The following is a 288,358-nucleotide window of genomic DNA, read 5'->3' as shown; positions in this document are numbered from 1 at the left end:
ATTCCTGGATTATTTTCCAACAATTGACATTTCAAAGCCGCTAACAGGGTGCTAACACGTCTCCAGCTGTGACGAGTCCTTCAACTCCATCTCCACATTCCTTCCAGTGTGAAAGGCTGCTGTTTTCTGCCTGTGGAAGGGAAACAGAGCTGGTAGCTGGATTCCTCTGCGGCGTGTTGGCACAAGCTGTGGAAGAGGCCTTAGGATCATTAGTGAGGCTGGCATGAGAGGGTCGAGGGAGATCTGCTAACACTCTGCCATTATTCAGCAAGAATGAAGACAGCTTTTGCCTCTGACTCTAATCACAGCGGCAGTTTTATTCTCCTTTAAATGGCAGCTGTCAAAATAACACGAAATAGTCGAGCAGCGCAGGCACGTTCCAGGTCTCTGCCCATAAATAAACTGCTGCTGACCGTGGCATGCTGTACATCTCTGTGCCCCGCCTCACACCCAGTGCACGACCTTGCAACAGATCTGGCAGACTGGCCTCGCTCTCCTCTGGGCTTTGGTGAACACCTGACTTAAGCAAGAAGGATGCTGTAAGCAGACACGGGCGAAATGGAAAATTGTTGGATATACATGAAGAATCCGAGGCACCAGTAAAGGATGAGGGAAGAAAAAACACAGAGAAGCTGTCCTCTCTGTGCACCACTGCATGACATCACAGCACTCCCAGCTTCCATTAAGGCCTAATAAATGAAGGGCTAACGAGGAAGAGTGGGTGGGTAATATGGGAGGGAGGGGATGGAAGGGGGGTACTCTGCCACTCCGAGCCTCCGTCAACAGGAACACTTGAAGGAGGGGTGGGAGTGGAGAGAGGACTGTAGCAAAGCAAGGGTGGAAGGAGGCTAAAAAAACCTCTCGGCCCATTAGAGAAATCAGGCCGGGACTCTAAAAACACCCTGAGAGCAGAGAGGCCGAGTGGCCCTGGTGTAAACATACGGTGGGTGGCAGCCCCCGAGCGCTCTGACAGCCAACGGCGGCCATGATGGATCTGTGGAGTTATCTCATTTTCCACTGTTTTAATTAGAGGCCAGGCTGTGAGCCTCGGCAGCTGGCTCTGCTGTACTGACTCCTGCAGCCTGACAGAGAAAAATGTCCACCGATACTGCTGCCAAGTTCAGCCTGACCAGAGACAGAGAAAAAAATCCAACTTCTGGGATCCATAGTGTTGTTTACTGAACAGGTTGCACTTCAATCAATATTAAACTCTAATAATTTGACTTGAATTTCCCTTTTTATTTATCTAACTTTCACAATGTGTTTCAATTTTTCTAACTCGATTCAAATGAGAGAGCGCCATGTGCATAATTTGGAGGAGAAAAAAAATCACCTATATTTACAGTTAATTAGAGCCATGCATCTTAGATGACAATGATAGAATGAGTTAAGGTATCAGGTATCCGTCCACAAAATGGGTCTGGAGAAGAAGTCATGGTGCACCCTGTTATTAGGTGGCGCTCTCAAGCCTGTAATTCAGCAGAGCACCACAGTGATGGGGTAAGAGAGGATGAGCGACAGTACACGCACGCTACCTCACACAGTTCCTGAAGTTGATGTCTGCATGTGTGAAATTAAAGGGAGTGTAATGGGCACGAAGCTTGTTTGATAAAATTTTTAAAAATCCTTAAAAATGAAATTCTCCTAAAAATATTCAAAAGTTATTCCCTCACTTTTCAAAATTATGTAATGTAGGAAAACCTGGAATTTTCCACATAGTTGTTCTTTAATTTCAGTGGATTTAGTTGGTGTAGTAATCTAGTAAAAATCCCCTCTTTTTTTTTTTACAGTAGTTCTGTAATTTTGACAGATTTAATTTAAGGTTTGCAGAGATCCAGGGAATTAAAGGCTTTGTTGAGAGAGAGCTTAGTAGTGGTCATTATGGGAAGAACTCCTCTTCTCTAATCTAAAATCAATAAAGGCAAGTTCAGAAACTGAAAAAATGGACCAAGACAAAAATCTGCCTTTATTTCACTTGAATTTCATTTTCATTTCTACTTTTCTGCTCAGTTTGGTGGCTGCAGCTGTTGAAGTATGATAAATCATTCTGTGTAAAAACTAAACAGAATTTGCAACAAATTTCTTACAATGAGATACGTAATCTTGACTGGTTATAGAAAAAAATATTACATATTTGAGGTTTCCTCTTTATTTATGCACATTACTTCAGATATTTTATTTAAATTTGGTCAATGAAGTCAATTAAATATTTGCAGTACAGGTTTGAAAATTTTGTTTGTATTCCTTTTTTTTTTAAAGTGTAGATATCTAAATTAATCATCTCTTATTAGAACGAGAGCGAAGAACGTATACAATTTCACAGTGCGATGTTGTTAACAAGCCTTTTATTTCCTCCTACGATGACTTGTTGAAAAGCGGAGAAATGGAAACAAAGTGAGAGCGTGAAAGTTGTTTCACTGAGCACTGGAAAAGAGGAAAATAAAATCATGTCATTGTTGTTTACACTGGATCCCCCCCGACTGAAGGCCTGTGTGTGCGAGTCTGTGTGTGTTCCTCCATTTTCATTGTTTAGGCTGCGTGTTATTGTGAGTCGGCCTCAAAGGAAATTTTGAAATTCACAACCATCAGAGACCAATTTAGAGTTACTTTGCTGCCGTGTGCTTTTTCGTGTCCTGCGTTCACACGCAAATTCAAAGTGAGATTTGTTTTTGTATTAGAACTGGAGAGACTTTTTGAATATAGGCCTTCAGTTTATAAACCTATATAATAAAAACAGCCACAATAATTAAAGGATATGTATGTTAGACCGTTTTTATAGGAATAATCTGATAAACTAGGCCTGTTAAAACTTTTATTACAAGGTCATTTGTGAATCTAATAAATGTACACACACACACGGAATAAATACAGACATGGATGCATGGACACTCACTGGCAAGCAAACACACAAACATGCCTCCAGATGCACACGTAGAGGCTTCATGACTTCATCGAGTGCACTGAAGGTTTTCTCAGCCTCTGCCATGTGTTGAACTTCCTGTTGGCACCGTTCACTAACCTGCCTCCTGCTCACAATAGAATAATCAGTTGCGTCAGTATCTCACTCCTAGCTTATCTCTACCTCTTCCCGTTCGCTCTCTTATTGTGTCTCTCAGCCTCTTGTTTCTCCTGCATTTCTCTCCCTCTCTCTTCTCGTCTCTGCCTGTTTAGAATGAACAGCAGCCTCCATTGTAGAATGGCAGGGTGTTATGACAGCAGGCTACTGTTAACTGTGTTTGGTTTAGGAGGACAGGGGAGAACACACACATACAGACGCCCTGCAATGCACACACATACACAAGGACATTGACATCTTCATCTTCAGAGCTGCCATCGCACACAGACACGCACACACTCATATCTGGCATCAGCTTCTCCAGATGGAGCTCATCCTCTCCCCGCCTGCAGCCGTATTGTGAGTGTTTACTCAGAATTTCTCTATATCTGGCCATTGTTAAGCCTGCTTGGCTCTGTGAATACATTCAGAAACATGTTTGAAGTGGTAGTATAGTATGCGATGCATGGGCCAGTGAAAAGGCACTACAGTGTGTGTGTGTGTGCGCGCAAGATGGTTTTCAATAAGCGCTGATTCATGAAGGTGCAAGTGTGCGAACATATCTGCGAGGCCACTAACTTGTGAACTGTTTGACCTGCGCAGGTGGGTGTTATTCTCCGAAACGCGTCCTGCCTCCTCAAGACATTTGTTTGTACACATGATGAGTTAGTGTAAGCTGCAGCAGGATGTTTGGGACCTGAACATGTGTGAGAGTGCACATCAGTGTGTGGGTGGGTGGGTGGGTGGACGGTTGGTGTGCGTACGCGTTTGCACCCAGACGTTACCATGAGAGTTTGCAATGCCCTTAAAAGTCGTGTTATCCCTCCGAATTAAAGGCTTTCATTGAGAGGCTTGAAATCTGTCATTGTGTTAAATTACATGCCTCCTATAGTGGCGTAATATACAGTGTAGCACGGCTGCTGCAGTGAGAGGAAAATAAACATGTTTAAATCTTAGAAAATAGTGGAAAAATGAAACGGTCGACAGAGCGGAGCCTCATTGCGCTATTGTCTTCCTTTTCTCCACATTCACTTTTTCCACATTTAGCATTGGCTGCTTTGATGCATGCTGAAGGAATGCAGGGTGAGTAATCACAGGGGGGAGAGGGAGGAGGGAGGCAGATTACACTGATGAACTGAAGAGGTGATGGAGACAATTAAAGAGGCCACAGGGTGAGAAAAGATGGACATTTAAGAAGAAAGTAAGGGAGGACGGAGATGGAGAGCAGGAAGGAGAAGTAGAAAGAGAGTAGAAAGGGGCCCTCCCTGGTCGTCGTTACGCCGTGTGCGATCATTTGGGTTGATTTGGATTAATGCTTTAATTGGGAAACACACACAGACCGTTAACATCTGTATCCCATAGCGGCGGAGTGGCCGCCAAGACAAACCAGTGCTGCGTCACACTGACAGATTCCCTCCAGTAACAAGAGCACACAAGCAAAGGCTCTGTGTGAGAGAGAGACAGGGGGTTTAACGGCAAAATAGGGGAGCGCTCGGTCATTAAAGTGGCACTGCCAACCCAGAGCTAACATCGCACACAAGCACACACAAAGAGCATCTGTAGAAGAGAATTACAGAGTTAGATCTGGTTTCACAGTATTTCCACACTGCCTATCTTTCCCTGCACATACAAAAGAAAAACAACTCCCCACCATTTTCGATTCCCGAAAATACAGTTGGCTAGTTGAACAGATAACGCTTCATTTATTTCATTGTGTGCTCCCAAAAGTAGCAAACTCAGCAGGGAGGTTTGAGAAATCAAAGGTCAATCTAACACAATCAGGGTTCACATATCTTGTAAAAAAATAACAGCTGCAGCTTTTAATGGTAGTTTGATGCTGAGGGAAAATATGGGTGTTTAACGCCAAGCTAAGTGCGCTACCCGGTCTAGATGTGTTTGAAAGTTTCTATCGAGAGCATTTGAATTTCAGTAGGAGGTAGAGGTTATTAAAAAATTGCAGGGCTCTACAAGCAACTTTCTTCATATTGCCCAGTGTGAGAGGGAATTAGCAAAATTAGCACGTCAGAGGTGATACGTGGTATTGCGCACACAGTTTTGATCCGCCCACTGACGATGATAAAGTGGTAGTGTGATGGTTCACTCACACACTTGGTTGCATCCCTGGCACCTGCAGTCTCATGAGCTATCAAGGAAATACAATACATGCACACCCTCCATCCTTACAACCCTTGGTCCATTAAAAACCTTTAATGGGAGAGGAAAGGATGAAACGAGAGCAACATGTAAGGAATCACCAGATGTACAGTATGTACACAAATAAAAAGAGTAAAATGAAAAAAATAAAGAAACAAAATGAAAATGTTAGGTAGATAAACATGCAGAATAAAGTACGATTATTCTTATTCTTTCTTGTCTTAACATGTTTAAGTTTAGGTCAAATTTAATGATATAACCTGATAGTCCTGTACTTGTACATATATAACTCTGTCAGTCCTGTGTTATGACACTGTGGCCATACATGAGCATAAAATTCATGAGCACACACATTCTTACAGACAATTGTGAGAAAGTGTTTTAACGGTGACACACCGTCATTCATACCGCCGGGCTGCCTCAGAACAATGTAAGGCTACACACCCTGTCTGTGCGACTCTGTGACCTCTGGGACCCCTGTCCCCCTGCCTGCCTCTCCTACACAGACTGGACCCCTACTACACCACTCCGACATTGACCCCCATTCATTTGGACCGACCTCTTCTTATCAGGTCTGCCAGTTTTAGCAGTCGCACACAGATGCGTGTAACCGGCTCCCTCCTCCCCTCTCCACCTCCTCTACGCTCCCCTCTTCCTCAACTGCACACATGTCAAATCTCTCCAGTTCTCATGAGTTCGCACACATCTCAAACCACATGCTGTGGAAAACCATGCTGACTCGATGTTCACGGACAGCGCAAAGAGCAGAGTCGAGTGTCAAGGCCGCAGACTCAGCGTGCGAGGCCAAGAAATCAGACCTTGCGGCGGGTGATTAATACAGCAGAAAGCCCAGGCTTAGTGAAAGGCCACAGCATCCATAGAGCGTTCCAGCCAGGCTCGGAGTGAAGGTGCTCACACACACACACAACGCACGCTGACTGCCAAGACAGCTTTCGTGACTGCTTCCTCTGGTCCCTGTACGGTTTCACATTCAAGCCACTGCGTTTGATCATGCAATCCTGCAACATACTCACATCACCATACCTAATTAACAACGAATGGTGAAGGGAGACACTTACACGCACACAAACACACAATGGCAAGTGCAGTGCATACCCCATCCCCCCTCGCCCCAATGCTTTCCTGAGCAACATGACCCCTTACTCATGTATGGATTAACAGTGCTGCCTGTCAGACACACACAGTCGCTCTTTAGCCGCGTACCACACACAGTGCCCATTTGCTCAGCAGCAACTCACACACAGTCTCTGCAGGAGAGCACGGCCCAGTCATAAGTATTAGAGAGTGTGAGTTAGAAATGGAAATGGAAAGGAAAACAAACACATATGAGGAAACTCCTTCATTCATTGTATGGGAGTACTGACAGAAGATGTTTACAACACAGATAGAAACTACTCCAAGCTCCGATTTCATTTCAGGAAACATGATGCACCTAATGATCGGTTTCTGTCAAAACAACAGTCCGACTTGGAGAAGAGGGAAATCCAACAGGGTACGGGAGAGAGAAAAGGGAGAGCTATGACATCTTCCCAACACTTTAATGACCGCCTGTCTTCACTGCAGCATGTTGACAAGTTTCACCTCAACAGACTGTTTGTTCCTCTGTCTCTAGGCAGCAGGGTTAGAGGGTTTTTTGCCAACTTCACCTCACAAGTGTGAAAATGTTGACATGGCATCACAAGCCAGCCCCAGTCTAATGAGACGTCAAACTTTCACCCCAGAAAATAAAAACAGGTATGGCATCATCAGCTCTAGAAGGTGGAGTGCCTTCATCTCCATCGCTGCTCTGAAAAACGGAGACGAAAATTCATATATCTGATCGTGAACTATGATTGGAAATGTATTTCAGATGTATTTTTTTGTTATATTTGTAGAAATGATCTCTTAAAGGTGCAATATCTGAGGAATTTTAGCTGAAAACGTTGAAAAATTAACTTAAATGAAAAGTTATCAGCAGAATGTGAAGAACAGTCCTGGTGTTAACTGTTAACTGCACAGTTAACCGAGCTAACTAGATAATGGCAGCAACAGTTAGCAGCAGTGAGTGGTTACTCGACAACATGCCGCCCCTATTTGTTTTGAATTTGGTACCTGTCTGCCCGTGTGCACTCTTTCACAAGGCTATGCAGATATATTGCTAAAGCTATCAGCAAGCTAGTTGCAAGTATGGAAGAGGGAGTGCAGCCAAAATTTCCCAAAAGTAACATACTGGCTTGACAGCGGTGAGTACTAACAATTGCCATGTTCATTCTTTACGTCAATTATGATAATGTTAAGTGATATCTTGTGAATTAATTAATGAGACATTAGGAGGTTTGATACGGTTAGCGATGACAACAATCTGCAGCGCAGTAGCAACAGATTTGTTCAGCAGCTAACTCTGTTAGCACAAAGCACAAACCCACAGCAGTGGGTCACGTCGGGTAGTCTTTTGGGACTAAGGTAAGTTTGTGACGGGTGTTTTACATGTGTTTATATGATCGTGGCATTTGACATAGTTGTTTATTTATGTTTTTATTAGACTTAAAAAAGCTACGATTGTAGAACATAACAAAATGGCCGGTCACACACTTCCTTCCAGCTGGTCAGCGAGAGCAACGAGGCAATCAGTGCACATTCAAGTATTTTGTGGGAATGGCTTTTATAGGGAGGCCTGAAGGGAGGGTTGTGGGATTTTTTTTTTTGATGGATACTTTCCAAATCTAGCTTGGTCTCTCCATTGTTACCAGCTTTAATGACCTATTAACAAGAAGGAAGTAGCAAAAATATATTGCCAAGGTGTAGGAGGATAGCTTCGTGAGTCTGTCCAGTTATGTGTGACCCCCTCATCATTCACCAGCAGAAAAACAAAAAGATCAGACAGGCCTCAGGGAGTATAAACAAGGGGTGGGCCAAATTATGGGTGCTAAAATGTGGCAGAAAAAGGTGGTTTCTTTGTGCCTGTTTACTATCTAAAAATACAGCAATGCCAACCCAAGGGCTGCGTGCCCACAAATGTATCTGTGCCAGCACCTTTTATATAAAGCATCTTCATCATCGTCACTAAACTTGTGAAGTGTAATGAGCATCCTGAACCGTCCAATTACAGATTTTCTACTAACGAGGTAAACAAAGCTTCAAACGCAGCTCAAAACAAAGATCTTGATGAAGAGTCTACAGTCAGGTAATGCTGGATGTGTCTGAAGTGACGGGGGTGGAAGGTGTTGACAGTGTTAGCGTTTTCCTTGAGGGAGCAGCACTGGTGTTTTCCCATATTTACGTCAGTATTTACGCATGTGTGTACAGCTCCTTTGAGAGGTTTACATATTGAGGGTAATAGGATAACTCTGGCCTCCACCAGCAGAGAAACAGGTGCTTATCTTGTCAAAGCTGTTGTGCTAAGCCAACCTTTGACCCCTGGTTAAGAGCCAATTGAGAAATTAAAACAAGAAATTTTCACGCCGCCGCCCCCCTCCCCGCTTTTCGCTCCTCTCTCTCTTACACATGCACTCACAGGCACAAAAAGGCATGCATGTGGAAAAGGTCAGCCAGATGATGAATCATTTTAGAGCTATTTCCCAGTATCCTTCACTGGTGCTCTGCAAGCCAGCTTGCTGAAGAGAGCAGTAAATGAGAAAGACATAAACTGGAATGAAGAGAGACACACAAAGTGGACTTTCTGGCGTTAAGTGGAGGAAAAGAAGATCGAGGGGTGTGAGAGGGGGAGTGGACGGGGTAAAGCTCAGCGCTGTGTGGGGTCTGTCTTGCGTGCGTTCACCACCGGGGTCTGGGTTATTGATTTTCAGGCATGAAGCAGGAATATTGTCCAGGGTTTTGCTTTGCTCCACAGAGCCTGCCAAGCTCTTTCTAGTAAGCCTCCTCCAATTACACATGTCTTCCTGTGACAGATAGACTGACACTTACTGCTCATAAATATCACTGTGAACTGTAATGCAACCATATCATAAGACTGAGCAACTGTATCATTAACAACAGTGAGGCTAATCAGGAGATCACTGGACATTTTTCATATTGTTGTGGCATGACTCTGACATTTTAGGTTACTCCAAGATAAATACAACCTAATTTTACAGTGAGGCTGTTTCTTTTTTCCTCTAAATCTTTTTAAAAACCCTATGCTACATATGTCTACATGAATTAATGTTTAAATGCACAGGATGTAATTTGCCGCCAGGGCAAAACAAAAGAAGTAAGTAGCGTGGGATCATGGGAGTTATTGTCGTCATTGTTAAACAGCCACCATTGCTAATGAAGATTTATCCACATGACTCAGGGAGAATCATTTACAGATGAGGTAATGTATGAAAGTTTTATTCATGTTATGTTTTGCCACATTTGCTGACTTCCTTCCTCACTCTCTGACGTATCATCTGATCTTTTCCCACAAGCTATAGGGACAGGCGACCAAATCAAACACACCTTGAAGAAATTAACAGATTTCTCTGGGAATAAACCTCATTTGAATCATTTGAGATAATGTCAGTACTCATTTAAACAAAATATACAACAAAGGTCGAGTCATTTTTAGACATTTCAATGCTGATATTTTATATCTTTAACACTATACAGCTTGCAACATCTCCTCATAGGAGAAACATTATGCTCATTTTCAGGTTAATAATTCTATTTTGGCTTACTACTAGAATAGGTTTAGTTAGCTTTGAGTGGTTTAGTTAGCTTTTAGCTCCATGTCTCTTTTAGCCCCTCCATTCCAAATACCCAGTCTCATCTGATTGTTCAGCTCACACACGCCTGAGTAAGCACCGCTAACAACAACAGAGCAGCTGTGCTAAATCAATTATTTCGTGCCAAACTAGCCGCTAGGCATAAATTATACAAATGTGTGACATGGTGATGTAGTGTGATGTCACAAAGTCACAGAATTAAAGGCAAAACTACTAATGAGGCATTTCAGGAGCAGTGTTTTCTGTTGGTGCAGACTTTTACCTTTTTAAATTTTAAGATCTTTTACGTACACAAGAACATATATGACACATTGATGGAAAAGCAAAAGCAAAATAGGTCTCCTTTAAGGACGGACTAGTCAGCTTTTTTCACATTCACATTTATTTTTTCACAATTTCCATGTTAACCACAACAACATGCACAATTACACCTCAGGAAATACATTTGGCAGGACTCCTACTGCAAAACCTTTTGACTGTTTCACTGTTGAGAAACCTCTGCTGCTTGAATTACTAATTCTTGACAAATACAGCCAGCGCCCACAGTAATCATTGAGATTCTCTAAATAAGAAATTGATATCCTAAGATAACACGTTTCATAGCAAAACAAATACTGAGTTTTCATAACATTTTATGACTGTTTTATGAGATCTAAAATAAGCAGATTGTAGTCTCGCTGATATCAGACTCATAAACGTTGGTATAGTTATCTGAGTTTATCTAAGTGACTGTTAGGAGAACTCAACTTTATTAAATGTTGTCATGTCCATCATCGTACCGCTCACACACAGACACATGCATACACAGAAATGCATGCCAACATGAACGCTCCTTTACACATGCCTAAACACAGATGCATAAACAAGCAGCTGGATGGCTAAAAGAAGTGCTCACGCAGACAAAAACAGACACGCGGCACGTGAAGAGGACCAAATTATATGACTTTGAAAAATAGAGTGAAACTCAAGCACATAACACCATTTACTTTATGATACAGCTTTGAATACGAGTCAAAGAAAACACACAAACACCAGTGAATCACATTTAAAAGAAATGTCATCAATTTGCAGAATGACTCTTTGGTTAATGTGAAAAACATCAATCAGGTGCCACTGATGGCACAGCGGTTCACTTCATAAAAACCCACTTAGAGGGACATGAAAGTTAAACAAATGAAAACGGTCCAGTGTTTTGCCGCTCAAAGAACACGATGAAAAATATGTGGCCCTGCGGCAGATATTGGAGGCCAGGAATAACAGCATGAGGTTTATAAAAAACCTCTCATATGCATGTATTAACACATCTCCTTTACCTCAGCCACCGACTCCTGTAAGTTTCCCTTTAAAAAAAAAAGCAGCCTGGCTGACATCCTGACAGCCTCAGTAGCCCCACTGGTCAGGCCTCGGTCCAGACCTGTGGCTCTGAAAATGATTCAACTTGTCACAACTAAGAAATAAATGACGGCCGACTTGATTTGAAGATTTTTTTCATGTCTCCCTTTTGGATACGAAGAAAGTACTAATACATAATTTTTGGCATACATCAAATAAACTCTCTGATTATCCATATTATAGAAGTGGACATGAATATAAACTTAAACCCAAAAATAAAAAGAAAACACCACAATGTGATATAAATGTGCAATTTCCCTTCTTCTTTTGTGGTTGAGTACCAATAATGTTTAACCCTGCCTTCAACAGAAACAAGCTGTCAGGTGTTTGGGGTTAGTCAAACTGAGCCTGTGTGTCTCCCCAGTAATCTTCAGGTTGCAGAGCAGCACTGTCCTGCTGCAGCCCGAGGGCTCAGGGCAGATCTGGGATGGAGGTTGATAATGAGCAGGGGGATAAAGTAGAGTTATGGAGGTCTTATCACCTTGTGCCCCCAGGTCACACTGCACTGCTGGTGGCCACAGGCTCCTTAATCATTACAAAAACTCACAGCTCTACTCAGCAAACAGGTATTAGTTGTGTATGAAGAGAAGAGTCTGCTGGAAAACTACATTTCTGGCTCCTTCAGAAGGGTCATAAATAACAGGAAATATTCTCTTTATTGGCTCCAATTTTATTTATCCTAAATTGTTTGTCTAAAATATCAGAATCAAATTAACTGCACGTCCTAGGTCTAGAGGACGGACTGGTCAGCTGAGCTCTATAAACAGCCCCTGGGTGATATCTGCGTTGGGTGCTGCACCCAGGCAGTCGGAGTGAGCTGTGTGGGGGTCAGAGAGGGAGACAGAGATGATGAGTGTGGTGTGGGGTCAGCCAGACCTCAGGCTGTGATTTGTTGAAGTGCATCAGACGGGAGTCGACCAGAATCTGAATAAATCACCTCAGTGGCACCAGTGACAAAACCTTGATAATGCCCCTGTAAACAGGCATTAATTAATGTGAGCTGATAAGTGGAAAATTGTTGAACCTCTTTTACGTCACTTTTTAAATCACAATCATCTGCTTTGAATAATAATATCCTGATTATGTTTTGGTCGTAAATGTCTTATAGTAACCTTTAAATTACATTTACTCCTTCTCCGTCATTTAATGAAATAATGTGTAATATTTCCACATTAAAATGGCTCAAAACAACTAGACCTTTTTTATTATTTAATATTTTATTTTCTTAAATGTTTTCAACAATGTTTAGACTCGGGGAAATACATCATTTTATTCAGAGTCACAATGTCACTATGACTTCCGGGAGAGTGAGGAAGGAAGTCACCGAACATGACTAAACATAACACGAATAAGACTGCAGCAATGGTGGTTATTGAACAGCACAAACAACAACTCCCATGATCCCATGCTACTTTACAATGTCATCAAACTACATTGTTTGTTTGTTGTTCTGTAGCGACAGAAATTACATATTGTGTGTTTAATCTCTTAATATGCAAATATTGTTCTTTGCTTTTTAAGTTTAACAGCTGAACACAAGATGTTTGTTATTCATCAAAAAGTCCATTCTCAGCATACGTATACTTCCACTTATTGTTGGATATTAGACCAAGACTGGTTTCCAAACTAGTTGTGATTTCACAAAATTCTCCTTGTACACACACACATCTTAAACTGAGATCAGTCGAAATTATGAGATAAAATGTAAAAAAGTTGACTTAAAAAGTTGGAATTATTAGATAAATGTTGACTTATAGACTCATAGTTTCAACTTTTTATCCAATAATAATGACTTTTTATTTCAAAGTTTTTACTTTTTATCCAATAATTTTGACTTTTTATCTCTTAATTTTGACTTTTTATCTCTTAATTTAGACTTTTTATCCCGTAGTTTTGACTTTTTATCTCATAGTTTTGATTTTGTATCCAATAATTTAGACTTTTTATCTCCGAATTTTGACTCTTTATCTCTTTATTCTTAACTTTCATCTCATTATTATGACTTACCATTAAAATATTATTTTCATCCAGCTTAGTTTTCATCTTATTTTTTATTTTTGCAGAAATGGGCTTCCATCCTTTCAGCAGATGAATTCAAAAACGGCTTCCTATTGTGGAGTTCTGCATGGCATCATTCTGCACAGTTATGGTCCAAGAACATCCAAGTGAAGTAACAATACAATCGAAACTTTAAGCCAGCATCCTCAACACAAGGGTGCAGAGAAAATTGGAAGAGCTTCCCAGCAAACTTGCGATGCTGCCAGTTGAATTTGCGCTGGCACAGCGGGGAATAGGAGGTCAGTGTAACTTGTAGGAGTATCATGTCTGATTCCAGCCAGGAAGAGACAAGCCAGTATTGTCTTACCATTACTATTCTTACTCCCGGCCCACCGCAGACACAGCAGCTGATGAAAAGATTGATTGGAGGAGGTTAAAAAGCCATTTGATACTGCTGAGTTTGATTAAATGCCGTGTTTTGGGATTAAAACAGTATCAGCGAGCAGCGTGGGTGATGAGGAACAGAACTGCCTTCTGCTAATCGCTCTTATTCCACTTGTGAGTTTTCACCCTCTGAGATAAAAAAAAAAAATTGGAATATTTTTCACAGCAAACAAATATTCAGCAGTGGTTCATCAGCGTTTTCATGGCAACAGTGTTGAAAACAGGAGCAGGGCCTCCACTTCTCCCCTCATGTCAGTATGTATCCCATTATGGTTGTACTGTGCGGACAGAGGAGCTCGGCCTGCTCGCCACAGCTTTATTTATTTTACTGTCTTTCATCTGCAAACCACTACCAATCTGCATCAGAGGGAAATCCACTCTGTGTATCCCATAGGTGTCATTTAGGATTGATTCCCTGGAATTAGCAGACGTCAAAGTGGAACCATGTGGCTGTCTGTCTTTCCATCTGTCTGTCCTTACCAACACCTGTGATAAGGCGTCTTTGGACACTGGAGAAATGGCATATTAGTGTCTTTGGTTTACCGCACATTCATTATGGCCTCCAGGGATCCACTGAAGGTTCACCTCTTGAGTATCTGTCACTATCTGTTAGACATTAAGGGCAGAGGTGATAATAAGCAAGTAAAATCAACTATTATCTAAATTTGAGATAAATGCTTCAGAGACTCCACCCTCACCAAACCCAGCAGAGGAATGTAACTAAGTACATTCACTCATGTACAAATTGAAGGAACTTGAAGGAACTGAAGGAAAATGCAGATATTGTATCTTTGCTTCTCAAAACTAGTTACTATTCATATTACAATATTTTCAAACAGCAATCCTTGCTTTTGAAAAAGAAATGTTCACAGATGAGTTCAAGGTGTACTTCATGGGGAAGATTTAATCAGAAGAGAAAGATCTTCATTGACTGATTTTTTTTATGCCTAAACAAACTAAATAAACAAACTCGCTTCATTTTCATGACTGAATAAACAAACTGACCTAATAACACAATTTCATACTGTTTTACTTTGTTTATATGTGGCGGACCCTGCCACCTTTCTAGCTTCAAACAGTGTTCTGGGGACCTTATTTTCCTCTGAGAACAGCTTGTTTATTCAGTTATTTTAAAAATAAATATTACTGAATTTGTATCATTAACTCATTAATATTGTAAATATTAAAATTCAGAGTTTGAATTTCTTCTCCAAAACTACATAGTGGCCCTTTAATGTTTTAAAGTTTAAATCCTCAGGTCATGTTTAGTCACATTCGCCAACATCCTTCCTCGCTCTCTGATTCTCTCTCAGAAGTTACATACAAAATGTTTAGGATAAGTACATAACATAACAACTATATAACAAAGATTTAGTCTTTTTTTAGAATGCAGAAATGTCAAATATTACATCTTTAAGGTAAATAAACAACCTGTTGGATTAGCTGAGGAATGAAGTGTCACAAAGCTGAGTTGTTTTTCAGAGCTCACAAGAAGTCAACCTTTTAGCAACACTAAAACATATGAAGATCTTATAGAAAATGATGCATTGCTGTAGATTAAATTCCAGCAGTATATAAGTAGTTAAAGCCCTAAGCTTGAAAGTTATGCATTACTATTATAAAGTTGTTGTTTTTTTCAACTAAATCACTTGTGTTTGACTATTTTACATACACAGAGTTATTGTAAATGAGGAAATAAAAGAGCTATAATGAGTTTAATGCTCCTGTAACTTTCAGGCAGAGGAATTTTGAGGTCACAAAATGGCAATTTTTTTGCCAAGATATTTTCTCAGGAAAAAACAGAGCTAAGTGTCCATGTTCAGTGGCATTGTTATTAAGTTTGAACTTGGACCATGTGAGATGAATGATGTGGACCCATTGTGTTTTCCAGCTAATAGGAGCAATTATAGGTCATCTTTTGCGTTAAAAAAAATTCAGGGCGAGAAAAATACATAAATAGTTAAGTGTGTTCAAACTCCTATAGATCAATTTCAGAAGCACTAACATAACTTCTGACAGCTTGGGGGAAACAGTCAGACCGTAAACTTTCAAAAGAGCCCAAAACTATGCCTGTACTCCAAACGGTTTGACGACAGCTTGAAACTTAATTTGGGCTGGACTGGTGTTTTAGGATAATTTTACATACATCTTCAGATTAATGCAGCAGTTATATCAACCTGGATACATCACATATAATTTAATATATATATATATTATTGCACTATGACATTATCAGACTTTTACTTGTAATGTAGTATTTTCACACAGCACTTGTACTTACGGATCTGAATACATCCTCAACCATTGGCTGAAACATTCTTAATGAAGCTCATCCACTCACAAAAACACAACATTTGAGAACGCTGCTGCATTTTGCCTTGATTACATTTTCTTTTCTGTCGTGGAAACAAATGAAATGTCCAGATCCTGCTATAGGAGACAGCATGGTAAACACACTGATCAGCCCAGATGGATTTTTTTTTTTTTTTTTTCAGTTTTTGCATGCTTTAGCTCCTCTGGTTCACATGACCTCTTCAGAAAAAAACTGATAAACCAGTGTGAATCCACTTATAGCCAAGCAGAGATCCCAGGTCACAGAGAGATAACTGGGCTCCAGCATTTAAGACCATCATAGATCAGCCACAGTTCATTATTGATTATCGTTTTCGAGTGGTGGCGGCCACTTATTTAGATGTGCAGACAGTGCGAGCAGTGATCCATGACCCTTTGGTTGTTGGAGAAATCACATAACAGCGAAGTAAACAACGAGACCACCAACAGATTCAATATTGCTGATTTATCCTCGCTGTGTTTATCATACGAGTCTCAACGCCATCACAGAAAAACAGACAATTCATTACAAGGTCCTTAAGTGGTTCTTTACTTGAATTTGGCAAAGACTTTGAGGCTAAATACAACTCTAACAAAGTGGTTTCACACGTAAAAGGATTTGTTAAGAATGAGACTTATTCTGGCTTCTCATGTGTATTTTTAGTCGGCTTGTTTAGCATCATCCTTACGTTCAATCAGAGAAACTCCTTCACAAGATGCTGCTCACAGATTTTAAAAGCAGAAGCATGCCATTCATTTAGTTTTGTGTGTTTGTGTTTTCACATACTGATTTGCGATGGGGATGATTGGATGAGACTTAAACTAACTTGGTGCATGGGGAAACCAGACAAACAAAGCAAGTATACGGACCACCAGAGAAAAAGTGGCTCAAATGAGATCAGAAGAAACATGAACAACCGATTCCAACTTGTGTTAAGTGAAATGTTTTTATTGTAATGAAAATGGAAAACAAATACTAATTCCAACATTCACTTTTGTGTAAAAACCTGTAGCTGTAGAACAAATTGACACAACAACAACACGAAATACATCATCAATAAGGTCAAAAGAATTTACTTACTTCAAAATAAAATATACAGAGAGTATGTATCACATTTCAATGGAAGGAATGCAGTATTATAGTAATATGGGAACAATTATTGCACAAAACACCCGCATGATTACATTATTACCTCTAAACCTCTAAATATTTGTATGAGATGTGAAAAAAACTTTCCACATTATGGTTTTCACTTTGCAGATAGAAATTTCTGAGTGTACAGGGTTCACAAATGTAGGTATTTTTATTACTGGAAATCTAACTATTGATAAGTACATACCGTCCTCACTAGCTGACACTGGGCTGATCTCCACAGTCTGGTGAGCCTATACAGTGCTCTAAAGAAATACTAAATATATGATTACATTTTTCACTTTGTTTGAGGGTCAATCAGTGTATGTACACAGTTCCTACAACTTTTGCCCAGGATCTTTTTTTTAAACAACATGGCATCACTGATGTTTTTTTGACTGCGTGCAGTCACTCAAGCAGTTCCTCCTTCATTTGGCTGAAAGAGAGACCGAGACAGAGTTGACTAATCCAACATGAAACATCTGCCACCTGATTGATTCCTGAATCAAATTGTCCATAGCAACGGCTCCAGCTCGGGCTTTTAAAAGAGCTATTTCGCCCTAATACATGGCCCATTACCAAATGGCCATTCATCACATTAACCCTAGCTCTAGAGAGCTGCCAGTGTCTCAGTCATACAGTGCCACGGTGCTCTCTGTCTCCAGTCAGGACACACTCAGCAGCATGTCCACTTTGCCATGACTGTGTTTACCTCAGGAATACACAAACGCAGCCTGCCGCGGGCTCTATTAACGAAGCGAGAGGAAACCTCTGCTGATGCACAGAACATAGACTGATTGACCCTCTCATGTTATATATGAGGATTACTGTAGAGCGTGCACCTTATTTGTCATTTTGCAGCTTTTACAGTGATGTAAAACAGCATCAAAAAAGCAAAATTTTTCCACTCCACATGCAGTTTATTCAGCATGATTTTCCCTCCACTGTCATTATGAATAATCATGATCTTCCTGATGAGAACACTAAAGGTTGATACTAAATGTTCCAGAGAGGATACAAATGCAACAATCAGCGCACTCTCATAAAAACAAAGACAACTATATTTTAAAAAATTCACAAAAATAAACACTTTGGCCAAACCTTTAATTAGCATGAAGCCGTGTGCTTTAGCTGGAATTAAGGAGCTTCGGGCCCAGCTGTGGTGAGCCTGATTACTTAATAATATGGTGATAAACACAACTATCAATCAAAGCCTCTGACAGGACTTACAATTCAGGAGAGATCAGCCAAAATAAGAGCCACTGACTCTCTCATTGTGGCCGTGCGTATGGGGGCGTGTAACAGGATACTCGCTACAGTCAGCAATGAAGTTACTCGCACCGGTGTAATGATGGAAAGAAATAGAGTGTCACTTTTATTTACACAGCACTACTGCAGTAACTACAGCCGTCTCTGGAAAACAACAGTTGTGCAATCTGAAATCTAAAGTCGCTCAGTGTGGAGGACGACAGTGACACTGTGTTTGAAACACTGGTCCTCGCCACAGTCAACACACCTCAGAGTGCAGCGAACGTAAAGTCATCCAGAGCACGGTGCAACACGTGTTCAGTGAGGTTCATACAGCAAATCACACTGTAGGATCATTTATACACACAAACACATTTTATAATACAATACAATGAATTCATGAATATAATTAGCATTATAATATTGAGGGCATAAAGTATACACAAACCTGTTATTCTTGCCTGTTTTAGTCTAAGACATTAAAATGACATAGGATTATTGGATGTGTATAAACTTCAATGTATTTGGTATTTTAATTAAATCTGTTCACAAATATCACTGGGGCCATTAGAGGTGACACTTTCTGACTCGCTTCATAAAATCTGCCTGTCACTTAAATAAATATAAATTATTACTACATAATTATACATGCACTTGTATTCAAATCAAATAAACTTTCTTCTAACCTTAGTGCAACTTGGGATAAACTTGTGATAGACAAAATGTCAGGAAAAAATATCAAACTGGCTTTTAAGTATAAAGAAAGATAACAAAGTGCTACATAATAGTTCCTAAGGTTGGTGTGAAGTGAGGCACTTCAATTATTTTCTTTTCCTTTGCAGGGAATCATAACTAGACACTTTGTTGGTGGGAAAAATTATAATTTTTCAAGCCTTTTATATTTTTAAAGCAATAAAGCATATTAATGATAATTTAAACAAAAAAAACTTGGACAATTTTTGTTGATCTCCATTCAACCTGGCATCACTGCTCAGTGCAACCACCAAATAAGTTGGGACGCTGTGTATGATGTTCCCCCTTCCCAACCTGTTTGAAACGTGTTGCTGGCATCAAATTCAGGATAAGCAGATATTTACAAAAAAAAGTTAATGAGGTATTAAATATATTATCTTGGTACCGTTTATAAATGAGTTTATGTCAATATCAGTTTTATTTGTGTTTTGCACAGCCTCCCAACTTTTTTGGAATCTTGTTTTTAACTCCTATTTTAGTGATGTTTATTTTTTAATTAAATTCAACAATTAAATGCTCTCCTTGTGGCTTTGAGAAAAATAGTTTGAGAACTTTTCAAGACGTCTTACAGAGTGAAATGTTGTCATGTCAATGTTGTTTCTAAGTTGAAGAAACATGTTATAAGTGAAGGATAAGACTTTCTAAAATTCAATTTATACATTCTCTCTTAATATTTTTTCCTGCTTATTATATCAGTTTTTACCTCTTGTTCTGACCCTTGGTTGCCTTTTCCTCGACAACACTCTGCCGTGTCACTAATGTTGCTGTTTTCTGTTGGTCGGAGGTCTTTGCAGCAGCGATGACATGAAACAAATTCTGGCTCTCGGAGTTAAATCACTGCAGCTCTGGGGGACTGCAGCTATTCTCTCTCACCTCGCCACTTTTAGCAGACCGTGGCTGATTTCCTTCCTTGCGTGACTCCGGAGTGTAAACACACAGCCAGAGTGACTCATCACTATTTCTCACTTCCACGGTCTGATGTAAACACACGAAGGGGTCAGGTGTCATGTTGGGGTGGCGAGTGGGTGGGGTAGAGGAGGGGGGGGCAGTATGTCTCCCCATAAGACATCTTCCATTCTCCGAAGAATTCACAGCTTCCTGTGGCCAAAGCCGCACGCCTGCCCACTTGGGCCTGGAGGAAGGAGAAAGAGAAACACGTTTTGAAATAGAGAGAGACACGGACAGACAATTTGGGTGATAGATTACCTTCTCTAGCACAGTTCAACAAAATGGAGTGGAAAAAGAATGAAGTTGTGATGAGTCTGTATCTCTTTTCTTTCTTTCTTTTACCACAAGAAAAGAGTGATGGTTGGAGACAAGATGGAGGGGATGGAGTTGGGTTTAATTGTGTGGCGCAAATGAACTTCACTCCGTTTCTTCTAGTGGGAATTTGATTTATAAGTCCTGAAACCGTGTTTATAAGCGCCTGCCAACGTGTGCTCTGTGCAGACTGGCACTTTGTTCAAATGGGATGTCTAAGAAAGACCTGATCAGCACTCTGCCCTCTTGAGCCCGCCATTATTGCATGGTAGTCGGGGTTGGAAGGGAGGGATAGCCACTTCCTTTCAGGCCCCAATCTGAAGAAGGGCCAAATACAGTGCAGCATCAATCACTTTGCACTCTGCAGCTTTCCCAGTGCCATTGTTACAGAGCAGACCAACGGAAAGAGGCCGGTAGCAGGTGGAAATAAAAAGCCCTCTGACAACTATAGGCTAAGATTCCTCCCAGGATCATCACAACATTTACAGAAGCCGAAGGGAGCAACGTCTGGCTGCCAGCACACACAAATATTTAGTCAGCAACATTCTCATATGCGCTGATACAATAACAGACGCAGCCATTGACAGCCATTAAAAAAAACAGAATTACCAATATATTAATCTGCCTGTGCACGTGATGCACCCACGGACATGCAAATGTGTACAGAAAAACAGACAGGTAGAGGGACGCGTCTTTGATTGCAAACATAGAAACATCTTCTTCATTCTCATATTTGCTGGATTGCTCTGCTGAAACGACGATTAAATTGTGGTTCACAGCAATCAAGTGTAATCAACATCAACCTTTATTAGATACGCTTTTACCAGAGGATCGCAAACGGGAGCAGATGATGTGATGTGAACGGATACAAACAGCCTGCTAATTGTTGCAGTAATACTTGTTTACTTTTCCTGTCATCCGACTGACACAATTTGCCACAACCATCACAACCCTTCCCTCTCACAGTCATAACTCAGTCAAATTAAAGCACGCAGACATCATACACACACTCCACAATCATACCAACCCAGTGTCCATAAACATCCTTAAGTCCAACTGACACACATGTAAATAGGTGCTCTTTATCATGTCTAATCTTGACTCATTATCATCAGATTCAGATTTTTTGCACAGATTTCTGTGTTTTCTGTATAGTGCGAATAGAAACTGCTAGCAGCATAACTTCTCATGATACAGATTTGCCAACGATGGAATAAATAAGCTACATGCTAGGAACACAGGTGTATAGAGTTTTGAGTTTGCACAGGTGTTAGTTTAACCTCAAGGTATAATATTGAAGCCTGGGATGTCAACTTTTGGGTTTTTATACAAATCATGCATTATTTTATTTTTTTTAGGTACATTGTTGAAAAAGTTCTGTTTTTCTACATGTCTGTGAAGATTCTCATCAAGCTCATGGTTATCCAAGGAGGGTTGACTCCCAGGCAACAGGACTTGGTTGGAGACAATTGAAAAGATTATGCTTTTCATCCAATGAGCTTCATCAGTTTCCTCTGTGGGGTCATGATCAAGATCATTGATAGCACATGGTTCGTTTGTGCTCCTGGCTGTGTTATTTTGTATATTTTGTGAGGAGCTACACTTAAACATACACATATGCACAGCAGAAACGGTCCAAGAAAGAAAATAACACACAAAAATTGATGTGATTGATATTGAAATGCAAATGTTGTGAAATAAACAGATACAGACTGCAGATTTTGCTTCGTCCTGTTCTCCACCACCAGACTAGCCCTTCCATCACACGTTGCATTTTAACGACTACATGATTTATGCCTCTCTTGTCCTCACTTCAGCCTCTTCCTGTTTCTCTCCCTGGCACTGCCCGCTGCACCCACCACCTCCCCCACAGCTATACTCCTCTCTGTATAAGGATCATAGGCTAAAACCTGGCAGTATCGCTGTCACATGATGCCCATGCGTGTGATGCTTCGCTGGGACCCCCCTCCACTCAGGAAATGCTCTCGGCCTTTTTCCCACCCTAGTGTTCCGCTGCGGAGAGCTGGGCATTACAACCGAATCCAGTTACCATCCCAAAGCATTCCTGACTGATTCCAACCACTGCCTGGCTCTGAGTTCCCACAGACAATGAGGATATGCTATAATTTCAAACTGGCAGGAGCGCTGGGTATCAAGTTGTGAACTACCAAAGCTGTTTATGGCAGAACAGAGGAGTTTGAGCTCCACAATAGGCAATTACCATGCCCACTCACCCCCCTCCCCTGCATTCAATTTGTGGTTTGTCTGTAGGTGGGTTCAGTTGTGCGCAGATTAAAAATAGCCAGCCCATTCCAGACAAAAACTGCGAGAGACATGGAACACACATTGCACAAATGATATCTCCCATTGTGGTGTACTGTTTGGGAATTCTTAATTGCTTTTTCCGAAGCTGCTTGCCACAGGAAAATCCCCCTTCAGAGTTAAGAAAAAAAGAGTTGGTGGGCTGCGCGTAAACACCATACACATTATGTAAACGCACATGTAAACACGTACGTATAAACCCATGTCACCCCGTGTGCACCCATCAAACTGCCATCAGAGCGAGTATCAAAGGAGCTAACCTGCAGCAGAGCCAGTTGTGGCCTGCATCTGCTCTCCCCCCGTCTTTTGTGATCTCCGCTGTGGTTTCTGCTTCAGCTCTTATTATTGATGTCTCTCCCTGCATCAGACAGACCATGATGGACCGGCCCTGGGAGGTGTGCAGGGCTGCAGGGTGGGGCAGCAAACAGGCTCCCACTCACTGTGTGGGACTAAATCCTCCTCGAGAAGCCACAGCAGAGCAGAGAGGAATGGTGAGGCGTCTGAAGGAAAATTTTATGTTTTCACTGGACGATTTCTGGGAATTGGGGACTGGATAGCAAAGCACAATATGTTTTTAATACTGCTTTAACCCAGCAGGCATTAAAAATAAAAATAACACTGGTTACACGTTATATTTAGGTCCTTGTTATAAGCGTTAAGTAATAGATAATAAGGCCATTTTAAGATTCTTATGAATATAACTATGTGTTAGTAAGAAGTTAACTTTCATGTAAGCGCATATAAATGTCTTATTATCTCACAATAAATGCAATTGATTGATTGCTTCAATTAGCACTTATGTAGTCTTATTACACAAAATAATGTTAATAAGCATATTATGTAAGATGCTTATTAACATTTGTATGTTAATTAGGGCCCAACACACTCACAAGTGTGTCATACCCCCTCTCCTCTTCCCTACTACTCCCCCATATATATATATGTATATATATATATATATATATATATATATATATATACAAAATATAGGCAACCCTGCATATACAAAATATAGGCAACCCTGCATATATATATATATATATATATATATATATATATATATATATATATATATATATATATATATATATATATATATATATATATATGCAGGGTTGCCTATATTTTGTATTTTGGGTGTGGATGCCTGTTTCTGTGCGTGGATGCCTAGTTCTTGTGCATCTTAATTTTGTTGTACATTGTATAATGACAATAAACTTTCAGTCTCTAATCTAATCTAATTACCTACTATTTTATTACAAGGACCTTCATGTAAAGTGTTACATTTAATATAATAACTTAAATCTTTTTTTTAAAACAGGATTTATTTGATTAAAACTTCATCATGGAATTCAAAAATTAACTGCATGAGGATAATGGAGCTGAAGGGCTGGCTCTTTCTGGTGATCACATACAGGTGCTCTTTGGAAACTTCAGGTGTACTATTCTTGTGAAAGGTTCATTGCATAGGTGAAATATAATCATGATAAAAAATATATATATATATATAAAATGCAAGTCTCCTTGAAAAACTATCCTGGGCACACAATGCTCTTGACTGACCCCGATGAAGACCACGTTGGTCATTTTAAATACATGTTGCTATGTAAAATACTGCCATTTTAAATTTACACAAATCCTACAGTGTGGCTTGGATTGTTTTAGAAAGAGACTTGCATTTTATATTTCTTAGCAAGAATATATTTTACCCAAGCAATGAACCCTTCACATGATGGAAGATCTAAAATTAACTGCCTTGTAGAAAAAAGAAAATATGTTAAGAATTGTTCCCAAACACAATTATCCAGCGATCTAAGAGTGTCCTAGTTTAATTATATTCACTCTAAAAGAAATTAAAACATCATTTTCCTTCCTCTTATACACAATCTTCAGCTAAACAGGTCTGAAGACCACACACAAACACAACAGTCGAACCGACGGAAATGTACATATTTCAGAGATGACAAATTATTATTTTTTCTTTCAATATTAAGCTTAAATGTCTAAGTGTATATAACTTTAATTAACTTTGACGAGCAAACAAAAGGGACAATAATGGATAATGTTGGACTTTTATTAGCCTATCCCGTATGTTGTATTTTTATTAATATCTTAGAATGTGTTTCAATAAACCAAAAACAAATATCCTTAAAAAAACAACAACATTTCTTTGTAAAACTGGTTTAAAATTCAGGAATATTGTTAAACAATTTCTAATCTATCGCCTAAACTTACAAAAACCATACAAATACAAAGACAGCAGACATTTGATCCAACACTGAACCCACAATCACTTGTCTTTCTTTATGCTCTGACATGAAAGTGAGTAAATTATGCTTATATTTTGGATCTTACACGAACAAAAGTTCAGCCAGCTTGCTGAATTACCAATCTGCTATGAGCAGGTATTTAAAAATCTGGAGCATTTTCTCTACAAGTGCTAACCACATTTGGACAGTTTGGAATTTGTAAAACCTCTGAACCTGCCAAAACCTCCCCACTGCTGTCCTTCATGTCAAATTATGTGGTGCTGCCTAAGATCACAGAATAAACCAGGACGAATTTTACATATGCATTTATTCTTTTCTTTTATTGTCTTGTCAACATGACGCTGTCAAATACAGACGATTTTGAGAAATGAACCAAATCTACTTTTAACACGTGAGGAATACTGAAATGAGTAAATGTCAATCTGAAGATGTGAGTGGGTTATCTTTGATTGGACAGTACAGCACACCAGGGACTGCTGCGGGCAAGGCCTGTGGAGATTTGTTGAAGAGGCTTGAGTTCTCACAACAACGTCTGTACCAGTGACTCATGTATTTTGGCACGATGAGCTCACTGTGGCTGTTTTTAACACAAAAATACACAAATACTTCGCGTCGAATGCTCCATTATCCAAGATACACACGTCAAAGGAGCAGATTACGTAAAGCTGAGATCACTGTGATATTTTGATGACGTCTCAGATTACAACGAGTTATTTCTCACTATATATGATCCGATATTTAATTTAAATCACTGATATTTAAGTATAATGTGCCATTACATTTTACTACATCCAGACATCATCGGCGACATCCAATTAGCGACAATAGCTCAAGTCTGTGATTTATAACTGCACGTGTGTTGCTGCAGGTGTGCAGACAGGTGGGCGTTTATCTGCGTGCCAGATGTGACGCGTTCACTCTATCAACCAATGAGAAATAACCACAGGAGCCGCAGCCACAGACAATAAAATGTCATAATTGTGTAAATTAAAGTCCATTTACAGCGTTGCGTAAAAGGATTATTAGAGACTGAACATGATGACACGCTTGGTAAATTAAGAGGTGTGTAAAAAGTCCGAATATTTTTAGGAAAAAATAATAAAGACAAACTTAATTCTTTCCTAACCTCCTGGCACGTTGTTATCAGCCGCCCTGTATTATAAAGTCCGTTAATAAACTTGATTATCTACATTTCAGATGACAAAAACAGGATTATATTCGCGCGTGAGACTTTTTAACTAATACAATGCGATGAAATATCCGATAATGCCTCACATCAGACTGTAACACCTGCAACACGACGCACGGGCTGAATATTTTACCTTATATTTCGTTTTTATCGCTTTAACTTAAACACAGTCGCAGCAGGGTCAGTGATGCTCATATACGAGCTGGTTTGGACTCACTGTCATGCGTAAAGGCGCTTGGATGAGTCCATGGAGAGCATTTAATAAGTCGAGCTACATGCTTTGCCAAGGGACTACTTTCTTCTGCGCCTTCACACACAACAGCAGGGCGCAGAGCAGATATCTCGCCAAGAAAATTAAAAAGTCATCGGGCGCACTTGCGCTGCAGCTGATTACTGGAGAGGGTGGTGCCCATCAAATACACTTCAGATCCATGGAGAGACCCAACGCGCGCAATCAGCGGTCTGCTAGCAATCCCGTCCTTTTCTCGTTCACATAAACACCACTTAAACGAAAATATACACGGCCACCTACAGCGCAGGGAAAGTGATGAGGGGGTACCCACGTCGACATTACACTGTTTTCAATTAAAACGACAATGCTGAGCGGAGCGAAGGCGACACTGCAGAGACAAAGAGCCAGAAAAACGATTAGGGTGCATCTTAAAATCATGAGTTTGGAGACAGTAAACTTAAAATCATTTTTGTACAATATTAATAGTTTAATTATAGGAAATTGAATTTATACGATTAATATACATTTAAAAAAGAGTATAATAATATATAAACATGACATTTGTTTATGTCAGAGTCCCTGTGACGTAAAGTTGAGGTGAACCAGCAGCAGGTTTATTTTCTAAAACGCACTTTTGTTTCATCTTCTGCTCGAAACTGACAGCTTGTCACTTGCACGTGTGCATCAAACTCACATTATTTGAGTGCTTGTCCTTCACACTTTTAGTCCTGCATAACACTAGAAAATAAAACAAACAAAATCAAAGATATCTGTGTGCTCTGAGGCTGTTAAAAAAATCAGTCTCATATCAAACTCCATGAGGCCCTCTGACATTCGTATTTTCTGAAATCAGCCATGTTCACGAGTTTCAGCTTTTTACTTTTGTATTGTATTTATATATATTAATTTATTGTAAATACATTAATACACAATAAACACTTCACTTGTTTTCTCTCCAGAGTTTCTCAGTTCACAACAAACTTTTTAACAAATGACATCACACGCGTGCTGTAAGAAGTCAAACATTTAATTTTCGGGGGGAAGTTGTTTTGCTCTTTAACCGACTTTCTATAAATTTTGCTTCAAAACCTGATTCAAGTTCAAGGCGGATGAACTTAGGGCCACTTGATCGATCACTCTGTCGCCGCGTCCTCCAAACAAAGTCCCTGCGGCCTCTCGCTGACCCTCTGCGGCCCTCCTTCACCACACAAACTGGCTTATTCCTCAAAGACTATTGTTTGTCAAGAAAATTAAATATACACGTACACTTAGACATTTTCTGAGCCACTTTAGATCAGGCCTCTCCGCTTCAACAATTAAATCTGTGTCCGTGAGGCCAAATCACATCACACTGCGCACCGCTGCTGCAGCTGCAGCTGTTGGATCTATAATCCGCCGGGTGTAGTTGCCTAATTGGTGTGAATAAGCAATTATTTTAAAGTTAACCGTGTCTTGGCTTGCTTGTTTTGATAATGTAGCGCAATGTAGCCTTGGACACAATAAAGTATTAAGATTTAAATCTGCAGGGATGAAACTAATCATCAAAAAGGCGCTGCGAGACTAAACTGAACGTCCTGTAAATATTAAAATACTCTGTCTGAGAATCATGTTTACGTTGTACAAGAATAAGGCCTAAATTATCTATCGTGGGCCTCTTGCTGTACTGTGGCACTGTGCGAGACTTTAAGTTGACTGAAGGAAAAGTGTAACCAACAAGAAAACATTTACATGCACATTTGTGCAACAACGCGATTTTAAAATGGCTCCAAAATGGGTTTGAGTGCACTAAATAACGGTAAGACAGTCCGGAAAGCCTGTCAGGACTGTGCACTCTGCGGTGTACCTCCACCTAAGTGGCCGAGCATTCCTGAGGATGCAGCGCTGTCAAATATTTCATGATGGGACGTCATGGAAAAGTGCATGACTTCGTCTCTGCGACGCAGCAACGGGGGAGCTCTGACCTCGGGACTCGAGCCTCAGTAATGACGAACATAATGTGCCACCGACGCTGTTATGGCAGCTATTTCCTCTGAGCGAGTGAAATATTCTGAAATTATGGATTTATTAAAGACTTTTGATGATGCGAGTACACCATGGTGCTGTTAGGACACTTGTTATTTTCGGTTGATCACTGTATTACCACTATTGAATATTACACTTCAATAAAAGCTTATCTTAGGTAATAAAAAATAACTGATTTTGGTGGAGGAAGAATGCAGTGGGGAGTAGCGCATCACCATCCAACACTGATGGCGTGCGTAAACATGTAACCACGGACACTGGCTTTGAACGCACGTGCAAGTAAGAAATGTATACGTAGGCCGACATATAACAAAGAAAGAATAACATGACATGGGGCGAATGAGTGTATGAGCAGAAAAAAGGCGCCCTAATGGAATGAAGTCATCAGCGGTAATTAAATGCAGTGGGCAGAAGAGAGTACGGGCGCGCGCCTGCCCCTGGTGCGCGCTGGGTGGTCCGCTGCGCTGATAAATGTGTGGCCCTCACTCCAGGCGAGTGGCCGAGCAGGCACCGGTTAAAACAATACTTGCATTCATTTATCCATGGGTTTAAATCTCCTCTGCAACAGCAAAAACTAACAGTGGCACGTCTGTCACCTTCGGGCTGACAAAGAAAATCTGACAATGAATTGTTTTCTCGCTTTCCCTGCAGCAAACCGCCTGGAAGAGAGAAAAAAAAGCGGGACTGGGCAGTTCCGGTAAATATCAATAAACCACTCCATGTTTTATATCGGAATTAAATTTAAATGTTTCCTTAAATTGAACTCATAAACATACTGTCACGATATTCTACAGGACAAATATTATAGGAGCTACTGGTGACCTTTACGCACAGAAAGTCTCCAAACATCGTCTGGTTTTACGCACAGGGCAAACATTGTTTTAAAAAAAAAGAAAAGAAAAGAAAAAAAAACGTTCATTCACTATTTTCTCCGCTGTTATTTTCCATTGTGTCAAAACTAAAAGTCATCGTGAGCACGTATTGGAAACAGCAACGCCGACAGAGACCAGAAGCACGACAGGCTCACGGAGAGGCAAAAGGTTGCAGGCTGAGGCAATCGAGATCTCCAGGGAACAATAAGCAACCTACTGTCAACAGTTTTAGGTTATGGAGTGATCGTCTTTCAGTAGCTCTCGCTCACAGCTGTATAAAAGTCAGTAAAACGAGGAAAAAATAAGCGTTTCGACCTTGGAAACACAAACAGATAAACAAACAGATGCGCATCCTCTCCTGGGTAAAAAACAATTCAGTCGAAGCAAAAAACATTCTGGGGAGTTTAATTTGAGCTTCATTATTCTGATTGTTCTCTGAGATATTAAACAAACTGAACACGTCTGGTTTTCCACTCTGTCACTAAATTCTTAATTTCTGCCTGATGAGTATTAAATCCACTTTACCTTCATTTCTGAATCATTCGATGGCAAAACTCCCCGCAGGAGTCGATCCTCAAGTCCCCGTCCGAGTTTCTGTGCTCACAGCTCGGCAGAGCTTCCACCTCACTCCTCCTGCGTCCCCTGCGTAAATATTATGACTGCATTACACAAACAATATTCATGTGTAAAAACGTCCCAACATCTTACATGAGCCGCTGCGAACAGACGGGCATATCGCATCAGATTGAGTATTAGCTGATCTAAACGGGGCTTTTGCTTGATTTTTTATTTAAAGAAGGCCAGGGAAAATGTTTACATTCTGCTGTATAAACATCCTGCCCATGTTCCTGTCTATCTTTTACAGAAATCAGGAGGGTGGTGGTGAATATGAGGGGCACGCTCTCTGCTAAATGCTTTCCATGAACTAAAAATGTTTTAAAAAATATTTAATAAGTTTAATAAGACGTGACCAGACATGACCTGCTGGCCGTGCTGGTGCATCAAACATGTGGCCTGAAAATGGAGAGATGCAGTTTGCACAGCAGGTTTGTTAAAAATGCAGTTTATACCATAATATTCTGTGTTTAAAATAAGCTGAAAAATAAAAATAAAGTCATATTAGATAGCAAAGTAATGTGTATCTAAAGGCCACAGCCAGGATATTTAATCATTGTGTGATTATGTAATAAATTATAATCCATCTGAAGCCACGTCGTTCTGTTCTGCATCATAAAATAGTATTATAGGTTTAAACAGGCTATATAAGAGATATATTCCCTATTTCAATGTAAGGAAAGGGGAAAAACACATTTCTCTGAAAAGTGAACGCATACAGATGTGCATGCTCACAGCCCACCACTGAAGTAGGAGGGAACTGGGCGGGTCCCAACGTTAGGATGGCCAAGACATCCAGCTTCCAATGCGCTGATGGCAACAGATAAGTAAAAAGTGAGCTCCTCGGACGCACGACAACACACCAACTGAAGTGGAAAGCGGCTCCTGTTCTGCTCCTTATCCCATTTTCGGACGCTGCGTAGCCTACAAGGCGGTTCGGCTTCAGACTGCTGCAGGACTGAACCAAACGGAAGAAGTTACGAAGAGAAGTCTCGTCTTTGGTTCGCGCGTTAAGTTTACCCACTTCTTTTTTTGGCTCTTTATGTCAGCGAATTTGTGTCCAACTTTGTAGTGTTGGGAAGGTGGAAATCAACCATTTTCGTTTGCCATCTCGAAGACTAAATCCTACCAATGACGGCAGAGGTCCAGCAGCCCCCAGCGCAGACTCCTGCTCAGAGCAGCCCGATGTCTGCTCCGGAGAAGCCGCACGGACAGACGGCGGTGATGGAAACCGCCTCTTCCACTACGAAAACCAAAAAGACAAACGCAGGGATCCGCAGACCCGAGAAGCCCCCGTATTCATACATCGCTTTAATAGTCATGGCTATCCAGAGCTCTCCAACCAAGCGCCTGACGCTGAGTGAAATATACCAGTTCCTACAGAGCCGCTTCCCGTTTTTCAGGGGCTCATACCAGGGATGGAAGAACTCCGTGCGTCACAACTTGTCCCTGAACGAGTGCTTCATAAAGCTGCCCAAGGGCCTCGGCCGGCCAGGGAAGGGCCACTACTGGACTATCGACCCGGCTAGTGAGTTTATGTTCGAGGAAGGCTCCTTCAGAAGGAGACCCAGGGGCTTCAGGCGCAAGTGCCAGGCGCTGAAGCCCATGTACAGCATGATGAACGGCCTGGGATTCAACCACATCCCCGAGTCCTACAACTTCCAGGGGAGCGGCGGGGGCCTGTCCTGTCCGCCCAACAGCCTGTCTCTGGACAGCGGGATTGGGATGATGAATGGACACTTGGCAGGTAACATGGAGGGGATGGGTCTGTCCGGGCACACCATGTCACACTTGTCGACCAACAGTGGACATTCCTACATGGGAAGTTGTACAGGATCCACTGGGAGTGATTATCCCCACCACGACAATTCCGCCTCCCCTCTGCTCACCAGCGGGGGAGTCATGGAGCCTCACCCCGTCTACTCGAGCTCAGCCTCGGCGTGGGCCCCGGCTCCCTCGGCCTCGCTCAATAACGGGGCCTCCTACATCAAGCAGCAGCCTCTGTCTCCTTGTAATCCAGGGGCGAACCCGCTGCAGCCGAGCCTGCCCACACATTCACTAGACCAGTCGTACCTGCACCAGAACGGGCACAGTACTACAGATTTACAAGGTAAGCTCAATGTGATCCCCACTAATTAAAAACCGCAGAGGATTTTATGAAGAGAGCAAGAAAATATATGATGCAGGGACATTTAGAAATACAAAGACCAAGCCATTTAATTACTAGAAGGTCTAAATAATATTTTATTTCTAAGATTGTGATGATCTAACGCCAAAGGTGGGCCTAAAGGAAAAAATATCGAGCCTGACATAACCTTATTTGAATATCTCTATTTTGAATTTCCTGTCACCAAACACAGAAGAAGAAATCAGTTCATCAAAGGCATTAAAGAAAATGATGCAACCCCGAAGAAAACACACATTTCTCCCACGAAAATTAAGCTTCATCTCCGTCCTGCTTCCAATTAAACAGACTTCACAATAAAATCCAGATATCAGGTGGTTTTTTTTACGCACGGTTTCAGTTTCTGGGGGAAAAAAAGAAGAAGAAGAAGAGAGAGAGAGAGTCACGAAAGGGCAGGGAGGGTCTGCCGGGACAGTTTAGAGCCGTGCCAATCTCCGGGCAAGAAAAACAAGCGCGGTCAGGACCAGCCTGCCTTGCCCCGAGGCCGCGAGTCCTGCGGGACTGGCGTGCAAGAGGGCCACTGTCAATTAGCCCTGCAAGCCCGCCTCCGCCTTTTGACAATCTTAATCGTGCTTGCTAAACGGACTGCGGGTCTACGAGGAGTACATAACAGAGTGAAGGTCTTATCTGGCCTCTGCAAATTAAATTAAAAAAAATTCTCTCGATGGATTTTAGAGAAAAAATGTTCGATACAGGGCCTCAAGAAAATTTGGAGGAAGAGGTGTGAAGATTCTCATTTTAATTTAACATAGCTGTATAAAGTTCCTACAACATTATTATTATTATTATTATTATCATTATTATTATTATTGTAAGTGGATCCAGAAAAACCTACGTCAGGACCGGCTGCTCCACAGGAAATGTCATGGATAATTGACAATTAATTACCAGTTAAAGCAAATGTGATAATTTTATTATTATAACTGTTTTTTTCAGAGGTCAAACTCTTGTCTCGTGACACTAAATATTTCCCTGTTTTTTAACCCATGTTTTTGAAACCTTTTTCTCGCAGGTATTCCTCGGTACCATTCCCAGTCTCCGAGCATGTGCGACCGAAAGGAGTTCGTCTTCTCCTTCAACGCCATGACGTCCTCGGCGATGCACTCACCGAGCAGCAGCTCCTACTACCACCACCAACAGGTCGCCTACCAGGACATCAAGCCCTGCGTCATGTGATGCCTTCACGGACACTGTGCAGACCCAGAGGCCGGTGTGACAGCCTGGAGCCAGGCGGCAGGGTGAAGCGAAAACGAGTAAAATAACCACTGAGAGAGGCCTGCCCCGGCCCCTGGAGACAGCTCACTGCTTCAAGTAGCCCGGACTACTTTTCTGTACTGTTTTACACACCATGCGGCAAAGACGCGGAGACATGCCCATCACAAAGCAACCACGTAATAATAATATATAATAATACAAACTTTTTTCATGCATCTACATCGACCAGCGGGGTAAAGACTGGCTGTATGAAACCCTGCTGCTGTTTGGTACTTAGTCCTGCAGAGCGGATGACTACCACTTCACACTTCTTGTTCATGTTTATTCTTCTTGTTAAATAGGCCAATGTAAAGAAAAAAAAAATAATGCACACGTCCAATTTTCTCCGTCTGAAGTTTTTACCTTTATTTTCTTTGACAAATTAGACTGAGGCTCTTTGTTTTATGTTTTTTTTTATTTTGGACTTTCATACCAGCGTTGAATTTCGAAATGAACAATAATGGACATCGCATACACATGTCCATATATACTGTGTAAAAATGATGAAGGCACTTTTTTGAATAGCCTATAAGCGCAACTTTTTTATTTATTCTGTAGGCCTACATATTTTAAAATTCAGGCGAATTGGCCAAGGAGGTATATGCTTTATTGGCAATATTTGTCAGAACGCTTGTTATTTGTTTTAAAATGAAAAATTGAGGATATATTGTAAGCACTGTTATGTCGTTTGTGTTAGATGTATGTAGACCATTACTTTCAGCACTGTATACTTATATTTTGTTAGGAAAATTAGCAGTCCATCAATGAGGGCTGATCTTTAGGCTATATTACAACAAATCATTTGTAAGAAATAAAATATATCTGTTGGGCTGTTTGAGCTCAAATCCACCAAAGAACGAGACATATTTCGATTTAATGACACATCCATAATTCATGGGGATTGTTTGGGGACACAAGTCGGTGAGCATTATTACACAATCATCCCAAAATTGTAGTTAATAGTTAAAATAATTCAACAGGATTATTTCATAAATGTGAAAAGCTTGCAATTAATGAATCAATCAAACTAAAAAAGGAGGACAGACTGATTTAAAGTGGGTTTAACCTGCTAAATATTTGGTGATATGGAAGCCAAAAATTTAAAGCACAATATTCATATAATGTCTAAACTATAGAATAAATGGTGTCTTGTTATAATGCACTTCATTGTTGCCTGTTTTTGTCTGACAGGAGCAGCTCATGCCTGTTATTGTAAAGTGACGTTAAATTAACACATCTTTTTAATCATTCATTGATTAGAGATTTTGAATAAATGGTTTTAAAGTTCAATCGTATGGTGTGAAACAAGAGTGTACGCCGCAATTAAGGCTGGAACAAACCAGACGCAGAGATCTCACCCGCCTGGGGTTACAGGGTGAAAACCTGCAGCGTGGCTACATTTACATTTATTTTCCTTAAATGCATTTTGTCTGCCGTGCAGTTTAGGGGTCCAAGATGCGTATACTTTTTGAAAATGTACACACAAAATGAGGTTTAAGAAAATAAAAATCTCAAATTAACAAATTATAAAAAAAAGAAAAAAGGTTTCTCCTCTTAAAAACACTCTTTACATTTTAAATATCACAGAAAAGTCAACCTGAAAATGCAGAGGAATAAGATGCAATGAAACGTGCACAAATAATGAATAAGTGAATGTCTGATTACGCCATGAAAATACTACAGCCACTAGTCACATTACAAAAGGCACGAGCTAGTTCTCTCCTCGTCAGATTTCTTTTCTTTATTATAAGAGTTGCAAAAGTCATAATTGTTAGTTACATCAGCTACTAAAGATATGAAATGACTTAAGTTTGAGGTTCAGAGAACTTTGTAATGTTGAATCTAAAAACAGGAATGTAAAAAAAACATGGTGGACAGGGATCTATTTTTATGACCATCCTAATTCTGTCCTGCACACCTCCTGGAAGTTAGATAGAAGTAGCTGAATTGTAATTTAAGATGTCGTCTCACTCACTTTATTTTGTAAGTAATGCTGTCGAGGTGTACGCTCACACATACAGCTGTACCTCTGGTTGTAAACACGCTGTGTTTTAATACTCGTGAAGCTTTGAAATCTCACAACATGACCACCGACTGAACCCCAGTAAAACGAGCATGCCATCGAGCACAGGGATAAGGCGGCTCAGCAGCAGTGGAACAGCACATTAACAGACTGATGACATTTGCTGACGTTCAGAGCTCTGGTGGGGCTGAGGGAGCGAGATGGGGCTCCACAGCTGTTCCCTCGCCCAGGCCTGGATGACAGCTCCATAAAAAGCCAGAGGCCTGCTCTGTGCAGACGGACATGCTGTGTTGCTTGTGTCTAAATACAATCAACAGTTCAGTGAAAACAGGACACTTATCTGGTACTGCAGGCTGACACAAGAGTGATCAGTGACCAGGTGATAGTCTGTGCAGTGGGAACATTACAGGGGGAGTAATAGAGGTTACTTGTTGCTTTAATCTGAGTCGTACATAAATTACTTACTAGTATTTCAGTTTGTTAATGGGTTTGAAAAACAACCACTACTGCTGCAGACAGATTTTCAAAACAAGACTTTAAGGAACTCAAGAAAACAGGAACTGGTTGCATAATCTAGAGTTTTGCAGAAGATCTAAAACAATTTAAAGTTTAAAAAAATGTATTTTCTTTGTATTTGTGTGAGATCCATCAGTCTACCAAGTTTTGTCAAAATCTGATCGGTTGGTCTGAGATATTTTGTTTAAAGTTTAAATACCGTCTCTCCAGGAGGACAATCTGTGTTAGCAGGGAGGATATTATCAGGGGCAACAGGCTCAGTCACAACTGGACAGTGAGTTGGGATTTTACAAAGTTTTCAGTTTGATCAACAGAAGTGCAATCAGTGTACTTTCTCAATTGCTGTAAAACAACATGGCAATGCGACATCCCTCAAACGTTTGTTAAAATAGTAAGTAAGTAAGATACTTCGCAGTTTCGTTTAAGAAAGACATTAAACCGGTACCAGTGCAGTCACATGCCTTAGTAGAGACAAAATATGCATTAAACACACAGAATACAACAAATATGTTGTGGGGATTTTTTTTAATCAATAAACAAAACAACAACAAATATGACAACAAATATATAATGTCTTAAAATATTCAGAGAAAACCAAAGCAAGTAGTCAAAACGCAGCTCAAACAAGGCCGAACAAATCTCTAAATGTGTTGTTTAGATCAAAATACGTGCCGTCAAAATACATGTTTTGAAAATATCAAAATCCTGGGTTATGTGCAGGGATGAATTGTACAAAATCTCAGCTGAGTCAGAATCATCATCACTAAGTTATGGCTGTTTAAATGCATTATATTGTGTTATACTGTGCGTTTACATGTCTTATAAATTTGGTTGAAACTGCACAATATGCTCAAAAAATCTGGCAATAAAAAACAAAAAAAACAATGTTTTTAGGATCATTCAGAGGTTACAGATTTTGATTGAAGGTTGGATGAAATTTGTACAAAAAAAAAATTCAACATGGGGCTCAGTTGGTGGAGCGTACGCCCTGTGTACAGAGGCTGTGCCCTCGCCACTGGGGCGAGTTCAAATCCGACCCGTGTCCCTTTGCTACATGCCGTCCCCTCTCACTCTCCCTGTTTCATGACACTCCTAAACTGCCCCATAAATAAAGCCAACAACAGGCAAAAATAAAACAAGAAAAGAAATCAACATGGTGGCCGAACATTGGTCTGTATGGATACACGATAGTTAAAGCAAGAACTTTACTAAAAATTCTCCTTTTTGACTTCATGGCTCAGGACTCATCAGGATTGTATGAGCTGATTAAATGACCACATGGTGGCGCTATATCTGTAACAAAAACTAACCAGTTTTTCTTTGGCTCATGGCCTTAGTTGAATGTTTCTGAGATAACCGACAAGCAGAAAAAGAGGTCTGAAAACCCGACCTTCTCGGAGGAGGTAATACTGAAAAAAATTCACTCAACACTTATACAAAAGCCTCCATCTATCCATCTATCTATTCAAAAAACACCTTCAAGAACTGAAGGATCTATGTTCACACAGACCACGAGGAGTGTGTGAATAAAAAGGCACATACATGTGGTTAAGTATCGTGAATTGATATGTACAAATCACTTTTCTAGTCAAATGCTTTAGCGAAGTGTATTTTATTCATAGTGTGTTCAGCTCATTAGCTTTAGCAGTCACTTTAAATGTTTACGGTTCATGTAACTGAGGTCAACTTGCAATAAATGCAGAAATATTAAAAAACAAACTAAACTCTTGTTTAGGCATTTAGCGTCATTTAGCGTATGGCCTGCTGCTGTTACTGCTCACTCATTTCATCATCGCCGTCACTCTTAGTATCTGGTGCCGTTTTGGTTTTGGGAGCTGTTGCTTGTCTCGGTCTCCTGTTGGACTGTCCGGACCTCCTGCCTCCCCGCTGGCTCTTGGCCAGCTCAGCCTGCAGACTGTGACCATTCAGATTGAGACCCTGCAGAGCCTCCAGGGCCTGCTCTGCAGCCTGAGGGTCGCTGTAGTCCAGGAAGGCCCTGTGTTGAGCTCCCTGCCAGGTGAGCCTGAGCGGGCCGGCCTCCCTCTCTCTGAGGGCAGTTTTCAGCTCGCTGACACGCAGCCCGGCAGGGATACCCCCCAGGTAAACTGTGGTCACACTCAGAGGGAGCTTACGTTGAGAACCCTCACCGCCACCCTCCTCTGTGCCCCTTTCCTTCATGTTCCCTCCTCTTCTTCCCCTTCCTCTCTCGCTGATTTCTCCCTCTTTACCTCCCGCACCATCTCCTCTGCTTTCTTTCCTCACTCTAGCCGGGCGCTGTCTGGTTTTCTGTTCTGACTCTACTCTTCTCTCCTGTTTGGATTCCCCCTCAGGATCCTGCCGTGTGTTTTGCCGTGGCCTCCGTCTGGTTTGCCCTCTGGGTTGACCCATCTGCAAACCGGGCTCTGCTGCAACAGGCACTGCCCCCAGTGTTACATCCTTTCCAGCCTGCTCCTCCAGAGCACGCAGCTTCTTCAGGATGGGGATCCTCTCCAGCTTTTCAGTGTCCAACTGAAGACACAAAACGGGACAGGCTCAGTAAGGCTGAAAAGGGAGGGGGGGTCACATTGCTTTGAGCCAATGCTCCATACCTGAGGATGAGTTGATTTAATAACAAAGTGAAAGCTGACAAATTAATTGGTATTATTCCATCCTGCTCACAGCCCATACTGCTGTAATATTTTTTTTATAGAGGCAGGACATTTCACTTCCCCAGCAGTTAAAAATAAAGTCTGCGCTCTTGATTTGTTGGACCTTTAAGTGTCTTGGCAGCCTTTGATGCTGAGCAGTCCTGTAAAGGATATACGGGGCTATTGTTTTTACACTGGCCTGTTTGACCCGTCGTTCCCCTGCCCCTGCAGAGCCAGGCTGGCTGGGCAGAGGAGCCTTTGATGATCAGACATGGCCTTCCTGCCAGTGAGGTCACTGGGTCCTGTTTACTTACAAGTGTGTCTTAAGGAACCCAGAGGTTACACAAAAACTCTCCACATAGTAAGAATAATGTCCCCATCTTGTCTAATTAAAGACAGATTATCAGGTGGAGAAACACAGGACATTTCTCTGCCAGAGGCAGTAAATCAGAAGCAGTTCAACATCCAGACTCACATTAAAATATAGCTGTTGATTACTGCTTTTTTTTCAATGTTTTTCAGTCTATATATGCTCTATATGTACTGTATCTGAAAAACTAAAATGCTGACTTATTTTATATTAGAATTACTGATTAAAAGCTTGAACCAAAACTAAATAGAGTACAAACAAGAGTGACACTGATAATTATTATAAGATATAAATTAACCACATTCAGAGGCAGACTGAATGAGTCCTCTGCTGAGGTGTCGGGTTATTAAATGTCCACTAGAGGGCAGCGTCGCTGAGCAGAGGAGCTAAATACTTGAGGCCAGTTAGTTAGAACTGAAGAAGACTCTTGGATGAGAGGTGAAACGTCTTCAAGAAACTGAAACACGTCCAGTTGCCTATGATACAGCACTTAGAACTACCATGACCTGGATGACTGAGAACCTACATCAACATCTAAGTACAATAAGCTTCGATCAGTTCAAATTAATGAGTCATAAAGATTTGTAGTCAGATTAAATGTACAAGAAGCGAGCTATGGCTAAATTGTTCCAGCACAATCAGCCTACAGTTGGCCAATAACACTTAACTAACTAAACAATATGATCTGTTGCTTGCAACACATTTTATTGTAATTAGAATATTTTTTTGTTTTAATGTTCAACACAAAATTATGTTCATCACAATGAATGTTATGCATACTGTCACATAGACAAGAGATAATATTGTAGTATAGTTTTAACCTGAGTGCTTGAAATGACAAAAGTTCTGATTCTGTAAAGATGATCTTATTTTTTTCATCACTTTCTATCTCAACAACTGGTTTAAACATCACATCATGTTTGGAAAATGCTTATTTCCTCAGTCTGAAGGAGTGTTGTCAGGATACGTCGATACAATACCTTCAAAAATATCTATATTTGATAGCATTCTCAATGCCACAGGGGAAAATGTACACAACATTGGGGGAATAAAATTTCTGATTTTTATTAGATGGTAAATAAAAACAACGCTTGTGTACAGCGTGTTAAACACAACATCATCTAAGTTAATGTACCTCATGTGAATTAATATACAAATATTTTTTCGCAATAATCCCTAAAATGTGGTCATCAGACAAGCTATGTAATGGATCCAGGATTAAATTATTATTATTTTTTTTTAAATTTACCTTAGTCCAGATGATTCCCTGCGGTTTGGGCAGCTGGCAGTTTGTTTTAATGAGTCTGGTGGGTGTGAGGATGTAGTCCACACTCAGGTCATGACTATCCATTAACTCCTCTGGAATGTCCAGCACCTGAAAGCACAAAGACGCCAATTAGCACTCAAACATCATTAAGTCTTTAATTATGTGTTTGATCAACAGAAAGTTTTATGACAATTTTGAGAGGTAAAATATGTATTTAAATCATTCATTTCAAGTTAACATTTTTACTTGCGAGTTATTTTTAGAGACTACACAGCGAACTGACAATTTGAAAAAAATGTGGTGTTCATCAGGTTTTTATTTGATAAAATGGAGTGGAAATACAGAAAGCTTTAATCAAACAATAATTTCACCTTTGTTATTTTGTAGTTCCATGACACATTCTCTGAATATAAGATGATGACAGAAGAAGTAAACTAACCTGACAGTCATGGACAATAGAAACCACCACAGTAGACTCATTCACAGCTCCCATTGAAGCCATCATGCCATACTCCATGTCAGCAAAGCCCTCTCCTTTTCCAATCCGAAAGCCTGCAGAGGAAGACAGGAGCCAGAAGACCTTTGTTAAAAGACAGGGTTTTACGTCATGCGATTCAGAGAATTACGCTTCATCTTTGATGTGGCATTTTCTGCCTTGGAATGTATGAAAGATCCCAGAAATAACCAGCATCTGCATCACATTCAGCATTTTTAAAAATACTCCTAAATCCGAGGATTCCTATCTAAAAACTGCACTAAATTATTACACACTGACACACATGTTGAGGGCAGCTGTAGTAATGTTTTCCATTCATAAAAAATAACTTTTAAATGTAGACCGATGGGAACGTGGATGAACCCTGTGCAACCAACGCTTTATGAGAACCATGTGTCGCTGTACACTTAGAGCCATTTAGAAATGCATGCATTACAGTAAACATGTCTGTTCCACCGCAGCACTGCATCGCTTATCTCAGGCATTTTGATAATGAGGGTCAAAATGCATTGTAAGTGATGGGACAATTTACATGGAGGGCAGAACCCACAAAGAGCAAAATGGATCTGATTAAGCACATCTGCCCCCATTCTCATCTCTGTTCTTCTTCAGATCTTCCTGACAGGGTGTCCTGGTGCCTCCATGGGCTACAAACAACATGTAGTGATCACAACACAATATTTAATATGACCTCTGTTACATGACATGTCCTCTCAGTCTTTTGTCATTTTCCACAGTGTAATCAACCACCCTTATAGGATTTAATTTCTTATCTTCAAAGACCTGGTTTAGCAGAGTCAGTATCTGAGCACAAACAGTCACATTTTGTGAGACACTGATGTTCATTACATACATAAGTATAGGTAGAATATAGTCTTACCAGTCGTAAGTCCTGAAACTGAAGTAAATAATTTTCAAGTTCTCTAAATCAGCAACACAGGCCACACAAGCTGCTTTAATTGCTGTTTTTTTAAGGGTGAGGTCAAGCGCTGGGGGTAACATGTTGCAAAGTAACACATTACTGTAACAACACTACATTTGTCTGAAACTGTGGTAGGAGATTTGAGGGGGGGATGAGGGGAGACGCCATCCCCCTTCTTACCAAAATGACCATAATGCATCCCCTTTGTTAACCTGCAACCTCTCCTTTCCCACCCGTCCCCCCGTTTAAAATGAACAAACGCCTTCTGTGTAACTCTCATATAACGTGTTACTGTTTTTAATTTCAGTTATCAGATAACAGTTACTTATCAAAGAATTATGTCATTACATATGTTCTTCAATGATCTGCATAAAGGAAAGATATAAAAAAAGAAAAGAAAAAACAAAATCAGTCAACGTCCAATGGCAGGAATAGTTACCTTTCTCTGAAACTGCCACAGACCCAACCACCACCAGGTCTACCTTGACCTTCGCATCCAGTCCAACAGGCACACTGAAGTCTTTCACACCCTGAAGAAGAGGTTCAGAAGGGACAGGAAGAGATAAAAAGATAGGAATAGGTTCAATGTTTGTGGGTTTATTCTTCAGAATTCTGGGTGAAAATGTTAATGAAGATGTGTAAAATCAGCTAGTTCAAACCTGAGAGGAGGAGCATATGCGTAGCTGTTCTTTGTTGGCCCCCTGTGGAGGAGTAATTTTATTGAAAAGGCCGGTGCGAAGACGAGGAGTTGGGACCAACAAAGTTTTCTGTGCCTGAGAAAATAAACACAAAAATTAGCCACCAGACATTTTCATTTGTTTACCATTATTAAAGATCAGTACTGGGTTGGACATGGTTACAAGACAGATAAGACAAAGTAAATAAATGTCTGTAATACAGCCAGAAGCAGTGTTTCTTTTTTTCCACAGTGCAGTGCTACCTGCAGCACCGCCAGCCGGGCACCCTCCAGAGGCTTATCAGGATCCACCTTCACCTCAGCTGTGTGGGTGAACACCTGCAGCTCAGACACCTTGGCACAGGCTGTGAACGCACCCTGGGTGAGAGAAGAGGAGGACAAAAGGGCAGATGATAGTTGTTTTTGTTTGTTTTTTTCGACTTACTTCCAGGGTGACAAAGCGTGCCTGCTGCTGGGGTCTGTCTGGGTTTACTTTGACTGTCTGGCTGGACTTGAACTCCTGCAGGTCCACTAGCTTGTTGCATGCTTGAATTGCACCCTGGCCATTAAGTAAACAGTGAAAGAGACGCATAGATGCACAGGACAGGATAACCATTAATCATTCAGAATTCAAGAACATCAGTCAAGAGCTGCTGATACCCGGGTGTCATTATTGTTGCAGTGATTTTACCGATACAGTTTACTGCTTAAACACTTGATATCTACGATTATTTGACCTTCCAAACAGAGAACACAACACAGTCAATAGAGATTGAATTTACATACCTGTAGAGGTGCAACGAATAATCGATTCGTTGTCACAAACAACTTTAATAATCAATGAATCAATTCCAGCACATTTTACAGCAATTAACTCATAGTTCTCTGACTCCAGCTTCTTAAATGTGAATATTTTCTGGTTTCTTTACTCCTCTGTGACAGTGAACTGAATATCTTTGGGTTATGGACAAAACCAGACATTTGAGGACGTCTTCTTGGGCTTTGAGAAACACTGATCGACATTTTTCACCATTCTGACATTTTTTCTTCCCGACCAAACAACTAATGGATTAATCGAGAGAATAATCGACAGATTAATTGACAATGAAAATAATCGCTTTGGGAAAAGTTTACTCTTCTAGAAATTATATTTGCATGAATTATAAAAATTAGCTCTGTTTTTTAAAAAAAATACATCACATTTTGCTTAAAGGAAAAGCAGGATATAAAAGTGGTCTTTGCTGATTTCAAAGTATCAATCACTTCCCCCAATAAAGTTTTAATGTCATTTCATAAACCATCACTCTTGTTTACATCTGGTTCTCCATCATGTCTTATTCAAAGATACCTGTTTGTACACACATATCTAATATAAACTATCACTACTTTACTGCTCTGTGCACACGTGGCCTCCCTGCAACAGACAGCCGACAGGTGTTCACAGTGAGGAGACCACCCTGAATGAATCAAACTACACTGAAATAAAAAGCAGATAGCTGATTGGAGTCTTTGTCACAGCCTTCCTAAAGATGTCTCCACTGCATATTTGAGTTAACAATTCAACTACGAGCAGTGCGTTTCATTTAGCACACGGCTACTTATAGCTATAGCAGCACATTTGGTGGTCGTATACTCTGCCTCCAGTCAAACCTGCTTTTAATAAACCTGCCTTGAAATTGGGGATTCTGTTGTGAACAGGCCGTGGGAAGTTTGCCAGATTTTTCTCCTCGATGTAGTCCCAAACTTTCTGGCGGATGTCCCATTTCGACGCTCCTGGAGAGAAAACAAAAAAAAAAGGCATTTGAGACAAATTCAAAGTGAAGCTAGACGCTGGAGCAACATTAGCCAAACATGTCTGCACATTAGCATCGACGCTCATTTTTGACAACAAAGCGTCACGAACATTCAACCTACCAGGTTTTATTAATATAACAGGCTCCATTATGTTATATGTTAACAGAAATGAGTCTCTTCTACAACGGTCTGCTACACTACACGATGTCAAATCGTACACGTGAGCCCTGTAACATAATACTGAAGGAACAGCTGCTTGTCAGTGTTTATCATTGCTACGGCGGCTCAGGGAGATCAATCTGTACCAAACGTGAAACCGGAAGCGTCACACTGTAAAAGGTCTGTCAGGGAAAACACGGTGAAGTGAAATGTGACACAAAACACTGTGTAAGGGTTCAGTTTAGATACTACCTGTACTGTACGTGAGTATTTATCTTTATTTTTTACTTTTCTCCTCCTGTCTCTTCTAATATAAAGGCTAGCTGCAAGTTTAACCTATTTGTTTAGCACCTTTCAAGTGCTGCAAAGTGTAAGACAGACATGGCAACATGACAGGCACACATTTTGTGATTTAATAAGAGAAACATTATGTAGAAGATAAAAAACAATATAAAAATGTGGACGTCTTGTAGTGTTAACATATTCAAAAATATGATTTATTGCTTTTTCGACCTACCCAGCTGAAAGAAAAAGAAGCACTACTTACTTCTACTTAGAAAATACAAAATAAAATCCATTTAAGGTCATGTCTGAAAGATGTAACTAATTCTTCTTATTATTTTTATTTCTCAAAGATGAAACCAACTTAATGTAAGGCTTTAGAAACTGATAAAACAGTCATAGCTGGTATAGTGCTGGTCAAACTGGTTTGAAACCTAGGCTTAATAATCCTGTATTATTTGCTAGGTTTTTGCGTTCAATTCAGGCTGCCCAAGCAGAAGTGATGGGATTGTAGGGGATGACGGGGTCGAAGACAGGGTGGGACGAAAGCATTCTTGAGAGGGCTGGTGCAAATACTTGAGGTGACCAGCTAAATGGATTTGCAGGAGTCCAGAACGAAGACGATTATAGCTGTAAGAAGAGGATGGGGCAGTGTCCCTGCTGAGAAAGGGACCAATTTTAGCATACAAACCAGCAGGATGATGTTGTGGTTCCATGTGGGTATTGCATGGCAGCTGGTATTCTTGAATTACACTATAATTGTCCCATATTATCCCTCTTTTTTAGGTTCATATATTCATGTAAGGGTGTCTAAACGTTTACATGCTTTAATGTTCAAAAAACACATACTTAGATGCAAACTGATGCTGTCTGTTGCTGCAGCACCTCTATTCACCCTCTGTCTGAAAGCTCTGTTTTAGTGCCTGTATCTTAAACCACAGCTGTGCCAGGGGCACTTCTGAGGGCAGCGACTGTAAAGTCTTTTTTAGTAGTAAAAAAAAAACAACTTATGGTCAAAGCAGAGAAATCTTGAGTCAATCTTCGGGTTATCTTTAGTACAGCTGCACTCGTGGCCATTATAAATAATTCAGTATTTAGGTATATCGCAACCTCAAGTAGAATACGCATATTAATAATTTATTGCGTTTAGAAACTTCAGTTTAAAATGTCCCTCACCAGATGTTTTCAGTACTTCACTTGTGTGGTCCTTTTGTTTAAAGGTGTCAGTTAGACAAATGAAACTGAAGGAGAGAGGAGGAGCACAATGGTTGAAGATGTTGTAAAGCCAATAAAGGACACAACAGCCACATGGAGCCTCTGTTGAAACAATGTCATCCCAGTACTGGTTTTGTTTGTTTTGCTTTTTATGTAATATTAACATATTTTGTTTATTCATCAGGGTCTACAAGATTTCTGTCTCAGCTTAAAACTACATCCCCACAGTTTCTTACTTTTGAATGTAACTTAGGTAAACTGGAGCACTACAATCATAGACCTCCGCAATCTCCATCTTCACCTGCATTGTTCAGGCAGTCTACAGGTATCAGTGATCAGTATCTACAGCATGATGTGTGTATAATCTGTAATCCACATTTCCAAAGTCCCATGAGAGAAAGCAGTCTCTTCACAGTTTACATTACCTCCCTGAACTCACCACATGAAACCTCTGCACATGAGACCTCATGGTGCGTGAGTCATGGTTCTCACAAACTGCACTGGTCAGGACTTTGCAGTGAAATTCTAGTGGATGGTTGTGTTTGTGGCAGTTTTGAAGTAGTTGCAGATGTTCTGAAATATCTCAGTGAAGACAGAGGGTTTGGAGAGCAAGAACTGTTTGACAGTTTTCTCGTGGTGTTGAGAAAATGAGGAGAGTCCTCCTCTGCCGGTGAGCACACTTCTATACAAGGAGCTATCAGAAGGGAAAACATGAGGGGAAAATAATTACACTTATGAACTTATAAGGATTTTTGTGATCTGTATTTAACTGGATAAAAGGTGAATTTAACTTATTTACACCATAAAATCTAGCACTTACAATGTGACTGTTATTTGGACAACATTTTTAAAAGTTTCAGTTCTTTTATTTAGGTACATGACAAGAAAATTACATTTTCAAATACAGTGACAGTGAGCCAGCATGCACAATAGGAGGACCCTGAAACTGAAGCAGCTGAATGGAATTCAGCCATCATTAATTTGATTATTTTCACCTGATCTTCTGTTGTAACATGTCCAAATGTCTTCTGTGGAGAAGGCCTAGTGGAGGTTTCTAAAATGTGAAGGACAGTGTACGCTGTGCTCCATCCTGCACAAAATCCTAATGTGACATATGGACACAATAACACCTTATTTTTACAGTATAATACAACAACAAGACCAAGAGTCTACGGTCATAGTAGAAACTCTGTGAGGCTATACTTTGTCCTATGAGCTAAATCCTAACATCAGCATGCTAACATGCTCTCAGCAGTGTTCATCATGTTTGTTAAGAAGGTGTAATGTTTACCAAGACCTTTTTGCCCAATGAAAGTCTAGTATCGAAAAGTCGCAAATAAATGTATTTTTGTATGGGTTTTTTTTTAAGTCAGACTGTGCAGGAGCTTGCTTGCAACTTTTAGTTCTACGTGTCCCTCTCCTTTGCACCTTGCCCATTAAATAGATGTATTAAAGTATTTTTTTCTGTTTTGAAGCATACCAATGCCAGCATTTCACAGGGAGTCATTAGGTCCTATGTTCCCCAGCTCTAGGGTTAGGATTATTTGACCTTAACACAACAGAACGGTTAATGCGTATGAGCCGGCAAACTGAGGACCCTGGGAACATAGATTTCAAAATTGCAAATCAGTAAACTGGTAGCACTAGAAAGTCAGCAGGGTCAGCAGGTTCATTCTCTGAACACCACGGATATTTATACCAAACTTTATGACAGTACTTGTCAAGACATGCCGCAAAAAAAGTTGTTATCATGGAAAGTTCTTTCACATGCCACTTCTGTACAAGGGAGTATAAACAAATTATGGTGGTCAAGCCAATTATGCAGTAAACAACTTCAGCTCCTGTGTTCTCCAAATTATTTCATAAAAGTCACATTCTCAAAGCCTCCTACATTGTTTATTGCTGAACACGCAGGTCCGTTAACAGCAACATTGAGTTTAAGCCATCCATCCTGCTGGATTGGAGGTACTTTGATAAAAGCAAAGTCAAACTGAAAGTGTTGGATTATCCAAGATTTTTTGTATGTTATTTATCTATTTATTTATTTATGATCTACACAGGTTTGTCTGTGTGGGCAAAAGATTTAAAAAAAACAATAGTTGTCTCTCTTGTTGGGGGTCCTAGATACTCTATAGTAGAGTTTATTCAAGGCCCAGTTAATAATGGTTTCTTTTCATTACAGGCGATCAGGCTGCCAAGCCAGTGACAACAGTTCAAGACTGAGTTCAACAAAGTTTGAACCCACTGAATATTTTTACCTCAGGACAATTTCCAGCCCCCCATATAAACTGGATATTTCTAATAGGAAGACGGGACATCTCCCACCATGTGACGACCAGGACAGGTATTGTTAGCCAAAATAGGATATTTTCCTCACCCTAACCAAGAGGTGTTTGTGTCTAAACGTAACCAGACTATAAGCACAGCGTTGTCACAAGATGAAGTGGAAAATTGAACCTAAAGAAATGTAAAATTGCAGCAACAAAAGAAGGTAGAAACTTACACTGCCAACATTTATTCTGCCCAATGGGTTTGTCTTGTCATAGACTCTAATCACAGAAGCAGATGGAGGGTGTGAGCCCAACCTGTTGATGGAGGTCTAGATGGCAGCTTCTGGTGGTTCACTGGCACAATATAATCTTGTGATTTCCTGCAGGAGGCAGGTCTGACCACTAGAGGGCGAGCTCCGACAACAGATTCCCCTCAACAGAAAGGAGCACCATTTCTTTCTTTCCTGAAGGTATGTCAGACCACAGACCACAGACAAGAATTTCCATAATGGGTGTATTTATTATTTGTCATGGCTCTTCAGAATTGAAATGGAAGTCCTTAAAATGTGTTTGATTCTCTTTCAATCATCTGATTTTACTTCAACCAGCCCATCATCATGTTTAAGTATATCCACAAATTTCTATGCTACATATACACAGGGATACTCATTCACACACAGGCACACAAACCCTCCAGTGGTCCATGAACCTCCCTGACACCCCATTCTCTCTCTCTCTCTGTCAGTCTGGGCTGGCTGCCAGCTCAACCCTCCCTCCCATTCTCTCCCTTTCTCTCTCTCCCTCTTTCAGCCTGGATCTCTCTCTCTCTGTGTGTATTCTGTGCATACCAAGCCAAGGCTCACAACGCTGTGTTCACTACACCAAGTGGCTCAGACATTTGCAGTGATGTCGCTGTTCTCAGACCTCCCTCTCTGTGGCGGACTCCCTCTGTGAAGCAGTGCAGGACTCACACGGCTCTGATGGCAGAGCAGGGCGGTTGGACCGTGCCAGAAGAGAAATCACCTGTTTGGGAAATCTAGAGCAAGAGAGGACACAAAAAAAAGAAGGAGGAGCAGAGTCTTTGCAGAGCCGAGGTCTCGCCCCACTCCCTCTCTCTCTCTCTCATATGCACACACACAGACACACACACACACTCTCCCCTTGCCTCTCCCTTCTTCCCTCCCTGTTCGTCTGCGATGCTGGTGTGGTGATCAGCAGGACACTCTAGGCTGAGCTGCATGGAGGCACAGGGAGGGGCAGGGAGCCCAGGTAAGAGACATTTTCTGTTTTCTATGTGCATCAGCTTTTGTCACACTACTCGAGTGTGGTTGTTGCAGAGTGTCTTTGTCTTTTGAATGAGTTGTGCTCTGAATAGCAAGTGTCTTCCTTTTAAAACAGAATGTCCCAGGTGTTTAGTATTGTGCTGACACTTTATAAATGGTGAAAAGAATCAGTACGTTTTTCTGTTTGATCTAGTCAAGTCACTGAAAGGTGCTTCTATCTTTGATCATTTTCCTCACCTAGGATCCAGTTGTGGAGGGTTCATCCCCACATTCAAGCTTCATGTTTAATCCATTGCCCCAGCAGGGCAGGTCTTTTTATATCCACACACTGTTCTTTTTATATCCCCACACTGTAGGTCAACCACACAAAAGCTGAACAAATTGCAGTACAATAGTGGATGCATACGGCCTTTGTGTAAAAGCCATCCAAAGAAGCGGGCTCTGTGTGGCAGCACTGCACAATACCACTATTGCACCGCAACAACTAAAAATTCAAAGGGCTGATTGTTGAACTTCATTTGATCATGGCCGTGTAAAACAGGTTATAACAATACCTCTGATAAATGAAAAGGTATGCATCTCATCATGTACAGAGGGGCAGTTTTTTTGTCTTGTCTATCACATTAGCTGCCTCTAAACCCACAGTGTGCATTCAGCCACTGTTAAAATGTTGCTTCATTACTCCCTTGGGCTAAAACAACATCTCTGCAGCCATTACAAGATGCAATTTCAGCAGGTACTCACAATAATAGTATACTTTTTAAATGGAGGGATGTTTTTCTCCTGCCATGGCTTTGTTCACATACTGTATGTGAGCACTACCTGTTCACGCTGACGGCCCATGACAAATTGGGATGTTATTTGTTCATTATAATTAGATTCAATTAAAGTGAACATCATTATTATGACATATCACAAAGTGTGACTTCCTGACAGCAGTGTTTGTTTGGATTGTGGCTGTTCTGAACCAACAAACCAAACAGGACCAGCACTCAGAAATAACTAGCCTTTTTATTGATTGCACTCAATTCGAACACGTTTCAGCGAGAAGCCGTCATCAGCCTCGTTCTTCTGAATGAACTGCCACTCTGAATTAAGGAATTAGCCGGAGATAAAACATTACCAGCTTGTGGGGATTAGAATTAATATGGCTAGAAAATGCACCAAGAACACTTTAAACTGAAATTCATTCTGGAGTGCACAGCAATTCAGTCATCTATTTTCAGAGAAATGTGCATAGAAATGCTCATTACAGCATAGATTGTAAAATAAATAAACATGACTAGAGTACAGTCAGATAAATGACCTGACAAAAAGGATGTTGGGGTGTTAATTCATCCCGCCCCTGCTACAAACAAGTTGATTGATTTATTGAACTGAGACACCAAGTTTGAGTCAACTCTTGGCCAGTGTACATCACATCCTCCCTCTCTCCTTCTCTCTCCATCTGTCTGCCTGTCTGTCTCAGGTTAGCTGATTCACAGACAGTCACGGCTGGTGGCTCCAGACATCATCAGCCACCGCCTGATATGACACATTTCTGATAGCTGAGTTATATTCTGGTTATTTGCTTTGGTTTCTTCACAGCCGGACCAGCAGGTGGTGGTTAGATCAGACCATCTGTGTAAACATGTCGTCCTTTACATGCTGATAATACTGTGACCTTCTTGAGAGCTCTTTTCTTCTGTCACTGATTAACATTCTGACTGATCCTAGACTCATCTTCCACGAAAATACTGAACATTTTGGCCTGTATGAGCACAAAAAACATGGGAATACTGTTTAGTTCGAACAGCAGGAAAGACTGTAGCAACGCAGGTGATCCGTAGAGATTTATTTTTGTCTTTGTGTCTTTGTGTTGAGACGTGACATGAAGTAATGCCATGTAAATTTCACAGTCCCTCTAAGAAAGAGTTCATTACAAATACAGCTAGTATGTGTTTTAATGAATGCAACTCCAGTAGCCATTAGTGATGACATTTCCCTGGGAGAGAAAGCTGATTTAATGGATAAAATTAGAGCTTGGATGTATAATAAACTGCCTCCAGGAACAGTAATCCGGCATGACTTTTTCAACAAGTGTTTACTGAAGAAAGGTGATGGAAATGGAAACCAAAGCTGCCAGTAGATAGTCTAAATATTGAACAAACATTTCATTATAACAGCAGAGGTAATGCTATAGCCTACAGTTCGTGTGGCTCCTCGCTGCTGGGGAAATCAATCAATAGCAGAGCAATAAGCACTCGGCTTCTCAGGGGAATATCAGAATCCCTCATTTTCGGGCTTGGCCTCGTGTAATGCACTTTTCATCCCAAATTAGAAATTCAACTGCAACACACAGGGAGTAGAAATGGCAGAAGGAGCCATCTGCTGAGGCCCATCAGGACGTTGATGTACTCCCACACTGCTTTCCATCAACTCTGGATGTCATCATATAAAAAGCCATACTGGTGTTGTTTTTGCAAAATGTTGCTACCCACACTTCTTTTTCTGTTATGTTATGTTTTGATATAATACTGGTGATCCAAAATGCGAGATGTGTAGCAACAGAATCACCTGTAATCAAATCCCTCATGCAATTGGGAAAGGTAGTTTCATTTGTAGTTATAACTTTCTGCATTCTTCGGTAGTCCTGTCCTTATCTCACTCAGTCTCATCATCACGTTCAACACTATGTTTTCAGCGGTGACAAACAGGTGAACAGTGTGTGTGTACTCCGGCATTTGAAGGGATGCTATTTTCAGTAGAGTCTATTTTCAGACTTTGTTAATCGCCTGTGTGAACTTGTTTTTCTATTTTGAATGGATGTTTGAGAGGCTCTCAGAATCTTTATAGAAACATTAAAATGGCAAAAATGTAACAACTGTTGAATTAGACGTCTGCCCACAGCCAAGAAAACTGATCTCTTTTCTAGGAATCACACGTTTACAAATCAAACAACACTGTCTACACAAAAGAATGATAAAGAATTTATCAAAGGGAAAGAAAAGGACAAATTGGTTGTTAAATTGAGATATTCAAGCATTACAATAGACAGCTGATGCACTTACTTGAGGATTCATGTCAGGTTTAGATCTGGTAATTTAGTGCTGAAACATAACACGGTTATACAGGGAGGATAATAACTGAACATGGCAGACAGACACTGGAGCGAACATTCAGTTCTTTCAGTAAATGGGATCGCTTAAGTGATTTCTTCCCCTTCATTACCCCAAGATGCAAAGGCAGACTGGGGATGTTTTAGGGGCAAGGCCGAAAACAAAAAGGGGCGCCAGCTGTATGAGGTGGGGCATTCAGAAAGTCTTAATACATTTGTAGTAAACTAGGAGGACACCCTAGAGGGCATTTGATCATGTTTTATCTATCATAGGGGCACCCAAGAGGGCACTTACACAGTGTTTTTTCAAACATGGGGGCACCGGGGAGGGTGTGATTGTGTCCACCAGTGACAAGATGTGTCTTTATAGATTTAACTACATTTTCTGAAGCCATAACTTGTTCTGAGTTAGAAATGAGAGCTACAGTAGGTTAATTAGATCTTTTATTAAAAATCTAAAAACCTTTGATATATCCACTTATTGCACCCTCTCACTCTGTTTCTGCACTGATAGAGCCCAATAAAGACATCCAGAAGCTTCTGAAGCCCTCCAGCTCAGGTGACCTATCCAAGGAGTTGTTCCACCACCCAGCAGGGGAGGAGGAGGAGGAGGGCGGCCTGTCTGGGCACACTGCTAGTCTGCTGCACATCACTGAGAAGAGACGTGAGTACCTGAGGAAGGGGCTGAAAAGAGGGTAATATAAAGGATGTGAAATGGCATTGATGAATATTCACTGGTGGTAAATTACGGGTGAAAAATGCCTTCAGCGGGATGACTGATCATTAGCAAGTGTCTCCAATGGAGTAGGGGATGAGGAATGTTAAGTAAGGAGGGGAGAGGAAATCCTGCTTCTGTTAATGAAGATCTTATCAGTGACAGTACTGGATCGATCTAAAGTAAAATATAGTAACACTCTGTGAAGCACTAATGCAGTAGTTACACACATTTCACACATAAAATTCTGGACCACATCCTCATACAGCGGAGTCGAGGTTGATCGTCTCCGATCTTTGAACTCACTGAATGATTTTAGTTATTCTGGTCCCACATTCTCAAAGACCACTGCAGCTTAGCCTCAGTTGAAAGGACTCATTGTGCATCAGACCCATACACAGGCTTCCCTGTACGTGTCAGACTGTGAGCCCAGGGCACAGATCCACAGAGGGCTGCTGAGGCTACACGGTGACAAGGCAACCTTTATCTGCTTCACTAACTCGGACTAATGTATGTGTCTGTGTGATTTAATGTGACCCACTAACTATCCGTGTCACCTAGCAGGTCAGCTATCTGGCTATATGTAGAGGGAAAGATAAGAAGGATCTCTTTTCCTGAGAAAACATGTATACAGAATTGATCATCCCTTATTTCAGTGCATTAATTCTCACCCCTGTCATTGAGAGTTTGGATTTAAAAATGTACCTGCTTCTTGAATTTTATTGTGAGAATTCATTGAGGTTTTGGCCACAGCACCACAGAGCCAACCTCATCTTGAGTGAAAAACAAATTTGTGCCTAGTGCTGCAGTTTCATCTCCAAAAAGAGGGACCACAGTTTTTCCTGAGTCATCTGCAACATTTATTTTTAGGCACGGAGCAAACATCCTACCCAAAAAAAAGACAAACATCTTAATCATCCAGAAAAAAGCAAATTGTCAGTTAATGAAAAATGACAACATGCAAAGCAAGTAGATGCACAAATACATTCAAACACATGTAAGACTGCATTGCAGGTAAATTGCCTGTTGTTATTGTGATTGGGTGGATGTACAGGAATGGAAGATTAAAAATTTATGGCGACTGCTGTGCAGTGGGAGCGAAAAAAATGTTTATCTGTTTTTGTTGATCTGTGATAGCAGAAACTGGGAGGCAACGAGAGAAATGTGGAATTCAAATAACCGAGTACAGCCTTAATCACAATGTTATCAAAATCGCAGAAGCTGATAATTTTTGATAATGTAAAATGTGTGACAAAAAAGTGTTATAATGAAGTAATGCTGCAGAGATACCCTGGGCTACACATCTTGTTGTGCAGATGTAAGAAAACATGTTTTACCCTGATTTTAATTGTTTTTTAAGGGAAAATTAAAATTGATATACAAAAAGTTCCTGCTAATCGTGAATCCAACCCAACCACAAATATGTTGAAACATTACATTTCTTTAGGTTTAATTGAGATTCAATCTTGGCAAATATTCTGTGCTTATTCTCTGGTTAGGTGTAGGCAAAAAAAAAAACAATTGGTTAGGGTTAGAAAAAGATTTTGGCTTAAAATACGTGTCATGGTCTCCTAAACACAGCTGGAAATTGTCCTGAGGTCTCCTTAAAAATACCCAGTGTTGTCACACTTACAAATGTTGAAACGCAGCCTCAAAGTGCTGTAACTGTCTGCTCTCCGTTTATCTTGCATGTTGTATGGACAAGTGCCTGTATGCTTGGTCACAGTGAGGAAAAGAAACAGAAGATATTGTTTATAGAAAATACAGCTTTTTTCCTGCCATCATTACAAGCTGCTCGTGCTGGACTGTTGACCTCGGAGCCAGTAGCGAGGGAAGGGGATTACACAGACACAACTTGCAGGGCGAGCATCCCCTCTCAGCTCTCTCATCCCTTCTCCCAAATGTGAACTCCTCCCTCTCACCCATCCTCCCTATTCTTTGTTCCATCAGCCCATCCTATCTGTACCTTTCTAAATGCAGAGAGTGAAGAGGGGAAAAAGGGAAAGAAAATAAAAGCAAAAGCCTTCGATATTGACAACATGCAAACATTTATTTTTCTTACTGTGATATTCTGATTTAAAAGAAAACATATTACGTTTTAGTAAACAGAAGGAACCTTTATTTCACACATATTAACTACAAAGGCATGAATATAAAGTGTGACATTATGGTCATGCTGAAAAAATAAAAATATGCCAAAAAAGAGTTGAAGACTGTGTGCTTTCTGTAAGAAGAGCTGGTGGTCTGCTCCAGACTCCAAGTTCTTCATTTTTATTTTTTTTTGTCTCAGCGTGAGTTCTCTATTGTCAGTCCTCCCCACTGGCATCTCAGAGCTCCCCTGATTGGCTTTTGAGATGGAGGCAGTTGTTTCAGTGTGTCTGCCTGGGAGAGAAAACGCACTGATCAATTATTCAAGGAGAAAGGGTGTGGGAGAGGAAAAAAAGAGACGGGGGGGGGCAGAGAGGTGGTTAAAAAACAAGCGCAGCAGAAAGGGAATAACCTTGTAGCCAATTGCAAATAATGGCAGCAAATAGTGCTGCTAGCTTAACAAAATGCCTTCCTTCCTCTTCATCTAAATCCTCTCACATCCCTTCCCCTCTTCTTGTTTTTACATATACCTTCGAACGAAGCATCATCTCTCCCTCTTCGCTCATCATCCTGCCTCTCCCTTTTTGCTCTTCATCTCCTCCTCCGCAATTTCCAACCACCCTGTCTCCCAGCCTCCAGTTTCTTCAGTCATCCTGAAAAGGGGGTCAAAAAAGACAGATAGCTGTGAGCAGGCACCTTACAGCCCGAGGGAAAAGTAGAATATATTCACAAACACAGTCAAGAAGGACTCTGAAGTGATGAGAAATACGAAATGAATTTTAAAAACTTGGTTTGTATGATTCCTGCCAATCAATAATTGTATATCACAGTGTTTCTCCCATGAGTATAACCAACCGCTATCAGATGGCAGACTTAGGAGATAAAAGCTTTGGATGTGAAATATATCTGTCTGTTGACTGCTGAGCCTTTCCAATGCTGCTGTGTAATCATACGTGGTGCAGTGTTTATTGGTTTTATAATGGAAACTGGTTATCTTAACTGTCTAATGAAGTGCCATGTAGCTCTAGAGTCTTCAGAGGGATAATATAGTCTTTTATTATACAGGAGTAATTTGAAGTCAGGCGTCAGATAGCTCTTTCTACAGTCCAGTAGGGAAGTTGGATACTTATTACTTCATTTATCCAGATGGCAGAACAAGCTTAGCCTTTAGTGTGATCAATAAAATCCTAAGATAGTCTACACATAAGTGGTAACCTGTGAGATTGTAACCAGCAGGGAGACGTAAAACTGGCACATGTCATCTCTTTGGCAGTACTTAACTGCTGGATTTTTTTTGTCTTTTTTTTTTTTTTTTTTTGACGTGGGTGACTGACTGTGACCAAAACTTGGATAGATGAGTCAAACTTTCTTTGATCTCATTTTAAAAAATCATCTTTACTGCAGCTTTATGCTGGAGTACAGACAAGACAAGATTTCTGGAGCTTAAGGAGTACCAAATAGGATTTTATATTGATGTGCTTAAAATATGTCCTCAGAAATCCAACATCAAAGCGTGCGGGTTGGTTTTGAACGTGGGATAGCATTAAATAAGTAAGTATTTCAAACTTGTAACATGTAGAAACAGTGCTAATGATATTCCTGATGCTATTGTGCTTAGGCAACCTGTATTTCACTATGAATTTGGACCCTTACTTGCATCCCCCTTTTCATTTTTTAGCTTCTGAAGGGGTTACATGATAGAAAAAGTTTGGGAATAACTGATGTAGAGGAACAAATACATGGGGACTGCAACGAAGCCCTGAGGCATCCCACAGGTTATCACTGTGTTATATTTTTTTGGGAGGTCAAATCTGAGATGACTTTTGATGATATGGGTTATTTTTTTTCTTATAGGTGCAAAAAGCATCATTATTTGATGACCTGGGGATGAAGCTCCGCAATCAACTATCTAATAAATTGCACCTTAAAGGTTTAAAGTTTAAAAGGGTTAAAATGGCGCTATTTCCTTCATTTTTCTCTTTCTTGAGTCTTTACCTTTTGTTAGCATTCCTTCATCTTTTCATCATCATTTCTTTATTTTTGTCACCTTTTTTAATATAATTTCATGTGCAGCATTTGTATGCTGACAACACGGTCACTGGCTTTGTAAATATTCATGCATGTCATATCTACCGTGGTCTTGGCCTCCATGTGACCCAGTCTTTAGTTCTGAGCATGACAGTAAGATATTTTGAGTGGAGCAGATGGTTTGGGGTGAAATAGAGGACGGCCGATGCGGGTCTTCGTTTGATTCTCTTCAGGTGAAGATGGCTCATCGGGATGTCAAACTGTATTGGCTCACAATTTTTAATTGTTCGTTTCTCATTTGTATTCTCTCATAGTCGCTGCGTCCGTATTTGTTATTCTGAGTGTCTCCTGGCATTTTAGGTGTTGAGTGTTTTTAATTTATTTGAAACATGACAGCCACCCTTACAGCACGATGATCAGTCTTCTTTTAATCAATATGTGCTCCATCAGGAGGACAATGCAGGGAATTAAATGTAGCAGCAGACAAAGAGCAGCAGGAGTGTGGACTCTGAGGCATTGTCTTAAACAGGCTGACAAACAGCAGGAAAACGACATGGGGTAATAACAGCTTTCAACCTGTCGTGTAACCCGTCGTTTTCTCCACAAATTCACGCCCACAAACAACCAGGGAAGTGTTTCATTCAGACTTGATGTTTCATGGCAGGCAGATCTCCGCTAATTCATACAGAAATACAAACACACCTCCATCTGCCTCAGTGCCGTCTCCAAACATCTTTGTCACTATCGTGGCAGATTAGTTCAGCTCTGTTACACAGAACTGGTTCCTAGCTCAGGTGACGCTGAGACAAGCAGATGTTCTTTGACCCCTGCTAGGCTTTACATATGTAGTCTTTGAGTAAATTTACTTTACATACATTACATTAAATCTTCAGCACCGGAGGCAGTCTGATTGGAATGCTGAGCCCGGCACGTCGATGCACACCACATGTGAATATCACCCCGTGGTGTGCAGCTGCGCCAAGGAAGGCTTGTGCTGAAATGAACAGGTGCAACACACCCAGGAGAAAGATGGAGATCACAATGCGTTAAGGAACTCGCTATTTTCATCTCCGTTGACCTTAACTCTTGTTTCAGACTGACTGCAGTGGTGAGCTCAGAGGCAGACCCAAGAAATCTTCTGTGCATGAAACATTTCTCAAGTACAGAACAGATGCACATATAAAAGTGGATAAAAGAGTAAAAGTGTTCTCTGTCGAAATCGATTTTACAATAGTGCTGCAAGAGCCAGCTATTGATCTGATTATAAGCACAATAGAGATTCAAGAGCGTTCAGTGTTCAGAATCAGTTCCACTTCCCCGACTTAAAGAGTCGCTCTTCTTCTGCACTGTCAGCAAAACGAGTGGATCCTTTTAATCTCTGTATTTTTAAACCCTGTTTTCTGTCTCTGCCTCCTAGAACCACTGAGTAGTGTTTCTTCTTTGGAGGTGCACTTTGACCTCCTGGATCTGACTGAGCTGACTGACATGTCTGACCAGGAGCTGGCTGAAGTTTTCGCTGACTCTGATGAAGAGAACCACAACGAGTCCCCAGCAGGTAAGGCATGCTAAAAATGCAAATGCACATGTTTTTACAATAAATAAGAATGACAAAAATAAAGGCGAGGGCGACATCTTTAATAGCAAAGACGATAGATTCACTTAAGGTTTGTGTAGAAAACAGTGCATACTGTGTGGAATTTTGATTCTCACAGTACATTCTCACTACATTTTGACCAAGGCAGGAGGTTCAAGCTATGTGACACAAAGAGGGTGGGGCAGTGGCAGACTCAGGATGTTTGAAGGGCAGTGGTAAAAAAAATACAAAGGGCACCAGCTGTATGCAGTGGGGCACCAGTGTGCAGGAAGTCATGACATATTTATAGTGAAGGGAAGGCACTTCACCACTTTTTGTCCACTGGAAGGACACCCTTGAGCGCACTTTATCATGTTTTAATCATTATAGGTGCATCCAAGGCACTTTCGCAGTGCTTTTTTGAACTGGTGCCCCCCTGAGTTTAATTAATGCCAGTTTTAAAGGGGCACTATTTAGTTTTAGGGAAGAAATTTTAATCCTTATTTTTCCTCTGAGAACAGCTTGTTTATTCAGTTATGGAAACATTTTATATTTCCGAGTTCGTATTATTCCTCATTAATATTGTAAATATTAATTCTGAGTTTGAATTTTTTTCTCCAAAACTACATAGTGCCCCTTTCACACAAATTGTTAGAAAGAACTTTCTGTGCATGAAAGATATTTTCTTTGCACCCTTATGCCCAGCAGCTTCATTTAAAAATAGCTCAGTGAGATGCACTTTGAATTTTATTGTTGAGGGAAGCATTTCCCAAATTAAATCTCCTCCCTGCAGTCCTTTATCTCAGGATATTCACATCTTGTGCAGAGTTTTATATCATTATATGCCAGCAGGGTCTTAGAAAGGCCTGCTGAGCCATAATGACTTTAAAATGTCATGTGACTCCTTCAAGGATTTATCAAAAACATTTTTCACAGTTTCACGTATAAACTGCCATTTTAACATTGTCTCACTCTGTTTGATTCTTACCTTAAACAACTTTATTTAGATTCTATCACTGAGGAATCCTATCCTTCTGGAAAGCAATCTTGAAAGGAGGCAATGTCATATAGGACCCAAATTAATCAAATGCAGTATATGCAGGGTTTTATGCACATATGCATATTAAAGGGGAGAAGTTCACCCTGCGTGTGTCTCACAGCAGCAGGTACAGGATGGAGTCTGCAGAAGGAAGCACAAAATCTTCTCCCATGTTTTATTTATGACCTGTGAGCCTCATCCTGCATGCGGACGGTGAACTCTCTCCTCCTCCGACTCTCCTGCAGCCTCTCAGCATGCACACAGGATTTCATGCCAGCTCAAGACACAAAGGGGCCACTGACACAGTTTAGACAACACCTCACAACAACAGTATATTCTGTGCATGGACTGTGCTTTTCAAAAAGTTGAAGACATCATATTTTTCTTGATACAAATGTCAGACTTCAGTTGTGATACTGTCATCAAACATGGTGTAACCAGTTCTTGTACTTAGATATTCATCATTCTGGTGATATTGTGGCAGTGACTGAACAAGAAGCTCATAGTGGAGGTTGACCACATGTAATTCTGCATCGTTTGACTCCACTGAAACACAAAACAGATTTATAGTCAGACATTCTCACTCTCGTCATCTCAAAACTTTACAAATCAGATTTTTCCTCATATTCTTTCTTCATGCTGCGATCACTCACTCCTTAATTTTCTTATTACAGTATCTCCTCATTCTTCCCCATCATTATTCTCTCCCTTCCTTCTCTTTTCTGTTTATTAGTAATATTCCATATCATGGCACAGCTTGTTAAGTGTGAGTTATTGTCCCAGTGGGCCATCTGTGCTATAAGCTGCTGTCTGCAGCTCCACAGCCAATTATTTGAATTAAAGATGTTAAACAGCTCTTGGTGGAGAGGCGCATGCACAGGAAAGAAGGAATGTCTTTGTTTCTTAGCCCTGTGAAGCCTGTGCATCGTTGAGTGTGGAGAACTGAATGTTAAATGCTTCACTTAAAAAGTATCTCCGTTTATCATTTACTGTGTGAAGATTCTTATTAAGGCTCGCACAGTGTCACTCATTGCTAGTGGTAAGACTGCAGGTTTGTAGTTTCCCAGTAATCATCATTGTTGAGTAACTATACCAACTGAGCTGCACTTGATCACAGTGACAGATTTACTTAATAACAATAATTGCAATAACAGGGCCACAACATATCATCATCTGTTGATATGGCAAACTTGTTAGCAAGCAGGTGCCTATCAATCCATCCAGCCATTACAGAGTGACATTAACAGTCATTTGTAGTTGTATTTCTGGCCACTCCAGTATTCATGCTCTTTAAGCTCTGTCCACTATGTTCAACTGCTAGTCGCTAGTTTCTGGAGTCTGGAGCTTTTTCAGTGAAAACAGCTGCCTGCTGTGACGGAAAAGGTAACGCATGAAGTTTTTCTTCATACAGCACCACTCAGACACAAATGAGCTGACAGTTTTAGCAGAGCTCAGGTACTCAGGAAGCTCGTTCCACAGGTGTGGAGCAAAGAAACTAAAAGCTGCTTCACCTTGCTTGGTTTTGACCCTGTGAACACCGAGTCAACTTTTCCCAGAGGACTTGAGGGGTCTGGGTGCTTCGTAATGCACATGTTAATCAGAGATGTGTGTACTGTAAGCCCGAGACCATTTAGTACTTTAAAGACAAGTAAAAGGATGTATGAGACTGTAAGAGTGAACCAAAACAGTAAAGTTGTGGGTCTGGCAGATAAACAATGAGCTGAATCTGCTTTAAAACTCCACAAAGTCAAGAGAGGATTGTTATTATGTATTTTAATCACTTTGGTTCATTTTGAATATGATAGTTCAAAAAGTTTCACAGTTTTCAGTTATCTGTAAAAGCCTCAAACAACAAGTAAGTAAGTTGTACTTGTATATGATTTACATGTATTTACCTCCTTAAACTTTAAACCTGCGTTCCCCCAGCCAAGCAGACTAAACAGTTGTAGCTTGTCCACTCTTTTCAGCTGCCCTCTCCAAACACCACCACGCAAGTTTCCTCCGCCTCTTGTTAGTCACAGGCCACAGCTGCCTGTCAGCAGCCAGGTGCAGGAGATGGAGCAGCCAAGAGGCTTCCCATCCACGGCCTCACATCCGCTGCTCTGCTTTCTACTAATCAAGATGAAGTCCTGCTGTCAGGAGGTGTACGGCTGAATATCACTGTTATGATGCGAAATAATTTGATTTACCCAGCCTCAGATCTGTGAGAAAAACAAAATCCCAACCATGATCGAATGTTTGCACACTCACAATGACATATTCAGATGAGTCATCTGTTTTTATTGATAATTAATGCAAGTAACAAGCGTGTCATTCATTTCTTGTATTTTTACCTGCGCAAGTCATGAATAAAAATAGAGGATGCTGCAAACGTATCATCCTTGTTCAAAGTCTTTAACCTTCTGACATAAGACGTATCATTTTGTGCCTTGTTGCCAAAAATCTCTCGCTTCCTCTACCTGTGAGCTGTTTTTGTCTCAGTCTCTCCATAGACACGATCCTCTTCTCCTTCACCTTCTGTCTCTTAGCTTACCTTCATCCTTTATTCCCCATCTCTCTGTCTGCCTCAGATGTGGGTCGTACAGAAGAAGTATAACCAACCCAGATAGATGCAGCCAAGAAGACTGCTGAGAGAGTCTGCAGACACTGATACTGTAGAGCAAGTGCATAGTGTTTTGCTTTTGCACAAAAGACATGAAACACAGCTGTTTCTACATACGCTGTTCTGGTATTACAAAACAATTGAAGTTTTATTTGAAAGAATAGCGTCATGTGTTAGATAGCAGGTAGGGCATTGCACCAGAATGTTAAATTTAGCATTCACGACATACCGAGAGATCAGCCCAATTCAGAATAAATGTTAGCGTAACGTTTCTTTATGTTGCAACTTTGCGTTTGTTTTGGATGAATTTCTTTATGTCTTTCTTGTCACATCGCTGAGCTTAAGCTCTGGTTAGGTTTAGGCACAAAAACCACTTGGTTATGTTCCGGAAAACATCATGGAGATGATCCGACTTACCGTGAAAAAAAAAAGATGGTTTTGAAGCCACAGTGTCCCCAGGTGTCCTTAAAAATTTCCAGTGGTCATGCCGTCGGCCATTTGGCAGCCTGGTTGGCTGTAATAACACCACCATCCCCTCTACCTCCCGATGTGAGTGAGCACATGTGAACGTGGTATGACCAATCGGTACAAATGTCAACCTTGGACGTAGCCTAGCTGTGGTTTGCAGAAACATTAACTGTTAACATTATATCCTGGGGACTGGGCTGGAGAGAGAGGCTGTCTTGCAGACTGATGTTGCACAAACAGTGACTCTCCAAAATAATGTTAAAACTAGATGTCATCAGCTAACAACATCTGATATATTGTACAGGAGAGAGAACAGGATGCAAAAGCATCACATTTTTGTCATTTTGAGAATTCAATCATTCTCATTATAGAAAAAACAAAGCTTCTTAGATGTGCAACAGTATTTTAAGTCATCTGAAACAGTGAAATTATGTATTTCGCACATGAACAAAGATATTCCATTGTTGCATGCGGATGTTGTGGCGTGCAGACAATGACAGCGGTGTGTGTTTGTGAGTGTGTGTGAGAAAGGATTTATCCCAACTGCGACTTATTGCATGAATCTCAGCTGTGAGGACCAGCTGTTCTGTTTCATCTGGATTCCCTAAAACCTCCTACATTACTCTGCCTTGTAATTTCATGCAAGATGATTTTTGATAAGTCTTGAACACCCCTGCTCAAACTATAACAGTAACATATTGCAAACTGAAGTGTGACAAAGGCAGTGTAATTTAAGTAGGTACGTTTATTAGCCCATAAAGTCATCAGTGAATTGAGGGTGGCAATGACTTGATTTTAATTAATTTCTGTCAAAGTTTGCATTGCAAATGTGGTAGTATCAAGCTCCGCTGTCCTGTTTTAGCATTGGACTCTATGGGAAACTGCACTGAGTGTGTGTGGTGGGCATGAAGCAGTTGAGGGCGAGGTTAAATGAAGTACAGAGAGGAGAGGAGGAGAGGAGACGATGAAGATGGGTGAGTGAGTTCATGCTAAATGTGGGTTCCTGAATAATTCACTGTTCCCTGCTGGAAACAAGCTGGCCTTCAGAGCCATTTAAACAGTTATCATAATCTGAGCAACTACACTAGCACATTATTTATAGATGCTCGTGTCTTGTTTGTTTTTTTTTTACCCTTCTGTCTCTCCTTACCATGTTCCCTTCGACCATTTCAGTATTGCTCTCTTTCACTTTTAGCTGCTTTTATACTTCATGGACAGTTCAGCTGAACTGAATGATCAGGTCAGAGAATCCAGAGAGCTGAGAACGTACAGTAATTAGTGTTTCATTAGGCGTCTCTTGCTAGAGCAGCTCCAGAGACACAGAACAAAAGGCTGACTTTGTCCAGTGGGTTTGCTCTTTGTTTCACACTGAAATGAGCCTGATGAACCATAAAGTTTACCCGCATCCCCGAAAAACTACCACAGGCAGAGCTTTGGCCTCCTATTCTTTGTGGTTGGAGCAGTAACAAGGTTTTAACTGATGACACTGCAGACTATTCTGTGTCTGTCTGGTTGAAGTTCCATGAGTTGTGTTTTAGAGTTTGTTTTAAGGATTTGGCCAAGGATTTCTTTAGTAGACATAAGAAGCGATGAAGTCATGCAGAAAATAAGTGGCAGAAACAGAAAGGTATCCTTCAATCATAGTTTGTTTACTACACAGCATATCACTTTCAAATCCTCTGCTGATATGTTCTGACTGCTCAGTGACACTCCCATGAGAGCTGACATCTCTGACAGTTTCGAGGACAGAAATATCTCACTGGGACCACACAGACACAAGCAAAAATACAACAGGCCACACCCTAATCAGTGATTAGAGTTTGGCCCTTTGAGCTTTTTATCCAGTGTGCTGTCACAGATACCTGCAGTGATGCCACCGTTTGGGATGCAGCCAGAAGTGAAGCATGTTGTAATGCTGTAGCCCGTAGAGAGGCAGTGCAGCAGCAGCTTTCTGTCTTGTACCATTTAGTGGTGATTCACAGGGAAAAAATGCCACTTCAAACATCTGTAAAAAAAAAAAAAAAAAATCTGTTTTTCCTTGCTTGCAGTAAGTAAAAAATTTAAATTTTCTGTAGTTTGAGTAGTATTTAGTAGTGTTAGTATTGTATTGAATTTTTATATGAGCATTTTCACATTCTGGTCGTCAGATCCAATATATACATATAAATAAAATAATAAAAACAATCAAATAATCATAGGTCAGTAAAATAACAGGAAAATAAAAGAGTAGTAAACAAATAATAGATAAATGAAGAAAAATAGTGAGCGCAGGGTCTAGTCACATTCACATTACACCAGGTATTTCTAATATCCATAAAAATCATGAGTGTAAATAATATGTTCATGATATTTATTTTGTAGTGTTATCCTTTATGAGCACAAGACCACATTTTATAGACCCTCTATAGAAGCTCCTTTGTATGTAAAAGGTCAGACTTCAGCTCAACTCTCTGCCCTTGGGCTAGCTTTAGGCTCTTAAAGACTAGAAACCAACCCATATATCGGTTGGCTGATATTATCAGCCGAAATTGGCCTTTCACAGATATATTGTATCGGCATATATGTTTTCTGATACGTGCCGATATGAAAAAAAAATATCTGAGATTATGATATAGAATGTGATACTTGGGGTAATTTGTAATTCATAACATTCCCAGTGAAAGGGCGCCCCAGGAGCTCAGCTGATAGAGCATGCCCCCCATGTACAGAGGCTGTGTCCTCACCACAGCAGCCCAGGGTTCACATCTGACCTGTGGCCCTCTGCTGCCTGTCATCCCCGATCTCTCTCTCATTCTGTTTCCTGTCACTCTTCAGCTGTCCTGTCAAGTAAAGCCGTGAAAAGGCCAAAAAAAAGTTTTTAATAATCACATTTAAGGGATCATTAAAAAAGATGCATACAGCAGCCAATACAGCAGAAATGCTTTACTCGCTTAACATTGCTAGTGGCATCGGCTCAAAGAATCAGGTATTGGTCAGGCTCTATTAAAGATATTACAGATTACACTTTTCATCACTTAAATACTTCAGGGATCAGCATGCACACATGAAAAGAGTGTTGTTGTGTCGAAAGAGGAGGGCATTGTCCCACATATAAACACAATTTTGGTGTTCGACAACAGTTGTTTTCAGTGTGCCGTCACAGGTTTTCTGTAGGAGAGTCGTGTTTCAGAAACATTGAGCGCTGCAACATGCTGACTGAAGAATGCAGTGGCTGCTCGCCAGCAGCACAGTGCTCCATAGCTTAGGGGACTCTGTGGCAGATTAAGAGAGAGGAAAGAACGGGAGAATCATTGTATGTTGTGGGGAGGTATGTAATTGCTTTACCTCTCAGGTGTGCAAACATTCCTCACTGTGTGTGTTTTCAATTATTTTCCTTTCAGTCTTTTAATTGGATGTCAGGGCAGAAACAGGTCAACAGAAATCTGAAGAATGCACGCAAGGAATGGGAGATGTCTCACACACAAACACACATCATACAGTATGTGCATATCGGAGATTTATATAACTTGGTAAACACAGCACAGTCATCAGCAGGTGTTCATGATGCCTGCTGCAGCCGTTGTTGTCCTTCTCATTAAAATCCAGTGGAGACGCCATCAATCTCCTGAGATCAATACGTCTCCTCCGCCTCCCCCTTTTCTCTCCTTCTCTTTGTCTCTCAGTCTCTAATGTGTGTGAGAATATGGACGTGGCTTTAAGGAGATATACAGTATAAGCCAGGTACTGAGTATAACCTTCACTTAGGAGACCTTACAATAGACTGATACAAGGGCAGTGTAAGGCAGAGTGAGCCATCAGTCATTCCCTCAATTGCTGTCCCCCTGGTAGGCTGGACATCGCCACCAAGTGGTCTAAAGCGAAACTGAAAAGAAATGTTTGGTTAATATTAAAAATACAACTAAAATAAACTGTTGGTGTGAGATGGACAAGTTGTTGTATTTATGGGTTATACAGATTTACTAGTTTATACAAAGAGAAAGCAGATTTTATGTGAGAGAAATACTCTTGTGGATAATTTCAGTTTGATCCCAGGCATTTTAAATGGACAACAATCTGTGGTATGTCTAAAAATGGCTGGTATGTACAGTATGTGTGTTTATGCAGGCAAACATTAGCTCTATCTTGCAAGGCCTCTGTTGCAATCAAACTCTGGCTCTGGAGATACAGTTCACCCAAAAATGAAAATTCAGGCATTATCTACTCACCTCCATGCCGGTGGAAAGTCAGGTGAAGTTTCGTAGTCCACCAAACATTTCTGTAGTTTCACAGCCAAACAGATTTGCAGCATTCTCCAAACGACCTAAGTAGATGGGGACTTGTTATAAAATGTAAAAAAATAAAATAAAAAACTGAAAGGAAACATAAAATGGTTCCATACAGCTTGTCCGTCATAATCCAAGTGTCCAGAAGCCCCGAGATCCCTTTATTCACACCGTGTTTTAAGCATAAATCTTCACTGTAGCTGCTAAACTAAAAGTGTTAGCATGCACTATGCAGCCCATCTAAAGTGCCAAGTTGTTGGGACCATTATATGTTGGGTTTTTTGTTGTTTTGGGTGTTTTTTGCTGTTTCTTTTTTTTTTTTTAGTTTTAAAAGAAGTCCCAGTCTACTTCAGTTGTTTAGGGGAATGCTGCAACTCTGTTTTGCTGTGAAGTTCCAGAAATGTTTTGTTGACTCAAATACTTTGTACACCCAACTTTCCGTCGGCATGAGGATGAGTAGATAATGACTGAGTTTTCATTTGTGGGTGAACTTTACCTTTAAAGGTGCACTACCTAGTTTTGGAAAAGAAATTCAGAAACTCAGAAATGTTATATTTACAATATTGATAAGGTAATAAAATTCAAAACTCAAACAGAGTGAGACAATGTAAAAATGGTGGTTCATGCCTGACACTGTGAAAAATGTTTTTGATAAATCCTTGAAGGAGTCACATGACATTTTAAAGTCATTATGGCTCAGCAGGCCTTTCTAAGACCCCGCTGGGATATAATGATATAAAACTCTGCACAAGATGTGAATATCCTGAGATAAAGGATTGCAGGGAGGAGATTTAATTTGGGAAATGTTTACCTCGACAATAAAATTTACAGTGTATCTCACTGAGCTATTTTTGAATGAAGCTGCTGGGCATAAGGGCGCAAAGAAAATATCTTGCATGTACAGAAAGTTCTTATTAATAATTTCTGTTAAAGTTTTGGAGAAGAAATTCAAACTCAGAATTTTAATCTTCACAATATCAATGAGGCAATAACACAGTCATGAAAATGAAGAGAGTTTGTTTGTTTCTCTTCTGATGAAAATTTCTTCCCAAAAACTACATAATGCACCTTTAAGACAACTGTATTTTCAGAGTCAAGGTGTGTGAAACATGACAGGTGTGCAGATGATTTCCTGATGTCTGTCTCTGTATGTATCTGCATTTATGAGATATAAATGCAGATTCCGTTGGATTCTTGTCAGTAACATCTTTGTTTGGTCCACAGGTTCCCACCAGCCTGTGCTGCCCAGGGGTGGCTACATGCGCTCCCCCTCGTGGACACGCTGCAGCAGAGTCGAGCCCCCACGAGAGAGAAAGCACCACAGTGACTCGGACACCCCGGAGCCCTTAATGAAGCTGGAGAGATCGAAGCAGCCGTGACATCTGGTGTGAAACAGCCAGACTGCAGAGAGTGAGAAAGCCCAGAGGCAGACAGACACAGCCAGAGTGTGAGCACATCGCGGACCAAGAGGCCCCTCATCTGCCACTGTGCACTCACGTAACGTCTCATGGTGCTGAACAGTTCAGGTTGAACTCTGGACAACGTGCTCTGTGCTCTGACTTAAGATGTTGAGATGTGCAATATACACACTCTCTCCTTCTCTCTTCCTTTCCTATTTCTTTCTCACACACAAACACACACAATCATTGTGTTTTTCATGCACGGGGTTCTTAATGCACCCTGTGCTGCCAGATGATTTTAAGCTTTGTTTTTGAATGACAGACAGGGTATGACATCAGCAGAAATATAACAGCACCTCCATCCTTACAGCCTCTCAGGGTGGGGACAGCCTGGACAGCGAGATTGGTTTTACACTGTGTCCACAGCATGTGGCCAGACCTTCAGTTTGAAGTTCAGACACTGGGATTCACATTGAAATACCAGGATTTGAAACATAAATGCCACGCTGAGGCTGTTACTTCATGTTTTGGCTTGAAAATGTGACAGGGTTTTTCTTTTTTTGTTGTTGTTGCCTGCACTTAAGGTGGGTTGATCAGTGGAAGTGGATGTGAGTGAAGCCGCACTCTTTATATCCATCACACCATCTACATTTTAATGAAGAATGTGTTGTTATTATAATTTCCTAAATGAAATTTTGCACTTGTCTCACTGAATTGTATTTACAGTGCCCCCCAGAATTATTGGCATTTGGTGCAGATGACATAAAAGATAAACAGACCAAGTAGCAAGCTATATGCAACACACTTTTCCATACCCAGATACTTCTTTTTCACAATTTGTTCAGACAATTGTTTTCCGAGTATCATTTTTAAAAATGCTGGCTGCCAGAGTTGCTGCTCCTGAGGCGATTGGAGTTGGTACTTCAAAGCTGGAGAATACTTGAAGCAGTTAGAAAATTAAGGTAGCATTGCACCAGAGTCAAGTGGACTTCAGAAAGCTTTGCATGAATGCCAAAAATACAACAAAGTGCCAACGATTTTGTAATCATCTTTTAAAGGATGAACCTAACTTACGATGCAATATTTCACATCTTTGTACGTAAAGGTTATAGCTGATTACTTGATTTATTTATCTCACGTTTGGCTTGTCTATACCAGGAGTGCCAATAATTCTGAATGCTGTGACACGATGGATCAAAAGTGACACTGGGATAATAGAGGAACAAATAAAAGTCTTGAAAAAAGTATGTTTTATTGCGTCATTTGTTCACTAAAGGTCAGGAAAACTGCCTCATTCTGTATTGTGTGGGGAGGGCATATATTTTAAAGGAGGCCTATTATGCTTTTTTCTTCTTTCCCTCACTGTTTTTATATAGGTTAAAAAGAAGCTCCTCTCTCCCACAGAAAACACTGCTCATGAAACGCCTCGTCAGTAGTCTCTTCTTTAATTTTGTGACTTGGTGACATCACACCTTAAAGAGACAGGAGCTAAAACAAAGCTTTTAGACAGAGGGGGAATACAGAGCTGAAGCCACGCAAAATAAAATTATGAACCTGAAAATGAGCAAAATATGTCTCCCTTAAGTTTTACAGTGGTTATTTACAGTAAGGTATACAAATCTGTGTACAAAATGAATTGATAAAGCACAATCACATCAGTATAAATGACAGTAAGGGTTGAAAAAGAGCCCTGCAGGAGAGAAAGCACAGTGGCTGCTCACCATATGAAACATGCTAAAAAAGTCAATTGCTCACACTTATTGTGCAAAAATAAACTTTGCGTAAGATTGTGGTATTTACATGCAAGGCACTCACTGATACTGGAATAAAAAATGTGTTGTTAAAACAGAGAAAGAGAGAAGCAATGGAATACTGACAGTTTTAGAAATTATACTTCCCGTAAAGAGAATCTGGGCTGATGAAAAGACTCGAAAATAAAAAGACAAGCCACAAGGGTATAAAAAATGGTTTAATATTGGTGTGGGCCTCAATGGCCTCACATTTTTGATTTTTCATTCTTCTTTTCATTCATCTTGACATCTCAGTGTAAAATCAATAATCCTCACTGACAGGTAAAAAGAATTATTCATCAAGCAAAAACAAAGAATAGTGCATTGTCAAGCAGGCACGAAACACACAATAGCTCTCTATACAACCAGCGGCTCATCATTTATAGTATTTTATGTAATCTGGATTTCAATAATGGACAATTTCACTGTCACAATGGTCGGGGTCTTAACAATCTCAAAAAGGGCCCACACCGCTCACACTGCGAGGCATTAGTTCAAGTAAATCTTTATATTAAACATATTTACTCAGCTCAGGAGCCTCTGGCTTAACCATTAAGACACTATCAACATCATAATGACAGTGTGTAACCAAGCCTTGTAGGAGTGGTTCTCAAATACATGAAATGAGTTGCTACATGAACAGTTATCTAGTTTAAATTGCTTGACTCACAATTACGGAGTACATTCAAACATGAGCCACAATTACATGAAAGCATGATTTGACGTGGGAGGAAGAAGGACACCTAATCCATCCACAGTAAAAAGTCTATTCATTTTCAATTACCTTTGAGCCCTTACTCATTTGTGTTATCAAAATGAACTGCAAAGCACAGAGAGCATTTGGGAGTCAGTTCATTAATAACAAATACGGATTAAAAAAAACTAGCAAAACCAGACTGTAGTCAGTGTGAGTATTGTAATCAATGAGTTGTAAAGAGGATAATGTTAATCTAAGAGGCAGTTAAGAATACAGAGGCTGTGAGGTAGTGTGTGTGACTGAAGAGTTAAAAATCTGTTTTAGAGCAAACATCTCAGCAGTGTGCGGTGTTTGTTAGCTTATATTCGATTCTTTCTCAGCTCCGTTGTTCCCAGTTCTAAAAGTAACTATCCGCCTAAGACGATGGATGTCTACATCGATGCGGACTCATTAGTACGGGACACCGAAGAGGAGAAAACATCCTACAGTACATGTGATCCATTAATAATTGTGATAACAGTCAGAAAGTTACAAAATGTACAAACACTGAGTTGTAACAGCTGCCTTTACTGATATATTAACAGGAACCAGGTTGAGAAACATTGAAGTCAGGGTATAACAGGGTGAAAATGTGTAAATGTACTGAGGTCGAGACATAATGTCCCTGAATGCCTTCATTGTAAAATGGGGTGAAGAAGGTACAGTCAAAGCACCTTTGACATTTGAGGAACAAAAGAAGAAAGCATTCTTATTAGGTTTATACATTTCTGGACATCTCGACCACAGACTAAAGAATCGGCATCTTTTTAAGGGGAATGAACGTCAGTGCGTAACTGACTAATACACACCACAGCTAATGTAAATGTCACACGAGGCATTTGATTTCTGTATTTTTGCGACTTGAGCTCAATACATTTCCTGACCGTGGTTTAAGATTATTATGTAGGACTTCATCAGAGTGTTGGAGGAACGGTGTAGAAGGCACCTCCAGTGAACATTAGCCTCAGACTCTTCACAGTAGCCTTATAGCTTACTGACTTTTAATTGCCAGAACGCTAAAATCATGAGTCATTGTTTGGAATTCCTGCTCGAATATAAAAAAACTACAATAACAAAAAGCATAATCTGGCCGTGCAAGACCTGTGCAACACATCATCATCCTCCATCCTGCAGCTGTCTGTGAGAATAATCTTTTCCAGCGTCTGGACCAGATGGTGCTGCACTTGAGAAATATTCACCTTAATCCAGAGGAATATTTGCCTCGAGGCTGCGAGTCCGCCTACAGATAAACGGCTGACTTCTTTTGCCTGTTCTGCAAGTGATGTTCATCCCCTTTGTTCTTGTTCCAGTCCTTTAGGCCTTCTGGCAGAGAGGTATCCTCCTCCAAATCCCCCAGACCTTCAACAAAGTCCTCATATGAAGACTTCTCTCGAAAGGGACGAGTTCCTAGCAGCTCCACCATGTCGGCTTTGTCTAGAATCTCCTTTTCTAGCAGACGTTTAGCCACCTGCGACACGTGACCAAAAACAGTGAACAACAAGCCTTTTAATGATGATAATAACTCTTTCTTCAATAATTATGCAAGTGGTATTACTGATCACAGAGATTCAACACTCAAAACACAAAACAGGCTGTGGAGCGACAGTTTTAACAATAGTTGGATGTAATAGTAGCGTTCATTTATTTTTAAATAATGATTTCTAATATCACTATTAGCTATTATGCTTAAGGTAGCTTAGGTTAGCCATCTCCCTCATACGCCTTCCAACAAGTTTCTAAAAATGCGTAGGATTTCAAGGTGTCTAGAGCTAAAGTAGCAGATTGCAAGCAACTGAACACCACTCGCAAATGGCCCTCTCTAGAGCCAGAGTTTCGTTTGTCCATTCTGGGCTACTGTAGAAACATGGCAGACTCCTTCAAAGAGGACGTGCTCCCTCTGTAGATATGAAAGACTCATTCTCAGGTAACAAAAACACAACGATTCTTAGTTTCAGGTGATTATACATTAATGACAGCATCAATACAAATATTATAATCCATTGCTTCTCACCTTCTCCACCATTTCTTTCTTTTCGTTGACAAGCAGAAGTGTTCGCTGGAAGGCCCCATCTATTAGCAGGCGCACCTCCTGGTCTATAAGCTGGGCAGTGGATTCACTGAAGGGTTTCTCAGTTACTATGGCACCCTGCTGAGGGAGGTCAAAGGACATCTGACCCACCGCCTCGTTCATTCCAAACTGTACAACCTAAAATATGAAGAAAATCGAGAACTGTGAGTCAAATTACACAGTGGTGCTTCACTTCAAACCAAACGCTTCGTATGCTTCTTCAAAGTACTGAACAACTTTCCAGGCTCTGTAAGCTTTGACTATCACTTCCAAAATGTTACTATAAATGCAACTGCAAAAAATTCAAAAGTTTACAGAATTCCTTTATACCAACAGCCATCAAAGTATATTGTCACTTTGTTTCATATTAATATTTTGAGTATTTAATTCTTACAGATTTCAAAACCCAGGAGACAACAAACAAATATGACAATGTCATAACAATCATTTAATTTCAAATACTGAAAGGTTTATGGTTCATTAGTGATTGTGTAGATGAAACACCAGATTACATTGAAAATATTATACTTAAATGCAAATTCAAGCATATTCTTAACCTTGAAAACCGTTAATAATCAAGCACTTTCCAAACTTTCAAGACTTTGAGCGAACCCTGTAGGTGACTTCTAATTGTTACCTCCAAGCATCATGCACATTCTGTCAAACAGCTGCTCCTGGGTGAACAGGTACTGTTCCTTAGGCAGATACTGTGCATAACCCAAACCTTTTCCTCTGGGAACAATCGACACCTGAGGGAGATCATTAAAATCAATCCATTTATCAATATAATCATTTAAATAAATCTTAATGTGACTGTGGAAGGGGAAAACACATAAAAGGTGTGTGAGGGTAGTGTGTGACTACCTTAAGTAGGGGGTCTGCATGTTCTAGGAACCAGCCAACCACAGCATGTCCGGCCTCATGATACGCCACAGTAGTCTTCTCTGGAAGCTGCAATACCTGAGTCTTTTTCTCCAGACCTGAAAGCAAAGAGGATGATCTTAAGCACTCTGTGTGTTTTTGTGTAAGGAACAAGTTATCAGCCTTTAAGCATACAGTATACACAGTTGAGAGGATTGGGTCTCCTCCCTACATGGAAGTCTCAATGAGATATATTAGGATATAATGTACATTAATAGAATATACTTGATCAAAACTTCATGTTACAGAAATTTAAAGCAAATCTAACCACTTTAAAGGGACCATTCAAAATCAGAAATACATATTTTTGTACGGCCGATATCTCCAAAACACACAAATAATCAAGATGGATAAATAGCACGACAGGTAAGAAGAAAAATGTGTATTCCCTTTAATAATATTGCTTGATGACGGTGTAAAAACCATATCCATTAGTTCTGAGTATTATTATAATATCAAGTGCATGCACGTGGTTGTTAACTTACCTCCAATAACTCTCTCGACTGCCTGCTCAAAGTGCTTAGTGCTGATATATTGGTTGAGGTGACGTGCAGCTATCAGAGCTGCTTCATTACACACATTAGCGATATCAGCCCCTGAGACACACAGATAACCTGATTAAGACTGTGGTATGACAAAGAAACAGATAGAGAATACAAAACTGTGTGATCCGTTTATATCATAAGTACATTTCATTCATTCTTACCAGTAAAACCTGGGGTTAGTGCAGCCAGCTTTCTGGCTAAAGCCTCTACTTCTATACTGGAGTCCAACTTCAGAGGTCTTAAATGCACCTTAAAGATGGACGCCCTGCCTTTAATATCCGGTGGGCCTGTAGAAAAATGAAAACAAACATATCTTTTTAAACAAAAGAATGATAAGCACTGAAAAAAATAAGATTGAAATGTTCTGTTGCTGCAGAAGTATCGTCATCACATGATAATATTACTAAAACAGAGGCCAGTGTTACAAGATAATAGATCTAACCTTTTCAAGTGTGTGGACTCAGACTTTGAACCACATGCCTAAAAAAGTCCATGTTTAAATTCTTAAATTCAAACTACAGCTGCATACAAGAAGAGGTCAGGGATGTCAGCTACAGAAAGCTATTTCTTGAGCTGTGCATCAAATCCTGAGCATCAAAGTGGGAAGTTAGATGCAATATATAAAAAGACAAATCTTGTGACAAAAATGTAATGCCATGAAGTTACACGGACAGTGGCATTAGCTCTTATAAAAGAACTGTTTTCAAGCGAGCAGAGTCATAACGTCAATTAAACTCATCATGAAGACAGCCTTTCAAAAAACTGGCATATTCTGGAGCTTATATTTGGACGTCTACTCTTAAAATGACAGCTGACCTTAATGTAATGCATTATTCATGTAGGCTAAACTCACACTTTCTTTGCTTAGAAACATGAGGGATGTAACAAGTTCTGTAACTAAATACTGATCAAACATTAATGAGCAATGTGACTGTTTTTTGTCTGACCAACACAGTTTGCATGTAACAACAGAAATACTAAAGGACAGGGAACAGAGAAAAAATCAACAGAGAGAGGAGCGGTGGGTCCCATCCCTCATGTTGGCCTCCAGTTATCTAATCCTTCTTTTATTGAGAGCCAGCTCTCTCATTTTGACCCAGTTTTCTTTGTCAGAGAGAATTCTGCCATGCCCACTATTGTCCAGCAATGCTGGCGTAACGCAAATTAGATCTTAGCAGGCAAAAAAGATTAACCATTTTAGCCACAAAGATGAAAGTGCACAGTATGCAACACACGCTTTTAATGACATAACAAGTGAACAGGCCATGCGCAAAAAAAGCACAAGCTAATCTAATAGGCTTTGAGCTAATTTTATAAGTAAGTACAAGATCTGAGCGTCAATAAGGTTAAGCATGGCACCTCATCTGGAGCAAAAACACTAACAATATTAGATCTGGGTCTGCATGCACAGAAGTGCCACTGAATTGAATTTGTTGCATGGTAACGCACACATGCATCAACAACCAAGGAAACATTGCCAAACAACAAATGATAAAGGGAAATTTAAAAGTGGCAATATATTTACAAAAAGAAATCTGAAACTGACAAATTGTGATGTAGGGAAAGGAAGAGTGTGCATGAAAGATAAATTTCATGGATTGGTGGACCTCAGACAAGTGCTACACCTCACCTATGTATATATGTCGGTCAAAGCGTCCGGGCCTCATCAGAGCTGGATCCAGGATATCAGCTCGATTGGTGCCGGCCAAAACCACCACGTTAGTGCTACTGTTGAATCCTGCAATGAAAACATACAGATAGCATACAAAGGCCGTTTGAAATGTTGCACCAGGAATGAGAGGAAGGCTCGAACACTGAAAGTGATGACAAATGCATACCGTCCATTTCTACAAGCAGCTGATTGAGGGTGTTTTCCTGCTCGCTCTGGCTGCCAAAGTTCCCTCCGCCTCTCTTCCTGCCCACTGCATCTATCTCATCGATGAAAAGGATGCATGGGGCATTTTTTCGAGCTGTGGCAAATGTATCCCTTATCTGATATAGGACAGAGCAAAGAAAAAACACAATTTAGCTTAATTTCTTACAGTGTTTATCATTCAAACACAGAGAGCAAAGCAAAGCTAGATTTTCATCTACATTTGTATCTTCGACAGAACAACCCAAACAATTGTTGTGTTGAGAGATGAGCATGAACAACATGTGATTCATCATTCAGCTCCCAGACTCCTGGGAAGAGTCGTTAAGCTGAGTACTGACCCTCGCTGCACCCACGCCCACAAACATTTCCTGGAACTCTGAGCCGTTGACGGTGATGAAGGGGACATTGGCCTCTCCGGCAGTGGCCTTTGCGAGCAACGTCTTGCCAGTTCCAGGAGGACCAGATAACACTGCACCCTGAAAACAAAGATGTTACACAAGGATACATATAAGTGACTCAGTGAATACTTCACCATGTGGAGAAGTTTAACACTTTAAAACTTAAACACAAACTACTTTATGATGCATAAAATATGGCACACCTTTGGGATCTTGGCTCCCAGGTCCTGGTACTGCCGCGGATTCTTCAAGAAGTTGACAAACTCCAAAATCTCCACTTTGGCCTCCTCACAGCCTGCAACGTCCCTGAATCGCACGCCAATGTTGCCTCTTATTATCTTGGCTTTGGATTCACCCATGCTAAAGGGGTTTCCTCGCCCCCTACCTCCACGACCTCCACCCATTGGTCCCTGCCGTGTGGCAAAAAGTAAAAAGCCAACCAGCAGTAAGGTTGGGAGGATTGTGAGAAGGAGTGTCCTGTGGGGAGAAAGAATAAACATGAACTCATCCAGTACACATAAAAAAATCGCTTCAATTTGATTTGGTCATCAGATGAAATTCTCACCCATCGCTTTCACTGGTGTAGAATACAGGTACTCGCTGTGTGGAGTCCAGACCCATGTCCTGCTGGGCCATCTCCAGGTTATGCTCGAATGAGTCAACACTGCCAATGTTGAACCACAAATAGCTCTGAAACATACAAAAACATTTTTTAGCTTAGCGGCTACAGTGGAGACTTCAGCTTTAAAAAGGGTTTAAATAATGTCTTTTCAAATCAATTTGGGACTTCAGGGTTTCCAGAGACCTTGGTTATGCCGGATGAGCTGTATGCAGCCATTTTATGTTTCTTCTCAGCTGTTTTATTACGTTTTTAAAACAAGTCCCCATCTACTTCGGCTGTTTAGGAGAATGCTGCAGCGCTGTTTTGCTGTGAAGCTCCAGAAATGTTTTGTGGACTATTTCTGTCAGCATGGAGGTGAGTACATAATGACTGAATTTAAATTTTTGGGTGAACTTATCCTTTAAGTTTTAAACTTAGAAACTGTAGTTTGACCAAATTTTAACTCTAAATCCACTTTGGATTTGGATGGACTTTGCTCAGTCTTGAGTCGCGATTGAAAGTTGAGGAGAAGCCTAGCAAGAGGGTGTTGAGTTTAGTTTTTTTGTCATATTTATGACTCTTCTCTGCTTGTGTAGTGAGTGACCTCCAGTATAAGAAAAACAAGAGGACAGAACAGCATTTTCATGCCACTAACCACTTCTGATGAGTTCACTCCATGGGCAGGAATTACTTTGACATATTGTTTATTGACGACCTCCAGATGATTCACCTGTGTAGAGAGCACAAACACCAATCTGTTCACATGGCAGCAAAAAAAATGGCAGCAGATAAAAAACACCCACATTACACCAAGACTAAAACACGCTCTGCCTCTTACCAAGCCCCTGCTCAAGTAGAGATGCACAAAGTCCTTCCAGGAGATCTGGACCCCCGTCTCACGGAAGTAAAAGTACAAAAAAGCCGAGGTCATGCCTGCTGCGCCGATCACAAAGTTTCGAACAACTCTTTCATCCCAGGGAAAATCCTCCTGTTAGATACAAGAAATGTTGTAAGAGATGGAATGCAACATAATTTAAAGGCTTAAAATCAGGTTTAGATTTAACCTTCAGAGATATCAGATTCTGGCATGTTAGGGAAATTATTCCACGTTAGCAGTCTGTGTAGTGCAGTTTAATGAGATACAGTTATCTGTCTGTGCCATGATTTGCACCTGAAAGCGTGTCCACCAATGTGACTCTTCCTTTTTTCCTCCTCTTTGTCTTTCGTCCCCGTCATCATTCGTGGCCTGCTCTTCCCTCACAAGAGATTCCTGTTCTTTGGTGTTTTCATCTAAACAGCAATAGAAAAAAAAATCAGTCATACACTGCAGATGAAGTGAGAACAGAGGATGTAAAAATGCTGCTTGAAATTTGTCCCACCTTCAGCTGATTTGTTGACACCAGCACTTTCTTCACTCTTTGGGAAAAACTTTTCAAAACCTAAACCAGTTCAACAGCAAACACACAGAGAAAAAGAATGAAGTCATCCTGAAAAGATTTGGGTCATTGTGTGCGCTCATTTGGCTACATGACATAGTTTAACAGCATTGGGAGGTGCGTTACCTTTAGGTGGTTTGTTTGAGCTAAGGAAGCGAGCGATTGGGACACTGTGTTGATATAATCCTCCACATCTCCTTTGCACCAGGGACATCTTCTGAAATAAAGACAGAGTATGAAGAATTTTTTTGTAGTTAAAAGACCTGTGGAAAAGACGAAACGCTGCAATTCAACATGCTATAATGTTGTATGTAAGATAGCAGACAGGCAATATAGATTGAAACATGATATGAACAGTCCAATGGTATCTGCAGCTGTTAGGATTCAGCCACACAGAGTAGCTTCCATGTTGATACAAGAAATCTGTCCAGCAACATGTTTTTGTCCCAACAAACCAACACAACATTATTTGCAGGATTACTGAAATCTCATTATGACCTGGGCAAACTGGACTATGTCCTAGTTAACCTAATTTAATTAAGTCATTGCAACACTGGTGCAGATAACCCACTTATACTTGACATTAAACAGTTGCTATAAAACTCACATGGTGTTTACGAACATATCTGTTATTTGTACATATTAAAAACTGATTAAATTATTCTTCAAGGGTACAAACACTGAAATATGGGTTTCTTCCACACAACTGCAAAATGGTTTTGTTTTTAGGTTGGTGTCATTATTGATACTAAAAGGTGCAATATGTAAGAATTTTCGTTGTAAACATGAAAAAATGAACTACAGTTTTCATCAGAATGGGAAGAATGAACAGTTTTGACATTATGACGTCTATTCAGTGTATTGTTGCAGAGACATCTACTAAAGTTAGCATGCTAACCAGCTAGCCCCGGCCCTTACTGATCCAATGGTTCCTGTGCTAGCAGTGTAAACTTAAACACTCCCCCGGTGCTCTAAGCACCCAGTCCAGACCACTAGCTGCATGGCTAACTGATCTAACTAGCTAAAGTTAGAGTTAGCAGCAGTTAGCAGTTACTCTGGTGATATACTGTCCCCTGTCTGTTTGAGTATTAATTTAAGAGGTGTCCAATTCTTACATATTGCACCTTTACCTTAATAAAAACCTGACAATATATAAACAATATACATTTCATATAGATACATTCCTTCATTATTATTATTTTCCATATCACAATATATCTGAGTGAAGAGATGTTAAAGGTGCAATATGTAAGAATTTTAGTGGCAAACATTCAAAACTAAAATTATCAATGTGTTATGTGTTGAGTTGCAAAGCATGTCCAGCACGCTCAGCAGCTAAACCCGGCGCCTCCCGGTCCAAAGCTCCTGTGCAAGCCGTGTACACACCAAAAAATTCCTTGGGGATTTGAGCTCCCAGTCAAGACTGCTAGCTGCACGTCCTTACAACAATAGACAGCATCATCAAAGAAGTCACTATCAGTAAATCAAAAGTTCATCAACTATGAAAAAAATATGCAACTAATCTAAATTAAACTTGAATTTAGAAAACTTTGAGTCAAATAAGCGTATGCTGGCAATAAAGCATGCATTTCTGTAATTTTCTGATGTGCAGTCTCTGCCCATATGCACAGAAAACCAACATATCATTATTAACACACTATCAGCTGCCAGTGTATTGGCTAGGCTCTATTCACCACACAATGTTCACATGGAAGGAAACAAATACCTGCAAGAACTGCACATTTAAGGGATAGTGTTGAAATAAAGGAACACTTGATGTTTTGTAGACAAGTGTCATACCCCAAAGGAAAATATTCCAGCTGTATCTCAAATACATTTTCAGTCTGGTTTGACCACAATGATCAGTGTTGAAGTGCAGGTTTCTAGTCAGCAGAATGTGCAGACTCTGCTGCATCTTATGTTGAAGGAAATTTAAAAAAAAATCAACTTAATTTAATGCTAATCAGCTTATTTGCATGCTTTGTTTTGAACATTAGAAAATAAATGCAACCGAATGAATGAATGAATGAATAAGAGTGAACACCACAGTAACAGAGACACGACCCCTGCAAACAAAACATTATGAAACTGAGGACACCCACTTATAATCCAAACATTATCAAACGGACATCTCGTAAGAGCATAAACAACAGAGGAGAGATACACAAACAGAGCTGCAGTTTGTTTGTTTACATGTTTTGGTGAGGCTGCATTCAGGGACACTGTGTTCTTTCCCACGACAGACCCTAAAACACAGTCACCCGAGGCTCACACACACGCCGTTATCCAACACACCTGCGAGTGTCTGTTGCAAAACACCAACTTTTCTTTCGTGTTATCTGAGAGGAGCTTAGCAGAGTTTGCGTAATAATACGAAGAACAAAAACAACGCCACCCTACCGAAGCGAGTGGGCCGTTGTTGCGAAAAGTAGCAGAAATCGTGGAGAAGTCTCGGCTCCACGTCCGAACCGACCGGACCCGGGTCCAGAGGGGTCCGACACTCACAGACAGCAGCGCCATCGCGTATGCTGCTCTCTCGGCTTCACTGGGCTGACCTCCGAGCCATCAAGAAGCACCGAGCAACAGCCTCTGCTGCGACGTGAAAGCCTGTGCCAACAACTACACAACATCTCGCGAGATTTCGGTTACAAAAGAGCAGGGTGAGATTTCAGACGTAGAGCATTTTTGACTTGGATTCAGTTTTTTGTCTCGCGCCGGCGCTGTCAACTTAAAGCTATATATTGCGTGTAACAAACCATTATATATCGTTTTTTATTACTTGGCTTATAATATTTAGGTAGTTCATGGGACGTACTGTTCTTTGCACAGGGTTGCATAATTTGGCAGAAATCCACGTCCTCCACGCCTCCTCCTGTACCCTTGCGTTTGCTTTTCCACGTGTAGTAGGCGTGACTGATCCACAGTGTTGCCAACAACTGGAAAGTCAGTACATGAAGTACTTGTTCTTTGCTGGAGAGTTTGCATTTTCTGCCCTTTTATACTTCCACTAGGGAAGCATTTATTGGTGCAATGATCAGTCAATTATTCACTTCACTAATTCATAACATTAATTGGCAACAATTCTGATAATCTATTAATAATTTTTGGAAAAGAGAAAAGCCAAAATGATTTGGTTCCAACGCCTCATATATCAGAATCAGAAATACTAATTGATCCCTGAGTTGCTCCTTCTAGAATAGAAATATCACATTATAGAGATAATTTAATAAGATATAAACAGAGTAATTCAAAATAAAATAAAACAACTAAAAAAAACTTGTGCATTAAACTATTATATGTGACAACTATATATAGGCTATGAGATATCTGAGATCATTTGTTCCATCAGGCATTGGTTTCCTAAACAAGCTGTAGGTTTATTGCACTAAACAATGGACTGATGCACTCTAAGAGCTTTATTTTTTTAATTCCTCAGTGAATCATTTTTATGATGACCTCCTGTATTTTGTCTGTCACTATTTATTGTATTATTTTACAATGATGTGTACTGGTTGTGTTGACTACTGTTGCAAACCAAATTGCCCCTCAGGGACAACAAAGACTCTAAAGTAATCTAATATTTTTACATTTACAAATAGATATTTGAATCCTTAATTTTCTACTATTGTAAAATGAATATTTCTGGGTGTTGAACAGACAAAACCAGACATCTATAGATTTCATCCTGGACTCTGGGAAACTGGTATGTGAGTTTTCGTCATTATTGACATTTTATCTACCGCGTTTAAGTGATTCATCAAGATAATAATCAGTAATGATCAGTTGCATCCCTACACACAGATATATATGTATCTGTTTAACATTTAGGATCTATTTGAGAGTGATAGCATTGTCCTATTTTGCATTTTGGGGCTTCTTTTGGTGACAGTTGAATAACAGATTGTACTATGTAACACAGGTAGCTTGCATGGCTGGATTACCACACGGGCCTACCAGGCAGAGGTGTGGGGGCCTAAGGTTTGAGGCAGAGCCTGTGTTTAAAGTGACGGTTATCAACACCTGTCATGTGAAGTCAAATGGATGTCAAAACAAGGGGAGCCGTACTCCCCAAGTATATAGCAGTACTGAGCTCGATGAAAATATAAAAAAGTCATATAGTTTTACTTACACATCTGTGCCAATGAGGCCCAATATGCCACAACTCATCCTGAATAGGTGAAAGATTAACTTGACACAGCGCTGCGGCTTTAATGCATTTCATTACTTTATTCATGCACTGCTCCAACATGTTTTTGGTGCTTTTACCAACACCATGTATGTCCATTAGTTTGAAATAAAAAAAAATAATACAGTACATCATGCTGAAAGATAACACAGCCAAAACTCATTATTTTAAAACAAATACTTGAGGTCAACATTTACACATTAGCAAAGGTGTCACTTTAACATCTTTGTCATCTCTGGACACAGTGTGCTATAGGTACGTTACATGATGGTGAGTGCATTAAGACGTTTGGATAACAGCTGTATGCAACCTGACAATCTGAGGCACACGATGTTCATGAGTAATCACATCTGTTTGCTACACACTGACTGCACTAGACTGAACCAGATTAAACACAGATCAAAAAGTCTACGATGAGTTCACAGTTTTGAATAAAAGGACAGCACATTTAACTCCCACGTGCCTTTTCTTTGTACTGGTTATGCATGCTCTGATTATGTATCTTTTGTCTATATATGTATGTATATTTTTAAATTATGATCTTAAAAGATTTACTACACAACCTTTCTTATCTGGACATATCTTTTTAAGATCTTATGAAATGTTAAACTGATCAACAGCTTATGACTAAAAGGATATTATGCATGTAACATGAGTGGAGGACCCGTACAGACTGCTCCAGGGACAGTATAGATGAGTGTGTGTGTCAGTGTTGGAACAGATGATGGAATACATAAAGGGAAAAATAGTCCCAGTGATGTTAAGATCGCAAAGTCTAAGTCTGTCATTTATTATTGTAAACTAATTATGCATCATACTAAATTATCTGACCTAATGAACTGATGCTCAGTGCAAGGTCACGCACTTAACTTTCAAGCGTATTTACTGTTTTTAAAATAGAAACATACATTAGGAAGCTAAAAGGCAAATTTCTGGTTAATATAAATGTTGTTATTGTGTCTTTGGAAGCGGGAGTTATGATCCTTTAAATTCAAAACAATTTTAAGTATATATGGCAACCTTAAATTTTAGTATGCAGCAAAGTTGGCAGTTTAGGTTAATTCAGTCGAGGCTTGTAACAGCATGCATAATCACCTACTAATAATGTGGCTTTTTTCTATAGGGCATTTATTTTGTACATTTATACAAGCAGACACATACACACTGATGCCAATCACTCACACAAACACACATACACAGTGTTCAGTACATCCAATTTCAGTATAGATTAAAAAGTTGGATAAAAAATATATATATATATTAATTTCCAGATGGGGTTAGAAGAACCCTGCTTCATAATGTAGTGCACAGGAAGATTAAGACACTACAGTATAAACGTATGCACACAACAAACCAAGGACAAAGACGAAAAGCTACTGTAGTCTTCTATCAGACTCTGTTGATAGAGTAGAGCACAACATGAGGCAAAGTGCAACATCCAGTAACATCAGGTGGTCCGCTCCAGAGTTATGCATCTTTCACATCGTCGTCCTGCTTGCGCTCGGTCATTCTGGCACATCGCGGACATGTGGTGGAGTTGTCGTAGTAACAATCTCTAAAGAGACGCAGAACAAACACAGACATTTTTTGGTAAAAAATGGATCATATTAATGGTGTCTTGTCTGGGTAAAATGTTTTTAGTTTAAAGTGTTTTGTTGTACAATTGTACTTTTCTGCTACTTAGAGTATGTTGAGTGGAACAAACATAGTAATCCATTTCTTATTTCTCCGTATGCGATATAAGGGTGTCTAACTGACGATCTTAGACCAGAATAGCCCAATAACCCCAATGACGTCTATGGATTACTAGTAGCTCTACTCAAAGGAGGGAAAAACACCATCACAGTGCTGAGGCTTTGTTATTTGTATCCATTACTGCAAGCTGTGTTTTTCTTCACAAATGTTTTCACAACTACATTTTAGACTCCTCACAATCACATACTTTGTTGAGTTTTTCTGTCTGACTGGTCAGTGGTGACTAACCTGTGGAAGACAGCAGAGCACTCGTGGCACACCAAGGTGTGACTGTCAAAAGGGAAAAGGATATCTCCTTCCTTACACAGCTCACACACAAATCCTTTGGCCTGACATCGCTACATACACACACAAAGACACACAAAATGAGTCAGAAAGTCTGGGTTTCACAGAGGTTATAGATTTTGTACTCCTTTAGCAAGTAATAAAGTTGTCATTAAGTGCCTATTGCCTCATAACAAAATGAAGTTATGTGTGATGTATACACCTGCAACAAGCTCACAAATCAAGAAAAGTCATTAGTATGGTTATTTGTACTTTATGTATGAGCTCACCTCACAGTCTAGTTTGATGTGCTTAGCAAATGTGGTGTGGATCTCTGTGAGCGAACAGCTGAGTCTGCCGCTGGAGATGTCAATCAAATCCTGTAGTGAGTACATGTCATCATTTTCCACAAAGTGCTGCCGGTCTTGTAGCTACAGAAGACAAATACAAGAGAAAAATAATTATGAAAATGTGTTATTGCACCATAAAACAAACACAAACTTGCTGGGGGAAAATATATACATTTTTATGATACTCGCCATCAAACACTATGATTTGGACTCAAACTATTCTGTGTATTGGCATGTATTTTTTGTCTGTTGGAATACCTTTTTTCTTTTTACATTTTCAGACATATAATCCACGTTTTAAAGAATAAAAAAAAGCTGCAATGGTGGAATGTAACTGAGTACATTTAATCAAGTACTCTAATGAAGGAACAACTCTGATGTACTTGTACTTTGCTCGAGTATTTCCATGTTATGCCAGTTTCTAATTCTACTCCACAATATTTTGGCAGAAAATATTTTACTTTTCAGTTAATAGTCACTTTACTTTTAGTCAAGTCAGGTTTACAGTATTTGTCTAGACTAATATCACATACAGCGTCTCCATTTCACATCAGGCACCTGTTCCGATGCAGCACAAACTGTCCTCTTACACCACATGATGGTGCTGTTGTAACATGTAACTTATTGGTCACACCATCTTATTATATCAGTGTACATATAATGATACTTCAACTGCAAAAGGCAAAGTCAGTTTAGTTTGTAAAGAGATACTGACCTGTAGTAATAGCCGAGCCTCCATGGCCTCCTTGCAGGTAATAAAATAGGGTTTCATCAACAGAATATCTTGACGGAGTTTCTGTAAAGCAAAAACCCACAAACACACACATCACTGTTGGTCTCACTTAATGCACACAGCTGCAGCAGATTTTCAGTCAAAATGCAAAACTTTCTGATTTCTTTCTGTTTCTCTGTCTGATTTTCAACATAATAGCACTTAACATAGCAACAAAGCACAGGAGGCATTGGGCGATCAAACAACTGTAAGAGTAACCATATTGAAGGCTTCATGATTCAATTATTTTTGTGGTGATTCCACTCTAAATCAGAGAAGACAGCCATCTAAAATAATTTGAACTGTGATTAATAGCAGTGCCTCTAAAACAAAGTGAAGCTACCCACCCTGATCTCGACCAGTTCCTCCACAAAGTTAAATAGCAGCGGGTTGATTTCTTTTAGCTTCAGCACAGGTCGTGGTATCATCAGGGACAGGTAACGCATCGAGGAGCGACAAACCTGAAAATTATACACGCTGTCAAAACACAGACTGCACATGAACACACTTATCATTTCATACCAACGCATTGAGGTGGGTTGAACCGAGGGGTGTCATGATTTCTATGTTAAATCGAAAGTTGTTCAAAATGAGCATTCAATTTCGACCATCAAATTCAAATGCAGCACTGGGAAACCCTTTTGTTTCTTTAGTTTTTTATTTCTGAATCATTGCAGGGCAGTATTTTGGGTAGAAATCTGGAACCTTTATTTTTGGTGAATATTATCTGACTTACCTAAACCTGATCTTTAAAAAGATTTTGAAAATGTTAATGACAGTTGTCAGGGCATGAAACCAATGGTCTGTTGATCTTAATAAATCCAGATGCGAGTCTAAGAATAGCATAGCTGTCAGTGCTGAAAAAAATAATAATCGAAAAGTGAATAGAATCAGGACCTTACACTCGAGTCAAATCAAATTGTGGATTTGTAGAATGGTGAAAACCCTAGTTAAAGCTGCAGTGGCGGACAGCCTGAATAGGTCAATGCACACCATGTGACTTAGAATCACAACCTTGTCCTGACTTGAGTTGAACTTGATAGTGAGAGTCAGATGCTGACTGGCTTTCATAAACAGGCATTTTTTGTGATTTCATGTTTCTGATATTTAAACCACAATTGACTTCACTTGAAAAAGCTCCTCTGTAGTCACATAGTAAGACAGTTTCCAAAGTCTGTACAGCACTCCTCATGACTAGTATGACTAGAAGGTCCAAGTTAAGTTTATTTGATGCTTATGTAATATAATTCTAATAATACATAATAATACAATTCTGATGTTCAGCAGTGACATTTATAAAAGAACAGTCCCCATCATACACTCATCTACTGTTTATTAAAGGGTATAACTTGACAAGAAGTCTAATAGATAAATATATAAATGGTGCTTTTACATGCTGAGTGTATTTTGTTTCGGTTGTTGAGGGTACCTTGCGTGGTTCAAACTCCCAGTTGTGGATGACACGAGCTGGGACAATGGCCGTGTCGTTCCAGTGGCATGTGCTGCAGTAATACTGGCCTGTGTAGTCACACTGTCTGGCTTCACTCGGCACGCCCCCTACAAGACAAATGTGGCAGAGTATAGCCAAACTACGAAACAAAAAGGCAGGATGTACTCAGATTCATTTAAAACACAGCTGTTTGCAGGATGCACAGCAATGAGGCGATGTATCTATTTGTGGCTATGTAAGATTAACAACTGTAGTATGATGATTGTGAAACAAAATTAACTTTGTTTTAGTGCCGTTCACATACCAATGCTACATGTAAGTCACAGCTAACAGAATCTTTTGCTCAGTAATAGTAATTCTGTTGAGAAAGCTAAAGTTTTCACCATTCTGTAGTAATGTTATGTCTTTATATTAATAAGCCAACAGCATGATATAGCTTGGTAGCAAGGCCAGCATAATATGATATAAGTCCGTTGTTCAGCTGCTATCTGGCAATACAGAAGTATCCACTGCATGAAGTATACACAAGACTACAGAGCAGCTTCTTTCCTCTACTAAGCTTCTACGATATAGAAATTGCCAATCTTATTGCTGATGGTCTCATTTGAGGCATCAATATTATATATATATATTTGAGACTGTTTCATAACCAGTTAAAAGTTTCTTGTAGTACTCGTAAGATATAATATTTGGATGAGTAGTAGAGTATTAAGATTTTCTCAAAATATGTTCCATATTAAAACATGCACACTCAATTTTTGTAGCTCACTTAGTCCTTGTCAGCAATTTCTGAATGCCTGCAAAGTAACCTTATTTTCAACTGTGCACACGACTATCAAGGAAAACTTTCAAGTTGTCAAACATATACCAACATAGTAAATATGTACTCACTCAGTGAAATAGGCGTGCGACATTCTGCACAGCGGTAGTCTTGCCGGTCTAGTCCTATCTCAGGGCAGATGCTGAGCTCGTACTCTGACTGGTGGCTGACCTTTGACCTGACACAAGGCTTGGTGATCATGTTCATACACTTACTATGACAACGATAATAGCAACCTGAAACAAGAAAAGAGATAATCACAGGGCATGGCAATTTTTTTTTGGTGCAACTGCATTACTGCTACACCCAGTGGGTTAGGTATGGCTGGTTAATGGCTGTTATTTGGAGAGCTGTACAAAGATGCTCCCACTGAGTCTGAATCCCCCATTCAGGAAAAATTAACTGGAAACATGAGAATATAAAATTAAAATCTAAAAATATTTCATCAAACTGAAATTATAAAATTGAATCAAAGTCTTCGAATTATTGTTCTAACTACTAATCTGATAAAAAGGACAGTTAAAATGAAAATTAAATCTCTGGCTCAGATAGAAAGACATCTTAAGACAGTGTGCAGACAGTGAGACTGCACAGAAATGTGTCAGAAGTACCATATTATGAGCCTTGATGAAGCTCTGACAGCATGGAAAAGGAAATTCATATAGAGCTGGTTTGATCTTGTTTAGAGGTCCAAATTGTGAACAATCGATGTGCCCTTAAAACATCCTATTCCATGCACAATATGATGTTTTACAATTTTGCTACTAAAATATCTCCACAGTGCTTTATCAGAAAGTTGAACTGTTTAGTGTGTCTCACCTGTGCAGGTATACCAAGTCTGGATGAGACCCCAGATGATGGTGCTACACTTGTCACAGGTCTGTTTCACACTCTTGCTCTTTTCCTTGGAAAAGCGGTGCTCCAACAGCATTCTCAGATTAGGCTCATCCTCCTCAGGGTCCTTTTAGGGGACAAATTGCAAAACCAAAATTTACTAAGACCACCAACAAAGAAGTAATATACTCATTTATAAATGAGAAAGACATTGATTACTGAATAACACATGCATGATAGCAATTTTTGTACAGTGAGACATTCACACCCCCTCGTAGACTAAATAAAACTTTTACATTATACGATGTGATCTGATACGATCTGATAAAATAAATACAAATATGCAGCATCTGTTTTTATTTATTTTCATGGTCCTGTTCTAGTTGTATGATCCTCCCTGAAGCATCAAAGACAAAACTTGTCTGTTTAACTTGCTACAGATGGCAATTTAATATTAAGATTGCATAATTACATATAACATAACGTGCATAGGGAAAACACCATTCAGCTTCAGAATGACACAACATCAGTAAAAGTCCTTTGTAAAAGAGGATATGGATGCTAAAATACAAGCTAAGTGATTAATAATTATGGTTACCGACATCATCCAACAAGTGCAGCCCAATTCATGAAAAACTTTTGTGCATCACTGTTGCCATGACTGCTGCAGTAAAATGTTTTTTCTACAGCAATCAGCCTGAAACATTGTCGGCATGCCACTAGATAGTTTTATCAGTGATACCAGAGGGTTTGTAAAGGAGGGGAAATCACTGAGCCATTAAAAGGTGTAATTTGTAGGAAATGGCATGAATTCAAAAGTAGCTCCAAAACTGCTTACTGCTGCCTACTTCACTGAACTTGGTTCTCTTTGCTGTAGCTATCTTTGGCTGTAGCAACTACCTGCCGTGAGCAAGTAGCTCGGTTTGCCATGGAGCTAAGTGGCCTTATTAGCTGAGAGAGTCTGCCCACACAGCAACAAGAAGGGGGCTGCACTTGAATTCAAACGGTGTACGGTTGTACTTTTCTGTTTAGTGAGGGAAACATTATCTTTCTTTCCCAGTTGAAACTACGGGGCCCTCCGGCGGTACAAAGTGTTATCAGGAGACAGGACGGATCAGGGCTAGCTGGTTAGCATGCTAACTTTGGAAGATATTGGCTAGAACACACAAAACGCAGCTCCAAAACACCACCAGAAATGACTAAACTACTACTAAAAATTCTTTTTTTAAAAATTCACCACAAAATGAGTTTAAATGGTTCGTCCTGCAAGAACAGACTGCACATAACACTGTACTTTCTGTACCTTGAAGGAAATCTCAGGAAACAGAAACTGAGTTATTAGAAACATGAGGAACTTTTGCTGGAAGTTGCTTATCTCCACAAACTTGTTTATCACCTTATCATTCTCCAAGAATGTCTACAATGCCTGCTCTCATTTATCCCATACAGGAAAATGGCTAAAAGGTCAAAAGTGATGCAATGAAAGCTGAAGAAAGCCTTTTTTTAAATGTGTTGTTACAAAAAACAGGTCAAGCAGGATTTTTTATGACATTCTCCATTCTCTCTCTGAAAGTTCCCAACTACAGTACAGACCAACTACAATATATTATCCAAACCCCCAAGTTCTATATTTTCCAAATGCACTTGAATGCAGCATTACTTTCAGAAACACCCCTCTGGTAATCCAGTAAAAAGGCATGCCTAACATAATATATTACACAAAACTGAAAACATGCAAGTCAAATCAGTCAATTTTGAATTTCTTTGAAGTTTTACTGACTGTGCCACTGAGCCAGCACCATCAACTACACTATCATCTCATGTACTTCTCCATTCACTCCTCAGTTCCAACCTTAAGCTCCTGCAGTTTGAGGCGAAGGTGGATAAGTTTCACCACCGTGTCCTTTTGTCTCTCCGAGTGCTCTGGCAGCTCCAAGATCAGCTTCTTACACTCCTCTATGGCAAGTTTCAGCTGCTCAATGTCGGACGCCACAAATGAACCCTGTAAAGGGTGAACGAGAGCAAAGCCATGCGTCAATATACAGTAAATAGAAAAGGAAGTTCTGCATGCAGGCACTCTCAGTTTTACGATATGAAACAGTTTCATTTGGAGTGGGAAGCTTTACTTACCACAGGCCTTGAGAAGTGGTCCTCAGCTAGACCAAGATCCATGGTCCGATCTAAACTGTGGGTTCTGGTCCCAGAGAACAGCTCAGGCCTTGTTTCTAAAAAGAAGACCACTTGGCATAAGGCACCATGCTTCTTCTTGTAAGCATACACACTATGGTCTGCCAAGTGCACTCAGGCATGCATGCTAATTTCACACACATGACTGTGGCCACTCAAGACAAGCTCTACACTCTGACTCACCACTCAATAAGTTGAGGAGGACAAAAACTCACAAAGTACAACTGAAGGAATCACAGGTAATGTTTTTAGCACTTCTGGTAATGTGTAACCAAGTCAGCTGACAAAAAAGATCACCAAGCCGAATGAACTTTGAAGTGCTGATCACTTTCGCATTTGCATGTTTACAATCAATCTGTTACGTAGGCATTCACATGGTATGCTTCTTTTTTTTTATAATATAATATATCAGGGAGGTCATACATAGTCCAAGATTCACACATGGTATGCTTCTAAATGAATTAAATCAACATTCTTCGACAACTTCTTGTGCTACTCTCAACTATTTTTGTACAAACGCGTTTCATCTGTGGTACTGTACATGTAAAATTTGTACGGTATGTGTGCTATGTGCATTGGTCTATTACATGTGAAATTATTCTTATCCTTATTAGTTACATGTCTTTAACGTTTGGCTTAACTTAGATAATACAGTAAGTGAAATAACATTTTTTGTTTGAGTTTATGTGCAAATATTCAGAAATATCTGTAAGACCAAGGAGTAATGCTTCCATAATATCAGTATATGATAAAATATATTACTAGCACAGAGACACAACAACGTTTTTAGGAGATGCATAGAGTTGCTATTAAATAGGGGTGAGCTTGTGCTTTCTGATGTGTGTGACCATATTAGCTGCTTAGAGCTGCTTTAATAGATTTTATATTTTGGCTACTTGTTCTGGCGAACCTGTTAGCAAACTAAAGCATACACACAAATCCAGCAGACATGGAGCAACCTCTGGAGAAATGTGTCTGTTACTGAGGAATCTAAAAAAAGGGGGAGGAAAATTAAGCCAAATTTGAAAAGTTTTACAAAAGATATAAAATTTACTACACAGACCACTACATTTTAACAAACCACTCTCTATCTTTCTGAAAAAGTGTAGACAAATGTGGTTATTACCTGCATACACGTCAGAGCATAACATGTTGAGTAAATTCAGCTTCTCAGTGCGATACAGAGAGAGGACAATGAAGCAGCTCAGCTGACAGTGTGTCAGGCTTGCACGTTAAAATCACTGTGATCTAATAACAACGTCTCCGATTCCCAACTCCTACAATACAGGAAGTGCTACTACAGTAGTGCTTACACTTATGCTTTTATTTCCCCTGGTTCAGTCTCAGTTTTTAACTTCCTTTTCTATAAGCTTACTGACAACAGTCCAGTGTTCTTCATGTATTAGGATCTGTTCAAGACTAGATGAAAACAGTTTGTTTATTTGTAATAATCCGTTCCAGGAGAGAGTCACTGACAGCCAAAATCAAGATTTTCAATAGCTGAAAGGCATCCATTCTTCATCCTCACAATTTTAACAGCTGCACTTAAATGCATCAGCAAATAGTTTCTGGGATTTTGATACATAGAAAAGACAAAGGAGGATAAAACAGAATTATGTTGCGTTCCAGTCCTACTCCATGTATTTTAATAGTCCCCTATAGTGATACGTAGTGTGTGACACATTAGGTCCAGTTGCAGCCGTATGACTTAATGTTTACACCTCTTGTTTTATTCGTAATAAGATAAAGTGTACCGGAAACAAATTTAAAGGCAACATTTTGTTTTCCTTGAACTGAGCTACAGGTGTGAGGGTGAACTTAAAGTGAGAGAACTTTACCATGCTGTGGTGGCGTCTTGCCTCCTTGGGGACCATCTTCTCCCTCTCCGCGATCAAAGGGATTGAGGCGGGTTTGGCGGAAAAGCGCAAGTTTCTCATCATACTCCATTTCATCGGCTACATCTGAGGGAAGACAAAATATATTACAGTCACCATTCTCTGCTCTTGTGTTTTGAATTACGCAGGAGGGAGGCTCCTGGCTGCCTTTTAATGGAAGTGAGGTAGCTAATGTGTCTTCATGGTTATTGCTTATTGTGCAGTGTGGTCGCATTAAGATCACAATTTAACTGTGCTGCTGCTATCCAGTAAAAAATGATTTCAATCTGGTTGTAATACAGACTTTCTGTTATAACTCCACCTGTCATCATCAGGGTTGTTTTCTCAGATGTAACAAAGCTACTCCAGAGCCACAGAAGACATTATAACTTGTTTTTACAGGCTGAGTAGTAAGACTTTAACAGTGACACATCTTTTTTTGCTACAAATGCTCAAATTGAGTTGGTCTTCAATAAACCTCGAGTGGGCTACATGATAACAGGTAACATAAGCAGTACTTCACCTTTAATCTCTCATGAGCTTAATTATGTGCAATTAAAATGACCTGAAATTGAAACCACAGCCTTCCTAAAAAAATCAATGTGCTGAGAAACAACGCTGTCACCAAGCAGTCTGCAACGCTGGTTGACAGGAAGTCATTTCTAAATAATGACTCAAATACGGACATTTCACTATTCACTATTTTTCACACTATTATCGCACATTTTTACCAGTAACAGAGAAAACCAGTGCAAACCCCGAGAGACGATGTAAACACAAGTTGAAACGTCGCCTCACCAATTACAGCCAATCAGAGCTGTTGTTTACAGTCCTCCTCTACACATCGGTAACCTCCATTATGTCTCAAGTATTACAACTTGACATGTAGGGCATTGATAGTATGTGTCGCAGGTAATACGCTACCAGCACAAACAGGACTCAACAACATCAACAAACAGATGTCAACAGCCAGCTAACGTTAGCTAGCTAACTAGCCTTAAAAACAAACCAGGCGTCGGTTTGAGGCTAATGTTAGCTGATTTAACAGTTCGCTCTGGCCCGAAGCTTACCCCGTTGTTGACCTTATTTATCAACAAGGAACCGACAGTTGTAAAACATATATTTTGGTCGACGCTTGTGGTTATAACGTACAGTTTTCCCCGTGTTGTTTTGTCCCTGTCATCAGCAACATCACCAGGCAGCGGCGTCAAGTCTTCAGTGGTGCAAACGGGCGAATTCCGGTAGGTATTTTCAAAATAAGATTACATGTCCGTAGCATTGTTTGATTAACATGAGAAAATTAAGAATCATTAGGTAATTTTTCTGTACTAAACCAAAATATTTAATCCAAAATAGGTCATGCTTATGTCTCTTGTCTAAATGGTTCATATTAAAGGCTATTATCTTATACGGAAGTAACGTTTGGCGCTTTTACATTGAAAATGAACATCCCTTATGTTCGATGAAATGTGGGGCAGTAACTTCCTCCGAGATGAAAAGAGATCACCTTCACAGTGATGGAGGGGATTTTCTTTCCTTAAATCAAATCTAGTTCCCACAACATCTATCCCATAATGCGACATGTGTACATACATGAATTTCCCATATAGGGAATCTACATATATCTACAAACCATATATGAAACCTATTAGAAACTGGAACTATTTTATATATTGACATATATATCCAGCCCATACAAATATGTATGTTTACGCATGTAAATGACATATTTTGGCATATTTCACATATGTAATTATTTATGCATATAACATAAATGTGTTTGTATAAATGTTTAACCTATACCTCCATATATCCAAGGATGTATCTGTATGTACATAATAATCATATATTGCCTTATATGTAATATACATGGCAGGATCACTCTTGGTATTGTTGCATATATACTTGTGCCAGGACTGATCTTGGAAAGACTGGTGTTAGTGCGGCAGACTCATGGAATCACTTGCAAAGTGACCTATACCTACCTATACCTATACCTTTATACCTCTTGGACACTGAAATGTACTAGTCCATTACCTGTTGAACTAAAATGAAATAACAAGTCGGATGAATACACAATAGTTGATTCAGCGTCTAAATTATCCTATCATTAATGACAATAAAAGTGTTTATACAAATGCCCTTAGTTTTTCAATTACAGTCCATGTATGTAAATGGATTTTTGTTTGAAATGAGGTAAGGAAGCATTAGTTCCCCCTGCAGACAATTCCAAGTATAACTGTATCTTGTCAGTTTGAGTTAAGCAGGAACAGAACAGGTTTTACACAGCTTAGCTTCTATATGAAGACATGTCACAAATAGAAAACTACAGTTACTTCAATGTGAATCATCAAATGATTACTACTATAGCACTTAAAACCATACATTACTACTATAGCACTTAAAACCATACATTATAGTCTACTCCTGTCATTGTCAGATATCTGGGGGACTTCATATTAAAGGTCCCATCTGTAAGAAAATTTGATTTTTGAGTCTCATTCCCAACTTTTCAAATACTCGAACACTGAGATCTGTAATTCTTGACGAGTTGGGAAACCCAAAGCATCAGTATTTGATAAGTTGGGAATTAGACTCAAAAATAAACTTTTCTTTCAAATAGGACCTTTAAGTTTAATATGTAAATATACTAATTAGCAGCTGACAGTCTTCATCAGTCAGAACTTTATTAACAGTATTCAGTCATTTGTTTTCTGGTCATATGGATATGTCTACCTAATTAAAGCTTGAGTGTGTTTGTTGTCCAGCTGAGAAAATTCTCCACAGCTGCCGTTTAGACAGTAAACAAAACCGCTTTGTGCAGCTAAATGAAGGAAGAAGCCATAACTGTAAACATCCTGCTTCCTGCAAATAATGCAGTCACACTTAGGCCATCCTTGAGGTATTTACATCCTTGAAAATAATTGAAAGTCAAGCACAAGACATTTCTGCCTTTGGCTTTAACTGTGAACTTAACACTTCCAATATTCATCCAAGACGTCATGTGTGTTAGCCAGCGGGCTAATTGTTCTACTTCATTTGTAGTGTGGAGGACCAACTCTGACTTATCAGAATCTTTTTTAAATTAAATATTTAAATGAAAGTGGTCACTGTGAAAAGAAAATATAAATGCAGTATTTAAAAAGAATAATGTATCAGTGGCATTTGTATGAGACCTGGCTGGAGCCGGGCCTTTCCGTGCCGAGTTTTCTCCTCCTGCCTGCAAGTTCTCGCTGGGTACTCTGGCTTCCTCCCACAGTCCAAAGACATGCAAGTGAGATTAATCAGTCACTCTAAATTGCCTATGTGAGTGTGAATGGTTGTTTGTGTCTATATGTCAGCCCTATGATGAACCGGTGACATGTCCAGGGTGCACCCCACCGCTAACCTAATGTCAACCGGGATCAGCTCCATGCCACCGAAGGACCCTGCATAGGATAAGCGGTGAATAATGAATGAATGCAAAATACACTTCTACAAATAACTACAATGAGATGAGTTCAATTAACATTTATATATTAATTGGCATTTGATGCATTTATTATTTTAGTTCAAATGTATTTATACATTTATATTATCATTGTTTTTCCAATATTCAGATCAGGTTTGGTCCTTCATGGTCCTAAACAAATCAGCACAGCTCAGCTCTCAAGTATATAGTCTGCATCTTTTACTTTTTGTAAACATGTATTACAAAACTGCCATCTCCCTTCTCCCTCCTTAGAGAGAGAGAGAGCAGTATTCACTAAATCCATTAGTCTGCTCTGCCTGTCTCACTGATCTATGACAGATCATTCGCCTAACTGCACAATGTACTGATAAAACGATTAGTAATAAATATGAATAAATTGATTAGTCAGTGACATATGAACATAAAAAGAAAGAGACAAGTAAGATTTATGAGGAATAAAGTAATCCTTTGCACATTGTCAATCAAAAGTATGAATAGAATATTTTCCCCCTTCAGTAACAGCCAAGTTTGGTATTAGGCCATGAAGTTCAAAGACTTCAAACAAATAACACAAAGCTATGGGGCAAACTCCCTACAGCAACTGCCATCGTGAAATTAAAGTGACAAATTAGTTTTAGACACAGATCATCAAATTATCACACTGATCGGTTCTTCATTAATTTTTTATTTCATTTTTCATGTCTTTCATAATCCTCTGAAACAACAAAAGTTCTAAATATAAGGAATAAAGTTACGCTATTAAACAGTTTAAAACAACAAACCCAAAAGAAGTAAGCAAGAATTAAAAAAAATATATTGCAGACATTTTTTGTGACAACTTTATTTAATCTTTGCTCTCTTGCTCTTTCTGGCTTACACTGCTTAAACGGTGAGATCACATTTTTATTTATTTATTATTCATTTCTCAATTATGCTCATGTGGTTGAACTATAATAAACACATATCCTTTGAATATTATTTTAAACAATTAAGACTAATTTCTTCCGTCAGTGCAGGATGCAGTTTAATTTGTGCCTGTTGGAAATCCCCCTTCCCTTCAATAATTGTTTTTATTTACAGCACAGCATCCTAACTGAACTTGGTCATGAGTTTAAAAACTGAGCATTTCAAAAACATCTCTGTTGTGTTATATATCAATGAACCCTCTGTCTGCTGAGAGCACATTGACTTTCGCACTTTTTAAAAAGAAGTAGAAAAAAACTGTTAATACTGCATGTAAATACGTTAAAGTTGAAGACTGTGTTGTTTAGTTTATGTCCTCTGTCTTGTCTTACAGTGTCATCTGTAGATATTGCAGTTACTTCTAAAGGCAGAATGAATTGAGACTTTCACTTCCAAAAAACCACGAGATGCACAGCTGTCTTCAAGCTCTTATCTTGTTAGCAAATGAATTAAGCCTTGGCTTGGAATATTTGGTGTTAAATAACCTGCTAACTTAGCATACTTGGTAATGACGAGAGGAAAAATCAGTTTTTTGTTGTTTTTTTTACACCCACTGCATTTACAGCTTGTGTTCAACCAGGTTTACTTTAGGGGATGCAACAAAGTACATAGTGCCACAGTGTCATGACCTTTAATAGTAAGATTTATATCGCAGACACCACAAAGACAACATGTACACCTGTACATTCACAATCCTCTCTAACAACTCCAACGCCAAAAAGAATAGGAGGCTATGGAACAGAAATACCATTACAAATACTACAAAAAAGGAAATAAAGTAATAATTAAGAATCAAAAGAGAAATTACACAGAAAAAATATCAATGATAACAGTAGGGACAGTGTTTAAGTACAGTTACATTACTCAGCAGCAAATACTCTGGTAGGCATTCTTCAAGTTATTGTGTACAACAGTCTTCATCCTCAATATTAATGTGCACATTTCACATTACAGGGTCGACATCTTCTAACCAGTAAAGTTATACAGCTTAACTCCTGCTTATGATGGGATCTGTGTCTTTCCCCCTTTAATTTGGAAACTACTGTGACAAAGCACTGAGGAGAGAAATCTAAAATAAAGACAGGTTATATGGCTGAATTTCAGTTTCAGAGTCTAAAATGTAGGTCCTATTAACAACAAATCCTTAGGATCAATAAAGAATATGAGATATCATAGGGTAAACAAATAAATACAATGACAAAAGCTGTGAGTTGTATCTGAAAGAACATTTGAGGACATAGTTGGAAAAGTTTGTCTGTCTTTTGCTCGTTAATGACTCTTACATCTGCGCCCTATAGACAAAAAGTATCAGGCTAAGTGATTTTAAATACTTCATTTTCATACTACATTTTAAATGACATTCTCCACAGGCCATCAGGCTAATGTCTCGCTTATTTGACCTACATAACTTAATCAGGCCGCATTTCAAGCCCTTCCACAAACTGCCCGCTGCCCATTTCTGGGAAATAACACAGAAATAAAACTTCGACGTGCCTTCTGTCATAAATCCCATCATGCCTCGGGCATCAGGCCTGCCACCAAGCGAGGCCGTTCATGTGATTTAGCTCACCCTCTTTTTTTTCTCCTCAGACATCCAGACATTTAGTCTTGGTGGAGTAATTCACACACAACACCACCAAACAGATAAGAGTTTTTAAAAAATCCTTCCTTCACCACTTTCTCTTCAGATTTCTTCTTGAGTGCTTCTCTGCCCAAATGGGAATCATTTTAAAACAGTGGGAAATGGACTGCGTTATGATGAGAAGGGAAGTCATGAAAACCACTCGACACCAGAACCAATGAGGCAATTTCTCATCTCTAACACGTGACATTAACCTTAACACATTGAATGTCAAAGCTTGTTTTTGTCATGAGTCATGAGTTTAGTTATATCATTTTTTATGACATATCTCCAGGGCAGATTTTGAGTTTGTTTCCTTGTTGTCTTCAAAAGCAGCTTTTAAAAGCAGAGATGAGACGGATCAACAACAAAAAAGAGGCACTTTATATACAGGAAACACAACTGATTTACAGAAGAAATGGCTCTTTCTTTCTTTCTTTTTTTTTTTTTTCTTTTTTAAGATTTGAACTTGATTTTAATAAAAATAAAATGCTACTCAGATATAGCATGAGTCCAGCAACCATGAGTCCAGCAACCTACACTCTCTTGTGTGTGAGAGCTCACAATCTAGTGAGTCACTGCTGGATTAAACGTCCAGATGTTTGGCAAATACAGTGTAAACCCGCAATTAACCTGATGCTTGGACATAATTATAAAATCCACAATGAGATGCACACAATTATTATTATTATTTTCCAGGGATACAGTCTTTGTCGTGTGCAGTTTCGATTATGGGCATCATCTGCCTGTTCAATCAGTCACTCTTTGGGAGCTGACATTGTTCATTGAACCTGGTGTCACACCCCGAAGCACCAACAGCACAGCACCAGCTCCTGTAGGGTTTTACGCAGCTCCTGGCTCCGGTAGGCGTAGATGAGCGGATCGATGAGCGAGTTACAGATGATGAGGATGAGGAAAAGGTTAAAGTTTCTGAAGAAACAGTTACAGAAGGGGCTGGTGGGGCAGGTGAGGATGAGGATGAGGTGGAGGAAGAAGGGGCCCCAGCATAAAATAAACACCCCGAGCAGGATGGTGAGGGTAATCGCGCCCTTCATGCTCGTGGACTGGCGCCTGGCTTTGTGGAAAGCCATGATGCGCCGGGAGTGCACATGCGCCAGGAGGAACATGTGCAGGTAGAGCACGGCGTTAAACACCAGGGTGGTGCAGAAGAAGGTCACGAGGCACACGATGACAGCGTTGTCGGTGTGGTACACGATGAAGAGGATGCTGGAGGTGATGCTGGCCAGCCACACCACCACGATGATGGTGACGGCGCGCTGCGTGGTCATGATGCTGTGGTAGCGCAGCGCGTAAAAGATGGTGATGTAGCGATCCGCGGCGATGGTGCACAGAAAGGAGAGCGAGGACACCACGGAGCTGCAGATCATCACGTCGATGACGTTGTCCAGGAAGCGCAGCATGCCGGGGTGCACGTCCATCAGGCCGTGGTCGTTGAGGAGCATGAATATGGTCTCCACCACGTTGCTGACGCTGACCAGGATGTCGGAGACGGCCAGGCAGCAGATGAAGTAGTACATGGGCGAGTGCAGGTTGCGGTTCTTGATGATGGCGAGAACCACCAGGATGTTCTCCACCAGGCTGATGAGCCCCAGGGTCAGGAAGAGCTCCTGAGGGACGCGGATCTGCACGCAGCCCAACGAGTTCTGCTCTCCGGTGGTGAGGTTCGTCTCGTTGTCGTCCATAAAGTCAATCAGGGTGAAGTCCACGTGGAGGACGGAGGGGTTGGATAGGGACGCGTTGCTCAACGCCATGTCTGATTTTCTTTTACTTTTTGTTATGTGATGGATGATAAAAAACGACAAAATGAAAAATCAAGCGAGTCGCCCGAGAAGTTCAACATTCAACCCATCAACAAATCCAAAGACTGTTACACATCTGACAACACTTTCATGAGCTGTTATTACTTTATAGTTCAGATGTTAAACTTCTGCTGGGGGAACAGTCACATTAACGCACCGCGGCAGTCCGGAGAGTTGGCGCGTCTCCTCGCCTTTTCTGTCCTATGGATGCAACTTGTCCCGCATGGAGATCCATAAAATGTCCTTCTCCATCAAAACAGGGTTTACACCTCATGGTTTTCCATTCTCACGCGCCTCTCAAGCTGCAGACATCCTCCCTGTATCGGTTCTTACCAACATGGTGACAGTGAACACGACAGAGAGAGTTGGGGAGACTGACTTGCTTGAACATTTCTCAAAGTGATGCCTGATTCTGGAGGACTTCAGGCGACTCCTCCTCTCACACAGACGTCAGCTGGGCTGCGGCTCTCTCAAAGGAGCGGATAGTATTTATTTTCTGTGAAGCACTTTGTTATTATTATATAGACGTTACCCCTGCTCAAACTGGATGCAGAGAGAGGCAATAAAGCAATTTTAATGTAAGTGATGGGACACAAAATCCAGTCTTTTTTATTCTAAGGGCATCCACAGAAACTGAAAACAGTACATTTTAGGAAAGAAGAAAAGGAAGAAAAAACGTACAGAGACAAACAAAACAAAAACATAAGACAAACAGAGAAACAAAACAAAAAAACATACGTCAGAGAAACAAAAACAACATAAACAAACAAAAACAAGACAAACAGAGAAACAAAAAAAAGTATTCCTGTTGTAGTCTTAAACTTCTTATAAAATCAAGTAGTGTATTAGTTAAAGAAGTTAAATTAGACAAATACATATTATTGTATTAAAATAAATATAATAACTCCATACAAATGCCAACACATACATACAAATATGTATGTCACACTTACAAATAAATGTTTTAAATGTGTTTTAAATGTGACTCATCTGTATTGTTGAGCCTTGTCAAAGGATAATTTCTGTCACTATTGGGACATACAATAAAGATTATCTATTCAATTCTATTGTATTCTATAGACGCATATATCTACACACACCTACATAGATCTTGTAAAAATACAGTAGATATATGGACATGGAGTTAAACAAAGAAAAGGAAAAGTGTTAAAAATAACTGCTGACTTCCATTTGACCTCACCGCCTCCAAATGATCAATTCTGATTCCAGTCTTCACCGTGACTCAAAATGTCCCATTCATGTTCAAAAATGACATTTTGCTCCTTACTCCTGTTAACATCCTTTTTTGAGAAGCCACTGATGCTTCAGAAACATTTAATGACATTCAATGTTTGATCGTGTTTTTCTTTGTGGCTTTAAATATGAAAATCAGGTCTTTGTTTTGTGAAAAACTGTCTGAAGCTAATGTGAAGCTTCAGCGGTCTGAAAAAGTGCAATCTGAACGGAGCTTTTGGTACAGAAGTCGCTCTCTCTGTTTCAACAACAACATTTGCTTCTTGTGCCGTTTGACAACTTTGGAAGAGTTGTCAAACTCTTCATACTGTTGAAGGCTCATATTAACTTTGGCTATTCATTTTTGCACAGAACGAGTGCTATACATGTGCGCTCCTTCACTTATACTGAAATGGCCTCTTAGTGGCCAGTGTGAACAGGAGAAACAATCTTTTTCACTGTGCACAAGGGCGTGTCCATGGAGGCCCAGAATGGCCACGCTTGCAATTTTTTCACAACACAATTATAATATTAACAGAGATCATGAGTGCCGTGCCTGCATGCACAGATGGTGTCTTGCCAACTGCAGCGACTGATTTAAGCTAAAATGTACGATCAAGGACCAATAGACCATATTCACAGTGGCCTTTTTCCTCACACATCATACTCAGGGTGTGAAGCTCAAAGGTTGTACTGCTGTGTTCTAGCGCGCAAGTCATACAAACACAGGCAATCTGACAAATTGTTGCCATTGCACTCTTTCCTGATTGATTAGCAACTCTAAAGACAATGGATAGTTTCATCAGGAGGGACACTGGACCGTATTTTTGGTAAAACAACAGCTGATGTTAGCATTCCACCACATTCTAGTAAACGTTACTGTTTGATACGATACTGGTTTAATGAGAAACGATTAGGAAAGGCGTAAATGAATTCAGAAATATACACACCTATCTTGGAGAAATTTGTCTGAGATTGAGATTACTTAAATTTATACGACTTGCAACCTGGAACACAGCAGCATTACATCACCTCAGCATTCGAGGTAGGAAAATGGCTGCCTTGTGAATAAGATCTACCAACGATCAACGCATCAGATTGTACTTCAATCTTACTTTTGTTTAATATTCATACTTTATTATACCATTCAAAGGCCCACCAGTGTGGGTAGCTTCTTTTACAGTTCCCTTATGCCAACAAGAATTCGTATGACTATATACTGGAAATGAACACATCTGCTGTATGTTGCCCACTGTATGTACAGTAAGGGCCCTGACACACCAAACTGACATCAAAGGAACTAACAGCGATGAAAGCCGACTGTTGCGCCACCTCTCGTCACTTGTGCCAAGTTTCAAAAGTTCATAACAAGTTGATAATGTGTGTATATCATGTTCTACAATGAATCTTGTTGTGTTCTCATATTAAATGATCTTGTTATCTCGAGAAAGGGGCATTTTGTTTTCTCTAAATAAGATATATTAACCAGTTATCACTGGTAAACCAGATTTGTGATCTCAAGAATAATTAACTCATGATCTCAACATAACGACATAAACAAAAGAAGGCACGGCTGCTCTCGGCTTCCATACATGGCAGTCTAGTTTGAGAAAAAAAACAAAATATCCCAAAAATGTAATTGCAGATTTATGATACTTTGATTTGAACAGCTGAGAAGTCAATGGGTCAAATTCTGCTCTTAACAGCCTGCTGTTGCTCCTGAAGTTAATAAAACATGGAACATCTCTAAAAATGTGTGACATATGTGTTGTTATAGACTTACACGGAAAAGATACATATGTGTAATAATAAGGCTGCTTGGAAAAGCCATATCTCACTTACCTTTGACAGGAATATATTAGTGTCAGTAAAAACTGGAATTACTGCCTCGTTGTTTTGAGAGTCAAGTTGCACTTTACATCCATGTCTGTCTAGTCTCATATAGTAAAGCCTATGTAGTGAAGCCTCTGAAGGATTTATATAAAAGGTATTGAGTGTAAGGTCTTGGCAAAATGGAAGTTTCAGTGAATCATTTCCAGTGAGAAACATGTTGTCTTCTCTTTGAGACTATTTTTACAGAAGAGTACAGAGGACTGATAGAGAGCTTCATCACATGGTACAACAACAACAACCTAAAGCCCAATATCAGCAAAACCAGCAAACTTGGAGTTGGAGTACTGCTCTATGTCTATTAGTGTGTAAGTTAATAAAAAACAAAAAAACAGTACAATTCCTTGTATGTGTTCCCACGATTGGCTAAAAAACCTGATAAAAATGTCAATGCTTCCCATACTTTAGTGTCTGACCAAATGTGAAATTTGATCACAATCTCCCTTCTGCTCCTGAGTTATGGTTATGAGTAATGGGCGGCAAAGTGTTTTCGCAGAATGTTATGATGTCACACTGAAGCTGACCTTCACTGACCTTTCGGATATAAAATGTCATCACTTGTTGTCAAAATTAGCACATTAATTCTCGAGTTACACCCAAAAACAGTGACCTTTGACCACCAAAATCCAAAGTTCATCCTTAACTCCAAGTGGACCTTTATGCCAAATTTGAAGAAATACGAGTTATTTGGGTAAACAGTGTGAGATGATATCCCAAACTGTCCTACTGGACAACCCACAGACATCCCACAATGAGATATAGTCCCATCGATGCCTTTTAAAACAATGTGCATATTGTCCCTTGAAGTTAATGACACTTTGCTTTAAAAAACATCTTCAAAAATTACTTCCAAAATGTACCGCTCATTATTTCAAATTTCATTCACGTGTGTAGTTCAGTCAGTTTTTTTTTCAATGTTCAAAGTATGTTACGTCATCAGGAAAGTCTCCACATACCAGTCAAGTTGCTATTCCTTAGCTGTGGCATTGAAAAATAGCCAGATAATTTTTTGCTTAACATTATGATGTCACATTGAAGTTGACCTTTGACCTTTTGGAAATAAAATGTCATCACTTCACCATTTTATCCTATTACACATTTGTGTAAAATTTTGACATAATTATAAAATGAATTTTGGAGTAATGGCCAAAAACTTTTTTTTTGTGAGGTCACAGTGACCTTGACCTTTGACATTTGGCAACCAAGGTCTAACCACTTCATCCTTGAGCCGAAGTGGATGTTTGTGCCAAATTTGAAGAAATTACCTCAAGGCGTTCTTGAGATTTGATGTTCACAAGAATTGGACCGAAAGACAGCCTGAAATCATAATGGTTCCAGCCAAGGGTACCACCAGCGCCGAGGCATAAACTTATTTGGGGTAAATGTGAGGTTACTGTCATATTCATTCATTACACAGTAATGAATATCTGTGCAACAGTGGTGGAAACAGTGGGGTTGAATCAGGCAGCCTCTGAGCCTCACACACAGCTCCTTCTGAGGCTCTGATATGAAAGACTCGCTTTACTGGATCACATGAAAAGCTCTAACAGCCTCATTGCTCCAGGTGAACTAGGGAACAATGACATCATTGGACTATCCGACAGTCACACTGTGTCACACTGTGTTAACATGCCGCTCACGGACTGTGTTACTGTATGTATAGAGGGTGATTTGTTCAGCGTCTTCAGTTTATCCAACTGTGACCGAAAAGCCTTTGGGTTGAACGTTTCTAATTTGATTTAGTTTAATTATATTTAATGGGAATCCGGTGAGCTAATCACGACTATAAAAGAAAAAGAGACCGAAAATAGATTCATGTAAAAAAAGAGATTTGACAGGAAGACAAAATAAGCACATCATGAGACAAATTCTTTCTTCTGCCAGATAAAAAAAAACCATGGAAGGGCTTTGCAGACTGTCTGGCTGAGACATCTAAGTTTAGCAACACAAGAGAGAAAAACTTGAAAATAATGTACGTAAGTGATGAATATTTTGTTGTTGCTAGAAGTACAGTTGCGGCCTCAGGTTTTAAGTGCGGTGAATCAGCATCATTGAGTGAGGTCATGAACGTCTAAGTGAGAGTGCAAAGGAACTAAATTCAATTCAGGCAAAACTTACGAACTATCTGCCATAACTGAGCACTGAATACACTGAGACTTCATAGACAGCAGCTGACTGATGGAAAAATTCAGCCCAGTTATCTGTGTGGTTTGTTTTGGTGGAGTAAGCCACAAATAACTGAAATATTAGCAAGCCAACTTAAACTGAAACGTGAGAGTCAGTTACCGACACAGCAATTATAAGATTTACACAAGAATAAAAAAAACATAAACAAAACTAAAAGCCCAAGGAAATTGGATTAGATTATATAACTGCAGTTTCCCAAAGAAAATGTGTCAGATTCCCAGCATTGCGATAGTTCTGATCGAGTAAACGACAAACGAAGACAAAACAAATGAATGAAGGCATCGACATCAGGTCACAACAGAAACAAGTTCTCTGTCCCAACAGTATCTCACTCCAGACTATTTACACTGGTGCGCCTTTTTCATTTAGGTGCACCAGGGCATAAGTGAAATGCATCCAATCATACATTTTATCTTAATTTCTTAACAAATTGTGTAAATGATTGTGTGCAGAAAGAAATCTACGCAAAGGCAACTGTCTACACACCCAGTTGGTGTTTGTTAAAAACACTTTTAAAGGCTAGATTTTCTTAACCTGACCTGTTGACTATCAGGCGCACCGGTGCGACCAATGAAAATGTTTAGTCACGCATGTGCGACCAAAGTAGTTGCACGCTTGCTTTATTTTTAAATGTTATAAAAATAATGCAAATAATGTGATAGGAAAGCAAAGAAGTCAGAAGAGTGGGTAAACACAGCTGCTATTTATGAAAAAGCTTCATATATATATTTATTTTAATCAATGTTTTTACTTTATTTATTTATTTTTAAATCAGAATAAACTCTGTACAAGATAATTATGGTGACAGCATTGCCTCAGAAATGCTTCTTTGGGAAACTCAACACAATTTCTCTTAACTGATTGGGCGAGTGTGTCTCAGCAGCAGGTCTCAGATATGTTTCTTTCAAATAAAGTTGTTTTGAAGATCAAAATGGAGGATATTCCCAATACAAACTCAAACAAAAGAGGTTATTATTTCATTTGTAAAAACAGATCAAACAGATTCAAAAGGCTGGTCTGGTTAAACATGTTAAAGAAAGCAGAGAGTGTTTAAAACACGATAAAAGAGCCTTCAGTTTTCACCTCTATTTTTCATGATAAGCGCCTTTGTCAATGAGAATAAAATGTTCTGTTTCTGTTACATCCTGTATTAAACTGCTCAATCTGAATTAGCGATAAAGAACTTCCAGTCAATATAAAAAGACTGTTTCAATTTTTTTCTTATTTCATAAAGCAGTCCATTGTTTGTGAGCATGACAACTCTCACAAACCAGAGGACGAAGAACAAAGAGTGGCGCCTAGTATATGTGTGTGTACTGTGTGTGTACTGTGGTTTTTATAAAAGTGATTCATGTTAGAAGATATGCTGCAAAATGAATAATTTTTATAAAAACCACATTGAAATTTATGGGAACTAACCAATCTGACTGGTTGGACTAGAATAATGTTTCCCATGTTGACAAATGTCTAGAAATTGTGTTTTTGATCAACGCCGCTAAAGCCGAGGAGAGACTCGTAACTCTTCCTCCTTTCACTTTAGTCCTCTGAAATTGTGACAATTAAAAAAATACTATTCGGTTGTCCCACGCCATCTCTGTTTTAATTATAAACAACATTAAATAATTTCATTTTACTTGTTGTCATTACACTTTATTAAGTTTATTATTGTCTGTCGATTCCTCTTCATCCTCACACTGGACATTCCACCTCTGTCTCCCTCCTCTCTCAGTCCCATTCCTCCTCGTCTCTGTACGGGTTGTCCTCTCTCGGCGGCTCTTGAAACCTGATGTTTGCCAGCATGTCCCTCATTGCCACCATTAGGCGATTCACTTCCTGGTTCAGCTCCTGACCAGCTCGAGCCACTTCCATGTCGTCCTCCTGCCTCAGTTCACCCTTAACGAGGAAAGAGAGGTCAGGAAGTTACGTTATTTTCTGTTAGTCTAGTGTTGAACTGATATTCCATGATTACCACAAGTTCAACGGTCTCATCTCGCTGGATGAACTGGATGGCTCAAAGCTGTCAGGCCAGAAGAATGTGTCCTACTGTTTTATTTTACAAAGCGAGAAAATAATTATAAACCCGCTCTGGAACTCCCTGCCTCAGGCAATTAATCTTTCAAGCGCTTCACAAAACTTTTCCTTATGAAATAGCTTTTAATTCATGCTGATACAAAGTTTTTTTTCCAACATGTCCTATCCGTTTTATAATTATTGTTTTTCTCTCATTTTCTCTATATGTTCTTATTGTTTGGTATTTCATTCCATTTTATTTTGGATTATTTTAATTTGCTGTATTCTATTTGCCTCACTGAAGACCTGAAATGTTTTAATCCTGGTTCAACGATGTTTTGAGAAGTCATATATAAATTAAGTTTATTATTTTGATTATTATTATAAACAATCCCACTTAATTAATCAACCAAAGGTACTTTTATTCTTTGAAACACAATGCACCCTCAACCAGGATAATCTATGCTTGTGTTATGTAAACATAATATTATCTTCTTTGCAGTTCTGTAACAGTAAAAATATACTGTATATTCCTTTGTCTTAACTACATTTGTTTTATCCAAATTGTATCTCTTCCTCTCCATTAGTGGATAACATCATCAAAATCGATGGAACCATCCTGATGGAAACATGCCTCGGGCCCATCTGGTAACATGAAGCATGTATGACCCACAAGATGAGCAGTAAATGGGAGTGCCTGATGCATCTTTAAGTGAAGGCAGTTGGATTGTGCTGCACAGTGGACTTAATATGGACAATCAATAATCACTAAACTTTGTAACTTCAATATTAAATTCTCTGTATATAAAAACAGAGAAATATGCACACACAGTCTTAGCATAACATTTACGATCACCTGGGAACACACTGTTCCAGGCTAAGCACCTCAACCATCGTAAAAAATTGACAACGCCCCCTTGTTCAACCTTGAACCTTCAGCCAAAAATTTAAATTCAGTCATTATCTACTCACCCCCCGGCGAAGGAAACTTGGGTTTTTTTAGTCAATAAAATATTTCTGGAGCTTCACTGCACTTTTTCCCCCATGTCATCAGACTGTTGAACTCTAAGTGAAAATTGTCGTCTATTCTTAACTCAACTATGTCACTTTCAATAATTTGCACTTTTTAGTATGTTTCTGTTTTTGATATTTATTTTCTTATTTTGGTATTTTTTGATATACTTTCATTTTAATTCTATGCTGAGCCTCTGAAACGAAATTTCGTTCTGTGTTCATTTGTTGCTCACAGAATGACAATAAAATCTGTCTAAGTCTAAGTCTAAAACCGATGTAGCATTCTCAAAAACAACTGAAGTAGATAGGGATTGTTTTCAAAATGTAAATAAATAAATTAAATGGCTTTTTACAATTTGTCATTCTTATTTCAAGTCTCTGGAAGCCCCGAGACCCCAAATTGATTTGAAAATACAGCCATGCGTCGAGGGTGTAAAAATATATTTTCAAATCACTCTGTATGGAGCCATTTGATGTTTTTTCTGTTTTTTTACGTTTTAAATCAGATCCCCAGCTACTTTAATGTTTTGTGGATTACAAAACTGAAAAAAAATCTGACTTTTCATCAGCATGACGGTAAGGAGATAATAACTGAATTTGCAAATTATTCTTACGGTGTGTTTTTGTTTCGTAAAAGATTTCAGATTTACACTGCACTTCAGTTCTCCATCCCTTAAACAGTGATAATCTGCCAGAGATCAATGGTTTGAAGTTTCACACTTTTTACACTGCAGTCATCACTCAACAACAACCACTCAGTCTGCTGACTCCCTTACTCCCCTTGACAGGCATGAATGGTGGTGGCGAAGCCTGTTAAGCAGATGAGATACTCAAAACACTACGGTACATTACACCAAGATAATTTCTATTATACATAGCAAATAAAAATCTTGTTTCAGATACAGGTAAATGTACATATATATGTTTATATGTATATATATATATATTTCTTTATTTCTTTGTGAAGCACTTTGTGACATCTACTGTATTTTTGGAAGGTGCTATTTAAATGAACTTATTATTGTTATTATTGTTGTTGTTATCATCATCATTATTATTATATTTAATCAAATCAAATGCTGCTGGGAGGCCTGTTATTATTGTTTTTTAAATGAACACTTCAGGTTCCATTGGACTTGGACTGAAAATGATAAATCTACATCTCACAGTTACGCTTTTTGTGTTGTCACCATATGGTCTTTCTGTTAGAAGTCATCTTTCACACAATCTCAGCCAAACTAAAGTCAACTCCGAGAGAATAAGAGGTAAGCAAATAATGTGGAGTAACTGAGCGGAAAGAGCAAACAGTCATTTGTTGCTGAGGACAATGTAGACTAAGGATGAGTTGAAAATGTAATATATGAAATGCCACCCACAACTTAAATCGACCAATATATTACTAAAATTTAGAGGATTTTTAGAGGCACTTAAGACACAGCTTGCTTTCTGAACCCTCCAAAATACAAGTGGATAGATATAGACAATTATATATATGTTATGAAAAGGATTACTTTTCTATCCATCTTAAGAAAAATGTCCATTAAATTCTCGATCAAGTGGGTCAAATTTTTCATGCAGGTGTTAAATGAATAAAACTGTAATATTTTTTCTTTTTTTCTTTCCAGCAAGCCTTAATGCTTTTTATTTTATTTCCTTTTCAACCTCCCTCTGACATCCTTTGCATTGCTTTTGTGTGTACCTCTCCCTAAAAGTAGAAAACTTTTCCTACATTTTGTAAAAATCTGTGGATGGCAGAAGAAATGAGACTTCCCTTATCCTTGCAATATAAACTTCTGCCCAAAAATAAAAAGAATTAAACAAATGGCTAGGTTGCCTCAGAGTAACTTCCACTTCTTTGACAAAAAGATCTTAAAAAATTCACTTCTTTCTGTCAAACAGTCAGCCTCAAACAGAAAGTGCTGTACAATTTCCTGAGAGTCCATGAGGGTGGACAGATTTTGATGTCTGTATGACGGCGAGCATTTGTAGGAATGAATAGTGATTAATGATTAAATGATGAAGTGTAAGCAGAAACATGGAATGTGCTCAACTAACACTGGACATATTTTAAAGATCTAGTTCCTATAAATATAGATAACATTCAAGATTGACAATACTTATGAAAAGTAGACAAAGTAAACTCATTTGGCTCTATGTTTGAATAATATATAAACATAAACATATAACTCGATTTTAAGGAAAGAGACTGCAAAGCCAAAGCCACAAACAACTTCATGAATGTTGTTATTGTTTTGTCCTTTAGTGACACACTGGGAAACGGTGGACATGCTGTTAACAAGGTCATATGCTTTCCTTCATATTTAGCAGTTGTCATCCCCTCAGGGTAACCATGAGTCTTTGGAGGAAGTGTTCCATCTTGCTAGAATGGTTGTCCAGATCTTTTTTACCAGTTCAGTTTCCACCAGCCCTGGAGGGTCCAGCAACTAAATGGGTACATCTGTAAATTATCTTACTAATCGTTTAATAGAAAACCAACCTTAAACACAGTTAACTTTGAGCTCTTTCAATGATTCTGGTCAGGAAGCTAAATAAAAACAGACGACTCTTGGGACATCTCACAGGAAGATGATTCATGATTTTCTCTGGAGCCAATCAGTTTGCATGTGGGACTCAAAGCTATTCATCATATGATTTCCCATCCACAAAACGGGCCTTTGCTAGTGTCCTAGGAAGCTTTCTACTAATACTTGCCCATTTTTTTAATTTACAGAGATAATAGTACTATGTGTCTTTCCATAAAATTACCTCACAACTCTTTTTTCCCCAAATCCTAATCAATTCGTTATCCATACCCATTTCCTACCAGACCTATCTTGCCTGATCCGTGCAACTCACCTGAAGGTTGAAGTTTGGCAGCAAAGACCGGAAAAACAGCGACAATGTACTCTCATTGGATGCACCAACATGCTGCCTGTATGCCGACACAAACACACAGAGAAATCTCACTAAAGTATGAAATTGAACACATGATAAAATGCCTGTTGCTTTTAAACAACAATATTTGCATCTTCTTTTGACTGTACTGTGGAATTTCATGTGCACAGCTGTCTATTACCTCTCTGGTCTGTTATACGATGTGACTGAGTCCAGTGGAGGCAGAGGGTCGAAGCCCATCACAGGCTGACTAGTCACGTCCTGAAGTTATCAAACAAATGGCTGTATTAGAGTCACTTCCTCAGGGGTGCATGAGTTAAGAGATACATGTATTACATGCAAGACTGGAGGCTTTGTGAGGATCCTCTGTAGGGCACAGATTATATGATTCTTCGAAGGTCTATGACTCAATATTGATTTTGTGTTTTTTTGGGGGGGAGGTGACCTATATGAGGTGAAGCACAGCAGAATATATTACAGTATATAGCGGCAAGGTTTTGCATGTGAAAAAGCAACTATGCCGATGAAAAAAAAATCTGCCATTGTCATTTTAGACAATAACGTTTATTGTTAAACTGTAAAATATTCGGTCTCTGTTATATGTTTTTGTCATAAGTGTTTGACAAACACATTTGAGGTATCACTGCAAAAAATCTGTGTATATCTGCTGATATATCGATATCGGAACCTTCTACTCCCTAATATCGGTATCATCCTCAGCCCCAAAAACTGTATATCGGTCAGGCTCTACTGGATTCGACAGTTTGATCTATAAACTGGTTTAACTCCTCTGTCTTGTGAGGATACTTAGAACTCAAACTGTATAAGAAAATTGTCAAGATTTGATCCCACTGATGCTCATCACACCTCCTGTGTCTATTGCTGAGTGAATTGAGGACAGTGCAGATTCAGTGAATCATAAGTATGGTTCCTGATCATTTCTCACCAGGGGCAGACTTGCAACGGCTTCCTTGATCTCGGAGAGGAGGACGTGACGATGGATGTTCCTCGGTGCACTCTGGTACCTCTGCTTTCTCCTGAAACACAGTAATGAAGGTAAAATGCTGGTTTACTAAGCACATATTGCACAGAAATGTGGGCAGCCGAGCAGCTTATTGAGATCTTACTTGTTTTGGCAGTCTTCAACAAAAGGGTCTTCGGCATCAACTCGACGCAGCACCTCTTTCACAGACTCCTCCAACCACAGCATTACTGCTGCTTCCCTCCACAGGCTGCAGGTCCTCCCCACATACAGCGCCGTCAGTTCAGCCAGGGCTGGGGGCTGCCTAGAGACAGAAGGTAGGTTCAGTTTTTTAAGTTAGGGTAGGAGCAAAATGGAAACAAAGTGAGGATTAAAATAAAGACCATGGAAAATTTTGCAGCTAAAACATACGCCTTTGTCATAGTTGATGGTTATACAACATTGGATGATAAAGGGTACCATGTAACATTAATATCATGGAGTTTTCATGGTTTTAATTGCTCAGTTTGCAACACTTTAGATAAGAAAGGGAGCAAACATTACCCTATCTGACTCTTTGGGCCAAAGAAGGCATGTGAGGTGACTGTTGCATCTGGCTGCACAGTACACAGGTCCAGTAGAGGCATCAAGACTGCAGAAAACATATTCACAGCAACACAATAAGATGAAAATACACATTAACAACTGCTTTTGGTGTAAAGCAGTGAATAAGAGGCAATAATGTCTAAATATTCATATACTGGTAGTGGTTCATTAACCTCCAGGGAACATGATGAGAGCATCCTGCAGCATCCGGTCCGCTTTACGTCTTTGTTTGTCACTATCTTCGGGATCCAGATCTTCCTGCTGACTGAGGTGGAAATGGCAAAGTGCAGTGGAGAACGCAAAGTTTGGCAGCTGGGACAGGTTTCTGTGCTCCTGAAACACAAAAACAAAGCGTTTCTGTATCAGACTGAAACGCTGACGCTGGTCATACCAGAAAAACATTTTTTCATCAACCTCTCCCGGTTTCTTCCTGGGGCCCAAATCTCCTATACTTTCCCCAATGTATGGCAATATTACACACTCCTTCACACACTTTCCCCTTTTAATTATTATAACCTGATTCTGGCACAGTAGAGCATGTTGTGTGCTGTTGTGTGCTGTTCTGTTGCGCCACGTCCTCGTCAGTGAGGGAAATGGATAAATGGAGAATATCTTAACAAATTTCAGACACCCTGGAGAGAAGAATTCACATTTAAGTTTTAAAGGAAAGGGGCTTTTTCTGTCAATCACTGGGGTCGCACCGAATTAATCCCCACTGAGAGGCTGACAAACACAGGGCAGTGGCTTGCAAAGACAAAAAAAAATGAATAAATGAAAAGTGATAAATATTACTTTTTGTCACAGATTTATGCAAGTTTATGCTAGAGGGCAAATTATTCTGCGTTGTTTTCTGAATTATAACTGAAACCCTATTTTTGAGGTCTCAAGGTGGGCAAGCATGATGCTGGCACACATCTGCACACATCTGCACATGATGGCACACTTTACCTCCCAGTCCTGGTATAACTGGAGGAGACACTGGTACTCTCTGGAACGCAGCATCAGTAAATCGATGAGCAGGAGCATGCAAAGAGGGTCGGAGTCTGGGTCCAAACTGACAAAAGAGTTGGAAACAAGACAGGAAACAAATGATCACTACAAGCACTTAACCAAAAAAACAGACCAAACAAACAAACCAGATAGAATCAAAAGCACCACAGCTCTACTATTTCCTCCCAGAATAGATTGAGGAACTTGGGCAGATGGCCAAATTAAGAAACCATGCAGTGTCTTTGCTCAAAACTGTCAGTCTGCTGTGCATAAAATACTTCTGGCAATAAAATAAATTAAATAAGTTATTTTTTCTGGTTTCCTTCAAAAGGCTAACAAACTATCTGAGCCTTATGATAATACCAAAAACAAAATATCACAATTGTTTTTTCTTCTTCTCTTAAACAGTGGATTGACAGAGTTAATCATATCACATAGATGAGTTTTAAGAGTGCTTTGTTAAAAAATTATGTAATCAATCATGTTGGCATTGTGAGCCAATACTGATTTAATCACTGCTGGCTGGAGGAGGACAGATTTTCCAGGGTTTGATGGAAAGTCATAGATAAGCATCGTCCATCATATGGGAAGGCTGTAAAGCTCAAGCTATGGACAACTGATGGCAGCAGTGCATGGGAACAGTCCTCTTAGTGTGCATTATGTAAGTACCAGCATGACATGGGAGGTTTTAAGTTATGCAATGAGGTTTGAATAATTACACTGACTGATCTTATTATAATCCAATTATTCTATCATATGTAAGATCTTGGTCAAACATATTACATCAGCCTGTATGTCACTGTTATACAGATCCAAATCACATTGTGGATGATACAGCACATACTAGGAATTCGGAAGAACTTGGAAGAAACACGTGTTCAATTGTTGTCCTTTTAATAAATAATTTGGGGGGTTATGCCACTTGATTTACCATAGTGTGTGGCAAATCAAGTGGCATAACCGTGTCATACCACGAATAAAAAGCACATTTTCAAACTTCCCGTTGTGCCTGAACAGGATTAATACTGGCAGAACACTAACCTAATAGTTGAGTTTAAATTCTGTGAAGATTATTTCCAAGTCTGCTGACTGGTGGCTATTTTTTTCAGGGAAATAATAGTTCTGTTTGTTTCGCTCAGAAGCCAAACAATACTTTTTAGTGTGATGTCAAACACAAGACAGTGTCTAAACTGCCACCTTCCTTCTCTCTGAAATAGAGTGAGGGTCAGAAATAATGGGAACAGATTAGATAAGTTCATCATAAAGGGCCCGAGGATGTAAAGACTGTAACTGAGCTAAAAGCTATGTTTATTGGTTACTGTTTCCCTTTAACTCTATAGCACAAGCTTTTCCACATGTACCTCAGGATCAGTTTGCAGTACTCCAAAGCCGTACGTGGGCATCCTCTCTTCTCCAGAAACATCATGTGCTTATAAAGAGCCAGATAAAATGCCCTGTAAACAGAGATTATTGAATCATTGAATTTCTAAGTCCTTATAAAAGTGTCTAACAAATGCAACAAAGAATAACCAACCTGTTCTCCGGTCTCAGATAATCAAGTCTGCAGGTACCTGAGGTCAGACTGAATAAAGGGTGAAAAGCGCACTCAAAGCTGTACAGGGCCCTCTCTGGAACAAAAAACAAACAAACAAAAAACCACTTTCACTGAAGGAGCAGCAAACTGGGTGTTAAACAATGAACAGAGAGGAGCACAAAACACAGCTGTACAACGTTGCAGTTGCAGGGGTCTGTCAATTCATTTTAATCTCTGAGATAATCACGTCCCCAGCAGTGTTTTGTATAAAAAAAGACCAAAACTGGAAAAAAACTGTCTTCTCTGTCTTAAGTTCAAGTTCAACTAATGGCATCTTATTCAATCAGCCGGGGGAATAAGACAAATGGCCGTTGTTAAATTATCCCTCGAGGTTGAGGAGGGGGCTGCGATAATAAACCGAGTATTGTGCTTTGCATGGACTTTGATTTTTTTAACAATGCCTGTTTTGTTGAATTAACACTGACAAAAGCAAACTGACACTGAGCACGAAAACAACTTTCTGCCTTGCAATTAGGAGTTGTGCAATTGTTTGTTGTACATGACTGATCAGTGACAGGGGGTCACATATTACAAGGTCACACGCATATAGACGTGACAGTGGACTGACAAGCAGTCCAAGTTGTTTGTGCGCTGTTTTTCAGCAAAAAAACAAGGATGATAAAGAAAAGAATATGAGTGAGAGGATGGATTAAGTAGATATGCGGGAAGCAAGGTTTATTTTTGCACTGAAACCGTGAAACTGCTGTCTTGTACTGAGGACGACAGGGTGACAAATACCAAACAGTTTGTGTGTATGTACTCAAACAGAAGAAACTATCAGTTATAATTGTGCCCGCTCAATACACATGGATGCATGACAGGACTAGTTTCAGAGAGTTACTGTGGGTGACAGCAGAGAAGAGAGGGAGAAAGGAGACGAATGTTATCTCTCACTGGGTGTAGCGTCTTCCTGGCTCCCCAGGGATTTACCCTGCTAGATATCTAGCTGTCGTCGGCAGGCTCTTAAAAGATGCTTTGTGAATAACTTTTAACTTTTCTAGGAGCTAGTCTTAACTTTAAGGAAAAATTAATTGTAAACTTGGTTTAACTACAGCAACTGACAACTGCAGAAATAGATATAATCATTAGAAGGAATAATAACTACATATAATTATTTTCATTATGTGAAATAATCACCTCAAAATAAAAATCACTGTGTTTTCATGACCTTAGAATGAGACTTATCCCAGCCCTTCCCCGGGTTTAAAAAGAAGTCAGCTGGCTGCAGGGCTTTTTATAATTGTGCCCACTTCCTCTGGAATAACCTCCCAGCAGACATCAGACAATCTGGCTCTACTGACGCCTTTAAATCTAAACTCAAAACTTACTTCTTTGACTTAACCTTTCATTAGTCACTGACTAGCTTCTTTAGTGGGTCGGTCTAGGTCTCAATGAGTCTCTTACCTGTAGTATTAGAATTCACATTGTCCTGCCAACGAGAAACAATCTGTTTATTCTGATTAACATTGCATTTCTCTAACTTTAGTTTTTTTGTTTTCTGTCCCCTCAAGCTGCAAGCTGTGTTGCTCTCTCAATGTGATCTCTATAGCTTTCTGCTCCTCCTCCTCCTCCTCATCTCTTTTCATTCAGGCTCCCTTCTAATGAACCACGGGTCCCTTGGAACATCTCCCTCTCCTGGCTCCCGCTGCCTCACATATTGACGGATCTGGATCGTCATATCCTGGGCTATGCTCATTGCTCTCCTCTGTTTTACTATTTCCTTACATCTGTACTTCTGTGAAATTTGATGCGTCTTCACTCTGATGTTTTCTTTTTTACTGCTTATTATCTTGTATGGCCTGCCCTCTTCCAGGTCACCACGGTGGAGAGGAGGTCGTTTTTTGATTTTATATTTACAGAGGGAGCGGGTCTCCTTCTAGTCTGTCATTTTGAGCTGCCCCGTTTCTACAGTAGCCCAGACTGGCATTGACAAACCAAACACCGGCTCTACAGAGGGCCTTTCGCGTTTTTTGCGGTCGCTGTAGAGGAAGGTGAGGTTGGGGGGGATTAGGTGGATTGCGATGTGCAACCACACTGCCAGATGCAACTAATCCTACACATTGAACCTTCAAAATAACAAACATATCTTTTTTTCTATATGTCAGATGATCTCTGTTAGTTGTAAAGGGTTGTATAGTGCATATAACCCAAGAACCCTGACCATTATTACTAGATGAATTTTGTTCCTAGTGTGGTATTTCTTACCAACTAACAAGGCCAACTTGTAAGGTCAAAGGGAATGACTTTTCATGTGTTCAATAAAAGAGATCCAAGCCATACCCCTGCTGGAAGCAAATTAAGTGATGAATAAATATTAAATGAACAGTATGTGCCTGGTCCACTTAGCCAGGAAGAAACACAGAGTTGGACTTAAACGGCTTAATAATGTCTGAAGAGGAACTGTGCAAAATTTGATGTCTATAAAGGAACAAAACTGGAACAGAAGGAGCTTGTGTATGAAGAGGTCTGTTTTTGAGATAGGAAAAACTCTCAGACGAGTAACTTTTAGGTTTATTACTAGATTGTAGCTTAACGTTATGAGAAGAAAACAACATCATGCACTTAATACAACAAATAGTGTGGGTTTACCTTTAAGCTACATTAATCAGTTGCTCTGATGTTGAACTAATTCTGGTCAAATACACTGAATCCCTGTGTATGATTCTAATAAGACTGCTTATCATTTACACATCTATAGTCATGCCTTTGGTTTAGATTTTATGTAATTCATGAAAGGAAAAGTTGATCCTCACCTATGAGGTCCCTGGCCATCTCCTGATCCTCCTGTATGCGGCAGACATCAGAGAGCTGCAGCAAGGAATCAATGTGGTATGGGTTCAGCTGTAGCAGGGCCTGAAGAGAAGAAGAGAAGATGGACAAAGACATGAAGTCAGGATAGAAAAAAAAAAAATCTCAGATTAGAATAGCCTCACTGATCATGTGGTTACATTATCTCTGCAACTACAGATTTATAAATGAGTTGTCAAGCAGACATAGGCTAACCTCCACTGAGCTGGGTTTTAATTATAATGCATACATGCATGCAGAAACATGAGACTCTCCTGGATAATTTAATGAAATCGCTAATGCAATCCAGAAAGAAGAGTCACAAGTTTATGTTGTGGCCATTGAGTGTAAACATTTGAACTTCTTTTCAGAAAGAAATTCTGTCAGCCTGGTTAATGTCTTAGTTTTACTACAGTATAATCACAATTCTTAGTTGCTGCATTTAGTAACAAAACACTGCATCATAACAAAATCCAAACATGGACTGATTCGTGTTTCTGAGAGTATAAAACTACAAAAGTTCAACGTCTAACTTCACACAGTGGAGGCCAGGACAACAGAACATTAAACTCAGTGAGTGGATGAAACTCTGACTTCTCCCCTAAAGTTTTAGTACACATCCTTCTATTTGGCTTTGAACGAGGACATTTTAATTGCATTTGTTGATTATTTTCTATTTACTTCATTCAAGGGCCAATAGGCTAGAATGGATAACATTGTCGGTGCAGTATTACGTAAACATTCTTGCCACCCAGACAACTGATAATTTTATGAATCAGCATCAATACCGAGGATGCATGATTTTAGGGCTGTCCTATTGATTCATTTGATTTGATATTTGTTTCTATTCTTTCGCTCTACAGTGTATAATGAGGTTTTGGAAAGAAACTGAGAATTTCAGTGCCAATAAATGTGGATTGAATCAGCATATTTGTCAGATAAAAATATTTTGTGACTTTTGGAAATAATAACATCTATATGTTTCTATAAACATTGACATTTGTACTATACAACACTCTTGAGTTATTATAAATTCATAATTATAACAATATAAGTGTAGCCTTATCTTTATCTGCAAAAAAAAAAAATCTGAATTTGAATGGTATAGCCCAAACTGATTTGAAATGTTACTACATCATCTTCAAACTCACTGACACCAAAGTGCACAGCAGAGAGGAACTTTATTTTTTTTTACCACTATGTTGTTGGGATCCATGGACTCGACAGCATCCAAGAACTTGAACTGTACTTGTTGGTAGTCCCGATTGTGCTCAAAGGTGAAAAACTGAATGCCATCCTTTGACTGCAGCAAGCTCATTGAGATTCCTGTGGAGATGTCAAGCAGAGTTAAAAACAAGAACACATAGTAAATACACAACAGGCTGATACAAGGTGAAGATCTTTATCATTCACATTAGTAGATTTAAACAAACAGGAATACAAGACCCATATCAGAGTGAAAAATGTTACACACACAGTCCGAGCAAGGAAGCAATGTCTGAGCTATGTTCTACAGCACGTGTACTGACGAGGCTGGGTTCATCATTTCAATAGCTACTCTTACATGTGTTGAAAAAATTCTCATCTCACATGGCATGAATGGAAAAATTACCAAATACTTCAATGGTGACTTTCAGTGTGAACACAATCAGCCAGTCTTTCTGATGACGTCCGTGTAACAAATGCAACTTTTAGGCGATTTCATGGTGCCTAAATATAAGAGTAAACATTGCTCCTGAGGTGACATTGTTGCTTGTGCCTCGGGCGGCAAGGTGCCATTTAAGTTTGTATTACATAACATAAAAACAGACCATACAGAGACTTAAATTGCTAACACTTGCTGAGAGAGAGGCTAGACTATAGGGGGCCAGGAAAGCCCACAGAGGCTATGTGATTGTGATCATGGGCTATAAAAATAAAATTGATTTGAAAAATGGATTTAATTGGCTAAATTCACTTAAAGTTCTAAAAGTACTTGTTCTGCAGAAAAAATGTTCTATTCACTGTTTTATTATTTCATCTGATGTTTTGGTAATAACAGTAATGGTGCACTAATCTGTACATGATATTTTACTGCTGTACATGTTTAAGGATGTGCTACTTATACTGTTGGGTAATTTAATCGACAGCAATGAATCATAGCCAGAGTTCAAAATGAACTTCTTAGTGTTTCTGCCAACGGCTGGAAACTGAAATAAAAGGATTAGCTGCTTTTCCTAACTTTAATAATTTAAATCTATTCTTAAATATTTTGAGGTTTGTACTACAACAGGAATCCCACTGGACTCTTGGTTATTGTGATGGCATTTCTCACTATGGTTAGAATTTTTAAACAGCAAACAATCGATTAATGAAGAAAATATTAATTAGATGAATCGATAATGAAAACAGTCATTAGTTGCATCAGTTGTCCTATACATAATAGATAAAAATGAGCTCCACCTCAACCAACTAAAACAGTGAAATGCTGCTTCTACATTAACGCATGAGTAATAATAATATAATAGCATAACAGTCAAGGGGCATTTCTTCTTTTATTTTGGGAAGTCTCTCCCGGTGTGTGGGAGAAGTACCAGCATGTTTCTACAGTAACTGAAAAGTGCTTCATGTTATAGTAAGTTAAGTTATAATATAAAGTCATCTGTAATGTGGCTAGATAAACATAATAACTACTTAAAGGCTGCATTTGAAAAAGTCCCTGTTTATGCAATGTTACTGTGTTATGTTACGGTGTCCTCCACCATTCTTCACAGCAGACTTGTGTGAAACTCACATGGGTAAATGTTACCAGCAGAAACACTGAGACTAGATGACTGTAGGGACAGCAGACATCTAGGCTCCATCAAATAATTGCGATGCAATTATTGAAGGTCATATTTTGTTTTTATTTGCAGGATCAGTTGCATTAGTATCAGCCGTAGACATAGAAAACAGTAATGTACTGTAGACCTGACCTGTGAGAATCTCTATCTCTGTCTCCAATATCTCTATAACTCAGCTTTTCATGAGATCATAAAAACAACCCTGTTTTCTCTGTGGTGATGTATTTTTCAGCTAATCCAAGAGGGTTTTTAAAAAGTGCATTAAGCTTAAGAAGTTGGACAATTTTCTCAACCCATAAAGGAACACTTAGTCCTTCAGTTTATCAGAAATATCAAATCCAAATTCACCAAACTTTGAAATATATGGTTTTCACTGGGCAGGAAAGGTATGGAAAATTGTAATCTGTAAAGTAACTAGTAATTAACACTGTCAGACAAATGTAGTAGATTAAAATTTACAATATTTGCCTCTAAGATAAAGTGGAGTAGAAGTATAAAGCTGCATTAAATGGAAATATTCAAGTAAAGTTTAAGTACCTTGAATTTGTACTTTACAGTACTTGAGTAAATGTACTTAGTCACTTTCCACCACTGGGTACAAGCCTTTATTCAGATGACTGTGAGGAAAATCCTACCTGGGCGGCTAAAGCGAGGCCAGCTTTCTTTAGGACTGGTCATCCAGGTGCTACGGTGAAAATGTCGGTTTCTCTGACGAGGTCTGTCGTCAGAATATAAAAAAAAAAAAGAGAACAAGAATAAACAACGTCCACACAGAGGACACAGGCCATTTAAATCCAAAAAATGTCACAAACGTTTTCCTTTTCCTTTTACCTTTGATCTCCTTGAACAGCTCGAGCCCCAAAGTACCTTTTCAGCTCCGTATCTGGGTTGAGATTCCTAATGAATCGACAAAGAAAATAACATTCAGCTCTTTTACTGGCTACCGGACAGTGTGGGCGAGCTGAGGAAATACATTCAGAGGGAAACACAGGGGCTGTTTGATTTAGATATTATAGACAGGTCAGTCTATGTTTGCTTTAGACTTACAACACAAATGCAAAAGAAATCAAATAACATATCAAGCATAATTTTGCTATTATTTTCGTACTTTAACAAGTTGACTGGTAACAATACTGAACAAAAAGTAAACATGTGGATGGCAAGATTAAGTATGACACATGAATTTTTTCCCTTTGACAGTTAATTGAAATGGCATAGACTGACATCACTGGTTGTGTGGCCAGTCGTGCAACATGTTTCAATAAGTTTTAACTATTGTTTAACCACTGTAGTGCATCCCCGGAGATAGACAGCCTCTGAATAGTTTTCTTATGTGAGCAAGGTGCCACCACATGGTGGGAATTAGGAATCACAGGGATGTATATTAGTAATGAGGACCACTCGCTCTCTATGGTCAGCCATTGTCCAATTCAAGCTGTTCACTGGTCAAGAGCTATTTTAACATTACTACGTAACATATTAATGTACAACTGTGTTTATACGAAATAATGCGGTACATTAGAAACCAGAGTGTTAGTTGCATGTAAATGTAAAGATTAATACTTCCATCAAGGCCCACCTCAACTCTGTGTGGTGAAACACTAGACAAATAAGGACATGTGCTGTGAGACTATTTATTTGGCTGCATGAGAGATGTTGTCTCTTCACCTGTGCTCCACATGTAACACAGCTCTTCTGTCGGAGCCTCCACAATCCTCATTTTGCAAACTCAGACCATTGGACTGCTTCAGGTTCTCGAGCAATAAATCAATGTTATCATCTGGTACAGCCTCCTGCAGGTCATTTAAAAACAGTGAATTAAGAGCGACAACATTTAATTATTGTCCGCTTATTTTATATGTTGTGTGTGCAGTTTGTGGCTATGACGAAAAATTGTAAGACTATGTTATTACCAGTTCAATGACTTTCATCATATGTTACAAATGTAAACAAAATATCAATTAATAATACAGTGATTGTTAATTATTAGACCATACCATGGGTTATTGTTTATCATACTATAGTTTCACAATTGTCTTACCAGAGCAGATATAGAATCCATTCAAGACACATTTACTGTACCTGTCCATCTTCTGGTGTCGCTTTTGTCTTCTTCTTTTTCTTCTTCTTTTTAACTCTGTCTCCTCCTGACAAAGACTGTTAAATAAAAGAGAGATGACAGTTAAATTATTGCAAAATATGTAGATCAGCGGAATAATAAAGTCAAATAAAAGAGGATAACAGAAAGACAATCTTCTCATATTGCTTTATATTTACCTTTTTAGAGGCTTCCTCTTGCTTCTGATCTGTTTTCTCGATGTCTCTGTTATCAGTCTTTTCCATGCCACTTGTTTTATTTTCATCTGGCTTCTCTGCCTCTTCATCAGGTGCCTCGTTGTCTGCATCGCATATCTAGTAACAATGTGAAATTGTCACGAAAGCTTGTTGTTTAAAGCAGTACTAAGCGTGATTAAAAAAACAACCCATATATAGACCAAACATTGCAAAAACTTTGTCCAACATCAAAACAACAACATCTTTTCCTGAGATAATGTCATCATGGTTAAAATAATTGAATTCCAAATACTACTCATGGAGAACATGTGTGTGTTAAGATGACAAGAGTTCATATTTAAGATTGTTATAAATCTGAAGTCTAAATAAATCTTTCTTTTAACTGGTTTTACATCAAATGAGACTACTGTTATGACAGATAATACAGCCTAAGATGCTGCTCGCACTCTGGTATAGCTCTAACTTTTAATTTTATGATTTAGACAATGTATTTTATCTTCATTTAGAAATAAAGTTGATGAAAAGTAGATCTTAACTTGATATAAAAAAATGGGTGATGTCTTGATTTAGTGATCAATTGCTTCATAACACAATGCAAATCTAATTTTATGACTTCAAAATAACTGGCAAAGATTCTTATTATATTTGAACATCTGCATTTTTTTAACAACAGATGATTACACACACTTTAAATTCAAGTATTAATAGAATTTTGACATTATCTTTATCAAGGACAAGGGCTGAACAAATCCACAATCAACTTGACTTCATAAGTTGTGTGAACTTTTACATTCAAAGCCACATCTGTCCAAAATAGGATCATCACTTAATAGCCAAGATAACTGTCTTTACCTCAGTTAATAGAAGAAGAAAAAAACCTGTGTAGGTAAATTGGATCATGTGCAATATGTATGTATGAGTGTCCATTTTCTGTCACTTTAATAACATGCTAGTAAACATGCCTGTTGTAAGTTACAGTCCACTGGACCCTTGATTATCAGTGTTTTCCACAGGTTGGTGATGTAGATTGCTTCCCATAGATTTTCCACGTGTCATAGCCACATTGTTAGCTAGCTAACTGTAACCTGCAGTATAATATTTAGTTTAATAAGCAGAGAAATTAGCTAACGTCACAAGGTTAGCCTGTGTGAGCAAGGTTCATCCACAGAGAGCTAACAGTAACGTTACAGCATTTGCTGGGAGGAAACACTAACGACTCTTTAACATGAAAATAGGGGGGTCACACCGTCACCTTACCAACTCATAAATGTTGCTGAAGTTTTTCTGAGCCTTGTTTTTCTTTGCCTTTCGGCCGCTTCCTTTCCCTACAGTCTGGGGAGAAACATTAGCCGTGTCCAGCTGCTCCTCTTCAGCCGCAGCCTGCTCCTCCTCCGGGCTGTCACCCAAAGTTAAATCCCCGCAGTCCAAGGCCTCCTGACCCCGCTGTTTCCCTTTGAGCCTTCGCAGAGCTCGGCTAGACATTTTACACTACTCGTGTCGCACATACACGTCAATAATCGCGATTAAAACAGTTTTCAGGGGAGCTGACAGACACAACAAACCAATGCAATGAGGGTCAATGCCATTGGTTTCCGTTTCTTCTTCTTCGAAGTGTTTCAACACCTCTGAGTGTGATGCTGCCCTCTACAGGACGGATGAGAAATTGCATCAGTAACTATTTGTTTGAGCATATCTTTAATTTTCTTTAATTTAACGTGTCCAATTTCGTTTTACTATTTTTGCTCAGGAAAAAATAAATAAATAAATCCGTTAAAATATAAATAAAAGAGCCAAATCAGAGAAAGCAGAGCCGACACTGAGGTCATGTCATCTGTATTTTTAATGGGTCTTTGATATCCTAATATACATATATACACTTTATGGCAGCTATCATATCATTGAAATAAACTTTTATATTTAATTAAAAATGGCAAATTTGTAGTTAATTTTAGTAAATAGATACTTAACTGTTAACAAAGCAATGAAATGCTTTATAAACTATTTATTAGCAGTTTATTGGAAAGTTGCAGTTGATGTTCATTATACTTAATACTTCAATGTAAATGGTTCATACATACTGTGTAGTTCATTTATGAACATTATTTGATGGCCATTACAGAGTTGAAACTGAGGTTTTTAACCTTTACAATTGCTCAATAAATGTTTTATGAACCATTCCATTTATTCTAAACAGTACTTAACTACTGAATATTATTATTACTGAACTAAATCTAATTAACTACAAATTCACCATTTACTAATGATAGTTATTATAAAGTGTTATCCATGCTAATCAGTTATTTTTAGCAAAGATAAGAATGAATTTAAGTCAATATTGGCCATATGTGTTCTTATCTTCTTCTTCTGCGTCCAGTTTTCATCAATGTGCTGCCACTGATGTTTATTTAAGTGATTATTGGTCCCTTCAAAATGCAGAGAAATGCAGAGATTTATACTATAGTGTTTAAAAGGTTCTCGATGGATGGGTGGCTGGTATGACCTCAGTATTTCTAAAATCCTGTCTACGGCCCTGAAAGAAAGTGATAAGTAAAGCAGCTAAACAGAGTATTGTGGGAGCGTGGCATGCAATATGCAGAGTAGGAAATACAAAACGCAAGCAATTGATACATACAAAGACCATATAGCCTAGAGTAAACAATTGTCAGCATATAGACATAAGCAAATAATAACCGATATAAGTGAACCCATTACGACAAAGATTTAACCATATCACAAAAAGGTCTCAGGACCACCATGTTTGCACAACCCAATTAGTTGAATCTGTACAATGCTCCAGTGTCTGCCTTGTTAATTTGACCATCACCACATGACCATTACAGATTTAAGTCGTAAATTTCAGAATGACTTTTTTTTTTTTTCAATGAATGCTGAGGGTGAATTAAGCCAAGAAAAGAAGCTGGTGTTAGGGCACTGCACTAAAACAAAGTTTCCTTTGTTTCAACATTGTTATCTTTTGCTCACCAGGGCTGCCAAAATCAACAAAAAACAAAAGTTCCTGGTAGAAGCTTTAAAACAGGCAAATTGCAAATGTTTTATAAGGAAATAAATGAACGTGACACATTCCTTACACCTCAAGGAGTGAGTTGGTTCTAGTGAGCATTAAAAGTTTATTGGATCTTTTTTTTATTATCTCATCCCATAAAAGTTATTTGGGCATATCATATCATTTCTTTCACATCTTACAGTCATTCCAAATTGGCTTTTTCTTTGACACACTTTGATATTGTATCTCATGGAAATTTGTATTGAAATTTGATTTTTAAATTTCTTTTAAAGATAACTTTGTAGGTCATTTCATTTGAAACAGCTGCAGAGTATTAATTTATCTGTATACATGAACTTGTTTTGCTTCACTTTGCCTTCAATTCAGTTTGTAGTTCTCTTGTGCTCCAGGAGGTGGCAGCATCAACCTGATTAAAACTGCCTGAATGGTACAGATCATTTTTCAATGATATGGGCTCAGCACTGACTGGAAAATACACCAGATTGCATTTCTTATCTTGTTATTATCAGTAAAACAAACAAACAAACAAACAAAACAGATTGTAAATGACCTTGTTTGACGTATGTTTGAAGTATAAAATAGAGGTGGGAAAAAAAATACTGTAAATCCAAGAAGTATTGCACATTGGTGGTGTGTCTCATGTAACTACCCCACAAACTAAATGAGGAAGAGGAAGTATCACTGCACTTCAGTGGTTTCAACATAGACTCCAGATGCTTAACAGGTGTAGCCAACATAAAGAGAGACATTAAGACAAGAAATGAGACCGACTTGCAGAACTTGATCGACAACCGCCTGTTATGTCAGATGTGTCAATGTGTCGTTTTTTCCCCATTGTAAGCAAACAAAGGATGACAATGTCACAAGAGGAGCTTGAGATGAGATAGGGAAATTCTGAAGTCTTGAAATTCAGTGCGTTTGCGAAAGAAGGAAGTTGCAAATGTCATTACTTAAAATATTTTCCAAAGGAAGCTTGTAAAAGAAGACTTATGAAAGTACAAACCCAAGACAGGTCGTGATTCAGGGTGCAGAGGGGATTTATTTACAAGACAGCAAAGTACAGAAAAAAAACCCAATAATCGATGTCTAATATCAGCCACATACAAATGTGCCAATATGTTGTGATGCTATGAAGTCATGTATGATCAGGGACAAACAGAGTGTATATACATAAAACAATATATTGTAAGATTTATGCATGGCAACACAATACAGTCAAGTCAAGACGGATTAAAAATATATATGGTGTTTGATGCAGAAGACAAGTATTGGTTTGCTCTTTTGTAACAGCAGTCGAAACATCACCTACAATCTTTTGACTTGACAGTGTCTGTATTTAGTTGCCATGTAGCAGCGATAGTATTTACATGAATCTCTTATGGCCTGTTTTTTTTTTTTTATTCAAAAGTAAAACATTTACTTTACCCTGGATTTTTAATTCTCAGTTCCTGCTAAGAAACATTCTTCTGTGTTCTCAAGACGTTTCTCTGCAGGTTGAGGTATGAAGGAGTGGACCCAACATGTATTCCAGCCCCTCGCTTCACTAAACTTCAGAAAACTCTTCACTTGTCCGGAGTCTGGTGACGCCCCCACTGTAACTGGTTGTGATGGGTCATGCAGGCAGGGACACAGAGGACGGGGCGGTGGACTGGCTACTCGTCAGTGATAGAGATGGGGTTGTCATAGGCTGCGTCCTCCAGGTCGTCCACCCGTTTCCTGCGAGTCTCCGCGGGAGGTCTTGGTGGTGGATTCTGAGGGGGATTCTTGATGCTCTCTGCAACTGGCATCCGGGTCTCTTTCCTTGGAAGAATGGGCTCCCAGTGCTCACCTCGGATTGCTGCCTAGAATCAAGGGAGGTGACAAGGAAAGCAAGTCAGTAATGATCGGCTAGTCACACCCCTGACCGGTCAGATTGCACAACTGCAGGGTGATGTCTCAAAAGAGGTACCGATAAACAAACAATATCTTCCTTGTTGCCATTTCCTTGTTTCCTCCAACTAGCCACTTCCTGCCACAACTAAAAATGTGGTAAAAGTTTCCAACTTACCACCAAGTAGATGATGCTGGCAATGCCGAGGCAGACACATCCGAGGACGGTAGCAAGCATAAAACCTCCAGGCACACAGATACTATTAAAGACAGACAGAGATTATCAGGACAAAGGACTGTCATGACAATACTTCACTATGAATGAGAGGAATGCTGCCCTGTGAAAGATAAGCGGCTGACTTAATGTACTCACGCAGCATGTATAAACGCTCTGACATAGTAGTTCCTCGTCAGTGGCCCAAAGGTTTTAACACACACTGTGAAGCAGTATTGGCCCCTGAGGGAAAAACGAGGGACAAGATTGGGTGATAAGCTTTGCTTCATCACAGAACATGCTCATTAAAGTAAAGACTACATGTTGAATTATATGACAGTGACATCACTCACGGTCTCTCCACACTCGTGCCCTTGGTCCTCTTGCTTCTGGGATATTCAAGTAGGCACACAAACACCCCGGCAGCACTGGTTATCTGTCAAGGCTGTTTTGATCTTACATGCTTCACTAAGACACATAAAACTATGAGATGACGTTCAAAACAAATTCAGATCAACATCCGTGACACTGAGCAGGTTCAGTAGGAAAGGAAAGGATGACTGGATCGATGGTTTCTGATGCAAAGGATTACATTTGCACAGAATGTAAAGCATGCGAGATGGAAAAACTATGTTTACCATGTCGTGTTTTCACTGATGTAAAATGTAATGTATACAAATGGTAGCAGACATATTTGAGACTTCCTATATATGGGTTCAAGCATTAATGTAATTAAGTAATTACTAGTGGCTTCAACTTCCACTCTACTCCCCTAGACTTACATCGTAGTTACCTACAGTAGATCACATCTCAACTTGTAGCTTTTCATTCATTAATTCTAACACGTTATTTTACTGAAAGGCTGCCAGAACAGCCATAAAAGGTGCACAGCTACAATTTTCTTCTGCATAAACTCCAGTTTTGGTTAAGAAATGTCACATTTATGATAGCAGATCTTTGAAGGGGGACTCAGAAAAGTGGATATTGGAGATTTTCAGAGACAATTTGAGTGTCACTTCTTTAAATCTGACTTTGGTTTGTTCATAGTATGAAGGATACACTGCATAAGCAGCAAACTGCCAGCCTCTGAACTGTCCAGCCACCCCCACAATGCCTCCAGTGAGGAGAACTGAAATGAGGAAACAGGAAGAGTAAATTAAAACTTAAGCCAAACATACAAATACCTTTCATGCCTCTACTGTAAGACAAAGGGCCATTATGAGTTGCACATTGACTTAACTCTAAAATGCAGTTTCTCATTTATTCATGTATTATTAATGAGTATTTTCTGTCATTACTGATTAGAGCAGGCAGTTCATCAAAACGATTTGTTAAGCTGAATTAAAAAATAACAAGTAGCATTTACTCCATCAATAAACTGGTGAGGGCAGCTGAAAAAAACAATTTCCTGTGAAAGTGTTTAATTTTGGTCAAACTGCTCATGTAATAATAATACAACTTGTGAAACTCATTAAACAGCTCAAAATAAAGTTGATATACTCACTGAGACCAGAAGCCAGAGCCTGCTCGTTGGCCCACATCGCCCACTCTATTTTCCCCATCGTGTTCAGATAAACGGCCCCTCTGCACGCAGCTGTGACTCTCAGGTGAGCGACTCCAAACTTCTGATTGTTTCTACAAGGAAGCAGATGTATTTACGTGACGTGAGGTGTGCAGATGAGCAGGCTGGAGGGGGGGCGGAGCTTAGCGAGTCGTCATTTCCGACAATGGGAGAGGAGGGGCCGACCAATCAGACTCGCCAGACAGGTGAAATAAAGATTAAACAGGCAGGTGTGGTTCATGACCTGCTGTCCGTCTTCGGGAAGTCATTCTGTATGAAGTCATTGAATCAAACCAAAGTTCATTTATATTCTTTATTAAGGAAAAAACATTTTTTTTATGGGTTTTACAGTTGGCTTCAGTTCAATATTCACTGTGTAATAGATTTAAAACATGTGATGGAGCATTACCACATTGATATACAGGTCTTACATAGTACCTTTTTTATTGTTGCGCGTCTGTCTCTTCAAAGCTGAAATACTTCCATATCAAGGAAGTGTCGCCTTTCTTTGTCAGTAAATCGTCCAAGGTTGCTGCTAGACCAGAGGACGCCATTTTTTCCGCACCACAATTGTAAAGTTTTACTTGGTTTTCACGTGTTGTTGTCTGTAGGCGTATACGCAGTCGCCTATACACAGTATACAGTTTTTAACGGTGCGATATGTAAGAAAATGGCCACCTCTTGAATTCACACTCAGAGCTAATAGGGAGCAGCATATCATCAAAGTAACCACCAACTGCTGTTAGCTAGTTAGTTAGCCCATTTAGTCGAGCAGCTAGCAGTCCAAACTGGGAGCCTGAAGCACTGGGAGAGTGTTAGCATGTAGGCTAGGCTTCACTGCGGGCACAGGAGTACTGGGATAGGGTTGGCTGGGTAGCATGCTAAATGTGCTTTGCCATTAATACGTAGACGTCACTCCTTCACATTTGTTACGCTGTGAATGTTTTCAACTGTAATTCTTACATACTGCACCTTTAAAGTCAACAACACTGAGTGGACCATGGAATTTTTTTATTGTATTATCCTTCTGTCATTCTTTGCGTCTGTCCCTGAGGGAAACAAACTTACAAAAGCTACTGGAATCTGGGCATGGTAAAAGAAAACTCAAAGAAACAATCATATTGACTAAAATATATTTTATTTAGTATCACAGAATAAAATTCACATCAATTAAGTGTGTGCTTTCTGTCTGACATGTTTTCATGAGATGAAAAATGAAAACATACTTAAGTAAACATAATTAATGCACCCTCCTTAAACACAGTCAGAGAGCAGAGGATCAACTGTATTCATGACTCAGTGCACTGATACTTCGTCCTTTTAGGTACTTTTCTTCTTCTCTTTTCACTGAGACATTACAGAACCAGGTCTTTTACTCTGCCTTTTCATAGCACTGAGATCAGGGTTTGTATGCAAATTGGGATTCTTACGGTTGTTGTTTGCTTTCAACCGTAGCCAGGCTGCTAAATATAAAAAGGTATCTGCCAGAGAAATCTACTACAAGAACAAGCAAGAATATCAAGTGATGAAGAGATGAGAGACACACCAGTACAGTTTGATAATTAAAGGAGGATGGAACGGAAGCTGCCTGTTGTCGCTGTGATTTGTAAAAACCTATGTGACTAATGCACATTTGATCTCGGCTTTATCACTGCTCAGTAGAACTTTGTCCGTTCAGAGCTTCACTGCATCAGACAGTTTCCTTGGGCAAACCATCAGATCCAAGTAGATGCTGAGCGGGATCCTCCACAACACGAGGGCCTGGTCCAGCCTTGAACACAAAACAAAAAGAGGTCATGTCACTGACTAATGCAAAAGATCAGACTCATCCTCTGTGAGTGTGTTATGATCTTCAAATGCATCTACTTTAAAAGCTTGCCCTAATAAATTATAACCTACATAAATAGTGTTGTTAGTGAAACGTTTGAACACTTTATTAACCTGAGTGTAACATCAGTAAAGCATGTGAACTACCGTGTGCCACACTTTTTAACTGAAGGAGTGCAACACAATGTTACATAAAAGGAAATGTGGACATAAATCTAAACTTGTCGCGCAATCTGCTGATTAATATATTACATCTTTCTAGCTTATATTGTGCTGCCTTAGGATAGACACACCAACACATATAAATCACCAACAGATAACATTGATTTTCAGCTGCTGTTTAAAGTAAACTGATAAAGGAACTGGGCTACAGAGTGATTACATCTGTGTGTACCTTTGTACTAATAACGTAGCTTATTCCCTTTGGCATTGGCTCCAGTCCAATAGCTTGTTTCAGCTCCTCGGAAAGGGAAGCACTCTTAACTGGAAGACCCTTAATAAACCTGCAGAGAATGAAGAAACAATCAGTGAGTCATCCCAAAGAGGCTGAGAGACACACCTCAATAAACAACAGTGTAAAACAGCTTCTATGGAGCCAAAAAACATCCATCTATAGTTGTGTATTTATGGTAGCCTATAAATGTATTTATATAAATTAAATATATTTTTAGATAAATTAAGTAGTTTGCATTTAAGCATAATTTTGCATAAGACTAGGCACTAAAGCTAAATAAGTAAGGTAGCTATTCACTCACTGTCCTCCGTTGGTCTCTGGGGGGAAGAAGTGTTGAACCACCCGAACAAACTCAGGAACATGCTGCTGCAGAATAAAGATCACAGCATTGGGTCCTGCATCAAACGTGTAGGTCACCTGGAAGGAAACAAAGATAGAAATGTAAAGAGGGAGGGTGTTTCTGTTCCCCGGTTTAAAAACCACCGCACAAGTTTCACATCTTCATTACACCAGCTCGGAAACCCAGCTGCATGAACTGAGACACATTTCTAACGCAAGAGAAAAATGAACAAACAGAAAGCAGGATTAAACCACAGCCAATAGGACTGCTAAATAGATATTTTCTGCTCTTTCACAGCAACAGAAGTGTAAAGTTGCTCACCCTTGTCTCCCCGTAGTGTCTGTTATACCGATGTACCAAATTGATGACCTGTTGAGACACACTGTTGAGGTAGAAGATGGGAGGGTATGTGTCAAGGCAGGTGGCATGGAACTGGTTACTGTCCTTCATGGTTAGTTCAGCAAATGCAGCAAAGTCCTTTCTTCGCACCGCCTCAATCATCTCTACCATCCGGCCTGGGACGACAGACTCAGCCCGGTGCTAAACACACACACACACATGCACACATTGAAAAGATTGACATAGACCCTCTGATGAGTAACAGTAAGTTAGCTTTAAATGCAATGTAAATGAACATAATCTCCACTTTTAACAGAGAGTAAGTCAGCAGTACATAGTCAGTACAATGAAAAAAGTGAGTTTGAAAAACTTACCTTTAAGAGACAGCTTGTTTGTACACTGGTTTGCATCCCAGAGGTGCTGCCCACTGGCTTCCTCTCAGCACTGGCCTGTGACAAAGTACATTAATAAGCTTATTGGATTTTTTTTTACCATCTTGAATAAAAAAGTGCATTTTGAGCCACGATATTGTCATTTATACAAAACACAACACACAAATCCTGACCTACCACAAGCACAAGGATTCTGAGCTCAGGCCAGTGAGTCTCTGGCTCCACCTGCTGGGCTATACTGTCCTTGCCATCGTCTTTCTGTCCCATGATCCACTGGACAAACCCTCCATAAATACTCCGGCATGCGCTGCCTGAGCCCTGTCGAGCAATGCCAGACAACTCCCCCTCTACACCGAACACCCGGGCCAGAGTGTAAACTACAGCACAGGCACAAAAGAGGGAGTAAGAGAGGAGACTGGATCAAATATGAGATAGATATTGTATATTGAAGAATGTGCACTAATAGGCAAAACATTTGTACTCTAGAGTCCTTAGTGTCATCTCAGTCATGCACTAAAACAGAGCTCACCTAGACAAGCGAATCCAGCCGCTGAGGAGGCGAGGCCAGCAGCAGTGGGGAAGTTGTTAACAGAGCAGATGTGGACTTTGTGAGACAAATCCAAACTGGGGTCCCCGTCATTACGTCTCTTCCTTGCTAATCGTCGAACTAAATACAGAACACAGAAAAAAATTACTTAGTTACCTTCAATCCCTCTTACATAGTTTTTGGGGGAAATAAAACAGACAGCGCTCACTCTCTCTCAGGCAGGACTGTAGTCTTGGATGGGTTATATCCTCCTCTTTGCCATTGAGCCATATTCGATCTTCCTGAAATGATCTGCTGGTTGCGACTGTTGTGGTTGTTTTCAGCTTAACAGATGGAGGAAGACAAGGCAGATGTGTGTCAAAGTGCATGTCATTAATACAATGCCAGATGTGAAGCCTCATATGTGCACATCACATATGCTGTATATATGTTACCCATCATCCAGCCTCAATTCAAGGCCAAAGTCAATATTTCTACGATCTTGTAATGTTTCTGTTTCAATTAAAAAAAAAAAAACCTGCAACCATTAATTATACTATTGTTGGTAGCCCTAATGCACAGTGAATATAAATATTTAAGGACTGATCATCTGAACTGACGCTATCAACACAAATAAATCACGACAAGCCAAACTGAATTAGCTTCCTTCTACACTTTTATTCACTCAGTCTTTACATGATGGCAGGAAAACACAGCTGTACCTCACTTTAGCAGCTCTGGACAGGAACTATAACACTTGGAAAAGCACATTTAGAAAGCTGATTGATGATAATGCAGTTATTACCTGGTCTTGATGCAGTGTGACACTCAGAGATGAGTTAATGGGTAGGATTAATTCTTCATCTCTCTTCCCCCCTGAAAGGTAAGAAAGTTTTATACACACTTCATGACTGCAGTATGAGCTCAACACTAAATTCACTCATTCAATGCCCAGTATTCAGAGAGAAAGACAACACAAGTCACCATACAAGGAACACATGTATTGACGATTAGACAGGATTTAGCTTCCCTTGAGTTCAAAAGCTACAAACCTAACGTGACTACAAGAGGCTAAACATGATACTTACAGTATTTTATGACAGCTATATTCACAGGAGCGGTGCATGTCGCTATCTTCGGCTTGTCCATACTCTCCTCAGACGTTGCTGTGTATGGAAACCGATTTTTTTAATTAATAAAACTACCTGAATATCCTGAAATACCCTCTACAAGGCTACTCTGTGTTTAGCAGTGTCAGTTTAGCTAACACTACTCAACCTCACTACGGTGCTTCATCGAGGTCTCTCTCCATTGGCTGGTGGTGAACACATGGCTAACCCCGCCACCAATCACAGCCCAGACGTTTGGATCAAGCAGTCGGAATAGCCAATGAGAGGTCATCTGACCACGCTCGTGCGAAAATGGGGCAATGACAGAGACCATCCCACAACAAGATGATATGAAATGAAAATAGTTTATAAAATCCTGACAACAGCCCAGGAAAAGTGAATGATAATTGGATCATTTAAATTAAAAAACAAAACATTTATTGTAAATGATGAAAGCTGCAGTAAGATAAGTACACGTAAACAATTTAAATTCAGTGTGATGGTGGTTGAAAGTAGTACTATAGTAGTGCACTTCAGCACAATTTTGAGGTAATCATACTTAAACATTTCCATTTCATATATTTTACACTAATTAATGATACTTATTAATTAATTAATGGAGCTTATTGCTCCACTACATTCATTTGACAGACACACTGGTTATACATGCCACATTTGATGACCTTATGACATAGAAAGCTATGCATTAAACTAAAAAGCAATATACACAGTCAAAATAAGCTTGAAAACCATTCCAGTGACATAATAAGTCTAAATTCAGTACTTTGAGTATATATTGTGGATAATACTTTCACTTTTAATGAAGCATTCTTTTTAAAAATGCAGGACCTTTGTCATTGAATGTTTTCTGAGTGGTATTGTTAGCTTCATTTAAGTAAAGGATCTGAAAACTATTTCCACCAATGGTGATGAGGAAATTATTTAGCCACTTACTACTACTTTTCATATATAATCAGATGTCTGTCCTCTTTAACTTGGCATTGCAGGACCCCAAAAGTGCAAAGCAATAAGGTTAGCATTATAAGTGGTAATAACATATGGCTAAATTGTACATCAGTGTTAGTAAAAATGAATACGACTGTAAAGCTCTGCCCGCTGCAGCAAATTCAAAGCAATGCAATGGTTTTAAACTGTTCCATTGGTTTATTCCACTGTGGCAAGTGTTGGCTGTGGAAACAAAGTGTTATTGGACTTGACACAGAGCAAATCATGTTTCTCCTCCATGCTTTTTATTTCAAAAGTAGTTGGATACATTTGAGAATCTGTTAACTGTTGTTTGAAATCCAAAACATGAGATTGTTGATTCCCCCCCCCCCCCCAAAAAAAAAAGTAAGCCATCCATAAAGTAACAAAGTGAGTCAACATTTTCTCTGATGGCGAGGATACTGTGTGATGATGCTGCAAAGTTTCGTTTTCTTGCGTTGAACATATTCACAGCTGTGGTAATTGTGTGCCCTGACCCAATGGAATTATTACGTGTGAAAACCCAAAATGGAAACCTTTTCTAAATTGTTGAATGCAATATTCATTTAATAACAGATCATTTCAGTAATGTTTCACTAGAAAAAACAAACATTTGAATTTAAGGCCTTTTTTTAATTATTTTTTTATGTAAACTTTTGAAGTACATGTCAGCAAAAAGAAAATATGCAAGTGCAACATCCAGAGCTAATGGGATGCTGGCCTTGAATACAGAACAATGTATTATATCCACAGAGCAGTCTAGATAAAATGTACCAGCAGCAGTACATTTTTCACTTTATCTAGCTTCTTGTGTTTGAAGAACAAAAGTCAACCATGGTGAAAAAAGAGTAACCACTAAGAGGGAGTAGAGGAGTCAAACAGTGTCATAAATTGCCAGGGGTACAACACAAGCACATTTGTAGAAACTCGATAACAAAGGAACACCTTATTTGACACTGTGTGTATTGTACTCCCCACCACTTATGCACCAATGTAAACCCCAATTTGTTGCTCTTCCCTCTTGGTATGTAGTTTCCAGAGACACACAGAAGCTAGTGTGGCATCCCAGGATTCAGCTAGTCAAAGATGCTATCAGAGTCCCAGTAAAGCAAATCCCGCTGCCTTTTCTTGGTGCGTTCCGAGGGTCCAGTTAGGAGTTAGTAATCATCCTCATCATCTGAGTCCATCACCCTCCGTCTGTTGAACTGACAAGAAGAGAACACAAGTGCTGTAAGATGGACAAGTGACTGATTATGAATCAAACATAGGTGACACTTCAGTGAAACTTACTGTGACAGTCGTCTTCTTCTCCGTTTGCTGACTGACTTTTTCCAGAATCTCAATCAAGCCCGCCTCTGAAATCTGACAAAAGACAAAATCCAGTCATCGCACTGCTGGCACGAGGAAGAACATCGACAACATTAGTGTGTCGAGGCATCAGAGCTACATTTTCTTACCTTTCCTCCTAACTTCCCAAAACGAGCCATTTGAATGAGATAGTTTTCGACTGCATTGGCCTTCTCAGGCTTCACCAAAGCAAGATTGCTCACTGAAAAAAAGGAAATTAAATTTATCACATTGTGTTCACGTGTTATGGGTATTTACAAGTACATCATAACCTATTCATCACACAGTATAGTGTCAACGGAACACTGGATGCTTATTCAAAACTGATAGAGGGGACTTAGAGTTCTTAATAAATCCTAATAAATATTATATATTTTAAATAATGTATTTTGGTTCAACAAGAGCATGATTCATTTCCAAAGGGATCGACAGGGTAAACAATGAAAATGAGAACACACTTACATCTGGCACGGGCAGACTGGTCAAGAACTTGAGCCAATATAGAGTTCCTCATGTCTGTTTCTCTGTGAATAAGAATTAACAATATTACCACGTCAGTACTACCTGCTACGGTTTGGATCTAGAACTAAGACCAAGTAAAGGAAAACAGGAAGACACATTTATTAAACTCTCAAGCCATCAGAACATGGGCTTTGTCCCACAGCTCCACTGACATTTTAAAATGACAGCTAGTGTTCATAACTTTGTTTTCAATCTTCTTTAGTTGATTCAAAAAGAAACTGTACTGTATATAAGTATATATTTTTCAGTAGTAAGCTTTTAAATGAATAATAACACCTTACCTTTGTTTGGCCTCCTCTCCTTGCTGATTATTAGAAGAATCCTGAAAGAAAATGTGAGACAGAACCATCACATATATGTTGAATTTGTGCATTCAACTAATTACTAGATGTATAACCTCATAAAGGAAAGACATTTTAACACTAGCAAATATCCCTTAACGTTGGAACAGCTGGAGCCAAGTGACATCTCTATACTCATGTCTAGAGATGTCACTTGTGAGATGTCAGTTGTACTATATTTTAGTTAAAGTCACCAACATCTATCGACTTTGTCCATAATGTCCATATATAGATGTATAAGCTGTATCTTGCTAATGTCGCTGCTATCATAATGCACAATATTGTTTACCTTTTAAAAACATTTACGTTTGAACATTGAAAAATGTTCTACAAGTGTATTGTCGTATTTTGATGTGTTGTATTTGGGTGTTTAGGACACCTTATTACTAGTCTGCTTTCAGAAAAAGTTTAGTGATTGCCCTTACATTCATATGTCTAGTATTTAGTTGTAGTTTAGTACCTAGTTATTTTCTAAATAATGTTTGTATGCATGTGTATTATACGTATATTAGATTGTTTTCCACAAACAAAATAAAACAAATTGTATTCTGTTTTTCACAGAAATTTTGACACACCCTGATAAAATTTTTTTTACAAATACTGAAACCAATTCTGATATAAAGTCTGTGGAAGTTTTTGGTTTGGAAATGAAGGGAACAAGAGCCCTAAAGCACAACCAGTACTTATGATTGAGTGATTATTGAGGAAGATACTAATCAGTTCTAACAGTTTATAAGATCCTATAACACTATATCAGCTAAAATAAATGTTTAAACATAAGTGTATAATATATGATATCTTTTTTCATACAGATCGCTTATATGAAGTCATTAAGTACTTGATTGAGATATACACTACTCAATATTAGTTAGGGATATTGGGATATGGCTGCATATATGCAATACAAGTCAAATGAAATGTGTTGCATTATTTTCGGCGAAGAAAAATATTTACAAAACACAAAACAAAAATTCAGATATGTTACAGAATAAACAATCAAGTGAAACACTAAACTATCCCAATATCTCTAACTCATTTTGAGTAGTGTATAGTGGGCTGTCCACTGAGTTGGACATGTATAAAGTACAAAAATACCTTGTCAGTACTCTCTGGTGGGCTAAACTATGTAATGGTGACACCATTTCCAAATTACCTCCAATACATCTTTGGCCTGTCTGTTCTGCAGTGTCTTGTTACTCAGCTGTCACTACATAGGCTGATAACAGTTTATCTACGATGAGCTAATATCGTTCAAAATAGTGGCCCAGCCAATTCATCGATCAGAGATCTGCTGAGCAGTGTGTGTATTGTGTAAGATTTAGGTCCACTAACATAACAAGTTAAACCCTGACAGCACTGATTTAACAATCTGCGTCAAGAAAGCTAGATCTTTCCACTTTACTCATAAAGGATACCATATCATGGCTTTGTATGGACTAGTATGCTGCCATGTAACACCAGTAGATACCATTTAGTTCATGTATGTGTTCATTATGAAGTACAGAAATACTTATGTTTAAGACACTACCCTGCCTTTGTCACATCAGAAAAAAATTCAACACCAACTGAGCTTACCAATCTACTAATATCTACTTATGAATATGGTCATAGGTACATATTTTTACGACTCTCTCATTTTTACAACACGTTTGCTTTGCTAACGCTGTCATTATCAGAGGGGTGTGAGCTGACACAAAGCTAGCAGTGCCAGTGAGGTGATGCTGGCTATTGCTGTGATTCTTCTCGCTAACTCCTGAGTTAATTACACCTATTTTACATCAGCTACGGCTCTCGCATTTGAGCTATATATATTCCGAGGCACAGTTTAGTTGACCTGTGGCGACTGGTTTAGCCACACTAGCTAGCAGCAGACTGAACTCAGCATCTCCTTATAAGGCGGCCGCAAACACGCTTCCGAGCTCATGTTTTGTTCTCACCCCGTGCTTTGCCTGAAGTTCCGCCATTCTTTGCCGCCTAATTGCGTCCAGTTCGTCGTCCGCCATGGTTTACTCAGGTAATAGATCCCCCAAAAGGCTGAAAAATGATGTGGTAACGTAATATAACGCACCCTAAACTCCCATCAGAACAAGGCCCTACCGAGCTCAGGGGAGAGCAATCGACATGTGATAAACCGATCTGACACTCAGGCTGAAGCAATCGAGCGCAGAGGGAGAAAGGATCACAAAGAAGAGAAAGTTGTGACATGTATGAGTTTGTCGAAATATGACTTTTTTCATATTATAGAGCGATTTATGTAATATTTTTTGACAGATGTTAAGAATGGGATTGGCCTTACAAGTGCACTGTGTAGTTTTGGACAATAAATTCTAACTCAGAAGAGTAATATTTTAAATATTAATTAGGTAATAATAATAAAGCCGATTAATTTATCTCCATAACTGAATAATCAAGCCCTCCTCAGAGAAGAATAAGGTCGACACGACAATGCTGGAAGCTAGAAAGGTGGCTTCTAGGAAGGGTCCTGCAAATATATACAAAGTAAAACAGTATGAAATTGAGTTGTCCTTTGGCTTGTTTGTTTACTCAGTTTCATGAAAATCAGTCAATGCAGATTTTTGACTTCTGTTCATTTCCCCAAACTATATAGTGCACCTTTAAAAATGTCAGGTAGCTATTAACAGAGCTGTGTGGGCGCTTCTTTTAGAGAACAGAGTACACTTAATAGCATTTATTCAATAGTTTGTATACAAGATGTGAACTTCACTCAGTTACGGAAAGAGAGATGGTGCTTTGAAAAAAGTTAATCAGATGGATTCACATGCATGCTTACAAAAAGAAAAACACATTTGACAATAAACAACTCAGGTTTCAGTTTAATGTTTAATTGCAAACAAGTTATATTGATTATAACATCATTATTCAAAAGAGTAATTCAAGTGGAGCTGGACAGTTCAGCTTGTCAAGAGATGGATGCTCTGTGCCTCAGGAGCATCATCACACCTGCTCTCTAGCTTCCTCTGTATGTACTATAAGAGAAACGACTCAGGAGCAAGGGAATGTGGTACTTTTGGCCAGGGTTGTTTATAGTGAAGACAATCTGCATCAAAACAACAGACATAAAAGAGGGTTGTCAGTATCATCACAGGTTAAATGAGGACACAAATTCACGAGTAAAGCAGCAGCAGCAGCAGCCTGAGAATGGAAGTTGAGGATGTCAACATGTGAAGACGTAACAGTTCCTCACCTCAACATACGGGTAAAAGCACGTCTCTCCTAAACTCTCCCAGTACTGAGCAGTCTCAAAACGAATTCTATACACTCCAGGTGTAAACGTTTGTTTTGTGATGAGTCCTGGGCAACGTCCATCATCATTAGTGGTCCTGTTGAGACACAATGTGGTTAAGATCTACCCGGAAAGATGTCCAGTAGTGATATTTAAGCTTTTAATACGTTGTTACTATGTGTTTGATATTTTGTATATTTCCTGTCGTCCTCTGGTTTTTACCCAGTGGTTATCAAACTCCAGACATTAGTCGAGGGGTCTAGGCGACAAAGACTGAGGGCCATGTTTGAGCCAGGGACGCCCATCCCAGTGTTCAGCACATGGGTGGTCAGAGGACTAGGTGAGCCTGCCATTGCTGTGATCTACAAAACAAGGAAGCAAGACTATAAATGGATCATCTTAAATCTGAAAGAACAAATCAGACCGCAATATTAAAAACTCTGCTGTTGACTATTGGCAAAAACATATTTATAGTTCAAACAATGTTTAATTATTGTTGGCAGTTTATTCCAACTTAGCAAGATACAGTAAAAACATTACTTAACAAAAATTACTTAATCCTATACCGTATAGGACAGCTCTATCAAAGTTTTCAAACAATTACTGTGGTATAAACTAAAACTTGGCCTGGAGGAGTATTTTTGACATGTATATGCATTTTAATACTGTGCTCCTGATCAAAAGTTAGGCATTTAAAGAAAAACCTTCAAAACTGGAATATATAGAAACAATGAATTTATATGGGAGTTATTTAGGTGCACAAAGTGAACATTTGCTTCCGAACAACATTGATAAAACTGCTGATTTCTTTCATTTATTGTAAATTGAAATATTGAATAAAAAATAACATGCATATTCTATAAACAAGGTGTAATACTCAATACTAATCAATACCAAGTCTAAATCCTGGGTATGTAATTACATTTACTAGCTATGGTACAATGTAGTTGTTAGTAAGTAGAAACTCTTGATTTAGACTTTTGAATTAAGTTCCTAATTTGAACAATATTAAATGAAATGATTTTTTATTTCACAATCTGAACTATTGACCACTTTACTTGTAGCTTCTCTCACTTCTCACAAAATATCTCCACAGCCAGAGTTCATGTATACATAGTTATACATGACTAACTTTGTAATATGGTGCAATGCAACATATTGCACATGTAACACTTTATCACTTAACAAGTGGTCTTTTGAATCAAAAACGTCATAATTCATTTAATATTCAATGTAAGTTTGGTGCTTACCTTATTTTCAGGCAAAATATGACCCTTGAGTTGCTGCAGCCTGTATGCACTCATGTGCAATGATGTGTAAAATCCAAACCGGATCAGCAGTTTTAACCAATAAATTCAATTTTATGGTTTATTTAACGGCATCAGGTTTTTGTCACATTGCTATCTGGCAGTTCACAGTGGTCACTGTCCTATTCGGTATGACATTCAGTACACATGTGCTTATCCTTTTGTCAACAGAAGACTCGTTGTGCAAGAGCTCCTTTTGTCACACTTTGAACTATGTGGAAATGGATGATCAAGTGAAGGCAGAGGAATTTAATGAAAGGAGTTAAAAGGAAGCCTGTTTTATTCACAAGTTTGGCTGCTGGGTTAATGAACCCTGAATACACAACCCACAACTTCCTGCTTGAATTCCACAAAAAATCAGATGCCACACGTGCTGTGATGCTTCCGCCAAATGTAACATTACAGGGATCTTTTAGAGCTAAACATTGACAACAAGCTCAGTTAATAAATTAAACAATGCTGAGAGTTACAGCAGACTGCCATGCTTTGATTCCCTGTGATTTTAATGATAGAAAATATCATAACCTCATCATTTTATACTATTAGACATTTGTGTAAAATGTTGTCATATTAATTGTTGAGCCCAAGATGTGTTTTGTAAGGTCACAGTGACCTTGATCTTTGAAAATGATCTTCTATTTCTGATCATGCTTTGTTGACTGAGAATGGTCTCATCAAGTAACTACAATCCCCCATATTTAGATTGTGTTTCTGCTTGCTTATTAATCAGTCACATTGTTACTGATGCGAGTAAATTTATGCCATGATACAGTCATTACCGAGACTCCGTAGTATTTAATTTTATCCCATGTACTTCATTTTTGTGTTTCTACTATTTTTAGATAAAAAAAAAAGTCTGTAACATGATTTATAGGACACTTCTGTGGCATGATTTTGGGAGGACTGTCGTATCTTTTCTTCTTCTTTGAATCCCAGTCTGCATACAAATCTATCTCTTTATCTGTTTTTGTGCTGGCTGTCATGTTGGGTGGAAACTGATGCATTCTGAGTTGGGGTATAGTTGGTGGTTTCCTTCTTCACCAGGCACACGGTGTGGATGATACTGTGCACAATTTAGCCTGAGGGCCCAACTGACCTTTCGTCCAACCATCCATGCACTGAGGAAAATGTTGTGGGTTCAAAGACAATGCGATCACATAATCTAGCAGTCCACTCTGCAAAGTCTGCAAGCAAAGTGATATTTACCACGATCCGTTTCCTCTGTTCTGTGTATGTATTGTATTCTTGTATGATTTTTTCTTTCACTCTTTTCCTTTGTGTGTATCATGGTCTTCCAGAATAAAAACACACTCACACGAACTGTATTTATACTCAATATGAAAATACTTTTACTACTGTGACAATGAGTATTTCCACTTGGCTTATCTTAAGAATGCAAACAAAAACATTTAACACCATAAGAATTATAATAACATCGTTGTTTTCTTTAAAAAACATATGAGTAGTCCTAAAGCAAGAATAAAATCAGACAGTTCAACAATTACAGTAAAGTTTACAATAATACACAATATTACACACTGACCTGGGCCTTTGCATGTCTCAAAGTGCCAAATACATGGTGGAAGAGAGTTGTAACACTTGGTACGACATATCAAGGTCATTTGTAGAATATTTCTTTCAGAGAGTCACACACACAGATGTAACACACCGATGAAAACAACCTGCTTCTCTTCTGAATCAGCAGTTTGACCATTCAGACTCTCAAGGATCACTGTGATTTCATTTGAATTGCTAAGTACTGATATCTTAGAAGTATATAATAAAATGAGCCGAGAGTTGATAAAAAGCCCTCTTGAAGGATCAAATTTGTCAGATTCTTCAAAATACTTTGAGATCCACTGAGGGGGTTTTAATTTAACAGTGCATGCACACAATATTCCAGTTGTAGCCTTATTCTGAAATGCTAATAATATTTAGGTAAGAGGTTTACACCGTTTATAACCGTCCATGCTATCTTAAATGTGTAATTTGTAGAATATTGCCAGAATTTGAAGGTAGTCCAAAAACAAAGGTGGCAGCATATCACCAGAGTTACCAATGACTGCTGCTCTTTGCTAGCTATCCTTGGCTGTAGTTAGCTACAATAAGCTAATTAGCTCATGGCTCAGTTAGCTGTGGAGCCACTGGCCCTAGAGTTTGTCTGGAAGAGAGGAATGTGAATTCAGAAGGTGTACAGTTGTATTTTTCTGTTTAGTAAGGAAAACAGAAGAGTGTGTGTTTTTTTTTGACATTTTGTGAGTTCATTTTTATCATTTATGATGCTAACAGCTGGAACTACAGGGGGTATCGGACTATGACCTCTCGCCGGTATTATGAAAAAGGATGCGCTAAGTGGCTAGCATGCTAACTTCAGTAGACATCTCAGCAACACAGTACATACAGTACACGTCTTTGACACATCAGCGCTGTTGTTTCTTCACACTCTATTGATAGTGTTAGTTCATTTTTTGAATGTTTTAAACTAAAATTCTGGTCATATTTTACAAATTACTCCTTTAAAGATTCCTCATAAACAGAAATCCAACACTTCCTTGAATGTTGTTTCCTTTTGCCGTTTCTTTCCCGGGAGTAAAAGTGGTGAAGAAGCCGAGACATTATAGCACCTCCAGCTAAACATAAATGATTACTGCATGTATAGTCTGATACTGACATATGCTGCCTGTTTCAGTGGGAGGCTTTTAATTTGAAAAGGATAAACTGGTAAGCTGCTTACATAATGTTTTAATCAGAGAGCTCTATTGTCTCATTTGGATTAATACAGCAATATGTGGATTAATACTGGAATATTTGTGTTCGTGCAAACCCACTGCTTAGGCAGGATTATAAAAAGTTTAATTTACCACCGTGCTTCCAGGTGTCCTTTATAATTACTCTCTGGATAAGATCCCTCTCTCTCGGAGTCCGACAAAACAAATTCTTCTCAATCATGTGCACATTCTTGCTGTGCACGTCACGTGTGTCAGTGTTTTTGTTCCACTTCAAAGTGTGATCACTGTGATACAATTAAATGCATTGTGTTATCTGATATGTACACCCTGTTGGAGGGAAGCTGAGCCTCTTATATGGGTGTTGGCTTGGTGGTGGTTGTTCTCTTCCTCCATGTTTGGCACGTAATCCACATCGTCTACGTCTTCTCATTTTCCTCCCTCATATTTCCTCCTCGGGGTCAGAGCTGTGATTGCTCATCTGTGACAGTCAGTCAGACAGACAGACAGACAGACAGACAATCAGTCAGTCAGTCAGATAGACAGACAAAGATAAAACAGAGAGACATTTCATTAAACTGCGAGCTCAGAATGACTAAGTGAAATTTAATCGTGCAAGTATAAATTGATTCCACAATACTGGAGTCTCAGCAGTAAAGTTTCCTCCACAAAGCAGAAACATCTGCTTATCTTGTCTGTGTCATTTTACAGCCTAAACATTTTTTTTTATTAAAGGAGACTTATTATGCTTTTTTTCCCTTTCCTTTAGTGTCTTATATTTGTTCTTGTGTATGTAAAAGACCTTGAAAGTTAAAAACGTCACAGTCCGCACCAACAAAAGCTCCTCTCTCCCAAAGAAAACACTGCTCCTGAAACGCCTTGTCAGTAGTCCCACCATTATTCTGTGACTTTGTGACATCACACTATGTCACCATGTCACACATTTGCATAATTGAATGCCTTGCGACTATTTGGGATGTAAAAATAACACAGCAGCTGCACAGCTGCGTTGTTGTTGTTAGCGGTCCTGGGTCAGGCATGTGTGAGCTGACCAATCACAGCAGACTGGGTATTTGGAAGGAGGGGCCTTGAAGAGACAGGAGCTGAAACAGAGCGTTTCAGAGGGGGAATACAGAGCTGCAGCACTGGACAGTATGAGAGGAGAATGTGAACCTCTTCACAGTAGTAATCCAAGATAAAATGATGGACCTGTAAATGAGCATAATATGTCTCCTTTAAAATAATCTAATTAAAGAGCATTTAAAATGGTAGTAGTTTTCCCATGTACTACGTATTGTTTTACTTTTAGACAAGTTACTATATTTTTATTGACAAAATGGGGCCCTGAAAGACAAAGAATCACTGCTTAAGACAAATTAACAAAAAGTGCAGCATCATTTTGACCTTTGTAAGTCTTAATAATATCTCCAGAAACTAGCATCATGCACTTTTTAGTCACTCCTGAACAAGAGTGCACAGACTTTGAGGTGCATTTACCGTGTGGTGGTCATCCTCAGGCTCCCTCAGGTCGGGGCTCTCCCTGTGGATTCGATGGCGGGAGCTGGGAGGAGAGAGGGAGGAGAGGGAGTGCTCGGGGCTGCTGGCAGACAGAGCGTACGGCGAGCCAGCTGGACTGTCCTCTCTCAGGGGAGACCCTATAAAACAGGAGTGAACACACGCATGAGTTTATTGAAAGCAGTTTGGTCCTGTTCCGTTTTGGACAGGAGTCTGAGGAAAATGCATGTTTACCGTGGTTCAAAGACTAAAACGTCCGCGCACATCCCACTGATTTTGTGCTGGATGACAGGCAGGAAACAAGAGTGGGAGTGACAGGACGAAGGACAGATGAGGAGATAGAGAGGAGGAAGGCGAGAGACAGCAAAGCTGAGGGACGGGGGAATCAAGTAGAGCTGGAGATAAATTAATATATGAATGAGAGCTATCAATTGCTCAAGGTCATTCAAAGTAGATAGAACACACTCATGCATACATACTTTCCTGAAAGAGTGCACATACACAGCTTTACTGCAGTAGCCACAGGACACATTCTCCTTTTAGTACACTCTTTATTTGTATACTCAGCCTGACTTCTAGGTTCATGGGTAAAGTGCTGTCTTTGTTTTCTTGGATTGAGCAAGAACGTTTTAGTGTAGCAGCGACTGAGGATTTAAATCTTAGGAAGGTGGTGAGTGGTGTGAACTGTTTCAGTTCAGGATCAGTTTAATTAAGATTCCAGTAAAAACCAATTTCCTCAGGAAGGATAATAAAGCCTTGTCTAGGCTGTTGCTCTTGTTGGCAGGTGCAGTAACTGTATTGTGTTAAAATGCCCACAGGAGGGCAGCAGCAGCTCTTCCTGCCATGTACGCTGATCTGCTGTTTTTCTCAGTCCCTCATATTCGTCAGTTTTCTGAAGCTTCATCAGTCAGTTACTTCAACTACACTGTTTGTTCAGCATGTTCCACAATCTTCTCACCACCATAAATCACGACGACCCCACTCCATTTGATCTCAGCCCTGATTCGACTTTATAAAAAGATCCTGACTGGAGGGAAATAATTGATTTGTCAGGTAAAATAGGAGTGGCTCTGGTGGTGCAGTGCATTCCAACCCCCCCGGTTTCCCTGCAGCACATATCCTGAATCATTTTGATTGGGGTTGTGACTGGTGGAGCTAATCAAGCAGAAATCGGAAAGTGGCATATCGCCGGAGACGCCTTAAAATGTTCCTGATGTGCGAATAGATTATCTATCATTCGATCTCACAGCTACCTGCCTCCACTGTCTTTGTGAATGAGTGTCTCACCTTTGTGGTCATTCCTCTGTGTGTCCATCCTGTCAAGACTGTCAAGCAGCCCATCGATCTGTGTCTTTATCAGAGTCAGCTCCTTTTTAATCACCTGCAACTCCTCCATGCCCACTGCAGGGAGAGAGAGAGGGAGAGTGTGAGAATGTAAGGGACATTGAGCATTTCTTTAGGGTTTAAACCACAGGGGATACAGCTTTAAAGGAGTAGTTAGACATATTGTTTTTTTTTCCCTTTCAGAGGGTTAGATGAGGTGATTAGTACCACTCTCATGTTTGTATGTTGACTATGAAGCTACCCCTAGCAGGTGGTTAGCTTAACTTAGTATGGGTCTGGAAACAAGGGGAAACAGCTAGCCTGGCTCTGTCCAAATGTAACAGAATCCACCTATGAGAACCTCGAAAGCGAATTAAAATGTAATATTTAATTTGTTTAACTACTGGGGTCATGTCGTCACTCTGAGGTTACCTGGCGAAGACTCTAGGGGGTCGCTGTGCCCAGCCAAAAGTAGTAAAATAACCCCCCCAAAAACCACAACCTGCAAGCCAGGCAACCTGTGCCCACCTTTATGCTAAGCTAAGCTAGCTTGTTGTTGGGTGTAGGTATGATATGTACAGATATGACAGTGGTATTAACCATGTCATCCAACTCATTTCTCAAAATGTTTATTACTTTAAAAAAATGCAACTGTGAAGAAGCAGAAGAAGAAGAAGAAGATGAAGTAGTAGAAGAAGAAGGAGCAGAAGAAGAAGAAGAAGCTGTGCACTGTTTGCATTATCTTTGATGTTATAACTTCTTGGGTAGCAGAATTAATTTGCTTTTCAGCCACTCAGGCTCACATTTAGGTGTCATGCAGCCATGGTTTGAATACAGCTAATTTTTCCAGCTGCATCGTTTCGTCTCCGCAGAGCAGCATCAGAAAAAAAAAAGGAAGTCAAATCTGTTGACTTCAGTAAACTACAAAGAGGATATTTGGTCTGTTACACTAAAAGGATGAGAAGCAACAGGTATAATTATGCTGAGTGATCCGAGCTTTAAAGCATTAGATCTTTCTTACAGGGAGTCAAATGGTTTAAATCTGCAGCATCTAATGCATCCCTTCTTTTGGTGACTTCGTCCATTCATATTACTCACACTTGGCTGCGGATGAACTAGTGGAGTGGGCTCTGGAGCTTTTGGAGTGGGTTCTGTCTCGGCTGCGTCTGTGGCCACTGGAGTAGGAGGAGGAACGGGAACGCTTGGCCAGACTGGGTCCCAGGGGAGGCAGGGGAGACAGGGATGCTGGCACACGCTGGTAGTCATACACCCTGGAAATTCAGAAGATTTTTAAAAGACTTAACTGTTTAACTCTTAATTTGAGCTGCCCACAGCCGAACAAGCTTTTTTTTGTCTGTAGCACAGAGTAACTTTATAAACAACTGAAAGCTGGAATCAAATATCAGAATTGTGACTGATAATTCAGTCTTTGGTAGAAAATTTCTTGCTGTATTTTATTCAGGTAGACAGCTTTTGACAGGTCAGAATGTTAAAATGATGCATCAAGAACTTTGTTTTGGTATCAGTATATACAGTACACTCAGGTACAAGCTGGACAAAAGAGGAGGATGAAAAAAACATGAAGAAAAAGCATCTGTTCAAACATCTCACAGATAAATATAGATATTTATATTCAATGTTCTTATGTCTTTTACTTTCCATCTCTGTTTCCCTCTCGCGCCGGCGTCCCCACCTCCCTGTGGACAGCTCCATGTCTCTATCTGTCACTGAATGTAATTGGTTCTGTCAGGGCCAATCAATAGCTCCCCGCCAGGCTAGTAGTGCTGGTGACAGGGGGTGTATCACAGTCAAACTCTATAGCGCTTACAGAAATGACACTGAGTGTTTGTGTGTGCAGGTTTCAGTAGAAATAGAGTTGTTTGTTGTGATTCAGGCCGAGAGTGATTTAACCTCACATCTGACCTCAACAGTCACTGATCCAATGAGCAGGTGAAATACAGCTATGAGATCAAAGCTAGCCAATCACCTACGAGCACAGCTGCGGGATACGTGGGAACTAGAGCAATCAGATCTATTAGTGATTATCCTAATGTTTCTACTTCATCACGGCACCATTTTGTGGGCTCAGAAAATGACCTTCTTAATAGCAAACAGACGGGAATGTGAGGCATTTTTCACCAAAGAATGACAAAAACAAGTGTGGACAATGAGGCCTGGTGTATATAATAATAATTCCTGCTATAATTAATCAATTAACCTCGCCCTGATCTGAGTAATTGGCAGGAAATGGATGGATTAACTAAGTTAATGCACATTTTTGCTAAAATCTATACCTGCCCTTTATGAGACGATGAGCTCCCTAGCTGCTGTAGCGCAATGTAGCGACGGTGTTTGCTTCAGGGCTGGTTGTGCTGACTGAAACTCCAAAAAACGACTGATCAGCCCTCTGTCACACCAGTCTCACTAACTTGCAGTTTAACATCTCCTGGCAGTGTGAGCCCATACACAAATAAATGTTATAACTAATGTCAACAGCAGGGAGGAGAAAAATATTCAAGACCTTTGCAAATTAGATTTAAGACCTTTAGACACCTTTCCAGGCCTTTTTTGAAGGAACTGTAATCTGTGCTTTTTAAAAAAAAATGTTTTTAAAGCTAAGGGCAACATCAGAGAAGCAGAGGGGGAACAGTGTGTAGAGCCAGAAAACTGTCATATCAAACGCAGTGATCGATTGTTAAGGCAGCTGAGCATCAACTATTGGAATTGCTTAAAATTAGCATCCATATGGACATACTTTGACGGTTGAAGATGCCCTAAAGGATTATGTTGCAGCCATTGCAGCCTGTGTCACGAACTAGTAGAACATTTCAAAACTTTTTGTACCTATTAGTCATTTACACAACAAAATATGTAAACCTAAAGGGCTGAGCTCTAAAGAGTATTCTCCTTTAAGACCTGCAGATAATAAAACCTTGTGGCAAGTGGTCAATTCAGAGTAATTTTAGGAGCATGATGATGCTTTGTGGCAATGGCGATCCATCTCAACTGGATTTAGTCACAATCTGGATATACCTGGATCGAGGACAGTCTGAGCACAGCCTAAATGGTTTCTGTATGCCAAAATCTGTGAAAAGCTCTTCTGCTGTATATCACAAGCCAAACAACCGGGAAGCAAGCTGTCAGCTGCAAGGACTTGGAGTCGGATGTTGATGTAGATTTACTGATTGAGCTGTTGTTAGCCAGTCAGTCAGACTTCAGCCAGGCTTCCTGAAAAGTTTTGTTTTCTATTGGTTTGTATTCTGTGAAGCCTCTCTACTTCATACAGAGATTTCCCACACACAGACACACACACATCACAATGTCACGTAAGGATGAAGTGTATAGGCCACCATAAGCGTGTGAGATTAGAGGCTTTGAGCATTGTCCATGTGTGGAGACACAGAGACCAAAGACTTATGGGAGTTTAAAGTCCTTTAGAGCAGTTTGCAGGGGCATATAGACAATGTGTTGTTACACCAGCTTTGAAGTGTCATCTGTGAGAATGGAGGCTCAGACAATGAATGACTGTAGACGAGTGAGGATTACAGAAAAGTGTGTGAGTGTGTGTGAGAGTGAGTGTTTGTCTCTATGGATTAGACCCCACACGGAAAGCAGCTTTGTCAGCTCGAGCTGTTATCTGTGTGCTGAAAGACACTTTTCCTTCGTGTTCGCACAAGAGGACGGCGGACAAAAACAGTCATTTCTCTCTTTCCCACATATTGATGCGCACAAACAAACACGGAAACAAAACACACACATACAGTCCCCCACGCATTCACACACCTCGAGGCAAACACATGTGCGTATGAATATAAATATGCACACACACGCTTTCATTCCCACACGCGCACACACAGCTGTCAGTCGTGCTAGCCAGCAGCATGGGGAATAATCATGCACTGTGTTAAAAACAAATTGAAAATCAGTGGTGAGTGTTCCCCCCTGAGCAAAGAGAGAAAAATGCCGAGCAAGGCAAACCACATGAAAAAAAACACAAAGAAAAGATGACAGATAATACTCAGAGCAACAGAGCATCGATGTGTGTGTGTGTGTGTGTGTGTACAATGTGACCGCCTTCTTTTATTCAGATGTGCTGAGTGGAGTGTTTATGAGCGAGGCCTGGGGGATGTAGGACGGTCCCTGCGCAATTTCAGTGGAGGTCCAATAACACAGAGCCAGTCTGAGCGGAGCTCAGTCGAACAGACTACATCACCTACCTCACTGCCGCACTCAACTGTACACTGAATAAGAGTGTGTTCAGTAACGTGAGGAGGTAAACACACACTGCAAGCTAACAGCTGAGCGAAGAGTTCATGATAAGTCTCAAACAAAACCCTCAATGTCAGTGTTTTTAAGAGGCATTATGTAAATCTAATGTGTGGTTGTTTCTTAACCGGATCTGGCAGCTGGTAGAAACCGCAAATTTAGTGAGAACAACGGCCTGTAACCAGTGACATGTTCACATCAGAGACAGACATGTTCGGCAGTGATTTAAGGTTTTTTTTTTTTTCTGTCACTGAGTATTTTTAAAGAAATAAAATGTGGTCCAGCAGGCTACTGTTTGTTTCTTTTACCCTAAACTTGTATTTGCTAACATTACAGGGAAACAGGCTCGTATGAGTTATGGTGGGGTGAGATGAACAGGGAAAGGAACATACCAGAATTGTACGATAAAAAGTTCAACGCAGACAATAAATATCGGGGCCTTAATAAGCTGCTTTCACAGTCGACCTCTCTTTCCTGGTTGTTTTTCTGATGAGGACGGGCTGAAAAAGTCACATACTGCACCTTTAAGGCATACACAAAAATTCTCTAATGTGTGTCTGACATGGTTTTGGAGGGAAAAAAACAGATAATTAGCACATGGCACCTGCTCCTTCTCCCTCATTAAAAAATGAGTTGATGAGTTTAATCGTTGGACACAAGATGTCCCCTACTTCACTGTGAAGTCCCTCCTACTGAGGAACAACTTAACATGTTTAACACTGAACAGTCACCATTATGCAGATTCTCTAATGATATTTTTTTTCCCCCTATTGTCTGCATTTTGCAAGTCAATGGACCAATATCCAAAAACTCCATTCAACATCCATTTTAGATTTGCGCTGTTAACTATTATGTTTGGGATTCTGGATGAAAATTGTCCCAAGATATAAAATGCAATTATTCTGTTACAATATTTGTATTTAACGTTTAAAAAACAAATTTGAATCAGAGTTGTTGTTGTTTTGTTTTTTTTATTATTGAGAAGCCAATTTCTTTTGGGAAAGATAATAGCTACAAATTTGCTGAAAATATGTTTCAACCATTTACTAAAGGGATCCAAGTAAATTGTATTTAATTCAATAAAAAAATTGTCTTCATGTGATGTTTACAGTAATTTTTCCTTTAAATAAGTGATTAAAAAAAATTAAGTTTAAGTTACAGTGCTCAAATGGGAGCTAACATCACACATCCACAATACATGTGTCTTCACAGTAAGTGTGCAACTCTATATGTAGAAAAACATATACCTAGGTGTGTGGGCACATCTGTGTGTCTGTGTGTGAGCGTGATGAGTGAGCGCTTGGCTGTTGAGCAGTAACAGGCACCATTATAGGCAAAGACAGGATGACTGACAGCTGTGTGGCAGACAGCGACGGGGAGCAGAGACTATCGGGGACAACAAAGATGAAGAATCCACTTTAGCCTCTTTCCCTTTAGCCTCGTGTGACACACAGACAAGCAATAAGGCGTGTGAGCTGCCAGGCGTAGCTTTCTGACAGTACCTGTCATAGTAGTCCTCGTGGTAGCTGTCATAGTCCAGGTCTAACTCAGATCTGCAGGACAGGTGGAGACAGAGACGGAGGACGTGGTTAGTAAAGTATTTGCCAAAACTACGTGTTGCGCTTTTACTGGCGCTATCGGATATTTCACTTAAACAGAAATCCCAGTTAGTGAGTCAGCGTGTAAATGTGAGTCTCAACACAGTTGCATGGTACAATCACTTCATCTGGAAAGAATGCAGCGTTCATGATCTCCAGCCAGCCAGAAAAAGACACTGGATTTGTTCTGCTGCAGCATCCAAGGTGGAAAATCCATAGAAATTGTCCCGTGTGCCAACTGTACCGCTCACTGAGCGCCTCCATGTGTGAGCTCAGTGAGGCACACATGTGTGTGTGCATACAGTATGAGAGAGGGAGAATCAGAGGCAGGTGAGCGATGTGACAGGAGTGAACTTATATGGGATGGTAGCTGCTGTGTACCTGCAGAACAGAGCAGAGGAAGTGGAGGAGAGAGGAGTGACACTAAGCCAGAACGAGATCACATTGTGGTGTGTCAGACCTCAGCATTCCTCGCTAATCCTCACACAGAGTCGCTAATAATCCCTTCATGTTGCTCACCCTCCCTCTGTCTCTCTTTGTCTCTCATGCTGATTCATCCACTCCATCCCAAGATAAGACCAAGACTTTGGGCATTGAGACCAAGACCACAGTGCATTTGGACCAAGGCAAGACCAAAATCAAGGCAGGACGAGACCAACTGAAGAACAAGAACCGACCAGTGCTAGTCCCACACCGCATGACACACATGCGCAAAAATGTGGAATATGCAAACCATAGGCAGTCTTCAGATTGATCTGAAAGGTTAATCATCTTTATTCAACACTATTTTCCATGTTTATCTATCCTCCAAACACAATACGATTTTTGTGCAAACATCAGGTTTTCTGAGTGACTCTTGTCTTCCAACACAAACCATCACTAAGTACAGAATGCATTACAAATTATTCACTACAGTAATATCTTCTGGTCTTGAAATAAAAATCAAGTTTCAACATATCCCCAGTTAGATTTACTGTACAATGCCAAAATGTATTCTGGCAACTGGGTTGAATTAAAGTAATTTTGCAGAATATTTCAACATATTTTTGGAAACTAACACACCCGCTGTCCTAGCCATCTGTTTATCTGCTGCTCAGGGAAACGGCGATTCTCCTGGTTGTACTCGTCCACCTTGTCTCAATGAATAGATGTGTTTTTTTTGTATGTTAGCTGAGGACTAAACCGAACACTTCCCCATCAGAATAACACACATGTACTCTGGCTGTGAGAAGCGAAAACCTCTCAACCTCTGTTCGTGCTTGCGTGCGGGTCTCTGGATCTGAAGTGTAGACTTATTTTGGAGTGGACCGTAATCACCTCTCCTCCAGCGTTACTCTTCTGTCTCGTACCAGCTGGTTTTCAGAGCTCCGGAGACAGGAAAGCACAAAATAAGTCATAACTCGTGGCTGGACACTTGCCAAAAATCGAAAGTGTGATTTCAATTCAAGTCTGCTGTTATCCTGTTAGAAGTGGAGGAGGTCTACATGATGTTTTAGCTCATTTTGTCGTTGAAAAATCTTGGACGCAAAAGCATGTAGGGCATTCCTAGTGAATCCTCCTTTTATATCCTGTACAGGTTGGGGACACACTGAGAGGCAGGAGGACGAGAGAAACAATAACTCCTCAGCTGAGCGGAGCTTTCTGTTCTCTAAGTGAATTCAGCACAAAGCGAGACAGAATATAACAGCTATTCACCGAATCCTCAGTGAGGAGGAACAAAGCTGCTGCTCTCCGTGTTTGCCGTTCACCGGTTCTGTGACAGAGTAAATATCATTTGTTAAATCACTTTTTTCACATCAACTTTTTGTAACCTTACCTTTTTTTATCATATCATTGCTGTTGGCTCATTTGTCATTATTTTACTTACATATTTCTATACTTTTTAATATTTTAAGTATATATTTTTTTCTTATCATTATATGAGTAATTTTTGCATTTCAGTCAAAAATATAATCACTTAAACTGTATCACTTAAAGGTGCAATATGTAAACACTGGCCATTAAATTGGCTGCTAACTGCCCACTAACTGTAGCTGTAACTGAAGCACAGGGCACCAGGGGGGTGTTGGTGTATATATCGCTAGTGTGGGAGCTTTGGACTGGGACGGGGCAGGGCTAGCTGGTTAGCATGCTAACTTCAGTAATATCTCTGCAACACATTACATATACATCATAAAGTCTAAACTGTTAATTCTTTACATTCTATTGATAATCTATTAATTTTTGTTCTTAAATATTGCACCTTTAATAATGATGAATAAATACATATTTCCTCTGTTATATACTAATTAATGCTTAATGTTAATTGATGCACTGTGCATCACTGTTGAAGATAAAGGATAATGAAATCATTATATGTATATGTTGATATGTAAACAGGTCATTTACATCAATTACTTGCCATTTAACCGCTGAATGTTGAATGATAAATATTTGTTTAGCCATTTTGTAACAATGGTCAGGTCACCACGCTACAATAATAATATGACATAAGTATGATTTAGTGACGATAAATCTGTGACAGGTAAGCACAGACCATTTAGAGTGTAATTACAAGTGAGCAGCCAAGTGCCTGGGTCACTGCCTGTGCGTTTTTTAGCTCTGTGTTTGTGTGTGTGAGTGTGAGTGAGAGTGAGAGCGAGAGAGAGAGAGAGACAGAGAGAGAGAGAGAGAGAGACAGAGAGGGAGGCAGATGGACAGCAGGGTCACTAAAGGCTAATTAATTTCTTTTCATAATTTCTCAAGTGCCAAGGCAATCCATTAGACATGGCCGGCTATAAATCATCTCAGTCTCAGCGTGCCTGTGCGTGTGTGTGTGAGAGAGAGTGTGTGTGTGTGCGTTCTGCTTTTTTTAAAGCTGCCTTTTGTGAACAAAGCATCCCAGAGATTTCCTCCAACATGCACACTCAACACCCACCGAAGGCAGAAAACCATCATTTTCACAGCGGCTGAATCTATAAAAAAAAAACCTCCAAGGTGTGTGTGTGTGTGTGTGTGCGTGAGATGAATTATTAGAGATGTAGTTCAATTGGCTTAGAGCCTTGACAGATGCTATTTAAATTTCACCGACAATGAATCAAAGTGACATTTTCTGTGAGAATCTTGTTTTGCTGATTGTGGTGACATTTTTGGTGATAAATAATCACTGCTGTAGTCTTTTGTCTCCCTTTTCACTCAATTCCCAACGTTGTCAAACGTTCTTTGTTTAGCTTTCAGACCGGACAGTTAAAATAAGATTGAAGTTAATACAATATATACAAATTTTAGTACAAATTAATGACTGAATGTCAGCTCTTGCCTGAAGGTAACCACATGTAATGTTTGCAACGTTAGTTACAGTGCATCGCTTTTGCCACTGAAAAAAGCAGAAGATAAGTTTAAGCCCAACATGAAAGAGTTACTGAGTAGACTGAAGCTAAAAATAGCAAAAGTCTGGTTCAAATGAAGAACACCTGCTTTAATCTTTCGCACCTTTTTATCTCTGAAGGTGAATGTTTTTTTCTTTGCAGTAGCTAATGACAAATTAATCCTTTTTTTTACTTGCACATGTACATACGTTATGTTCCCACAAATTCACGACTGCAGGAAATTAAGTGTGCACACACACTCAGATACATCAGTTATACTATAGTCACATAATCCATGAAGCTAAAATGTCCTGTAATTAATGACATAGAATAACAATTTGACATCATTCGTCATGCATAGTACAAAGATTTGTAAAGCATGCTTGTTGCAGGGAAAGAAAATGAGTTCCAGTTACTTAATTTCAACACCTATTATCCACTCTCCTTCAAAAAATGTGATGGTCATTGATTTACATTTACATTTATAATTAGGTAAAGTACAAACTGTTTCACGACTGCTTTAAGCTCCTTTGAGAATACAGATGGACAGAATGCAGTTTTAGTTAAAAATGGTAGAAGCAGATAAGGGAGGTTATTGAGAACGGTACTGAGTTAACAGAGGGGGGATTTTTATGTGGCTCTGCAGATTATTGACCGTGCTAACAGTAGACATCAATCCAAAATCAGTTCTGCAGCGTTCCTGAAGCAACAGTTTGAAGCAAGAGCATGAATTGCAGATCACATAAAATGCAGGTGTGAGTATTACATTCATCAGCAGTTGTGAATCAGTTCGAGCAGAATAGTGAAATGATTCCTTACAGCATGATCCATGAACTGTTTATGGACAAGAAGGAGATCTTGAATTTAATAGAATTGTGATTCTAACCTTTGTAACAACTAGTTAGAGTTAAAACCAAAAAAAAGGTGACAAAACTCGCTGTTCGCCTACCTGACCTAACAAATCCACCACAGGGACGGAGGGCTGAGAGAATTACATAGTCTAAACCAACCACCAGGAAACCAGGACTATTTTATGGGGCTTTTTGTTTGGAATAAGAAAAGCAGGATAAAATGGTATCGTCAGCATACAGATGCATTTGGAAATTGTGCACAAAAGAGACAAAATAATTTATACAAATGAAGCAGCACAAGCCTCAGAAACAAGAAGACTCACATTTAGAAACCCAGCTTATCTCCCTCACACGACTTATACCTTCACTTTTTTAGGCCTTTATTTGACATGACATGAGGGTTTAGACAGGAAATGGGAGAGAGAGAGGGGGGATAACATGCAGCAAAGGGCCGCAGGCCGCATTCGTATCCTGGGCTGCTGCGGTGAGGACACAGCCTCTGTACATCTGCAGCCAGCTGGCAATCTGCGGTGATTGTTTTGGCATCTGTTCCATTTCCTCTAAAACAGATCATCTTTGTCAATGCTGTTTGTGCTTGCGTTTTTAAATATCTTATTCCTCAGAGATGAGTAGACACACAACAGACATACAGACTGCCCTGTAGATCATCATGCAAGTCTATGGTCCTTTTAATTTCATTGTTGCAGAATTAAATATGTTTTTACAAAGATCAGGTTTATATGTGATTATGTGCCAGACAATATATGAATAAAGAGAGTACAGGCACTTTTTTTTTTCCACTTAAAATTTACATCATCACTCACTCAGAGCTGACAGAGTAGGTAAAGTAAGCAGTAAAGTGTTTCCTATTATAGCATTCCAGTGGGTGTTGTTGTGTAGGTAAGATCCCAGCATGCACCATGGTTATTTATTAATGGAAGTCTCATGTTTTTTGTGTGCTTACAATTTTAATATAACCCTTTTTTCCATGTCACTTGTTGTCACACCATCAGTCATACGAGCAAATGCAGGCAGACTGAGTGAAGTCTACAATTGATCACGTTCTTCTCAGTGTAAATATGGTCATGGTGTGCTACCAATAAAGCTGCTGTTCAAATTAAAATCTGCTCTCCAATGAGTTTTTCTGACAGATTATTGTCAAAATGTAGACACCCACTTGTGATTTACCCTGATTTGCAATATGAACAGAGCAACAAAACAGAACAGCTGCAGAAATAATGCGAGCAATAAAAACAGAGTGAGAATCAACATCAGACGATGCAGATTGGCTCCTTTTTCTTTGGCTGTTACATCCCTTAATTCCTGTCAGATTTTTTTCACACATATTAACAAACTTGTTCAGTCATGCTTTCTCCTGTTAAAAAATAATTCTCGGATGAGACATCTCCCCTCCTTTAGAGTGCTGAGAAATTAATCCATGCTTTTGTGTCTTCACGCTTAGATTACTGTAATTCTCCATGTGCTTCCCTCAGCCAAGGAGCGGCAGCTTCGCCTTCAGCTGCTTCAAAACACTGCAGCTCATCTTCGTACAAAGAGAAAGCACAGGGAGCACTTTACTCCAATGGCCTGTCTCTATTACCTACCAGTAGAGTTTAAAATGAAATATAAAACTGCAGTAATTACCTATTAAATAGTAGCCTACTACAGAGTGAAGTACATTTAGATTGTTTGATTGTTTTGAGTGTCCAAACAGCTTTCGTATGATATCATCAAACATGTCGTGTTTTTATTGCTTCACTTTTACATATTGATGTAATTCCTGTTTTGTTTATATTATTCCTGTTTAATCTAATTTGTTATAATCTTTTGCATCTTTTGTGTGATAGCAAAGTTTAAAGCTTCCTCGTCTTAATTCAATAAACATAGAAAGATAAGACAAGAAGATAAGAAGAAGAAGATAAGAAGAAAAAGATAAGAAGATGGTGTGCACACTTTTGTCTTGTGTGCCCAGGGCAACACCGATAAATAGGCAGCATGGGGATACATGAGAGATGCTAATGGGTTGGAGGGCAGAAAAATGTGAGGAGGATCTGACTGAATAACAGACCAAGACACTTGCTGGTTACTAACCTTTCCATGTTCCCTCTGAGTTTCACTGCCCCTTAAAGGCCCCGCAGGGACTCCCTGAGCTCCATATCTCTTGTGATGGAAACGAAAAGGTCAAAAGAGGTTGTTACCATGCATAAGTCAAAGTTGAGTGCAATGAGACATGATAAGAAATTCAGCTGATGAAACCTTATGACAGACTGCCAGACTGAAGAGTAGAAAATGACCCAGATGAGGCCAGCTCACTACAAAACCAGCCGTGAAATCTTTTTGCAATTACATGACAAAAGGTGAGCAGAGTGCAGAGAGCAGCTGTGTGTTTTTATATACAGTAAAACTGAAACACACACTTGCCGGCCAATCAGAAGAGACAATAAAAAACTAGCACAACTGTGGTTTCAGCAAATGTCCAAAAACTATATTACATTCACCTGACAGTCCTCAAGGGTCCGTTGCGGACAAACAAGGAAATCTGACTTTGTGTAGAGCCACTAAGTAGGCAGATGGAGGAGGCTGGTGTGGACTAAAGGCTCAACAAAACGTCAGACTTTAAAAGGGTTGACTACTCGTCATTTCCTGCTTTCTATTAACAATCAACTTTGGCTTCTTTTGAAGCTTGTATATAATTCTTTTTATAATATAATTTTTATTTATATATTTTTTTATTTACTTACTTATTTTATCCCAAATGTTCCCAACAATCTGTCAAACCAGAGCAGTTAATTCAAGGTAACAGTGTTTTTCATGTTGGTCGCCTGTTTTAATTTATTAAATTGTAATCTGTAATGGTTTTGGAAGTCACTGACAAACAGTATGATGCCATCCTGTTGATAGTGGCATCAGAAAACACTTGTATGTATTGTTCTAGAGAGCATGGCAAAAAAAAAAAGAAAAAAAAAAGTTGTTCAATCAGAAACAGATATTTTCCATGGCCTTGGGTAGTAAAGAAAATGAAAAGCATCTTCACAAAAACCTGAATACAAAGGATGCGTTTACTAGTGGCCTTCTATCCAGAGTCACAGTGAAATATGACAAAAACAACAGTATAATCAAAGGAGAACACATTGAAACACAACCCACACCTACACAGAGACACTAACAACAGCATGCAGTCAGGAAGAAATGAGATTACTGCGTGTAAAAACGGTGCAGTGGGATTTTTCTTCCAGCCAAGCCAAAAAATGAGAAGACTACATTTGTGTTCGTGGATCGACAATTAGGGGAGAGACAGAGAGAGAAGGAGAAGAAAGAGAGACCACGGGATGTTAGGGGTGAGTATGATCAAGATGAGAGCAGAGAGGCTTTGATGGGGGAGGAGGGGAAGATGAAGGGAGTGCTGGCAGCTCGTTCTCCCTCTCAGACGCTCTCTAAGGACAGACTCTGAGCTAATCTACTCCCTCTTTCCCTTTCATTTAATCACTGTCACTGTTACTCTCTCCATTTTACTCACATTCACTATTTCTTCCTCCGAGTCTTTCTTGTGTTTTTTTTTGTATAATGCACATGAGTGATGCTTCAGATACATTCAATACACGCTTGCACAGACACAGATAATCACAACAATCAAACCTTGTACTATTTCAAATGAATTCATATTATTTATATGTTATTTGTTTGCCAGAAAATTATTTTATCTTAGCTACATACATCAGCTCTGTGGTTGGGGTTGTACCAGCCTGTTTTCAGCTCAACGCATCAAATAACTTGGCCTTAGTGGCCCTACACCTTAAACTATGACGCTGTATGTAAACCCTCTAGCATCATTTCTGGAGGCGCCCCTCTAGCATAGTGGTATATAGAGCGAGAATAAGTATAAGGAGGTGGTTGGGGAGATTGGATTGGTCACTCTGTCACCAAATCAGGTTTTCACTGGACGATTATTGTGGCCAAAAGAATTTACGATAACGATATTATAGTGATATATATATAGATAGATACTTTGAACAAAAAAAAGGTGAAAAAATTCATCTTCATCTCATTCATCTCATTGTCACGCTGGCTAGCTCACCGTTAACTGCAGCTTTTACTTAATTTTCCATTGGTTGCAACTAATGTAGGCACATTACCACCATGTACTAAAACAAATCAAGAACAGAAAGAAACTAACTCTATAATTAACATGACTTCATTTTTTTTTTCAATATCACGATTATTGTCAATAACAGTTATCAGCGACACCCCAAAGTCACACATCTGATTTTTACGCAGGATACCTGGGGTTGAGTCATGTGTGTTAAAAGTTAAAGTTGACTAAAGTTACATTTGTTTTGCGTAACTTCAACACACTGCCAGGAGTCTTTAATTGGTTATAATTGCCATGCATCCTGCAAGATCCTTATGACAGGAGGCGACAGTGATGATAATGTGTTTTGTCGACAGAGACCACCAGAATCAACAAATAATTGTTCTTTGTAGCCACATTAACTCACATTTCTAGCATAGTTACTTTAACTCAAACATGATCTTTATCTAAATCTGACCGAGTAGCTTTTGGTGCCTAAACCTAACCAAACTACAATCGTTTCCACGACGTTAACAGTCTGAAACTCATAACATGTGAAATCTCAACAAGCTTTATTTTGAAATTTTGAAATTTTGATTACTTGACCACTGCCAAGCTGTCACTAGAGGTAAGTAGAGCGTCATAGTTTGAAGCTCAGGGCCACTGACCAAAGCTGCTGTATTTTACAAGTTGTAAGTGAGAACATGTTTAATTTTACGTTTGAGACGCACAAAAAGACAATAAACATATACTGTCAATCACATGTGTCAACTGTAAAAGACTTTTCTATTCTGTGGTATTTTTAATATCTCTGGTTCCACAGAAGGCAATAATGCAACTCAATGACTAAGACTACTTTTTGGCAATATTGGAATCACTGGGTTAATGAAGGTTCTTGATTTCCCCATCTGACATTATCTGACATTCCCAGCTGGTTATTTTATCTGTAAAAGATTCCTCTAATCCATGTTCATGATTTATATCGATATCGTTGTATAAAAAGACCTACATCTTTATAGAAGATTTAATCCATGTTGCCAACGCCTCGCCACAGAGACACAGTCAGCTTTAACATTTCCTCCTGAGGGAGAATTCACATTTGACAAAGAGCATCTTCATTATTTCCAGAGAACCTACTTAAACATGCAGTGATCACACACTCGGCTGCTTTAATCAATGACGTGTGCAGGATAGTGACCGATCAATAACACATCACCATGTAATCTGCTCCTTGACATCCATTACTGCTTGGCCCGTTGGTCTGCATCATTGCATTGGATGTACTGTATGTACTGCAGGATGGTGATATACAGCTACAGGCCCAGAACATGAGTGGTACTAGAGCAATCGTAACTCAAGGGGCTCATAAATTTCTATCCTACATGCATCAAGGTTAAATTATGGCCTGAGAGCAATTTACTCAGCCTGAGAAATAGAAGTTCATAGATAAGGGTTATGTATGAGATTGCACTCGTCCTTCCTCACTTTAGTTTAAGTAGCTCTGACTGGTTGACAGCCTTTTAGGTTTGATTTCAGCCACACCGTCAGAAAAAGGAGCAGAAGAGCAGCGCATTGATAGAGAGGAGCTGCGGAGTGCTGCTGCATCAATAAGGCATTGAACAGGAGCCAGGACTGGAGCAGGACCATGGCAGGCAGAACACAACAGACAACGGGCAGGGAACAGGAAATTCAATAAAGAGTGTCCCTTAGGACCATCTTTGGCCCTCTGGACCATTTGTCCATCAGAATGCATCCTTCTGTTCCCTCATATAGGTGTAAAGTAACACTCAAATAGCAGTAGGAGACAGTGCCACCTCGCCAAAGCTTTCAAACAAGAGTGGATAAAGTGGAGAGGACAGCGAAGGGGGATGAGTGGAGCGTTTGTTAAAGAGGCAAGGAGGACGGGGACAGAGAGAGGAATGAGTCAGATTGCCCTACAGCTGTCAGGGTGTGGACATTCCTGACTGACTGGGATCAGCCCTGGCAGGGACGAGGCGTGGTGCAGCGTCGTATGGTTACTGTTTGACCAGCCGAGCAGCCAGAGAATGTCACAGTTGGAAACAGTTGGTGTTTTTAGCATCATTACCAGCAAACAATGATGGAGGGCTGACAGATTCATTGTCACTTGATGCGTGAAGAATGTCTGTTTGACACAACTAAGTCATAAGAGACAGCGTTTTAAATGTTTTCCCACAAGGGACAGAAGTCATTACAGTCTGTAACTATTAAACCTGTCCTCAGGGCTTTAGTCACACACCAACTGAAGAGTTTAAAGACTCAACAGAAGCTCCTCAACTTGGGGTGGGTACTGATCTCAGTACCTGTAAGGGTACCAACTGAATTATATTGGAACTACTGAGTACCAATTCACAACAAATCAAACAGCGTCAAATTTCAGTGCCTCATATTAGAGTATAGAAAGGAAGAGAAAGAGCAAGACGTCATCCCTGCAATGAATCAACGTGAGTCAGGGCAGGCCACAGACATGAGTCTTGCAATCGCAGCACAAGCTTGTTTGAGGGGAAGACGGGGGTTGTCACCGGTCGCAAGACATCACCCCAGCCTGCTCAAAGGCGGGCCGGGCATCCTTTGGCCCTACTCTGGAGAGAGTCCATCCCGGGAACGGTTCGACTCAACTTGGCGCGTTGAAACTGGTTACAGTAACACAAATCAGCAGTTTGACTCGACTTGGTCAAAAATGCCAGTGGAAAAGCTCCATCAGTATTGTGTAGAGGACAAAAAGCACAGGACAGGAGAGGAGCTCACTGTAAATGGGGCTGGACTGTCTAAACAACAGATTAACATAATCTGCCTTTCAAATCAGACGGTGTTACAGGTGTTTACTGTGATTAAAAGCCCAAAGAGTGTTTAAATAAATTGCTCATTTAGCACTCTCACAGGGCAGGATGTGAATATTTGAATAATACTGTAATGTTCTGTTGCCACAGTAAAAATACTTGAAATAATCCAGTCTGATCAGGTGCTGGGTTTTGGCTGGCCTCTGTTTGACACAGAAATACAAAGCAAGGCTAAAAATACATTTAAAAAAAAAGATCACATAGACAAAAACTTCAACCTCTGCATTTCAATCACTGAAAGACATACAGTATAATCAGTCTGTGTGTCTGTTTACGCTGCTCTGGTGTCTGCGTGCGTGTGCACGCTCAGCATGTGGGTGTAGGTATGTCTGCACAACATAAATATGTGCATATGTAGATAGCTGTGGGTTTAGCTCGATGTGTATGTGCTGTAGAAGCAGCGTCGACAATGTGGCCTAATCCTGCTGGAGGCAGAGTGTTTGGAGTGGGATAAGTCCAATTCTTCTGCGTGACTTGGAACCATCTGCATAAAACTCAACACATAACAAAATTAACCAACGATGCTACTTCTATTTTTTTTTAACAGCTTTGTAAAGGTCTTTTCAATTAAAGCTTGTTGTTGGTGTCTTGGTTTGGGTTTTTGGTTTAGTTACTTCATGTTTTATATTGTGGTTATATCCTCCTGCGTCTGGTGACTTTCCACTTCCTGCTCACCTGTGTTCCCAGTGTTTTCTCTCCTCTGTTCCTGTGCCCTTCCCCGTTCTGACATTCCCCCACACCTGTCTCACATCAGCCTCGTTGGCACGCCCAGGGGTTTTTCCCAGCTTGTCAACGCCTTCCCTACTCATTCCCCTCACCTGTGTTGCTCTGCCTCTTCTTAGTTTAGTTTGTATTTCAGTGTTTAGAGTCTTTCACTCTCTTTTTGTCAGTTCATCACGTCAGTGCATTCTCAGTTTTGTTTGCGGTGTCACTAGGTTTGTTTACATGCACACTAATTTGCCACTATTACTCCGAATACGACAATATTCAGAATTTGTTACAGGTCATGTAAACAGCGTATTCCGTTATTCCAATATTCCTAATTAATCTTTACTGCGAATGTACCAATTAAGACGTGCGATGCTGGTATTCTTCTTGTTTTAGGAGCATTCTCTGGCATATTTGGAATATGTGCCTCAGTTGGGGTTTTCACTGCAGTTTCTACACGCGCGCTCTTGCCTGTTTACGGCATGCGGTCAGCTGCATAGTTTGTAAGAGTCCGAGTCTGTTCTTCTTGACAACGAGGGTATACATGACTGCTGTTTGAAAAGGAAGTGAATTTAGGACGTGCGTCATGTATGTCGGCTGCATGTAAATGGGAATATTAGTGGAATATTCATATTTTATTTGCCATGTAAACAGGTCCTTACAATATTGTCTTTTTCGGAATAAGGGCAAAAACTGGAATATTGTGTGCATGTAAACCTAGCCACTATGTGTTGCGGGTTGTGTTTTGCAATTCAATTGAATTGAATTGAAGCTTCATCACGGTTTGTACTTAATTTAGTTTTTGTATTTCTCTTTTGGTTTCTGTAGATTCACCCCTTCCTGTTTTTGTCAGTTTTGTTGCCTGCTTTTTTAATTCTTGGACTTCAGCTTACTTTATTAAAGTTCGCTTTTGTTTCTTTACCTGCCATTGGGTCCTCACCTTTCATCGAAAGTTTGCCACTCTGAAACCCATGATTGTCTCCACAAGCTTGGGAACACTTAAAACCGTTGTCACTGAACACTGTTTGTTTGCAAAAGATTCCATTCTTATTTTCGTGTCCCAACTTTTTTGCAATCGAGGTTGAAGTTGCAAACGCAGCCTGCTTAACATGTCATCTGCCTGTTAGTGATGCAGTGCGTGTTCGTCTTTGTATATGTGTGGCTTCTCTCCAGGAGGGCCGACTGCTTAAGCTTGGTGCCATTCATCAAAAGCTCAGGGTCTCGCTGGGAGCAGTAATTGGAAATTTTAGAGTTCAGGCTATTTAGTGCTAATTAGCAGCATTACGCAGCGGTAAGGTGACAAGTGACATCCAGGGCACTCACAGGGACCCCTCCCCTCCACCCATTACCCGTAAAGAGCATGAGGAGCACAGCTATCGAGACACTTCCTCTAACAGGGGCGACTATCCCCGTCAAAACCGACTTAGAGCGCAAAGTTAAAAGGTTACCCGGGGCTGCCTCAAAGTAATTAATCCTTCCAGCCTTTTCAACTCTGTCAAGCCCCTGCATCGTTTTCATGTCCTGAACTATGCTGTTGTCCTGAAATTATTGAAGAATTAAAAGCTAAAAGTCACTTCAGCTCAACTGCATGAAGGGCAAAGCAGCATGGGTACACCGAGCTAAAATTAACTTCTTTGCTCACGACCAAAAGAAAAGTAAAAAAGACAAGACACTGTCATAAAGATAGCAAGGCTCTGAGTGTGTGTGTCGCTGTGTCTAGTTAGACTATGTCATCCAGCCACGGAGCAAACAAATCCAGTTCTCTCCACGGACAGCGAGTGAGGATCTGAACATTTAGGGGATATCTGGGGCAAATAATAAGCTGCCATTCAGAAAGGCCCTCACGAGAGCTGTCTGTGGTTTTAACTGTGATCGACAGGACTGACATTTACAGAGTCAACCTCAGACTGCAGTGTGCCATCCTCACTGGACAAAACTTTAACCTCAGCTAACATTAGCTATGCTAAGTCAACAACCTCCCTGTATCTGCCTCGCTGTTGTTAGCATAGAGATTGAAAGAGGCAGAGAAATTAAAAGTGAGGAGATGTCAAGTGTACGGCTTGAAGACATTGTGTTTGTGCAGCTCAGACAAAAACTAAATGGGCTGCTGCTGCGGCTGCAGAAAAGCAGCCATTAGCAGAGATTTAAGGAGATCCAAGAGTTAAGCAGCTGAAGAAAATGCTACGGGGTGGTAGGTGGTCAGTTTACTTCTTACTTCTTTACTTCTTCGTCTTTGAGTAAGTCAACGAAAGGAACTCCAATCACTCGTACATACGTAATGTAAAAAAAAAAAACAGAGGTGTGGGGCAGGGTTGTGCAAGAATGCGCTCATATTTTTGATAAATGCTGAACTACACGTAACCCTGCTCGTGCTTGTGAGCATCGTTAACTCCCGCACAAAGTTAATGAGGCTCATCAATACGACTAGGCATTATAAAAATGAAGAGAGGAACTGTTCATATCGAGTAATCAATGCCCAGAAGCTTAAGTTCTTTACAAATAAAGTGGTGGGCGACATAGTAAAGCCTAATGAAGTCTCATTAAGACACGACAGTCTCAACCCAAGGCATCATGAGACTGTGGGTGGACTGCTAACAATAGTGCTAACAACACCTATAACTGTTTTCAACATAGAAAATGGATAAGTAATCACAGAAGAGAGTTCAAGGCTGGATTCCAATGCTACTAAAAAGGATATGATCGGACCAGAGGTCTCATTAGCATTAATGGTATGAGCAAAAATGTGGCTAGCCTGAGTTTTAAACATGCAGCTTTCCAGAGATGCTTACTATGTAGTGTATAAAATATTTGTATATGAGTAAAGCATTAATATAACTTTTTTAGTGCTAAAAGCGATACATTGATGTAACCTCTTACTTTTATAACAGGGGCTGGGGACAAATGAGTAAGAGGTTCTTACTCATGCACAGACGATGAAGAATAGCTTGGAGCAGGTTGTTTAAAAGGTAGAAGAAGAAGAAGAAGAATGAACTAGTTTGTTCTAATTTCTGTGAACTGAACTTTGAGTTCTCGTGAACATGCACAACACTGTTGTGGGGGCGGTGAGAAGGTGTTGAACTTGAAGGGCATTCATCAGTAGGTATCACAGGTGAGACCGAGAGAATAAATGGAGCGTAAAGCTGCAGGGAGGTGACTCAGAGGTCTATGTGTGTGCATGTGTGTGTCCCTCATGGAGACCAAGGGTCAAAAAACGGCCTGGCTTGTTTTTGCTGAATGAAATATTCAGCATAAAATAGTGCTAGTGCACTGGGTAGCATGGCGGAGGAAGATCGAGTCACAACAGGGCGTCCACTTAACGATCTGTCTTTAAATCAGCATCCCAGCATGCATACATGTATGTGTCCTCGGTTATTTCACTGTAAACCCGAGGCCACTGAGGTCACTGATATATTGTAATACCATTTACACCCACACACTCACACTTATTTATATACTCTCACGCTCATCTTCACTCCCCCTATTCACCCTGCTAACCCCCATTACCCCTCTGTGCTGACAGAGAGCTTTTCCAGTCCAGACCACAGAAAAGGCTCCTGCTGCCTCCCGAACGCTGACATGCTCAAAGACACCCCTCCCTTCCTCTCTGTTTTTTTTTTTTTCACTGCAGTCTCTCATTGCCTGTATTCCCCCTCTTGCCCCAATCTCTGTGTCACTCTGCGGCGCTCTCTGTCATCAAAATGAACTTTGTTAGTTTTCTGTTTGTCCCGGTCTCTGGTGGTGCTCTGTAAAGTTGCTGTCAGCTTCAATCTGGTGACCCGAGCAGCGATGAAAAGTGAGAAAAAGCACCGCAAAGAAACATAAATGGGAACACTGGTCACTAGGCAGTAATAACACAACGATGGAGTCTACAAAATACCAGCAGCCAGATGATTTTTCACTGGTTAATAAGTTTATGAGTGCACATTCATCATGCTTAGGAAGCTGTGGCATGTGTGTGAAGCGCTCCTACACTTCTTGGGCTGGACTGTAAGTGTTTCCAGAGACACTGTGTGGTGAAAGTCACTTTTGAACAATTGTTTATCTGGGTTTATTTTTTACTGGGCCCGGAGAGGCAGCTTGCTCCCCTAAGCTGACTGACGGTCTAAATGCGAGCCGGTATTGATCGTCCTTCCTCGGGCCTTTCACACAGCCTTGCTGAGGACACATTAAATGTGTTATAAGTTATTAAGAGCTCCAGGCCTCAAATCTCACCTGTCTAACTTAAAATGTATTGACATATTGTGCTGACAAACTTTTTTATTTTTTGACGTAGCCTGTGGGTGTGTACTGACGCCTTCAAAGTGTGCGTGTGAGCGTATTTGTTAATGTGTCTATGCACAGTGTAGCCTCTCTGTACTGTGCCGAACACTGGGGAGCATGTGTCAGTGTATGGGTGTGTTGGGTACACGGAGAGACATTGAATCTGTGTGTGTGTGTGTGTGTGTGTGTGTGTGTGTGTGTATCATGTGTATGTGTGTGTGTGTGTGTGTGTGTGTACAGGGAGCAGGCTCGTCCTCTTGCTGCCCCGGGGGCTCAGAGCCCATTTCCTGTTGTGCAGTGTGATAAGTTTCCCTGTCAGATCCTCCCAGCACCACTATATTTCTGATAAGCTCCACTGCTAGTTTTCCCGACCTCTGGCACAGAGATCAATTTGAGATTGATTCAGAATGCCCTGCTGGGCCGAGCTGGAAGATCAATTTGAGATGGATTGTTCACGCCAGGGGGCCAATGACACGCAGTGCAGTGCTCACTTGCTTTTCCCTCCTTCGCTTTCTTCACCCCTCACTCTCTCTGACTGTTGTTCTTTCTCTCCCTCTTTCCCCTCCTATCTTCTCCTCTCCCTTTCAATTGTTTCACACTCGTCCTCTGTGCTGTTTTTTACACCCTTCGCGACTTTCACCCTTTTGCATCAATCCTTTTTCCGTGCCTCCGTTTCTCCCGCTCCCACCTGCTTCTCTTACTTTTCTCCTCCCAGCGTCGAGGGATAGAGATGACTTCATTAGCAGAGGGACCGACCTCTGCAGAGTGATAAGCCTTCAGGACAGGCCAGATAACTCATCTGGTTTGGTAATGCACACAGAATATACGGATACACACACACACACAAACACACACACAGTGAAATGGGTAGATAACTATATATTTCTTCTTAGTTATGAGATCCTGGTCATTCTTGCTATCATGCCCTCAGCTATTGGTGTCACCACCACCGCTGCCTCATGACCTTTCTCCACAGAACATCATGTCTACAGAAACCATATCACTCTCTCCCTCCTTTGCCACTACCCCCTCTCTCTCTATCCACCTGTCTCCTATCTTCACTTATTCTCTGTTGTCTCAAAGGGCTCGGGCAGTAGCCCTTAAACCAGCGGATGCACTCTCCTCCCTCGTCTGCACACAGTGACCTTTTCCCCAGCATTACATCCACCTCTGACTGCACTGACCTTTACCTACAGTAGCCCCCATCATCTCTCTCAGGAACGGACTGCAGACAGCACATCGTCTGTGCATCCAAGCACAGAGAATGCCGACAGAGGACAGAAGGGGAAAAGCTGGCCGCAGACATGAAAACGGCACTTACACTGTAAAATTGATGCTGAAGTGGAAGGGGAATGTACAGTCGGCATTGATGAATAGTTAGCAGGCTGAAAAACTGACACCTCGGCCAGACACTTTCTTGCCCGTCTCACTTAGGGAAGGTGTATGAGGATGCTGGGTTCAAACTAACGAGTGCATACGAACACGATTAAAGACAAGGTGAGGTGAAAAGTCTGCCGTTATGGAGAGCGGTGAGATGTGATGAATTGTACAAATGGAGGTGAGGGCAAACACTAACAGACAGTCTCTCCTCAAAGGAACACAAGAAGAGACAGAAAAGGTTGGGGGAAGTATAAAGAAGAGAGCTTAAGAAAGCAGTTTAAATCACATACGCACATCTGGTCAGTCGCTACTTGAAGTGGACGTGCTGATCGGATCGTCTCTTTCAGAAGCACTTGAGGCAGACGCCCCAATTCTGTGTGTATTCAGGTGCTGTTCGATGATCCAACAGTACTTTGTTAAAAGCATTTTCACTCTGTTTAAAGCTGTTTTAACTCCCCGGGCTTCCTCAGCTTCCTTGTGTAAGCGCATTTTGCTTTGAATCACTACAGTTCTGGTAGTTTATGCAAACGAACAATGCTAAACTTCTATCCATTTTGCCTTACTTTTACTGGCAAAAATCCTCTGAATGACATAAAATGCATCATCTGGCTGATTGTAGGGCTGTTGTATCAACTACAGACCGCAAGCATCCATGGACATAAAGATTTTTTTTTGTCACATAGCACTAATTTAAAGAATAATCATCTTTCTACTGCATAGGCAGCCCAGTTTAATGCGAGGGCCATCTTTCCAGCAGTTAAATACTTTTTGAAGTTAGCGTATGTAACGAAACACATAAGAAATCATTACTGTGTCTGTGATCATAGACTCTGCTGCTATTAACCATACCGTCACCTCACCTGTAATTTTGACTCCAAATGCTCTTGTACATCTCGTATTCTAGTTGTTAGTTTGATATAACTTTATTATAACCTTTACCGTTTATTTCTTCTTTCGTTACATATCTGTACTTATTTCTGTCATTGTGCTGCTGCAACCTCATTTTTCTGCTTGGGGTCGATAAAAATGTATCTTATCTTAATCCAAACTGTTTCTCTGAGTTTATATTCATTCGAAGGGGCTGCACGCTCTCATTCACAACAATTGAATCTGCAATGCAAAAGGCATCTGTGGCACAGGTCATGCTTTCATTCACATGTATACATTTATTTGAAACCACACACAGAGTCCTGCTGTATTGATCTGGGTGCGAGCCGAATCACGCCCTGATAAATGTGTGGGGAACAGGTTTCATGCTTGCTCTGCAGTGAGTCACAGGACCTGATTGGCCACATGGTGTCTGACATGGTTGAAACAACATTGCTACTGTAAATGAAAACACTGACACGCAGGTCTAGAACTCTCTCCACACTTCATTTAACTTCATTTTACCAAAGTGCAGACATAAGCAGAACGGCCTCGCTATTTGTGAGGAGAACCTAAATGGTGAGAAATCCATCACTGTGAACGGGAGTATTCTCTGAAGTGCTTTTCAATATACAATAAATGAACAACCCAAACTACAGCCATGCTGAATTAGGTGATTTTTTCCCCCTCCACATTTCTCCTTGTTTTCTTTTATTAGTCGATTTTTCTGAAAATATATCAGAAACTATCGGATATCAAATACATGCTAAATGATTTCTAGCCAAGTCAGCAAACAGAGGACAACTACTTTTACGTCCTGAAAGTCACAAATCACACATCCCCAGTCATTAAATCCTGCATGGATTACCTCTGCACATCACAATCCGACGTCTACACTGGGAAGAAAACAAAGTGCAGACCAACGTCTATGTTGCATCTTTTTCACATTTGTGTATTTACGTGTTTTTACAAGCTTTAAAATGCTTTTTTCCCCATTAACTATAAATAAATATGAGTCAATATCTGCCAGTCTGTTACCAATTGTGCATTATGCAACGCCCTCTTTTTGAAAACTGCTTATGTCATTTCTAAAAGATGATCATGATGTTGTGTGTGTGTGTACAGATTTAGTTGTGGGTGGGTGTCATAACAGCTGGCAGACAGCTGTGTTGTGACAATCAGAATGATGTCACAGAAAAATGTCCGGCAAAAAGAGGTCATTCATAAAAACGGGTGAACTTTCTCGACTGCAGATTGCCTCCGTTTGACCTTTGCTTTTTCACTGCTCGTGGGGGTTTTACAGATGTCAGCCAGACGAGCCTCAGGCCAGATACACACATACAAATCAAATGACAAAATACGTGACAAGTGTGGCTGGGAACAAGAGATGAGATAAGATGGAGGGAGATGTGACTAAAAATACAACCTCAGTTAAAAAAAAGAAAGAAAAGCTGCATATGGCATTATGGCTGTTTTGAGAATAGAAGGTACAGTTTACATATCTGTTCCCATTTAAAGGCATATTCACATATTTTTTATACTTTCTTATTTTTTATTTTGGCAGTTTCAGTCCTCCGTACACAGAGGCATCAACATAACAAAGTCTAATGGGGGTAACAAACAAGTGGTCAGACAATCGTTTAGCCAGGGAGAGACCCAAGTAGTAATAAACCAGAATGATCTTTGTCAGCTGCCTTAGCCCACTTATGTGACCAATTTCCTGTCACCCTCACCTCTATCTGTGTAATATCTGCTATCAGATTAGTCCTTAAGTTGTGGCAGACACAGATAGGACATCCTCACCCACTGCTCAACGGGCAACTGCAGAGCTCACACCCTGATGCCTCCACCTGTCTTGCCCTCGTTAGCCTCTTTGAGCCTATATGACAGATGGGCCCACTGCATCGTTTCCATCCTAACTCAGACTCCTCCATGACCAGCCCCTCTGATAATTAAAACAGATGAGAGAATATGACAAGAATGAAGCGCAGCCGAAAATACCAGATGCTCAGTCGCTCCGTGTTCAGGTCAGCCCCTTCTTCACTGAGATACAAGTAAAGGAGAATGGCAGAGAACAGCCCAGTCCTCAGGATAAAATGTTGTCAGTTAACGTTTTCTGCCTACCACTGATATGTTTGTATTTGTGCGTGTGATAGTCTACGTACGTCAGTTCAAGACTGCGTTTCAACATTTGTAAGTGTGATACTGCAGGGTATTCTTAAGGAGACATTGTGACAATGTTTGTGGCGTCAAAACCGGGTGTTTTAGCCACGATTGTTGCAACCAAAACAGGTATTTTCAGCCAAAACATGATGTTTTCCTAACCCTGGCAAACAGTTTTTATGCCTAAACCTAAACAGACCATAAGAAGAGAGCTGACAAAACATAAAATTGCAACATAAAGAAACGTCAAGTTTCAACATATCCATGGTTTACAGAAATATACAATGCCAACATTTATTCCACCAAGTGGGTTGCACACACGCACATACACCTCTGGGGCTCTTCGTCTGGCACCTGAGCCTCTTTACAGAGGCCACACAGTACACTGAGCTTTTGTATGCAGTGCACTGGAGCACAAAGAGGCCGCGGCTGCAGCAGCATCTGGGCCGTGAAACACTTGCCACTCTTTCTCCCCCATCTCTCCATCCACAGCTGGGGTCTGCCAAGCTAGAGGAGACCTGCGACTGTAAGAAAGCACTGGCGATAAATGATGACAAAACCCTGATGTCGCCAGGGTCACTCTGAAGCAAATGGCCTGGGTGGAGACATATGAGGGGGAGGCAGTGGGAGGAGAGGAAGAAGGGGAATAAATTGTGCTAACTATCATGAGGCAAGAAATGACTTGGACACCAAAAAGACATTCATAATTTTGTTTTCTTTGTTTAACTGAAAAGAATGTGAATTGATAATCCAACTTCCTTGGAATAACAATTCAGAAATGGTGGCAACCCGTATGGTGAGCATGAACAGATTACGTTGCTTCAGTGTCTTGACATGAGTTGGAAAGTTAGCTCACAAAGTAATCTAGGCCACAGGCAGTAGTGTTTGTTGGCCAGCTCTGTGAGAAGAGTGGGAGGAGGGAGGACCGGGGCACACTGCTGCCAGCAGCACAGAACAGGATTATTGGAGTCTGGACAGAGAGGTTATTGGTGGCTGTCTCGACATGATTTACATTTGTGACTTTAGCTGTACTGTAGTTTCCGTTTGCGGGAAATGATCACGTAGATTGGGCTTGTCTTATATTTCATTTCTCTCACTTTCCCGAGGACTCAAAATCTATGTGGTGCTATGAAGGGAGAAGAATAACACTGTCAGATGCTGCCTTCAAATAAACACAAAACCAATTTATTCACTTTTTATGTTTGCAGTTTTACATTATGTACACATGAGTGCTGTCGTGGTGTGGCTCTAATGATGGTGATGTTCGTTTGTCAGCCCATTTTGGTCCAGACTGAAATATCTTAACAGCTTTAAAATGGGTCACCATGAAATGTCGAGACATTAATGGTGCCCAGAGGATTAACCCTAGTGACTTTGGTGATCTCACAGACTGAGAAATATCTCAACATCTACTTCATGGATTTGCGTTCAAAAATTAATAGCGTCCAGGCGAAGTATTTTAACACTTTGGTGTTCCTGCCTGAGTGCCACAATGAGGTCTTCATTTGTGTTTTTAATAGCCATTTCTCAAGAACTATTGATGGATTGCCATAATTTTGCAATGCATCAGCCTCTGCTGTACTTGTTGGTTTCATAGATTCATAAGAAGAGCTGGATACCGAATGCAAAGATGGCACCTATTCAATCCAATGTGAACTGCTCGCTTGGCGCATACACAAAAAAAGATATGCGACCCGCTGAATATGCACGGTAGTGTTTCTACCGCTGGCTCCACCCTCAGTACTGCCCAACCTGGACTTAATATTGTGATTATGTTGCACATATGTTGCAGATATTTAAATACTTTATCTTGGCTCGATTAAACTTTTACAAATATAAAACCTCCATGGATAAACAAATCATAACGGACAGAGTTATAATATAGCTTGTTTGCATTTTAAGGTGTCCTGTCAAGGAGGGAAAATGCTTTTTGGGCCTCAGGGGAATTTTTATTTTGCATTGCTGCAAGTGGCCACTAGGCAAAATTAAAAAAGGGAGGCTGAGTGGCTTCACTGTATTCAGGTCTTAACAGTAACAGTAGGTTCATGGGTGGTTTGTGCTAATTAGCAAAAATTAGCATGCTGACATGCTAAGCTAAGATGGTGATCGTGGTCAACGTTATACCTACCCAACATCGGCATGTCAGCAATGTCATTGTGAGCACGTTAGCATGCTGATGTTAGCATTTAGCTCACAGCATCTCTGTGCCTGATTAAGCCTTACAGTGCTGCTAGCATGGCTGAAGGTCTGTTCTGTCAGCACAGGTTCTGAGCTTCATTAATTCGACTGGATGTGACCATAAATGGCCACAGGAAGCCGAGTTGGTCTGCTTAAAGTCCATGTCATCTCTGTGAAAAATCAGGCAGGCCTGGAATATATCAGGGCTGATACCTCAGGTGTGTTCCATTTGTGGTTAGTCATTATGTGTGCGTGTCTGTTGTATGACTAACCTCATTAATGCATGGCTGCACGCTGTTGAATAACTACATGGTGGAATGGGTAAATAACGTGAGGCGGTTAAAGGTTTAGGCAGAGATGGTCAGAGGGAGTGGGGGAGGAGGAGGAGGAGGAGGAGGAGGAGGGAGAGCAGGCAGAAAGCTGGATTAACTGTTTTGAAGGACACGCTGGGAACATAATATAAAATGTTCCATGCTGCAGTATTTATACCTTTTACATACTTTGAGCGACAGTAAATGGAGCTGCCAGGAATGGAGGAATGGAGGAATAGAGTTGGAAACATATGTGGAGTCCCAGTTATGGAGAAAAATGAGATTTGCTGATTAGACAGGGGACAAACAAGTCGGCAATCGGCATTAATATAATCACATCTGTTAATATTAATTTCCTATTCTGGTTTGTTTTCCGTACCTATTTTGCATTTTGTCCTAGGGTGGATGTCCTGCAAAGTATTTATTTATTATTCATTGTGTTTATTCCCGTTACTTTAATGTGAGTATCTCTCCTCTCACCATCTCCATTGTCAGCAAAAAGCCTTGTGTGCCTGTATTGTTGCAGCTTTTCACCATTTTATTATTAGGTAGGTGGAGCTACATGTATGTTTAAATACTTACATTTATCTTTCTCTTTTCTGATGAAGTGGTGTTTTTTAAGAACCCTGCCTATTGTTTCCACTTCCTTTGTTGTATAAAGGACATTATATGGACTTCCAGAGGACATGTAGGCGCAAATGCACTGTCAGAGTCGGTGGGGTAAGAGCTATTGATGCAATCCATTGCAAGTCGGAAGTCGATATTTCCGAGTCGGTATTCTCGACTTCCAATCTAAATGCGTCTCACCGCATGTGCTTGGTTAAACACGGACGCCAGCAGTAAACGGATGTTCGAATGGAAAGTCTGTGAACTTCACAAGCAACTACAGCAGCTGAAATCACAGATAACACACTTAAAGGTGCAATATTATAGAATTGACCACCTTCGCAAAATTCACACTCCAAACAAACAGTGCTGTAGTAATGAGTCAGTTAGCATTTTTGCACATCCGGTTCCCTTGTCTCAAAGTCTGTGAGTTGTTTGAATGGGTTTCGGTTAAATGCCTGTTTTGTTTACAACATAAAATACATCATGAAATATCCCACAATTGAATAATAAAGCGCTTATGTGTCTTAAAAACGGCGGTTGCTAACAAGTGGCTAAATGCGACTACAGAATTTATCAGGGACATTAAACGTCATCATGCCGAACACGGAGACTCATCTACTCACTTGTCCGTTGTTTCAAACTTTTGCAAACTGTTCTTACTCTAACTTTACAACTTGTAGATTGATCAATTCATAAAAAATGTGTATAGTAATTGTGTGATAAGATGCTAACAACCGGGTTGGCCTACAATATTACGTCAGTTAGGGGTAACAATATCACCAGAGTTACCCCTAACTGCTGATAACTGTAGCTGCTGTTAGCTAGTTAGCTCAGTTAGCGATCCTATTAGCTGACTGGGGTCTGTTATACCACTAGCATAGGAGCTATGGACCATTGGAAGGAGGAGAATTTCAGGCCGGGAGCTGGTTAGCATCCTAACTTCGTAGACTTCATACTGTATTGATATTTTTAGTTCAAAAAGTAACATTCCTACATATGGCGCCTTTATAAGAAGACTGCATGCTCACAAAGACTTCTATCAGGCATAAATCAACTGAATAGAAATTAAAATGACAACTACAAAGTTGTTGATGCAGCGAGTTTCACAACACAAAGTCAAAAGTGATGAGAAACTGCTGCGATGTCAACACATCAACACACGTAATTCTTTCTGTGGTTTATGCTCATTAGAGGAGCTCCAGCTTACAGAGCTGCAGCTCCAGTAAGAGATGCAGTTCAAGGAGAGAGTTGGAGGTAAGAGTAATGAAGGCATGAATGAATTTAAACAAGCCCACACACACACACACACACACACTGTCTTCTCCCCCACTGCCCTCCATTCCCTCCACCAGCTATCTGAGCACACGGGTAATGTTAGTGTAGCTCTGCACTCCAGTATTGAACCGCCTGCAATAAACAGTAATCAGCCACAATCATATGTGTGCACTACATCAACAGATAGATTAAAACATTGACTGATGGAGACAGCACCTGTGGCCAAAATCGATAGCAGCTAACATACACGGCTGGTATGAAGCTAATAACGAATAATGCTGCATTGATTGCAACGCTGAGGTGCAGCTATTGAGTTACAGATAAAGGGCTGCAGCAAATAATAGAGCGTGTGATTATCTCTGAGTGTGTGGGGGTGGGAATGAGTGTGTGTGTGTGTGTGTGTGTCTGTGTGTGTGGGGTGGGGTTTGTACTCACCCGTAAGTGGTGTTGCTGGCCCTCTTACTCGCTGCCCTGGAGCGGCTGGACTTCAACTCTCCACTCATGCTCATGTCTGCGCAGAAGAGCGACCAATTAATTGTGTAGTGATACAGTAAAGAGCATCACAGCAATGGGTACCAAGCACAGAGTGGAGTGTTCAGATTCAGAGTAACTAACCTGTAAACCCTGCACAGTGTCTACTCATGTTGATCTAACACCTTAGTTCACTCTTAATTTGAGTAAAATTAAGCTAAACTGTTGTAGTTGTTGTCATCATTTGACATGATAATGACTAAAGGGCCGGCTCAGACTGACAGTTGCTGATTTTCACACACATCTATCACTCTCCGTTGATTGCTTCCGCCACTCCGAGCCAGCTGTTCACCTCCATTTTTGTCTCTCGTCTGCAAGCGCACATCAAAAACCTGCATGGTGCAGCTTCAGACTTGTCTCAGAAGCCAAACCCCATCTCTCTCTGTCTTCCTGTGTTTCTCCTGCAAACACCCCTTAAGCACATGGTCCAACAGACCAATTAACCAACAGCCATGTTGATTACAGGACAGCTCAGCGGTGATTTACCAAAGGTGAGTGTAGGAGAGAGGGAAAAGTGAAGGAGTAAAAAGCGGAGGTGAGGATAGGAGAGGGAAGGAGAGGAGAGGGGGCCAGTCTGACATGGACAGATGGGTGGCGAATGGAGTGTGACTGGGCCAGCTGCACATACACTCACACAGCGTGACTGTCAAATGGCTGGAGGCTACAATTAATTAAGTACGGGTTTGAATGTGTGAAAAGAAATTCATACACGTGTATGTGCCTTTACCTCCCGCAGCAGGGATAATTTTCTGACAGTTTAGAGTCAAACAGTGACCTGCTGGTTGGCTTCTCTGCTGATGAGGAACTGGCCCCTGCTGCTGACACCTTAACCATTACCTGCCTGAGCCGTGATGCATGCACACAGGAATATAAACCAAAACAGAAAATCGGATGGGAATGTTTTGTGAATACTTCAAACAGCATTCAAGTGGAAGTATTCGGTGGGATATAACTGGAATTTTGATAAGTTTTGCAAACATATTTTTTCATCTAATGATACATATGATTTATTTTATTTATTCAACTTTTATTCGAACAGGAAGCCACTTGAGATTTAAATCTGTTTACTGAGGGAGCCCAGCTCAAGAAAACACACCAGTTACAGTTACAAGGTAGAGACTAAATTCAGCTCAAATAATGTAACTGCATTTCTCTGTTATATGGATGTTTAAAGGAGACCTATTATGCGTTTTTGTTGTTTCCCTTTCCCTTTTGTTGTTGTTGTTTCCCTTTCCATCAGTGTTTTATAGGTTCTTGTACATGTACATCACACTACGTCATCATGTCACACATATGCATAATGAACGGCTATATTCACGGTAGAAGGGAAACTACCTGGAAGATGACAACAGGACAGAGCCAACTGGTAACATGGTGAGCAGTGCTGGCTCAGGCGTTTGTGGGCTGACCAATCAGAGCAGACTGGGTATTCTGGAGGGGGGGTCTTAGAAACTTCATGTGTTTTTTTGAGCATTAAAGCATGTAAACCTATTCTTACAGTAAGCTAGAATACAATATGAACCTGACAATGAGCATAATATGTCTCCTTTAACTTATAATATAATGCCAGAACAAGTAGAGGCATTAATTGTTCAGGTAAAACAGTCTAAAACTACTTCAGAAAGTTGTAATGAAGCATCTAAGACCAGAAAATGGCTCAATTTATTAAAACGTCATCCTGTCATTACAAATGTTTCTATAAATCCACTCTGATTACTAGATTTGTCAGAACACCTCTAGTGGATAGGCCGTAGTGCTGACAAAAGTATCAAAATATCAATACATATTGATTCTGAATATTTGAAATGTTTCACTTCTCATATTCACAGTATCGTTGGCTGCATTTTTTGTGGAGTGGACACACACACTGTTGTAGTGCAGCATAGCCCCACCTTCTTCACAAGTAAATAAATGTATAAGCTGTTGTGCTTCACACATACCACACAAGCCTTGTTATATTTATATTTTTATAAAAATCTAATATTATATGCCCTCAATGTTGTGACAATTTTGCCCTGTTGTATCAAATATCAGATATTGATATTTTTCACGTTATTGTATCGAAGATAAAACCAGTAAAAAGGTGACACATTTCATTCACCAGTGTATGAAAGTTTATCTGAGATGACAAAAGATTGAAACCTAATGAGGCAAATAATCTCTAAAAACAGACTGGACAGTTCCTCATCTACACAGATTGGTGCTGAAGTGATTGCAGGGCAGAAGGAAAGGAAACTGAGTTTTATGATGTGTTTGCTGAGCAACGTGACAACTGCATGATTGACTGCGTGAAGGAGCCATTACACAGGAAGAGGGTGGAGGAGGCTGCTGAGCACAGTTGTCTCGCTCCACAGGAGCAAAACCTCAGGAGGTAGTCAGACCGTTATTTGGTTAACAAAATCCTATACGGTAAAATGTGCGTCTTCATTGCAGGCTTTCTCCTCCTTTACTGCAAACTCTGGGCTGTTCTTTTTTTCCCCACTTGGCTACTTAAACACTGAGACCTATATAAATATCATTTCAGGCACATGTCTGCGGTGATAACCCACATTATGCTCAGTAATTGTGTTGACTGTGTCGATGATGAATGTGATGATAAAGGTGATTAATGTTTGCTACTGTTAGGCAATTATTCATTTTCCCCCTCCCATTATTTTTTATCTTTACTCTAACCCTCTTATATGGCATTTATTAGCACTTCATTAACAATTCATAAATGGTTTATAACAATGCAGCTGTATGCAAAGGTTAATATGCAGTATTTTTTTAAAAATTATTATCTTCTCCCATGAAGATATATTTTATATTATTGCAGCTGTTTCTGATAAATAAATAAATGAAACACATCTGCTTTCAACCAGAGAGAAGATACACCACTCAAAGCATTTTGAATAGAAAAGTCTGTGACGCCAGAGCTGGTGGCTGTATATCAGATTTTCCACCCCTTTCGGAAGCCAATAGCGTGCTTTATAGCAGCCGAACCAGGAAAGATATCAGCCAATCGCGTTGTTGCATTGACGGGAGCGCACAGTTGAGATTCACGACAGCTTCAACCAATTTGGTGAATAAGCATGGAGGAAGGGGAAGGAGAAGGATTACGAAGCAAACTGAGGTTATTCACAGATGAGACATCAAACCCCTTTGGGGTCTCCACTCTGGATTGAGCCGTAAAAGAAGTTGGTGTCACAAAATTAACTTTTTAAGATTTTTATGCAGATTTAATGTCCAGGTGACCATTAAAAGTGATGATCTCACTCTCTCCCCATTCGTTAAGGTAGAGGCCTGGTCTTGTTAGCCTGAAATAACTGTCCAGGGCGTTGCCAAAATGGCTGCCAAGTTGCAAGATTTGCCTATGAGGACTTGTTGTGACAACTTTGTTAAAATGTGTTATACATTAATTTCATTCAATGTTTATATAAAAGGCTAAATGGGGGTATCAAAGTAAGTGTTATTGTTACTTTGTCAATTGTGCCTTTTTAAAAATAATTATTTTCATTTTACAACATTTTTGAAATTTAGATTTTTCACTGCATGAAAAAACAGATTGCTAATCTGAATTTCCAGGGCAATCAACAGTGCCGCTTACTGCCGAAAATCCCTCTTTTCATGCAGTGTTTGTTTAGCTGAAAAGCAAGGAAAAAGGCATTTGGCTACAAAATTGATTATTTTTTAAAGGTATAATAAAATGGTTTCATTTTATGTGTGTTGAAACAGCTCAGGTTTGTACCCCTGTACATTGATTTATCACAATTGTCCATAACACTATGTGAAAACGACAGGAATAGTATAATGCATTTGTTCTCAACCCTTTTATTTCTGATTATTTTGGGGTTCCAGTGGTTTGTTTTCCTCTTTAGTAACACAGATGTTTGGATGCATTACAGACAATTTTGCATATCACAAAATTGCATGAATGGTGATCGTATTATTATCATGGGTTGTTTCATGATTCTCATTACAGACCAGCTGAATCAGGGATAAGCCCAAGAGACTCCAGCTAAAAACAGCAGAGATAGATCATACAGAAAACAAACAGCAGTACAATCTAACAAATAGTATGTTTGTAAAATAGAAGCGAGGGCCACCAGAGGACACATCAAGGTCACATGCAATCAACCATAATGAGTTGTAAAGCCTCAGCCTCTGCCTCGGTCTACAGTCTGTCACTGTGCTTTGTATCAGTGGATGTCAGGCCGAGTGCCAGAGTGTCGCTTCATACCGAGCCAAAGTGAGAGCCGGCTTAATCACACTACCTGGAAACACAACAACACAGTACCAACGTTGAAAAGCCTTTCTTACTCTAAATTATTCAGAGTCCTCCACAGGAGGCCCGAGAGGGCCGAGCGCTACGGCTGACCGGACGGCCTTTGAAGACCCCAGTCAGTCAGCATCCACCCTGCTGAAGTGTCCTTGAACTCCCACCAGCTGCAGGAAAGCCTCTCTGTCTGAATCTGCACTTTCACCTCCCTGTCTACACTAAAGAGACATCTTCTCTGCAGGGGTCTGTTAAGTATTTTACTAATTCTCTTTTACTCATAGTTAGGCTTCAGGTGATTCATGTATGCAACAGTAAAACTCAAGAATAAACATTGAGACTGACAGACTCTGCAGAAGGGTTCGTGCACTGCATGTAATTTATGTTCACAGACTTTCTGGCAAGAGGCTCCTGCACAACCACATGTGCAAACACACACACGCTTTTCTGCAGTTTGGAAAAAGGCCAACATAATTTGCCTTGAATAGCTAACACGGTAATGCGTATCAGAAAATATAATTTATGTTGTATTAATCTGTGCACTTTGACGTCACTGCTGTGTGGGAGATGATCAGATAAAACCATCACTTAATTTCCCATCTGCTATCATCATTTTCTTTCCCCCCGCTTCTGTAATTTGCCACGTGATGGGCTGAGCCGCATCCTAACTTTTGTTTTGTTTTTTTTTTAGATATTTTTCAATTAACGTCTGAATCAAACAACTAATTTCAGAACAGAACAGAAACACTTGCGCTGATGAGTGACACGTCTATTTTCAGTGGTATGTCAATCTGAGAATATTCAACGTTCACACATCTTTCCACACAAAAAGACAATTGTGCAATTATGACTGAACTCCTTTGCGACAATCATTTTAACTAGGACAACAGAGACTGCAAAATTGATTTCACTTTAACTGGCTGTGGCAGATTTAGGAAACTACTTCATACCTTGGTGAAAAATATATTTAACTGTCCCTTTATGACTACCACTTATTTAAATCTAATTGGTCAGGATGCTGCTAAAAGCTATAAGCCTTTCATATTTTAGCTGAGAACAAAGTTGTTTGCTATAAAGCAGCAGAATGACACATTTTATAGTTGATTGTGCCGGATACATTTCTTCACCTGAGTTTGACCTGCTCTTCATATAAAACAAACGTTGTTTCACTTGTATTCTTGCCTTAAAGCTGTGATTAATTGGATCATCCGTGGTCTGTTGTCACACTTCCTGTTTGCAATCTGCTGTGCAAAAGTGTTCTCGATCAGAAAAGAGGACACATTAAGCTCGTTTTCATTTTAATACGCACGCATCTTTTCAACCCTCACTTGTCTCACTTGAGTTTATTAATCAGGCCATAGTCTGGCACCCTACATATGAAGAGAGGATAGTTTGTCGAGTGCGGATATAGAATCACAGCGTGAATGCATCTTGCTGACAGGCTCTGCACTCTGTCATGTATCGTCTTCATTTGCTGCACTGCAACTGACCTCGGGTCACACTTGGAGCCAAGCGGCGACCATGAAGCTTTAGTTTCCACTCTTGTGTGTAATCTCAGGCATCACTGTCAACATAAACATGGATTATAACACTAACAAATAAAGAAAGCCGATAGAAAAGATAGGGAATTGATGTCATGTTGTTGTGTGCCTAAAAGAAAGACTAAATCTATACACCACCTCAGTGAAAAAGGAGGTGAGTTAAAGCGAGTAGAAACAGTACTACCATGACTTTACATGATCTGAGTTATACATCCTGAAAGGATCCCACATCACAGAGAGAGCCTGAGATGAGTTTTGCTTTCACTGTCTGGATTGAACTCTTCTGAAGCCTTTACTTTCCCAGCAGACATGCAGCTTTGTGAGTAGAGTGCTGTTTTTAAAGTAGTGTGGAAGTTGAGAGGAGGTGTAGCCGCTCTGCCTGCCTGTCTGTTAAAGTGCCCTGATTGGGAATTGTTCACAAAAGCGGTGCACGACTCATTCTACAGCTGAAGACAAAGAAAACATATGCTTTAGTCCGTTACCAGACAGCAGGACTACAGCATAATTAAGCCTTTAGACATTCCCATCTCACAAGCTGACCTTGCCGATGGGAGAGACAGGTTGAGCTTTGGTCGTATGCAGTTTTGGTCTGAGCATGAAGTTGTCAGAAAGACCTGAAAAAATATATTATTCTAGCACACACCAGAAAGACCTTTTAATGCTTAATGTTTACATCATCATCTTGAAACATCTCACAGATCTTTTCCCAAACCACCATCTGACTGGATCAATGTGTAGGTAGGGAGAGAGCCAGAAAAAAAAACAGCTATGAGGCAAAAGTGAGAAGGAACCTGGGATTCAGACAAGCAAACACAGGCTGAGTCTATGAGAAGAAAGGCTTGTAGAGGGAAAGGCAGAGGATGGGAGGGGGGAGCAAAAGAAATGAGAGGCACAGTGGAAAATGTTGTCTTTCAGAAACACAGTGCTGCATGCAAACAACCACTAACACATGCATGAACACACACACATAGGGATAAACCCCTGTATACTCACATCTGGGGCTGAACAGGGTCATATCAGGGATGCCAAACAACCAGGAGACTGAGAGAAGAGATGCTCGCTGAGGATTTCTTCGCTTCTCTCTTGTAACTCACTCTTTTTACGTCCTCACTCCTGCTGTGGGTGTGCGTGTCTGTGTGTGTGTGTGTGTATTCAGGCTGCCGTTTGGCTGACTGCTGTGATACTACTGAGTCAGTAACAAACCAGCTAGAGAAGCACCGATGGGATGTACCAAATGTTTTCCTTTGGCAGGGGTGGACAGGGGTGCAGTGAGCTGTTCCATGAGCAGGAGAACTGGCAGGAGGATTGGACGAGTGTGCAGCTGGTTTCCCCTCAGCAACAGGAGCTTGGCTGGAGCTCAGGGCTTACAAATTCCAGCCAGGCGAAGAGAAAGCCGCCGGAGTGTGTGCAAGTGTGTCTGTATCTTAATACACACGCAGGAAACCTGAAGAAACAGCTGTGCACTAGCTCCACTTCACACTGATGATGTGCAAAGTCTATATAATAGACTATATACTCATAGAAAGTAAATGATACATGCACACACTTGGAGACGGGAAAAGGGAGACCTGACATGTTTTATGAAGGTCATTTAAGTATTCATGAAGGTAAGTTACTCTAGAAGCATTTTATGTTTTATTTGTAGAAAATCTCTCAGCATCCCGCCAGCAATTAATAAAGCAAATGCTTGGACAAATAAAATGGAAACATCCAGTAACTGTTGCTGTTGCAATTGTCTCATTGTCCCTGAGCCTGTTGTTCAGCAGCACTGAGCACACTCCCCCTGACACGAAGAATGACTGAGCAGCAGTGCTAGTTCTCAGCAAACTGACTGTTGTTCAGCAGCTAACTCAGTAGCACAAAGCACACAGCACCTGAGCCAAGCTGACCCATTTAGCACAAAGCACACACCTACAGCATCAAAATATCAAAATATCAATACAGCTGTAAGGAGTGACTGTCCTTCTAGGCAGCGTGTTTGGACTGAGGTACATTTTGTGATGGCTATTTTGCTTGTGTTTAAATGATTGTGGCATTCTGGCGTTAACAGAGTTGTTTTCTTATGTATTTATTAGAAAGAAGGAATTTGAAGACGTTACTTTGGGCTCTGGGAAATCATGATGAGCATCTTTCACATTGTTTTGACATTTTCTAACCTAAACAATTTATTGATTGTAAAAATAATTGGCAGATGGAGCATTAATAAAAATTATCATTCTGAGACTAGCATGTATATAATAGTATGTATGCGCACACACACACGTGTCCAGTGTGATTATGTAAATCGGGAGACAAAGAGATTAACGACAAGTACAACATTTGCTGTCTCACTGCAGTATATTTGATTAGCTAATATGCAATAATAAGATGGAAACAGACAAACAGTGACTTAATCTCCTCACTAAACTATGTTGAAAAGGTGAGCTACATGTAAACAGAAACTGAATCTCCAGTTGTATCACTGTTATTGCATATTACAATATTATTTCCATCAGTGAGATCTTGATTATAATTAATGCCGCAACTGAAAACTCACCCAGCAGAATCGCTCTGTACACATGCCGTCTAATCGGTGCTCCATTTTTTGTTGTGCTGCAGTTGAAGAGAGAATACACCTGAGGGTGTTTAATCTTTCTGGCTCCTGAGGAGAGGCTTTCATGTGGGTTTAATTAGCTTCTTTAACAACCAACACAGGGTAAGACTGGCTGTAAGCCAAACTTTAATCTTAGTCAACTCTAAAATGATTATTACCTCTTTTCACACTACACTTAACTCAGGCACAATTGCATTAATAAACTGTTAACCCTTGGATTACTGCGCTTTCAGTAGTGCAACAAAGAGCTAAATTAGCCGTCAGCCTAAACAGATACAATAGCACTGAGTTAGAAATGAAAAATAGTTTGTTTGTGATTGTAATGCTGATGGGTACAATTAGATTCAGCAATTAGTTATTACGTTTATATGTCGATACGTAAACCAAGCTTCCATGAGAGTCAATGAAATATTTAAGCCCAGATAGAGCCATTTTGGCAAACATGCGATTTTTTCATAAAAAGATAATATTTCATGGACATTTCATTTAAACACAGGTTGTAACTAAGCGCTCCCATTGCCTTGTGTGGTCGTCTCAACACAGATGTCTTTGCTGAATGATGAGGTGTGTCTTTGGTCAGTATTTCTCTTTGATGTAATATGTAATGCTTGGATAAAGAACATGAGGATAAAATCGCAGTATGATTTTCTTATGAGCTCTGACTGAATGGGGAGACTGAGCATTTGTGGTTGAATGCCTAAATTCTTTTAATATGCTCTGTAGTATCAACAAGAAAGGCTGAAGATGCCAGTATAGTCACAGCAGCCCAGCATGGGCGTATTGGAAAAGCTGGATACAAAGATGATGCCACATTTATCGAGCTATAAAACAAGGAATGTCTGTCTGTCTGTACGTTATTCGCATATCTCAACAACCATTCATCCGATCTACTTCACACTCGGCAGGTTTGTTGCTGAGGACCCAAGGCAGTGCAGTGTTAAATTTGGAGCAATCTGGTTTGCAGCACATTCAATATTAACAAAATTTGAATAAACAGCAGACACTGTTCTGTGCAATAGCGACGACATGGCTTCAGCTCTCAGCAAACTGAAGCTGTACTCAATGATCCCCCTCACGTGATCTCATGGGGAAGCAGACATAAACAAAAACATGGAAAACAAAAGCAGAAGGTTAACGTACTCTGGATGAGTGAGAGATGTGGTCATCACAGGTGATCTATTCTTCACAGAGAACTGGAGGTGAGATTTTAAGTTTCTGTCAACAGTAGTATGCTAGCTAATGTTAGCCTCATGGGCTATAATGTTAACTGCTGCTTAGCAACACCGTCAGCTGCTCCGAGATGCCTCACTCATTGGTTGTTGTGGTCCGGCTCGGAAAGAACCCTTGTTAAATACATAAATATCAAACGTGTTTGACATTATCGGGGCGGCCCTGATGACTGGATCGGTAAACCCCTCACATTGCCAGATAATCTGTGCTGAACAGCATGTTTTGAACGGGCACTGCAATAGTTTCAGTCAAAGCTGATCACCCAGTGTTAACCACTGACAGACAGACAGAAAAGCTGCTTTTTGTGTGTGGTATGATCTCAGTGAAAATACACAGTACAAACACCCAGATAATGTCGAAGCCTATCAGGAAGAGAAAAACTAATTTGGGGTTTGTACTAGGTGAAAATATGACTTCCCTTTCGCTTCATATTTCCAGCTAAGCCTGGTTATTAGGAACATGCACAGACAGTTCTGTGTTAAATCTGTACAAGACATAGATGTACCCACTATTTATAACTTTCTAGACTGCGCTGTGTGACTTTATAGTCAAGGTGCATTTTGGTTCACTGTCAGCTATCAGAGGTATTAAAAAGGGAAACAGCAGAGAGGCGAGGAGGGTGAGGGAGGGAGGGACAGTGGGGAGAGAAAGAGGTAGTGGAGCAGAACCCACCTTGATGCAGCCCAGCTGACTGACTCACCTACACTGAAAGGGCTGAGGGGGAGGGCAGAAGCAACGAGAGAGAAAAGTAGCCTGCGGGCTGAGGAAACAGTTGGAATGACTTTAAAAGTACAGGGAACAGAACAAATATGGACACAATAAACCAGAGGGAAATAATGAGGGAAAAAGGAAGAGCTCTGGGTGCAGGAGAAAAAAACAAACTAGAGCTGATGTACAGGAGCTTAGCTGATGAATTGATTTATATTAGGAAGTACTAGCAGTTATGGAAATTAACAGAATATTATTTCAGTTCTGTTATTTCCCAACAAAGGTATTGACAAACATAGCTACTTAACTACTGACTACTGTTCTGTTATTTCCTATAGAGGTATTCTTGTAATATACCTATGCATTTATGTTGAAACTGTAGGCTATGACTGCAGAAATAGGTTTGTTTTAGCTGACGTACTCAAGCTGTGCTTAGTCAACTGACAAATTGACGACATAGCAAAGCATATACCCGGCTGTGGGCTATATATTGTTGATGAACTCTCATGAGGAGGCAGGCAGCCATGCTGAGGTTCAGCAGTCAGCCAGTAATGACTGAAAATAAGATAGAAAAACTGGCTGGTTATTTAGGCCCTCCAGAAAACGTTAACACATTTCCTGCATGGAAACTCAAGTGTAGAAAAACAGGTTGCAGTTTTGCTGGATATGTGATGGATCTTGAGAAGTCAGTACTAGACTGATAACTAAGATTCTTGTTCTCATTCATACTGGAGCCACTAACTGCTGCTGCTGCATTCAGAGGCGGAGTAATTTAAAGCCAAGTCACAGCTGAATTCTCATAAAGATTGAAATGCAAATTGGTTGAAGAGAGAGCCTGAAAATAAGATATCAAAAGTGTAGAGCTCAGTATGAGCTTCTGATAGCACAGGGATATTTGTTTATCACAAACTCCAAAAAACATCTAATTTATTACAGATTTTCTAGTTGACATCCATTGTGGTAAAAACAAAAAGACAAAATAACAAAATGCTAATATAAAAACAGTACAGCTCACTCATAAAACTAGAGATTGAAACAGAAGGTGTTTGTTGCTTCCTGATGTGCTGTATTTACTACTAACCATACTTGCTTTTTAAAGCAACTACGTGTAGCTCTTTCGCCTTGAAATAACAGCTTCCTAATCATTTTAATGTCACCACCCCCCGTCACTTTTTTTCTGTGCTATGTAACTTCAAGGCAGCGACTCAAAACTACGTCGCACACAGAACCAACAACCATTGACAGGCTGCTCTACCTCAATTCTCTTTGATTTATGGAGTTTTCCTGAAAGCAACCTGTAACTACTACATGTACGTACTGTAGCGGCATGCTAGCTCTGTTAGCCTAGCAGCCTCAGATCAGAGCAGCACCGGGGAGTGTTGGTGCTTTAGCCACGGCCGTACTCACCCATGGCAGAAAAGAAAAATGACAAAGTAAACACAATCTGAGCAAGTAAACTGAGTCTGAGTCTGAGTCAACAATATCAGGCAAGCATGACGGCCATTTCAGTGTTACACCATCTATTGGAAGGGTCCCCACCTGCTGACCCTGTACTTACACTCACACACAAAGTGCTCCTGACAGCAATTTCTTTCCTTTGTTAAGACAGGCTAAAGGTGCAGAAGGCTATTCTGGAGAGAGAGATATTGTTGAGTCTTGATCCCTGGTCGTCAAATACCAATGCTATGGGTTAACCAATCTTACACTAACCTAAAGTGTTGTGATCTGGATATGAGACAAACTGCACAAGGCTGAGTCAAGCTACCATTGTTCCAGTTGGTCATCTGTTGATTTGTAACAGGGTGAAACTGACACTATGGTGGGATTAGGAGAAAGGAGAATTAATCCAAGGAGGTCCAGTTAGAAACAATTCCCCCAAGCCAAGGTCCAAGGTAATTTCTAACATGTGGTGACATTTTCTTTCCTGCGCCCTCAGTTCAAATTTGAGTGGGTATGTTTGCGGGTGGCAATTCACGTTCCACTTTTCATAACCTTCACTGTCTCAGCTATGAGTCACACAGATTTTGAACTGCCCCCGGTAAAAACGAACACGCAAGAGTCCATTTTTCATTACAAGCTGTTTTCGCTGTCCATTTTATGTGGCTGTTGTCCTCCCATCTCTTTTCTTGCCTGTGTCTCGAATCACAATTCTTCACGCAACACACACACATTTGATTGGCTAGGTAGTGTCACGTGATTGATTAACAACACATGCAATCGGTCTGCGAGTTTCCTGTACTGCTAGTGACTCTGCTAGAGTGCTAGACTCTGGGCGGCGGATGGCGTCCCCCCTCAAATCGCCTTCTACGTGTAGCTGCCGTATGCTTGTTTAAGTGTTGGATTTGCAGCTGACAGTTGATTAATGTCAGGGTAAAAGAATTGTGTTGGCTGTCAGAGGTGTTGTACAGTAATCTAATGATAGGCAAAATCATGATTTTACAGGAATACTGTGTTTCCACAGGATGCTCACCTAACTTTTGACACATTTTGTTGTGTAGAGACGTGGTAAATTAACATAAATTCTTAGACAGGCTTAGCTAAACTTGATTAGTTCATAAGAGAACATGGCCCACACACCCTCCTCTTCTGATTAGCAACTTTGAGTATTCACCACCACCCAATGAGAATCAGTGTTCACCGAGGTATCACTGTATCTTGACATGATAATCTTCTTTTTAAATGCGTCACTGCACTCTTTTCCCCCACCATAGAGCACTACAGACAGCTCATACATTATCATTGAGTGCCTTTTCTCTTTCCTTCCCCTTCTCTGTGTCACACCCACTGACTCCCCCTCACACCGTCCTCCCCCGCCACTCTCTCGAGCTGGAGTGTCTCAGTGTGAAAACCTCATTATGTTCTGCTACTGGACCTGCAAACTCAATTGGACAGAGAGCTACAGTCCAGGTCTGAACCAATGTGCCTGTATTGTGTTTGAGTGTGGATGCACGCGCATACATGCCTGTTTGTGTGTGCGCAGATACCTGTATGTGTGATCGGTGGTGAATAAATCAGGAAGGGCTCCATCAGTGTGACAGTGCCCAGGTGGTGAGATTTCCCCTTACCCGAGCATTAGGTAACTGTGGCAGCAGTGTGATTTGGCCGGGCTGATGATAAGAGCCTGCGGCCAGCTTCACATTTCGCAAAGCTTTAACTGGCATCTCATTCACTCTGCTTTGCTGCCGGCACTCAGCTATTACACTTAACAGACTCTCTTGGTCAATAAAAAACATTCTTTAGCACCAGTGTGTCTTTTATCATCCAGTATGTGGAAAGATATACATTATTATTGCGACAAAGGATTCAGTTTCAGTTTAAAATATGAAATCTGGATTTAATAGAGGAACCTTGGAGTCAAATCTTATTTCTGCCGGCAAAACATAGAATCAGAACGTGTCTTTGTTGTTAGGATTTGGTTTTTGATCCTCGTGACTTGAATGGGAGACAACAGTGTCTCCTCTATCCAGTTTGATCTCAGTTTTGGATGAGGCCGTCTCTCCCTGGAGCATCTCTCGGATACAGAATAAACACACCGACTGTACGCCGTATCCAAAATTGTGATGTATTGAACAAAGAAACGAGGAGCAGTGCAGGTTCCTCAGAGGAAAATCCAACTTCTATTGGCCAGTCACTGATGAACAATTAGGCAGAGGATTCAATTATGTTCAGAGATAGTGAGAGTGTAAAACTCAGCTAACTTTGCATTAGCGCCACTTTCCTTCCTAGTTTATTGAGACAGACACAATGGAGGATGTGGTTGGACTGAGTAGCATTCTCAAACAGCCCCATTCATCATCCCCCACAGCCCTATCTTTCTGCGTCAGGGATAGCCTTGTTCACTCGGACTGCCCAGCTGTGACGGGAAAAAAAAACCCTCTTAACTAACCAGATGTTTCTGCGTCAGCCAGAGAGCCTGACAGAAATCAGAGCGCTGAAAAATAGACAAGAAACCCAGTCCAGAACAAAACACTACAGGCGAAACATGAAAATGAGTCAGATTAGAAACATTAGGAGGCATGATTGCAAGATATTTGCCCCCATGTATGTTAACGTTGCTGTCGTTGTCACTGTCGTCTTTCCAGATGCTACAGAAATACATATGGTTGAGCAACAGAACAAATTTCTGCAGAACGTAGAGAGATGTAACTGACCTTTATTACATACTGCATACAGACACATCCACTCCAGAATCTAGCTGACATACATATAATGTGCACATTATTTTGCAAAAGCACAATGAAAAAGTAAATAATTCTGGTGTTTACTGCATGGGGTAAGACCTGAAAATATAATCTGCTCCAGACAATTCACCCAATTTTAGGTGAGAGCAATGACGGTTACTTAAACTGGCCATAGACAAGTTTTTGTAACTCATCATTATGAAGTCAATGTTGAATGCCCAATGTAATGACTATAGAATAATGACACCATCTGCATTTAAATTGGATTCCTTTAAATCTAGCTTTCACTATTCTATTTTGCCACCAGGCATGGTTTGTTGATTTCCTGTTTTATTTTGTAACCTGTGTTCCTGGTCATCTGTTTCCTTCATGTGTTCCTCCTCAGCCTGATCCCTGAGACTTCACTCACAAAGACCACATAATTGTATAGCATAAAGTAGATAGAATGAGGGTGGTGTTTGATGGATGATTGGGGTTGAGAGATGAGCGAGGGTTGAGCAGAGTCTTTGAAATGCGGGAGCATCTAGGAAGCCAGGGATGGAGACTCAGGGTCAAGGCATGTCTCGAGCATTTGAATTCAACAAGCCCCTGTGGTTCCCATAATAGAGAAGAAGAAAAATTATGGATGGATGGAAATATGAAGCCTGACGTTGAATGGTGGGAAGAAACTGGGGCGCCAGGCAGAAGAATATGCGACCTCCATGCCGAAAGGACCTGGGACAGCTGGGATTCAATTCCTTGACCCCCTTGCTGTGTTATGGACGGTGCAGTGAGAGCACATACATTTTGACCTTTGGCTTTATATTTACAGTAGGAGTTAGAATGAAACAACAACTTTTCTTGCTAGCTAAATGTTCCTCTTTGTTCATCAGCCACAGTAGATTATAACTGTGTCTGTCTGCTGTTCGATGCTGAGCAGGTAATTCAAGTGAGCTTTTAGAGCTTTTATACTGAAAACAGCTGCCTGCTTCAGCTACAAAAAGCAGCTGAAGAGACTGTAATGTAGAAAATATTGGTTATAGCTGCTCATACAAATACCAAGTCTGTAACCAACTATCTTCGCCAAACTTTGACTTTCATCCTTGAAGATACTCTGCAAAGCACAAACTGAAACTGATGTTAGCTGCAGGGCAAATTAGGCTCCACTCTACTTGTGCTGTAGAGAGAAGAATAAATAGATGATGGACTCAATGACTGTTCAGCATCGAGTTTCTGGTGATTTTCTCTGGCCTGCAACTGACACTTAACCAGATAATTACTGACTATTATAGTTATTTTGTCTCCGCTCTCTCTTGTTCTCTAAAGTTATCTGTGTGTCAGGGCAGATGAAGGTCAGTCCAACCTTGTTTTCTACTTATCTTATGTAGCAACATAATGCAAGCTAATGGTTTAATGACATGTTTCCTGCATTTGTTGTGAATGATCGCCCATCAGGTTCAATTTCAGGCAAGAGGACAGTGTTTTGGCATCGTGTCAGGCTTTTCCCTGCTATACAGGCCCATTTTTGTTTGACAATGCTGCAGGCTGTGTGGATGTGTGTGTGGGCAGTGTATACGTGGTATTTTGGTCTTTGAGTGGGGTCAACATCATATGCATCAAATTCATGCAAGCAAGACATTCAGAGTAGTGTTGTACATAAAGGACTAAGTACAGACAAGCTGACCAGAGGGTATGTTAGAGCGGCTGGACTCTGATAGTTAGAGAAACAAGCTTGTGAGGTTAACACAGTACGAAATCTGGCTGGGAAAATTTGTGCAGCAAGTGAAAGCCAGAGCCACCCCTCCCCTAACAGCCAGCACGGAGGGTAAACGAGGTTGTTGTCAGAGAGAGATGAGAACAGCTGCTGGCGTGGGAAGAAGTTTTTCCACTTAAACTTGTATGTGCAACAAAGCTTAATGATAACCTCAATGTTATAATTGTTCAAGCTCGGATTGTTCAACAAAATAACACAGTTTTAACCGTGTCCAGAAAAGGTTGTTTGTGATTTTAGTGTGTTGAAATGCTCTAACAGCCATAAAATTGTGTATATCTGTATCCAGTTATGTTAAGAAACAATCAGATTACCCTAATTCTCCTCACTGAGATCAGATCTCTGTCCCCCGGAGCAAAACTTGCGCATGAGGTCACTTGAGGTGGCTGCATCAGTACCAGACTCCCTTAAACAATCATACAGTTTTCTGAGTTGTTGAGTGAGGGAAAACTTTACAAACTTTGTGAAACAGTTCACGAGAAATTCTCAATCGATTAAACCATCTTGTAAATTAGGCAAAGGTAATACATCCAGTTATTCCTTTCTTTCTATACAAATATTGTGTCAGTTTGTCAGTAAATCGCTGAATTTGCAATAGTATTTACTGATTTAACATATTATTTGCAATTTCAATGCACATTTGTACAGAATAGATCCATATCAGCCAATGAGCTGCTAGAGTTGCTTAAATATTTCTGAGCACTGGAAAAATCTATTTGTGGCGATCACTCCAAAAAAATGTTTTTACTAACAGTGCAACTAAGGTTATGTCAGTCCAAGTGTTAGAAATGCTATTAAACAGCCAAACATATCACATTGGCAAAGTGAACAAGACTATTTACACCGCCCACCTCTCTCCTCTGTTGCTCCGGAGCTGCTCAGCATCAAGTACCAGACAAATGTGTTTGGTGGTTTGTAACTGAATGTATGTGAAGCAGAAAGGATCGTAAAAAAGAGCAAACAAGTTCAGAAAAGCTTCCTCGGATGAATAAAGTTTTGCAAATGAAGCAGAATGAAACTTTCAGTGGCACTGATCTAAAATCGTACTTTTGTCGAGTTAATTTGTTTATGAATATAAAGACGTTCCATATGAAAATGCATTTTGCTGATCGTATTGTTTTCCTCTCTGTTGCTCTCTGATGGATTTTTACCGAGCAAAGTAAAAAACCAATAAGTTGCTTTTATATGTGATAAAGAGGTGGCTGATCAAGGTATTAGTGCTGAAAAATCAAAGGGAATGAAACAGAGAGAGACACGGTGCATCTTTGTCTGATAACACGCCTTTTCACGACGATCGAAGTGTCTCAGACTGTGTGAGACAGACCAAGACGGTTGTTACTGAGAAGAAACCAAAGCAATCACGATTCATACAAATGACTGGACGAAACCGGTTAGACACAAATTATTATTTCTGAAGTGTGTGTGTGTGTGTGTGTGTGTGTACATCTATATTATGGTGTTTCTTCCATATTCAGATTAATATTTTAAATAGGAAAATATTACATCCTGTATAAGCCTGACTGACATCAGTAATACTCTTTACACATTTTCCGCCCACAACTTTTCTGTATTGGTTCCCACTGCTCTCATTAGTGTAATTTCCATCAGCAGCGGGCAGCTGTTGCATATCCCTAAATGGCCCAAAGTTAGCAACTAGCTGGGGAACATAGTGGAGCATTTAGCCACTAAAGAGTCAGATTCATAGGTTGGTAAAGCTCATACATAGCTAATTCTGGACATATATCAGCAAATGAATGTTAAAGTTGCTGTGTATCCATACACCAAGGTCCCCCTCAACAGCCTATCATTATAAAAATATCATTTTAAATAATGCAATAACATGCATTACAAACACTTGTGCTAATTATAGATGGAAAACAGTGTGTTTTTAGGTTTTAAAAGATTCGGTTCCCCCGTCATATGCCTCATCGGGTTTGGTCCACTATACCAACCTGCACCTCCACACACCAGGCTGACGGCCATCTGTCGGGCATTGTCGGGGCCATCAGTGAGTGTACAAGCCTTTAGTCACTGCGGTGTGTTCCACACTGGACGGCCCTTGTCTACAGCTTTTTGGCTGATTGAGCATGTAAAATCTGCCGTGGCTCGTCAGTGAGAGAAACCACTTCAGCTTCAGGTAAGCGGATCAGTGCAAGAAAAGAAAAATGGAAAAAAAGGGAAAGCCCCTTGAGCCTGTCGCTGTTGTATTCATGATTTCTTATTTCTCTCCTCCGCCTCTTCACCATTGCCATTTGCTACTTTTTATCAGACATATTATTGATTATAAGCAGTGGTGTCAAAAAATGCTGCTTAATCATAACAATGGTTTGTATATCCGCAGAGAGGTTTTTCCTTTCATGCAGGCGCAGAATGTACAGTACATGCTCGTTGGCCACCGGCTGTGGTCTTTGTGGCGTTCAAGTGCAGCTTTTTGGCCAAGATGGAGACGTGAAGCGACGCAACAGTCAGCCTTCGCCGCAAGTAGTTTTTGATGTCAGTTTGGTGTGTCAGGGCCTTTACCGCTCGCTACGAGCATCTGTGGAGCAGTCTCTCTACATTAGTGGTGGTGGTGGCTGACCTCCAGTAAGTAGTAGTAAGTTTATTACTACCACACGATAGAACAAAACAGATTTATACACAGATTTTTTTTTTTCTATGTTGGTAGTTAGTAGCTGTGGCTTTTAACATGCTGGTACAACCCTGAGGTTTTCCCCACCAACAGTGAAATATGTGCCCTTGTGTTTATCTGATGGATGTGTAAGCCACTGTTTGCTAGCATGTTCCCAAAATCCACTATAAAGTAAAATGTGATTAAACCTTGTTCAGTCAGGAGAGACTTAGTTTTGAATGAATAAATATTTTTTGCAATGTGCACACCGGATGAGAAAAATGAGTCTTTGGCGATTAGGCCCCATCGTGACGTCCTTTATAGTTCAAGAGGGAGGGTGAAGCCTTGAGTGGTATCTCCACCCCCATTGGAGCCTAGACACGGGTGGTGGTGATGGGATGAAGATGAAAAGGATGAAGAAGAGGAGGAGGGTCGAAACAGTTTTGTACAGAAACGACATCCGACAACAGCAAAGAGGAGAACGGATTGAAAGTTTGATGGCAACGATATGATTGTTTGATTTAATCGTGGCAGAACCTGGTTGGTTTAACTAGAACAGAAGAGTAAACACATAATCAGCTGATTAAGAAGTGGGAAGAGAGCAAGAGCAAGAAAGAGAGACACACATAGAGCTTCATTTGTGCTTCCGACAGATGACCAAATAAAATGGTTTAACCAATCAAAACTTATTTCATCCTCCTGGCTACCCACGAGTTAAACATAAAGCTAATGCTATATAATTAGCCCCTTTTTTTTGGGTCGAATCTGCTAAGAACTTCTTTCGTCATGTGTTGTGTGTGTTGTCTTGTAGCTTGTTTGACAATTCAGTCATCCTCACAGACAGTGAACAAATCCCCAACAGTTGGATTGGACCTGAGATGGCCTCCTCCGGATGACAGCATCTAATAAGTGACTCAGGTAATGAGCTTCAGATCAGTGTGTGGGTCTCCTCAGCTTGTTAGGAGATTGAATCAGTGTTGGCTGTTAGTTCAGAGAAGCAGTGGTGATGAAGAGGCTGCGCTTTTTGAAAAAAATAATTGTCACTTACTGCTGTGAGCTCTCTCTGCTTTTTTATGTCAGGCCTAACAACCTTCATGACAGTACTGAATAGTCACTTCTTCTCTTCTTCCTGGTTATTATCATTTAACCACTCGTCCACTGACCGAGGGTCTCTCTAACAGAGTGTCATTGTAGCCGATTATCCCCCACCCGCCACATCGGCCCTCTTCATCCCCTGCACCACTTCTCGTCTGCTTGCTCCTCTCTCCATTCAGCACATGACACACTTCCCCCACTCTGTCAGGCTGCATCACTCTTTGAAGTTAATGAGTCAAAACTATCAGTCGTTTCGCTTTTAATTAGAAAACGGACAGAATGATTACATTTTTAATTGAAGCTGTCATTTTCAATTAAGATATGACATCCTTGAGAAGCCCTCTCCCCTCTTAACTCTTTATTTATTCATTTATCAGCAGCCTCCTCAAGATGTTCCACTCTTGCCTCCTGATCTCTTCCTCTCCTCTCCTCTTGCTATTAGGGACCCTGCTCATCAGCGGAGGATGGCGGAGGCTCCACTATTGTCAAGTACTGCCACTGCTTTACATTATTTAGTCTTTAATATCTTATTTTCACCCACATCTTATAATCCCCTCTGGGCCTCCCAAATCAGATTTCATTTTATCCCTTATTATATTAATATTTTTCTCATGTTCCTTTTGTTGGTTCCTCTGCCTAATCCTTCTCCCAGCATCCCTTTTTGTCTTCTCTTCTATATGTGGTCCATGAAAGGTATGAAGAGATGTGTATTTAACTGCCATTGCATGATACACTGAACCAATTTTGTTGGCAGAACAACAAAATATACAGGACACTATACAACACAACACAAAATGCTAAAATACATCACACCTCGTGAATGCTAAAGAAACCATCGAGGTTAATCTGTTAAAAAAAACACCACAAATAAAACTCACATGTAAAATAGAAAATATATTAAGAATAATGAAAGAATTAAAGTTGCAGATTGCGAGAAACATAATACTGCTCGTCTCACCCTCCCTACGTCGGCCAATAAAAAGGCAAAAAATTGTAAAGGCGCTCTGTACAGCTAGTGTTTGGTTTGTCCCCTATGGGCTACTGTAGAAACATGGCGGTGCAACATGGAGCAATCCATGGACCAGGACCTGCTCCCTCTGTTTGTATAAAGGGTTACTTCTAAGGTAACAAAATCATAACATTTTCCCGCTCTATATGCAAATAGGGGGACTTTCTCCATGGGCGTCGGAGCAGTTGCCCTATATTGGTTACTGGTTACTGAATTTATCAAGTTTGACACGTTTATGGTCAATAAAATGTCGTCTTCCTTCATTAATTGTGTGTAAATGCTAAATGTTGGGAGGTAAGACACATATTAGACATAGAAGCAACACTTTCTACAAGGAAAGAAACATCCTAATGTTTTGCATTTAATGCTGAATTTACAAGAATTCAACAACAACTCTTAAAATCAACAGATTTATAAGGGAGTCTGGGAATATTGTGGTTACTAGTTCAATGCTTCGTTGAACCAGACACTGCTGCTAAGATTTGCAGGTTAAGTAAGTCAGTCTAGTCCAGGAGAAATCTGCCTACACAATGCTAAGAAACTGTGGTCACATGCGGCCCAGACCACCGACTGTAGTCTGACTGATCGGATCTCAAATGCGTCCTCAGTCTGTCTTGCAAGTGTTCACACATCTTGCGATCGGATCACTCAGTGCAGATGTAATGTTAACTTCAGGTGATTAAACTGTATAATAAAAACATATTTATGAATATTATTTTCCGTTTCTGTCTATACATCCTTCTACATTCCCCTAACCCCTACATACTGGACCCTTAAGAAATTAAATGAAACCTTTTAAAGTGACTATAGTTCAACGTTCAGAAAGTCAAGTAGCTCTGAGGAGCAGACTTCTAAAATCGATACTTTTAGATTCAAAGTTATCTAGATCTTCTCCCAGAAGCTATTTCCTCAAACAGGGTGAGAATTTTCTCTTACAGCGTTGGAACTCTTTGAGCAAAGGCGAGTTTCAAAGATTGAGGAGAGGGACGATTGGGAATTGTGATCTCAGATCCAGTCTTAATAATTTACTCTAACTGATCCTTTCTTTAGAGAACAGTCTACACTACCAAGCCAAACTTCAGTGGGAAAGGTTTATACCACTGCAACAGCCAGTGTAAAATAAAATCACTCCCAAAATGTGTTTGAGATGCAACAAAAAACATAATCATCGGTTAGCTATCTTTGGGAACATTGCTTTCCTGTTTGTTTTCTGTTTTCAAGAGGCGGCAGTAGGTGGTCAAGGTCTTTTGTGACACATAAGCCAAAAAAAGATCCAGGATGGCCGGCTTCCAAGGCACACTGTCATTTTGTTTTATTAGGCTCAAAATGTGACATGTCTGTGAGGATTCTGAAAATAAGCTTCCTAGTCATTTCATTTTATTTTCTCATTTCCTTCTCAGAAAAATCCTTTATAGCATTTTAAGCATTGAACTGTGAAATGTGAATCTTTCACGCTGTTCAGCCAGCTATAAGACATGACCTTATAATAACAGATTAGGAGCATTAAAACATAGAAAAACCCAAATGGACAAGACTGTGTACTTTACAGGAAAATAAGCACACACACCAAATTAAATTGTAATAATAAATAAATAAATTGTGTGTGCTGTAGTCATTCAGGATGCACGGAGAAAGACCCTCTTCTTGGCAATTACAAGAAAACCTTTTTGAGCTCTAAAAACACATCATGTCCCAAAGGGGAACAATGGTGAGCAAATAAAAAACAGTTGTACCAACATAATTTGTGCTACTCCTGGTTATCAGTGGAAACAGCAACTTTACAGCTTGTAAAGGATCTTTTAATTTAAAATCTTTTGTTCACATATATGTCACATGTTTTAATTCTCTATGGGTATTGTGCGTACTATTTTTACTTCTTGAAGCCAGTGTGTTAATATCTTTACAATACAGAATTGTAACTTTTCTATATATATATATTAATTGTAAATAACTTTTATTTCACCGGGAAGTCACATTGAGATTATAATCTCTTTTACAAGTGAGACAAATTAAATTAAAGGTGCTGTATGTAAGAATCGGCCAACTGTTGAATTCATACTCACAAGGAAAATATATGTATATATACAGTATGTATACAAATTCCTGGGTCTTCTGTCGACCCAACTTCCGGTTTAGCAGCAGCGAAATTGAATAGAGTTTACATGATTTAATCTTGCGGCTCTTCAAGACTATCACAATTTTTTGGGGCCAAATGGCTCAAATTGTAGTGAAACGTGTCATTTTGTGGGGGTTGTGACGCTCAAAAAATGTACCCACCGTTTCACAGCAGCTTCTTTCACAATGTAAGCTTATGAGAAAAAGTGTTTTTGGGCCCCAGCGCCTCACGTGACGTTGTAATTACACAGTTTGGCCACTACGACAGTTGGCTTCAAAGCCCGGCACTCGCCCTGGAGGCTTTTAGTTTCTGTTAGCTGTGTAGCTCGGTTAGCCATGCAGCCACTCAACATGTTCTCATCCCAGATCATCGAATACTGACACTGCTTTCTCAAACCACTAAGTGTCTCATACAGATGCACAAGGCCCATCCTGGACTTTGTCGCACCCACTTTGTCGCCCTGTATACTATGTTGGGTGGAACAGTTCACTTAACTCACATTTGTAAGGCAGCAGGAGAAGTTACATTTTGAAGTTGAACATAACTTAAGATGATTTTACATTGTGGTGGCCAGCAATAACAACATTTGCAGCTGAACATTGTGGATTTTGGCTGGAAGAGTGAAAACACACTGAAATGGATATTGATATATAAAGAACAATTCAATGTTTGCTGTTGCTTGGTTTTGTTTGGAGTGTAATCTACAATCTTACTCCAGAAAGACAAACAGTTGCTGAGCGCAATACAATCAAAGTTGAGTTATACCGTTTAAAATGCAGCAATAATCTGTCTATGTTCAGGGGAAGACTCGGGCTTTCTGAGGGGCATCAGTTTTATGAATTGTTTTATTATGTGACTTAGAAGTATAACTACAACACCTCTGTAATAAAAAAAAAAGGGAACCATTAACTTTTTAGCCATTTAGAGGAATATACATGTAAAAGCCAACAGAGTCTCTAACATGTAGGGCAGTCAATATGGCACTTTGTCTCATTTTATCCACTGGAAGGGCACATTTGTACCTTTGGCTCCTTATATGTGCCTATTTCCTTTTCTTCCATTCCTTCATGCCCTTCTTTTCCCTGGTCTATTCTATTGTCTTCCTCTGACTCTCCTCTCCTCTTGTCTTCTCCTCCTCCAAACCCGGAGGAGTGGGTGGCTGCGGTGCTTTACGGTCCATTTCCTGGTGAGGAGGCTCTTGAGTGTAGCCCCAGCCATTCTCTCCCCGTACAATGCTGCGTTCTCATTAACTCTTATCAAAGTTCATCTTGCATCCAAATGCTGTGGGCCGCTCAATACTGACTGCACTGAAAAGAGAAAATGAAAAAGACAAAGCAAGCGGTGGAGACAGAGAGAGAGAGAGACAGACAGAGGGAGAGAGAGAGGGCATCGTGTAGATAAAGGACGGAGAAATAATGGTTTAATGGTGATTGAGGACGGGCAGAATAATCACTGCAGTGCTCTGACTAGACTGAATATTGGTTTGATGTAAAATTGTATCTGAAACTCTGATAAGTGTGTTTTATGCGTCTTTCCCGAAAACCAACATGTGTCTTTGTCCATCTGAGTTTTGGAAAAAGAAGTTAGAGAAACGTAATTGGCTCAGAGAAATAATTAAATGGAGTCCATAATCGTAATTCAATCTCACTCACACAATAGATGCTCTTTGAATGCTTTCATGTTATTTGCTTTCAGTCGAGCATCAAAAGAGAAATGCCAATGCCAACACTCAGAAACCACTACAGGGAACAAACACTGTCCCAGTTCCAGTAAACAGAGGACACGAGCAGGTGGAGACAGAAAGCGAGTACTTAGTGCAATCCTTACTTGATTTGTTCAGATGATTAGAAATCACCCTGTAATTCTGTCTCTAAGTATCATCTACCTCTCCTCATAAACACTTTACTCCTCCTGCTGTATCATCGCGTCCTACAGTGCAGCTGGATTTCCTCATTGAGATGTAAAGAGTGATAATTGGAGGCTGATTGCAGCCTTCAATGACTATCAAAGGATGCTTAAGCACATAAGAGCCCTATTTAGAATAATAAAAAAAAAATGCTGCTGTCTGATGAGAGCTTTCATCTAAATCCTCCTCTTGTAATATCATCTGATGGATGGATCTTTTAAGCCTGGTGTCTGTTGCTAGCCTCAAATGCATATTAGCCAACATATCACTAAAAGCCAATTGAACTTGTGCCCAATTGCTCTATTTTCGTGAAGTCCCCTTTAATGACTGACTTGTTTCAGCGTGGCTGTCATATTTCCCTCTGACATCAGCAAACTGGAAATATCAGGAGGGAACACCTTTCTCCAGGACTGAATGACATGATGACTAAGATCGGTTCTTTAAAGCAGCCTGGTTCGCCTCATTCACCTGCCACTAGGAAAGGACTCACGAAGTACTGTTGTTTGTGAATCAAGTTAACTTTCTTTCTCTTGAACAACAACAACAATTTGTTCACAAATCTAACATCAACAAAAAAACGAACACTGCGTTTTTCTCTCAACACTATCCGTGGTCACGCTCATTAGTTCCTATACTGAAGATGTTCATCTTTACAAATGGGTCACAAATACACAGCTTTTTTATTTAAAGAATCTTTTAAAAAATAATTTCCTTAAACAGCTGGGCATTGTGGTTATTTGTAACCCTTACTTAAACTGGCAATAGAGAACATATTTGATTTGACTTCTCATTCTAGAGTAAATACGGATTGCAGTGTAATCGCTGTAGAAAATACATTGGTTGTGTATAGATTGGTCCCTTACGAACCAACCATGACAAATTACAGCACGAAGGAAGTGGGTCATTGCCATTGTGCAACCGAAACAGGAAGAGGCATTGTTTTCCCTGGTTGCTATCCCCAGGTAACGGTGGAGCAACTGGAATAACTAAGGAAACTCTACACTGCAAAAAGAAGAATAACCTGCTGATGGAGGAGGCAAAGAAGGTGAAGAGGGAGAGTGATAGAAACCAAAGTAAAGCTAGAGTGAAGAGACGGGCATTAACTCGGTGGAGAGCGCTGGTTTTGTGTCTAAGTCTGTTCCCTGGGGATGTTCAAAACATGAGCAATTGGTGCAATTGTTTAATGTTATTTTGGAATAAATTCAGCCCTGGTTTTGGTCTTTGCAGGGGACTGACTAACATTCTCCATGCTGTCAGTGGAAAAACAGAGTTACTATTCAAGTTGATGAAGGTTCTGAGTCATCCAGGTCATGGTAATTCTAAGTGCTGTATCACAGGCAACTTGGTCCAGTTGCCTACGATACAGCACTTAGAGTTACTATTTCCTGGACTGGCAAACAGAAGTAGACAGAATACATGAGAAAAATTAGTATGGCAAAGGTTTTACACTTTGGCATTTCACACACAAGACAGCATGTAAAAGAAACACAAAGAGGTGCCAGTGTACTCCAAGAGAAGTCCACCAGCTGGCCAACTTCTCCCTCTCCCTTTTCTTTTATTCTTGACGTAACTGTTTCTGTTCCACAAACTATTTCTTTTCTAAGTTCCACCTGGCTTTTAGGCTCCTCAGGTGATGTTATAGTGTATGTTATGTATCCTCAAATTGAGGGTCCAAGAGGATGAATAAATAAAACTGAACCAACTTGACTTGTTTGTGTGCTAGCAAGTGACAGCATTTCCCCCAAAACAGCTAATATTGGTAAAATGAAATGACTCAATTTTTCAGCATGCAGTGTTTTTCATCATAAAGTTGGAGTCAGAATGCTTAACGAAGGAGATATTCAATTCCCAACCCAGACATTTGCTCACTGAGCATTGTGCATTGCCTAATAAGGCTGGTAATCCTACAACTGTTGAAAACATTCATTTAAATGTGTATACATATTTCAAATAAATGTAACAGAATGTTTTCAGATTGTAAAAAAACCTGTCTAAAGAGGACACAGAAAGGGTCTGAATTAGCAGTGGAAATAAAGAAAGACAATGTTTTGGAGGGAAGGTGGCTGCAGAATAAATGAGGCGTTCAAGAGGAGTCTGAGGAGAATCTCTGAGTGATCGTCAGTGCGCTGAGTGATTATTAGCCGTGTTGCTTAAAACAGACGTATCTGACTCAATGGGCTTCTTCTCAGCTCGAGGCTCTCGACGCCCCACAGCATACATCAACTTTACTCACAGCTCAGTAGCGAGAACACTTTGGAAACTCTTTACCCTCCATCGTGACTCGTGCCTCAGCGGCCAGATAAACACCCAGAGGAGACTGTCTGATACCATAAACACCAGCAAAGAGTTTAACCATGATGGATGGTGGTGGAGAGTTTCTCCACTTTGTGCAGGAACTCTGTCCCCCACCTCAAATATTTAGGCATTTTCAAATCAATACCTCGCGTTTCTGAGTCTGTGTACATATTGTTGTGAAAAAACCTCTTGAGTTATTTAATACAAACTGCCTCTACCCCCGAAAGAATCAGGTCTGAAAGGCAAAAGATAGTTTAGGAGGATTAAATGTTCTTTGTAAAAGCAAAATACAGTGACTAATGGGAGTGTCTGTGTATGTATGTGTGCCTCGGTATTGCTTAATGTGTGTGTTTAGAGACAGCCTTGGGTCTTTAAGATGGCGCTGTTCTGCTGCTCCCACTTTAATTGGCTGCTGGCCCCTCAGCCTCGCCTGAATGGAGAGTCATTTAGGGACCTTTCACTCTCACAGAGGATTGTCGGTTGCCGCTGCAGGAGAAATTGCATTCCTGTTTCCATACAATGGCTGGTCTGAGTCGGGGATGGGGCAAGAGTATCACTGTCATTATCATGACAATGGAAGCTAATTCCACTGCCACTAGCGCCATTCTGAAACCCTCTGCAGCACCAGCTTATCAGGGGGCACCATGAGACCAGCAGGAAGCTGCGCGAGCACCGCGTCTGAGAGGCGAAGATTCACACACAGCCAGTACACACTCACAGACAGACACACACACAAACACATTCAGGACACACTTTGTTTAGAGAGGCTGCCATGAACCAACACATCAGCAAAAAAGTTTAGAATACAGCACATCTCACTTAGTGACACACTGCGTGGCCAAATAATAATGGTTGTTCCACATCGAAATGAAATAAATGTAAAAAAATATCTACAATCCCAGTGACCAGTCATAACAAATGCATGTAGTGCAGCGACAAATGGTTCAAACCAACAGAAATGTGTTTCATATTCTAGAAGAGGCCCAGAACTTTCCAAAGGGTAGCAAATATATCAGGCAGAGTTTGTACACAGTGATGAGTCTTGGGTTTGAATTATTTACTCAATGTAAACATCAGTCATTCGGTGAACAAAGATAATAAAGTCAGACAGAGAAGCAGGAAATGCATTTGACAACTATTAAAGAATCCTTCAACATTAAGATGCATGTTTGCTTTCATGGTGAGAGTCAGACGAGAAGACTGACCTGTCTGTGGATAAAGCTGGAGCCTGGAGGCAGTTAGCTTAGCTTAGCATAAAGACCGGAAACAGGGTGAAACACTTAGCTATTACCTGGTAGAAATAGTCCGGTACATAATCCCTATAAGACCACAATTTATAGTTTTTATACTGAAGCTCTACAGCAAAATGAATGTGCACTTTCTGTATGAATTAACAAACGGGTCAAGCGGATGAAAGATACATTTTTCCAATCACCGAATACAAAATGAAATGCCACTTGTGCAAGACCCTGACAACAAGTTGATGAGACACAATACTGAACAATATGCCTATAAAAATCAGATCTACAAACGCAGGCTAGGTCAAGGTTAGCTTAACATTATACACACATAAAAGGAAATCTTGTCATGTGTTGAATTATTTCCGTTAATTCACCAGTTTGTATCAGCGTGCGCTCTGACACTGAGAGTTACTATTTACAAACGCACCCTTATTTTTTGTGCTCTGTTGCTCTGACCTTATTCTTTATGTGCATATTTTGCGATCAAATAAAATGTAATACAGTTTACAATTACATTTCTACTGAGCTTTTTACTGGATGTTAAGGTAAACAGCTGTATGAGGTGAACAAAAAAATTTTAACCAATTACTTTAGTATACTTTAAGACCTCCAGTCTTGTTTTAACTTCTACTTTCATGCTCGACGTTATTGTTCTGTTGTTACGTGTTGTCTCCTCTGGAGTCAGTTACTTGTGACCTCTGCATGCAGACAGATGCGGTTTCCTCGCTGGCTGCTGAGTCACTGTGTTAGTGAGCGCTGTGGGCAATTCAGAAACACCTTGAGGAATCTGTTTGCTGAACTGACGTGTGTTATTCTGACAGATGTCAGGTGAATCTACCGCCTCCCTTCAGGTTCAGATTTTGCCTCAGACCGAAGGCATCCTCAACATACCTGATGCAGAACCCTGTGATCTAATTAGTATGCATGTGTTCTGATATACATTTTGCATTTCCATTGCAATTCGTCCACAAGAAAGTAAACATTTTGATAGAGGCGTTACTGTGACAGAAACATTCGCTGTCCAAGGTGCTGAATCAATCTGTCAACATATGGAAATTTCCTTCCACAGATTTTCATGATTATTTGGACCAGGATTTAGTAACACTAATGTTATTTGGAAAAAAATAACAATTTTGGGGGAATTTTTTCCTTTTTTTGTAAAATCACTCAGTTTCTTTTTCATGTCCAAATCATTGTACAAGTGAATACAAGAGCCACAGTGTCACGGTTCAGCCGTCTGTCTTCTGTCCCCCCTCCTGTCTCCCTCACCTGCTCCTCCCTAGTATGTGTCTGTGTCCATGGGCGTGACTGCTGCAGCGGAGAGACGCACCTGCATGTTATCATCTCATCTACTCCTGCTATACCAACCCGTTCTCCTCACTACTCCTGTGCCAGATTGTTCCATGGTCCTATGGTGACTGTACCCGTGCTCTTCTCTTGAGTTTTTTGCTATCCGTGTATTTCTAGTGTTTCTAGTGTCCCTGTTGGATTTTTGTCTCATGCTCGTGTTTTTTCCTCGCTCATGTGCAGTACCCTTAGCGTCTCTCTGCTCAGCCTGCAGCTCCACCTTCTCACCTGTGTGTTTCACTTCCCAGCTTTCGTTGTACATAATTACCTTAAAACTGTTCTACTGCCTCCGGCCCCAACAAAAACCCCATACACAGCTGCATATGTAAAAATGTATCACAGTGGCAGTCAGAAAATTATTTGAGGTACCTTTTGTGCCATTTCTTTGAATCAAACTTTTAAATCCCACTTTGCTGCTCTCAACTTCTAATTATTAAGTTGTAGGTGATCAGAGCGAGAAATCGGGTCATGTTATGAAACACAGCACTCTCTACTGTATTGCTCACTGAATGGCTATTTTTCTTCTCTCTGGTGCCTATCTGGTACATGTATACTGGTATGACAGGTGGCACAGGTGACAAAACAGTTATCTCTTGAAGAATAATTCACCTGCTCTTCAAACAAAATTCCATATCCTGTTGTAACTACTCCTATCCATTTTCTATCTTTAAAAATACATACCCTCTTTTTCTCTTTTGCACAATTATCTAAGGGTCAAGGGAATATTTTCTGGGGGTCAGACCATTATTAGAGGTGCTGAGGGTCTTTCTGCCTTTGAAGTATTTGAAAGTTTCTCAGGTTAAAAGTGTCAAATAATTAGATTAAGAGTTGGCAGCCCTGCTACCAGCTCTGTGAGTCTACTGTGTACTATATTCGGCAGTGCTTTGAGCTAAATGCTAACATCAGCATGCTCACAATGACAATGCTAACATGTTGATTTGAAAAAGGTTGAAGTAACCAAAGTACTAAAAGTACAGCTGAGGTTGACGGGAACATTATAAAGTGTGTTATTTTTGTCATTTCCTGTTTTACATTCAAAACCTCTCCATGGGTGATATTTTTTTAATTCCACTTCCTGTCTTTGTCTCTTTCCTGCCCTTTTTCTGTCCGCACCTGTGTTTAATTTGTTGATTAGCCCCTGTGTGTTTAAGTCTGCTATGCTGCTTTTACGTACCAAGAACATACAGGTTCTTTGCTTTAGTGTTGTTTATGTTTCTTTCTGTTATTTGTCCTGTGACCACTGTTATTGGACAAACGATGCGGTTTGGAGGCAGCCCGCAGTCATCACCTCAAGAGTACTTCTCTTTTCTTTCTCCTCACTCCTTCAAGCAGCATCAGGAGAACTCAGACATCCTTTAATGACGGCAGACTAAATCGATTTGGAGGTCACACGAGGCCGGAGGATGGAGAGATACAAGAGAAACTAGCAGAGATGTGTGACAGTGAATGGCAGCCCTTTCATTCGAACTGAAGCTGATCTCTCACAAGATATTTGCAGAGAATGAAACAGTTTGATTTAATGATAAAACACATAAAACATTTAACATTACAACATGTACAGTATATACAGTACATCTAAACTACATTGGTCCATTGGTGCAGTGAATGACCAAACATTGAACAACCGCAGCCACTGGCACAACCAACATGCGACGCGAACTTCATGAACAGTTTCACCTGCCGTCCTCCCACCGGGCAATGTGCTCTGCAGCTGTGAAGTACACATAAACACACACATGACATAAACAATGCAGAAATGTATGGATACACATGCACATGTATAGATAATGGGGAAATTATTTTATGGGCTGATAATACGAGTCGATGACACAAAGCCAAATTGCTTTCATTGACTGAAAAAGCGCAGCATCTACACACTCGGATACAGTAGGTAGCGGTATGCAGCTTTAAAACTAGAATTGTCGAAGAAGTGAGAATTTTGTGGTATCTAGCTGTGAGGTTGCAGATCACAACCAGCTAAATACCCCTCGTCTCAAGAAAAACACAAAAAAACAAGAACGCTAAAATCCGTCTCGTGAGTCAGTATTTGGTTTATCTATTTTGGGCTACTGTAGAAACATAGCAGATCCACTCCCTCTGCAGATATAAGAGGTTCACTCTAAGGTAACAAAAAACTATTCTTAGTTTCAAGGCGATTATACACTAATGAAAACATAATAATAAATATTCCATTTCTGCCAATAGATCCTCCTAAATCTGCCCAAATCCTACATACTGCACCTTTAAACTACAAAAATTAAAAAAATCCATATTGTGCATCCCTCTGCATATATACAGAGACATGTGTGTAGAAAATGTGTTTTGTGTCGTAAAATCTGCAGTAATTCTTGAATTCTACCCAAACCAGACTGTGAATAAACTGTTAATAATGTTCAACACGACATGCGAGACAAACAACTGAAGACTCCTTTTTATGCAGATGGGAACACATAACGCACAGACAGTACTCTGGAGAAACATAGCTTAGTGTCTGCCTCAGGCTGTGTGATATCCACTTATCATTTTATTACCAATTAACACAAAAGCAGCAATGAAGGCTGGAAATTACTCTGACGGGAGGGAGGGATCTGCACGCTTTTAATCAGCTGAATTTATGCATTTCACTCTGTTGCTTCAGTAAAAATGTGCTTTTATTTCAAAAGGAACGGTGAGAAAATGACTGAAGAATATTCACATTTAGCTTTGGTAATGAGCTCTATATTACTGTGGCTTAACTACTGCTGATATAATCCCACCCTCCAGCCCTGTCTTGATCATGATCTATTAGTCCTGTTTAACACTAACATTAACTACAAAGAGACATTAAAAAGGATTTCAGAAAGCAGGTTCTTAAAAACGTTGTCCGAGCAACTCTGACCACATTCAGAGCCGATCGCTCTGCGTGATCAATACCAGATTATGCACCGACCACTTGCAAAGACACAATCAAGTGGGCAAAACTAAACATCTGCCGCCACCTCGTTCCTTACGATCAATCTAAGTGGTATGTGTGTGTCTAAACACCGCCGGCCTTTGTGTAGCTGACATATATTGATCGTTCAAGGGCTCTTGATGGCGGGCACTCTGAGTGCCATTGATTTAAACTGAGTGCCATGTTTACATGTGTAGGCAGGATCACACACACACACAGAGGCTTCAGTGTTGTGTTCGCTTCATTCATGGGCACACTGGATTAACATTTTACACTCCACCCTGCTGTGATTATCAGCGACAGAGGCTGTGAAATGGGTAATGCTAATTATCTGGACACAGTAGAGCACAGCAGGTACTGAGAGTGACGGTAATAACTCTAAAGTGCAGCCATTTTTAAATCTGAACCTTTCAAACACCCAAACAAAACAAAATGTGTAAAGCTCCATGAAGTGATATTTTTTATATTAAAGGCTCAAACATATGACTCTGTGTAATGTTAAAGGCTCTGTTGTAGAGCAGAACTAACCACCTGTTAGCTTGCAGATTTTAGCCACTTTCAGACACTGCTTTAGTTTTCTAGCCCTTACATTTACTCAATGAGTCTGACTCTTATTGCTCTCATAAAAAAATAAAACCTTGAACAGCCATATCCAGTAAACAAACATCCACATAGTTATTGGACCGGGGAGCCCATTTGGCTCATGAGCTACACTGTGCCCAGTATTCTCTAAACTGTCATCTCTAATACAGACATAAAAGTGCTCTAAAGTATAATTTAGAGATACAATATGTAACAGTTCTGCATTCAAATTGTCCTGGTTTTGGTTTTCAGTTTAGATGTTTCCTGTTTTATTTTGTAGAATTCATCCTCATGTGTCATGTTGTGACTTTCCACTTCCCGTCTTTGTCTCTTTCCCACACTTTTTCTGTGAACACCTGTGTTTCGTTTGTTAATTAGTCCTTGTGTATTTAATCCTGTGTTCTTTCCTTAGTCTTTGTCCGTTCGTCTATTTCCCCACGTCAGTCCTGCGTCTCCTGCGGTCTCTGTTTCTCCGGTCTTGTTTTATTCTCGGTGTCCGCTGTGTGTTTGCTGTGTTTGTTCCCCACACTTAACTTGGTTTGCACTTGGTTTGGGTAATGTTTTGTATTTCTTTGATTCTTGTTTTTTATATCCTTCTGCCTGTTTCCCTAGTTTTCACCTCCACTGTTCGCTGCTGGAGTCAGGTTGATAAAAAGGAGTGACGATAAATCTACTTTCAATGCCAAAAGTTAAAAGTAATCTCTGAGCTCTCCTCCCATCAGTATACAACTCCACTTCAGAGTACTACCTGGGTGTTCTGCACCTGACTCTCTCCTCTGATCAGCTGAGCTACAGTATTAGACTTGCAATTATTAGTCGAATCGTCATGCTCGTGGGACAATTAGACAATTGTTTACTTGAGAAGTTGATGGTATATCGAGCCTCTCTTGGTCTGAATGGCCAAATATTACAGTAAACAGGTTGCAGAGTCACGCATGGTCACACAAAAGTCGAGGAATCCTCTGCACTAGTGGCAGGATCCCTTTCCACATACCACTGGGGAGACACGTTCCCAACAATTAGTAAAATCAAGCATCTAAAAAATGTACTTTTAAGTGATTACACTAAATTTCAACTGTAAAGTGTAAATTACAGTACTGCATTTATTAAAAGTATACTTTATTACAATTTTAAGTGTGATCAAAGTTTATTGCAAGCATTTGATGAAAGCATGACATTTTTTCACTGGGGATGTCACCACCATCTCAATTATACTCAAAACAGAAAAGAAAATGAGGGTCTATGGTGTGTTGTTGTTGTTGTTGTTGTTGTTTTTGTTGTTTTGCATTGACAGACAGTAGCATGCCACATTTCAGGGGAAATTTAAGAGGACCAGCCAGCCTCCCTTGCAAGTCATCTGTGGACATGTTGCTGGATTAGAAGAAATGCAGTCACCATGCCTTAAAATGTGTGTAGTTTTCAAAGGCAAGAGAAAAACCTATTTGGTTTTATGCCCAAAGTATGTCAGCATTTCCTATAATTGACTATATTCCTCACACCACATTTGTAGGGTGACACAGTGGCCCAGTGGTTAGCACTGCCGCCTCCCAGCAGGAAGATCGCACTGGAACATTGGATGGTCATTTGTGCAAAACATCCGCCCCCTCAACACTTTCATCCACCCTCTCACAGAGGGAGACTTACCATGCTGGCAAATGTATCGGTTGTGCGTTTTACAGCGCTGGTCGTTCCAGTTAAAGGCACTCGATGCCTGCAGCTCCACACAGTTTCCAAAGCTGGACAGAGAGAAAGAAGGAGGAAGTAAGAAAACTTTTTCAGAGAAGTTCTTTTTTTGTAATTTTGTATACATCGGTGTGAAATTGAATTCATTTATACTTGTATAAATATGTAACTGCTCAGATAGATAGATAGATAGATAGATAGATAGATAGATAGATAGATAGATAGATAGATAGATAGATAGATAGATAGATAGATAGATAGATAGAAAGGAGGACTTCAGTGAGGGAGACACAGAAAGACAGAGACATCTAGTGGTCAGGGTGAAGGTTGCACTGTCTTTGTTCATACATAAAAATGTATGTTTAATAATGAAGTTTGCTATTTATATTGTGTTTTTGCTGATACAAATTGCTATTTAAAATCCTGTTTGAGATGAAATCTGAGATGAAAACAAATTAAAGACCAAACTATAATACTCTCTTGAAATGATCTTAGCCTGCAGCTGCCATCAAATAAGTAATTTTCTACCTTTCAGATGATCTCCTTTTAGTTTTTCTGTTTTTTTGTTTAGCTCCATTGCAGCAGCCAATGTCTGTTAGTGAATGTGTCTCTTACCCTTGGTTGTCAGGTTGCCCAAAGGCAAAGCTGCTGAATAGAGGGATCTCTCCTGTGTCCCAGCGAAATGAGTCTTTCAGAGGCTTATATGTCAAACCTGTGGAGCAAAAACATTGCTGTTTTATCCGTGCAGCATCACAACAGCCTCCACCTGGCAGTACATCTGGACAAAACAACAGCAGAGTCTGCCGCTGTTAGAAAACATTACAATATTTCAACATTTATTAGGATGACCAAGATGAAAAACCACCTATCCAGAAGTTTCGAGTCTCAAAGTCAGTGTTGGTGACCTCGTTGTTTGTCTCCAGCTGGCTGAGATAAAAGGCCAGGATGTCCTGAACCTTCTGATTGTGGATGTGAGCTAGAATACCCCCTCGTTCCTGGTGGTTGAAACAAAAGAAAAAGGCCACATGTGAAAGCAGAATTGAAGTCTTTGTATGTAGATTTATATGCCGTACTGTGGCTGTGGAGCTTGTTTCACTCTCTCAGTGGGCAACACACACCTGCCTCTCACCTGACAGCGACTCTTGGCTCCGTAGTAGGTGTCAGCTTCTGAAGACACCATGAAGCAGTCACCGTCTACCATCACATCACAGCTGTGGAAGGGAAACTGCACTTTTTCTGTCGGGACACAAGACACAAAAACACGCTAAAAATGAACAGTGATGTCACTGACCATGCATCATAGCTCAGCTTTAGTGAACAGACGAACTGTAATCTTTTAAGCCAGTGCAATTGGAAATGTGGATGAAATCTGCAGAATAACTGTATGTTCGGGGAGATTAATAAAGAAACCAAAATCAACTTGCAGAAAACAATTTTTGCTTCTTATTTAACCAGAAGATATGAATGAACAGAGATACTTTGAGACAATTAGGTTCAGACCTGCGCCACTTCATCTTGATATACACTGTAAATCTCATAACCACGATTTCACCACATTTTTATCATGTCACCACACTCCCTTATGACAAATACAGAATTTAGCAGCAACCAGATGGATTTCCTCAGTATGTGTTCGTGATTAATATATTGAATATTAATCTAATCTGTCTCTCAGAGTACAAATTGCTGAGGTGTATGAAAACACAAAGAAGCATAAAGCGCACTGCACTTGCCTGCACACTCAGCACCACCATAGCCAACATCACACATGCAAGAGCATTCTTCTTCTTTGAAACGACCGTGTACACACTGCACGCTGCACCGAACTGAAAAACAGACGCATATGGACACTCAGTGAAATCTGTCTCTCTACTTTGAACATTAAGGTATTCAAATATGAGGCTTGATACTAATATGTACTGTAGGTGTTTGTGGTGACGAGTGGTACCCTGGCAGAGGCGTCCGGTGAAGCCAGGGTCACACTTGCACTTGCAGGACGAGATGTTAAGATGGCCGTGCTGACCGCAGCTCATACGACACGGATTTCTTGGGATCTCTGATAACAAATGTGCATGCACACCAACAAGCACACACATTAACACACAAAAAACATAAACATTGCCAAATGAACACCTGGAAATTGTACATCTGATCGTTTTACTCAGTAAGCTGTCAACACTGCAGCAGAACTATTCTAGGTGGATGATATACGCAGGATATTATTGTGGAACACTACAGATACTTCATGAATCATTATTATTACCTCCGCCAAGCAGGCTGTGTTTTTGGTTTTTCAGCAGGATTACGCAAAAACTACTGAATGAATTTACATGAAATTTGGAAGGAGGACAAAGGGACGAGTGAGTTTTTTCTCACATTCTTTATCATTTCCTTAATTTCTCATGAATTTAATAGATGTATCTTGGTGAACAAACATCAGGCGTATTAAGGTGGTTGTTATCTATGAGTGAGCACAATTTGATGCAGATCCAAATAAAAAATCTGGATCTAGCAGATTCAAATATGTTTTACTGGATATCAGATTAGGTCTGATTAAATTAAAGGGGACTGTTGGGCCTTGGCAGAGGTATGCGCTCTACTGGTAGCCACTGGTAGTGGCTAGTAACTAGTTATTATTATTAGTTTCTTTGTATAGCACTTATCAAAACCAGTGCTGTAAAGTGCTTTACAACAAGCACAGAAATATGCCAATAAACACAGTAAGATATGGATATACAGGCTGGGATAAGGGATAAAAGAGGAAGAACATCTATAACAATGGATTAATAAAACTATATAAACACCAAGGATAAATGTAAAAACAATGTGTCATTTAAAATATAGCAGTGCAGTACGACGTAACTCAAACAAGAAATAATAACCTAAACATTTATCACTGATTTTATAAAAAATAAGTCTTCAAAAGTGATTTAAAAGTATGGCAATCATGCAAAGAAAAAAACTGGGGGAAACAGTGAAAAGATTTCATTAGCAGAACGCAGTAGTAGTGGATCTATTACAAATACAATGACTTGTATGTCTGTTTCAGTGTTTTATGTGGAATGCACTAATGAAACATATTCATTTTATAGACTAAGAAAGATGTGAATGTCCAATTACTGTAAAAGTTGTTTCCGTTCTGTAGCAATTTACATACAATATATGCATCTATTAGTCTTACCACATAATCCACCCACATGGTCCCACAGTCTAAAGCAGCCCGACATGGAAGAGGTGCAGAGAGAGCAGTACAGCCCCGTCTTATAGGGCATCACCAGCCGACCGTTCACCTCCCAGTTACCCCTGCAGCAACACAAATATATATTGCAGAACATAAAACAAACAATCGAACAAGATCTGGAGTAGTGGCAGGGGGGCTAAAATCATATTAATGTTCACAATTTCAAATAAAATCTCCACATAGAACTTGATTTTACAAAGTAAATTGTGTTAGTAAAAAAAAATTACTCTTTCTCTCTAGATGCAGGGACTTGCAACCTTGCATGTACAGCAAGTGTTGCTGTTTTCAGCAGCATAATGATTTGTGAGCTGGACTGAAGATTAAACTGTCGTATTTTGTTCAGAACTAAGTATTTTGTTCTCAGATAAGGAGGGCGACATAAAAAAAATCAAATGTGTCTGACAGGGGTTTTACAGAAAAGGAGGGACTGACTGTCAAACTCACACACACATCATTCTACACTGTGAAGGTCAACATTCAAACATAGAAACAAGAAGAAAAATACATTTTTGACCAGAGGGGGACTTAAACATTTTCATTTTGGATTAAAAAAGTTTGTAATTGTTACCCAGGGAAATATGCACAGACAAACATTTCCCAGAGGTCTCCTCCTCTCAGACACAGCTGGCTGGCACAGCCCACGTGACTCGAAGTGGCCCACACCAACTACACAACAACAAATTCAGACACACACATCAGCACACACAAATAAAAATATCTCGGAGGTGTCTGGAAGAAGTACGCCTCCACATAAACACAGGTACAGTTTGTATCTGCTCGTTGATACCTGTGTATAGTGCTGACAGGAGGTGTTCTCTCTACATTCCCCAGTCGAGTAGAGAAAATCTTCCCCCTCCTCAAACCAAGAGTCGATGGCGTCAGAAAATGAGGCGTCACCGTAAGCAGACAGATGTGCGTTCCAGCCAATGTGACTGAAGGCTGAGGAGTGCTGAGGGGCGACGTCTGTGTGACACAAGGCTGCCCGCTCCTTTGCAACTAAGGCCAACTTCTCATTCCACTCCTATAGAGAGAATAATAATATTATAAGTTATTTCGCAGCTTTAATATTTAACAATTTACAATAAAACTTGTTAAAGGAAAATTTAATTTTGTTCCACATATTAATGTCTTCTCTGGCAGTTTCTTATGCTTAATAGCACAATAGCTGTAGTCATAAGAAGCTAACGTTAAATTAATATTCAGGATTGGGATCCATTAAACCCCAATTAATTTTCTCCTTGGCAGTTTATCTCAGATTATATTTTATTGTGTACAGTTCTGTCAGATTTGACCAGTAATGTTTAAAGTTGGCAGACGACCTTGTCACTAGTCCAACAACGGCCCACAAAACTTTTTTTGCACGTCCAACATTTTGTTCATACTGACACAAATGAAGCAGTTTAATTCTGCATGAATAATGAAAAATTAATTAGCAATTACATCAATAATTACCAACGGAAAACTTTCATCACCACCTCATTTAATGATCACAATATGTTATTGGGATCCGTTGTACTCGAAGTTCAAAGCACCTTAAACTTGAAACAGAGGTCATCTTGAACCTTACAGTCTGATTAAAAGTGGATGAAAGAAAAACTATTTGGCATGAAGGTCAATGCTAATAGTGCATACGTGATTTGCTTTACCCTCTTAGTCCTTTTCAGGGAGCAGGCAGAGAGACACTGCGGGCAAGCTGCCAGTCCATGTCAGGGCCAACAAACACAGACTGACACTCATTGTGTGCTACACTTGTATAAACACTTCACTTGGTGGCACATTTTCCAAGATTTGCAGTGGCTTATTCAAATAAACAACACAAACTTTCCACAATCACTCTGCCATGTTTGCTGTAGTACAAACATCGCTTCAGGTTCTCTTGCTGTATAAAGAGGCAACAACATGAGGAAAGTTACAGGTTACAGAATAAATAATGGATCCACGTCGTGTACGCATATCTATCCAATATTTATTCTTTATTCGTTTGCACTATTTCTATTGCTTCTTCGCACTGCTGATACAACACACAGAACAACTGACTTGAATGCAGACTCTTTGATGTATACTTATTATGAAATTGGCCATTGGTGTTTTCAATATACTGTATATACACCTACTTTCTCTGCACACGCTGTACAGTACTGTGCTGCACCGTTTGCCATTCCTGATTCTTTACCTTTAACCTATTTGTTCAGGTCTTGCTGTCTTTGTTTCTAGCTGTATGTCTATTTCGGTGTAGTTCACTGAGAGTTATGTAAACCGGAGTCAAATTCTTTGCATGTGTACACTTACCAATTCTGATTCAGATTCAAGGTCTGTAATAAAATATATCATAAGTCAATTAAATGAAACAAATGATTGAAGGTGAGTGGTCAGTTTCAACACCCTACAGTATATTAAAGGTTCATAAGTTATTAATGACTTTATCAGACATCATTATTAGTTAGTTAATTAGTTATTACGCTTTACTTAGTAACCCATTACAGTTAAGTAAGGGGTTATATTTGGAAAATTGTTATTACTGTTCCCAATCCCAGTGACGCTCTATTTCCTCAACATTTTTTTGGTTAAATATGAAATAAAAATAAAAGAACAGCAAAGTACAAGCACAAAGGTTGAGATGTGAAACTACTAAAATAAACTTAAAGCAACATTATGTAGAAATTGGTATTTTGTGCCATATGGATTTATCATAAGAAAGGTGTATTTACTGCTTATAAACCCTTTAAAAATGGTGCATTATTAGAAAGTGGTATGCTCTCTTTAGGTCTTCATTTAGCTTTCTTATCTTAAGCGACAGTTCCCTTTAATCTAAGAAAATGATGTGATGTGCATTAAAGATGGAACATCCACAGAGTCTAGTCAAATGTCTTTTCACCTTTCAACTTTTTCTGTGTGGTTAGACAGAGTTTGGGAGATATGACACTGAAGTGTTGTGCAGAAAGGCGGAGAGTTCATTGTTCACTCTGCTCTCTGATGTCACACTTTGATGCCACCAGAGGAGTTTCAGGTCACCGGGCGATATTTCATCCAAGACGTTTCATTTTAAAGCATGTCATGTTGTATCAGCTGTGGGATTTGAATGTCTCACGGAGACAGATGTGTTTTTATACTCTGCTTTGTCTTCTTTGTGCCACGATCAACAACTGCTATATTGTCACATACTGAATTAGATAAATTATTAAGCCCCATATTTGGCTTTGTGCTATTTCAATATGTGAACTCTGAAAGCGATGGCATGACCTCAACTTCTTAGCCCTCAAAGAAAACCCACAGACAGGGCATTGGGTAAGAAAGAGAGGAGCATCATTCATTCCTAAAATATTATTATTTTATCTCAGCCTGAAAGCTAAGCCTAAAGGACTATATTATAATCACTTCAACACAATCTCACCACAATGCTCACTGGTTGGTTTCTTGGTTAAAAAAAAGCCCTTATTCAGATATTCACAAACAGAGCCGAAGCCTTGAGCCTTTTAACGTTTATCAGTAAAGCTCTTTAATATGCCTCTTCAGCTCGGCAAAGCTTCCTCTGAGGGTTTTCACAGGGAAATTACCTGTAATACCAGAGTTGTGAATGCAGAATGATTATCCACATCCTCCTTTTCTCATTACCGCCTTATCAGTTGAGAACAGTTCGGCGAGGCTGAAGAGCAGTCGAAGAAAGAGGCTCAGTCTGTACGGGTGGCTTTGAGGATGTAATCTATGACAAAGTGACAGTTTGCCCTGGCACAAATCTCATATTAGGCCCAGAGGATATCTGGAGCATTGTGAATTTCATAATCCGTCGTTACCTCACGGTCATAATCACATGCAGGCGAGACAGTTGTGCAGATAAGAACTGTACGACAGGGCGATAGATGGAAGAAGATAGGGAGAGGATTTAGCTGGAGTGTTTTGAAGAAAGTGGGATTAGAAAAACCTGAGTGAAAAATTATTATTAAGAATTGCTGCACATTCAGCAACACCGCAGCACAACCTTTTTACTGGTTTTATCACCCTGTCTCCGCCCCTTAAAGAGCCCCAGCAACTTTTTTGTCTGGACAATCTTAACACCTAAAGCTTGATTTTTGGTCCACTGCAAATTTCTGACTCACCATGTAACAGGAAGTTGCCGTCGCTTGACTACACATGGTTGAATCTGCTCTAAACTTTAAACATTTCCTAGGAGTCCCGGCCTGAGGACATCTACATGCCTATCGGGAGACATACAGGTTGTGCCACCTACTAGCAACAGGAACTAAACCTTTTTCTGACAATCATCACTTCATTTATATTGCATTTTCGTGGTGTGGTCTCCCCTCGATACACTTGACTAATTCGTCCTTCTCTAGCTCCACATAATGGCCGCAGGACGTCACATTAAACTCTTTCGCACAGTGACCAACACACATGATAATTCAGAAGCGTGTTGAGCGGTTGATGTTCGGCGACGAGGCCGTGGCTGCAGCAAGCCCTCGCGCGCAGGGGTGCAAGAGCCCTTTCAACGCTGCTTGCAGCCTTAATTGATTTTGGCCTTGTTCTAACTGTCCACACTATCACTCAGTCTGCAGAAGAGCAGAACAAATGGTGCACTTACACTAGTATTTCACACTGTTCAGACTCTCAGCACTACAAAGGAAGACAGCTTAACTAAAACCCTTTTTTCATCCAGCCTTTGTTTGGTGATTTTTGCTTTTTAAAAAGGAATATCTTTGGGTGAAATAACTAGCAGTTATTGTAGCAATGCCGTGCTTTGCCTGTGACCATGCTGCTATGGTACCGGCAATAGTTAGAGAGAACAACGTGAAAAAAAGAAACTGAAACAACTTTCTGGACTGTTGTTCTCACTGTTGGCCTCCCAGAGCTGCTGGCTCGCATCCAGATCTATACATGTCTGATCATTACTGGCACCGTCACCATCATCATTACTGTTTTTTTTTCCAGGGTAGCTGAGAGCTTGTTTGATTTCAGAAGCATAAGTTTGTAACACGCGGCCAATATCTTTCACTTGTGGAGAAGCAGAGAGTCTACAGTACAGAACACTAGAGCTTAACTGGACTGTAGACTTTCAATAAAATGCCTTAAACTCACACTGATGCCACAGCGTTCCTACCATTCAAACACCCACAGTAGAGACAGACAATAGATGCCACAAACCATTTTTTGCATGTTAGCTGCCGTGGGTTGGACTCGGCTGCGCAGCCTATTGTGCTGGGCAACAATCTGCGAGTGCTCCTTCACCCCGAGCCCTGGAAGAAAAGAAAAAGACAGCAACGCTCATTTAGTATACCTCTTACTGCTGTCGCTATGGCAACCAAATTCAAATATGTTGGCGGGATGTTTGAGTGCGTGTGTGTGTTACAGTTTCACTCACAACTCCAACCTTAAGAGTCAGTTGGGTTAAACACACAAAACTCAACAATGGTTTTACAGTTTTTGTCCTGAACTGAGACCTAAAATCAGATTTAAAATGCCTTAATCAGCTGTTAATGTACAAACACACATTAACAAGCATGGGATGTTTTAAACCTATATCATTAAATTCTCTGTTGATAATTCCCCATTAAATAAAAAGTCACTGGGAAATGATTAATGACCCTTTTTAAACATGCCAGTATAAATCCATAATGAAAAACAATACAACACAGTTGTAATTATATAAAACTTGCTTTTGCAGGAGATACTATAAATAATTATCAATTCAAATGGCCTTTTATCTGTTTATATACACATATAGGTTTATATAGTGCTTATATATAAAGAGGTTAAAGCCACCGTCCTTTGCAGTCTTGGAAGTCATGCGGAATAAATCCTAAAAAGCCCTAAATTATAAACATAAGGGCATAATTTGGATTAACAACATTTTTAGATTAGACTTTGATCTGTTTGCCAACAAATTCATTGTCCACCTTAAAGTTACTTATTACATCTGGGCACATTTCAAGAGTAGGGTGTCAGCTCCAGAGATGGGTAAATAATTTTGGCAAAGGAGCATCAAAATGGAAGTTTGTTAAGCTGCTGACAGACTTTGCGCAGCACTGCAGACAGTGACAGAAAAGTTTGGCTGTTGATGCTCTGCCAGATGGATGTGGACAGCTAAGAAAGTCCACTTGAGTCCACAGCCTACAGGACAGCTACATGATCTAACACAGGTTAAAAATGATCACTTACGTTTTCTCATCACATGCTATCTTGAAAAACATATTTTGTTTTGTGTGCAAGTTAATGGAGTTAATGTCTGGACTACTGACACCTGACTTGTAGTGTGTTTTTACCGGCGGTGCTGGAGGACTTGTGCAGGTCCGGTGATGAGCTGATAATCCGGTTCGCACAGATAAACAGAGGCAGCAGAGACAAAACGAGCAGCAGATCCACACACCGTGAAGCAGTGACAGACTCCATTGTGAACTCCTGAAGAGTCTCTAACAACAGTGGCCGCGCGCTCTCCCCTGCGCTGCCTCCCTCATCTTCTCCTCCCTCTTTCCACTCCAGCGCAGCGCACATGTCTCCATTCACAGAGGGCTCCCTCTCCCTGCAAGGACTGTAGGCTCACTGCAGTACTCAGGTACTTTACTCAAGTAAAAGAAGCAATACTGCACTGTGAAATCACTACAAGTAAAACTCCAGCAATCAGAACTTCAGTGTATTATAAAAAAAAAAAAAACTGCAGCAAAATGGCCCCAATCAGTGTTTTATTATTAAATATTTTGCTGTTGGGTAGTTTAATCCACAGCAACACATCATAGATATATTACATATATGGATAGTAGCCTACTTGAGTAAAAGTCTTAAAGTATCTTAAATGTACTTAAGTATTAAAAGTGCATTATACATATTTACATGTATGTACTACTGTATACTGTATACTCTGGGTCGACTGATTATTGGATCCAATATACAGCATTTTTTTGATTATCGGAATCCAATGTCGATAAATAAATTAATTTAAAAATGCTCTGTATTGGCCCTGAACAAAGGTAACTTGTAACTTGAGTTATCAAATAAATATAGTGGAGTGGAAGTATGAAGTGGCAGAAAATGGAAAATTGTAATCTGAAAAGTAACAAGAAATTAAAACTGTTCAACAAACGCAAACAAAAAGTGGAGCACAATGTACAATATTTGTATAAGTATAAAGTAGCAGAAAATTCAAACACTCAAGTAAAGAACAAGAACCTTGAATTTCTAAAGGTATCCAAGTACTGTAGTACTTTCCATCACTTCATGGAGGATATTATAGAAAGTTCAGATTGACCTAAAATAAAGTTTTCATGTTAAAATATTTAGGCCAAGATATTTTTGATCCTGGACAATGTCTGTTTTAGAACAAAAACAACTTTAAATTACACGACTGAACCACAGAAACTTCCTCTCTGTGCTATATTATGCTTTTACATTTGAAATAGATTTAACTGTGAAGTGTTTGCTCTAAAATGTCCCCAATTTGTGTAACAAAGTAATAACATAAAACAGGAAATGCTCAAGTTAAGTACAAATATCTCACAGCTGTGCTTACTTGAGTACAAATATAAATTACATACTAAGCCTACTTTCCAACACAGACAGCAAGTCTAGTTTTATTTTGTATCATTTCATACACTGGTAAACTCAATGTGCTTAATAAGACAGAAGATACAGATAAATACTCCACCCATACAACACACATTCATTAAACACAGTTTTTTTTAATAACCTTGTCCGTTTTTCTATTTCACCATTCACACATGGATTATAACAGGCGCACACAAAAGCACAGATACACACACACACACACACACACCCATACGCAAGTGTGTTATTAGTGCCAGCCAGCCATTGTGGTCAAAGACATATAGTTGAATCATCTCTATCATCATTCCCTGATGACTAACAGAGAGCTTTTTCTCTTTGTGAAGCATGAGTGTTCATCATTGTTAAATGAGGAGAAGTTTGTTTTGAGAGACTGGTGTCTGTCATTCAGATGAGTCACTGGATGAAGCTTTAGGGGCAGGCTGAGGTGCAAGAGTTGAGTTTTTTATATTATTTTTCAGCATGATATTTTTCAGATATTCAAGTGCAGCAGAATGTGAGGTGGCAGAATGTGAGGTGGCAGAACTTGAAGTTGTACAAAATGACCAGACAGGTGTGAGTGTGGAGAGGCACAGGATGAAGCTGTCTGGTTTTAAACAGGGTGACAATTTCTTTTTTTTTTTCGGACCCAGAGTGGGAAGCATGAATCATGATTCGCACATTGTTGGGATGACTCAGAGTCTGGAGATGACTGCAGCACAACACAATAGACTCCCACTTGTTTGTCTCCCCTGTGGGCCGAATGTATTCTGTACTGAGGATTCTGTCCGCAGGCTGCCCAGTTATTTCTTATCTCTCTGATTTTGCTGCATCAGCAGGGGACTGTCTGACCCTTGCTGAGCCAAACACAGTCTGAACTGGGTTCAGTCAGACACAGCCACCCACCAAGATGATTTCAGGTGAATCCAACAACCAAAGGAACGCTGTAAGCTCCTTTCAGACTGAGCTCAAAGCAGCACTCAAGAGCCTGAGCCTCCTCATTACTCTTTGAACTGCAGCGCTGTTGGCTGCACACACACACAGGACATCCACACAGTAAATGTTTGTTCTTCCGCAGCACGGTTTAGCTGCAAACTCACAATCATGTCCTTACAGTTTCATTTAAATGATTTTGAATGATTCTCCACAATGACAGATTTGTCTGTAGAATCAATGCAGTTTCACTTCCTCCATTGGCAACAGTAGTAAATTAATATAAACAAAACATTAAACTAAAAACTAAAACTAGGTCCAATTTTTTTTTTTTTTTAGTTAACCGAAATAAACATTCCTTAATTATCAACAGGATGTGATAAGTCAAAGACAGAAGCCGATTGTGTTGCAGTGGCATCTACTGCAGTTAGCATGCTAACCAGCTAACCCCAGCCCATCCCATCATTTAATACCACTCCGACCTCCCAGTCTGGACTGCTAGCTCTCTGGACCACTACCTACACTAACTGAGATAGCTAGCTAACGGCAGCTACATTTAGCAGCAGTTAGCGGTCACACTGGTCATATGCTGCCCCCTATCTATTTGGAGTGACCTTGTTCAGACAATCCTGACATATTGCACATTTAAACAATATTGTAAAGTTACAAAACCAGCTAAAATAAAATTAAAAAAGATACAGGAATGTCTCTAGTTTCTTGTGTGACAAAGTTTCTTTGTCAATTTGGTCAAATTTGTCAACATAAAAAGCCATTTGAGCAATTGTTTATTGAGACTGGGATGTCTACATGTGAGTCAATCGCCTTCACAAAGTGTTGTTGTTTCTGAACTTCTTAAATCTTGCCCCTGACAAATACCGCCATATTATAATAATAAAGACATACTTTATTTAAAATAAATACGGAATCTAGTAAAAATTCGCCTCAACCTGAACATTTTAACCAATTAAAACTGAACTGAAGTGAGCAAACACACGCCTGAAACAAACTGGAATGAACCTTTTAACAAAGAAAATTTGAAGCCATATTATATTTACTGTTCTGGCATGTGTGAATGCATTCCTGTAGAGGGCACAGCCTCTCTGCAGCTTCTCTCCATCACTGACAATGATCATGATATCTGTCACTGCCGACAAATGCAGCAATCTGATAGCAAGTTCAGCTGACAGATTTCAGCCGAGTGAATGTTGAGTAGTATTATTTTTTAATCTAAATATAATGAACAACATTTACAAATATCCTTCCTGTAAACAGGCCTTTAATAACATCAGAAAACATCAGGCTGAGTTGTGAAGATTTGTGTTAGTCCCTTTTTCAAACTGTTCAAAGTGCCATATACATATTTCTGGATGGAGCGTGCATGCTGCAGTTCAGTTTTCTTCCACTTCTTCACAAACAAGATACAGAGAGGAAGTGCAACCAAGTTAAGTAAAGGGATCATAATGTGGCCACATTTCTCCTGAAGTCTCTTTCCCTGATTGGCTGCTGAAGAGTAAACCCAACATTCCTCAGCGGTTTGCTGCAGCAGCTTTTCCACTGCCGACCGTGGTCACTCTCTCACCTGGAGTCCCTGCACACGCTCAAAGTTCACACCGCCTGCACCTTTCCACACATTTGAGGACAGATCGTCGACTGCATGGGGATCAGTGGAAACATGCTTGCGTCAACTGCGATTGTCACCACCTTGCTGTGTTTCTGCTCGCTCCATCCTACTTTTGGGCAGGTGAGTGAGTGCAATGTCTCAAGTTGAAAGCCTTGAAACATGCTTACAAAGACAGAGCCTTTCTATCCACTGAGCTGATTCATTAACTACCATTCATGGCTTGGAAAACTGCACAAATCTGGCTCCTCTCTCCTCTTACTATAAGTACATAACAGGTCCTGCTGTGAATGTCCTTGCTTTGCATCACATAGAATGTTTTTGACAGAGCAAACCTTGAGGCACTTTCACTTTGCATGCAAGCTACAGGAACAAGAGGATCCAGTGAATTTATGCACTCAATATCTCTAAGTGGTGCTTTGCTGCAATCCTGCCAGATGTTTGATTCAGAGACTTTTTGATACAGAACACTGCATCTGCCTTTGCATGCATGTCCTTTTGTGTTTCTGAGAGATGTCCAGAATGTTTATGTGTTTATAAACACATGGTTTAGGTCTGTTTTAAGTTGCATTTTAGTATTTCAAAGTTGTTGCACATTTAGAAGAATTCAATTTCGTCGTACTGTACTGTAATCTTGAGCTCCAGTGTTGCATGCCTCCTACACCCTGTCACCCAGTTAACATGGACCCATGTGAAATGTTGCTCAGTGCGGGCAGAAAGAGGCCTTTGACAACTACACTATAAACACCAGCCAACCCACCCCGACCGACTGAAGTCCCTCCAAACCCTGTCCAAATCAGAAAGGTGTTTTCAACAAATATTGACTCTTTTTACATAACCCCGGCTGGACGAAAACACTAATTGGTTGTCTGAAAACATGCATGAGAGGACAGGGTGATGCTGTTGAATGAAGGCGAGGACGAGGATAGAAAACAGTGCCACTCCCTCGCCCCTCCAGCCAATAGAAAGGGAGGTTGTGACACAGGTGATGTTTATGCTGTGGGTGTATATACCTGACTGACTGACCCCGAGCTCCAAATCCACCACATCATAAAGAGCAAGTGATTCCACGTAATGCAAGCCAAATAGCTTTTGCTGATTTCAGTTACATAACTCCAACTCCAGACAGTGTCACCACCACATCACAAGAATAGTAACTGATTACCTTCAGGGTGTTATGACTGAGTTACAGTATCTAGCTTTGAGAGGAGGAGGTTCCTGCTTGCACAGGAAACATACTCTGATCCTGCTGCATTTACTCACTCACATAACAGCCCGGCCTCTGTGCTGCTGCACAGGGCCTCAAGTGCACTCCTTCAGCGGACCTTTATTTGTTTACATACAGAGGAGCGGACGTCTGTTATGCCTTTAATTAAACCATCTACTTGAACAATTGAGTAATGAAGCAATAGGTTTAGTTTTGTAGTTTAACCTCAGATATCAGTAGGTGTTTGAGGCGATCAGAATGTTTCTGTCCTTTCAGCAAAAGTCAAGAGTATGCACGCGGAAAAACAAACAGGTGTAATTTATGAAAAGGAATGTGGTGGCTGGAAACTGATGAGGATGACTGAGCGATTTAGTGTGTTGAAAAGGTGAATGTGTGGTTAGTTGCCAAAAATAAAGCTTGAAAATCTTCAGCATCGTTTTAAATCTTGTAAATGAATGGAAATGTTGGAACGAACGGAAAGTTGGCTCTCCAGCTAATACATCAATGACATCACTGGCCTGTGGTCCTTGTGGCTGTGGTCTCTTTTTCATGTTGACAAATATTTATTTTTAACCTGCTTGAGCCAGAGGAATAGCTTTTCTGTCTTCATAAATTCAGCTAAACAGCACTGCTTTGTAAGAAAATTCATATATAGTTTCACCACAACATCTGTAGCTTTCAACATCCAAACAGTAACACTACATATAGAGCAATATCAAATCATATCATATCATGTCATATCATAATGATGATTAATACACTCTAATATAGATTTTTTCTTTTTGCCAGTGAATTACAGCTTTGAGCAAGTTGTTTTGAAACTTGAATCCACACCTAATGACATTAATCGTCCTTTGTTTTGTTCCAGGACTGTCCTAGTAGACAGGAAATTCAAGGCTCTCTGAAGCAGGTCCAGAAGCTCCTCTCAGCCCATGAAGCCTCGTACTTGCAGAGTCTTCGCAACCTGAAGAAGAAAATAAACCTGCTGCAGAGCAACGCAGTGAAACAGACTACAAGAGCCACCAACAGTAAGCAAAACCATCAGAAAGATGGTTAAATATCTGCCATTTTGCTTCGTTTTTTACATTTTTTTATCACCCTCTACTTTTCCAACAGGTACCTGCCCAAAACTGGATGCACCCACCAATGGCAGAAAACTTGGCAAGTCACACAGCGTGGGCCATGAGGTTCACTTTCTGTGTGACCCCGGTTATGAACTTGTAGGATCAGAGAGCAGGTTTTGTCAGGAAAGCCTGACCTGGAGTGGCCAGCAGACTACCTGCAGAGGTAAGAGACAAGCACTGATCCACCTTTCCTCACTGTGGCGGTCACTCTCTCCACTGCCTCCTCCTCATCTTCTTTCCACCAGTGTCTCTCCTCTTCTTCAATCTGATGCTGTTATCTAACCCACTGATCACTTTTTACAACCCTGTCATCGTCCTCTTTGTAACCTCTCCTGCTCGCTCCTCTTTTTGTGCTTTATGCATGTCACCAACGTTTTTCCATGTAGAGATACATTTCATATGTGACCCATGATCATATTTCCTCTTTATGTACTTTGGTCGTCGTTCAGAGAGCTTATTGAATGCTGTGACATGCGATATTCCAACCTCGTCCCCAGCCATCGTCTGACAGCTCGCTGACTTTAAGATAACAGCTCAAAGGCTGTTTGATCAAGACAGGGCGTCCGCTACTCTTCGCCTGCACCTCATATCAACTCATCTGCTCCCATTTTATCCTTATTCCCTCTCTAACATACATATACCATGATGTCACGTTCTTTTATCTTTCAGCATCAGAGATATTTGGTTGCATATGTCCTCTCTTAAAGGTTCAGATGCCGCAGTGGAGTTTCCTCGTATAACCCCTCGTTTTGTCTTTTCCCTCAGACATCAATGAGTGTGTGTCCTCTCCTTGCTCGAATGGTGGGACATGTGTGGATGAAGTGAACCAGTTCTCTTGTGTCTGTGCCAAAGGCTGGTCTGGAGCCACCTGTCAGAGCCCTGTGCCAACATGTAGGTGTTACGCACTACGTACTCAGACCACACACACATAGTTTCACCTCACAGTCGTATAGCTGTTCACATCTAGATAACATGTAGCACTGTTTTCGTACCAAATGTTCAATATTAAGACTTACTGAACATTTGACAAGTACTTCACTGCAGAGCACATTATTTACGGGCTAGTATCCAAATCCTCCCAGTCTGCTAAAGGAGATTACATTGGTCAGTGCCAATACACGTCAGTGCTACCACAAAGTGGGTTTTATTGAATTCTAGCCTTAAGTCCAAGACGATGATGGTTGATAGGCAGCTGGTGCCTGAGTTTGTTTTGTATTTCTCTTGTTTTTAAATAGTTTTTTATAGATGTGGGCACAACAGTCTCTGTTTTCCTGTTGTTTGGTTCAGTTTTGTTCATGTCATTTCCCTGTGACCGGACAGTAGTCAGGAGCAGATTTATATCAAAACTCAATTAGCATGTCTCTTATTCCATCTCTCTTCCTCTCATCCCTGGGGCGGTAAAACATCAACTAAAAGTCCGTTTTAGACTTAAACACATTATGAATCCAAACCTTATTGATAAGATTCCTTAAATCTTAAATTGGTTTAAAACTTTGATAATGATATGTACTGAGTGGAAAGTGTCTCATTCCCATCTTATCAAATACTGATGCTTTAGGATGGCAGGTCAGGTCAGCCATCAAATAGTCAGTATTTGACAAAATGGGAATTCTTGCAAGTTGATAGTATAAAACCTCCGACTGTAATACATGAATCATAAGCATATTGTTGTTGTTGTCTTTTTTATGACATAGCCACATAATTTACACAAGTAGAGGAGCTGCACATTAGATTAAAGCTCACAATACCCTGATGGACTGAAAAAAGGCGACTTTTCTTGCTCAAAGCAATATACGAGAGCTTTATGCTGATAAAACTCAGTTCCTCTTTAATTCCATTTGATACTGGCAGTTGTGACTGACTCTGTCTCACCCCACAATGTCACATCAACAATGCCTGTCACACATTTTCTATTAATGACTCACTGATTGAACTGAGCCTATACACAGCTGCTGCACTGAAAGTATTACAGCAGGGAATGAAAACACTCTACAGCTGCTTACTTCTTCTCTTTCCTGTCCTCCTCATTCAGTCTTTGTCACCATCACAAACACCTCTGCCGCCACCTCCCCAGCCACTGCTGCTGCTTCTACCTTGCCTGCTGCCACCACCGGGCCCTTTGTTCGTCCATCACGTTGCACTATAACGCAGGGGACCACCCACTGCACCTGTGAGCCGGGATACACCATCTCTGGCAGGGACAGCAACACTTGCACTGGTACGACTAATATGTGTCCTGTAACTACATCAGATATACACATTTACATGCAGGATGTTAACTGTGTGTGTGTTGATCACTTTAGATATAGATGAATGTGAGCTGTTCCATAATGGCCAGGCTGGGAGACTGTGTTTACATGCTTGTGTTAACACCCCTGGTGGCTACCGTTGTTCCTGTCCCGTCGGATACAATGTGACCCGCGATGGACGCAGCTGTAAAGGTGTTTTTCTTCTTCTGAGATTTGTTTTACTTTTCATTACAATGTTCAAAATCTGTCCTCAATATAACTTATAGACATAATACATAGGAAATCTGCATTAAAATGCCTTAAAACGACTAGAGCTTTGCATATTATTATATTATTATAGGGTTAGGGTTAGGGTTAGGGTTACCAGAGCACTCACCAGAGACTCTAGTTCTCTCTCTTCTTTTACCCCCTCCTCTCTGTAATGTCGTTCATGAAGTAAAGTATATTTCCCCTCCAGCTCCAGTCATCAGTCAATATTAAACACCCATCAGTGGAAGTCAGGTTGATACACAGGAGTGAAGATAAATCCACTTTTTTATCCCGAAAGTTAAAAAGTAATCCCTGAGTTCTCCTCCCATCGGTCCCATGGTGGCTCACCAACCCATAGAATCGGTTATTTACAAACAGCCACTGTCAAATCCTCTATAGTAGATTTAAGGAGCAAAAACAACAAACTCCACATTTTTTCTTGGAGCTCATAAATGTAAGAAACTTTTCAGTAAATTTAACTGTAAATTTCATCAAAAATGTAAAAACAAAAATCTCCAGAAGTTAGATTTACTTTGCGTACAGTATGAATGAAATCACAACTAACTTTTCTGTTTTAATAAGTGTCTGTTGTTGTTTTTTCCACAGACATCGATGAGTGTGCCAGCAGACAAAACAACTGCACAAAGGACCAGATGTGCATTAACACATATGGTGGTTTCCAGTGTGTCCGTGTGGACTGCCCTAAAATCCCTAATGCTACATATGTCAAGACGTCGCCTATGTGAGCATCATCCTTAATCATTTTTTAATATCCAACTTCACTCCCCATTATCCAAATAAGAGTGATTTTCAGTTTTTCACTTCTCTTTCCAGGCGTTGTGAACGTAACCCCTGTCCCTTGGACAACAAGGCATGTTCTCAGACCCCAAACTCCTTCTCCTACCATTACCTGGCTGTTGTCTCCAACCTGTCAGCTCCTCGCGTCATGTTCAGGGTCTCAGCATTGCGCCCAATAGGAGACACACTTCGCTTCTCTCTGCTGGGTGGAAAACAAGCTCGACGCCACTTCACAGTCCAGCGTTCAGACCGCGTGACAGGGCAGCTGATGCTGGTGAGCCCCGTGCAGGGCCCTGCAACGCTGGAGGCAGAGGTGGAGATGAGCGAGCTAGAGAGACGAGTCCAGCTGGGGAGGTACATCACCAAAGTGACCATGTTTGTTTCCCAGTATGAGTTCTAGAAAGAGAGGGGTGAAAGTGGAAACACACTTAGAGCACAAAGGCCAAACAAAAGTCTGGTCTGGATTTAGCTAAAGACTCTATATTTGGTCATGGATGTGTGATAATCTGATGTATTGTGGTGGCCATCTTTAAATCTGGTTGTACTGTTGCTGAAGAAGGTGTTTCAGCCAGGTCGCTAAAGTGTACCCTCAGTAAGGCTTTGTATTTAGGTTCTTGTAATAAGCACTAATTAATAGGTCATAAGGCTCTTATAAGTCCTTAAAAGATGCTTATTAACATTACTATGTGTTCATAAAACATATATAGTGTTAATAACAATGTAAGGAGGACTTATAAGGGCCTTATTACTTATTAACAAATGCTTACTTCAAGGACCTTAATATAAATTTGTGAGCCGGATGCATTTCGTTCTGCTGTGTACCTGTCTGGTGTATAGTCTCAACAACTATAAAGATGATCCTTGATCCTAAAGCATCACCTGACTCAAGTGATGGATGGATAACATCTGTCTTGCAACGTGCAATAAATGTTTTTGAATATGGGTTCTTTCGGGCCACTGATATTAAGCTACAGAAGTAAAAACTGAGTGACGTATATTTTGTCGACTTCACCATAAGAGCAAGTGCTCCGTATAGATTACCTAAAACATATTTATTGCACGAAGTGTAGGAGAGGTGAACGACATAGCAAACGGTAAAACAGTATTCAACATCCAAAGTCCAACCTGAAAGAAAATGCTATTTTTGTAAATGAGAGTCCAGCTATGTTGAAATGTATGTTATGTATGCTGGACATGTAATCATGACGTGTGAAGATTTTGTAATTCTCTTTTTGTTTAATTTATAGTATGGTGTCACTACAACTATATCTTCCTCCAATACAGTCATTAAAACACAATGTAAACCCTTAAAAGTGTGGTGTTTTATTTACAAATGCATAAAATGCTGTTTAAATTCACTGAACTCTATGCCTTGTGAATTATGCTATAAGAGCAGTCTGATATATATATACATAGATATATAAATATATCTATATATATAAATATATAAGCGGTGATATATGTGAGCAGAGGTTGTTTGGGAAACACTTCAGTTTTCACAGTACAGAGCACTGCTGTTCAGCAGACAGAAAGTCAAAGACAGGCTGCTCAAAGGGCCACTGTGTTCTTACAGTGCATGCATAACTTTCGCTTTTAAATTTGCAGAACAAGCACGCTCAGAAAAAATGCACGTGTCACATGTACCCTGCAAGTAATGTGTGTGATTTTCCCTTCATGAAATGGTAGCATTTTAGATGCGTGTGATGAAATGTGTCACCTGTGTGCTGCAGCAGCCATCTATCGTCTCCTTGGTCTTGCACAACTTTCTGAAAAAGAAACCACTCATGAGTACATCTGTGGAGGGTTAGGCACAGTGTAGGTTCGCTGGACACAAACAGGATGTCTTTAGTTGCACAGGGGGCTCCAGACTGTGACTGAGACTCACTGATGACGCCACAGCGGGGGGAAGGAGGTGGTGGGGGGGTGCTCTAGTCATGGGATCCCAAAACGAGATTGCACGCTGAGTAAAGAAAAAAGATGCATGGAGATAGGGAGACAGACAGAGAGTGATGGCTGAATAGAGAAGGCTGAATAGAGGACGATTCACGCCAGCCAGTCAGTCAGTCACTGGCCGAGGGGTGCGGGCTGAATTAAAAACTGCTGTCTTTATTACCACCACAGAATAGACCTCTCACTGTTCTTCACTCTGCAATGGAAGAATAAGCAGGAGGTGAATGGGGGGCTGTCCTTATGTTTGCCCCTCTGGGAGAGGTGATGACTCAGAATCCAGAGTTCAACCAGACTGCTTTTCTGCTCCTGTCCTCCCATAGCTCCCATCCCAGCACCCAAATAAAAAGCTTCTCCACTTATCTACAACTTATCCTGTCAGTGTTTCCCTGCAGCAGTGCTTGGGCACTGACAGAAATATATACAAACTGTGATCTGGGATCTGGCAGCCCAGTCGCCCGGATATAATGTTAGCAGTTTCTACAAACCACAGATACGTCCAAGGGTTGACATTTGTATCAAATGTTGCATATCATGCGCACACAAAATGCTTATTAGCCACCTTTCACATCAGGGGTGGAGGGGATGGTGGTGGGATAAGCCAACGAGGCTGCCAAATGGCAGTTCGAGTCACACCACTGGATATTTTTAAGGAGACCAGCCCTTTTTGTGGTGACCAAAACCAGCTATTTTTCACTGGAAATCAGACCATCTCCCTCTGTGATCATGCTGATCAAAACAGGTATTTTAAGCCAAACCATGATGTTGTCCTTACCCTAAACAAGGGGTTTATGTGCGTGATCCTAACCAGAGCATAAGCACAGCGTTGTGACAAGAAAGAAAATTCACCCTAAGCAAATGTAAAGTTGCAACATATAGAAATGTTCAGTTTTAAATTACTTAGCTAACATTTATTCTGACAATTGGGTTGAATCTGGTGTTTTGTCTGTGCTGTTTCACCCCTCGCTGTCCCCTCCTTTACGTTGCACCTCTACCATATCACATTACATCCAGCTTCTCATCCTTCCAACCCCACTCCTCCATCTCCACCACCACTACCCTTTCTCTACATTTCTCTCCAATGCGGCTGAGTCACACCGTACAGATAACAAAAAACTGCTAATGAGTGCTTGCAGTGTGTTCTGGACTGAAATCAATATCCTGATCTCAGTCTGGTCGTGAGGCATGGTCATGAGAAACCAGCACTCTCTCTTTGACAGCAGGCCTGGTTATCAATGGTACTTACTTTTTGAAAGGGAATACCTCGGTCTCGTCTGAAGTTTAATGGAACAAAGGAGAGTGTGACTGGGTTTGCCGAGGCTCCAGAGAGTGCAGACAGGACTTCACAGTCAGTTTGGCTCGGGGCCATTTGATGTGGGCATGCAGGTAGGGAGGGGGGATAACAGGCATGCCAGTAGTGCCCACAGAAGTTGTGGTCAGGCCTGTGCTGCAGGTCAGTTCAGTGCTGAGCAGCCAGGATATGATGGTATTGTGGAGTAGGCTGGAGTGGACACCCTATCTCCCTCTTGCACTATTAAAACGTTGATGCTGTTTCTGTTTCTCTCTGTTGTCTCAGCTCAATGCATACTCATTTATTTTATAGTGTAGTCTCAGTTTTGCTCCAAGCAAAGTGGAAAAAGACCAAATTATATCTGCAATTTATGCTCAGATTAAGGCTTTACATTGAGGCTTTCATTTCTCACCTAATTTGGGTTTATTTGTTAACATCGCGGGGTTAGATTTCTAAGACTGATACTGTTATGAGATAACTTTTGTTGTGAAATAGTGCAATACAAATAAAAATTGACTCGACATGACACACAGAAAAGATTTCATCAGCTTTGTAACTCAAATGACAAAATGTTTCATTCATAGGCTGAAGCTGACCACACAACATCGGCCTGCAGAAATATAGGCGTATGGGCCTCATAGTGGTGCTAAAGAGAGTCATTGAAATTTGAATTTATATTAACGGATGCATTTGGGATTATTCATTAAGCAGGAAAAGCAAAAAGGAGAAATGCCTCACTTTAAAAAAAACATATTCAATACTTTCTTGGTTTAGCGATCAAAATCTGTTGATGAGCAATAATAGGGCATCTCAAAAAACTGCTTACTACAGTGCAAATTAAAAGCTAGTAGGAAAGTAAAGCGATTTTTTTATTGGCTGTATACTCCACACTATGACTATCAGAAGGCGGAGTGCCACATATCCGACACTGTTCATATGATACTAACACAACTTCAATTTCATCTTTGAGCTTCCACAGAGTGGAGCAAACAAGGATCACTGTCATAATACTTTCTGACTGTACTTGATTATGTACAAGCCAACTGTGGAAAAGGTATTGAAACAGGAAATGAACACTTTACATGAAAGCTGCTAAAAACTACAAGACAAGGATTCCAACAATCGACAATAAAAATGAATGAGCACTTCTGTGGCCGCCTCAACATTTATTACCAGGAAGATGTGGACATTTTTCCTGTTTAAGGTTCACCTCTTCTCTCTCTATCTGTTATTGTTAGGCCTCCATAATATAACAGGTCACATCTGTCTTTGTCGTGTGAATAAATGTAATTATTGTGGCTCAGGGTGTGAACGAGCATGTGTATTACATTCCCGGAGTTACACCAGCCTTGTTTAAAGCATTTTGCTCTGGAAAACTGTCTGCACTGTAGAGCGGCTTTGAATATCTAACACGTCCAATAAACAGACTATGACTGTAGACCTTTTCTTGACCATGCGCACAGTAACTGTCAGTGAAGCTCTATTTAGTGAATATTTAGAAGTCAGTGTAGTTCATGACTAAATGTAAAATACATTTTTTGCCATGTCATTTTCAGCTTTGAGGCTATTTTGATATATGATGATAACATTTCAGCTTGTAGCTTAATCCTTTAAACATCTTTGTGCCTGTGCACAATCACAAATATGAAACATTTGTTCACATGTTTTAGTGCTATAGAGAAAACCGCTTTATGTCTCAAAGTCATTGCAAAGGAGTCTATTGGTGTGCATGTAAACCACAGTGTGACACTGCCCCCTGCTGGTGCCAGAGGAGACATGCTGAACTCACTCTAACGTTGTTTCCCTCACAGAAACGTTCGCTGTCATTACTTTGGAGATGGGGTTGGTCTCAGGTTGTAACATGCACAGCGGAAAAATACCAAAGTACATTTGCAAATTATGGTGGGACTAACTTCACGTTAAAACTTATCCTTTACATGTTTTGTTTTAGTTTTTTTGGTTAAAATCATAGGGTCAGATTTCTAAGGCTGATATATTTATATTTATCTGATTCAGGTTTGACAAAAAACACATATTGAGAATATGAAAGGTACACTGTACTCATATGAATCTGACCCATGCTCTTTCAGTTCAGAGTGAAGGTTTGTCATTGAAATTGATTTGAAACTATGATTAGATAATTCAATTCTGTGCTCGGTTATTCTAAGTTATTCTGTTTCCAGCAGGTTTTGTGAGATATGACACCCATAAATCTTCCTCGTGATCAGCAGTTAGCTTTCTGAGCCTACCGCAAAATGGCTGTTCAATACATCACTTTTAGAAGGCCCTGACTTCAACTCACTGATTCAAAGAGAGAGGGCAACCTTTCTGTAGATGAACGACTCTCCAGGAATGTCACCATCAGTGCTGGAAACAGGCAAAGCAGCAAAGAGAGGTATGACCATATCTTATTAATCATACAAGAAAAAACAGCAACAAGAACAGGAAAAGACCTTAGAGAAAATAAATGGTTCACAAGCCAATAACCCCATTAATCAAATACAAAATTAACTGAGTCAACTTCAAACCCAACTGGAAAGTATCATAAACCAAAAACACAGTTCCTTATCCAACAACTCAAAGATGAAAATGTTAAATATGGTAACAAATCAAGCATAAATCTGGGGAATCTAATACAACTCAAAAAAGAGAAAGCAATTATCCCGTCCTCGCTTATGACCCAGAATCCACAGGATATAAAAATGTGTTTGAAAAATGTTTTAGCAAACTATTGTTTATTCCTCAGATCATGAAAGCCCAACCAATTACAAACAGATACTTTTCTACTACCTATAGAGCAAGCTACCATTTTAGATGCACCCCTTGCCTCTGAAGAACTGAATAAAGCTCTGAATAAACTGCCAAATAATAAGTCACCGGGACCAGATGGATTTCCAGTATGTCTGGGACATATAATCACTATTTTAAAGAGTAAATACAGAGCAGAAATGAAAGCTCCCCCCGCCATACTCACACACATGAATACTACTATAATGACACTTCTATAAAAACCCAATAAAGTCCTGACCCACCCATGCAGCTATCGTCACCTTTCACTACTTAACAAAACATATTGTTTCAGATTACATCCTCAGGTTATTTTTTTTACTTAATCAACATATCAAGAAAAACAAAACCATAATTGTGTCATTAGATGCCATCAGTTTGGTTTTGGAGAGTCGTTCATTCATTGGATAAGAACACTGTACACTTCAGACGGACCACAGTTATCACAAACGGGGGTTCACCTCCCCGAGGTTCACACTTTATCAGAGAACCAAAACAGGATGTCCACTCTCACCATCACTATTTGCATTTTTTATCAAATCCTACAACAAAACAGAGACATTGAAAGAATCCAGGATGATAACTAAGAACATAAAATTAGTCTTTCACTCAGATGATTTATTTCTATACCTATGTAGGCCAATACGGAGCCAATACACACACACACACACACAATCACACACACACACACACACACACACATGTATATATGTATATATAACAAAGAATGTCGCTCCAGATCGGACAGACTCCCTCCAAACAGTCTGGGAGTGATCCAAGTCAGGACAGGACATAAAACCTTCATTGGGTCTGGGAGTGGCCCAGAGCTCAAACATACAAAATAAACAAACAAACAAACAAACAAACAAACAATTCTTGCATGTAAGATTTTGAATCATCGATTTGTATCAAAATCACCAGTCCCCATCTACCTCAGCGGTCCTGAAGAATGCTGCAATGCTTTTCTGTTGTGAAGCTCCAGAAATGTTTATGAGTTATGAGTTTATGAGTAGATAATGACTGAATGTTTTATTTTTGGGTGAACTCGTCCTTTATTTAATCTGCAGCTTTAAAGGTGTGACAGGAGGGCACTTCCCCAAATGTTCACAGTGCACCTTTAACCTCTCGGCCATGATGCGCTCCACAGACCACACCCAGCCCGGAGCCCGGAGCCCGGAGCCCGGAGCTGAGCCCCGCGCTGAGCCCAGGCTCCCCCCGGGCTCCTCCCCTCGGCTCCCCCCTCAACTTCCATTCTCCAAAAAAAAAAACCACTCCAGTGTTATCCTCAACCCCATGGTGTAACTTCTGCCGCATTAAAGTAAGTTATGTCAACTATTAGCGGTTACATGAACTTACCCAGTCACTGCATGTAGTTTGACGACGCACTTTTCTCGCAGGAACGTGCTGCAGCTGCTCCTTAAACATCCAGCCTCATCCCCATGTTTTGATTTTGTTGTTCGCACTGCTGGCTAACTGGCTAACTTTAGCTTAGCTGAACTTAAACCTAGGAAACGGGCGACTAAAACGAGGTTAGTGGGTGAAGTTGGGATGCTTCTTGGGAAGTTTAGGAGAAAGACGACTCGTGTGTTTGTCACACGGATAACGGTGCTGTTTACTTTGTTAAACAGAGGCTAGCTAACGCCGCCTCGCTAACAGGCTCGAGATAAGTTACTCGGCGCTAACGTGGGAGTTTTAAAAGTTATCTTAGCTATAGTAATAATGTAAGCCTTTTAACGTGAACCTATGAGTTCAAAGTTGTGGGACTGCCAGATTTTAAAGACTGCCGTAGCTTTACGTTTGATCCACGTTGTCTCACGTTACTTTCAGTAAGTTTCATAGTGATGTAGCAGTGATTCATAGATCAAAGTGTGCTGCATCCCTCAAAACACCATATAAAGCCTCAACCCCCCTTAGAGGCGAGGGCAAGGTGAAGCTTTACATGTTGTTGTAATAGGACATGCTGACATGGTTGCACATCAGTGAGCAGGTTGAGCTATATGGCAGTAAGTTGTTGTTTTTTTTCTCTTTTACATCAGTGTGATGAAGTACCTTGATTACCTTTAATTTGCTTCGTTAGCCAAAGTGAGACTTTTTTTTCTGGTTATTTTATCTGTAAATAGTTTCTCATAACTTTTCAGAATACTCATATATTAAATATTGATGTTGTGTAATCAAAGTATACATTTTTATTCATATCGGCCTCTTCTGCTGTAACTGAAAGTAAAAAAATTTTGTGGTCTCACAGCAAAAATTGTTGCATACCTGACCAAAAAAATGTGTGTTTGAGCTGCTTGGTTGGTTCATTGCATGGTCCCGTAATGGGTCACATTCTTACTCATAGCAATATTGCATGAGATGTTGGAAAACAACCTTTGGTGACAGATGATTTCTATCCCCTCTAGTGGCCCAAAGATGATCCATACATAGCGGAGGAACACCGAAGAGCTCCAGCTGTGCGGCAGAAATGTCTCCCAAAGTGCCCGGTGGCCAAGGCAGAGGGGATTATTCTGCAGTGCAGGTAGCTGTTCGAGTGCGTCCACTGCTGCCTAAAGAGCTTCTACACTGCCACGAGAGCTGCATCACTGTGGACTCGGAGCTGTGTCGGGTTACACTGGGCCATGACCGGCACTTTCTTTGCGACTACCTATTTGAAGAAACTTGCTATCAAGAGGAGGTTTATTCTGTGTCAGTCCAACCACTCATAGATGCCTTCTTTCAAGGCTTCAACGCTACCGTCTTTGCCTATGGGCAGACAGGCTCCGGCAAGACGTACACCATTGGAGAAGCTAATATTTGTAAGTTATTTGTTATACATTTTATTTTATTTTACTCTTCAGTTATTATTGCCAGCTCTGTTTATTCTGAATTCTGAATGTTTTGATTGTGTTTGTAGGCTCCTTTACAGATGAGGAGCAGGGCATCATCCCCAGGGCTGTTGCTGATATCTTCAAGCTGCTGGATGAAAATGACCTCACAGACTTCTCTGTGCGGATCTCGTATCTGGAGGTCTACAAAGAGGAGTTCAAGGACTTACTGGAGGTGGAGACAGCCAGCAAGGACATCCACATCCGGGAGGACAAAGGCAACATTGGTATTAAGCATGTTTCTGTGGTTATGCTATGAAATGTTATGCAGCATTTCACTTTATGCACTCATCTAGATTTAATGTTTTTGTCTGTGTAACTTCATAGTTCTGTGTGGGGTAAAGGAGTGTGAAGTGGAGGGTCTTGACGAGGTGTTGAGTTTACTGGAGTCAGGAAACACAGCCCGGCACACTGGTGCAACCCAGATGAATCCGAACTCCAGCCGCTCGCACACCATTTTTACCGTGTATATGGACCAGCGCCGAGGAAGCTCTCGCCTCTATGGGACTGCTACAAGTTCTGGACCACAAATGTTGTCTTCCAAGTTCCACTTTGTTGACCTGGCAGGGTCTGAGCGCATCTTAAGGACGGGGAACACTGGAGAGAGACTGAAAGAGAGTATCCAGATTAACAGCGGCCTTCTGGCTCTGGGAAATGTTATCGGGGCACTGGGGGACCCCAAGAGGAAAGGCTCTCACATACCATACAGAGATTCTAAAATCACAAGGTACATTTTCAATAATTTCATTAGATATTTTAACATACCAGAACAGAAATTGGTGTAAAATATCACTTTGGTTGAATTTATATAATCCTTTTTTCACCTAGGATCCTAAAAGACTCTTTGGGTGGAAATTCAAAAACACTGATGATTGCCTGCATCAGCCCATCCTCCTCAGACTTTGATGAAAGTCTGAATACGCTAAACTATGCCACAAGGGCCAGAAACATTCAGAACCGGGCGACAGTCAACTGCAAGCGAGAGCCGGATCGGGTGGAAGGGCTTGAGCAACAGATCAAGGCCCTTCGCAGAGCCCTCGAAAACCGCCAGCGTTCAGAGACCCGCATCATTTCTCACGCTGATCCTAGCAGGAGGCCTCGACTTGGAGAGGGAGAGATAAGCAGACTGCAAGTCCAGAGTGCCCACTACAGGACGTGCACAGACACTGCTTACAGGTCAAAGCAGATGATTATTATAGTTCAATTAAGTCTGCATGATATTTTAATGTGTCTCACATTCTGATTGTGAGATGTGTTTTTTGATTAAAGAAACATTGATTCCTTCCTCCAAAATCTTCTATTACTCACAGGTTGTTGCGGGAGCTGCAGAGTGAAGGGGCTCTGACGGCAGAACAGGGCCTGAGAGTGAAAGAGTGGCTGTGCTCAGTGGAGGAGGAACGGAGCGGGCTGACCACCGCCTCAGGGCCAGACAGCGGTATTGAGGACAGCATCGCGTTAAGGAGAGGAAGGCCTTCTGTAAGGAACCAGGTGTGTTTCATTCACAATCCAAAGTAAACAAAATGTTTCAGTCAAATTTCAGGAATTGTAGATGTCCAGCACTGTCATGTTTATAAATGTGTTACCCAGGATCCAGAGGCTGCAGAGGAGAGTTGGAGCCATGAGCATGAAAGAGAGAAAGATGAAAGTATCGTCCAGCTTCAGGCGCAAATCCAGCGGTTGGAGATTGAAAACACAGACTTTTTAGCTGCTCTGGAGGACGCTATGGAGCAATACAAGCAGCAGGTGAGATGCAGTGAAATCCTAATATTGTTTTGACAGTGCAGTGTGTCACAGCTTAGTCATGGCATGCCACATTCATTATATTAAATTGCATGGTCACAGCAGGGTTAACCAAGCTTAGCTGCATAATATGAGCCATCTTTGGAGTGCCTCATGTGATATATTTCTTATTTGATTGTCTCAGAGCGATAAGCTGCAGGAGCAACAGGACTTGATAGCAGATATGCAGTGTCATCTGTCCACACAAGGGCTGATGGGACTGGGTCTTAACCTGAGATCACGACCTCACACGGCCCCCATGGGCTCCATGCAGCACAGTCAGAATGGAGGCACATACAGACAGGTAACCAGCCAGCAGAGCTAGTTTTTCAGCCTGTGTTGTTTAAAAGTTAAAAAATGGTTTAAATTTTTTTTAAATAAAAATGTAAAAATATAAAACAATCTCCAATATCAAACTTGATTTAAATGTTTATATATTTATGTATTCATTTTTTAAACAAACATAACATTCGCTTAACTTTTAGTGCAAATACCTGACTAACCAATTGTGTATGAATACCCAAATATAAATAGTTTGGTAATATATATTAACTAACTAAATTAATGAGGATAATAATAATCATGTGGCAGTTAAGTCATTGTGTTTGTTTACCAAATATCAAAATGTGTGTGTATGTGAGTGTGTTAAATCTTTCCATTAAATCTGGCCCTGGCTGTGGGTTTGTGTGTTGTTTCAGGTCAGTCCAGTGGGCTACTTTGGAAATGGGCCTTGTGGTGATCAGGATAGTAGCCTCTGTGAGGAGCAGGACTTCCCAGGAGGAGAAGAAATGCAGGACACAGAAGACGAGGGCGGTCATTTCAACCTCATCCGGGAGAGACGCAAGTATGTTGTGTTTCTAAAAATCATAGCTTGTAGCTTAACTCTATTTAAATGAAGTGTTGATAATATAAATAATGCATACATGAGGGAGTGTTAATATAATTGCACATGTTGTGTTATGTGTAAAAAGGCAGGTAAACCTGACGTGGACCAAGAGGGATATGCTGTCAGGAGGACTAGCTGTCGGTGGTAGAGGGCTCATATCTCAGCTGCATGAACCATACCAGCACCCAGCTTTAGCCAGAAAAGCATGTAAGTCTAACAACCTTAGTTGTACCTATGTAAGTCAAAATTAAAGGATCCACTGGGACTCTAATGTTCATAACATTGTTTATGCGACCTTATTGTTGAAACGTTGTTTACATATTCACAAAATCTAAAATCCAATTTGCAAAAAACAATCCCACTTTCAGTTACACAGCAAAAGTGATATGCAACCAAAGTTGTGAAATATTTGAGAGAAAAAAATCACATGCTTAAAATCTATTAGGAACATCTTGATCCACATGTGTACTCTCCTGTGTTGCATCGTATGTTTGTGGGGAACTTTTCACTGCATCTTACCACACAGCATTGATCTGCTGATGTTTAGGCATGCAGTCTTTTGGTGAACAGAGCATGTCCATTTCCACGTTTGAGAAATGTTGGATTATTTTGTTTTGCTCAGAAAGTGAGACACCGGCCACATATGGGATCACAATTCATTTATTTTTGCATTGTGTTGGTTCCTTTTGCAATCAGATGTTTCCACGTTGATCTGGTAGAGTCAGGGTAACCTCAGGCTTGTAATAATGTTTTTGCCTGTGTTTTAGTCTCTATTCTGTGATCCGAGATTCATATTACACCTGCTTTATGCCCAAGTGGAGGGTGAGAGTCAAACAGGTAGTACTAATCTGTGTTAGTAAAGGAAGATCACACATGAAGGCTTGAACCTTGGCATTTCTCTGAAACTCGGTCAACTTCCTCATCATACCATCCTGCTGACCTCTTGTGTCCTCTCTAAAATCTCTGTGTAGCCAACTCCAGTACCGGGGAGACATCTGTGCGTGAAAGTCTGAAAAGTTTTGAAGGCGTTTCTGAGTGGGGACTTCATCAGGCACAGCAAAAGATCCGGGAGCTCTCTGTCACCATCCGCATGAAGGAAGAACTTATCAAGGAGCTGGTCAAAACAGGTAGAAATTTCAATCTCAGTGACTTTCCCAAAATTGAGGTTCTCTTCCATGTCTTTCTGTAAAACAATTGCTTGTGGGGGATGTTTTTTTAGGTAAGGATGCTCAGGCCCTGAACAAGGAGTACAGCCACAAGATCACGGCCCTGGAGAGCGAAGCTGTGCAGGCTCGACAGGAGCTGCAGGAGGCCCAGCGGCAGCTGCAGGATCTAGAGAAGCAAGAGAGAGAGATCAGCACGACAGACAAGACCAGAGCACAGGAATGTCGCAGGAAGATAGCTGCAGCTCAAAGCAAAGTTCAGGTTTGACTTTCACACCTCTATAGAACACATAGGCAACAGACGTATTCTTCTATGTGGTCCTGGTACTGCACATTTGAACTTCTGTAAAGCAAAATGTGTTTTTCATATTAGGTTCTCAGTCAGCGTCAGAGGGATACCGCTCGTCTCGCTAACCTTCCTGCCCAGAGCGAACGTCGAGTGTTAGAGCTGGAGCGAAGTGTTCAGAGTATGAGGCAGCAGCAGGAGCAGCTGCAGAAGCGTCTGCGCCAGGAAAGTCAGCAGAAACGACGTCTGGAGACCGAGATGCAACGAAGAACTCACAGAGTCAAGGTACCTCAGGCCAATCCCGCAGAGGGGGCTCAATGTGTTTAGAAATAATATTTCGCGTCTAAATGGTGTCAAATACTTCAACACCGAGCTTAAAATTTAGTAGCAGCGTTGCTCTCCAGTGTAAGATTAAGATTGTCTTTATTTATCCCACAATGGGGAAATTCACATGTTACAACTGCTCGAGGTGCAACAGTGCAAGTAAGAATCAGAAATATATGCATAGAAATATTAAATAGAAAATAAATAGAAACACAAGATATTTACAAAAAACAATAAGATATTTACAAAAGCAAACAAGTGGGTGGAAATTGACTGTTCATGTAGTGCTTGAGTTGAACTGTCTGAACAAGTCCAGCAGTCCAACCTGAAAAGTGATTAAAACATTCTTTATTTTGATTTATCAACAATTTACTCTCCAAGGCCACTTCAGTTGTTGGAAATTGTTACCGCTACTCATCAAAAGTATACTGTATACTCTTCCTTTCTTCCATTGCTTCTGTAGGAGCTCGAGATAAAGAACGAGCAGCAGCAGAAGATCCTGAGAATAAAAACAGAGGAGATCGCTGCCTTCCAGAGGCAGAGACGCAGCGGCAGTAACGGCTCTGTCATCTCACTAGAAGAACAACAGGTGGGACAAAAACTAACTTTGAATTCATAGAAAACAAACTGGCTGTAAATCCCAGAAGAAAATTAAACACATGATAGTTTGATCTTAAATGCAGAATCTTTTTGGTTTTTTTTATTTTAAGAAATGTCTGAATTTTGCTTGTCACTCCCCTGTCGCTTCAGTTTGTGTGTCTGTGTTAATTTGCATGATGCAACCTTGTGTGTCTTGACTGGCTGTGAGCAGAAGATTGAGGAACAAAAACGCTGGCTGGATGAGGAAATGGAGCGGGTACTGGAACAGAGGAGAGGGCTGGAAGATCTGGAAGGAGAACTCACTAAACGAGAGGAAATCCTGGCCAAGAAAGAAGCTCTGCTACAGGAACGCAGCGGCCTGGAGACCAAGAGGCTCCGCTCCAGTCAGGTATTAACAACCACAAACAATTAAATTAGGTGACACAGGAAACTGGCAAATACTAAAAAGTTTTTTCTTTTATTTACTCTAGGCCTTGAGTAAAGACCTGGTGACACTCACAGGCCGTATTGAGACACTTGAGCAAGAGCTGAGTGAGAGGAACGGTCTTCTTCGCAGCGGCAGTGCTCAAGACTCACAACAGATTCGGCAAGAGATCTCTAACCTGCGTCAAGAGAAAGACTCACTGCTGAAACAAAGAGTGGAGCTGGACGATAAGCTGCGGCAGGGTAACCTGCTCTCACCTGAGGTCAGACATTACTCCAGGGTTCAATACTTGAGACTTTGTGTCCTCAACAGTGAATAGGTACGGAAGCCCTAAAGGGCCATGCATTCATACATTTTATTTCCTCCGTTTTCCCGTGATAACGAGTTAATTTCATTTGTTTTCTCGAGATCTCGAGTTATTATCTCGAAATAACAACTGCCGTTTTCCCGAGATAACGAGATTATTTTCTCGAGATCTCGAGATAACGAAACTTTGTTTTCCCAAGATAACGGGAAAATGGAGGAAATAAATTGTATGAATGCATGACCCTTTAGGGCTTCCGTAAATAGGATACTTTGTTGTGTCTTCATAGCACTGACAGACGAACATATTTTTAATTGTGTGGCAGAGAAAGATTTTTTTGTTAGTAATAGAGGTATTGCTGTGCTGCAAACATGTATTTAGCTCTCACATGGCAACAATATGAACTTAAATGTTTGTGTTAATATTCTCATGGAACCCACCTCTTCTCTCTGATGTTTCTAGGAGGAGCGAACACTGTTCCAGTTTGACGAGGCGATCGAGGCTCTGGATGCAGCCATTGAGTACAAGAATGAGGCCATCACTCAGAGGCAGAGACAGCTGAGGGCATCTGCCAGTATGCTGTCGCAGTGGGAGATGAACCTAATGGCTAAACTCAGTTACCTGTCTGCCTCTGAGACCAGAGCTCTGCTGTGCAAATACTTTGACAAGGTCTGTGCAACACAGAACCTGAGATTCTGCATTTTTAATCTGTGTTCTCACCTACTTGAGGCACGTAACTCCTTATGGCTAATCTCTGCAATATTTATGCTGAAGAGAATATATGTAAATGTCTCCTGTAGGTGGTGTCTCTGCGTGAGGAGGAGCGTAAGCTACAACTTGCCCTGGCCGAGCTCGAGATGCAGTTGGATGATCAGCAGAGGCTGGTGCAGTGGTTGGAGAACGCCCTCGATCGCACACAGCTCGACACAGATCGACGGCTCACGCAACAGCAGAAGGAGCATGAGAGGAGCGTGCAGCTTTTATTGCAGCAGTGTCGAGGTGCGGCTCACTTGGACTTATTATGAGTAAAACAATTTGTTATCTCCTCCAAAAAAAACAAAGATTTCCTGCACGTGTTTATCTTCTAGCACCATTTGAAATGAATTGCTCAATAATTTGTCTACAATGGATATACTTTAGGTTTACAAGGAGAATATAAGTTGGATTGAAGTGCAGAAAGTCATGTAAAGTTATTAGTCATTTCTGAACACTCTTCTACTTACCTTTTAAATGTTCTCCACAGAGCAAATAGATGAGGGCCTGGCAGGAAGGCAGCGGCAGTATGAGGGATGGATCCATAACCTCAGCAAGGAGCTGAGCCACTACAAGGTGGCAAATGTGGAACTGAGCAACAAACTTAGGGAGCTCTGTGGTTCAGCCAACCAACCAAAGGAGCATACTAAAGGTAAATGGTATTATTAGATCAAAGTGTTTGTTGCTTATGATATCTATGATTATGGTAATCATTGTGTTTACAGCTTGCAGCAAGAGGGCTTCAGATATTTGTGTTATTAAGCCATACTTTGCGTTTTGTAAACACTGTTATGCCTCCAGGGCAGTGTCAACACTTGCTGGTGGTATGATGTTTCCAGGTTGTACATCCGTCTGTATGCGGTTATTAAACACAGTATCTCAGGAACACTTCCTTCAGATTTAGCACAAGTGTCCAGTTAGACTTAAGAACGAATTGATTAGAATTTGGAGGTAAAAGGATGAAGTTGTTTTTTGGCCATAACCCAATAATTGATATGCTGATTATCACAAAATTTTACACAAATGTTCAACAGAATAAAATTATGTCAGTGGGTTCATTTCCAACAAGCACACCGGTTCTTGTCAGTTCAGTTTGTTACAGATTAGAAAGGTTATTTCAGAGACATATAGAGGGTCGAACATCTTATTTCTTTGATAATCTATTTGGCCCTCAGATCTGTCTTGACGTCTGTGTTGACATTCAACAGGCTCAGAGTAGTAGCACTCAAGTCTGGTGTTGTCTTTCAGTTGTGGCCTCTGAAGGTAAACCAGCAGGCATTGGCAGCATGGAGAAGCTGCCCCGCTGCCCCGAGGACAGCCCAGGAGGCAGATTGATGGGTCAGTCTGCGAACCCTTCCAGATCCAGGGAGGAAATGCGCGAGCTGGTGAACACCCCTCTCCCGTCCACATGGAGACGCTCTTCTCTCCCCACGGAGGAACCCGCTGTCATGGAGGAGCTGTGGCTCCCAGCGGCTGGGGACGCTCCTGTTAACCGTGTAGTTCAAACTGGTGTAGGTTCCTGGGGCGGCCTGCCTGTGGTTAAGTCTCGCCGAGAGTCCCGCCGCTCCAGCCTCAACGTCGGACCACTGACTTCAAACAATGCATTCATTGACGTACGAAAGAATCCTGTCTGAAAATCAGTGTTTTGTGTTACTTCAGACCTTTCACATTGATTTTCTTTTACTGTGGTTTCTAAAATAATTTCTGTATTATCTGTCTCTCATTTCAATTTTTGTACTTGTATATAAAGTTTTTAATGAACAAAGACACCCACTGATTTTTGTATGAAGCACTTTTACTAAAGTTTACGTTTCCATCATACATTAGCTGGTAGGAATATGGTCTTCCCAACCAGGAAAGTCAATAAGTGGTGAATCATTTGCATCAATACAGAATGAGATTTTCTTACTCTCCAATCATGTAGTGTCTTGACCTACAGTATTTTATATTAAAATGTTTTTGTCTTCCATCTCGGTCTTCAGTTTTTGTTTTTTTTTTTTCAATTAAAGCTTTTCAGAAATGTTAACATGAAGCTCTGATTTCTTCCATTTCCATTTGCCCCGTTATCCTTTAGAAATCGATGGTCAGGTTGGATGTTATCACAGTTGATGTAGATGACGCTTCAAATCTGCTGTGAAATATTACATTAGTGTTGCCGTGGTGAAGGTTTAAGTGCAGCTGTCATCAGTAGTGAAAGGGTGGAGGCTGCAGCTGATTATTGAAGTCCTCGTCTAGGAGGGAAACTCACAAAGGAGATAAAAGAAAAAGGAAATGATGGCGGACACTTCATTTCAATCAGTATACCTTTTAATCTGAAGAGATGAATAATGCTACCTGGAACATCAAAAACATGCATCTTTTCATTCTGAATTACTTAAAGAGTCGACATAATGATTTATACTTCCAGAGTAGATCCCTATCTCAAATGGCAGGCCATAAACTCTTTGTGACAGAACTTAATTGAGAATCTTGATGATTTTATGTTTTCTTCAGTATCAAAGCAATCCAGTGATAGTTGTCTGTAAATAAATGGATGAAATGCAAAGAGGAGCTGCTAAAAGCTAATTCAGCATGCTTTAAATTATGACAATTTTCCCAAATTTAAACAAATATACACACAAAGACATGTAGCCCACAGTTACCTTGTTGACTGTGTCAACATTATACCATAATTTAACATTAAATTTTACTGTTTGTAGTTTCAAAACATACTGCATGAGTATTCCCCGATAGAAGACGCAGAGTAATAATAGTAGTGAACCAACCCAGATTTGTTTAAACCCCCTGGTTCACAATCTCAGTTTGCACTATAGACCAAGAACTTACTGTAGTTGTTCACCGCAAGTCCAATAGCTAAAATTGACCTGATGTAACAGGTAGTCAAACCTGAACATCTAGGGAGATAACTGTCTGATTTTACTTAACTGTATCTTTGGCTCTCTGCTCTGCATTTAATTAAAGCATCAATTGTTGTCATCCAAGTCTTTACCCAAAATAAACCTGGTTCTTTATTTCATAAATAGGAGCTCAACATGTGTGTCCTTTAACAGACAGGTGAAACAAAAATCAGTAAAGGCAAGACAGGGTATTCTTAAAGTTCAGAGGAAATTGAGTGTGTGAGGTTGGAGTGTGAACACGATCTGAGCAGTAGAGGGCGGTATATCCTCAGTGTTTCCCATAAGTCTGTCACGTTTCTGACTCATCTCCATGAAGGTCAAGCAACAGTTGTTTTCTCTGAAATGAAACTGGATTCTTATTCTATTCTCAATAAAAAAAAATGCAAAAAACTCTTGTCTTTTAAAAACAAAAACAGATTAAGAGGAGGTTCAAGTGTTATTGCTGATTTTGGACAGAGCAGATTTAATGATAACTTCATTAAATTGAGCTCAATGGGTACCATAAGTGGGGAAAATAATCACACTAATGGAATAAAAAAGGTTTTGCAACAGATAATCTAATAGTGGTTTGATAATATCGTTCCAACATCAGTTCTTTGCATCATAAACAGGTCCGGTCTTGGAGGATGAATGAGGCCCATATCATTTTGCAAGGAAGTCTGGGACAGAGATGATCCAGCCCAGCTGAGAGTGAAGATCTGGTGTCAGGACTCTGAACACTCAGAAGCAACAGAGGAGGTGGGGTACAGTGTATCCTAGGAGATTATTGTCATAACTGCCTCGAGGTGAGTGCGTCCTCCTTGTGTGTGTGTGTGTAATCATGGCAAACACCCAGTACAGGAACTAAGACAGAAACAGTTTTGAGCTCCCTGCCAGGTGTTTATGTGTCTGTCTGTGGACAGAATTTGTCTGCACAACAACGTCACAACTGTGTGAGATGTAGTGATGAAGCTATACAGGAGAGTAGTTTAGTTTAAAATGAAGGCCAAGTTCAAAGATAGGCATGGTCTTAGCAAGGGTGTGTCTGTGGACAGATTTTGTCAATGCAACAGCGTCAAAACTGTGCAATCAGAAAAAAGTGTGTAGTTTAGATCAAAATAAAGGCCAAGTTTGAAGATGGGTGTGGTCCTTAATGGTCTTATGCTCTTAAATCATTTTTTCTCTTTGTTTTGCAGATAATAGGTTGGACCGTATATAATAAGAACACGTATTGTTTCTCAAGGCTGGTGTTTTTATTTCTAAAATGACTTTGGGTTTTTGATGCTGTTTCTATCTTGCCAGGCTTGGGAACACACTCGCACACCGCAAGCACCGGGTGACCTGGTACACATTTCTGGCTCAGGGCTCTAATGCATATCAACCAACAGTTGTCATGTGCTGTTAAACGTGGATAAGCCAGTGGAAAAAGGGTGAAGTCCACGTGTAACTAGGTAGGACTTGCTGTTATTCTAAACCAGGCTACTTGGAAGCAAGACGTCAGTAGATGTGTTCAATGTTGATGAATGTTTAGATGTTTTATTACTCAGTAGTTTAACTGTCGTGTTTGTCATACATCTGGTCTGCCTGTCTTTTTAATCTCAACGACACGTCAGTCGGAGCTAAAGGCTGAAAATGAATATTAGTTGGAAATGCACTCATAATTGAGTCTAACTGTGCGGTGTTGTCTGCCACAGTTTACTACCACTGGGAGGCACCAGAGTCAGACATTTTTTAATTCAACATAGTGGCTTTAAGTATTTGGGAACGGATGACTGACAGCCCATCATTTCTATTTCTCTTTATTAAATTTGGCTCATTAAATGTTGCCTGATTTCCTTTTAAATAAATTATTCCATCCTCTGAGTTAAACAGGAATAACTTGAACCGCTTAAAGACACAATACCATCACATGTTGACACGACAACACACTAAATGAAGTCAAACTAATTCAATTATTAATGAAGAAAAAGCTCCAGTTTCTCGTAGAAGCAGAATTTAAACCGTTGCATCGGTAATTTGACCGACAACAATATCATCCTGTGTGTGCGCCCCACCACAGCACCCCCCAAAAAAACTCGCACAGACACACACGGGGCGGACACATCCGATTGGTTGACAGCAACTTGTCGTCGGTGTGACGTCAGCGCCGCCGGGGGGGAGGAAGCGTTTGGAGAAAAAGGCAGAGAGGAGGTGAGAGGAGATCACTGGAGGCTCTGTCAGGGGGCACAACACATCCTCACGAGCTCGGACTAAAGGAAAACACACACACACACACACACTGCGGATGAGAGGCCATCACACACACACACGCACACACACACACATCTCTGCTCGTCTGAAGGGAAAGCAGCGGACCTGCTGGATCCTGATCACGGATACAAACACACAGAGGATTTCTGATCCACAGCCTCGAGACACGGTGTGGGATTTATCGATCCGATCCACGCGCTCACCTGTTCGTCAGCGCGAGGCTGCACAGAAAAAAAACTCCTGCACATCTGGAGCCCGGATGACGCTGCCCGCCGTCCTCAGCACCACATGTGGATGTTTTCAGGCTGCGCGGAGGCAGCAGGCGTCTCACACGACGTGGAAGTGAGTCTTTTTGGGGGGGTTTGATGCTCTTGATTAGTTTCCACAGATTTCATCTACAGGCACGTGTGCATGAAAGCGTCTCATTCTCAGGCCTACCGTGTTAGACATGTTTGAGGAATAGGATATTACAGACAGGCTTGTATTTGTTTAATCGTGTCACATTCAAGTCTAATGTTTCATTTAGGGTTCATTGTCAAAGCCACACGCCTCGGATAAAGTCACAGGAAGCCGTTGCGCCTTGTTTGCGTCCATATTTCACATTTCTCGCATTAAAATGGCTCGTGTAGTAAAATCTATAACCTCTGGTGTGACCTGTGTGACACACACAATGCCAGGCTGTTTATTATGTGAGTGCACAGGCCTGTTCTGTGATCAATAAAGGGAACTTCACACCTGCAGTGAAGGTTTCTGGATGTGTCCTGCTTGTCTAAAACATGCCATAAACACAGTGCAGACAAAGTCTCAAGACTCCTGCGCCTTTAAAATGTTAATTCATAAAAACGCTGTGGTAATTGTAGTAATATGTGTGAGAGTTGATATACAAAGAAAGTGACGCATGCCTTGTCAGTGCACCTACTCCCCAATTATAACTAGCTGACGTCAGACGTACTGACAAAGAAAGGCGTGAGTTCATCATGAGGTTATTATTTTAAAGTATAGATTGTAATATAGATATAGTGACACATTTGTGTTGCATTTTTAAGAATTATCGGCTGATTTCTTGAAAAACAACAACATGTAAATTAACTTTAATGTCCAGTGTTCACTATGTAATAATGAAGTTATGTCACAGCAGAGTGTGGCTGTAAAAACAGATGAAAATGTGATTGTAGAAATTACAAGGCCTGAGCACTGAGGCCTGTAGGTCAACCTGAGTGTGTCCACGTCTTATAGGCTTTATAGTAATTGTTAAGCAGATTCTTTAGAGTCGAGGTTTATGAGAAAATGTCATGTGTGAGTTGATTCAAATGTTAAAGCGTGATTCTTTTCTCACAGCAAAGCCGGGGGAGTTTTCACGAGGAATGTAAAATGCTAATAGAGCTGCTCGTAAACGTCATATACTGTACAGTTTGTCACACTGTCTCACTTTTTTCATGAAGCATATTTAGTTATTTAGTTAGTCCACTGTATTTAGGAATTAACTACAATTAGTGAGCACACACTGAAAAACTGTAAAATTAACTTTACTTTCAAAAAGCCAGAAAACCGACAACTTCAGCATTACGGAAAATTCTGCTCAATCTAACTATTCAATTTAAGTTGTTTAATCTAAAAAGTTTTACAACTTAAAATTTTTGTTTACTTTACATGTAATTATTTTGGTGATCGGTATCATCTACAGTATTTCAAAGGTTACAACTGTGTATTTTTCATGTAAAAACGACCTCTGTTTGATTTGAAAGCTTAAAAAACTGGTTTAGTCGTGGAAGAAATTTTAAGGTTAATGTCGAAATCTCCAGTTGAAGCTCCTGCTGTGTTAAATGAAGCCTGTAATTAAACCTGCATTAACTCCATAATAACTTTCTTTGTCTCCAGGAAGCTGCAGACTTACATTTTGCTGCAAACAGCGGAGCCTGTTCCTGTCTTTGGTTATCTAGCTGTATGAGTGTTAATCATCCATCATAAAGCTAGATAACCGAAAGTAGGAATGACCTCCAAACCTTCAACTTCCTGCATTTGTGCGATCAAAGAAAAAGAAAAACACATGCACAGGAGGACACAACGTCTTTTCAGGTAGGTTATGAAAAACTGAGACATTTTGTTCATCTGGACATGAAAATAAAAGCTGATGGGGATTCAGTTGATTTAGTCAATGAACAGCAAAACAAGCAACTGTTTTGATGACTGATTAATTCAATTGTAGCTCCTCATTTTGGAGAATTTGCTGCTAAATTGAATATCTTTGTGTTCTTGGACAAAATAAGCATTTCGTTAACATTGTATGTGGCTTTAGGGAAATTGTTTTAGGCATTTCTCTCCATTTTCTCACATATTTTGAAAGAGAGTAATCAATAATGAAAATAGTGTTCAGTTGCAGCCCTCGTCACAATGAGACGGACAAACATAGATCAAAAATACATTCATATTTTTATACTTTAGTTTCTGTGCACACTGAAAATGTCCCCTGTAGGCCTGCTGATACAGTAAATATCTCATTCCATTGAATTTCACAAGTTGCTTAAAGTTGGTCTCTTTCGAGTCTTTCGAAATATCAATAATTAACACACATCTCATGTTTAATTAGCCCTAACTTACACTAAGGCCCAAAATCTTTTTTCTGACATGATATTTACAGCTTCCCTTTTTTTCTTTATGTGAGATCTCTCTTATAACAAACAGATGGAATGAACTCTGCAGAGGATTTTTTTTTGTCATCCTGACCACGGAGAAAATGTGAAAATAATTATTCAGACAAATCAGACTTTTTTTTTTTAAAGAGAGAGAGAGAATAGTTTTGAAAGTTATAAAAAATCCAAAAGGGGTCCCTTCTGTTGCTGTCCTACACTTCCTTTACACACACACACACACACACACACACACACAGTTCCTGATGTCACTAAAGTCTCTGTAGAGGGAAACTAAAACAATTTAAAACTTTTAAGTGAACTGCTCATTTTCCCTCCTGCCATGATAAACTCCACGCTTTAGATTGAATATCCATTCTAAATTGAAATATGAATTAGGCTTTTTATCTGCAAATTTCCTAACATGTTATTAAATCTTAAATGTCTTGAAATAATTATATCGAATGTCCCCGTACCTTTGCTGCCTTTAACCATGATGCAGAGTGTAAGAATACAATATGTGAGGCTCCTTATGGGCATTACTTTGTAAGATTTATAACTAACCGATTGTCAACCCGGCTCAAGATTTTTAAACGGGTCTTTGTGACTGAGACGTCAACGTTTTTGTAATGAATGCATCAATGAAGAGGTAGAAAGTGTGCGCAGGAATTTAGTCCTTTTCACTGGGATTAGATTTTTGCTGCACCACAAAAAAAAGATAAAGCAAACGGTTTGCCCACCCACTATTTCAGCTGTTAAATAACAAACACACACAGCCTCACATTGCTTCCCTAGTCCTGCCTATTAACATAAATTAAAATATCTGACCGAAACACTTACAGCACAAGAAAAGCAAGAAAAGAAAGTGTCTGCTTGTGTCTTCTTAGCGAAATGCTCAAAATAACCACGGACATAAACACCCCCCTTTTCTAGTGTTAAAAGAGATAATTATTATTATTGTTGTGACAATTCCTTTTTTTTAATCAAACAAAAAACATAATTTAATTTGAATGACACTCAATTTTAATGTTTTTTCAGTCAGTGTTTGATCTACAGTCACACATTACACAGCAGTTATATCCTGAAAAAAAAAAAAAACAAACAAATGCAAATTTTAAAAAAAGGAATTTTCCTGAATCTAAATGTCCATCACTGTGACATCTTCCCTCTATAATAAAGGCCTTTTTTCCCTGCGGTGAAGACACATGTCGGACTGTGCAGGTTAGAGCTCAGCCTCCTTCACTGCCAGGACATCATGTTGTCTATAAGGAAGCCATCTTGACGGAGTCTCCCCGCTGCCTCTATAAAATGGTTGTGTTGGCATGTAGCAGGGCCGCATTAATTGCTCCATCGTTAGCTATCAGACCCTCATCAGTCCCTCTTTAAGCCTCCCCGTCTTTAATCTTACGATGCACGTCTCTGCTCTCGTGTGGTCAAGATGAAGTTAATTAGTGAGGTCACATTACTGAGCCCTTTTAAAGGCCAATCAATGAGTCGGTGTACATCTAACTGCTACTGTAATTGAACAGTGAGTGAGTAAATGAGTGATTCGGTGGTGGATAATCTCATGACATTTGGCCACATTAAAGCTGCTGGAACATTCCTGCACACCTGACTCTCCACTAATGTCAGGAGAGGGGAAATAATCAGGTAGAAAGTCCTGTTAGTCCAATTAGTTAAGTCGAGTTTACAACAACACCTTGTAGCTACACTTAACCTTTGATATACAAGATATTAGACAGCTCTTTAAAAAAAACTACCTCTAAAATTAAAACCCTGACTCAGATCGTACAAGTTAAAATCATCGTTGCCTGTCAGGGGTATACAAAGCATGACAGATTAAAAATAAATAAATGAATACATTCACAGATATCTAATCAGCCTCATGTGTTTCTTCCAAACTCTGGACATTGTGAGGTGATTAAAAAATGTTAGGAACTACCTGCAATCATAATTCAGAGGCAGTGTCACCATTCACCCCTTCTGATAGACTTCACATGAAAGTAACAAAATAAATAGATCAATAATTTTAATGGAGAAGAAGCAGGCACTTAAAAAACATTAAATAAATAAATAAATAATGAATTAAATAAAACCAATGTGTTTGTTTCATTAACAAAAAAACAAAAGACATATTTCTAGTAAATAGTTCAGAATATTGTTAGCTTACATTTAAATAAATTATTGGAGTAATAGTCTATTAATTAAACATATCCTGGCCTGGATAAATGTGCCTTCTTAGGCCTTAAATAAGGCCCTTATATGAAGCTTCTGTCTGATAGAGTCCTCCTCTTTCTTTCTGGCAGAGAATTAAAGGCCAAAACAACAACAACAACAACAACAATAACGGGCCTTCAGTCTGTAAATGTCTTATTAAATCTGTTATCATTTATTATTTGGAATGGATTTACATTTACCTTTTAAAAATAAATAAATAAATAAGATAAGATCTAAAATAAAATCTGGATCAAAGCACAGAGAGGTGGAAACAGCAATACGTGTTTTTTTCGTTAATTCGTCAATAAACATGAATTAAAGTAAAGGCTGGAGAGACAGAAAGCATTTAGCAGAACTGAAGGGCTGATTAGTACAGATTTATAGTAGTGAAAAAAGATAAATAATAACCTTCCCTCTAATTTGTCCGTGTTTTCTCCTCACCTTCACTGCCTGCACACTCTGCTGTGTATAGTAAAAACAACTCCCTCTTTTTGTTTCTTTCTGTGATGTTGTTGAACAGAGATGTTGATGGTGATGATGTCACACAGGGACAGGCAGGGTTTAACTGAGCTCCATTAGTGGCCTTAATTGTCTCAGGTGGACTAACACTTCCATATAATTAATTAGATATAAGGAAAAAGAGGTAAATAACCTGGATTATTTGACAAACCCAGCCTCGGGGATGGTATGCCACTTACTGCTGTTTTATCCGCAGTGTTGAAGCTCACATGACAACGTGCTGCAAACAGAAACGCTTCTCGCAGGAAAGTCTTTATCCGACATGAGCGCTCTCTGTTGGTCTCTCTGCCAGACCATCGCTGTGGGATAAAAGCAGGCCTGCAAAAAAAAAAAAAAAAATCCAAGAGTGGCCTTACAAAGCTGGGAAATAAAGGAAACAATCACGCAACTCCAGCCGATAATGAATAGGAGCCAGACAAGCTCTGCATATTAACATAATTGCATAGAAACGAGGGAGCAGAGAGAGTATTTAAAGGCGCAGCAGCACCAGCGTGTCTGCACAACAACACCAAGGTCTGTGTTTATGTTATACAGGGAGGAAATTCACACGATAGCATTTATGGTTGCATTCTATCGACATGGAGGATTTTTTAAAAAGGTGCAGCACGTACGTTTTCTAATGAGACATGAACTTGTCTTTTTTTAGGATGCAGGGGCTGTAGAGGCCTCAATTAAAGCAGGAGAAAAGGTGCAGTGCCTTTAAGTAAATACACATTACTAGTTTAGCCTGTAAAATATCCATATCTGGATTAATAAAAGCAGGTTTCAGAAATACTGAAATCTTGTGTCTCCTCTGGCAACAAACCCACCAAAATTTGTATCGTAATTTGTTCATTGTTCATTTTTGTTTTGAAATATAAAGGAAGAATATATATAAAACCTGTCTCAGATTTGAATTCTGGTGGGGGAATACAAAATCCTTTATCATTTATTCAATTTGTGTTGGCTTACATGTTGTTATATTCAAATATATGAAGTGTAAAAATCCTGGAAACAGCCTATAAAAACCCACTACATTTACATTTTTAATTGCAAATAAATGACTCCAAGGCTTCCCCAAAATCTCCATGGACATGATCTCAGTGAACTGTTTGTTCTTATGTCATTTAAAACAATAAAGAGATGCAGAAAAAGAGACCTGTACTGAAAAGGCTAAATACAGTGAGAACAGTGTTAAAAAAAACCATAAAAAACTCCAGTGTTTTATAATCTGACGTATAATGCTGTTGGCCTGTTGTCTTCCACACCCCTTCTGACTTTTATGCAACAATCTCTGTTTAAATGTTGTTGTTTTCTCCTCACGACGACGACAAGTGTTGATTTTAACAGTCAGCATCGCGGCTCAGGAAATAAAAGGGGGAACTGTTCCTTTATTAGACACCAGGCTGTAATTAGACCAGCGGCTGGGGGGGGAGGGGCAGGTGTGAAGCTGAGTGATAATATGAGCTCATACAGCGACATACTGTATGAGAGCACATGTGTAAATCAGCCTTATTAGCTCGTTTAAAAATGCATTTTATTCCAAGATTCAAACATTTCTCTCTCTCTCTCTCTCTGTGTGTGTGTGTGTGTGTTTTGTTAACTTGAATCAAAATCATTCTTGTATAATCTAAAACAACCACAGGAGATTTAAACATTTAGTTTCTGAAAATACTGATTTATTTATATACAGTAGGCTCTATATTGTATTTTCAAGTGCCAGGAAAAAATAAATATAGTTTTAGTCAGATAGTTGAATCCCTTGAGGAGAAATAAGATCTTTAATAGTCCGTGTTGCAAGTTTTAAATGATTTCTTACATAATTAAAGAATCTCTTGAAAATAATCTTTGAGGAAAAACTCTCATTTGATTTAAGAGACGTTAATGGACAAACACACAGTGAGCTGCTCACATGTAAAGTACTGTGAGGATGCAGGAGCACAGTGCAGCCCTCTGAGAGGCTGCAGGTCGCTGCTGTGCACTGCAGCTGCAGGAGACCCTGTTTGTAAACAGTAGTCAGGGTCCACATTATCATTCTGATCCTGGCTCCGCTCCACAATGGCTGCTTTGTGAAAAGGAGCACTTGACAAAGGTCCGCCACTTCTTTTCCCCAACATTGTGCATGTGAGAGGTTCGCTGCAGTAAACCCTGGGCAGTGAGGTGGGAATGTCGCGTCAGACCAGACAGTGGCAGATGCCTGCATTAACGCTGCAGCCATGAGAGTGTCTCCTGGAAAAGTTGTCCCTTTGTCTTCTGCCCCTTTATGTCTGTGAGTGACTCTCTCTCTCTCTCTCTCTCTCACTGAGCGTGTGGTCTCATGCCAGAGCTAATGTTAATGAAAGAGACTGTGGCCATTGTGTCAGATGTGTTTCCTACTTGATTGATATTACCAGAGGGGACTCAGTGGAACACAGTTTTCTGCCAAGTCCCAACAATTCTCGAAGATGTAATCGTCCCTAATGTTTGGTTTGGTTTAGTCATAAACAACCAACGCTTGTCCAGCAAACAAAAATGTTAATTAAATTAAAATAAAACACAGTATAAATACGTTTTTATGCATCGAACTCAAAAGTTAATATACATTTTAAACTTGGGCACTCTTGATATGAGAATTGTTCCACTGTCTCTTGAAAGCAGGTTGAAAAAAAATGAAAATAATAAAATTCCCATCTCGTGACATTTGAGAAGGCGGCTGACCCGATCTACAATCCCAAAGCATCAGTATTTGATCAGTTGGGAATGAGACTCAAAAATCAACTTTCTTACAAATTGGACCTTTAAAATTGCTCAATACTACAAATCCTAGATCCTGAAAATCTCTACAATCCAAGATACATTCATATGTATGTTTATATCAAGAGAAACAGACAGGAGACATTTAACCTTCGTCCAGGGTGAAACACTGAATGTATACTTTAGACGGTCACACACATGTTAAAGAGAGACCATTTTTAAAACTGAGATAATTTTAAAATTAAAAAAAAAGGGTTGTTGTACTGCAGCCTGATATAAATACTGACATAGACATTCAAACACATGAATATGTTGCTCTTCACTGTAACGTGTGATTGTGTTTGTGTGTGTATAAGAGAGTTGGCTGAAATGGTGTGTTTTTTGAGGGGTTAAATGATCGAAGGAGACTTTATTCACATATAATACAACACACAGTCTCTGACTGTAACTAAACCAGTGATGGATATCTGTGAGACAGGCATGTCTGTCCTGGTCGACCGGAACCTGTGTGGAGCAGGAACGACTGTGAGCTCTCCTGAAGGTGGGAGGTTGTGTGTTTTACGTCCCCTGTAGCCTCCTCTCCCTCCCACAGCTGCGATCCCGTCTTAATCTGGGGATACACACGATTATCCTGCTATGGCTTGTTCTTGGCTTTGTAACAGCGACAGGGGACCTTTCACAGCTCCTTTTTTCCCATGGTCGAGTGGGTCTGAGCAGCTAAGACCCCTGATGTGGACCAGTCGCCATTCATCGGCTTTAGGCCCGAGCAAACAAGCACATCAGTGATGTCACAGCCTGAGGCATAAAGATGGAGATAAACACCGAGCGTTAAAAAATATTAGGCATATTTTTATTGAGCTGTAGCTCAAAATGTCTTGTAGAATGTTTTGTAAGCCGTGTATATATACAGTAGACACCACTTGACTACATAGTATAAGATGTGTAATAATATATAATATATATTGATAATATATTCTCATTCTTTCCTTTATTATTATCATTATTATTACATTGTTATTATCATTAGTCATAGGGTAGGTAGTATGTAACTTCTTTGGTTTATTTTTTAATTTCATTCTAAGAATAATTTATAATAACTTCAATTTAATTTGTGTTGAAATCTTTATTTTTCTGTTTTTATTTGACAAAAAACAAAAAACAAAAACAACTTAAAAAAGGCATTTCCTCTGGAGAATTTGAATTAACTAATCTCGATTTAAATGTTCCCAGATTAGCTACAAATCAAGCTAAAGTCGTGTTAATAATAAGTTATGTTTATGATGATAAAACATGACTTACGCAGCAGATTTTTTGACATAACATCGAAGAGATTCTTGGGAACCAAACCAGAGAACAAAGTCTCTGAGGAATGGATTTCCATTCACCCCCGCCAGTCGTTCAGACTGTCAGTCAAGTTCAAGTTCACAGGGGTAGAAATGTCTCGACTCCTCATTCACTTCTGTCGTTCCTCCCCCACAAACTCCTCCTCCCTCCCTCCCTCTCCCCCCGGTGCTCTGCAGCGACTGCATGGCGTTACTATGACAGAGGGACTGTGGTGTTGTTATGGCAGCAGGCTGGACGGCCTGGCTATGTGCTGGTGAAAAGGACAGCCTGTCAGAGAGGGAGAGAGAGAGAGACAGGTTCCCCCCAACAGCTGGGCACAGGGGCACTCCCCCCCTCCCCCCTTGCAACCGCCTCCCCCCTCAGGCCTTTCAAACACCACCCAGACCCTGGGAACACCACAAAATTTCACATTCATTATCCTCACGCCTCTCTCTCTTCCTCCCCAACCAACTCCTAACTTTTGTGTCCATCCTTGCATTCAGGCAACATCACTTTTCACCTACACTTCCACCCACACACACCCACACACACACACTTCCTCATCTTCCTCTCCTCTACGGGCTCCGCCTCATTACGCCCACCTAGGGTTGTGCAATCAAGTAAAGGATTTCAAATTAAAAAACAAATACTGAAATAAAAAAGAACAATGATGCCTGAGTACATTCTTAAACCGTGTGTGTGTGTGTGTGTGAGAGAGAGAGAGAGAGAGAGAGAGAGAGAGAGAGAGAGAGAGAGAGAGAGAGAGAAGAGATTTTGTTGAGGTCTCATTCAACTTTGAGCATGAAAGGCTGATCATTTGCATAAACTGCACGCTGTCGGAGGGGTTTGGGGGTGGCAGCCATACTGAGAAAAGATATGAGAGAACATGAAAAAAAAAGCAGTAAAGCACGATCCTGCATTGTGGAGCTGCAGGAAGAAAGAGGAGGCTTGAATAAGAGAGAGGGTGAAAATTGGCAAAGAAAGGGTCTTAGCATGTCTCCCAGTGGGATTAAATTGTCCAGGAGCCTCTTTAAATATAATTTGGTGAATCTGGCAGAGGCATGGCTGCAGGACCGATCGAGCTACCCCCTGAACTTCATTACAGAGATGATGCAACCAGTTAAAGAAAAGTGTAAATGGAGTCCTTTTATCTGGCTGTACCTGCACACAAAGGAAATATTCAGTCGCAGAGCTCATTTTTAGTTCTCATTTTTTTGTTTTGTTTTTTTTTGTTGTCTTTTTTCCAGAAGAGGATCAGGATGAAGCTGATGCCACCACGCTGTGGAGGATCTCCGGAGCTTCTATCAGTGTGTTAATGGCTGATGATCACTGGAGCAGCAATGACGGTGTTATCTGCTATATGGACTTCAGATGTAACTTATATCACATGCCGGGCGACGCCTTGACCTGCTCAGTCGTCCTGGATCCATATTCTTCACTATATTTTATATAATCTTTTGTATCAGATATTCTGTCAATGAAATTTGTAAACTCTTTGAACTCTTCCTGAGGTCTCTTTTTTTCCCTGCTACAAGGTTTTTTTTTTTTTCTGGGTTTTTCCTTACTCTTACCTTCCTTACTTTTCCTTAATCGAGGGTCTGTGGACAGAGGAGACAGAGGTCGTCGTTCACAGATTGTAAAACCCACTGAGGCAATGTGATTGTGATTTTGGGCTATAGAAATAAAAGTGTCCTGACACTGACCTTTTGCATAAAAACAGGAAAGGATTTTTTGTAATAAAAAGAAAATCTTCAGCTATACTGTCATTAAAGAGTTATTTATTTTAGAAAACATGGACCATTTTGACTGAAATGTGACCTTTGATTTGCTCCTGCAAAAATATTATTGATTTTTTTTGTCGTTGTAATAGATTATTTGTAAGTTGTATAAAAGGCATTTCAAACAAAATGTTAAAAAACAAAAAATATGGTATTGGAGAGGATCCAAAACGAGCAGAAGAAATGTTCTTTTCTCTTTGCTAAATAAAATGAATGTTGGATGAAATATGAGTGTGTTATTATTTGCCAGGTTAAAACAGTTCATAAAGGCTGGTCTCTGTCAGCACCTTGGACAGAGGCAGCACACCATGGTTGAAAAAGTGCATGCAAGACACATCGAGTCAATGACAGTTGCACATTGTTTGCAATGCAGTGCTGTTTTAAATCAGTGCAGGCCTATACTACTTTTTTGACAAACACCAGACTATGGCAGAAGAAGTAAGGAAACAATTTTTTTGATAATAAAAATAAATTAAGTGAACCAGCTAACAGGTGAATAGGAGGACAATAAAGTTGGCTCACATAAATGGCAAATATAACAACAAAGCGATGGTTAAATGTAAAGTCTTGACTCAAAAGAAGGTGATTATAAAGTTGTGTCGCACTAACTTGTTCAGTTCAGTCGTACTTTGTCTCCATGTTTTGTCATATCCTTTACAAGTTTGATAAAAAATGTGATTTCACTGATTGAGATTTTATACTAATAAGACTATAAAATAAACAAACAACGCTAGAAATAAACAGCATAGGCCTAATTAAGAGTTAAAGTGATGATATACCAACTGTTGCTTTTAATAACACGACAGGAGTCTGACTCACACGTGGAGACTCCATGTAGCCTGTCCGAGTTGATAGTAAACTGTCCATCGCATTGTGAAGACATCGTGTCCGGAGAGCCCCAACCTGCTGCAGGACAGACGGGGTCATGACCTTTCACTCTCCTGGGACTCAACTTGACCCGGCACAAGCCGAGGGACAAGTGTATCTTCCTCACATGTGTCCGTTTTAACAGTGCTCTGCTCGCACACTGTGTTAAACTATCAAAATCTATCAATAGTCTATCGATAGTCACGTAGGAGGTTGGCCTTTGTTCACACATCCTGATAGAGCATGTTATGTCAGTGGGGAAAGACTTGTTTTGTGAGTAAAGTGGTGTGAGTGTGTCCCCAGGGCCTTTTAGAGGAGTCAAAGGTCAAGCTCAGTTTTTCTGTCTTTCTTCATCTAAATGTATTGAATTTGGATTGGAAGGTTTTACAGAGAGGTTTACAGACAGTATCAACACAACCGATACACGACATAAGAATAACAATAAACATTATAAACATAAACAGACAGTTCATGTCATTGAAATGAATTCGCAATGAGCCACTAAGAGTCCATCAGTATTTTTATATGATCACATACATACATGGGTAACTCTTCCTAATAATAATGATTAAAAAACATTTATTTATAGTTAATCAAACTTAAGTTAATGGTTAACAACAATTGCTGAAGGAATTATTTGAACTGATGTTTATAGTAATTTGTAAATGGATAATAAAGACTGTGTAGTCACTTATAAACATTTTTTGGACAGCCACAACTAATGTTTATAAACCTTTACAATTGTTTAATAGGTGGTTTATAAAGCAGTTCATTGATGTTAACAGACAAATAACTATTAACTTAGGTTTGATAAAGTGATACCCGTAAATGTGTGTATTCACTATCAGAATTTCTTTATAATATAAAGCAACATGTATTAATGTTTTTGATTAGGGTCCTGTCCTGGGCAGTGTTCAACCCCTGACTAACTCTTATTAATGGTTTACTTTATTAGTTCCAGTCAAAGAAAAGTTGTATTTTAAACAGCTAACTTTGTGACAACAGTCTTTGAAAGGACATGTGCTGTTTCAATATCACAATACATAAAGAGAGACCAAAGTGTTTAAAGTTTGGTGTGCAAGAACTTGACTGGCCTCCATGGAGTCCTGACCCTAACTCCATTAAACACGAACTTGAACAAACCAGACCTGATCAAGAAACATCAGTGTTGGACCTCCCTGATGTTCTTGAGGCTAAATGGGATCCAAAATGTTCAGAGTGAAGAGTGGAGGCTGTTATAGCAGCATATTAAAGCCCATAGTTTTGTAATAACAAGTCTAACAATCACATTTGGTGATAACAACACACTTTCTCTTTATTTTATCACATGAATCATTCACAATCACAATGAATGAATCATTCCTTCTCATTTCATGTAAAAAATGATCTGCAGAGACGAGAGTGATGCATGTGAAGCTGGTGTCAGAGCGAGCTGACTGGAGGAACTCGTGAGCTGCTGGCTGCAGGTGTTTCTCTCTCACGGCACTCAGTGTGTATTCATCCATTAATTCTGCTCAGCAGATAGAGATAGATGTTGTCTATTGTGGTCGGAGTCACTGGAGGTCGCATTACTCACCAGAAGCTGAGAAATTAATTTTCGGGCTGTTCTGCAGAGAACAAAGCACGATTTTTATGTGCTGTTATTACACACAAATAACCTAATACTCACCCTGACGTCCCATATTTTACACAGAACTATGGGCCACATTTTCCATGAGACAGGCTGGATTTAATACTTGTGTAAATGTGACAAACTGTGGCACTCAGTAACATCATCATGTATGTTTCTCTCTTGAAGTGGAAAGTGAGACGTCTAGAGTGAACTCAGACGTCGGCGCCCTGCCTCATGAATGACGAGCAGGCAGCTGTAGACCAGGTTTGTGTCTGTGGAGGGCTGCAGATGATTGTCCCATCATTTATATCTTCCAACTCACTGAGCTTTAGGTCTTGTACTCCACGTTTGCATAAGAATAGAATCAGGTCCTGTGAACTTCCCCAACCTATTGACCCAGCTCCCCAGACATGAATAGCTCTGCTTTGAGGCTCCCCAGCCTCTCAAACAGGCTTTAACCATGCCTTAAGTCCCAATCATGGTAATTTAATATATCTTAAGCCCCTGGCTGTTTTGCTGGAGCCCCTCTGCAGTTTGTTTTAGGCATTCTCCGCTTCTCACCTCATCAGCACTGCTCCTTCTTTGGCAAATTTAAGGGGCTGCTGTGGCACTACAAGGTCCTTTTCAGCAGCTAGATAAGCCTCAATTCCATATAATTAGAAAAAAGTTTTTTTCCTTTTATTATTCAGCCTTTTGATTGAGAAGAAGATGAAAATCAAGGGTAAAAAGCTGAAGAATAATATGGTGAAACAGACTGAGGCTGTCTCACATGCATCAGTACATAATTATGTTTATATATATATATGATGTAGAGAAACTCTGAGCACAAAAAGTTGAGATTAAGTCATTCTACATGTAAGCAGGCTGCGTTATAGCTGCATTTCTTTGCTTCCTCTGCTGTATTTTATGCGCATTAAAAGTGCAATAACGTTTTTAACACTTTCAAACTTTTGTACAATTTTCATCTTTCTTGTGTTTTGGGTTCCAGGCAGGATTATATTTTGTTAAATGGACCAAAAAAAGGTCACATTTTATGCTGAAGGACAGTTTAAAAGGTGCTTATCAATGACAGAAGGTCTAAAAATACGGACCATAGTGAGGGTTAAACGCCTCTACTGATGACAGCAGCTTGAGAGTTAGAAAATGTTTCTTTTTAACTACATCCTCCACCTTTTTTTGCATTTTGAGAGAGTACATTATGTCAGACAACCTCTCTTTTCTAGCACAACTGACCACAATTTCTGGAAGATGATCTGCAAGTACAAAAAGCAAAGCAGCCGATTCAGTGACACAATGCTGAATGAGTATGATGTTGGCAGAACTTGTGACAGTATATTTCATCTTCAAACTAGTATCCCCAATTAATATTTTCATGAAATCATAGAAGATGCTTTGGTAGTGCTTGAATTGTATCCAGTAATGAAGACAATATATTTTCAAAAGGTTTTATTACTTAAATGTGGATGTTTCACAAGATTGTTACCTTCTGTTCAGTAGCTTTTGTACAATGATGAGTTTCTGAAGACTTTTAACAATTAAAGTGATTGAAACATGTAAGAGAGCTCAAGGAACTTATTAAAGCTTCATTGCCTATGATAACACTTAGAAACAGAAGCAATTAAACATAAAAGCCATTGACAAACAGTAAAAAGCTGTCGCCTTGTTTCTGTTTATTGATTCATAGGTAAGATTTTACAATTCAGGATTTATTTTGTAACCACAAGATGGCCGTTCAGTTTGTGTGTGTGAATGTACGCATTGAAGCAAACAGTGGCTTCTCAATTATTTACATTGATTCCAAAGAAAACCTCTTCACTGCATCAAACTACTCCTGACCCGGGTGGTTGGATGGATCTGAAACCTTTGTGGATATATTTACAATTAAAAGTCATTATATTTTTCTATTTTCATAATGGTTCACTTATTCTTATAATTGCCCCATGAGGTTTATATCATGCTCATACATTTTTTATTCATTAGAAGTGTTATGTTCTTGAATCATTTGAATTTGTTTTAATTTAAAAAATTGTTTACATTTAATGTGTATTTGTCCTCAGTAAAATATAATTATTTGTATTTTTAAAAAATGTGGAATTCCCTTTTTAATCGATGTATGAGTACAAATCAAATGAAACATCATACGAGTATACTTATCATTTTCTTTTTTCAATTTAGTAAATTATGAAATGAACGATATGTAGCATGTTGCTGAACATCCATCACTACTGTACTACTCAATATTGATGGAAGGTTTTATGTGCTGACTTGGACGCACTGAAAAACACCAACAACTACCATGAGCCCACTTTGTAGCCACATCACATCTTAACAGTGGAGACCATTCAGCAACATGAATGACAGATGTTTACTTTAATATTATTTATTTATTTATTTAGAATATAGACTGCACTGTAAACCACCAACATAAACTGTCACCTCTCAGCATTATGACTTTTGATTCTCTTTGTTATTGTTATAGAAAAATATAGTTGTGGGGACACCTCACGGAGAGGGTCCACTGTGTGAGAGAAGACCTGTCACCTTCTCTAAATGTAGAAAAGGCAAGAAGAACTCAGTTTTACTTGCAATTTGTAGCCTGAAGACTGAAATGAAGTTGGGACTAAAGAAATGTGTGTGACAGAGTAAATGACCGGCCCGTGTCATTGTCACTGTGGCACCACCTGCTGGAAATAAAGCACAATGTGTTCCCTCACTTCAAGTTATTTCCTTGCCTTCTCACCTGCATGTACCTCGTCTCACATGTACACAAGCACAGACAAGTATGCTAGATATATACACACAACTGACAGCGACCCCCCCATCTTTAAGTTATCTTTGTGTGTGCTTCCTTGAGATTGAAGCCATAGAGGGACAGAGAGAAGTTTGTGAAGGATGTTGTACCCAAAATACAGAGACATTTCTGTATTAACACCCAACTTTATTTCTAAAATAGAAAATCCATCTAAAATGGAAATAGGTGGATCACACAGATCGTTTTGCAAATTTTGTGCAAAACAAAACAAACATAAATTCATTGTGTATTATGAATGAACATAGCCTATTTAATACTAAAAAAAAGATAAATGATAACAAAACTTTTAACATTTTGGCTCACAGACAAATCAAATAAGAGGATATGTTTGGATTTATTATATACATGTGACTTCTTAGTAAGCAAGAACATCAAAACAGATCTTGCTTGTTAAGAAGCAAGGTATAAAGCAACATCACGTGTTGGTAAATGAGTTTTCTTTCTTCCTTATTTAAAAAAATCACCAGGGATTTATCCTGCAGAGACTGTGAATAAAATGTAAAAACAATACATGAAAGGCTGGGGATAGTTTATAGTCCTGTTTTGATGTACTTGCTTGTGCAAAGTGCACATTAGCATGACTTTGTAAAATGGCAGGATCCTTTTGAAAACAAGATGATTCATTTTAAGGAGCTTATCATGCAAACACAACTACACATATAAGCAGAGGACTTTCAACCGTCCATCTCGTGTCTTCAATGCAGGGCATTGTTTCAGCTCACTGGGATGGCTGATGAGCTCGGAGGATGGGGGCACACATGGATATTTTCCCAAAGACAGAGATGGGACTGCTCCTGAAACAAGGATCTCATCAGAGTTTGGGACACAAAAAACTTCCAGCGCTGCAGAAACACAAACGTGTACAAGGCAACAAAGCACACGTTTGTTTCTCTTCTCTTCACGTCCCAATCAAAGCCTCTAATTAACACAGTTTCTTTTCAGATAGTGGAGATCAAATAGTAGCAATTATCTGTGCAAACTTTGATGAGGTGGAATCCCATGCATTCATGGCTGCACAGTCGACAATAATCTGAGTCCTCGGCCTGGTTCACTGCACAACCAGAGCTCAGTGAGGCCCACTCTGCAAAAAAACTAATGATCTCTAATGAAGCTCCACACAATGATCCGTGCCGTGCCAAAAAAGTGCAGGAAGCGGAGCTGACACACATGCACACACACATTTACATACACATGCACACCCATATTTGGTTTGTTTCTGATAATCAATTTACTCTTTGGGTTAGAGAAAATAAAAGATGTACGCAGCAACATGAACTCTAATTATCCAGCAGAATGTTTAGAAACAGGCTGAGAGTTCAGCCGTTGTGTTTTATATCTGAAATGCAGGATCATCCGGTTCTCTGTTCTCCGGTATTAACAACCAAACCACGTCTCTGCTGAGTTTCAGCCAAAACAGGAAGAAAAAAAAGCTGACCAGGAGGTTTTCTCTGTGGTTTGATTTGGAGAGTATTCATGTTAAAGGAATACTTTTTAGCCTTCAAAGTAAGGTCCATCCACCACTTTGATCCAGACTGAAAAATCTGATGATTGGATTTTATGGAATTACATACAGACATTCATGGTCCCCAGAAGACGGATCCTCCTGACCTTAGTGATGCCCGAACATTTCTTCTAGCACCACCGTGAGGTTCACGTCTGCTGTTCTGAATGTCTGTCTCGATGACTATTAGAAGGATTTTGATCAAATTTGGTACGCTGACAAAATGAATGAATGTTAATAACTTAGATCCTTTTACTTGTAATCAAAAGCCATCAGCTGTACTTTGTGTTTAGTCCTCGGGCAGGGCTGACCAAAGTGGGGCCTGCGGGACAAAGCTGGCCCCCCATAAGGTTTGATTTGGCCTGTCAGAAGTTTCTTGTAAAAAAAAAAAATAGAAATATTAAATTGGAAAATATGTAATAGAAATGGCTGTTTACACTGTTTTAAAAAAAATTACGATAAAAATGCTCTTTAAATATATAGAATGACAAAATATAAATAGTTTTTCATATTGTGTGCACGGCAGGCCGAGAGACACTTTGTGCATGAAGTCTGTCAACTAAGGGAATGTGGGATCCTCGTACCATTTTGTATTTTAACAGTACAATATGAGAGGTGCTTGCCTTGCCTCACCAAGAAATCCACAGTCCAGCAGCATTAAACAACTTAAACAAATCGTCCACAGGCTTGTACTGAGAGAGACGGGGAGGTCTAATTTTTAATCTTTACATTATGCTCACATACGGCCAGTAAAAAAGTGATGAATACATTTAAATTGCTAGAAAGTGTTACATAGAGCTCCTTTAAACATCAACATTTTAGCATGTTGAATTTAGGGTTGAGTTCATTTAGCTGATATTTTGTATCGTATAATAAGCAAGTGGCTATTGTTCATCGTCCACAATAGAAAATATGTTCACGTTCAAATCCAATAAGTTTCAAGTTCAAGTTCAAGTTTATTTGTCATTTGAAGTGCAAAAATACAACACAAGGGTGATTAAATCTGTTCAGGAGTATAACAGTGACAAAACATCATAAATAAATCATAAAAGCAACAACACAAAAACATAAATCAAATTATACCCGTACAGTGTGCATATAAATATATGTTTGCCTGTGAGAGCTGTGGGAGATTTTCTCACATTTGCTGCCCAAGTTAAAACTCTCGATGAGGAGATGAGAGACAAACTGAACCATAGAAAATGCTTCCTGACAGCTACCACTACAAGATGGATGCTAACAGTTTCTCCTAATTGGTGGATTGCGTGCACAATAAATCCAACCTGATCGAACCGAACGTGGCATCTCACCGTGAATTCAGGTTTAAGTACGCCGTGCCTGCTGTAATGAAGACCTGAAAACTGCTATTTTTGAGGTATTTTCTTGATATAGAAAAAGCACACACACACATACACATGTGCACACACGTACACAAACACACAAACAGGGTGTTCGTCCGTGTGAGGCTGGGAGGGAAAAGGCTGAATTTCATCAGGAGAGCACACAATCACAGGGCCACAGTGTGTCTCTGTAGCCGGGCAGGGCAATGTGTGCACATCAGGTTTTGTGAGGCTCTGACGAGATGTGACAGCCCAGCTCTCACTCAAAGATCCACGAATTTAGTCCATTTTTCTGCCTTTTCCATTTACAATGCTTCAGTGGAGATTTCTTTATTTCAGAATGGACAATGGTCTCTTTCTTTCTCATTCCCTGCATCTCCCTCTCTCTCTCTCTCTCTCTCTCTCTCTCTCTCTCTCTCTCTCTGTCTCACACACACACACACACACACAAAGCCTCGCTGGCAGACGCACGCACACTTGCTTGCTGTCATGCTCATTTTGATGGTAATTAATGACATCACCACTGCGTGCGGGTGCATGGTGGTGTGTGGTGTGTATGTGTGTGTGAGTGTAGGGGGTTGGAGGGGGGATGCGTTTGTTTGTTGAGCAAACCGTGGGAACAGGGAGCTCTCCAGGGTGGCGAGGCAGGGAGTCAGGGCCTCCAACAATACATATGCTGTTGCTTTTCACCCAAACACCCTCCCTTCCCAGGAGAATCATTCCTCTCCCCTCCTTTCCTGTCCCCCTCTTTTCCCTCCTTTTTTTCCACGACTTTCCCTCCCTCGTTTGCACTTGTCGCAATGTGGAGTGTGAGATTACTGCCCCCTCTCTGTCACTGTGTCTCATCAGCTTTAACTCAGCTGGAGCTGATGGGGTCTGCGGAAGATAAGTCTCATGCGAGAGTTAAGGCGTGCATAAGGTGTGTGAATAAGATGGCATGCAAGAATCTTCATATTAAGAGCATCGATGGATTTAGTGCAGAGATGCTTTCGTGGAACAACAACAACATCAATTAAAGGAAGAGTGTGAAGGAGCTACTTACGTCTTGCATTACTGTAAAGAGCAGCTTTTCGTGTACTTCCACTCTTTTGTTATAAAATCAGTAATTCTGTTTTTACAAAAGCACATTTTTCTGCTCATGACAAGGCCCCTCTACAAAATGATAGCTACTGCTGCCGTACCACTTTGCACGCTATTACCCAGGAAAAGAGAGATTTTTTAACCTACAGATACTTACAATAATCAGCAAGATTGCTGATTGTATATTATTATTTCAGTAGACTTGCAAAGTTAGTAATATTATTCTGTGAAAAGAAATAAAAAGGTGAGTGAGAGAACCGACCGGACACCGGACTGTGACCGAACTCAACCTCCAAGATGTGGCTGGCGTGGACGAGAGAGGCGTGCAGCAGGAGAGGAGCATCAGAGGGTCAGCCATGAGCAGCCGGCGAAAAGCAGGTGAAAGTAAAGCAGGAGTATTTTCACATCTTACTCTGTGAATGGAGGATTTGTTTCGATCTAATCAGAGGTGACTGTGGAAAGACAGACCAGACTGGTGTTTTATTTGGTTTATATCTGTGTATGTTTGAAGGAAGTGTTCACGATGAGTTGTAAACTCGTTTTATTTTGTTAAAATAGAAGAACATGAGTTGAGACAGTATGCAGTTGTATTTTTCTGTTTAGTAAGGAGCATAGTATCAAGAGTATATCATTTTTTGACATTTTGTGTGTTAATTTCCTTCATTTATAACGCTAACAGCTGGCATGTATCTGACAGCTAGGGGCTTGAGGACTATCGCCGAGGTACAAAGTGATATTACAGACAGGATGGTTAGCATGCTAACTTCAGCAGACATGTCCGCAACACAATACACAGACATCTTTGACATAGCATCAACACTGTTGTTTCTGCACTCTGTTGATAATATTAGTTATATGTTTTGAATGTTTTAAACTAAAATTCTGGTCATATCTTACAAATTGCTCCTTTAACCCAACCCCTAACCAAGTATTCCAAACTGTGCTTAACATGTCCCGTTCTGACTGAATTTTAACTTTGACAAATGCTGTTAAAACTGAAAAGACCCAACAAGAACAAACAGACAAACAAAACAAAACTCGTAGATGAAATGTGGTCCGGAACCCCCCCTTTCTAGGAAAAAGAGAGATTTGTCCACCTCAATAACGTTTATCAGTGAAAACATCTCATTTCAAAGTATAAAATAATATGCAATGGAAACAATTGTGCTACTTAAAGATGCAGAGGAATGTGTTTTTAAGTTTTAAATGTTGGTCCCCCCCCATGCCTCACAGTGGTTTGGTCCACTGCCAATCAACCTGCATCTCACACACCTGTCTCTGTGGAGCCTCTCTGAGCAGGGTGCTGGTGGACCATAGTAAGTAGATATTTTGCAAAAGTTAACTTTAAAGAAAGGTAGTATTTTTCTCTTGTCACAAAGGGTTAGGTCAAGGCACAAAAAAAAAATTCAGGGGTGTCACGTTTACAAATGTTGTGTACCCATGCATAGAATATAACTGCTAAAATGTTATCCTGAAACACAAGATGTAAGTAGTGTGGGATCATGGGAGTTGTTGTCTTCATTGTTAAACAGCCACCATTTTTGATGAAATCTGTCCAGGCGAATCAGGCAGAAATGTTCACAGACGAGTTAATGTTTCAAAGTTTTATTCACATTATGTTTGGTCTCTTTTGTGGACTTCCTTCCTCACTCTCAGACCCTCTCTGAAAAGTCATAACGACAGGCGATCAAATAAAATGGGTTTGAACATTGTTAGTACACAACTCTACAGAATAAATATAGGCCATTGATTCGTTTCAAGACATTTTAATGTTGAAATGTTACATATTATATTTTTATTATATTTTTAAATTGTATGCAAATATTGGCAACAAGCAGAGAAATAACATATTGAGATTTTCCTTTTAATTATAATAATCAAACACTTTCTCTTGTGCACTAATTAGGGCTCTGGGGCAGGTGGAGCAGCTAATTAACTAAACCATTCAGTTTGGATCCCTCGCACGTGTTTTTAAAGCAGCTCTGATTTCTACTTCTTTCAATCTAGGCAGGAGACCAGTGGCCTTTGTGCCCAAATCAAAGCACTCCCCCGCTATGAATAGTGATTTCTCTGGTTCTCCTCCTCACCAGTGCTGCCAGAGAGGTCTTCCCCCCTGAGACTTTCCCCTTTGACCCCAACAAATGGACTCTTGTCAACAGAATAAAAAAGTAGTGATTGGCCTTTAGTGATGCCTGTTGTTCCGGCGATGGACGTTTGATGAGTGATCACAATGACGGAAAGGATCCTACGGAGAGGTTAGTGGAGCTCAGCGCTCAGTGGGACGTCTTGTGATATGACATCAGCATTACAAGCTCTGGACAGTGAGGAGGTCAATTACGGAGTTATCTCTCAGCTCAACTCTTTGCTTGCTTGTGTTATGAAAACAAGAGAAATGCCCTACAGAAGAACAATACGCATCTTCAGCCTCCTTCTTTTTCAAATGAGCTAACATAATGAAATTCAAAGCGTGGCTATGCGACTAATGATTGTCACTGTCATGTGGCAATTAGATGATGTGGACCTCTTGAAGTGCAGCAGCTTTTCAGGAGTGTGCTGATGAGTAGACCACAATCAGGGGCTCCCTGATATCTCGCTCAGCAGCCCGGTGAGACCGCTTGGTGAGGACAGTGAGAAAATGTAGGTTGTTACGTCCGTCTGAAAGCCCAGATGGACTCTGCAGCCTGCTCCAATCAGCTCACAAAGATGATATAATTGCCAGGGCAGGATGGGACAAGGCCACCGCCTTTGGAGTTCCTCAGCCTGCTCCTTTCCCCATTGCACCTATTCTCTCCCACTCTATACTCACTGATTATACTCCCCTCCCTCATTGTCCCATTATCCCCCTCCAACAACAGGCCAATTTGTCCCTCTAGCTTGGCTCCCGCCTCCCCTCCTGCTGCGTTATTTAGCCCCTCTTCTGCACTTCAATGGCAGGTACTGATTAGAGAACTTCCACGACCTCTTCGCTATTCCTCAAAAATCCCTCCTCCCCTTCCCAGCAACCTTTAATCTGATTACAGGCTTTCTGCAGCTTTTCAGGGGAGGCCAGTCCCAGGAGGACAATAGCAGACCAAGTGGTTTCACAAACACTCTCCCCAGGGTCATATGATTCACAAGAGGAGCTGCGTCCACTCTCCTCCGGCATCAGGTCCCCGCAAGGCCTGTCTGCACAGTGATTTAACATTAACATCTCTGTTATACTGTTATCTGTTTGTCAGCTCTTAGACCCTGTCATAAAAAAACTTTCCAAACAACCATATATGAGTCAAGATCCTTAATGTCTATCTGTCTTTGTCTAGTCAAATTCTGATCTTACTGGTGTTTTGTTGAAAAAGATTTGAACTCAGTGAAATCAGTGTGCAGAAATCTTGTTTTCTCTCTGAAGTTTACTGAGAAGCACCTGACTTATGTTTTCTTTTCCCTGTTACATTTTCTTCATGATTTCTTTGGACTATTGTTTCAAGGATATTAATGAAAACATTTTATTTTTTTTCCCAAATCTGATTTATTTTAAAAACTCATGAAGCATTATTTGTTAATTTAATTGCTAGTGAACCGAGGACCATGTCAGACCAGCGTTACTGTCTAAACACTTACATTAATGAACATTGTCAAATACTGACACAATTTTTATTGCACATTTTTGTGCTGCAGGAATCGTGTTGTCTTTGGGGGAATTGATGAAAGAATTGAAAATCGATGCAGAAGTACCAAAGATGTTTTTTTTTTTTCTGCTCATTCTTCTACCTTGTCAAAACCTGGCAAATAAATTACCCACAATGCAACTTAACCACTCACAGTTTGGTCAGAGATCCAAGTGCGTTGTACGAGTAGCTGCTAGCCTCAAGCAGAAATGAGGAGCAGGCTAAAAACACTAGACTCTAATGTGTAAAAAACACTGGAGCTCTTTTTCTTAATATTTGTAAGTGTAGTCTTACGGCTTGCGACACATTAAAAGTGAACGCTGCTCTGTGCAGCAGCGGGGGTCGTGGCTTCAACGCTCTGGCTTCATGGCACTGAAGCTGTGCTCACACATGATCCCTATCACGTGATCTCATGGAGAAGCAGACATAAATAACATGGATCTAGCTAACATTAGAAACAAGGGCTATAGTTCAGAAGGCTTAAGATTGGATCTGCAAACCCCTCACATTACCATATAATCTGTGCCGAACAGCATGTTTTGAACGGGCACTGCCTTAGTCATAATCAAAATGTGACATGATATGTTCCTATATACAAACAAAATCTTAGTTTAGTTGAGGTAAATTAAAAACTCGTCACATCCTCGATTTAAATTGAACTTGAACTGTCACATCAGTAACTCTGTATACTGTGCAAAAAAACAAAATCAAGCCAAAACAAACAATGAAATAAGTATAACACCATGTAAATGTTGTGTTTCATTGTATTAATTACAAAGACTCAGAGCTATTTAAATCTAACAGATAACCCCACAGTTAACCTGTTTAACCCCATCAGGCCCTTTTACAGACCTCTTAACTCAATAAAGCTTCTGCCACTAGTCAACCTGAGAGGACCAGCACAAAACATATGTCCACCAGTGTATTTAGAGTTCATTAATGTCACAGTGACTGGTCAGGAAATGACCCTTGTTGACCGGCCTGTCCATGCCTCATTACCATCAGAATGAAGGGAGCAGGAGGACCAGAGTGCTGGAGACAACATGTGAGCCCATGACGAGCTGAAGGACCAGTTAACCCTCTTCAACTCTCCATATTTACACCTAAAGTCAAAATGAAGCTGTGGACGGCTGTTGGGGACATTTCTCCACTCATTCAGGGAGCTTCGTCCGTTTTAATAACTGGTGAGGAGCTACAGGCATTTAAACCTGATGCTGCTTGAGAGCCCTCGTGTTCAAAGTCATATGAATCAAGGTGTTACACAGCTCTGAAGGCAGCATCAGGATTTTAAAAAAATTAAGTTAATCTAGCTCCCACTCCAAGTTTATCTAAATTCTAACTTTAAAAAATGTATATAAAATTGTCAGCTGGATATTAACCAAAATAAATACTGTTAAAGGCAAATACAGCTTCGTCTTTTCCCTTTTGCCCTCGAACTCAAAACATGTTACGCTTATGTACACAAATTAAAATTGTGTTGTTTGTCAATAATTCATACAAATGTTCAAATCTGTAGGTGTACTCATGAGATGAAAAAATAGAAACGTGTAGATTTTCCTCCTCTGGATGCTGTTTGGTCCACAGCTGGAGAGAAAAGTTGATCCTCACATAAAGTAAATATGTGTCATGATTTAATGAGCTGAAGTCTGCATGCATTTTTTGTTTGCACTTATTTGTTCTTCTACTTTCCAAACCTTTGATAGACAAAATAAAACACCGACTAACGTTGAAACTAATATTTGGATATATCACTAAAGTAATATACATGTCTTAATCCGATTTCTCTCAGGATACAAGTGTTGATTGAAGAGAGTTAGAGGGCTGAAACTTTCCATCATTTTTTTAATCATATATCGCCCCCTTGTGGAGTTATAGTGGACTTGTGATTAAGAAGAGAGTATTCAAACAGGGTCAGGTGATTTTTGCCTTGAGATGGATAAATACTGTTTGTTTTGCGTAAATAGGGAGAACAACAGTTTATGAAAAACATATCACATGTAACTATATCATTTGCTACTAAACATCCATCAGATTACATCCTTTTATCCAAGCACTGAACTTTGCTCTGAACTTGTCATTTTGATGTCTTTTCTTTTCTTTTCTTTCCTTTTTTCTTTTCTTTTCTTTTCTTTTCTTTTTTTCTTGTCTTTTCTTTTCGTGTCTTTTCTTTTCTTTTCTCTTCCTTTTCTTTCCTTTTTTCTTTTCTTGTCTTGTCTTTTCTTTTTTCTTTTCTTTTCTTGTCTTTTCTCTTTCTTGTCTTTTCTTTTCTTCTTTTCTTTTCTTTTCTTTTCTTTTCTTTTCTTTTTTCTTTTCTTTTCTTTTCTTTTCTTTTCTTTTCTTTTCTTTTCTTTTCTTTTCTTTTTTCTTTTCTTTTCTTTTCTTTTCTTTTCTTTTCTTTTCTTTTCTTTTCTTTTCTTTTCTTTTCTTGTCTTGTCTTGTCTTGTCTTGTCTTGTCTTGTCTTGTCTTGTCTTGTCTTTTCTTTCTTTTCTTTTCTTTCCTTTTTTTCTTTTTTTGTCTTTTTTTGTCTTTTCTTGTCTCTCCTTTTCTTTTCTTTGTGCCTTCTACCTTTAGCACATGGATGACATATTCTTCTTTGTCAGGGCAGGGTCATGCTCTGTTGCTAAGGTTGATATTGATGTAGTTTGTTTCAACTGATCATGATGAGTTATTTCAGCGTACGCAGTGGAAATAACAGCTACTTGTGCTTTAATTCACTATGTCACACATTAGGACCAGTCCAATACTTTCAATGTTCATAGATACAGAAGTAGATTGTTAAGCTGTCAGTATTTCCATTGAGTTGATTAGTTTAATGCACCTTTATCCATTTATTTAGGTTTTATATACACACAGAAATTCTGACATCCTGATTGTTATTTTTGTCTACTTCTTTAAGGCGCCTGATTGTGACTATCACTTATACAGTCAGTCAATTATTTTATCATCAGTGCCTTCATATGTCTTGTAATGAAGTAAGCAACAGGAGTGTAAAGATAACAGTTTAACTTTATTGTTTATTTCTAGTTACATTATATGTCATTAATACATCACAAAGTGTATTGGAGGTAACATTCAACACTGCAGCAATCAAATCACTGAAATTGTGTCATCGCTACTGTAGTTACTCAAAACTTCCACCTTAAGGACATAAAAGTTATGCGACAAATAGTGTGCAATAACGTGGAATCATATGTACAGACAGTTAATAATACATAATTTAAGGAATAAAATATACAACTCAGAAATTGTCACAAAGATCTTTGATTCTTCACTTAACACCTCTTTTTACAAGCATGACTAAATGGATTTCTTTTCAACAGACTTCTTCATTTATAAGAGCTAAAATGGCAAACTTCATCAATGACAATATTCAGCAATTAAAAGGCATTGCATAAAATAATTCAAAGCTCTCTATGGTAAAGACAAAAGAGTATTGTGATGCTTTTTCAAACAAAATGTTGTTTTGTGCATTATAAACATAAACAAAGTGTCTGTGACTTCTCGTCACACTGCCTGGATTCAGGACCCGACACTTTCCAGTCATTTAGCATCTGCAAATTATCATAATTATATAAGTTTCTTCCAAAATGAAAGAGAAAGTAAATGCAGTTGAATTCAGAATAAATGTTACATTATTTTGTAATTATTATCTTAATCTTCCAATCATTGACACAGGTGCCAGAAAAATCAGGTGTGAAGCAAGCGAGACGAGACTGGCAGAATACATCCAAATATTTTTGAGGGTTGCTCCTTCATAAATTAATGTTGTTTCACAGCTGTATCAAGTTCAAAGTGATATGCAAGTTTGATCGTCCACTGTGAGGCTCTAACTCTGCTCCACCGAGAAGTTTGACTCAGATCTGTTGAACGAAAGAGAATAAATTGAATGAGAATTCATGAGAAGGAGGAGTAAAATGAGGATGTGATGAAGTGTGAGTAAGCTTACATGTCCTGGTGTTTGTGGATCATGTGGTTGTTGTACTCCAAGACGGGAGGGATGGCCTCCTCATCCTCAGGAACCTGAAACCAACACAAGCAATCAGACAATTTCCTTTCCACTTAAAGGGCAATTGCACCATCTAGTGGTAGAAAAGCACTCTTACCTCCCAGTAAACTTCATCATCAAAGCAGTTGTCATCAGCAGGGTCGCCCCAGATGGGGATCCTCAGGATGAGACCTTTGAAGACACACACACAAAAAATCCCGTTAATCACAAATTCTCACTTCAGTTTTAATATTTTTTTCTTGACCATGATGCAAGTTAAAAGCTCTTATATTGTCATTTTTTCTTAATTTATTTTGCTAAGAGAAGTTTTCTTTAAAATACTGTATATGAAGCTCTTTAAAAGAGCTCCAGAAACATCGTCTTTATATGGAAAGATGAGTATTATAATATTTCATGTACATTTATAGCACTACACAACACGTTTTTCAAACCCACCGACAATTCCTCCTCCAACAAGCCCAAATGCGATGGCCACACATGTACCAGCAGCCTGGAAGCCTCCCTGGGTTCCTACAGATCTGTTAGCAAATTCGCCTTCAAAGTCAAACGTGTTGATCAACCTGAAGGAAGAAAAAAACATTTTAGTCCAGAGTTTCATATGAAACTTTGAGAAGCATGAAGAAGAGATAAGAGTGCTCAGATGAAGACTGCACTGACTCCAACTTTAGAGTCAGCAAACAGGCAAAGTCAGGCTTTCTGAACTCACCCCTCTCTGCTGTAGACAGATTCATCGGCGGCTGCAGCAACAATGGCCCCAATGAAGCCGCCGAGCATCCCGGGCACAGCATGCAGGTTGTGAACGCCACATGTATCCTGGAGCTTTAAGTATTTCTCCAAGAAAGGCTGAAATTGAGAACAACATTCATCCATCATTAAAGTCCAGTTGCCTACGATTTAGAATTTATTTTTAAGACGGTGTTTTGACCATATTAAAGATAACTGATGCTTAGAAAAATAAGAAACTCACCAAGTATAATTTGTAAGTTATCATAGAAAATAAAATCCTCCTCATGTTGTTAAAATCCCAATCTCTTTTTTGCCATTTTTAAAACTTCTTTCAAGTTTTTTTTTTTTAATTTTGTGAAGTGCCTCATTACAAAATGCTTTCGACACGCCTCCTCAAACATAATAACAGTTGTCATGAGGTTCACAGTCATTGCCAACCAACTTAGGTGTGCCACAACAACTTGCTTCATGCCATTTAACCCTCAATGCCTGCTCTTGAATTGAGTCATCGCTTCTTATAATCCTGTCATTTTCCTGTAACACAACCTAGAGCTGGTTTCATTTTGATCCTCCTTTTCATTCAGCTTCCCTCATATTTCATCTCAGTTTTTTAATTTCTTAACTTTTTTCTTTTGACTACTGTGGGGACAGAGCCACAACACAAGTTAGGAGGTGCAGACTCACCGTCACAAAAATGTAGCCAAAGGTGGAGATGATGCCAGTGCAGAAACCCACGATAAGTGAGCCGTAAGGAGTGATCATGAACTCTGCCGCTGTTCCCATGGCGACACCACCTGCCAGGGTGGCATTCTGGATGTGCACCTGCCAGGTAAAACAGCATGCTAAGTCATGAGACACACATTGATGTTACAAGAATGCTTGTAGATTTGAAGTTTTCGGTGACAAAGCGTTACCATGTCCAGCTTTCCTCTCTTCTCAGACATGCTGGAGAGGGCCACGGTGGTGAGAACAGAGGAAGCGAGGGCGAGGTAAGTGTTGATGGCTGCTCTGTGCTGTCCATCGCCGTGGTCTGTGATGGCTGAGTTGAAACTGGGCCAGAACATCCACAGGAAGAGAGTACCTGAGAGGTGAGAGAAAGTTAATCAAACCGCAGTTAGATTAAGACATTCACAATCAAGGAAACAGGTTTGAGAGCGATGAATGCGAAATATAAATCATCTGTCACTCACCAATCATGGCAAACACATCCGAGTGGTAGACAGATCCATTGAGGCGTTTGCTTTGGTGTAGGTTTGGTCGGTAGAGGACCCAGGAGATGGCCAAACCATAGTACCCTCCGAAGGCGTGAATGACCATGGAGCCACCAGCATCTCTGCACTATAAGCAGCACAAAAAAGAAATCAAGAAAGTTTGATAAAAATTCTCACCTCTTGGACAATAACTAAGTTTCCAGTGGGGTGATTGTGTTAGGTGAGACTCACGTGAAGGAGGTCGAGGATGATGTACTCCTCCACAGCGAAGAGTGTGACGCCAAATAAGGTGACAACCAGCAGCTGGACGGGGCTTACTTTTCCCAGGAGGGCACCGTAGGCGATCAGAGAGCCGGCACAGCAGAAGTCTGCATTGATCAGACTGTGGAGGACGAGAAGAAGGGCAAGATTATGGTCTGAATGAGGGAAAACTTTAACTATAAACATAAATGAACACTGAGGCAAATCACTGAGAGGAGTCAAACCGAGGCTGGATTACCAGTCCACCCATGAGTGCATGTCGGCTTTACTTTTGGCATTCTGACTTAAATTGCAAATTTATTCGGGGAATTGGCACCATTAAAGTACAATACCAACGCAATGGCCCATGCTCACATGGTGTGTATTAGTGCACAGAAACCTTGAGGCCAGTTAATGTTATTCCAGCACAGGAATATTATTTTAATGTTGTAGTTCGTCATGTGGAGGCAATGGTAAATACTTCTTAATACAAGATAGATACGCAGTATAGTACTGCATCATATCATCTGAGCAGCGTTTTATTAAGTATTCAAAAGTCATATTTGAGTAAAAGTTAAGATATTGTGCTAAAATATTACTTTGGTAATGGTGAAAGTCACCCATATGCCTAGTACTTGAGTAAAAGTATCTGATATTAACTGTAATTAAGTATCAAGAGTAATTTTCTGGCAATAAATGTACTTAAGTATCAAAAGTACAAGTAAAAGTAAATTGTACATATGTTTACATGTAGACTGTATACTATGAGTATTATTGACCAGGCTGAATATTGTTTCTGATATTCAGCATTTTTCTGATTTTTTAAATTTTTTTTATCGATTTCTGATAAAATACATATATTTAAAAACGCAGTACTTTGGCGCTGATGTAGTCTACAATCTGCAAAGTAACTAGTAACTAAAATTTTCAAATTCCAAAATGAAGTACAGAACTTGAGTAAATGTACTTAGTTACATTCCATCACTGCATATAACCTCATCATATGTTGTTGTTTTTTTAGCTTTAGCTGTCAAAGAAATTTAGTGACATAAAAAATAAAACATCTTCCACTGAAAATGAAATTGAAGTAAATTACAAGGATGTAAAATTGTTACATTCATCACTGCGTATGTCAAAAGTGACACATGCTTATGTAACCCCCAGGACCTGTAAACACGTGTGAATCATGTGTAGAACAGGTGGATTTACATAGAAGGCACCTGAGGGGTCAACAGCCAATAGTTACACGCGCTTTCAGCAAACAAACTTGATTGGCTGCATTTTTGCGATGACTGCTTCACCTCGAGGTCTTCAAGAGACTGAAAAGCCTTAATCTGGTGACAGCTGTGACATAAGAACGTCTTCGAACAAAACCTGACTAAGTTGACGGTCTACTGTCCAAAAAAACTGATTCTGTTGATCTATTGTCAGGTTAAAGTATGTAGTTACATAACGCACCCGTGCACCAAACACATGCACCTCTCCAGGTTACTGAATGACTGATGGCGCACAAAAATCAGATGACGAGGCTTACCTCTCTACTCCGATGGTGATTTTTCCGGTCTCCGGGTTGAGGGCGTGGAACCAGCCCTGCATGAGAAGAGCCCACTGCAGGCCGAAGGCGGCGATCAAGAAGTTGAATCCCACACTACCGAAGCTGTAGCGTTTCAGGAAGGTCATGAGGAAACCAAATCCAACAAAGATCATGACATGGACGTCCTGGAAGCCTGGAGAGAGGGAAATACTCCGTAGATGAGTGTTGCGTTGCAATGGCACGCAATGATCTACATTTGTAGAATTATGATGACAATATTTTAAAATACCAGCCTGTTAAATTCTACTTCACATCCATTAACTTAATATAGTTTCTTATTAATTATTAATTTGTAATTTACACTGAGATTTTATTAGTTTATTTTTTGCTTTAAGGTATCAATAGCTTTGAGATGCTAGCCATCGCTTCATGTTCAGGTTACAACATAAGCGAATGCTGTGCAATGCTGCTATAGTTTGTTAAATTGCCTATGCACAGTCACAATCTAGATTCTAGTTGAAAAACAGCTCAGTAAATTAAAATTCATGCAGAAACTGGAAGGAAGATGACCACAATCTGGAACTATTTTTGAAAAAAACAAAAATATCAATAAAAAGTCATAGTCAACCATTAAATACCAGGGTGGCACATCACTGACACAGGATCATCACTTACTGGGATATCTGAAGTAGAAGTCATTTTCGATGTCGCTGGTAATGTTGTTTTCCTTTCTGAACTCTACCCAGTGTGCGTCTGACTCCTCATCATACCGGATGAAAACTCCAAAAAGAATAATCATGGCAATCTGCCAGACGAAGCAGACAGCCGGCAGACTAATGCGCACATTGGTGTTCTTTGTCCGGCTGAAAAAATTGCACATATTATCGCAGCAGTTCCCCATGGTGATGCCTCTCTGCAGCTGATGCTCTGATCACTCCTCAGTCAGGCCTTTCTCTCTGCTGTGACTCCCAGCAGCTCCTCAGCGGGTCAATATATACATACGGACCTGTGGAGGGCTGTGCTCAAGTTCTCCACTCACACACAGAGGCTGGACACATCTCACCTGTCGGCAGGTAAACCACTCCTTCACTCTGCTTGCTTCTGCTTCACTCCTCCCAGAACAGGCACCCCAGCACGAGACAGTCACTGCATAAACATGTGATTGAAGTACAGACATTTTATTCAGTGACTAAACATTATCTGGCATCATTT

The 288,358-nt window shown here is 40.0% G+C and overlaps 15 protein-coding genes and 1 long non-coding RNA gene across 24 annotated transcripts; 5 read left to right on the top strand and 11 right to left on the bottom strand.

Annotated features, from left to right (window-relative positions):
- Positions 1 to 30,837: 30,837 nt before the first annotated feature.
- foxf1 (forkhead box F1) lies at positions 30,838 to 34,291 on the top strand. Its single transcript, XM_073465213.1, has 2 exons — positions 30,838 to 32,105; positions 33,193 to 34,291. Exons 1-2 carry the CDS (start codon positions 31,127 to 31,129, stop codon positions 33,354 to 33,356), a joined length of 1,143 nt encoding a protein of 380 aa, XP_073321314.1. The 5' UTR covers positions 30,838 to 31,126; the 3' UTR covers positions 33,357 to 34,291.
- A 2,197-nt stretch (positions 34,292 to 36,488) lies between these two features.
- mthfsd (methenyltetrahydrofolate synthetase domain containing) lies at positions 36,489 to 44,382 on the bottom strand. 3 transcript variants are annotated; one of them, XM_073465039.1, is made up of 8 exons: positions 44,246 to 44,382; positions 44,001 to 44,104; positions 42,596 to 42,709; positions 42,315 to 42,428; positions 42,095 to 42,185; positions 40,677 to 40,789; positions 40,220 to 40,345; positions 36,489 to 38,481 (listed from the first exon to the last, which is right to left on the bottom strand). In XM_073465039.1, the coding sequence occupies exons 1-8, from the start codon at positions 44,271 to 44,273 to the stop codon at positions 37,744 to 37,746; spliced, it is 1,428 nt and encodes a 475-aa protein (XP_073321140.1). In that variant the 5' UTR covers positions 44,274 to 44,382; the 3' UTR covers positions 36,489 to 37,743. The 3 variants fall into 3 exon arrangements, with proteins under 3 accessions (XP_073321140.1, XP_073321141.1, XP_073321139.1); XM_073465040.1 differs by lacking the exon at positions 42,596 to 42,709 and adding an exon at positions 42,777 to 42,890 and having other exon boundaries at positions 37,656 to 38,481; XM_073465038.1 differs by lacking the exons at positions 42,596 to 42,709; positions 44,001 to 44,104; positions 44,246 to 44,382 and adding an exon at positions 42,777 to 43,027 and having other exon boundaries at positions 37,656 to 38,481.
- Positions 44,383 to 44,472: 90 nt separating this feature from the next.
- On the top strand, positions 44,473 to 69,844 carry dbndd1 (dysbindin domain containing 1). 3 transcript variants are annotated; one of them, XM_073463754.1, is made up of 8 exons: positions 44,473 to 44,547; positions 46,035 to 46,106; positions 47,964 to 48,125; positions 48,328 to 48,521; positions 48,797 to 49,320; positions 52,946 to 53,095; positions 58,680 to 58,817; positions 68,431 to 69,844. In XM_073463754.1, the coding sequence occupies exons 5-8, from the start codon at positions 49,290 to 49,292 to the stop codon at positions 68,583 to 68,585; spliced, it is 474 nt and encodes a 157-aa protein (XP_073319855.1). In that variant the 5' UTR covers positions 44,473 to 44,547; positions 46,035 to 46,106; positions 47,964 to 48,125; positions 48,328 to 48,521; positions 48,797 to 49,289; the 3' UTR covers positions 68,586 to 69,844. The 3 variants fall into 3 exon arrangements, with proteins under 3 accessions (XP_073319855.1, XP_073319856.1, XP_073319857.1); XM_073463756.1 differs by having other exon boundaries at positions 44,483 to 44,543; XM_073463755.1 differs by lacking the exon at positions 46,035 to 46,106 and having other exon boundaries at positions 44,480 to 44,547.
- Positions 69,845 to 70,557: 713 nt separating this feature from the next.
- LOC140994655 (mitochondrial inner membrane m-AAA protease component AFG3L2-like) lies at positions 70,558 to 81,570 on the bottom strand. 2 transcript variants are annotated; one of them, XR_012178742.1, is made up of 17 exons: positions 81,378 to 81,570; positions 79,104 to 79,194; positions 78,921 to 78,980; positions 78,713 to 78,831; positions 78,380 to 78,529; positions 78,197 to 78,271; positions 77,506 to 77,630; positions 77,144 to 77,417; positions 76,881 to 77,018; positions 76,505 to 76,658; positions 76,297 to 76,404; positions 74,828 to 74,953; positions 74,607 to 74,717; positions 74,065 to 74,180; positions 73,767 to 73,949; positions 73,144 to 73,338; positions 70,558 to 72,600 (listed from the first exon to the last, which is right to left on the bottom strand). XR_012178742.1 is itself a non-coding variant. In XM_073464389.1 (16 exons), exons 1-16 carry the CDS (start codon positions 81,495 to 81,497, stop codon positions 73,292 to 73,294), a joined length of 1,926 nt encoding a protein of 641 aa, XP_073320490.1. In that variant the 5' UTR covers positions 81,498 to 81,570; the 3' UTR covers positions 73,206 to 73,291. The 2 variants fall into 2 exon arrangements, 1 of the variants encoding a protein (XP_073320490.1); XM_073464389.1 differs by lacking the exon at positions 70,558 to 72,600 and having other exon boundaries at positions 73,206 to 73,338; positions 73,838 to 73,949.
- A 1,608-nt stretch (positions 81,571 to 83,178) lies between these two features.
- Positions 83,179 to 94,710, bottom strand: def8 (differentially expressed in FDCP 8 homolog). 3 transcript variants are annotated; one of them, XM_073464896.1, is made up of 12 exons: positions 94,622 to 94,710; positions 93,434 to 93,556; positions 91,539 to 91,633; positions 91,261 to 91,410; positions 89,394 to 89,535; positions 88,646 to 88,810; positions 87,734 to 87,861; positions 86,652 to 86,765; positions 86,248 to 86,328; positions 85,473 to 85,613; positions 85,147 to 85,256; positions 83,179 to 84,718 (listed from the first exon to the last, which is right to left on the bottom strand). In XM_073464896.1, exons 1-12 carry the CDS (start codon positions 94,659 to 94,661, stop codon positions 84,631 to 84,633), a joined length of 1,377 nt encoding a protein of 458 aa, XP_073320997.1. In that variant the 5' UTR covers positions 94,662 to 94,710; the 3' UTR covers positions 83,179 to 84,630. The 3 variants fall into 3 exon arrangements, with proteins under 3 accessions (XP_073320997.1, XP_073320998.1, XP_073320999.1); XM_073464897.1 differs by having other exon boundaries at positions 94,540 to 94,650; XM_073464898.1 differs by lacking the exons at positions 93,434 to 93,556; positions 94,622 to 94,710 and adding an exon at positions 91,779 to 91,798 and having other exon boundaries at positions 84,536 to 84,718.
- A 5,591-nt stretch (positions 94,711 to 100,301) lies between these two features.
- Positions 100,302 to 101,276, bottom strand: mc1r (melanocortin 1 receptor). The gene has a single exon (XM_073464654.1). The coding sequence runs from the start codon at positions 101,274 to 101,276 to the stop codon at positions 100,302 to 100,304; it is 975 nt and encodes a 324-aa protein (XP_073320755.1).
- A 6,056-nt stretch (positions 101,277 to 107,332) lies between these two features.
- tcf25 (TCF25 ribosome quality control complex subunit) lies at positions 107,333 to 126,171 on the bottom strand. Its single transcript, XM_073464390.1, has 18 exons — positions 125,866 to 126,171; positions 124,591 to 124,725; positions 124,396 to 124,470; positions 123,982 to 124,106; positions 123,145 to 123,210; positions 122,949 to 123,031; positions 120,687 to 120,817; positions 119,458 to 119,557; positions 116,645 to 116,738; positions 116,472 to 116,564; positions 115,069 to 115,174; positions 114,294 to 114,453; positions 114,079 to 114,166; positions 113,681 to 113,839; positions 113,500 to 113,590; positions 112,735 to 112,814; positions 112,515 to 112,590; positions 107,333 to 108,527 (listed from the first exon to the last, which is right to left on the bottom strand). The coding sequence occupies exons 1-18, from the start codon at positions 126,088 to 126,090 to the stop codon at positions 108,360 to 108,362; spliced, it is 2,055 nt and encodes a 684-aa protein (XP_073320491.1). The 5' UTR covers positions 126,091 to 126,171; the 3' UTR covers positions 107,333 to 108,359.
- A 2,481-nt stretch (positions 126,172 to 128,652) lies between these two features.
- On the bottom strand, positions 128,653 to 131,343 carry cyba (cytochrome b-245, alpha polypeptide). Its single transcript, XM_073464399.1, has 6 exons — positions 131,221 to 131,343; positions 130,776 to 130,845; positions 130,070 to 130,144; positions 129,876 to 129,959; positions 129,681 to 129,762; positions 128,653 to 129,474 (listed from the first exon to the last, which is right to left on the bottom strand). Exons 1-6 carry the CDS (start codon positions 131,276 to 131,278, stop codon positions 129,286 to 129,288), a joined length of 558 nt encoding a protein of 185 aa, XP_073320500.1. The 5' UTR covers positions 131,279 to 131,343; the 3' UTR covers positions 128,653 to 129,285.
- Positions 131,344 to 132,398: 1,055 nt separating this feature from the next.
- mvda (mevalonate (diphospho) decarboxylase a) lies at positions 132,399 to 136,393 on the bottom strand. The gene is made up of 10 exons (XM_073464417.1): positions 136,244 to 136,393; positions 135,961 to 136,031; positions 135,385 to 135,499; positions 135,159 to 135,296; positions 134,807 to 135,006; positions 134,612 to 134,686; positions 134,220 to 134,438; positions 133,860 to 133,975; positions 133,499 to 133,607; positions 132,399 to 133,048 (listed from the first exon to the last, which is right to left on the bottom strand). Exons 1-10 carry the CDS (start codon positions 136,302 to 136,304, stop codon positions 132,968 to 132,970), a joined length of 1,185 nt encoding a protein of 394 aa, XP_073320518.1. The 5' UTR covers positions 136,305 to 136,393; the 3' UTR covers positions 132,399 to 132,967.
- A 1,467-nt stretch (positions 136,394 to 137,860) lies between these two features.
- pdcd5 (programmed cell death 5) lies at positions 137,861 to 141,566 on the bottom strand. Its single transcript, XM_073465181.1, has 6 exons — positions 141,396 to 141,566; positions 139,399 to 139,439; positions 139,058 to 139,119; positions 138,706 to 138,797; positions 138,539 to 138,610; positions 137,861 to 138,453 (listed from the first exon to the last, which is right to left on the bottom strand). The coding sequence occupies exons 1-6, from the start codon at positions 141,459 to 141,461 to the stop codon at positions 138,406 to 138,408; spliced, it is 381 nt and encodes a 126-aa protein (XP_073321282.1). The 5' UTR covers positions 141,462 to 141,566; the 3' UTR covers positions 137,861 to 138,405.
- Positions 141,567 to 142,280: 714 nt separating this feature from the next.
- On the bottom strand, positions 142,281 to 144,123 carry uraha (urate (5-hydroxyiso-) hydrolase a). The gene is made up of 4 exons (XM_073464444.1): positions 143,953 to 144,123; positions 142,925 to 143,064; positions 142,664 to 142,799; positions 142,281 to 142,516 (listed from the first exon to the last, which is right to left on the bottom strand). The coding sequence occupies exons 1-4, from the start codon at positions 144,004 to 144,006 to the stop codon at positions 142,427 to 142,429; spliced, it is 420 nt and encodes a 139-aa protein (XP_073320545.1). The 5' UTR covers positions 144,007 to 144,123; the 3' UTR covers positions 142,281 to 142,426.
- Positions 144,124 to 147,163: 3,040 nt separating this feature from the next.
- Positions 147,164 to 225,640, bottom strand: LOC140994284 (C-type lectin domain family 18 member A-like). The gene is made up of 17 exons (XM_073463850.1): positions 225,412 to 225,640; positions 224,294 to 224,385; positions 219,945 to 220,178; positions 219,726 to 219,823; positions 219,098 to 219,219; positions 217,865 to 217,972; positions 217,650 to 217,742; positions 217,046 to 217,152; positions 216,782 to 216,911; positions 216,532 to 216,628; positions 215,878 to 215,969; positions 180,749 to 180,824; positions 155,342 to 155,392; positions 150,672 to 150,844; positions 149,538 to 149,651; positions 148,233 to 148,390; positions 147,164 to 147,216 (listed from the first exon to the last, which is right to left on the bottom strand). Exons 1-17 carry the CDS (start codon positions 225,638 to 225,640, stop codon positions 147,178 to 147,180), a joined length of 2,013 nt encoding a protein of 670 aa, XP_073319951.1. The 3' UTR covers positions 147,164 to 147,177.
- Positions 225,641 to 229,289: 3,649 nt separating this feature from the next.
- On the top strand, positions 229,290 to 235,262 carry LOC140995196 (fibulin-7). The gene is made up of 8 exons (XM_073465155.1): positions 229,290 to 229,358; positions 231,311 to 231,470; positions 231,559 to 231,729; positions 232,332 to 232,457; positions 233,599 to 233,784; positions 233,870 to 234,007; positions 234,671 to 234,806; positions 234,899 to 235,262. The coding sequence occupies exons 1-8, from the start codon at positions 229,290 to 229,292 to the stop codon at positions 235,260 to 235,262; spliced, it is 1,350 nt and encodes a 449-aa protein (XP_073321256.1).
- Positions 235,263 to 242,146: 6,884 nt separating this feature from the next.
- Positions 242,147 to 252,239, top strand: kif7 (kinesin family member 7). 2 transcript variants are annotated; one of them, XM_073465069.1, is made up of 20 exons: positions 242,147 to 242,205; positions 243,290 to 243,682; positions 243,781 to 243,978; positions 244,079 to 244,478; positions 244,580 to 244,927; positions 245,062 to 245,239; positions 245,339 to 245,494; positions 245,676 to 245,834; positions 246,229 to 246,374; positions 246,502 to 246,623; positions 247,388 to 247,543; positions 247,636 to 247,841; positions 247,953 to 248,150; positions 248,653 to 248,778; positions 249,001 to 249,177; positions 249,260 to 249,475; positions 249,980 to 250,186; positions 250,318 to 250,516; positions 250,761 to 250,922; positions 251,519 to 252,239. In XM_073465069.1, the coding sequence occupies exons 2-20, from the start codon at positions 243,352 to 243,354 to the stop codon at positions 251,902 to 251,904; spliced, it is 4,071 nt and encodes a 1,356-aa protein (XP_073321170.1). In that variant the 5' UTR covers positions 242,147 to 242,205; positions 243,290 to 243,351; the 3' UTR covers positions 251,905 to 252,239. The 2 variants fall into 2 exon arrangements, with proteins under 2 accessions (XP_073321170.1, XP_073321172.1); XM_073465071.1 differs by lacking the exon at positions 242,147 to 242,205 and adding an exon at positions 242,348 to 242,416.
- Positions 252,240 to 277,033: 24,794 nt separating this feature from the next.
- On the top strand, positions 277,034 to 279,041 carry LOC140995166 (uncharacterized). Its single transcript, XR_012178758.1, has 2 exons — positions 277,034 to 277,100; positions 277,792 to 279,041. It is a non-coding gene; the product is annotated as an uncharacterized lncRNA (long non-coding RNA).
- Positions 279,042 to 282,417: 3,376 nt separating this feature from the next.
- rhcga (Rh family, C glycoprotein a) lies at positions 282,418 to 288,145 on the bottom strand. The gene is made up of 11 exons (XM_073464488.1): positions 287,822 to 288,145; positions 287,147 to 287,339; positions 285,604 to 285,754; positions 285,352 to 285,499; positions 285,076 to 285,242; positions 284,846 to 284,983; positions 284,142 to 284,278; positions 283,871 to 283,995; positions 283,533 to 283,606; positions 283,376 to 283,449; positions 282,418 to 283,289 (listed from the first exon to the last, which is right to left on the bottom strand). Exons 1-11 carry the CDS (start codon positions 288,045 to 288,047, stop codon positions 283,256 to 283,258), a joined length of 1,467 nt encoding a protein of 488 aa, XP_073320589.1. The 5' UTR covers positions 288,048 to 288,145; the 3' UTR covers positions 282,418 to 283,255.
- Between the last annotated feature and the right edge of the window lie 213 nt (positions 288,146 to 288,358).

This window comes from Pagrus major, chromosome 4, assembly GCF_040436345.1.
Source record: "Pagrus major chromosome 4, Pma_NU_1.0".
NCBI lineage: Eukaryota > Metazoa > Chordata > Actinopteri > Spariformes > Sparidae > Pagrus > Pagrus major.
The sequence above is the reverse complement of the archived record's forward strand: the minus strand, read 5'-3'. Positions and strand labels throughout refer to the sequence as shown.

Bases quoted from the DNA above. Each gene is read 5' to 3' on its own strand.
- LOC140995196 (XM_073465155.1), top strand. From the start codon at position 229,290: ATGCTTGCGTCAACTGCGATTGTCACCACCTTGCTGTGTTTCTGCTCG. The intron at 232,458-233,598 runs GTAGGTGTTACG...CTCCTCATTCAG, and splicing joins TCAGAGCCCTGTGCCAACAT to TCTTTGTCACCATCACAAAC. The intron at 234,008-234,670 runs GTGTTTTTCTTC...TTTTTTCCACAG, and splicing joins CGATGGACGCAGCTGTAAAG to ACATCGATGAGTGTGCCAGC.
- mthfsd (XM_073465039.1), bottom strand. From the start codon at position 44,273: ATGGAGCCTGTTATATTAATAAAACCTG. The intron at 44,105-44,245 runs GTAGGTTGAATG...TTTTCTCTCCAG, and splicing joins TGTTATATTAATAAAACCTG to GAGCGTCGAAATGGGACATC. The intron at 42,429-42,595 runs GTAGCACTGCAC...TTATTTTCTCAG, and splicing joins CCCGGCTGGCGGTGCTGCAG to GCACAGAAAACTTTGTTGGT.
- def8 (XM_073464896.1), bottom strand. From the start codon at position 94,661: ATGTTGCTGATGACAGGGACAAAACAACACGGGGAAAACT. The intron at 85,614-86,247 runs GTCAGTATCTCT...TGTCTTCTGTAG, and splicing joins AGGCTCGGCTATTACTACAG to CTACAAGACCGGCAGCACTT. The intron at 85,257-85,472 runs GTGAGCTCATAC...GTGTGTATGTAG, and splicing joins ACATCAAACTAGACTGTGAG to CGATGTCAGGCCAAAGGATT.
- pdcd5 (XM_073465181.1), bottom strand. From the start codon at position 141,461: ATGGCGGACGACGAACTGGACGCAATTAGGCGGCAAAGAATGGCGGAA. The intron at 139,440-141,395 runs GTGAGAACAAAA...ATTTTCTTTCAG, and splicing joins AACTTCAGGCAAAGCACGGG to GATTCTTCTAATAATCAGCA. The intron at 138,798-139,057 runs GTAAGTGTGTTC...CCTTTTTTTCAG, and splicing joins CCAGTCTGCCCGTGCCAGAT to TGAGCAATCTTGCTTTGGTG.
- rhcga (XM_073464488.1), bottom strand. From the start codon at position 288,047: ATGGGGAACTGCTGCGATAATATGTGCAATTTTTTCAGCCGGACAAAG. The intron at 285,243-285,351 runs GTGAGTGACAGA...CTCACCTCTCAG, and splicing joins GGATGTGTTTGCCATGATTG to GTACTCTCTTCCTGTGGATG. The intron at 284,984-285,075 runs GTAACGCTTTGT...TTTACCTGGCAG, and splicing joins AGAGAGGAAAGCTGGACATG to GTGCACATCCAGAATGCCAC.
- dbndd1 (XM_073463754.1), top strand. From the start codon at position 49,290: ATGGAGGCACAGGGAGGGGCAGGGAGCCCAG. The intron at 53,096-58,679 runs GTGAGTACCTGA...TCTGCCTCCTAG, and splicing joins GCACATCACTGAGAAGAGAC to AACCACTGAGTAGTGTTTCT. The intron at 58,818-68,430 runs GTAAGGCATGCT...TTTGGTCCACAG, and splicing joins CCACAACGAGTCCCCAGCAG to GTTCCCACCAGCCTGTGCTG.
- mvda (XM_073464417.1), bottom strand. From the start codon at position 136,304: ATGGACAAGCCGAAGATAGCGACATGCACCGCTCCTGTGAATATAGCT. The intron at 133,976-134,219 runs GTGAGCAACTTT...GTTTCCTTCCAG, and splicing joins GACACTACGGGGAGACAAGG to GTGACCTACACGTTTGATGC. The intron at 133,049-133,498 runs GTACACACAGAT...TTTGTGTTCAAG, and splicing joins GCTACGTTATTAGTACAAAG to GCTGGACCAGGCCCTCGTGT.
- mc1r (XM_073464654.1), bottom strand. From the start codon at position 101,276: ATGGCGTTGAGCAACGCGTCCCTATCCAACCCCTCCGTCCTCCACGTG.
- LOC140994284 (XM_073463850.1), bottom strand. From the start codon at position 225,640: ATGTGCGCTGCGCTGGAGTGGAAAGAGGGAGGAGAAGATGAGGGAGGC. The intron at 215,970-216,531 runs GTAAGAGACACA...CTCTCTGTCCAG, and splicing joins GGGCAACCTGACAACCAAGG to CTTTGGAAACTGTGTGGAGC. The intron at 150,845-155,341 runs GTACTGTCAGAA...CTGAATTTCCAG, and splicing joins CACGAGGACTACTATGACAG to GGTGTATGACTACCAGCGTG.
- tcf25 (XM_073464390.1), bottom strand. From the start codon at position 126,090: ATGTCTAGCCGAGCTCTGCGAAGGCTCAAAGGGAAACAGCGGGGTCAG. The intron at 120,818-122,948 runs GTAGGATTTTCC...ACATCTCCACAG, and splicing joins GCCTCGCTTTAGCCGCCCAG to GAATCTCAATGAGCTTGCTG. The intron at 114,167-114,293 runs GTTAATGAACCA...TGTTTTCTGCAG, and splicing joins TCTCATCATGTTCCCTGGAG to TCTTGATGCCTCTACTGGAC.
- uraha (XM_073464444.1), bottom strand. From the start codon at position 144,006: ATGAGTGCATACAGGCTGCAGCAACTCAAGGGTCATATTTTGCCTGAA. The intron at 142,800-142,924 runs GTAAAAACCAGA...GTGTCTCAACAG, and splicing joins TGGAGTTTGATAACCACTGG to GACCACTAATGATGATGGAC. The intron at 142,517-142,663 runs GTGAGGAACTGT...GTTTTGATGCAG, and splicing joins GCTTTTACCCGTATGTTGAG to ATTGTCTTCACTATAAACAA.
- foxf1 (XM_073465213.1), top strand. From the start codon at position 31,127: ATGACGGCAGAGGTCCAGCAGCCCCCAGCGCAGACTCCTGCTCAGAGC. The intron at 32,106-33,192 runs GTAAGCTCAATG...TTTTTCTCGCAG, and splicing joins CAGTACTACAGATTTACAAG to GTATTCCTCGGTACCATTCC.
- LOC140994655 (XM_073464389.1), bottom strand. From the start codon at position 81,497: ATGGCGCTGCTGTCTGTGAGTGTCGGACCCCTCTGGACCCGGGTCCGG. The intron at 78,530-78,712 runs GTGCAAATCATG...TGTATCTAACAG, and splicing joins ATTGGTGGACACGCTTTCAG to GAGGATTTTCCCTGGGATGA. The intron at 77,631-78,196 runs GTTAGTGGCATG...TGTATGTTTCAG, and splicing joins GAGTGAACTCATCAGAAGTG to AGCTATTTGTGGTTCAACAT.
- cyba (XM_073464399.1), bottom strand. From the start codon at position 131,278: ATGGGGAAAATAGAGTGGGCGATGTGGGCCAACGAGCAGGCTCTGGCT. The intron at 129,763-129,875 runs GTGAGTACATTA...TGTCTTTAATAG, and splicing joins AGAGCGTTTATACATGCTGC to TATCTGTGTGCCTGGAGGTT. The intron at 129,475-129,680 runs GTAAGTTGGAAA...CCTTGATTCTAG, and splicing joins CCAGCATCATCTACTTGGTG to GCAGCAATCCGAGGTGAGCA.
- kif7 (XM_073465069.1), top strand. From the start codon at position 243,352: ATGTCTCCCAAAGTGCCCGGTGGCCAAGGCAGAGGGGATTATTCTGCA. The intron at 244,928-245,061 runs GTCAAAGCAGAT...TATTACTCACAG, and splicing joins TGCACAGACACTGCTTACAG to GTTGTTGCGGGAGCTGCAGA. The intron at 247,544-247,635 runs GTAGAAATTTCA...ATGTTTTTTTAG, and splicing joins CAAGGAGCTGGTCAAAACAG to GTAAGGATGCTCAGGCCCTG.